The following is a 288,358-nucleotide window of genomic DNA, read 5'->3' as shown; positions in this document are numbered from 1 at the left end:
TTTTTAATTTAAGGTTATAAGTAAGTTTGGTTTTGGATCTACGTTTGTAAATTGGATCAGAACTCTATAAAAATGCTAAAGCTAAGGTAATAACTAATGGACAGATATCTCAATCATTTAATTTGACTATATCAAGTAGGCAGGGATCTCCCTTATCTACATCTATGTTTTCTTTGGCTATAGGACCTCTTGCACAAAGGATTCATATGGATCAACAATTGAAAGGGCTTGTAGTAAATCAGACTGAACAAAAGTTTAATTTATTTACAGATGGTGTGTTGGTATATTTAACTCAACCACAATTGTCATTACCTAGACTTTATAAATAGTTGATATATTATGGAAGAGTTTCAGGATGTAAAATAAATTGCAATAAATGTGAGGTAATGGAATTAGTGCAGAATGATTATTCACAATGTCAAAAAGATGTTCAATTTAAGTGGATTGATAGTGGGATTAAATATTTAGGCATATGTATAGATAATAAATTGAAAAAATTATATAAATTATATTATATTCCAAATTTACCTATAACTTTAATTGGAAGGGTTAATTGTATTAAAATGAATAGTTTTGCGAGAATTTAATATTTGTTTCAGACTTTACCAATTTTAACACCTCAAAAAAAAATTCAGGTTTTAAATAAACAAGTTAGGACATTTATTTGGAAAAAGGAAGATGGCAAGAATATTATTAGAAAAAATAACATGGAAATATGAATTGGGTGGATTACAGCTTCCTCATTTTAAGAATTATTATAAAGCAACATAATTAAGTTTTCTTTTTTCTCTATTTTTGAAAATTAAATCATGGGTAAATAAGATTGGAGAAGATGTACCTGAGGAATTTATAAATGGAAACCAAATTTAAAAATTACTGACAGAGATGCTCCATTATTAAAACATTTGATTCATGTTTGGAATAAAGTAAAATTAGAAAATGATGAAAATCTTAAAACACCATTAACTAATCCTCTTAGATTATTTTCAAAAGATAATTAAAAAAATTTTGGAATAATAAAGGAATTTCTATAATAGGGGATTGTTATGAAAATAGTAGATTGATGTCATTTGATCAACTAAAAATTAAATATGATATTCCACGCAATACACTTTTTTGTTATTTTCAATTAAAAGCATATTTCAGTGAGAAATTAGGATTTGATATGGCTTAAAAAGATCCTACGGACTTAAAACAGTTAATTTTTGATGGAATGATTAAAAAAATATTTCAATAGCATAGATGATGTTACAAGAGAAAACACCTAAATTAGGTTTGTTTTATGTCAAAATAAATGTGGGGACAAGGTTTAAATATATAAATAAATCAACAGATCTGACAACATTTATGTAAAGAAGTTATGTCTAATACAATTAATGTAAGATATTACTTCATTATATATTTTTACATCAGCTATATGTTACACTTCAGAAATTGAATAGATGGAAATTGAATATATCGGATCAATGTTTTAAATGTAGAAAAGTTATTAGAACTTCTACTCATTCCACGTGGTCTTGTTCAAAAGTTAAACCTTTTTAGATTTCCATTAGTAAGCTTTTACAACAGATTACAGGTATTGTTTTTCCATTAAATCTTGAAATATTGTTGATGGGAAATTTTGAGAATAAAACTCCTAACTTATCTTTATCAGATTTTTCAATTGAAATTTGTTAAACTAGATTTGGTGATAGCAAGGAAAATGTATTGCTGTTACTTAGAAATCAGATGCTTCATTGAAATTAGGAAAATGGTAAACAGAGGTTCACATTTGTATTCCAGTAGAGAAAAAATACTTAGGACTGAGTTTATGCCCATTGTAAAGTCATGGTCTAATTGGGGATAATAAATTGTGAGGGGCAGGTCAGGATTTACTAATTTGAATGTGTTTTTTCAGGAGGTAATGAAGGTGGTTGATAATGGTCAGGCAGTGGATGTTTCCTCCACAAACATTAGTAAGGACTTTGGCCAGATCCCTCATAATAAGCTAATTCAAGAGGTGCAGACATATGGGATCCATGGTGAATTGATAGCTTGGCGAGAGGTGGAAGGCTGTCTTTGGGCTGAAGACCTCTGCTGTTCCACAGGGATCAGTTTTTTTTCATACATGTGAAATACTTGGATGAAAAGTGAGTGGGTGGGTTGGTAAATTTTCAGATGATACAAAGATTGGTGGAATTATGGAGAGTGTAGAAATATATCAAAGAATATGACAGGAAGCAGAACAGTCAATAAATGACAAATGGGTGTTCATACAATAAAGTGTGACATTTTCCACTTTGGGTGGTTAAATGTATTGGGAGTTTTTAAAGTTCATAAAGGGGCTCTCAAACACATTGATATGCAAAGAGATCTGGGGGTTCTGGTCCATAGCTCATTGAAAAAGTAAGGAAGCTATATTGCACTATATATAAGAAAAATACTTTGATCAGGTTTTCCAGGATATTGTCTAGTTAACAGGGTATGAGTTACAGGGAGAGTTTGGCCAAACTTGTTTATTTTTTTCTGGATCATAGGATGCTGAGGATAGAGGTTAATACAATTACGAGAGGCATTGATAGGGTTAAAGTTAAAGAGGTCACATCCTAGAGTACATACATTTTAGTTGAGTGGAGGAGATTTAAGGAAGATGTGCATAGGTGCCTGGACAAGCTGTCAGAAGTAGTGGTGAAAGCAGATACAATAGAATCATTTAAGAGGATTCTGAAAAGAGACATGAATATGAATGGGATGGAACGATATCTATCCAGGGTTTCAGTTCTTTTTGGATATCATATTTGTCACAAACATGTGGGCTGAAGGGCCTGTAATTGTTCTGTCCTATGTAGTTTATTAATGCAATCAATGTCTCTTAAATATTTTGATAGAATGTTCCTTTAACCATTGAATTGTTAACTATTTATGAACTGATTGGAAGTTTGACACATTGCATTTCTGCTCCAGTTTTGCAGAAGGATTCCCACCTAAAATATCAACATTTTATTTTCTCCCATAGGTGCCGCTTGACCTGCTGAGTTCCTGCAACAGATTTAGATGGACTTTTGTCGGGCTTTTGGCAAGGACGTTCATGGGAAGTTGGTCAGAAGGTTCAGTCACTTAACATCCACCATGAGGGAGTAAATTGGATCAGATATTGACTTTGTGGGAGAAATGAGAGAGTGGTGGCAGAGGATTGTCTCTCTGATAGGAAGCCCTATTACGAGTGGTGGGCCTCAGGGATCAGTGCTGATTTCATTGTTGTTCGTCATCTATATCAACAGTCTGGATTTTAATGTGGTAATTTGGTTTAGTGGACAGCAAGAAAAGCTCTCAAAGCTTGCATTGTGATTCTGGTAAAATGGGCTGTAAAATTGCATATGGAATTTAATGCAGACAAGTGTGAGGTGTTACCTTTGGGAGTATTGTTAGGTCTGCTTTGTTCATGAATGAGTGAGTCAGACACCAGACTGAATCAAAATCAAGGTTCTTTGTTCTTTATTACCGGATTGTAACACTTGCAACTAACAGTGTTAGTTGGAGAAGGCGCATTCTGCCGTTATCAGCAAGTGGTGTTTTTTTTATACCTCAGGATACGTACTTAGTAAATTATCATACCATTACATTGTCCAATGAATAAACTGTTGCTATCCTTCTCTGTTAGTCTGCTGCACATCATTCTTGTTAGTGCAAAGCTTATCTTGAGTGTACAAGGTCACATCTGCATTCTGTTACTCCTTAGTACTGGGTGACTCCTTCTCCGGTCCCATCTCATGATGTTTTTACCTTACAGTATGGACCAGGGTAGGACTTACATGATCAACATTAAGGCACTGAAGAGTGTGGGTGAACAGAAGGAACTGGGAATATAGATAGAAAATTCCTTGAAAGTCACATCACAGGTAAATAGAATCATAAATCAAGCTTTTGTCATGTTGGTCTTCATAAATCTAAGTATTAAATTTATGAGTGGGATATTAAGTTGAAGTTGTTTCAGATATTGGCAAGACCAAAGTTAAAGTATTGTATGCAGATTTGGTCCTGACCTGCAGGAAAGATGTCAAGAAAACTGAAAAACCGCAGAGAAAATTTACAAGGACATTGCCAACCCTTGAAAAACTAAGTTATAGGGAAAGGACAAATAGGTTCAGCCTTTATTCCCTGGAGTGTTGGAGAATGAGGGAAAATTTGATAGAGGTATACAAAATTATCAGGGGTATAGATGGGAAAAATGCAAACAGACATTTTTTATTGTGATTGGGAGAGACAAGACTGGGAGGATTTAGTTAAGGGTGAAAGGTGAAATGTTTAAAGGAAACATTTGGGGAACTTTTTCATCAGAGGGAGGTCAGAGTTTTGAGAGCTGCCAGCAGAGGTGATGGATGTAGTTTCAATTTTGACATTTAAGGATTGGATTAGTACTTGGATGAGGGAGGAATGGAGGGGTATGATGCAGGGTGATAGGACTAGGCAGAATATTTTGGCATTGACTAGATGGACTGAATGACCTGTTTCTGTCTCGTAGTATTCTATCATTCTATGGGTCTATTGTTTCCTGCTCCACATTTTTAGTTCTCATACTTTAGCAATTATTGACACCACTACATCTCGTTGAAGGTCTGAGGATAGTAATTGCATTTGACCTATTTTTGGGTGGAACACGAGGAGGAACATGGAGTGTGGATCTATTAATCAAAGTCATAACTGAAAATACTCCCTTCCCTTTCAAAATTAAGTAATTGCTATAAACCACAGCGAGGTACTGGAAATGTTCCTTTGCAACAAACATGGCTAAGAGAAGATTGAAGTGAACAATGACTTCCCTCTTCTTCTTATAGATCTGTTTCTTCTGGTTGAGGGCTGATGCTGGTCACCAAGTTCAATCATTTACAATCTTTTGCAGCGACTTATTTATGCTTGCTACTTATGTAATAAACACGATTAAAGTGACATTAATAAGAAATTATTGCAAAACCAATGAAATTATGGGAAAGCAATGTTTTGCTGTGAAAGAGTGTCCTACATTATTGAAGCAATTTTAAAATAATCCTTATTTTTCTAAAATATGATCAAGGAGCCAAATATAAACAACTTTCCTCTGGAGATTAAAATTAAGTAGGATGTTTAAAATTTATTACAATACAATATTTTGCTAACATTTGAGTAAGATAAGACATGCCCAGCTTTCAATTTGTATAATCTGCTTTGCCTATGGTGGATGATGTTTGTTTTGTCTGTCAATGTTCTCAACCTTTACTGGCCAGATATTTTTTTTATTGGCAGCAGTGATAGACAGATAGGAGATGGAACATGCATTATCAAATGAATATGACATATAATTACAATGAACAGATGACTACTTGGTCAGTTAAGATCTCTTTTTCCCTCCTCATTGCTTATTCTTAATCTTTCCTTTACCAGTTCTTCTTTCTATTATTTTTACCACAATTTCCCCTTTCTGGTGGGCCAGTAACTACATCCAGACCTGGTCACTACCCTCGTCTTTGGTCCCACTCCCCATAAGATATAATACTAACAGTTCAGTCACTTTGCTGCCTCTGGATACTGATCTAGAAAAATAAATAGAGCTCAGTGAATAATGGTCCATTGTGGCGGCACACCATTAGGCAGGCGAACCGGCCCCGCTTGTAACACACACGGTGGGGCAGCCGGCCAAATGGTGCCGTCGGGATTTCACCTTTGACCTTGGCACTGGGCTCAGAAGCCCGTGCTTGGGGACCCACGTGACGCCCTGGTGACATCAGCGCCCCCAGCGCGGTTCTCAGCCAGGTCCGGACTGAGAGTATAAGGCCAGCCAGGCAGCCTGCAATAAATCAGTTCTACTCACTGAGCTCAACCAGTCTGATTGTGTGTTATTTCAGTTAGCAGTGTAGCTGCCGCTACGCCATCTTAATTTCATTGTAATCGGATATGAATGCATATATCAGTTGAAGCAATGTTTTGACAGGCAAATGAATAAGAGTCTTTACCGATAGGAAAATCTAGGATTAGGAGTGACAGACATTCTGTCTCTGCTAACTTATTTTCTGTTGGATGCACAATGGAAATATAATGATTTAATGTATGGTACAATATGGCATGCTAATAAAGCTTGAATGGGTATCATTAAAATCATACCTACTTCCTCAGAAACAATATCTAAAAACTTTCCTCATTATAAAGGTTAATATTATCAGTAAAAGTTCATTCTTATGGTTTTTGTACAGACTTGCTAAAAATACACATAAGATATTTATGAACTTGTATGCAACCTGTTTCCTGAGATTTCCATCAATTTTTAACAGGAAAAACTAGGAATGTCCTTCAAGAATACCAGTCCCATGATGTTTTCCTTAAATAACAAACATTTATATTACTTTCTTGATTATTTATTGATATAATCTGTGCAGTGAACTGAGATTCACTAGGTGTGTTATACTGATGGCTGGCTCTGCCCTCATCTAGTCATTTATAAGCCTTGTTTCCTACCTGAACCCTGAGCTCCTCTGAAGACCACTTTAAGATCCTACTCTCAGTTATAAGCTAATAAAAGGATATGTTCTCCCTCCAGTCATCAGAGCTTTTATTCATGCTACAATTTTATTAGCTTATTCCCTAAATGATGGAAGTGCTACTCAAGCCAGGTATACTGCTAATAGAACCTCTGTCCCCCGACTTGGCTGAAGAGTTCACGTACTGGCTAATTTGCTTGCAGGCCTACCTGAACACAACCTAAGATGTCTTCCACACTGATAAACTCAGGAGGTCCACTCTCGTTTCAAGGGTAGTAATGAAAGGGTATGCATTCATCAGGGACTGCACTACACATGATACTGCCATCAAGGCTTTGAAGGCTTGGTACCTGAGTTTGCAAAACGAGTTCCTAGCGAGGCACAAGGAGAGACCATCGATGACTACCTGTTGGACCTGTGGACGCTTGCCAAGAAGTGCAGGTACAAAGTGCCTAAGGGCCACATTCGTGAAGAAGAACAAATCCGGGACACTCTAGTCGCGTGGATCTGCTCGAGGTACATGAGACAGCGATTGCTGGAGTCAAGTAAGGACCTAGCTAGCCACATTGATCTGGTCAAATCTTTGGAACAGGCCAAGCTTGAGAGTGACAAGCTCAAAGCTAGTGAGCTCACTCACTCAGATGCCCACTTCCAAGGATTGGCTGCTCCCACTACCCCAGCCCTAAAGGATCCCACTTCCTGTGCTAGTGAGAGCTTCCCTGCTAGGGAGTGCTTTTTCTGCAGTAAGAGCCAGTATCCCTGATTGCCTTGCCCAGCAAAAAACTCAGCATGTTCCAGGTGTAGCAAGAAAGCACATAGGGTGAGGGTTTGCCATGTGAGGGGAAGCCTGGGGAAGTCTGTGGCTTGTACTGCTCCCAGATCTGACTCCAGCCCTAAGAGATCTTCCCCGAATTCATTCAAACCCACTTGCTGCGCTACATACTGATGGAGGGTGGCAGTGAGGAAATGGTGTGAAAAGGTTTGGCAGCCATCTTGCCATGACTCAAATTCAAACTCGACGCCATCATTGTCAGAGGAGGAAAGAGGGCGGCCATTTTGCTGCACCACGAGGTCGACGTCATCTTACCCATGGGCAACCCAGGATGGTGAAGGGCTCTCTAGTGAGGAGTATGGAACCTCCAGGGTCCTAGTCTTGATGATTCTCGATCAGGACCGACCCCACCAGCTCAGCAACTCCACAGTGACTGTGAAAGTAAACGGACATTCCACTAAATGCCAATCGACACAGGCTCTACTGAAAGCTTCATAGACTCATGGACCGTGAAAGAATACAACCTAAAGATGTATCCTTCCAATTATCACATTTTCCTTACATTTCAGTCACATTCTACGTGTATTCAACAACATTGTATAGTACATTTGTCGTTTGAGGGGCGGAATTTTGTGTGATTCGCCTACATGTATTTGATGAATTGTGTGCTCCGGTATTGTTGGGACTGGACTTCCTGTTTCACTTTAAAAGCGTGGCCTTGGAGTATTCTGGTCCACTCCACCCCACCCCCCCACCACCCCCCACAACGGTTTGGAGCAGAGAGCCTCTAAAATCAGAATCCACATGCAGCCTCCCCCTCACCTCTTCCCAAATCTGTCCTCCAACTACAAATCTATTCTCACCAAGAGCAGGAGGTATAGCACAGCAGACCAAGATTTCATACAGTCTGAGACACAACGTCTGCTCGATTGAGGTATCATCAAAACTAACACCAGCCCGTGGAGAGCGCAAATAGTAGTGGTAAAAGGGGAAAACAAGTCCAGGCTAGTAATTGAATATAGCCAAATTATTAATCAGTACCTGCTCCTGGACACATATCCACTCCCTCAAATTTTGGACATGGTGAATGATATTGCGCAGTATTGGGTCTATTTGACCATTGGCCTGAACCTGCCTATCACCAGCTGCCAATCCGTTATGATGACCAACACCATATACGGCATTTGAGGCTAACGGTCATCTCTATCAATTCCGGAGGATTCCTTTCAGTATTACTAATGGGGTTTCTATCTTCTAGAGGCAGATGGACAGAATGGTGGATGAGTATGAGTTGAAGGCTACCTCCCCTACCTCAATCATGTCGCCATCTATGGCTATACCTTGGAAGACCATGATGCCAAAATCCAAAACTTTCTCCATGTAGCGAAAGCCCTGAACCTCACTTATAACTCTAGCAAGTTTGTGTTCAGGATTAAATGTCTTGCTATCCTTGGCAACCCTTGGCCTCGTGGTGGAGAACGACATCATTGGCCCCGATCTTGATATGATATGTCCACTGTTAGAGCACCCCGTTCCCAGGATTATGAAGACGTGGAGGAGATGCCTAGGTTTTTTCTAATATTTCGCCCAGTGGATCACTCAATACACTGATAAGGTTCACCCTCTCTTAAAAGGCACTATTTTCCTCCTCTCGGCTGAAGCCCAGACAGCTTTTAACTACCTCTGAAATGACATTGCAAAAGCTGCCATGCACATCGTAGACAAGAATGTACCTTTCCAAGTGGAAAGTGACGCTTTGGACGTAGCCCTGGGCGCTACCCTTAACCAGGTGGGCAGGCTGGTTACATTTTTTTCTCATACATTGCAAAGCTATGAGCTCTGAAACCCCTCTGTGGAAAAGGAGGCTCAAGCCATTGTAGAATCCGTGAAGCACTGGAGACACTACCAGGCTGGTAGGAAATTTAGACTCCTCACTGACCAGTGCTCTTTTGCATTCATGTTTAATAATGTCAAGAGGGGAAAAATCAAAAATGACAAGATTGCTAGGTGGAGGATCAAGTTCTCCACCTCCAATTATGACATTGCCTATCACCAGGAGCCCTTAATGACTCTACAGATACATTATCCAGAGGAAGCTGTGCCTCTGCACACACTGGCTAACTGTGATCACTGCATGATGACCTCTTGCATCCAGGGCTCATTTTGTCAAGGCACACAATCTGCCCTACTCCATGGAAGACGTCAGGGAAATGACCAAGTCTTGCCAGGTCTGCATGGAGAGCAAGCCACACTTTGACCGCCCCACAAAGGCGCACCTGATCAAGTCATCCGGGCCCTTCGAATGACTCAGTGTCGATTTTAAGGGACCTCTGCCCTCCATGAATGGGAACACTTTCTTCCTATCTTTGATGAATACTCCCGCTTCCCGTTTACCATTCCGTCCAAACACATCCACTTCGTCAATCATAAAGACCCTAGGTTCCATTTTCACCTGATTCTGCTGGGAATATTCATAGCAACCGAGGCTCGTCCTTCATGAGTACGAGCTACATCACTACCTGCTGGCGAGGGACATCACATCCAGCATGACTACAAGCTACAACCCCCAGGGGAATGGGCCGGTTGAAAAGGAAAACACCATGGTCTAGAAGGCTATCAAACTGGCAGACTCACGCTGGAAGGAAGTCCTTCCTTATCCTGTCACTACCATGTACTACTCGTATGAGCCCCTATTCAATTTCAAAAGAAGTTCAGCATCGGGAACCACACTCCCAACCTGGCTTACAACTCCTGGTTTGGTCTTTCTCAAGGAGTATGTGAGAAGAATCAAGACTGATCCCCTTGTGGAATGGATGAAACTGCTCCATGCCAATCCCACGTATGCCTATGTGGAATACCAGGATGGCAGGGAGGACACTGTCTACTTCAGGGACCTGGCAACCACCAGAACAGAAGGGCCATTCCCTCAAGTGCCCTGCGAGCCATGGAGCTCATTCTCACCGCTCCCAGTAGGGCCTCAGGGAATCAAGTTCAGGAGTAAAGTGGAACCCCTCCAATGTAGCCAGAGACCATGCCCACCACTCCTCCCTTATAAGGGGACCAGGAGACTCAAGGAGCCCAAGGCCGTCCCCATGCTTAGGTGATCCACCAGGATCTCCAGACCCCCAGATTGCTTAAATTTATAAATAATTGTATATCTTTCTGACTTTTTTTTCTGAATCAATGTTCTCTGTCTTCATCCACAGACTCTGAATTCTGCAGGAAAGGGTGAATGCAGTGAATTGGGATTCACTGGTGGTGTGTTATACTGATGGTTGACTCCACCCGCATCTACCCATATATAACCCTGGTTTCCCACCTGAACCCTGAACTCCTCTGAAGATCACTGTAAAGCTCTACCCTCAGTTAAAAGCTAATAAAAGCATATGTTCTCCCTCCAGTCATGAGAGCTTTGATTCACATTACAATCTGCATATGCAAATTAGAAATGGTTTTGCAAAACATTCTTCTCATTAATGAAATAGCTGGTCAAAGTTTGTTGGTATATTCCATTTTAAGTACCTGATTTAGGTCTGTCAATATGAATAATTAATAAAAATGAATAGACTTGTGATGCTCTTAACAAATGAACATGTTATTTGTTTCAAGGTTGATTTTTGACATGAGAAGAAGAAAGTTAATTTGAAAACTGCTTTAACCACATATGGAATCTTCTTTCTTTTTTTCTGTCAGCAAACATGAGGACATTTCCCAATCATTTCTGCATCTGTCCTTCTACTTTTACCTCCTTCCTGCCTTTCTATCCATTTCTTTTGGTCTCTATATTTTACAATTCTATTCAATATCTCTGTTACTCTCTACTTCCTGGAGAATATTTTAATTTAATTTGAATTTTAGGTAAAAGAAAGTACAATCACAGAATGTTTAAAAATAAAAATGTTTTTTATTGGATATTTCTCCCTTTCTGTCATTGGTTCTGATGTTTGCCTTCGTTGCTTCTTCTAGGTCACAAAGTTGCTTGCACTTTATGTAAAAGATATATGATGCTGCCTTGAGAGGATCTGATAGCTCAGTGGTTAGGCCACTGGCCTTATAAACCATGAGTCGTGAGTTTGTTCCTCGCAGGGGCCTCATTTCTGTGAGGGGCACTTGACAATTTGGTGATCCTCTTTCTTACAATAGACAAGGTTAAAGAATTTCATGTATGTTACATTCTAAATGTACTGTTACATGACAATAATGGAACCTTTTATCTTACATTTAAAGACAGCTTGCATTAAAGTGGAAACTGATGGTTCAAAGGTCCTGCTCCTAAATTCTGATCTAATTGAAGTCAAACTAGATGTTCAATTGCTTAAATTGCTGGATGGAAGTTTATCCTGTTAGACACACTGGAGTGTATATTATCTAAGGATATGGTCTCTTATCTTTGGCTTGGCTTCGCGGACGAAGATTTATGGAGGGGGTAAAAAGTCCACGTCAGCTGCAGGCTCGTTTGTGGCTGACAAGTCCGATGCGGGACAGGCAGACACGGTTGCAGCGGTTGCAGGGGAAAATTGGTTGGTTGGGGTTGGGTGTTGGGTTTTTCCTCCTTTGCCTTTTGTCAGTGAGGTGGGCTCTGCGGTCTTCTTCAAAGGAGGTTGCTGCTCGCCAAACTGTGAGGCGCCAAGATGCACGGTTTGAGGCGATATCAGCCCACTGGCGGTGGTCAATGTGGCAGGCACCAAGAGATTTCTTTAGGCAGTCCTTGTACCTTTTCTTTGGTGCACCTCTGTCACGGTGGCCAGTGGAGAGCTCGCCATATAACACGATCTTGGGAAGGCGATGGTCCTCCATTCTGGAGACGTGACCCATCCAGCGCAGCTGGATCTTCAGCAGCGTGGACTCGATGCTGTCGACCTCTGCCATCTCGAGTACTTCGACGTTAGGGATGAAAGCGCTCCAATGGATGTTGAGGATGGAGCGGAGACAACGCTGGTGGAAGCGTTCTAGGAGCCGTAGGTGGTGCCGGTAGAGGACCCATGATTCGGAGCCGAACAAGAGTGTGGGTATGACAACGGCTCTGTATACGCTTATCTTTGTGAGGTTTTTCAGTTGGTTGTTTTTCCAGACTCTTTTGTGTAGTCTTCCAAAGGCGCTATTTGTCTTGGCGAGTCTGTTGTCTATCTCATTGTCGATCCTTGCATCTGATGAAATGGTGCAGCCGAGATAGGTAAACTGGTTGACCGTTTTGAGTTTTGTGTGCCCGATGGAGATGTGGGGGGGCTGGTAGTCATGGTGGGGAGCTGGCTGATGGAGGTCCTCAGTTTTCTTCAGGCTGACTTCCAGGCCAAACATTTTGGCAGTTTCCGCAAAGCAGGACGTCAAGCGCTGAAGAGCTGGCTCTGAATGGGCAACTAAAGCGGCATCGTCTGCAAAGAGTAGTTCACGGACAAGTTTCTCTTGTGTCTTGGTGTGAGCTTGCAGGCCCCTCAGATTGAAGAGACTGCCATCCGTGCGGTACCGGATGTAAACAGCGTCTTCATTGTTGGGATCTTTCATGGCTTGGTTCAGCATCATGCTGAAGAAGATTGAAAAGAGGGTTGGTGCGAGAACACAGCCTTGCTTCACGCCATTGTTAATGGAGAAGGGTTCAGAGAGCTCATTGCTGTATCTGACATGATTGACAGGAAATGGGGTTCAGAACCCCTCCCCCCCACCAAATTCACATTCCACCTTAAACATTCCCTATGCCTTAAGTGCTCCATAATTACTAAGGGATGGCTTAAGGTGGTATGTGAGTGGAACAGGAATGTTGAGGACCACTGCTCTAGACCCAATAGTTTCTGAAATATTTTGCTTGAGAAAAATTGTCTTGGCCCATTTTCTTTGGAGTTATGGAACCGTGCACTTAATGAGTCAATTAGGTGCAATTAAAACAGTGGTTTTCAAACTTTTTCTTCCCACTTAAATGCCACCTAAAGTAATCCCTTATTAATCTCAGAACACTTATGGCATTGTGATTGCTTAAGGTGGAATGTGAGTGTAGGGGAGCCGTTTGAAGACCTCTGCACTAGCATCTATCATGAGAAATATTTTTTTTTAAATCACAAGGATTTGGTAGAAAGGATTGTGGAAAGGGAGCAAAGAGATAGCTGGGCATTGGCTATGATCTTTAAATCCTCCTTGGCCATAGCGGAGGTGCCGGAGGATTGGATAATTACAAATGTGGTACAGTCGGCAAGAATATATAAGTTGGAACAGCATCGAGGGCTGATGTATAAAATACAGTGCATGATGTGACATTCAGTAATAAATAATGTGCAAAGTAGGAATCCTTAAATGAGTCTCTGATTGAGCTTGTTGTTTGCAAGCTAATAGTGGTGGGGTAGCTTCTGCTTCTGAACCTGGTGGTGTGAGTCTTGCAGCACCTATACCTCTTTCTTGATGGCAGTGTGAGAACAGAGCATGTCCTGGTTGGTTGGTGACACCCCAAAGTTCACTGAATTGTCTACCTCTGGTTTTTTCCTTCCTGAAGTCAACAATCAGCTCCTTGGTTTTGGAGACATTGAGTGCAAGATTGTTGTTGGTGCACCATTCAGTCAAGTTCTCAATCTCCCTACTATATGCTGATTCAGTGCCTCTTTTTATACAACCCACTACCATGGTATTGTCAGCAAACTTGTAGATAGTGCTGCTGTTATACCGAGCCACACAATCATAGGTATAAAGTAAGTAGAGCAGGGGGATAAGAACACAGCCCTGTGATGCTCTGGTACTGGTGGAGATTGTGGAGGAAATACTCTTACCAATCCTCACTGATTGTGGAGTGGAGGTGAAGAAATCCAGGATCCATTTACACAGTGGGGTGTTGAGTCCCAGGTCTTCAAGTTTGCTGATGAATTTTGTGAAGATTATAGTGTTAAATGCAAGTTGCATTCGATAAAAAAACTTACTGATGTATGCATCTTTGCTGTCTATGTGTTCCAGGGCTTTGTATAGAGACAGTGAGATGCCATCTGCTGTAGACCTGTTGTAATGATAGGCAAATTGGAATTGATCCATGTCGCCGCTCAGACAGGAGCTGATATTCTTCAACACCAGCCTTCATCACTGTTGATGTGAGTGTCACTGGTTGATTGTCATTTAGGCAGGTTACCACACTCTCCTTGGGCACTGATATCATAGATGCCTGTTTGAAACAGGTGGGTACAACACTCTGCCAGAGTGCAATGTTGAATATATCCGTACATATATTGATTGGCAAGTTGGTCAGCACAGATTTCAAATACTTGGCTGGGTGCTCCATCCGGACTGGAAGCTTTCCTAGGATTCACTCTCCTGAAGGCAGCCTGTACATCATCCTGCATTACAGAGAGGAGAGGATCATAAGATGACATGAGACGGCAAAGTGGTGGTTCTTCCTTGTTCTTATGGAAGAATCGGAAGTAGAAGGCATTTGGGAGAGAAGCTTTGTCATCTCCTACAGCTCTGGATTTGCATTTCTAGCAGGTTATGTCATTTAGACCCTGCCACAGCTGTCGGGTATCCTTCTTTGTTTCCATTTTCAACCGGAAACTCCACTTTGCCCAGGAGATGGCTTTTCTGTGGTAATCTGGATCTGCAGACATAAATATTTGTTATTTAGCTCTAGCAAGTTCCGGATTTCATTAGGCATCCAGGGCTTCTGGTTGGGGAAAACCCTGAACAATTTGGTAGGGTCACACTCATCCACAACTGTTTTGATAAACTCTGTGACAGCCCTCGTGTGATCATTCATATTATCATCTGAGTCCTTGAACACCTCCAATTCACTGACTTGAGACTGTCCTGTAACTATTATTCGGCCTGATATTCTGATGACTCTCTTTTTAGGCAATGTTCGTATGTATCTCAACTGACCAGTGCCACTCACCTAAACAGTGATGATGTGTTTTGAGAGGCTTGTGTTGAAGCATATCATATCCTGTCTAAGCAGTGATATGGATCCATTCCAATTTGTCTATTACAGCAACAGATCCACAGCAGATGCCATCTTATTTACTGTACACAAAACCCTGAAACACCTGGAGAATAAAAGATGCTCTTTATTGACTACACTTTGGCATTCAACATCTTCTCAAAACTGATCAGCAAACTCCTATGTCTCAACACCCTATCTATAATTGGATCCTGTATTTTGTCACCTCCAGACCACAAGAACATATCCTCCACAATCTCCAGCAGCAGTGGAAAACAATAGGGCATCCTACTTATCCCTTCGCTCGCTCACTTTTCACCTATGAATGTGAGGCTTGGTATGACACAAAACCATTGGCATATTGCACCAAGCCAAGTATTAGTAGTGGGCTGTAGAATAATGAGTGATGAGTCAGCATACAGGAGGAATATTGAAAACTTGGTTGAATGGTGTACTAACAACAACCTCTTACCAATGTCATCAAAACCAAGGAGCTGATTTAAGACAATAGGAAGGGAAAACCAGATCTAGTGATCATTCGAGGTGGAAATGGTGATCCAATGATCCAATTTAAGTTCTTGGGAGTCACGATCTTGGAGGATATTTCCTGGACCCAGCAGACAAATGGCCTCATGAGGAAAGCATGTCAGCACCTCTACTTCCTTAGGAGTTTGCAGAGGTTTGGCATGACATTGGAAACCATGGAAAATTTGTACAAGTATGTGTGGTGGAAAGTGTGTGCATCACAGTCTGCTATGAGGACACCAATGACCCTAGTAAAAAGCCCTGAAAAAGGTAGTGCACCCAGCCCAAGGCACATTGGTAAAACTCTCCCTACCATCAAGAGCATCTGCAGGGAACACTACCAATGGAGAGACCAGCATTTATAAGCAATCCACTCACCCACCACACACTCTGTTCTTGATGCTACAATCAGGAAAGATGTTCAGATGCCACAAGAGTCGTACCACCCAGTTCAGGAACAGCTGTGACTGCTCCACCAACAGACTCCTCAGAAACAAACTCAGCCAGGGACTTACTTAAGGATCTTACTTATTGATTTTTTTTTCTCTGTATTGCACAGTTGTTTTGTTTTCCTTTCTTTATTTGTTCAAATTTGAACATTGAGTCAGTTTATTTTTTTGTTTCACTGCCAATATGTGGTATTCTGCCTCACCTGCAGGAAAAAAAATTCTCAAGGTTGTATGTGATGTCATGTATGTACTCTGACAATAAATCTGAATCTAAATCTGACAGTTAAGCAGATTACCACAATCTTCCTGGGCTGCAGTGTGATTAAGACCTGTTTGAAACAGGGGTGGGGGTTACCTTGCCCTGTCAGAGTGAGATACTGAAGATATCCATGAAAATTTTGGCCAGTTGGTCAACACATGTTTTCAGTACTCAGCCAGATACTCCGTCCAGACTGGATGCTTTCTGTGGATTCATTATCCTGAAGGCAGTCCGCACGTCATTTTCAGATACTGACAATAGTGTGCTATCAGGGGACATGGGGGTGCGCAGTGGTGGTTCTTCCATATTCTTGTGGTCAATTCAAGCATTGAGCTCATCTGGGAGTGAATCATGGCTGTCTTCTATTCAATCAGATTTTGCTTTGTGGACTCACCTTCTTCAATCATAGGGTTCAATGGTGAATTTCATTCCGAGTAAAGGCTTCACCAATTTTAAAAATAAGAATTGGATGGTGACGTATTGTGGTTAGTGCAATGATGTTGTAATACCAATGACTTGTGTTCAAATCTGGTGGTGTGTGTAAGTAGTTCTTATGTTCCCCCTGTGAACTGCATGAGTTTTCTCCCGGTGCTTCAGTTTCCTTCCACCAACCAAAACATACATACAGAGTTGATAGATTAATTAAGTGTAAATGGGTGACAGAGGTTTCAAGGGCCAGAAGGGCATTTAAAAAATGGAATGAGACCGATAATGGAATTAAATTGTGTTCTATTTACTGCATACATTGACCAGATACTTATGTGTCAAACCCAAAATAATTGAAATAGTTGATCTGAGTATATAGTATAAATGGGCTTAGTTTCCAAGACAATATGAAACCTATAATCTTCTCACATCCTGATAAAAGCTCATAGATGTTTGAGTGCTTGCATTTCATGGAATAAATTTTCCACTTCCAAGAAGGCAGTTTCTCTCATCAAGAACCCTCACCACCCAGGCCAAGCCCTTTTCTCACTTCTACCATCATGAAGGAGTTACAGGAGCCTGAAGACACACACTCAACATAACAAAATCAGCCTCTTTCCCTCCACTATCATATTTCTGAATGGAAAATGAACCTATGGGCACTACTTTATTTATTCCACTAGTTTTTATTTAAATCTTGTATTTGCAAAATTGCAATTTATAATAATTTTGCACCTTGTTCTGCACAATACTGATGCCACAAATAACAAATTTCATAACACATATTGATAACAATAAAACAGATTCTGGTCCTGAAAATAATGAGTAGATTTCAGCTTTCATCATATTTTTGAAACTCTACCACACTGAGCAAATGTGCTCACTTCAACAACTTCATGGCGAATGTTGACTGAATCTTGCACTTCTATGAGATCTCTCCATGTGGCTTCTGTATTATTCTGCACCCTTGGCAGACTACAATGTCAATGACTCCCATATCTTACAAGCATCAAGCACTTGTATTTAAGATGAAGCATGAACTTGTCCAAGAATTGACTTTCTTCTCTGTATCTGATACACTTACCTTTATTCCTATCTGAGGAGAAAATCTCCTTCCTAAATAGAGCAAGTGCATTTCTATTCCATTCACACGCCAAAATAAACCTTATCCCATGAGCCCGAGCTTCATTTCCAAGTGGCAAAATAACATTATTTCTTACCAATTTCGTTACCCTGATTTTTATCATCACACCATTCTATTACCTGTGGTTGTTGGGAGAGAGAATTGTGTTTAGGTGCTATTTATGATGAGAGGAATGGGGAGATCAAGTTAGGCAACAGCTGTGCTTGTCACAAGGTAGGAAAAAGGGGGAAATCCATTTATAATGGTTTAATAATGAAACAGGGATATTGTTAATAGCTCTACTTCATAAATGTTAACATTTAGAGATGATACATTTAGAAATAATTAATTGAAAGATGTATAAAGACAAAGAAGACCCTCTTTTAAAATAAATCCAAATACTGTAATTAACTTGTAGCATTATTTTTATATTGTTTGTGGTGCAATGATTAAAAATAAATGATTTATTGGACAATTACATGTTAGTAATTTGATGAATAGCTTTACAGGAGGGAGAGTGTGTTGTCTTCTGAGATGGAATCAGTGTTGACGATACACCGATTAATCATGCAGTTAAAGGATAGTTTTAGACTGCTGGAAGTTAAAGGTGGTCTAGGCATTTAGGCAGAAAAATAGTAAGGAAAATTTAAGCATGAAGCAAGAGGTAATGCATTTGAGAAAATTCAACTAATCAAAGGAATGTAAAACAAAAGGGAGTATGTTAGTGTCAAGTTCAAAAATGATTGAAGCATGCAAGATGGGTCACAATGTGGTTAATAGGTGATATGGGTTACTTTCCTTAACGAGCCAAGGTAACTTATGGCCTTCCACACAGATCTGATTTGTGAAATCTACTATTTATGAATTTTATAAATAATTTGCATGAAGAAGGTGATGCAGGGGATGAGGGTCAGGGGCAGTCAGTAAGTTTTCAGATTCCATGAAGGTTGAAGTTTTTGTCGATGATGTAGAAGGTTATGATAGATTTTAACTGGAAATAGATGGGATGCAGGTTTGGGCAGAGAAGTGGCAGATGGAGTTCGATCCAGATATATCTGATGGTAGATGCTACCTCTCTACCATCAGACTCCTCAATGACAAACTCAATCAGAGATTCATTTAAGGACTCTTACTTTTACACTTTATTGATTTTCTTTTTGTTCTCTCTTTATTGCACAGTCAGTTTGTTTACATTCATTATCTGTTTACAGTTTATTGTTTGTTTTCATGTTTTACATTGTGTGCAGTTTATTCTTTCACTACCAATTAGTGGTAATTCTGCCATCCCCTTAAGATAAAGGAATCACAGGATTTTATGTGATGTCACGTATGTACATTATATTTGTTTTTTAATAAAATATAAAAATAACAAATAAATTAAAAAAAAACCTTTACAAAAAAATAAAGTAAAAAAAACACTTAAGTGGTACAACCCCCCTATAAACCAAATGTGGTAAATACCACTAGTGGCAGACAACTTTGGAAGATTCAGAGTCACCCTCCCCACCCTCCCAACCGTTAAACCAAAAGAAAACTTTTCCATATTCAGACATTCATCCCATGGATTCCATGTCACCACAACTTGATCGTTCTCCCCCATCTCAATCAATTTCTGCTCCTCTGAATTCTTTCTTCCTTTTCCGTTCGCATTCTTCTTTGATTTCAACTGTTTCTGCAACTCAGAACTAGTTGGGTTATTTGGTAGAGAATTAGCAAACGTTAAAGCATCATTCTTATCCTCAAAAAGCTGAGCCTGAAAATTACCATGAAACATTTTCAGTACAGCTAGGTATCTGAAAGCAAATCTGTATCCCTTCTTCCCTAAACCGCCTTTGCTGGATTAAATTCCTTACGTCTCCTCATAACATCCTGACTCAATTTGGAATTAAAAAAAACACTCTATTGCCTTGGACCATCAATGATCCCTGATTTAGGTGAGCCTTCTGCACTGCAAGACGTAAAATCATATTATGATCTTGATACCGCAAACATCGAATAATAACTGCTCTAGGGGGGTTGGTCTGGGAAAGGATTTTGCATTATCACCCTGTGTCCTGGGTCTAACTCCAACCCATCTGGAAATGCATCTTCTCCCAACATTTCAGGTATCCATTTCTGAGTAAACTTCACTGGATCTGCTCCTTCTATATCTTTCAGCAGTCCTAACTATCTTAACATTTTTACACTAACTCTGATTTTCCATTGAGTCAATATTCTTCAAAAACCCTTGTTTTGTACATCCATCCATCCTTTCAGTATATCTTTCCACTTTATCATTACAGTCACTACCTATTAGTGGTAATTCTGCCATCCCCTTAAGATAAAGGAATCTCAGGATTGTATGTGATGTCATGTATGTACTTTGACAATAAATCTGAAATCTGAATTGATGCACTTTGATGAGTTTGAAGGCAGAACATATGATTCATGGCAATATTGTGAATTCTGTGGAGGAACAAATGGATCAAAGACCATAGATCCCTCAAGGTGGCTGCACAAGTTTATACAGTGGTGAAGGAGGTATATGGTGTGCTGACCTTCATTAATGGGATATTAAGTTCAAGAACCATCAGTACATTGTAGCTCAATAAAACTCTCGTTAGTCCACACTTGGAGTATCTTATTCAGTTTTGGTCATCTCACAATAGGAAAAATGTAGAAGCTTAAGAGTGGATGCAAAGGAAATTTATCAGATGTTGTCTGGATTGAAGAACATAGCTGATGAAGCAAGGGTAACTGAGCTAAGGCTTTTCTCTTTAGAAAGTTCAAAGAGGAAGTCTGATTCACATCTAGGCATGGCATGTTGGAATGCAGAAATACATAATTATATATCCCTGGAGAAGATTACCTACAACTTAAGAAAAAAAAAGATTTTTTTTACAGATCTTGAAACCATATTTACAAAATTCAGGTGTAAATCTTTAGATGAGTTTTTCACAACCCTCAAGACCAGTGTTGACCTTCTCCAAAGAAAATTAAATAAAATATGAATTTGTGAGCTGTGGAGTGTGCTTTACTTTTAAGCGATCCAATTTGTTTTTATTATCTTTCTTATATTTTCCTTGCTTTTCTATACTTTCATTTTTTTCTTTTCTTTTTCTTTGGGGGACTGGGTTAATACCATCATGAAGTAAATATTGAATGCACTTTAATGCATGTAGTTTTGATTTTGTAATTAACTTCATGTTTCATTAAAAATATATGTAAAAAAAGCAAGTTCAAATTTGAGATTTATTGACAGAATACATACATGAAATCACCTACAGCCCTGAGATTCTCTTTCCAGTGAGCCAGGCAGAATTTCTACTTATGGGTAGTGCCAAAAAAAACTCAAGACAAGATATGTAGACAAAAGAGAAAAATGTAAACAAAGAAAGAAATGTGAATAAACAATGGTATACAGAAGTTAAGTATTCAATGATAAATAGTGTGCAGTGAGAGAGGCCTTAAATGAGTCTATGATTGAGTTTGTTGTTGAGGAGTCTGATGGTGGAGGGGTAGCAACTATTCCTGAATCTGGTGGTATGAGTCTTATTGCATCTATACCACTTTCCTGATAGCAGCAGTGTAAACAGAGCATGTCCAATAAATGCTGTTGCTCCCTGATGGTAGCGTTCCATGTAATTTCTAGATGGTGGGGTGAGTTTTGCCTGTGTTGTACTGGGCTCTGTCCATTACATTTCAGGGTTTCCACTCAGAGGGATTGGGACCCCTATACAAAGCCGTGTTGCAGCCAGTTAGCACACTTTCCACTGCACATCTGTAGAAGATTGTCAAGGTTTTCGATGTCATCTAATCCTTTGCAAACTCCAAAGGAAGTAGAGGCATTGACATGCTTTCTTCTTGATCGGGTCCAGAAAAAGTCCGCCAAGATAGTGACTACTAGGAATTTAAATTTAAATCTCCACCTTTGAGTCCCCAATGATTACTGAATCACACACCTTTGGCTTTTCATTCCAAAAGAATGCAATTAGCTCCTTGGTTTTGGTGACATTGAATGCGAGGTTGTAGTTCATACACGATTTATCAATTTTTCAATCTCCTTCCTGTATGTTGACTCATCAACCCTTTTATAACATTTTTACACAGAGAGCAGTGGATACTGTAAGGTAAAAACGAGATGGGACCGGAGAAGGAGTCACCCAGTACTAAGGAGTAACAGAATGCAGATGTGACCTTGTACACTCAAGATAAGCTTTGCACTAACAAGAATGATGTGCAGCAGACTAACAGAGAAGGGTAGCAACAGTTTATTCATTGGACAATGTCATGGTATGATCATTTACTAAGTACGTATCCTGAGGTATAAAAAAAACACCACTTGCTGATAACGGCAGAATGCGCCTTCTCCAACTAACACTGTTAGTCGCAAGTGTTACAATCCGGTAATAAAGAACAAAGAACCTTGATTTCAACTCAGTCTGGTGTCTGACTCACTCATTCGTGAACAAAGCAGACCTAACAGTACTTGGAATGCAATGCTGAGGGGTGCTAGTGGAGGCTGGTACATTACAATGGCTCTTAGATAGGCACATGGATGTAAGAAAAAAAGGATTATGGGTGTGAGGTAGTTAAGGCTTAAACTGTTGTGGAGTAGGTATACATAAGTCATCACAACATCATCGGCTGAAGAGTTAGGTGGAGGAAGCTAAGTCTTACAGAGTGGATTCGGTGATTAAAAGACTAAAGCTGGCAGTGCAGAAATCAAATACAAAATGTTTTTAAAAAATGAGAGGTAATGTGGTAGGGAATCTCACCGCTTGAAAGGTCAGGAGAGGCAGAATTCCTCACCACATCCAAGAAATACTTAGTTTTGCACTTAAGAGCTGTAACCCATGGGGTTACAGACCTGGTGAAGGAAGATTTATTTTTTGACAATGAGCCAAATGGCCTCCCTTTGCAAATAAATTAACTATAATTCTCTGAGTGCTTAACCTCAATTTAAAAGCAAAAGTTTCCAAGATAATACCAGTTTGATGGAGCAGCAAACTCAAAATAACATGCAGCAGGGACCTGCTGAACCAATAGTAACACAATATCCATTGCATGTTTTTAATTTTGTGATTAATTTTCTATTTCCTGATTTTATTGAACAGGAATTCAAAATGATAGTGGGCTCTGACATCACCGACATTTTATTTATCCTTAATCTTTCCATCTTAATTTTCTTTCCTAATTTTTTTTTGGAAAAGATACACTGTCTCAAATTTTTCAAAACAGTTTGTGTTTATTTCTGTTCACATTTTTGTTGCTGACTAAATAATTCACTCAAAATGAGTTGTTCACGAAAATAAAATGCTAAGAGGTTGCAAATAAAATATTTATAATATTACTTCTAAAATGTCTTTTTGTGTCTTCATTGAAATGTTTACATGATCACACAAGATATTCTTTAAAGCTTGCATTTATAGATGGTAACGGGAGTGTGGGGACCTTTCGTTCACAGGAAAAAGTTATCAGCAAGATCTTTCTCAGTTGCTGCCCCCTAGTAACTAAAGAGCGGCTCCCGAATTGCAGAGTGGATCCCATCAATCTAGAAGCAAGATGGACACAATCCTCAATACCAAGGATAATGCAGAGAGAGCAGCACTTACCATGCTTTGTTGTCTTTCTCAACCTCACTAAAGCCTTCAACCTTCAATGCAGAAGGGACTGTGGAGAATTATTCTCAAATTCTGCTGCCCACTGATAGTCTTCTCAATTTTTACTCTGCTGTGCAATGCTATGCCAGCTATTATCTTAATATTTTCAGAGTTAATTTTGGCTGATGGTGTGGCTGCACTATTGGCCAACACTTTTTCACATCTGCATTGCATTCAGATCTAATAGTATTCTTTCGAAACTATGGGAAATTCACGGCAAAAGCAATTGCCTGAACCTCAATTGTTGAACTGCCTTATGCAGATGATGATTGTATTTTTTGCATGTCACAAGCCCTGAGATATCATCCACTAATTCACTGAAGCATTAGAGTAGATGGGCTTTGTACTCAATATCCACAAGACAAAAACCTCTCTCAGCCTATTTCTGCTGCACCATACTAACCATGAAGGTTCATGGCAGCCCTGGAAATTTGGAACCACTTCTCTTATATCAAGTAACATTTCTCAGCATAGGCAGATATCATTGATAAAATTCACTTTTGCCTTTAGCACAAGCACCATTTTTTTTGAACAAGGGAAAAGGTGTTTCAAGATTGAATCCTCAAGCTGGCACAAAATAATATGCTCCATTGACACTAGTGTTCCCAGGACTCCTATTGGTTTTGGGACCTGGACTATCTCGAGACACTAGAACAATGCTAACAGTGCTGTCTGAGGAAAGTTTTCCAAGTGTAACAGAAAGGCAAGTAAGTCAATGTCAATGTATTTCCCAGATTAACATTCCTAGCATTGAGGGTCCAGGTCCACTCAGCTGGTTCTGATAGCCAGGCCATCTTGCTCTATAAACCAACACTGATCTCTTGAAACAGAGGTTCTATTCTTTCACTAGAGGAGGCATGATGCTGAACCAAGCCATGAAAGACCCCAACAATGAAGACGCTGTTTACATCCGGTACCGCACGGATGGCAGTCTCTTCAATCTGAGGCGCCTGCAAGCTCACACCAAGACACAAGAGAAACTTGTCCGTGAACTACTCTTTGCAGATGATGCCGCTTTAGTTGCCCATTCAGAGCCAGCTCTTCAGCGCTTGACGTCCTGCTTTGCGGAAACTGCCAAAATGTTTGGCCTGGAAGTCAGCCTGAAGAAAATTGAGGTCCTCCATCAGCCAGCTCCCCACCATGACTACCAGCCCCCCCACATCTCCATCGGGCACACAAAACTCAAAACGGTCAACCAGTTTACCTATCTCGGCTGCACCATTTCATCCCTCAACATTCATTGGAGTGCTTTCATCCCTAACGTCGAAGTACTCGAGATGGCAGAGGTCGACAGCATCGAGTCCACGCTGCTGAAGATCCAGCTGCGCTGGATGGGTCACGTCTCCAGAATGGAGGACCATCGCCTTCCCAAGATCGTGTTATATGGCGAGCTCTCCACTGGCCACCGTGACAGAGGTGCACCAAAGAAAAGGTACAAGGACTGCCTAAAGAAATCTCTTGGTGCCTGCCACATTGACCACCGCCAGTGGGCTGATAACGCCTCAAACCGTGCATCTTGGCGCCTCACAGTTTGGCGGGCAGCAAACTCCTTTGAAGAAGACCGCAGAGCCCACCTCACTGACAAAAGGCAAAGGAGGAAAAACCCAACACCCAACCCCAACCAACCAATTTTCCCTTGCAACCGCTGCAATCGTGTCTGCCTGTCCCGCATCGGACTTGTCAGCCACAAACGAGCCTGCAGCTGACGTGGACTTTTTACCCCCTCCATAAATCTTCGTCCGCGAAGCCAAGCCAAAGATCTCTTGAAACAGAGGTTCTATTCTTTCACTAGAGGAGGTTACCAGTTGGATAAAGGAAACCATTAAAGGATGTACTCACAGCTTCCTTGCAGGTGAATTTTGGGACACCTCTGACTTTTGCGAATGCTTTGCATATGACCATTCAGAGTAGAGAGGAAACACTCAGGAAAGTCCAGACACCAAGAGCATAATAAGAGGTTGTTTTTGTGATTAGATGGTTTCACAGGGATTGGTGCTGGGACACTTTCTATTGTAATGTGGTGCCTGCAGGGCTGCTGTAATGGTGCAGACCCTGGTAATGCACCATCAATGACTCAGAAGACTATTACGGAGAAACCAATAGGCTTTAATTCACTTGAGAACATGGCATATCCTTACTGTTTGGCTGTCCTGCATTGAGTTGCAGGGGGATGTGGGTGGGACCACAGGTACAACCAGCCAACAGGCATGCTTGACCAGATAATTGTACATTTCAGTGGTTTACCACACCTAGAATGAGGAGAGCAGGGACACAGCACTGCTCCAAAGATTCAGCTGATTGGACCTAACGCTGGTGGCTCTGTACTGACTTTAAAAAGCCTGTTAAAAGAGCCAACGGTGTTTGTAAGTAAAATCCTACATCAACAGAGTTCTGTGCCCATCATGAAGGCTCCTGTACTTAGCAGCAGCCACCATGGAATCCAGACTCTGGGGGAGAAAGCCACCAGAAATGGAAAGAACACCCCCCCTCATTGAAAAGGAGAAGAAGAGAAGGTGACCCTACAAGGCCAGCGAGGGGCTCAGTGGCTGAAGGTCCTTACAGGGCAGTGACCACAGCAGCAGACGAGTGAGGGGGTCCAAAACAAGGACACATACAGGCTGCGGGTGATGCAATCAGGAACCTGCATCCAGCTGTGGGCTGCTGGAGACTGGCTCATGGTTCATCCGAGCTGAGATCTGAGAGGATGCTGAGGGCAAGAAGGGCTCGCAAAGGGCCTTGAGCACTGAAGGCTTCCTGATCGAGTCAAGGCTTGTATCTGGAGCTTGGGTTACTGATGGATTGAGCAGGAGTCTGTGCAGGTGGAGAGGCTATGGGAGCACTGGAGGTTAATTCACGGACACTCAGTGTCTCTGAAGGAACTCTTTTTTGCTTATCTTTCTTTCTTACTGTAAAGGGCGCCAGATGACACTAATGATGTTTTACACCAGGCAGAAGCCAATTTACATGAACAAAAATATCTCCCAGAAAAAGGCCATTTAAAGTTTGTACAGAGCCACCAGCAGTAGGTTTGATCGGTTGAATCTTTGGAGCAGTGCTGTGACTTGGCTCTCCTCATTCCAGATGTGGTAAACCACTGTAATGTATAATTATCTGGTCAAGCATGCCTATTGGTCAATTGTACCTGGGCCCCTGCCCACAGGCTCCTGTATAAAGCTGACTGTTCCACAGTCCCCTGCAACTTAGTGCAGGCGACTCTTTGCCTTACGGCAGGCAGAAGGCAATTTACATGAACAAAAATATCTCCCAAAAATGATGGCGCTACTGTTGCAGACACAGCACTCCCCTGCAGGATCCTATGACCAGTCTGACTACAAATGGCTCCATATAGACTTTAAGCGGGTTTTAAATGAGCCAACAATTTTATTTAAAATCCTCTGACAGCAGGGTCTGGCAGTAGCTTTGAGCGATTTTAGACTCTGGGGGAACTGTGGACTAACACAGGGCATCGATAATGTGGAGAACACCTCCATTGAGATGGAGATGCAGAGGAGATGACCCTAAGAACAGTGACCACGGTGGTGGAGCATTGCTGGTTCATGAACTCCAGACATTGGAATCAGTATTCGAGAGGATGTTGAGGTCAGGGAGGGCGCCAGAAGGGCTTTGGGCATTGAAGGATTCCTCATTGTGTCGGAGGTTTGGATCTGGGCTTGGGCTGCTGTTGGTTTGAATTGAATTGGAGTCTTTGCAGTTGTGGAGGGTGTAGAAATACTGGTGGTGAATTCATGGACACTCAGTGATTCAGGGGGGACTTTTTTTGCTTTTATTTCTCAGACTGTGAGGTGCCAGAGAACTGTAATGCTAATGCCAAATTTTTGTCTGCCCTATGGCATACCAAAAGCAATTTATACTCAAGGCAATTTTGTGTAATATTACATTTCAGTTTTATGACATGACAATAAATAGTATCTGATCTATAAAATATTAAATGACAATAAAAACATCTTGAATCTTCAGTTTACAAATAACACAAAGATTAGTGGAGTTGTTAGTGTGGAGGGTAGCCTGTGGGAATTTGGTGGAATTAATGTGTTGGTGAAATGGGCTGAGAAATGGCAGACTGACTTTAATTTTGATAATTGTGATGCCATGTATTCTGGGAGTCTCAATGATGCTCAATGAGATAAGATTTCAGGGAATAGCGAGGGAAAGAGGGAACTTGGCTTGCAAGTCTAAAGATCCTTGAAAGAGGTGGCATGAGTAATAATGTGGAAAAGCAGGCAAATGGAATACTGGAATTCATTAGTTAGAGCACTGAGTACAAGAGCAGGAAAGTTATCCTGCAATATTATAAAACATTGGTCAGAGATCAGAAGGAATATTACATGTATTTCTGGTCATACCACTCCAGGAATGATAGAGAGGGTACAGATTAGTAAGGATGTTACCATGGAAAGAGCCTTTCAGATACTGGAGATACTGGAGATACTGGAGAGGCTAGATCTTTTTTTCCCAGGAGTGAAGGAAGTTAAGAGGGGATGTGATTTATATGCATAGAATTATTATGTGGGTGGGGGGGGTGTAGATAGGCTAAATAGTGGGATACACTACCCCATATCAGAGGTAGATACAACTGGAGAACAAAGGGTTAGAGTCAAGGATAAGTTAATTAGATTGGAGCCAAGGAAGATTTTTTTTCCACCCTGAGAGATTGGAGAATCTGCAATGAGAGTGTGGTAGAAAATAAGTTACTGACAACACTGATTTCAGCTCATATTTATATTGTCTGGTATAGATGCTACTATCCGAGTGAGATGCATGATCTCACATAGTATGGTATCATATGGATGGGTGCCAAAGCTGGATGATACAATTAATATGAATGGGTGCCTATCGGTCAACTGCATGTCTTGGACCAAATGACCCGTTTCCATGTGGAGTGACTCGATGATTCCCTGACTCTATAACAGCTAATCATCTCTTTCCCATCTGCCGAAGAATCTGCAGTTACCCAGTTAACTTTTCAGTCACCTCAGAACCCATAAAACCAGAGTGAAATCTATTTATCCTAATTTCTGACAGACTTCCTAAGAAAAAGATTAAAAATGCTTCTTTGGCTCACATCGCATTCTGGACCCTCATTCATTCTTTATTTCTTCAGTTACAACTGGATATAACATTCAGTTGTGTAGCAGGCAGAATATTACTGCCGATATGGATCTTTGCACTGAAATTTGTAGAAAATCATGTGTCTTCTTTTCCATTTAACTCAGTGATCCTGAAGTCAATTGTTGAAACTCAATTTAGCACAGAGAGAAGGCTCATTGTGGAAATCTGATTTTAATAAATTAATGCATTGCACTCTATTTAAAGGGTGACACCAAAGATACTGCTGTCCCTTTTGAATAGAATTTCTGGATTCATTTCGTGACATTAAATTTTTTAAAAATATATCTCCTTTATCTTTCAGTGAGAAAACTCTAAACATCCTGAAATTTGGATTCAGCAACTATTACAAAATGGCTGTCAAAAGTTGGCACATATGAAAATGTTCAGATTTTAGACATACATTAATAAAAATAACACATGTTCTCTTTGGAGCAGCGTTCTCTCAAAGGAAGAGAGGTGCCATGATTTCATTGCATCTGTTAAGACAACAAGCTGGCAACTAGAGTCAAATGTGACATATGTTTCTTGACAGTCTCAGTTCTCAATGGACATTAGTCCAAAGCACAATAGCTTTGCAGTGTTGCTGGACTAACTTATGAAATAAGGGTATTTTGACAGTAACTCTATCACTTGGATAACAAGTGACTTTTATCCCTCCATGTACTGACCAGGCTTGTCCAGTAAGTGTTTTGCAGAGGAGAATCTGTTCAGGTCCTCAACATTAATCACCATTGTGACAGTAAAAGCTGTCAGCTTTCCTTTAGTCAGTCATCATTCTAACGAATACAAAAAAAATATGTTTTATTGCTGATATTTACAGTATATTATTACCCTCAAAGGCTGGCAGAATATTTTCTTCTAATTGAATGGTATTACTCACTTTTCTTTCTCATGACAGAAATCCACCTTAATGTTTTTTTTCTCCCTATGTTATTCATCTTCCTCTAGCTGACCTCTTTGTTTTTCATGCCTCTCTCTCCCTCTCTCTTTCACTCCCCCCCCCCGCCACCACTCTGGAAATTTCTTAAAGATTAGATCAGATTGTATGATTGGCTGTTATGTGATTGAAGATGGAATTATTAATATTTGATCCTCTGGAGATGCACAGTGGTCAGGTGTTAATAGATAACTAAACAAACATTAATAGTTTACAGTGTGGGAAACCATTTCATGTAATGAGAATTAGAGGTTGGTTCAAATGTAAATGCATATCACACACATTATGTGATAGGAATACATTTACAAGCATGTTGCATTTTTTTATTTAGATATGCAGCACGGTAACAGGCCATTTCAGCCCACAAATCCGTGACACCTAATTTAAACCCAATTAACCTATAAACCTCGGTGCAGTTTTGAACAGTGGAAGGAAACAGGAACCCCTTGAAAAAACCCATGCAGACATATACTTTGGATTTCCATCTGTAAATCAACATTTACAGTGGAAAGGCAAAAAGCAGTAAATTACAATTCAACACGTTATGTCAGTTTATTTTATGATTAACAATATCGTAATTTGATTACATTTCATGCCAAATAAAAAGTTCAAAGATAGATGTCAACCCTGCCTTTGCCTCAACTGATGCTCCTCGGGCTGCAGAATTCCTTCAACAATGTTTTTTGCTCCATATTCCAGCACCTCAGTCTCATGTGTCAGCTCTTCCTAAAACTCTTCCTAGAAACAATTAATTGTGAGGCAAGATAAGAATTTAGACAGGGAATTCAATACTAAGTTCTTCATCTGAAGAACAGTGAGAATGTGAAACTGACTTGCACGAGAAAAATAGAGATTCAGGATTCTATTTAAAACTACAAGTTAAAAAGAATGTTCAGTGCCTGCATTAATTGGTTGAACTAAATGGCCTGATTATGTGCTGCATACATTTTCTGGGGACAATAATCAGGCTGCAACTATTTCCTGGGAATGAATCAAACAAGTGGATTATGTTTCAATGTAAAAAAAATTGGGAACACTCATTTAGAAATTTTTTCCTCTCTGTGTGTGTGTGTGTGTGTGTGTGTGTGTGTGTGTGTGTGTGTGTGTGTGTGTGTGTGTGTGTGTGTGTGTGTGTGTGTGTGTGTGTGAGTGTGTGTGTGTGTGTGTGTGTGGTGCAATTGCTATTTTATCCCATAGAAAATAAATTAACAAATCAGCTCCTCTCCTTGGCTTTCTCTCCATAATCTTTCATGCCCTGACTAATCAATTACTTGTCATTCTCTGCCTTAAATACTCCCAGCGACCACGCATCCACAGCTGCCTGTGGCAAAAAGTTCCACAGACTCACGACCCTCTGGCTAAACAATTTTTTCTGCATCTCTGTTTTAAAATGACGCCTTTTTATCCTCAAATTATGCCCTCTTGTTCTAGACTCACCCACCATGGGAAACATCCTTGCCACATCAACTTTGTCCGTGTCTTTCAGCATTTAAAATGCCTCTGAGGTCTCCCCTCATCCTTCTGTACACCAACAAATACAGTCCATGAGTCGACAATTATTCCATATAAGCTAACCCTTTCATTCTTGGTATCATTCTAGTAAATTTTCTCTGAAGCCTCTCCAATGCCAGCATGTCTTTTCTCAAATACAGCACCCAAAACTGTACACAGTACTCCGAGTGAGGTCTCACCAATGCTTTATAGAGTCACAATATTACATCCCTGCTCTTAACCATAACCATATAACCATATAACCATTTACAGAGGGGAATCAGGCCATGTTGGCCTTTTCTTATATGCTATCCTTCTAGAAATGAATGCTAACATTGCATTCACCTTCTTCTCCACCAACTCAACCTGGAGGTCAACTTTTAGGGTATCCTGCATGAGGACTCCCAGGTCCCTTTGCACCTCAGAATTTTGAATAGTCTATTCATCTTTTTCTTCTACAAAAGTGCATGATCATGCACTTTCCAACATTGTATATCGTTCCATAATCCATATCAATTATATGCAACATAAAATAAGTGATCTCAACACCAATTCCTACTCTCTGTTCCCTGCTGACCAGCCAATGCTCTAGCCATACTAGTATCCTTCCTGTAATTCCATGAGCACTCATCTTGTTTAGCATCCTTGTCAAAGGCCCTTTGAAAGTCAAAATACACAACATCCATTGCATCTCCTCTGTTCATCCTACTTGTGATCTCTTCAAAAAATTGCAAAAAAAATGTGATGATATGACCACCAGCCTACCTCAGGGAGTGATCTCTGTACCTGCAGCAAGACCACCTAGGGGGATGACTCCACCAGGCCAGTGGTCAATCACCTGACCTGAATATAAACCTGAGCCGGCCCCTCCTGAGCCATTCACATGGGGAGCCACCAAGGCTTGAACTGGCATTTCGACTTTTAATGAAATAAAGTCTACTGTACCCTCTTTTCTGAGTTTGTGCTTATTTGCTGCTACCTCAGTGCACCAGAGTTTGTCAGGCATGATTTTCTTTTAAAGAAACCACATTGACTTGGCCCTATCTTTTCATATACCTCCAGGTATTCCATAATCTCATCTTTCAACATCGACTCCAACAGCTTCCCAACCACCAATATAAGGCTAATAGGTCTATAATTTCCTTTCTGCTGACTCACTCCCTTCATAAACAACTGAGTGACATTCACGACCCTCTAGTCCACTGCTACTAGAAGATCTCTACTGCTACGTCCTCCAGAACCTGAGGGTGCAATCCATCCAGTCCAGGACACATATCTACCCTTAGACCAATTAAGTTCGTAAGTAGCTGCTCTCTCATGATCTTGACTGCACTTATTTCTCTTGAGAGTCTAGTATGCTACTGATATCTTCCACGATGAAGAATAATCCAAAATATTCATTCAGTTCCTCTACCATCTCCATGCCTCCCATTACAGTTACTCCAGCATAATTTTCTATTTGTCCAATATCTATTTTGGTCACTCTTTTATTTTTTATATGTTTTAAAAAGCTTTTAGTATCTTCTTTGATATTACTTATTAACCTCCTTTCATAATTCGTCTTTTCCTTTCTAATTACCTTCTTAGCTGCCTTCTCCAAGTTTTTAAAAGTTTCCCAAGCCTCTGTCTTCCCATATTTTTGCTTCCTCGTATGCTCCCTCTTTTGCTTTTACTTTGGCTTTAACTTCCCTCATCAGCTACAATTGTCTCACTTACCCATTCACAAAATTCTTTCTTTTTGGTATGTGCATTTTTCTAAATTTCCACATTGCTGATCTGCTGTTTTCCCCAATAGTGTGTTTTCCAATAGACTTTGGCCAGTTCCTCTCTCATGCGACAGTAATTTCTTTAATCCACTGAAATATTGACACATCGGACTTCAACCTCTACTTTTCAAATTTCAATCATCTTGTGATCACTGCCTCCTGAGGGTTCCTTTACCCCTGAGCTTCCCAAACTTTTCACGGAACCTTTTTGGGAAGCACTTTCAAATCGTGGAACCCCAAATGTCAGTTACAGTTTAAAAAAAACCTAGTATATTCATAAGCATAGTAAGAAAGTAAATAAACTCACAATTCTCCACATTAAAATCATTTGTTGCCTCTAATTTACATTAAATGGGATGATGGATTCTTTTTTCTTGTCCTCACTGATCCTCTTACTGTTGGGCACAATATTAGATAATTGTATCCTTATGTCAGGAGCGGCATCAAGACAGTTTCTGTATTTTGTTTTCGTTGCTGAATAATACAAAAATGCAGCCTCGCACATGTAAGCCATTTGAAATGGTAATAGACAATGCATAGCAGATTTTGTCAAGGCTAATCCAGAAATTAGCCTGTGGTAAATCTTTAAATCTTTACAGCAAATGAAAGTCAGATGTCACGTTGATTAGATTTCCATATTTATAATAAACTGTCGGATTGGGACACGACAATTAAATGATTTTGTACCCATCTCTTGTTCTTAAGTGTAGAACATAAAATACTTGAGGGTCGTACCATTTCATCAAGAAAATCTTCAACAACAAACACATCATGCTCCATCACAAAGCCTTGTAAACTGGAAAAACAATCAAAGTGTTTTCCTTTCAACATTGCCTTGTAGGGCCATGTTAATTTCATTCAGCTTTCTATATCAGCAAGATATGCAAGATGCATGAACCAGTTGCAGGTTCGAATAGCCTTACCAATACTTTTCCTCAGGATAACCATTTCACTTCTGTATGCAGTAGTAAGGTTGTATGTTGGCTTCCCATTTCTTCACAGAGAGTTTTAAACAAACAGGACTGCAGGAGTCGACTTAATTAACAATTTTGACTGTTTCATCGATCAATTGTCATGGGCATGGGCATTTTTTTCACTACAAGTGCATGTCCATAAGGGTTACAGTGAGTACTTCTGCAATTTGGTGCAACCCTCTTAATTCTGGAAACAGTTCCAGCAACTTTCCCCATGAGAATTTTGGCTCAATCTATGGACACGTCTAAGCACGTTTTCCACGGAATGGCATTCTTCATCATTGATGGATTTAAAAATTTCTTCCCCTGTTGTGTGCCCTTGCAAAGATTCACAAAGTCCATCTTCCTCAATTTCCTTCTCAGACACATACCTGACGAAGACTAGAAACACTGGAAGATCACCTACATCTGTTATTTCATCCAGCAAAGAACCTATTAAGTTCGCTTCTATGTCCTCAGCTCTATCCTTAATACATCTTGCAGCAGTATTATTTAGCATTTGCACTGCATCATTTTTCCTGCTGAACTACTCGTTGAACATACACTTCACTAGATCCTTTGAACATGAGTTAATTATAGTTTCTCCAGAGTGTGGCCCTCTCCAGCAAAGGCAATTCGATAACTTACACGGTAAGAAGCTTCAGTCACCTTCTCATTCTCTGTCTTTGTTCTCTTTATGGTTTTCATCATAAAATCTTTACTGGTTCCAAGTGAATCTGGTTTTCTTTTAAAGAAGGACACATCCTTATCTTTGTGCAGGGGATGATTTGTTTCCAGATGTCTTTTTAATTTTGTTGGGGCCAAAGAACTGTTGGACAGAATTTTATCACATAAAACTCATTATGCATCTGGAGCCACTACTCCCGGCTGAGGTGAATCGAAGCGACAAATAATTTTCATCATACCTTCATTCCTTTACACTTGATTTTTCAGACATAGGCATCAAGGATGAATATTCATAAAAAATGGTGGCACCTTAGTTCTTACTTCAAATGAATTATCCTGTCTCCTATGTTCTTTTTCAAGCCAACGATCCATAGTTCTTAATACACACGTGGAATATCTTTCAGTTTAAATTTTAAAATGTGGACAGCCTTGTAGCAAAAAAAATCCAAGTCTTATTGGTTGAAAATGGCGTCTTGAGGCCTGAAGTCTGCGCTGATTTCTGTATTGCTGATGTCAAGCCTCAAGATGCCATTTTGTTTTGTTAGCGTCAAGGCAACTGTTTGATGCCATCACAGAAACACAGATATTTAAAGACACAGGCAAAAAATAATTTAAGTAAAAACAGTGTTATTACTAGTTACAGTTATTACTACTTATTTCTTGCACAGAACCCAGTTTGAGGAACACTGCTTTACCTTAAGCTCTCCAATCATCTCTGGTTCATTACACTGCATCCAATCCAGAACAGCTAATCCTCTGGTGGGCTCATCAACGAGCTACTCCAAAAAAACCATCCCACAGGCATTCTGCAAACTCTCTCTCATGAAGTCCTGTACTGGTCTGACTTCCCCAATTTGCTTTCATGTTAAAATTCCCCATAATTATTGTAATTCTGTCTTTCTGACATGCCTTATCTATTTCCAGTATTTTGTAATCCACAATCTGGCTGCTGTTTGGGGCCTGTATATAATTGCCATTAGTGTCCTTTTGTCTTTACCATTCCTTAACTCAACCCATAAGGACTCTACCTCTTCTGATCTGATGTCCCTTCTTTCCAATGATTTAATATTATTGCTTACCGGCAGAGCCAAGCCACCTCCTCAATTCCACTGCCTATCTTTGTGATACACTATGCATCCTTGGACGTCCATCTCCCAATGACATCCATCCTTGAGGCACAACTCGGTAATGGCCACAAAATCATACCCTCCAACATATAGCTGTACTGCAAGATCATCCACTTTATTTCTAATGCTGTGTGCATCTAAATATAATACTTTTAGACCAGTTTTTGAATGTATTATGTCTCAGTCATCCCTCTGGCTATTATTTTGTCTCGTTATCTATCTGTCGTCCTTGCTGCATACTATCTTCACTTTTCCGTTGTTTTCCCCTTCATCAGCTCTAGCACTTTGGTTCCCATCTCCATCCCAAATTAGTTTAAACCCTCCTGAACAGCTATATTAAACATACCCACCAAGATATTGGTTCCCTTAGGATTCAGGTATACCTTCCCCAACAGAAATTGCAATGATCCAAGAATCTGAAGTCCTGTCTCAGCCATTCATTTATCTGCCTGAATTTTTGCCCAAAAATCATAATGCATTTAGCACAATAAAACAAGAACATTTTCTAGGCATAATATCATTAGGTTTAAAATAGAGTATTTAAGATATTCAGCATACAAGGCCTTCTAATGTCAGATTCATAGTTAACATAAAAATTCTTTATGTAATCTCTATAAAATATGTTGTTTATATTCTGCCAAAATCTTATTACCCCTTCCTCACACTCACTAATTTTTGGATGTCAAGTTGAAAATCTCATTACAATAGATTTGTGCCCCAGCATGTGAAATACTTTCTTACACTCGATTATGTCGATCATTGATCATTTTTATTATTATTTTACAGTTTTTGTGATGGCATAAAAAGAAAAAAAAAGAAAAATATTATAGATGGGTTTAACTATGGTTGTTCTAGATTATATTATCATATTAGACAGATATTTCTCTGTGTTATGAGCAAGGCTTGATATATTGTATCTCAATTGGTTTCGATCCAGAATTGTTTTTTAAGAAATAATATTTAATCAACAAATATGGATGGATTTGAATTATATTTATATTAATTTATGATATGACATGATTTTGCTACATTAGTAGATTTTGTATGTAGGATGAATATATTAAACTCAATAAACTATTTAAAAATTAAATAGAAATATTCAATGGCAACATGAACAACATTTTTCTTGAAAATTATTTTGCTTAACCTACCATCGTTAAAACATAATATTTCATTTTCTTTATTTTTAAACAGATGAAACTCATGGGTCTGGCTGATCTGTTACACCCTGCTGCAGACGCTTGTGGGGTTTTAGGCTAAATCTTATGACCAACATTTGTCCAACAACTTACAGAAATAATTTTTCTGATTGACAAGACTCGCCAGACACACTGCAAGCCAGAACTTGCTGTTTGTAAGCCTTAACATGCTCTTTCACTCCTCATTAATGAGAAATCACTGCAGGTGAAAATGCCCAAGGAAGCTATTACTTTAGACAACAAATTTTTTCAAAAGGTTTTCTTCCTGAAGAAAAAGTTGGGGATTATGATAGACAACTTCAAGATGAATACAAAGATAAAACAGTGGAAGTTTGGAAGAGATTTAATTTTTGTCACTTGATGGGATGTCTTTTTATCATAGAATAGTACTTTTATTTTGCACAGAATTTGGAAATTAGACTGTTTTTATTCCCTTCCAAAATAAAGATGAACTGAAAGTTAAAACAAGTGGAAGTATAGCTAAAAACAAAGTTATCTATCTGGCATTCATATTTTCAGACTACAAACATTAAAAGAATTTTCATTAAAGTGTAATCATGTATAATTTTAATCTATTAAGAATGTGGCACCAAGTACAAAAAAAAATCCATGGTAACACTACTGAGGGTCTATCAAAATAGTATCCAGTTTCTCTATTAGGTGATGCAGAATTGAATGGATGCAATTTGCCTTTGTTTGTGTGGTGGCATACGCCACATTCATGCCATATTTATGCCTGTTTGAAGTATGCAGAGAAGGCAGACCTTGATGTGAATGATTTTTCAACTATGATATTCAACCAGTAGTACCAAATAAGACATAAATGATGCAAATAATATTACTGAGCATTTCAGGACTTTGCACTTGAAGGATCAATCATCAGTCACCCTTCACTACAATATCAATATTAGAAGCAGCTGAGATCACTTTAATGGCTGTACATAAAACATAGAAAACCAATCTGGGGGTCATTTTAATGCCTTCATATCAAATGCAGTGAATTAAGAAAAAGCCAGGATGGATCCTTCAAGTGCAAAGTTCTGAAATGCTCAGTAATATTATTTGCATCATTTATGTCTCATTTGGTACTACTGGTAGGATTTCATAGTTGAAAAACCATTAACATCAAGGTCTGCCTTCTCTGCATACTTCAAACTTATCCCGAGACAAACTATGAAAGAAAACATTGTTTGTTTCAGCCTTCTGCTAAATCCAAAGGAGTGCAGTAAGAATGGCAAAATACAGAATTGTCTGTCCAAGGAGAAAGTTAGTAAATTCCTGATTGAGCCAATCTTCGAGGCAGGTCTTGAAAGTTGTAAGTGTTCAAATAAGATGGATTGGAGGCAGAGGAGGGTCTGTCAGCACCTCACAGACAACTGTAAAAATAATTGAGCAGACATAACAAGGATCTTCAAATATCTCAATAAAAACTGAAGGAAACAAATGACAAATACAAAGAAGGGAGTTCCTGAAATGTGTACAGGATAACTTACTTGATCAGTAATTTTCCAGCCCAGGATGCTTTCAGTGGAAATAAGCAGATCAAGATCTGTGTTGTGGTGGAAGAGCTTTTGGGAATTAATGATCATAATGTCATCAGATTTAGAATTGTTATGGAAAAAGACATGGCACAACCAAATGAAGAAACATTTCACTGGAAGCATCCCATTTCAGAGATCTGGGCTCCTCTGGATTGGGAATAAAGATTGGCAGGTAAAATAGAGGAATAACGGAAAGTATTCAAAAAGTATTCAGTCTTAGACAAGATAATCCTGTGAGAGGAACAAAATGGCATCCATATATAAAAAAATGCAGAGAAAGAGATAGGTTACCGTAGTGATGCAATGAAATTGAAAGACCAAAACAAAACATGTACATAGTGGGAGAGTCCAGAACCAAAGGGCGCAGCATCAGCTCTGTGACTTAGAATGCTGTTGATACTGCCATTAAATATATTTAAAGTGAGAATGGATAGGTTGATTAATAAGAGTGTCAAAAGGTATGGGGAGAAGACAGGTGTATGGGTTAGAGAGGAAAAATACATCCACCATGGTTTGAATGGCAGAGCAGGCTTGATAGGCAAAATTCTGCTACTATGTTTTACAGTCTTATAAATTGTCGAACGTGACATTGCATTACTACGTTAAAAGAAGCATAGTGGACATTTGTCTTCCCAAAGAAAGCTTATAAAAGAGGAAATTATTTTAGATAATTTACAAATCATTGGTACAAATGATTGGTTCTTGGAAAGGTGTTCTAGAGAGATTGCAGGTAAAATTAACATCAGATGTTTGGAAAAGCTGGAAAAAAAACAAGTTTGCTCTCCACTATGCAGAGATGGTTAAGGACAATGTTATAGAAATATTAACAATTGCAAGGAAATTTGATGGAGTGAAAGATGAGTTGGAAGAAAGTTATCAATTAGGTGGAGGATTATTTGCAATAAACCCGAGGAAAAAAGGTTAATTTTCCAATTTTTGTGATTGTGTTCAGAAAAATCAATGAGAGAACATTAAGGAACATGGGATAACAGTCCAATAATCCTTGCAGTTCACTGCACAGTGATGAGAAAGGTGTACAGTAGACTAGCCTTCATTAGCTAAGTCATAAAATATAAAAGCAGGGATGATATTGTAGAGCTCTACAAGAGCTCTAGAAGACATTGATTAGATCACAGCTACAGTACTCTGTACAGTTCTGCTCAACACATGCAAGCAAAGACGTGATTGTACTAAGAGGATGCCGGTGCGTAGAAGAGTTGGTCTGGGACGCCTGTGTGTCAGGGTTAAAGTCCAATTACATCAGGCAACATTTGCTTGAAGAAGACCGGTTACCATTAAAATGGACTGTACAACTGGCGAGGACACTCTACTTGTCCCAGCACCACACCAAATTGATTGCTGGCAAGAAGGAGCCCTCCATGTGCACGCCACTGGCGCCCCCATCATGGGAGATGGCATCTGGGACAGCCGACGTCACCACTGCAGCCATGGCAACCGAGCAGTTGAAGTGCTACTTCTGCGGGCAAACGAAGCACCCACAATGACTCTGCCCCACTAAAGATGCTACGTGCTCTGGCTGCGGTAAGAAGGGGCATTATCAGTGGGTTTGCAAGGTCAAGATCTCCCAACGAGGCAGCGCGGAATCCGGTACCGGCCTCATGCGATACGAGGGAGGTGCCATCTTACCTGCCGTCACTCCTGCCCTCCGCATGGATAGCACCGCTACCACCCTCCACGCTGTAGGGGAGCGTTCCAGATGTCAGTTCCAGCTGGTGCCGTGATTCCACATCCATCGGGCCCCATGATGTCACTTCCGCCATCTTCATGGACAACTCCAATCATGCCCAACCCTGTAACGTCACTTCCATTTTCTTCCACGACTTCGGCAGCGATGACCACATACTATGTCGCATCTCTGGCGGTGGAGGGTGAACGCTATGACAACTTTTCACTGTTGGTCATGCCCCAGTTCTGCATTCCATCATGCCATTCCTGGATGGCAATCAGGTTTCCAGGTAACTGCTGTACATTTTTTTGGCCACCGCCGATGCAATCTTTACAAATTGCGTTTGAAATTTGTATGGCCTCATTATGCCACGATGTTTCCTAGTAAAAAACAGTTCTGGGTTTTATGGAAAATACTTCCTTATAATTTGTTCTAGGAAACCCAGAAGGGCCTCACCTTGGAACATGACCAGGTTGAAAGCCCCAGATAATGTTCAATGGACCCCAGACAATGTTCAATGAACCACATCCCTTTCACTTTGGGCTATCGTGTCAGCATTTCAATTACATGCTGGGGGTTTCCACAAATAATTAGATTGTTTCCTATTGCAGAAGAACAAGGATCTTTCCATTTTTATGCATGGTACTACATACATTCTTCACCTTCACTCAGTCCACCTTTGTGCTGTTTCCACTGACTTGGCCATTCACGGCTCCTATCATGAGTGTTAGTTCCTGGCATTTTGCCCTGACTTTAGTGAGAGGTAGAATTTCACCTTTGCTTCTTTATCATTTGTCATTGGTTAGAGTTCAGCACTAAATCAGAGTGATGTTGTCGACTTTCCCTTTTAAGTCTGCTGCTGCCAGATTTCCATGAAAGCAAGAGGTGCTCCATTCCTTCTTCAAAATGATAGCAACCACCTGTGGTGTCATCCACTGAGCCAGACTCTTCATGGCTTCTCCCAAGGTCATTGCCAATCTTCCTCATCCTCCCCATCTACTCTCCTGGCACGCAAGATGTGTGGTGTCCAATTTTTACTTGGAAATGAGCCGTTTTTCTCTTTTGCTGGTTGAACATACTTTCAACCAAACAAAACCCATTTGTTGTCAAGCACTTCAGCCTTCATGCCTGCAACTTCCTTTTAGTTTTTCTCATTGACCCCATACAAGATGTTGACTCCTCAAGTCCATCATGCCCAGCATGGAGGGTTCCTCCATCAATATTTCTATTATGTTTTCCTCCATATAATTTAGTCCTGGCAATGGCAAAGAAAGATCTACAAACAGAAATTCACCATCAAGGGCATTGATATACTGTCACACAAAGCTTCATGCTCAATGTCAGCATAAACATTCTCAAGTAACTTCTCTCACCAGCTTTAGACAATGTTCAGTCAACCACTTTCCTATCACTCAGTTGCCTACAATTACCATCAATCAACAATGAATTCTAAGGTTAATTTACCCTGCCACGTCCTCATTCAGTTATCACTACTCTGTGCCCTATAAACATATCTTCTGCACATAATTATCTATCCAGCTCTGACAGGCACACCACATTAACATGTTAATCAATTCCAACTGATGTATTTCAATTCACTATTTAAAGGAAACATATTTAGATTCACCCAACAGCACCATTCAGTGGATACAAACATTGAGTAAAAATAGCTCACAGAACAGCAGAACGCTCTCTTCAAAGCCACGTTATTTTGTTTTGCTGTAGAACCACAAGAGGGAGCTGAACAATGGGAACACAGTAACTCTTATAAGCCTTTTAAAACCACCTTGAGGATATACTTCCTCTCAGGCAGACCCGTGAAATCAAGGACATTTTACTTCGATCCCAAATCACTGGGTTCTGTGCTGTTGTGTGTGACCTGCAGATTCTGTTGCACGCAGGGCAGAAGTCACGTGTCAGAGCAGGTCAACGAGCAGTTTGATGCTCATTATACTGTTCTTCAGGCACTCCTAATGCATAAATACAAAATTCTCAATGTTTGCTTCATTCCACCCCACCCCAAATTTGAGCAGTTATGGGCTGTTTTATGAAATTATTGCTGATGTGACTGGGGACTCAACTCCATCTATCTGCCTTTTCCCTATAACCTTCAATTCCTCAACTGTGTAAAAATCTGTGTTTCAAGTATATTCATTGAGATCACTTCACTGCTTCTTTGGACAGAGAATTGCACAGATTCACTATTCTTTGGGAAAGGCAGTTCTTCTTCATCAGTCCTAAATCTATCCCCTTGAATTTTGAGTCTAAGTTCTAGTCTCACCTAAAATTTTATGTCTCCGCTTTATTGAAGCATTTCACAACTTTATGTTGCTGTAAGGTCCCCTCTCATTCTTCTGAATTACAGTGAGAATAGTCCCAGGAGACCTGATCTCTCTCAAAGACTAACCTCTTCATCTCTTTAATCAACCTGGTTATCCTTCTCAACACCGTTTCAAAGCCAGTACATATTTTCTCAAGTAAGGTGACCCAAGCTGCACACCGAACTCCATGTATGGTGTCACCACTACTCTTTACAGTTGCAGAAGGACCTTTGTGTTCTTAAATTCAATCCCTCTAGAAAAGAAGACCAACATTCAATTTGTCTTTTTTTAAATAACAACTCAAATCTCAACGTGGACAAAACAAAGGAAATGATCATGGAGGTCAGGAGTTCCAAGAAAGACTGCCCTCCACTGCACATTAATAATTCAGTAGTGGAGAGAGAAGAGAGCACCAAGTTCCTCAGAATCCACTTAACAAGTGACCTATCCTGGACACACAGCATCTCCTCACTTGGCACGAAGGCACAATAGCATCTGCACTCCTTGAGAAGGCTGAGGAGGACAAGGCTGCTGGTCACCATCCTGTTAACTTTCTACAAAATCGAGAGAGAGTGTCCTGGTCAGCTGCATCACAGTGTGGTACGACTGCTGTAAAGCATTGGATTGAAGGTCAATCCACAGGACCATAAGAGCAGCAAAGAGGATTACTGGGGTTTTCCTCCCCCAAAGTGATGTGATCTACCGGGATCATTGTTTGAAGAGGGTGCACAAAATTGCTGAGGACCCCTGCACACAGCATATTTCAGCTATTCCCCTTGGGTAAGAGATACAGGAGTATCAGAGCCAGAACCACCAGGCTGAGAAACAGCTTCTTCCCACGGGCAGTGGGACTGCTGGACAACTGAATGAATTACTCATAATAACCATCCAAGACTCTCCTATTTATTAAACAATATTCATTTATTTTATATATGTATATTTGTACTGCACATGTATTATTTGTCTGTATTTTTGTTGTCTGGTTGTGTGTTTGTTTTTTTTTCCACCGAGGACCATAGAATGCTGCTTTGTACAATGGGAAGATAATAAACTTGAACTTGTACCTGCAAACCAACCTTTTTCTTTTCATGCACATCCACTCCAAAGTTCATCTGCACAACATGCTACAATCTTTCATCATTAAATAATCTGATCTTCTATATTTCCTTTCAAAGTGGATGACCTCACATTTACAAAACATTGTACTCCATTTAGCAGTCCTTCACTTAATCAACCTATATCTTTCTGCAGATTCTCTCCACACAATTTGCTTTTCCACTTAATTTAATGTTGTTAACAAACTTAGGCATTCTATACTCTGTCCCCTCTTCAAAATTTCCAATATGCATTGAGAACAAATGAAGGACCAGCACTGACTCCTGCACCATTCTGTTCACTACTGTTTATCAGCTCAAGAAGAACTCATTGATTCCATATCCCTGCCTTCCATTGGTTAACTGATCCTTTATCCATGCTAATAAATTACCATCAACTCCATGCATCTCTTATAGAGAAATCTTTTATGCAGAAACTGATTAAATGCTTTCTTGAAAGCCAAGTACACAACCTCAACCTTGTCCCTTTATTCACTGCACCAATAATATACTCAAAGAATTCCAGCATTTGTCAATAAGGTCCCACCTTTCCTGAATCCATGATGCATCTGCCAGATGTCCTTTCCTTAATGAAAGTTTGGAGCATTTTCCAAACTGCAGACATTAAACTAACTGGCCTATAATTACCTGCTTTCTGCATTTGAAGTTGATTAATCCCAGATCTCTTAGTCATTCTCAAACAGTATTTTCCAGTAGAAAAAAAAATTGAGGACCTCTTCATAGGTGCTCATTATGGTGAACTTCAAATAAGTCCAGACATTGTGAAAATTCTGAAGTTTCAGGATCTCCTGAGAGAAGAAATGTTTTTAATTCCATTTTCAATAATCTGAAACTGTGACCCTAGTTCACAAGAGAAAATATCATTTTAGCAGATACTTTATAAAGGCCATCAGAATCACACGTTTCAATATGATATCGTCTCATTCATCTAAGCTCCAATGAGTATGGACCTGGCCACCTCAATCTTGCATCAGAAGACAATCCATTTATCCCAAAAATCAGCCGATGTACCAGATACAAGAGGTCTGCACACGGCATTATTGCAGTGCGAAGATGACTGGAGTTTCATTTCACACCTTCATATAAGCAGGATTCTGAGACAGAGCATTTGGAAACCATTAATCTGCTGGAAGCACTGTGCCATCTACAGTTATTCACTCAAATAAAGCATCCTCACTTCTTTCACCTTTTTTCATTTGAAACTTCTTTCACAATTTTCATTAAACAAAAATAGCCTGGGGAGTGTGTTGCAGCAGTTCACGGGAGTAGATGCCTACACAGAATTCAACTATCATACATCCTATACTTGGAAAGATTGCATATACACTGCAATAAAAATATGTAAGATAGCAAATTTTCCTGTAATTCCCTGTCAAGAATAGGTTGAATGGAGTTCTTGGTTATAAATTTAATATACTTTTAGATTTGTGGCACAAAATCAATAAAGCTTATGTTCTTACATCCCATGGAGTTTTGAAATTGCAAAGGAAATACAGAACTGCTTCAGTGTGACAAGAAACACAAAAGAGAGAGCAAAATAAGAGATAAACCATCACCAATACTTGTTCAGAAATCAAAGGCAACGATCAAATGAAAGTATTCAGATGACAAACATAAATATTGTTGAAAGGAAATTCTACAGTCATTTATAGAAATGAAATATTAAAGGAATATGGAAAGCAATGGTAGATACGAATAAGAAGTAAGCCCTGGGAAAAGAGACTCTTTCCCTTCTAAATGTGACCTTGACTGCATCATTAATTTTCCAGCTTTCCCACTGATGACCTTTGCATCAAATGCCTAGTACCTAAACCCTCGACTTTCTCTTTGAATAAGCTTTCAGTTAGTTTTCCTCATTTATTTTTTTGTGTGGTTTGGTATCAATTTTTATTTGAGAATGCTACTGTGAGGGTCTTCTGGATATGTTATAGTCAAATGTGCCACATAACTGGAAGTTGTATCTTCTGGAAAACCTCTCCTTTGTGGTTTTGCTTCCCTATCGGTGCAGTTTAAAATGATCAAATAGTATCCTCTTCAATCTTCTACATGTAGTATTTTCAGCCTCTGTTTTAACCTCTGGCTATGCCAGGAATGGTGCAAAAAGAGAGTTAAAATGATTGTGACTCATTCCTATTGCACAGGGAAAATGTAGATTAGCAGAAAGAATACAATAAAAAAAATTCACTGCCTGCATCTGATGGCACAATTCTAAGACAGGTAAGAAAACAATGAAATCTGTATGGACCAAGATCCCTGAGCCATGAGGTAAAGATGACTGAAAGGACACTGAACTTCCTTGTGATGTAATGCTCCCCCAGTCATGGCAGGTATTCATGGGGTGTAGCAAGTGGGGTGCTACCTCGCAACTGCTGTAACAGGGTTCGTTCCAGAATTCTGGGCTTATCCATGTAGATTTATCCCTGTGGCCATGTGGATTTCCTTCACTATTTTTCCCTTGAAGCCATGACATTTGAGAGGTCAAATTCTCATTGTAAATTGCCCATTGTGCAGGAGAGTTGGTGAGAGAGGGGAGTTGGTGGGAATATGGAAAGATGAAAATAGAAATTGTGTTTCATGGCCATTGTGGACTCAATGTGACAAAGAGCTTGTTACCAAGCTTCAAAAGACCCTGTTGTGGTCGTACACCACCAGCCTACTGCAGGGGGCAACCTCTGTCCCTGCAGGAGTGTAAGGGGACAGGATAACACCTGGCCAGCTGTCACTCAGTCAGCCTGAATGGATCAAGCCCCACCTGGTTGGGTGTTAATCACCCTTGGGATATAAGCCTGCGCCGGCCTCCCGAGGCCTCACTCAGAGTTGCTGCAGCCACAGCCAACCTGGCTCTGTGGAAGTCTTTGTGGATTAAAGCCTGTTGTACAGTCTTTACCTTGTATGTGTCTGATTCTGGCTAACAGAGCAGCACACCCGTGAACAAATCTTTGGCTTCCTTTACTATGGTCAAAGCATTGTTTTGCACACTAATCACACACTATGCCATGATACCATTCCCTTGAGTAGCTTCTGAACTCTAAATAAGATATCCTTGGTGATTAAAAGGAGCAGGAGAGATCCCTCAGGTTCATCTAATTATGTCCACGTCATTCCACTCTCTTTGTCCATGGATATGAGAAGGAACACACAAAAAAAGATCAGACAATTAAAAAAAATAACTAGGCATTGCCTTGAGACACTTCTTGGCCATTCTGAGCCCACCCGTTTCCAGTCCCACTTCTACTCCAGGTTAAAGTTGAGGCACCAGATCCTGGGGAATTCTGCCATCCACTCCTTTACACATTGGCTCCAGCTTATGATTGTATATTAATGCTAACTGAATCCTGCATTCTCCCAATTGAAGCATATTAATTATGTCCTGAATAAAAATGTTTCAAGTAGCCCTTTTCTCAAAATATGAGGGCATTAAATTCAATTCCAATAGGTTTGTTACACATATTGAACCATGCATCAATGTTGCAAAATATCATTATTATTACTTCCTGATGAATCGCAAGAGGTCACAGAGGTTTAAACATTTTTCACATTACATTTTTTTTCATGAAGTCATTCATAAATAAATAAATTTATGTGTCTCATTTTTGTGACTGGGCCATGTTGCTGTTCAATGCAAAATGTATAGCACTAAAAATGATATACACATGAAAATTAGTGCTTGCGGAATACACATTGATAACAAGTCCTGACTGATGAAGGCAGCACAGTCAGACATAACCAGATCTAGTAATAAGCAAAAACAAAAGAAACTGCAGATGCTGGAACATTCAGGGAAGAATTGTTGGGGGAACTCATCAGGTCAGACAGCATCCATGGGTAGATATGTTTATTTCTCATGTTAATATTACCTGCTAGACCTTACAAATGAATTTCCTTTTGTTCCTGCCAGAATCTAGCCAGATATGCTACCTGGCCATTAGATTACTGCAGGAATGTGGAGTTGTAGGTGGAGAAAGCAAGTGGGAGCCAAGAAGAGTGTACTGGGTAGTTACAGGTGGATGGGGGATGTCCTGAAGAGGAGAGATCCAATATTTCTTCTTGATACACCAGAGAGAAATCGGACTCCTTTTCCTACTCACAAGCCTAAAATAACATCTGCCAAGCTCACCACTGTGCATTGATCCTTCTACCAACAGGTCTTCTTGTCCACTCTTCCTTCAATCTAAAATTATATGATGTGGTACAGAATTTAAGATTTCAGATTTATTGTCAAAGTACAGACATGAAATCACATAAAAACCTAAGATTTTTTTTTACCTGCTGGCAAGGCAGAATTGCCACTTATTGAAAGTGCAAAAAGTAAACATTCACATTTAAACAAATAAAGAACTGTAAACAAACTAACTGTGTAATAAAGTGAGAAAAAAATCAATGAAGTGCAAAAGTAAAATCCCAAAATGAGTTTGCTGTTGAGGAGTCTGATGCTGGTGAGGGAGAAGCTGTTCCTGAACTTGGTGGTGCAAGTCATGTGGAACTCATGTCTCTTTGCTGATGGTGGCAATGAGAACAGAGTGTGTGCTGGGTGATATGGATCCTTGATGCTTGCTGCTGCTCTCCGATGGCAGAGTTCCCCGTAGATGTTCTTGATGGTGGGGAGGGGTTTGCCTGTGATGCCCTGGGCTGTGTCCACTATCTTTTGGAGGTCTTTACACTCAGGGGTACTGGTGTCCCCATATGGGAAATGATGCAGGCAGACAGTGCAGTTTTCAGCACATATCTACAGGGTTTCTGGTGTCATACCAAACCTCCACAAACTCCTGAAGAATTAGAGGTGCTGGTATCCTTTCTTCATGATGCCATTAGTGTATTGGGTCCAGGAAAGATCCTCCAAGATAGTGACTTCCAGGAACTTAAATTGGCTCACCCTCTTCACCTCTGATTCTCCAAAGATTACTGAACCATTCACCTCTGATTTGCCCTTCCTGAAGTCAACAATCGGTTTAAATGACATTGTGTGTAAGGTTGTGGTTGGTGCACCATTCAACCGAGTTTTCCATCTCCCTCCTGTATGCAGAGTCATCACCCTTTTTATACAATCTATGACCGTGGAATCAGTAGCAAATTTGTAGATGGTGTTGTTATACTGAGCCATACAGTCATGGGTGTATAATGAGTAGAGCAGGGGTCTAAGAATACAGCCCTGTGGTGCTCCGGTACTACTGGAAATTGTGGAGGAGAAGTTATAACCAATCATCAGTGATTGTGGTCAGGATCCAACTACACAGTGGGGTGTTGAGTCCCACGTCTTAGAGTTTGCTGATCAGTTTTGAGGGGATGATGATGTTGAATGCGAACAATGGTTTGTAAAGTAAAAACACAAAATGCTGGAGAATCTCAGCAGGTCAAATAGTTTCCTTCATGCAGCAAAGTTAAAGATACATAACCAATGTTTTGTGCTTGACCCCCTTCATCAAGGTATGAGAAAATGCCATCAGGTGACCGAACAGAAGAATGAGGGGTATGAAGTGATAGGTGGAGAAAGGAAGGAGGGGACAGCAGCAATGAGGGGAGAAGGGATGGCTGGGTGGGTGAGAGGGAAGGGAGGGAGAACTGAAAAGACAGGAATGAAGGAAAGGGGGAAAGAAAGGTGAGCAGGTTTAATAGAAAGCAGTAAAGTTTGTTAATGCCACCTGGCTGGAGAGTGCCCAGATGGAAAATAAAGTATTGTTCTTCCAATCTGCATGGGGTCTGAGTGGGATAGTACACAAGGCCATGGACAGACATGTGAGTGCGGGAGTGTGACTTGGAATGGAAATGGGGCTACTGGGAGGTTGCTGTTGTTGTGGATGGAGAGGAGGTGTTCAGCGAAGCGATCTCCCAATCTGCGACCATTCTCGCCGATGAAGAAAATGCCACAAAAGGAGCACCAGATGCAGTAAATAAATCCTGCAAATGTACAAAAGAAGTGTTGCTTCACTTGAAAGGACTCTTTGGGGCCCCAGATTGTACTGAGAGAGAAGATATGGGAGCAAGTGTTACACCTTCTGCGGGCACAGGGGAAGGTGCCAGAAGTGTGATGGGTGGAGAGGGATGAATGCACAAAGGAATCACAGAGGAAGCAGTCCAAGAGGAAAGCTGAAAGGGGAGGAGAGGGAAAAATGTGTCTGGTGGTGGAAAAATGTGTCTGATGGTGGGATGCTGTAGTAATGTGTTAGATGGAGAGCCTGGTGTGGTGGTAGATGAGAATTAGGGGAATTCTACATTTGTTGTCTGGAGGGAGAGGAGGCCAGTGCAGATAAGTGGGAAATGGAGGAGATCTGGGTGAGGGCAGAATTCATAGTGGTGGAGGATATTTGTGGAGAAAGCAGTCATTTTGGAAGATCTGGACTGGAAGACCTCACCTTGGGAACAAATGTGGCAGATATGGAGACATTGAGAAAAGGAGATAGTATCCTTGCAGGGTACAGGGTGTGAGTAAGTGTAATTAAAGTAGTTGTGGGAGAGAGAGAGGGAGAGAGAGAGAGATTCAGGAAGGGGAGAGTGTTGTAGGAAATGGACCAGGTGAGTTTGAGATCAGGGTGGAAGTTGACAGCCAAGTGAATGAAGTGGACAACAACATCACAAGTTCATGAGGGAGCCCCAATGTAGTCATTAATATAACAAAGTAAGAGTTGAGGGGTTTGGCCTGTGTAGGCTTGCAGCATGGATTGCTCCACAAAGCCCACAAACAGACAGGCATAGCTGGGACTCATGTGGGTAACCATCCTTTGATTTATATCAGGTGCTAAACATATAAGGTGGTTTATAGATATATGTGGGTGGAAAGAAAAAGTTTGAAAACCACATTTTAATCATATCTAATTGACTCGTTATAAGCACAGTTTCATAACTCCAAAGGAAATGGGTCAGTGACAATTTTTCTCAAGCAAAACATTTCAGAAAAATTTGGGCTGAGAACAGTAGTTCTCAATCATTTTTTCCCCAGTCACATACCACCTTAAGCAATCCCTTACTAATCACAGAGCATCGATGTCATAGGGATTACTTAAAGTCATATGGGAGTGGAAAGAAAAAGTTAGAAAACCACTGGTTTTGGGGGATCGTGAGGGGAACTTCACACAAAGGGTAGTGGGAGTGTGGAATGAGCTGCCAGCTGAGGTTGTGAATGGGAGCTCATTTTTAATATTTAATAAATTGGACAGGTACATGGATGGGAGATGTATAGAGGGCTATGGACTGGGTGCATGTGGGACTAGGTAAAAAAAAGTGGTTCAGCACAGACTAGAAGGGCTGAAGGGGCCTTTTGTGCTTTATATAAATATATAAACTTTTACTGTCCATTTTTATATTTTGTACTAATCTTTTTTTTAAGTCTAACTTCCCTGTCTTTATTGTTCGCTTTGTGGTTTGTTGCTATTTAAAGTTTTCCAGTTTTCCAGTTTCCCACTGCTCTTGGTGACTTTGTATGCCTGAGCTTTTAGTTTGATGTCTTTCTTTGTTTCCTTAGTTATCCAAAGTTGGCCAACCCCATCCTTACTGACCTTGCTTGAAACTAGAATATGTTTTTGTTGAGCAGCATGAAAAATCTCTTTGAAAGACTTCCACTGTTCCTCAACCGTCCCTCTATGGCCTACCTTAGCCAACTCCACCCTTATCTCCTTGTATTTTCTTTTGTTTTGGCATAATGGTCTCATTTTATTCCAAACTATTGCACCCTCCATTTGTATGAGAAACATATTATGATTACTATTTCCAAACAAGACCTCACCTTCCTAATGACAAGATTGCTAATTTTGCCTGTCTCATTACACAGGTAAATGCTGTTGAAGAAAGCCATCACATTTGCATTCTATGAAGTCCTCAAGGTTACATCAACCAACCTGTTTTATCCAGCCTATGTTCGTATTAATGTCCCCCATGATAATAATTGCTATTCCATCCTTAGATGCCTCTGATATTTCTTGGACTGTGCCACAGTAATAATATTTTGTGACCTATAGACAACTCCCACCAGAGTTTGTTTTTCACCCCTTTACTATTCCTAATCTCTACCCAGATGTATTCACCATTTTGGTTCTTAAATCTTACATCATCTTCATTATTACCCTAATCTCATCCTTACTTAAGGGAGCTACTCCACCTCCCTTACCTTCCTGGCTGTTTATGTGGATTACCTCTTATCCTTGGATTTTTAATTCTCAATCTTCTCTACCCTGCAACCACATTTCTATAATGCATACTAAATCAATACCCATTTGCACTGATTTGTGCCACAATTTCACTAACTTTGTTTTGAATACTAAAGGCATTCAGATAAAGTGCCCTTATACTTATTGTACTTTTAAAATCTGGCAATGTTTGCTTCTTTTGCACTTGACTTTTTATACACTCTATTCTTACTTTGCTCTTGTTCAACTTTCTTTTCTTTGGCTTGGCTTCGCGGACGAAGATTTATGGAGGGGGTAAAAAGTCCACGTCAGCTGCAGGCTCGTTTGTGGCTGACAAGTCCGATGCGGGACAGGCAGACACGATTGCAGCGGTTGCAAGGGAAAATTGGTTGGTTGGGGTTGGGTGTTGGGTTTTTCCTCCTTTGCCTTTTGTCAGTGAGGTGGGCTCTGTGGTCTTCTTCAAAGGAGGTTGCTGCCCGCCAAACTGTGAGGCGCCAAGATGCACGGTTTGAGGCGTTATCAGCCCACTGGCGGTGGTCAATGTGGCAGGCACCAAGAGATTTCTTTAGGCAGTCCTTGTACCTTTTCTTTGGTGCACCTCTGTCACGGTGGCCAGTGGAGAGCTCGCCATATAACACGATCTTGGGAAGGCGATGGTCCTCCATTCTGGAGACGTGACCCATCCAGCGCAGCTGGATCTTCAGCAGCGTGGACTCGATGCTGTCGACCTCTGCCATCTCGAGTACTTCGACGTTAGGGGTGTAAGCGCTCCAATGGATGTTTAGCTTTTATTCTATTTACACACTTTTACTTTATCCATCCCTCTCCAATCCGCCGAACCCATCTTGCTTCTATTTAGTTTAAAGCCCTATCCAGAGTCCTAGTTATGTGATTTGCCAGATCCCATCATGGTTCAGATGGAGCCTGTCCCTTTTCAACATTTCCTTCCTTCCCCAATACTTGTGCTAATATCCCATGAATTTGAAACTACTTTTCCCACACAAATTCTTGAGCCACACATTTACTGTAACTCTCTAATCTTCTGGTCCCTGTACCAATTTGATCGTACCTAAGGTAGCAATCGAGAAATTACCAGTGTTATGTCTCTGTGTTTCTTGGGAGGCTTCTTAATTAACTAAGAGATGCAAGTTTCAAATAACAGAAGAGATTTTACTCACTGATGCCTTCCACCATTAAAGGACACCGTTCACATACATTCATCAACATATGCATATGCCCCACAGTGGTGCACTACAGTTACTACAGTGAGACAGGTGCATTCTTATGTGGTTGCAAAATAGTTTACATCATCCTGACTATATAGCATCCCTCCTTCTCAAGATAAAGAAAATAATAATGTTCTTTATCACTTCCTTTCCAATACAACTTAAGTAACTGCACTTGTACACTAGTTTATTTACACAACTATTTTGCCAATTTGTGGATTTGGCTGTGACCGTTGGGCTCCGTGTTGTGTTGGGCTCCGTGTTGAGTTGGGCGCCGTGTTGCTGGTACACGTGTAGGTGATGTAGCTTGTTGTGCTTCGGTATCAGTGGTTTTGTTCTCTTCACTTGATTCCTTACTTGATATTGGTGTGGCTGACTTTGCTGGTATTAAAGCTTTCTGCTTCATCACATTGTGTCGGTTGGATGTGAATTTTGTTCCTCCTCAGCCGATTGCCAGAGTCTGTCTCAACAATGTATGACCTTGGTGTCTCAGCTTCTCTGATGACCTTTCCTGATCTTTTCAACATCGGCTCTTGAATATGCACATGCTGCCCTCTGAAGAGTTCGAGCAATGTTTGTCATAATGCGTGTCAGCCATTCTTCTTCTGGCTTCCTCCTGGTCTTCTGGAGGGTGTATTTTGCTTGGCAGAGTTGTTTTATATATCCTGCCATTTAGAAATTCTGACAGAGACTTCATATCAGTCCTTAAAGGTATTGCTCGCAATGAGAGATGGGTCTTCTTTTGTTTTGCAACACTTAACTAGTGTGTGTTTCACAGTTTACTCTTGTCTTTCAATGAATCCATGACCTTTGGGGTAATAAGGGGATGATGTAGTGATAACAATCCCATACTGTGTAGCCAGCTTTCTGAATTCTCATGATGTGTACTGTGTTCCATTGTCTCATATTACTTGTTCAGCAAGGAGCGCTCTCATTTCTGAGGTGCTGGTTGATGCTCTCAGTCTTTCACCATTTTGATGAATAGAAACAGAGTAGAAACAGGCTACTATTAAATACCACTCTTGATTCTCAGTGAACAAGCCTGCTCCCACTCTGTGCCATGGCCTGGCACAGTACCTACTTCTGTTGAAATAATTTCCTCTTTTTGTTATGTGTTTCTGTTGATCCTTTTGGATATCTTCTTCGTCTGGATCTCGTAATTGACAGAGATCAATTTCAACTCCTGGCAGATATCCAGAGCTAGAATTGTTGGTCCATCTGCATCTATCACATAGAATGTACAGAGGATGTTCTTTCCCTTATGCAGCCATTGATCTTAGCTCTCCCAAGCTGCTTGATCATGGGTCCACCAAAGGCTGTTAAGGTGACATTTGCTGTTTCCATTGCACTGTCTTTTGGATACCCTTTTATTATTTTCTCTGGGAACATCTGGTGGTAGAGTCTGAGTGGAAGGATGTTGCTTTGTGATCCAGTATCCAGCTTCCCCTTTAGGTTAAATATCGTAGGTTTGTTCTGGATTGTCCTCTGTATTTGGATCCTAGTGTGCAAATCACTTCCTTCTTTCATCTCACCCAACATCTCGTGAAGGTATATGGATTCTATGTCCAGTATCTGGGTGTCAGAGTCCTCATTGTTGTTTCCTTTTTTTGCGGTGGATCTTCTCCTTGTCTTTTTTCTTTACTGGTATTCCTGTTTTCTTCATACCAGACCTGCACATCTTCGCCCAGTGGTTTGCTTTACCACAGGCTCTACTTTCAGAACCACATGCAGGGCATTTGTTTCGGTCATCGAAGGGGTGTTGTCTGTTACACTTCCTGCAGGACTTGGGATTTTGCACTTTTCTGATTGTGTTCTTTATAGCATCAACCCTTCCTTCTCTTTGCTGTGGGTGGGTCTGCATAGATAGGAATTTCATTTGTGTCCTCGTGACTTCAAAGGCTCTGGCTGTGTCTATAGCTTTGGCCAGCATCAAGCTATCCTTCCCAATAAGAGACTTTTGCACTTTGGGATGGACACTCCCCATATTAGTAGATTAAATAATCATTCCTCTATCTTCTTAAATCTGCATTTTGCAGCAACAATTTTTAGTCTAGAGAGTAAGTTATCAAAAGTTTCATCAGTCTCTTGAATTAAGCCTTGAAATTTATAATGTTTAATTCTATGATTAGATCTGGGTTCAAGGTGAGAATCAAACTTTGCAAATATCACCTCTGGATCATTTTTTCTCCACCTTTGCAAACTCTCAGCTATTAAATAAGTCAAGGCCTCACTCCCCTGTCCAGAGAAGTTTATAACTGACCTTCTCGTCTGCTGTTGCATTTTTTAAAAAAGCTTTTGAATGCTAAATTGCACTTCTGCGGAAACTTTTTTAAATGAATCAACAATGTCTTCAACCTCCCAGCCCATCACTGCTGTTGCTCCAGCCATTTCTTTTAGTAATGTTTTTTTCTCTTCTTCCCCTTCATATTTCAGTGACTTACAATCAATTGTTTGGCTTTATTCTTGTTCTCTTATACCGCTGTCACCATTTTATGTCTCTGTGTTACTTGGGAGGCTTCTTAAATAACTTAGAGATGCAAGATTCAAATAACAGAAGAGTTATTACTTATTGATGTCTTCCACCATCACAGGACACTCTTCATACATTTTCATATACATATGCCCCACAGTGGTGCACTACAGTTACTACAGTGAGAAGGGTGTATTCTTACACTTTTATAAAATAGTTCACATTATCATGACTATATAAAAATTAGCTTTTTGGTTCTGTTTATTAATTTAGTCCCTAGCTCCTCAAATACCCTTAGCGGAACCTCTTTTCCTGGTTCTACTTATGTTGTTGGTACCCACATGATCCTTGATAACTGGATCTCTACCCCCCCACCACCACTGCAAATTCTTCTATTGGTCGGATAAGATGTGTTGAACTCGGGCACCAGGCAGGCAACACAACCATTGTGACACTCTATACCTGTGACAGAGGACTTTGTCTATTCTCCTAACTACACAATTCCTGACTACCATGACATTTCTCTTCTCAACCAACACCCCCCCCCCTCCCACCCCACCAAATGGCATCTTAAACTATGGTGCTGCAGTTAGGTTTCTCATCCTTCCTACATCCCCCACAAGGAGTAAGAATGTTAATCCTGTGAGACAAGATCAAGTACTGAGGCTCCTCAAGAATGGTCTCTTTGATCCCATTACCTGCCTCACTCACAGTCACCCCCTCTTGTCCCTGACCACAGATCAAATTTGAGGCAGCTCTTGTAATGTGTGTGATGGCCTCTTGAAACAGTGTTCAGGTATTTCTCCCCCTCCATGACGTGTCACAGTGTTTGCAGCTCAGATTCCAGATCATCAATTGTGAGCCTGAATTCTTCCATCATCAACACTTGCCGCAGATGCAGTCATCAGGAACCACAACGGGGTCCATCTGCTCCCACATTATGCAGCTGCAATACATCATCTGATCCTGCATGTCTACTTTATTTAATTCCCTCTAATCTGATGACTCTTATATAACCTCTACAAAAGCCTTACCTGCTCTTCATCGAAGCCTTAAACAGAAGCTTTAAGTTCCCACTTCTACACTGGGGTGTTCCCGCTTGAGCTTCCCCTCCTCCCTCTGCTTGTTAAAGCCATCTGTACTTCAGAAGCAGCCCTCTCTTGCAATGCCCAATGGGTATAAAAACAGTATCTACCTCTCCCACTGCTTTTTAAATCCTTATTGAGATATTGAGTTGCGAAGATATTCAGGAGTTGGTGTGGAAGTACAGGCAGATAGGGCAAAAGGGGAGCCATTGGGATGAGTTGCAATGGAAAAGGGACACAGAGTCAATAAAAAGTAACACATAAAGGGCCAAAGGTTTTGTATTTAAATACGTGCAGCATATGAAGTGAAGGAACTTGTAGTACTGCTACATTATGGAGTCGTGGTTAAAGGATGGATATTATTGCAAGCTTATTATCTGAGGATATACAGTGCATCAAAATTACAAGCAGATAAGCAGAAGGGGTGACGTGGCTCTGTTGGTAAGGAATAACATTAAATCATTAGAAAGAGATGATGTAGGATCAGGAGATATCGAAACATTGTGGGTTGAGTTAAGAAATGTCAATGCAAATAAATACTGTTCATAGTTATATACAAACTTACAAACAATAGCCAAAATGAGGAAGATGCAGGATAAATAAAAGAGGAAATATTCAAATGGAAAAATGTCACAACAATGGAAGTCAAAGCCAATGTAAAAGCAAAAGAGAGGGCATACAAGGAAACAAAAATTAGTGGCAAGAGAAAGGATTTGGACATTTGTAAAATCTTTTGGAAGCTAACTAAAAAAATTCATAAGGAGGGTAAATATGAAGTATGAAAATAGGCTAGCAAATAATATCAAAAATAATACAAAAGGCTTTTTTAAAGTATATAAAGAGTAAAGGACAGGTGAGAGTATATATATATATATATATATATATATATAAAATAGCCCACCTCACTGACAAAAGACAAAGGAGGAAAAACCCAACCCCAACCAACCAATTTTCCCTTGCAACCACTGCAACCGTGCCTGCCTGTCCCGCATCGGACTTGGCAGTTACCAACGAGCCTGCAGCAGATGTGGACATACACCTCCATAAATCTTCATCCGCGAAGCCAAGCCAAAGAATATATAACCACTAGAAATTGATGCTGTCGAAATATTAATGGGAGACAAGGAGATAGCAGAGAAAATAAAGGAGAATTTTGCATCAGTCTTCACGGTGGAAGACATTACCAGTGTGCCAGATATCAAAGATTATGAAGGAAGGAAAGTGAGTGCAGTCATTATTTCAAGGGAGAAGGTTCTCATTAAACTGAATGGCCTAAGATTGGATAAGTCTCCCAGACCTGATGGATTGCATCCTTGGGTTCTGAACGAATTAGTGGTAGAGATCATGAAGGCATTGGTAATGATCTTTCAGGAATCAATAGATTCTGGTATGGTCCCAGAGGATTGAAAAATCTCAAATTTCACCCCACTTTTCAAAAAGGGAGGGAGCCAAAAGTAGGGAATAAATTTTAGGTCAGTTAGATTGACATCAGTGGTCGAGGAAGATGTCAAGGATGAGGTTACAAAGTAACCAATTGCTAGTTGTCTTCCACAGGGGTCAGTGTTGAGGATGCTTCTTTTTATGTTGTACAGGTATGGGCTACTTAACGTATGTTTGGACAATGTATGACCACATATACGTCCATTGTCTGTGGTCCTATAACTCTATAATAGAGTTCATAAATCCTGATTGGAGAACAGTACATAGTGAACATAACCGGACGTACATAACAACTTCCTGCAAAAATACATTTATCTCATGACATTTTTATACAAAATATTTTTTATGTTGGTTCGGTACTGTATTTTCTATCTATCATGGCTCCCAAACACAGCAAAACCAGTGCTAGTGATAGCAGCAGCAAGAGGCAAAGAGGAGAAGTATCAATTTGGAAGTGAAACAAAAGGTTATTGAACAAAGGTGGAAAAACAGTGAATGCTTTTGCTCGAGATTTAACCATGTCACACTCGACAATCACAACAATCCTCAAAAACAAAGAAAAAAAGTTCTCCAAGCTGTTAAAGGATCGGCTCCACTGAAAAAACAAGGCAAACAAAAATGCGAGAGGGACCTATATCAGCAATGGAGAAATTACTTATGACGTGGATTGAGGACCAAACACAAAAACAAGTCCCTCTCAGCATGCTGACAATCATTGCTCATGCACGAAGCTTGTTCCAGATGCTTAAAGAGAAAGCAAGACCAGACTACGATATCGAGTTTAGTCCTAACTCTGGGTGGTTCAGGCACTTTAAACAATGTTTTTTGCTGCATAATGTGAAAGTGAGTGGTGAGACTGCAAGTACTGATGTGAAAGCAGCATAATAATTTTTTGAAACTTTAGATAAACTAATTGTCGAGGGAGGTTATTTTCCGCAGTAAATTTTTAACATGGATAAAACCTATTTATTCTGGAAACGAATGCCTGAAAGGACCTTCATCCATAAGGAGGCCAATTCAATACCAGGCTTTAAGGCTTTTAAAGAGAGTGACAGTGTTGTTAGGAGGCAATGTTGCTGACTACAAGTTAAAGCCATTTCTTATTTGACATAGTGAAAAACCCAGAGCTTTCAAGAACATTAACAAACACATCTTACCGGTTTATCACAGGATTAATAAAACATTCTGGGTGACACAAATGCTGTTTCAGGATGCCCTTCTTGATTGCTGTGCCAGTGAAAGGGAGAAGTTCTGCTTGGAAGAAGGCATTCCTTTCAAGGTTTTGCTAATTGTAGACAATGCTCCAGGATATCCCCCTTTCATTGGCGACCTCAAAGTAGTGTTCCTCCCACCAAACACCACCTCTTTAATCCAGCCAATGGACCAAGGGGTTATTTCATCTTTCATGGCCGACTAGCTGAGGAAGACCTTTGCTCAGGCTCTTGCTGAAACTGATGATGTTGACAAGACAATAATACATTTCTGGAAGGAGAACAACATTTTCCATTGCATAAAGAACTTTGCTTGGGCCTGGGATGATGTGACCAAAGAGCGCATGAATGGCAGATGGAAAAAAAATACAGAAGCGGTATGTGCATGACTTTAATGGATTTGAAAAAGATAATGATATTGCAAGGATTAATAGACTTGTTGCCGACATGGTAAACAACAACCTAAACCTAGATGATAGGGACAATAAAGTCCTCGAGGAAGTTCCTGAGGAACTAACAAATGAAGAGCTACCGGAGCAAGAGGAAACAGCTGAAGAAGAGGCAAGGGAAGGAAACTGCAGAAGAAAAAGAAGAACAGGTGCAGGAGGTTCACTGTTAAGGGGTTAGCCAAATTCTTTGCAGACCTTAATAGTTTGCACTGATAGAGAGGAATGGTCATGCAGTGTTTACTGAATATAAATAAAGTTATGAAGAAAAGAAAAAAGAAAACTAGGCAAACAATACTGGATATATTCCTGAAGAAGACAACACCTCCCCAAGAAGAGCCTCAGCCAGGTCCTTCAGGCATTACAGAGTGAGAGTTCATCAATGGAGGTTATTCGACCTGAAACTCTTCCAGTGGAACACTATGAGGAAGTTGAGGACAGAGATATGGATGATCCTCATTTGTTAAATTATGTGTGATATAGGCTAATAAAGTGTTTACATAAAAGTTTAAAAAGTGAAAAAAATTAAGCAGTTTAATTTATCATAAGTTCATTATCCCATATAGCTTTGCTAAGTATATACAGTAAGATGGTGTTTGCACAACATCCACATCACAAAACGCCCAATTTCACAGAAAGTATCGTGGCTATTAAGAAGTGCATACCTGTATATTAATGATTTAGGTCATGGAATGGATGCATTTCATGCCCAATTTGCAGATGATACAAAGGTAGGTGGAGGAAATTACATGGCTGCAGAAAGGTTTAGATAGAATAGGGGAAAGGGCGGAGAAGTGGCAAATGAATTACATTGTTGGAAAGTGCACATTGGTGGAAAAGAATAAACAGGCAGATTTTTTTTTTAATGGGGAGAAAATAGAAAATATGCAGATGCAAAGGGAGCTGGGAGTCCTCATGCAGGATAGATTTAAGGTAAACTTACAAGTTGAGTTGGGGTGATGAAGGCAATTGCAATGCTGGCATTCGTTTCAAGAGGAAGAGAATACAAGAGCAGGGATGTGATGTTGATATTTTATAATGCACTGATGAGACCTCACTTGGAGTATTGTGAGCAGTTTTGGGCTCCCCATTTAAGAAAGGATGAGCTGATGTTGGAGAAGTGTTAAACAGAGGTTCACAAGAATGATTCTGGAAGTGAAAGTATTGTCATGGGATGAGTGTTTGACAGCTCTTGGCCCGTACCAAATTGAATTTGGGAGAAGGTTGAAAAACATGGACAGAGTAGATGCAGAAAGAATGTTTCCCTTGGTGGGAGAGTTTAGGATAAGAGGGCACATGTGTCCACTTGAAATAGAGAAGTATGAGAATTTCTTCAAATAGAGGATGGTACAGCTATGGAATTTGTGGCCACAGGTGGTTGTGGAGGCCAGGTCATTTGGTGTATTTAAGGCAGGGTTTTATAGGTTCTTGATTAGCCAGTATATCAAAGGTTATGATAAGAATGCCAAGCAGTGCGGCCGAGTGGCAGGCAGTCTTCATGGGCTAAATAGTGCATTTCCCCAATATATTATGGTATATCATTATTTGCAATACAAAACTGTAACAGTACCAATTACATGTGCAGGGATTTTAGACATGCTCAAATTCAAAGGAACCTCTTAACCACATTGTCTTCATTATTACATACAATTTTAAAACATACATCATTTTAAATATGTAATTTTTTAACTGGGATCACTCACAATATGATTGAATGCAGGAGGAAGCTACTTGAACTGAATCAACACTTAGAACGATCTTGCCAATTGATATTAGAGATCATCTCCCTCCTCTATCTAACTTCTCCTTGCTTTGAAACAGCAGTTAATATGTTAAAAAGATTTACTCCTCCCTTGGTACACCATCCTCAACCCCCAACTTCAAAATGGAGATTCGCAAGTGTGAAACTACACATTACCAGATTCAAGGACAGTTTCTTTCCTACCATTATCCGACTCTTGGAGGAACCTCACTCATATAATTAAGTTGCCTTTACTCTGGACCAAACACTCTGGAACAACTCTGCACTCCTGCACTGCATCTTACTTGCTATATTGTGTATGGAATGTCTAGTTGGACTGATTGCAAAACAAACTCTCACTGCACCTTGGGAATCATAATAATAACTTAATTCAAGTTTATTGTCATGTGTATCAAAATACCATGAAACATTTTTGTTTTGTTTTGAATGCTGTCTAGGCATTGCAAAAGAGACACCCGTCTCAGCAACATTTTGCATTTTAAATTCACAGAAACCATGACAAAAGCAAAATAACAAAATTAATCATGACTATAAGTCAAACTGAGTTTGCAGCATTTTAATCAGATTTATTCATTATGGTTCCTGCCACTCTAGTAGTTCATTCTGTCACTGACAGGTACATGAAAATGCAGTGTAAAATATCACTCCAGGGCATTAGTCACAGGTAAGAGCAGCCACAATAATTGTCCTTGCTCCAGTATCCAATTGTGCTCTCCATGGTTTATACTGGCCTCCCTTAAAGTTCAATTCTTTGCTTTAAAAAGGACATTTCCTCTTCCCTTTTGAAATATTTATGCATCTGCCTCTCCAAGGCCTTTGAAACTGAATATTTAGCACCTAATGGTCAATTACGAAACAAAACAAAAATTCTTCTCATATTTCCATGAGGTCAGAGCAGCAAATTTCCAATTCCAGCATGTGTATCAGCATAGGAAATAAATCAGGAAATTACTTTCTTAACGCCCTTACAAAATTGTGGTAACTACTTCGCTCAATTTTCAATGGAAAGTTTACTGTTGGCTCCAAAATTAAACAGACTATCTTTGTACCTTACTGCAATATTATATTTGCTATGATCAGAAAACATAACATTATAGCCTTTATCCTCATCCATAATTGCAAGGAAGGGAAAAACAGGTAACACTAGTGACAACAGTGCCCGAAATTCAACTTTAATGGAAGAGAATTTCAGAGGGAGTGGGACAACATATAATTACCACAGTTTATTTCACATAATGTTACTTCAAATGATGAATTATCCAGATTTATCAAATAAATCTCTGAACAAAAACACACATTTTCTGAATTTTGTTGCATCCTCTTTTTAACATTTTGAAGGCTAATTAAATTGTCAAAAATTAAGTGTTACACTGCCTAATTCTCTATTACTAAAACGATAAATAACCATTGCTTGTTTTCATCCTTCTATTTCCTTGAAATGTTCTTTGCTGAAGCCTACAAATGAAAAGTAAGGAATGACCTCCAATTTTTAATGATTTTTTTTTATCCAACAAAATTTTGCATCTTTACAACAATTGACAATGAAATTTAATCTGCCAAACAGACACTTTTTTAGATATTATCAAATTAGGTTATTTTATTCATTCTAAACTTTCAGTATTTCCATATCTTCTGGATCCAAATTTCATATACAAACTTTTTAAATTTCAATTTGTACATAAAAGTATTATATTCACCTTATATTATAAGATATTGAATTTATAAACAGTTTCTTTAATTAGGATCAAAACTGAATGGGAGAATGATCTTAATATGTCTACTTCAGAAGAAGATGGGATTTTAATTTTGGCTCTTAACCATGACTCATCTCTATCCGCTAGGCACAGTTTTATTCAATTAAAGTCGTGCATAAAGTAGATTTTTCCAAAATTAAGCTTGCTTTAATCTACCCAGATATCAACTCTTTGTGTGACAAATGTAAAGGTTTGAAGCCTCTTTGATACCATATATTTTGGGTTTTTCACAATTTAGCAGAATATTGAACAGCTATTTTCAGAACGTTTTCGGCTATTTTTTGGGATTGATCTAAAACCATTTCTGTTGTTTGCAATGTTTGGCTTCTCCAATGATGTAAACTCATTACTGGCTAGAAGAGGAATATTGCATATATGGAAAGAGGTCTTACCATCCACGCATAGACAATGGTTACTGGATATTATGTCCTTTCTAAGTTTGGGAAAAAAAAAATCGGACAATGTTAGGAAGATTAAGATCTCTTTGGATAAGACTTCGGGTCCATTTATAGCTTATTTTCCTAATTGACATGATCAAGGTGCGGGGTTGCAGTAAATGGGCATGTGTCATCAGGCCTCTGGAGGCTGTTGCTCAATTTCAAGTCTGCTTGAATATCAGTTTCAACTTTGGTTGGTGGATGGGGCTCGATATTTATAATCAGCCCTTTTTTCCCCTTTCCTTTTCTGTTTTACTATTCACTATATGTTTAGATTGGAATATGAGTACATGTGTAATTATTTCTAAATTATATGATACCAATCCAAATGTACATTATAATTTATATGGACCTATAATATATGATTGTATGATAAAACTCAATAAAATAATTTTAAAAGAAAGGAATTACCTCCACTTTTATTGTCCCCTTTCCAACCTGTGGGCTTGCCCAGAGCATGATACACCCAATGAATTGCTTTTCAAGTGCAGTCATTGTGAAATGTAGAAATTGCAGCTTTCATTTATCATAAAATGAATTCCCACACACAACAATGACATAATGATCAGCTAACTTATGTTAATAAAATGACTTAAGGGTGATATATTGGCTGAGAAACCCCTACTTCTATTTCTCCCTCTCCCTCACCACCTCCCCCCCCCCCCCCACCCATCGATGTTATCTACTGGGATCATTGTCTGAAGAGGGCAAGGTATATCATTGCAGACTTCTTCCACTCCACACACATCTTTCAGCTACTCCTGTCAGGAAAGATATAAAGGAGGATCAAAGGCAGCGCCACAACTTCTTTCCACGGGCAGTGAGAATGCAGAACAATCAAAGGAACTGCTCACACTAACCATCCGAGACTCTCATATTTTCAAAATAATATTTATGTTATGTTTGGTTGTGTTTCTGGATGTTTTGTACTGAGGACCAGAAAACACATTTTCATCAGGTTGTACATGTGTAATCAGATGATAATCGACTTAAATTAAAGCCATGGGATATCTCACAACAACCACCAAGCAGCTGAGGAACCAGTAATTTATTTTACCATCTACCCAGGTAACACATTTTACATTGCACTGCTCCCTCAACACCATACATCTCAACATCTGTATTTATGGCTAAGTCCTTCGAAGTAGAATGCTAAGTTACTACTGATGTCAAGTTACTACTGATGACATCAGTGAACAAATAGGTGATATTTAACAGATGCATTTGAAACAAGTTCGATGTTAACAATGTGGTAACTAATTTGGGGATTCAGCAATGAGTACCAAATTCGTAAGTATACATGACCTCAAAACCCAGCAGCATTAGATATTCATCAAGACAAATGGTAACTCAAACAAAAGTTGCTTTTAATTATCTTTAAACATGAAAAAAAGTATCAAACTTTAACTTAACTTAACTAACCTAACTTAACCTCCTTCTAACATGTGTTCAGAAAAGCTCTTTGGTTCACAGTCCAATCTCAGTTCTCATTCCTCCAAGTTCACTGGTTTCAGGGTACTCTTATACAGTGCACAGAATTTAACATTTATAAAGTTCACCAGGCTTTGGTACTTGAAATGTAAATGGTTACCATTCAGGAAGGTTCTTGTTGGTTTTCAGAGAGAGATTTGTTGTTCCAGGACATACATGACTGATGTACTTCCATCAGCCACTTCAGTGTCTTGCTGACGAAACTTTCCCCTTCTGAGTTCGCCAGATGATAACGTCCTTCTTTCAAGTCACCACAGAGTTCCTTTTTAGACAGCCAGTCCTCTCCTCTTGCATGAACCAGAAGGGCTTTGACCAGGCTGTCTTCCAAATTGGGCTTTCCACAAGCTTGCCATCTTGTCCTGTTCCAGTCCCAGCTTCTGTTGCTGGCTGTAACATTGAGGAAATGATATCTGAGTCTCTCTCTCTGAGAGAAAGCCTGTTTGACTCTCTTTGCTTGCAAAACCACATGACCCTCTTAGAAGACCTTCAAATAATCAGCTGTTCCAACAAAAACTTTCAACAACCCATTAGTGAAGTATCTTGAGCACTTTCCAAAGCTCTTGCAGAAGCCGTGGAGCCAACATGTCTAGCATGGGGCAGATTTCCCGTATTTCAAATAAAATCTGTTTCATTGTATGTAGCCTACTCTAACAAACGTTTCCCAATTTATCTCCCAGAAACATATCTATATACTTTGTCACAAGAGCATATCTATATACAAATAGTTGGGGGGAATAGAAATGACTCTCTCCAGAATGATCAAGCTTAGATCCACAAATAGAGCACAAGTGTTCAACGAAATGATCATGGCATCTGAGTTTGGGTTGTGAACCCATGTCATTGGAACCAGTAGTCACCAGGTCTACTTGCTGTGCTACTGTGTCATCCACTGTCTAAACCACAAAACCTCTTCAAGGAAAGTATTTTATAATCACATGAAGTTCACTTCTCAAAAATAAACACAGTCTATAAAATTATATTTTTCAGGTTAAATTGATCTCAGAAGGTGCTATGTATGTGTGAAGGGGGATTGGACATTTAAGTGTAAACAAAATATGCACTCTTAAATACATTTTATGTGGAGTAGAACATAGAACACTACATCACAAAACAGGCCCTTTGGCCCTCAATGTTGTGCTGACCCATATATCCTTAAAAAAAGTATTAAACCCACCCTACCCCATTTCCTTCATCCATGTGCCTGTCTAAGAATCTGTTAAATGCCCCCACAATGTTTCAGCCTCCACTACAATCCCAGGCAAGGCATTCCAGGCACCCACAATTTTCTGTGTAAAATATTACCCCTGATTTCTCCTCTAACCTTACCTCCTCTAACTTCGTGCATATGTCCTCTGGTGTTTGTCAGTCCTGCCCTGGGAAACAGGCACTGGCTATGTAGCCTCTCTATGCCTCTCGTAATCTTTTAGACCTCTATAAAGTCTCCTTCCATCCTTCTACTCTCTAAAGAGATATGTCCCAGCTCTGCTAACCTTGCCTCATATAGCATATTTTTCAATCTAGAGAACATCCTGGTAAATCTCCTTTGCATCCTCTTCATAGCTTCCACATCCTTCCTATAATGAGGTGACTGGAAATGAATGCAATATTCCAAGTGTGGTCTTACCAGAGATTTGTAGAGTTGTAACATGAACTCTCTACTCTTGAACTCAGCCCCCTATTAATGAAGACCAGCATCCCATAGGCCTTCTTAACTATCCTATCAACCTGTACGGTGACCTTGAGGGATGTATACCTTTCAACCCCAAGGTCCCTCTGTTCATCCACACTCCTAAGTAACTGACCATTAACCCTGTACTCAGCCTTCTGGCTTGTCCTTCCAAAATGCATCACCTCACGCTTATCTGGATTGAACTTCACCTACAGTTTTCTGCCCAACTCTGCATCCTATTTATACCCTCTTGAAACCTTTAACAACATTCAGCTCCATCCACAATTCCTCCAACCTTCATGTCATCCACAAACTTACTGACGCATCCATCCACTTCTTCATCCAGGTCATTTATAAAAATCACAAAGAGAAGGCATTCCAGAAAGATCCCTACAGCGCTCTACTAGTTACTGTTCTCCAGGCCGAATACCTTCCTTCCACTATTACTCTCTGCTTTCTTCCTGCAAGCCAATATTTTTTTTTATCCACATAGGAAGAGTTTCAGCCTTTAATTATGTTAGCAACATCAGGGACTCACCACCCTTGCAGGAATTTGAGTGATTTTAGACACAGCCTTTTGCTGAAGGGAAAGCATTCTGTAAAATTTGAAAGGTTTCTCAAGTGCTAATCCCAACAGCACAAAGTGGCAGCTGCAGCAAGCAGACATTTTTAGCAACAATCAGGTGCACAACCCATAATGATCCTTCAGAGAAGCCCAGAGCACTGGCCACATGTAAAGATGCAGACACAAAACAGGTACAGACATCCCAAAGGTAATGTGTCATTTGTGGATGCTTTAACCAGTCAGAGATATACTGGAAAAATTGGTGCACATTTCATACTGGACTTTCATGTGAGGAAATTACCATTCATGGGTTTAAAGTAAATTTAATTTATCCCTCCTAAGTTTTTTGACAAAATATTTTAATCCTCTTTATATCTTGGTCAATGTAATGTTTTAATACTTCAAATGAGGTTTAGAAAAAAAAGAACAAACTTGAAAATATCGGCACCAGCAATTAGTTAAGAAAAATGGATGCTGAGTTCCACCATGTTTAATGTTAATTGATGAAAAGCCTGTTGTACTAGGGGTCTGGTGTCCATCACTTCTCTATATTGTCCCTGCACCTTTAAGCAGCATCTGAAAATAGACATACACCCGGGTTTAAAGCAATAGAATAATGAATCGTACAGATTTTTAAACCTTCATCTAATCATTCTATATATTCTTCATATCACTACAGGTAACACCCTAAGTTCAATTAGGGATAGATTATGGTGATGCAAATAATATAAAACAGAGAGTAGTGAATTAGTAGTCTCCTCCTCAACTCTAGTGATTTTTAAGTTTGTAAGATATTAAATCTATTCCTGTGAGACACAAAATATGAGGGAAATCAGCAGTAATAAAGAATGAATGATTTTTATTTATTGCTCTATCTGTATTGAGAATTTGGTGTCAAGAGAATCCAGGGATATAACAATTGCTCAAGCAAAATGGAGGAGAAGTCTATTGAATAACCTAAAATTTTTCCAACAGGCGGGTAATTTGTAAATCATTGTGCAACTGTTATCAAGACAAAGATTTCACATGTCAGCAGCAATGAAGCAGTGACTGGCGAACTCCCTTCGATAAACCAACACATCCTCTCAGCAGAGTGCATGAGGTGAGATGTGACATTTCTCCAGACAGCGGCAGGCACTCTTTCATCTGAAAGAGCATGACCGATGCTGCTCTCCATGATCGGATTGGCTATACTGAGTGCATCAAATGCTACGTGAATCAACAAAATTGGGACAAATTCCATTGACAACCTGACAATTTCACTGTATTTTCATCACCAAAAGCTGCCAGCCTCTCTGAGATCAGAAAAAAAAATGGAGATTGAAATCAAAAAAGAGTATTCTGTAATGTCACTCACTGAACAGTGAGGAAAAGCTTCTATTTGAAATGACCGCATTTTGTTTTAAAAGTGGTGGGCCTCATTTTAATGTGTGTTGGGGGCTTGTGCAGAATATGGTTGCATGAATATAGTTCATGTAAACTGCATGAGGTAGACCCTGCATCTGAGATTAATAATAGAGCAAAATCGATGAAATCTATCTGACAGTGGTGGCTTTTCTTTATTGACACATGGGCCATATTCAAAAACCAATTACAGTAAAGTGAAATCACTATTATGTATGTAAACGATATAATCTTTTATGCTTGAACCTGCTATCACTGGCCGGCTCGTAACTCCTCTCCTTTATCCCCCATAAAGGCTGTCATGCCACAACCCTTCCCCCAGTTCGAGCCCGGGTCAGTGTGAGCCAGCAACACAAGGGATGCTGTCCATCTCTTGCTAATAAAAGCCTTCAGTTCCAGTAACTTCAGTCTTTGCATAATTACCGTGCATCATACAGCCATTGAGGAAATATAGTATTCTTAAAACTGGAATATACTAATGTGTCATAATAATAGCACAATACAACAATGCTACATCTCTTTTTTGTCAATTGAAAAAATACATTTTAATTTTCTTAGTCTTGGTATCACTTTCATACAATGTGAGGGAGATATTTTTGCATACCTCTTCATAATTGGTGGGTGCAAGGATCATGACATGACAATTATTTTGACTGGGATTGCTCTATTTATTTGATTTGACATCATCTATTTCGGAGTCACTGGCAGAGAATGGCATTTTGAAAAATGACAATTCAAGCAACACTTTGCAGCCGTGTAATTGTAGATCATTTTGTGGCAGGCACTTTAAATTTCTGCACATCAACCAGAGTTGCTTGTTTGCCTTTGTGGTTATTTCTGTCAACAAATGCTGTATCCTCAGACTGTAATGATATATATCCAAATTTGAAGTATTTTTTTTAAATCAGATGTTGGAAATCTGAAACAAAAACATAAAATGCTGCCAATCTTAATAGGTCAGGCGGTATATATGGAAAGAGAGAGATTATTCATTCAAGTTGATGATCCTTCCTCAGTAGTGGGATAGAGAGAGAGAAAAAAAGGTGCGTTTTAAGTTGCAGAAAAGATAGGGAAGATTGGATAGGGCAAAGGGAATATCTGTAAAGACACAAAAATACTAGAGGAACTCAGCAGGTCATACTGGTGATAAGTTGGAGCCAAGGTTGATCAGAAGATGGTCAGGGGCATCTAATGGCTAACAATATATGATTGGGGTAGAGAGAGTCAGAATCTTTTTCCCAGTGTAAAAATTTTACAAACTGAAGAACATGAATTTAAAGTGAAGTGGGGGAAGGGTTATTGCATAGGGCAGATGGGTGGAAATATGTGGGGAAATATTTTACAATGACAGTAGTAGGTGGCTGGAATGAGCTATCATGTGTAGCAGTGAAAGCAGAAATGGTTGAAGCATTCAGAGGCTTCCTGATAGAGAAATTAATATGCATGGAATAAAGGGATGTCTATCATGTGCAAGAAGCAAAGATTTAGTTTAATTGAGTTCAACGTTGTTCATTCAGTGCACAGAGCTCTGGAAGATGAGAATGCACAGGCTGTGCAAAAGAGAATTGTAGGTGCAACTCAGCAGGTTAGACACATCCATAAGTAGAAAAGGTCAGTCAATGTTCGGATCCAGGACCTTTGTCTCTTCGACATTAACTGATCAATTCTACCCTTGGATGGCATCTGACCTAATGACTTCTGTCAGCAATTCTTTATTTCCTAAGCATTCTAGTTTCTGCAACGTTTGTGTTTCTCTACTGTGTTAAAATTATTATAATTTGTGATATTCATTCCTTTGAATACAACTCTGCTCTGTTGCTCCACAAAAAATGACAAAGTTCTTATTTCTATGTTTTTCCTTCAGCATAAATTGTAATGATGACATTCTTTAGCCTCTATATGAATCTCTCAAATTCATACTTAGGACATGACGGGCAAAGGTGTAAAATCTAAATGGGTTGCAGATATTCTAAGTAAAACACACAGGAATGCTGGAGGAACTCATCACGTTTTGCAGTGTTCATAGGAGGTTAGATACATTACCGACATTTCAGACCTGAGCCTTTCTTCGAGGAATAATCAAAGAACAGCAAGGCATCAGAATAAAGACAAAACTGGCTGGGGAAGGAGCACAGGTCAACAAAAGGTGTTAATTGGATATGATAAGAAGAGAGATGAGAATTAATTTTGGTTCTGTGAAAGGGGACAGAGGGAAAATGGAAGGGAGAGAGAGTTAGAAAGAGCTGGGGGAAGAAGAAGGGGGGATTAATGGATGCCGGAGATGTTGATGTTAATGCCATCTGGTTGAAGGATGCACAGAGGGAAGATGAGGTGTTGTTCTCGCAACTTCGTCAAGTTTAATGTCATCTGACAAAACAGTCTTCAGTGGAAAATATGCAGATGTACAACCAGACATAACACGAATACAGACAAACAATGCATATGGAGGACAAGTATTTCATCTATATAATGAATAAATATGTTTCATGAATATGAGAGTGTGCTCCTCAGCCTGGTGGTGCTGTATCTCTTTTGTGATGGGAGCAACTGAAAGATGCTATGTGCAGGATGGAAGCGTCCTCAATATTTTGAGTGTTCTCTTCAACAATGATCTTGGTAGAACACATCCATGAGGGGAGGGAGACTCTGGTGATCCTCTCTGCCACTCTTATGGTCCTTTGGACGGTCCTTTGATCCATTTCTCTCCAGCAACCATACCACACTGTGATGCAGCTGGCCAGAATGTTCTCAATAGAGCTCCTATAGAAGGTTGACATAATGGTGGCTGGTAGCCTTGCCTGCTTCATTCTTCTCAGGAAGTGCAGTCACTGTTGCATCTTCCTGACCATTGAGGAGGCCAATGATAGGTCACCGTTAAGTGAATTCCAAGGAACTTAGTTCTCTCTCTACTTCAGAGTGGTTGATGCATAGTGGAGGGTGGTCATTCTAGACCTCCTGAAGTCCATGGTCATCTCCTTTGTCTTGTTCACGTGGAGACTCAGGTTGTTTCTCTCATGCCATTTCATGAGATTTTCCACCTCTTCTCTGTAGTGTGTCTCATGGTTGTTGCTGATGAGGCCAATGACTGTTGTGTCATCTGCAAACTTGATGATTACTGTTGGAGCTGGATCTGGCGATGCAGTCGTGGTGTGCTAGTGCTCAGCATGATGGTGCTTGACATTTTGCTACCGACCTGGACCCAGTGAAGTCTTCCCATTAGGAAGTCAAGAATCCAGTTACAGAGAGTGATGTTGAGTCCCAATCAGGACAGCTTCTCTCCCAGCCTCTGAGGAATGATCTTATTAAATGCTGAGGCGAAGTCACTGAAAAGCAGCCTAGTGTATGAGGCATCATTCTCCAGGTGGGGCAGGACAGAGTGAAGGGACACTACAGAGTGTAGCATCATTGGTGGAACAGATTCTTCTCTAGGTGAATTGAAATGAGTCCAGCATCTCTGGGAGGTGTGCTCCATCACCAGATGATTGAACTATTTTATTGGAATTTGTGGGTGGTCTCAGTTTGGTGCCTTTCATTTTCTAATGTCATTATTGTGAACTAGAAGTAAAAACACAGAAATGCTAGAGAAACTCAGCAGGTCTCATAGCATCCATTGGAGGTAAAGATATATAACTGACATTTGAGGCTCCAGCCCTTCTTATGAGCAAAAGGTAGACAGGCACCACAATTAAAAGGCTGAGGAGAAGGAAAGAAAGTGCAGGGGAAGAGTACAGACCAACAGACAAATGATGATAATTGAACATGGATAGGAGGACAGGAGTGGAAGGATGAGAATTGATTGGGGCATGGGTAACCCTGTGAATGCAGAAGTGAAGGAAACAGAAGGGAAAAGAAAGTGAAAGAGAGGGAGAGAGAGAGAGAGCTAGAAAAAGGAGAAATAGGAATGAAAGTGGAAGTGGGGGGGAATGGTTTACAGAAACTGGAGAAGACCATACAAGAATTGGGAAAATGTAGGAGAAATAAACACGATGTTTAAAACTGAAGAAAAAAACAACACGCCAAAAGCTCTCCTTATGATCAGATCTACTTGTGACATAACTTTCAAGGAATTATGAATATGCATTCTCAAATTCCTCTGTACTACTGCAGTCCTACCATTTACAGTATATGTTCTAGCATAGTTTGTCCTCCCCATTGTGCAATATTTCACAATTGTCAGCATTGAATTGGATCTGCCATTTTCCCAGTTGGTCTAGAACCAGCTTTATGCTTTAAATCCCTTCCTCTTGTCTACTACATTCCAAATATTAGTGTTTCCAGAAAATTTGTTTCTTGAATTTTGTCAACTTGATCTTTGTCATAGATGACAATCAACAATTGATCCAACACTGATCCAAAGACACATCACTGATTACAGGTCTTCAGTCAAAGAGGCAATCATCTTATGTTCACTCTCTGGCTTCTTCCACACAGCCAATGTCTAATCAAATTATTACATCATCCTCGATACCAAGCGACTGATCTTTCTTGACCAACCTCCCATGTGAGACCTTGTCAAAGGCCATCTTAAAGTTCATATAGACAACATCTACTACTCCTTTTTAAATTAAATTTTCAGGTAAACTCTTTGAAAAACTTACTCGAACATGACCTCCAACACACAAAGCCATGTTGACTATCTCTAATCTATTCCTGTCTATCCAAGTACTTACACATCCGGTCTTTTAAAATACCTTGTCATAACTTAATTACTACTGATGTCAGTCTTACTAAACTATAGTTACCTGGATTATTCTTAGAGCTTTTCTGAAACCACAGAATCCTCTGGCAACTCATGGCTAAGGATGTTTAAAATTCCTCTGATAGGCCTGCTTCAGCTTTTGTACTAGCCTTCCTCATGATACAAGGGAACATTTGTCAGGCCCTGAGAATTAAATTAACTTTATTTGCATCAAGACAGAATGTGGTTCCTACTCTGTAATCTGAAAATTGTCCATGATCTCAATACTGAATCGCCTCACTTCAATAGACTTTGTGTCCATCTCCCAAGAAAATACAAATTCAAGGAATCCATTTAAAATCACCCCATTTCTTTTGACTCCATGCATAGATGGCCACTCTGATCATCAATAGGACCAATTTTCTCCCCTGCTATTATATTGCTTTTCATACATCTGTAGAAGCCCTTGGGATATTCTTCTAATGTCTGCCAGAGCTGCCTCATGTCTTTAGCCCTTCTGATTTCCTTCTTAAGTGTCTTCCTTCATTTCTTATATTTCCTAAGTACCTCATTGTTCCTTGCTGCCTAAATGTGCCATAAATCTCTTTCTTCTTTTTAACCAGGCATCAATATCTAGGTTCCCTATACTTATTAGATTTACCTTTAATACTTAGAGAAACATAAAAACTCTGCACTCTCCAAATTTAACTATTGAAGGCCTCCCACTCACCAAGCATACCTTTTGCTAGCAAACAGCCTGCCCTAATCCACACTTGTCAGATCCATCAAAATTGGCCATTCTCCTAAATAGAATCTCAATCTTAGGAGGATCTGACCAATTCTTTTCCATTATTATTTTGAAACAAATGGCATTGCGATCATTAGATCCAAAGTTGCCACCTTGTTCATATTTATGTCACCTGCCCTGTCCCGTTGGCCAATAGGAGATCCAGTCTTTAATGATGACCTCTACATATTGATTTAGAGGGATCTCTGAATATAATTTGACAAATTTGAACACATCCATCCCTTTTACAATCTGAGAGCCACTGTAAACAAAAGAAAAAATAAATCACATACTGTGTTTCTTTCAACTATCTTTTATTTCTCTACAAAATTGCTCCTCCAATTCCTGCTGATTGTCAGGATGTCCATAATATAATGCCATTCACGTGGCTGTGACTTTCTCATTCCTCATTTCCACGCATATAGTCTCAATGGACGAGCTTTGTATGGACTAGCAATGCCACCCCTTTCACTTACATCTCTCTCTGTCTCTCTCTCTCTCTCTGTCTCTCCCTCTCTCTGTCTCTCTCCGTCTCTCTCCGTCTCTCTCCGTCTCTCTCCGTCTCTCTCCGTCTCTCTCCGTCTCTCTCCGTCTCTCTGTCTCTCTCTCTCTGTCTCTCTCTCTCTGTCTCTCTCTCTCTGTCTCTCTCTCTCTGTCTCTCTCTCTCTCTGTCTCTCTCTCTGTCTCTCTCTCTGTCTCTCTCTCTCTCTGTCTCTCTCTCTCTCTGTCTCTCTCTCTCTCTGTCTCTCTCTCTCTCTGTCTCTCTCTCTCTCTGTCTCTCTCTCTCTCTGTCTCTCTCTCTCTCTGTCTCTCTCTCTCTGTCTCTCTCTCTCTCTGTCTCTCTCTCTCTGTCTCTCTCTCTCTGTCTCTCTCTCTCTGTCTCTCTCTCTCTGTCTCTCTGTCTCTCTGTCTCTCTCTCTCTGTCTCTCTCTCTCTGTCTCTCTCTCTCTGTCTCTCTCTCTCTGTCTCTCTCTCTCTGTCTCTCTCTCTCTGTCTCTCTCTCTCTGTCTCTCTCTCTCTGTCTCTCTCTCTCTGTCTCTCTCTCTCTGTCTCTCTCTCTCTGTCTCTGTCTCTGTCTCTCTGTCTCTCTGTCTGTCTGTCTCTCTCTCTCTCTCTCTCTCTCTCTCTCTCTCTCTCTCTCTCTCTCTCTCTCTCTCTCTCTCTCTCTCTCATATACATTTAAAGCAAAGTAACCCTGGAACATTGAGCTGACAGTCCTGCCCCTCCTGCAACTCACTAATGGACACAATGTCTTAATTCCACATGATGATCCATGCTCTAAGTTCATCCACCTTTCCTGCAATACTCTTTTTTTTATTGAAGGAGATGCAACTCATACTATAATTTCAACCATGGTCAACATTTCTATTTCGGTCTTCGTTTTCAGACATAATAACACCTTTTTTCACAACCTTTGGTTCCATCCCCTGCAACTCTAGTTTTAACCTGCCAGAGTAACACTGGCACACCTTCCCACATTGATATTTGTCTCCCTCCAGTTCAGCCTGCTGGTACAGGATCCCAGCTTCACTAAAAGAGTGGTGAATGGACCCTTCCTGCTGCATCACCTCCTGAACCCAATTTAAGTTGGATTATCCTCCAACTTCTGGCATTACTAACACAATCCTGAGATCAGAACTCAGAGGACAATTCCTTTAATTTAGCACCAAACTCCTTGAACTCTACTTGCAGGACCTCAGCACTCTTTTTACCCACATCATTGGTCTCTCTTATTGAAGTGCACAAAAATGTTTGAAAACACAGCAGGTCCTGCAGCAATGGTAGAATGTAAAGATATACAACCAACATTATTGATGATTAATTTACATCTCATTGACTAATGCACCTGTATCAACCAATATACTGAATAAACACCATGTTCACCTTTACCGATAACTGAATGTTGTAACCTGTTGCTGTTCTCTTTCATGGCTTAATCACTAGATGAATTGTCTGATGAGTTCTGTTTGACTGTTAAAATAATTGATATTTTCTTCCCTTTACAGAAAACTTTCTTTATAAGCATTATAATATCAGTTTTAATGAACAGTCATTGACTAGGAATATTAACCTTTTCCTCTCCACAGATGCTGCCTGATCTGCTGTGTATCTCTGGTCATTTTTTTTTGTTTTTATTAGAGTAACAAAGTTATGTTCTTGTTATTTCCCTAATGTTTCTATTTTTCTTCTGTGGATAGTTTTTGAGTGAACATTTTTGCCATGATTTTATTTCTAAATTTAACTGTACTCGGCACAAGGACAATAAAGTTGAATCTAATCTAATCCCTCATTCTATTTGAATAATAAATGTCATGGTCTTTCTAAATCAACTGTTCTATTCTCTAAGTATATCAATGCTGTTCCTGAATCATGCAGCTTGAACTGTTTTATATTTGTTTCAATGGTCTCTTTTGAAGTGTCTTTGATATGCATTCTTTCATGATCTGCTATTTTGGTTGTAGGTCATAAACTTGTTTTGTGGCTCAGATATATGCAACATTCATCAATTGCTCCTTTTGCTTCTTGCCTTTGGGTAATAGAATGCGATAGACTCAATGCCATATTTCGCTAAGGAGAGTAATTTTTAACCTATTTTACTAATTCTTTTAATATTCTGCGAATATCCTGTATTTCACCAGAAGTGCAAGAGTTAATCTTTTTTTCTTACATCTGCCATGAATTCAAATCTTGTAATTGCACATTTCCTCACAGAACAACACCAAAGATGAGTCAGCGTGCATGTCACATGTATAAGGTTTGGGCCTGAACCCTTCTTCAGATGTACTGAAAATCAGGCAGATTGGGGGAATCACTTTGGTGAGCACTTCCATTCTGTCCATGTGCCAGAATTCACTGTCTGCATGTAAAGTAGATGGCCGACCCCTCCTCTTGGGCCTGCTCCCATCAGTCCTGCTATAAATCCTGTTTTCCTGCCTTATCCCAGATTCACCTGAAGACCTCTGTAAATATTGGCAGTTAGTTGTAAGTTGATAGAAGTGTGTCTGTGCTCTTCACAAGTCTCTGAGTACTATCGATCACGTTACAATTTTATTAACTTACTTTTAAAGATGGGAATGGAAGCCCTGTTGAAGCCAGGTATGCTTCAGGTCAACCCTCTGTCCCCAAAGGAATTTGCCTACTGGTTAGAGTGCTTCCAGTCCTACATAATGGCCATCCAAGAAGTCTTCCACTCCAATGGCCTCCGGATATCGGCCCTCCGCTCTCAAGTCAGCCCCATTGGATATGCGGTCATCAGGGATTGCATGACATACAAGACGGCCATCGAAGGCCTACTATATGATACCCCAGAATGACGTGCTGATGAGACTCTGACTCTCACAACGTCAGCAACAACCAGGCGAATCGTTGGATGACTACGTCCTGGAACTATGGATGCTGAAGTGTAAGTGCCGCTATGAGGTGATCTCAGCCCGGGTGAGGGAAGAGGAACAAGTCCAAGATACTCTCATGGCTGGAGTGAGTTTGAGGTACGTGAGGCAGTGACTGTTGGAGTTGGGGAAGAAGGACTTTGCCAGTACCCTCGATCTAACAGAATCCCTTGAACAGGCCCAACTGAGAGTGGACCACTTCACTAACGAAAGCAGCGCCTTCTCAGAAAGCCAGGCCGACAGAGCACAGCTGTTGCAGGTATCGACTACCATGGCTACATGTGACAGGGAGTGCTGCTTCTGCGGACAGGCCAAACACCCCTGCGCCAGATGCCCCGCGAGAGACTCCGTGTGTTCTGGATATGGTAAGAGAGGAAACTGGGTGAAAGTCTGTTGGACAAAGGGGAACCCCAGGAAGGCTACCGCGTGAGAAGACCCCAAATATTTGTACACCCCATGCCCAAGCCTAGAGGTGCGGATCACCGCCTCTCCATGCTGCTCACCACCACCATCTTGCGGTGCCTTGTGGCAGAAACCACTAGTGGAAGAGAAGCAATGGCAGGAATGGGGGTCATCACCACTACCGGAAGAGAGCAATGGTGGGAACAACTGCCATCTTGCTGCTCCTGGTGGTCGATGCCACTTCTACGGCCTTCGGATCACGATGACAGCGGCAAAGGGAACGATGCAGCCTCCAGAACGCTGGCATAAGTTGTCCTCGACCAAGTGAAACCCCACCAGCTGAGAAACTCAACGATGGAGGTGAGGGTAAACATACATCTGATAGACTGTTTAATAGACACTGGCTCGACAGTACAAATTAAAGGTCTAACCCACAGACTACCATATCTATCTAGCATTGTAATTGTACAATTGAATATGGCACATATTCAGGGGTATTGTATGGTGCACTTATCTGTAAAAGATTAGGGTAAATTTTGCAAGTCCAACTATATGCATTGAAAATTTGTGGGTTTCAGTGTTGCTGGGCCTAGACTTTCTGTGTCTCCTTAAAAGCGTGACCATGGGTTACTCAGGCCCACTTCCCCCAGTTATGGTGTGGAACAGAAAGTTCCAAAAGCTAGACACTACATGCAGTCTCTCCACACAAATTATCCAAACCCCTCCCCCCTTGTTTCATAACCTAACCCCCGACTGTAAGCCAATAGCCACTAAGAGCAAGCAATACAGTGCAGGGGACAGAGAATTTATTAGACCCAAAACACAGTGGCCGCTTAAGGAAAAAAATAATTGAACCCAATAACAGCCTGTGGAGAACCCAGGTAGTAGTTGTTAGAGGGGGAGAAGCCCATGCTAGTGATTGACTATAGCCAAACTATTAATTGCTTCACATTCCTGGATGTGTACCCCTCTCCCAAATTTTGGATATGGTGAAATTGTGCAGTACCGAGTCTTTTCGACCATTGACCTGAAAGCTGCATATCACCAGATACCAATCTGTTCTGAGGACTGCCTCTACACCACATTTGAGGCAGACGGACGGCTTTATCGGTCACTGAGGGTCCCTTTTGGCATTATGAATGGGGTCTCGGTCTTCCAGAGGCAGATGGATGACATAATCTGGAGGACCATGATGCAAATCTCCAGAAATTTCTCCATATAGCCAAATCTCTGAACCTCATGTACAATACCAGAAAGTGCATGGTCAGGACCAAACGCCTAACTATCCTGGGCTATGTGGTGGAGAACGGCATAATTGCCCCAGACCCCGAGCACATACACCCCCTCTTAGACCTCCTTATCGTGTGGACCATTAAGGTGCTATGGAAGTGCCTGGAGTTCTTCTCATACTGCTCCCAGTGGGTGCCTCATTATACTGACAAGGTCTACCCTCTCTTAAAATCCACCTCCTTCCCATTGTTGGTCGAAGCCCAGACAGCTCTTAAGTGCAAGCAGGAGCTACATCGCAAAAGCCACCATACATGCAGAGGGCGAAAATGTACCATTCAAGTTGGAGAGCGATGACTCTGACGTAGCACCTTAACCAGGTGGGCCATCGACTCAAGCTGGGTGACTAGCAAAAGCCCCTGGGGTGAACAGACAAGTTGAAAAGAAGGATGCAACAGTCTGGAAGGCTGTAAAGCTAGCCAAATGGTCCAAGGCCTTCCAAACTCATGCTAGCAAGAGGTTCTGCCTACCATGCTCCATTCCATAAGACCACTTCTTTGCACCGCGACCAATGCGACTCCTCATGAACTAATGCTTGCATTCCCGAGGAAATCCACTTCAGGATTCACTCTTACAGCATGGCTAATGGCACCAGGACTGATTCTGCTGAAAAAGCACATGAAGAGAAGCAAAACAGACCCACTGGTCAAGAAAGTGCACCTACTACATGCAAATGTTTGGCAGGGAGGACACGGTCTCGATCAATGATCTGGTACCTTCAGGAGCTAAGGTTCTGATGCCCACAATAGGTTCAAAATAACCTGCACAGCTTCCCAGATGACATGGTTCCAATGGAGCTACCATTGGACCCGGGACCTCAGAATCCCCCCTCTGAGCCCCAAAACCAAAAAAACACAGGAGGCACAGGAAGTTCTGGAAAAGCAAAGCCTGCCAGTGCTAAAGCACTTGACTGGAATAACCAGGCCCCCTGACAGTCTCAATTTGTAAAAACTGTAAAAAAAATTTCTTCTGAATGTGTCTCTATTTTCACCCACAGGTTCTTATCTAAAAGAAGGGGTGAATGCAGTGAACTGGAATTCATTGTCTGTGTGTAAAGTAGACGGCCGACCCCTCCTCTTGACTCCGCCCCCGTTGGTCCTGATATAAACCTTGTTTTCCCGCCTTACCTCAGATTCACCTGAAGACCTCTGTAAATACTGGCCGTTAGTTGTAAGTTAATACAAGTGTGTCAAGTCTCCGAGTACTATCGATCACATTACACCATGGCAACAGCACAGAACTCCCAGCAGTCAACCACTTCAATTCCACACACCATCGTTACCTGACATGTCTTATCCTTGGCTTCATATCAACTGGAGAAACAATACCTTGTATTCCATATCAGCAAATTCCAACCAGATGACATCAATATCAACCTCTAATTTGCCTTAACTCCCTCCCCCAGTCTCACACTTTCCCTTATCCCTCCAGCTCCCCAGGCCCTTGTGCCATCAGATAGTGATCATTCTCAGCCATCTGTCTCTTTCTCCTACCATCACTCAGCTCTTTTTTCTTCTTCCTCCTCCTACATGTATCCATCTATCATATGCAAGCCTGTGATCTTTCCCCTTCCTTCCCACCCCTCCCCCTCCACTGCCCACCAAATGCATTCTCATTTAGGTGGCTGTCTGATTTTTGGCCTACCTGAAGAAGGGTTCAGGCCTGAAACGTAGACTACCTTCAGCTTCCAATGGACGTTGCAGACTTGCTGAGTTTCTCCACCATCTTTGGGTACTGCACTGGATCCCAGCATCTGCAGATTCTTTTGTTTACCACCATGTTTTGCAAGGACATTGCAATCTTAACAATATGTAAATACAACATTACTGAACTGAATGCATTAACCATTAGTACTTTCAAACATTTGAATGAGACATTGGTTCATTTGCTCAGATGAGGATTAATGAGACAAGGTGTAAGAATTTATTGGCTCCTTGATAGTTATAGGGTTAGATGTTAGGCTGAATAAGTTGCAGACATACTTGCAAGAAATCCTACAAACAGGGGGAACTAAAACTGAGGAAAAAAATCAGCTTGTGAGTGTGCAATGATTCCTTTGTTTGTGTGAGAACATCACCAAACCATTCAAAATTAGGGTGAACTGTAAAGTTGATTAATTGATTGGGTGGCAAGGTTAGTGTAGCAGCTAGTGCAGGACCAGCGATCGGGACCGGGGTTCGAATCCTGCACTGTCTCTGAGGTGTTTGTATGTTCTCCCCATGTCTGCTTGGGTTTCCTCTGTGTGCTCAAATTTCTTTCCACCATTCAAAAAAAAACGTGTTGGGGTTTGTAGCTCAATTGAATGTAATTGGGTGGCAGGAGCTCGTGGGCCAAAAGGGCCTGTTACTGTGTCTAAATGTAAATGTAAATGTAATGATACAAGCACATTACTGAATTCAGTGCTGAGCAGGGCCTAAATAATCACAGCTTTATTTTTTAAAATCACACCTGAGAGAATGCTCACAACAATAAAGAGTGTTGCAGATAGAAAAGAGACAGTGTTCTTAGAAAAGAAATAGACATACATTGCACGACACAAGAATGAAATGTAACACTATATTCTGCACAAGCACTAACTAAAGCAGGGGTGGAAGTCAGGCAATGATGATGCCAGGTTAAACTTATTTGTAAACGGATTTCCCAGAGATCAAGATGAACATAGCCAGATCCATCACTAAACCATCTGAAATGGAGCAGCAATCTGCAAAAAAAAAAGATAGGATCTGAGGTAAATGTTAGAGGAGCAAATGAATGGGAAATTCCCAAACATATGGTGAGAGGAAGTGAACGGAAGACCCAAGTATTTCTTGCTGTTTCCGTGAACAACATTTAACCTGTTACTTACCTTGGTCATTTCTGTCTATGGTTGTATTCTGCTATATTACTTTGGTCGATATGTCAGTGGAGCAGAGTTCCCACTGAATCCTTGTAAAACTACAGCACAGAAATGAAGGTTTCATCTTGCCTTGACTTTTACATTTAAATGAGCTATTGAAGTGGGAGCTTTGGTTGACTTCAAAGCAGTGTGAAGGTAAGATTTTGGTCTGCAGGGATAATATAGCTTCAGGCCAGTGTGTAAATTCGGCCTAATCTTAACCCTTCCCATTTAATTTTAACCCCAGTCCCCTTCTTCCCCATGAGAAATTGCATGATTTGTTGCAAAGCAGCTCATAGATGGAAAAGCTGAAGGGAAAATACATGGTTCCTTGGGAGAATCAACCCTCAAATTACCATAAACTGTGCAAAATAAACACATCATCTAAGTATTATTTAACTGGGCTGATGCACCTCACATGATTTATTGATCTCTAATAATGCCTGAATCTTCATCTTATTTACAATTATAATTCAAGTTATATGATCCTTTCATTTCAGATATTCAAATAAAATAGACTCTGAAAGAGAAAACACAATGAAATTCTGTCAAATGGAGCAAAGAATGATATATTAATATCCAGAACAATTTAGACATTATGTCACAACATGGAGTCTGTGAGGAAAATCCAGTAAGTAAACATCAGGGGTGGTCAGCATTATTTAACATATCATAATTAGGCATCAATTACATTCAATACCAGGCATAGCCTTTAGCTATCTTTCAATTTGTTAATGAGTGGCAACTGGCACTGATCTGCATTATAAAATATGGAGGTGTTCATTTTTGAGAGAGGAAGAGGCCATAGAAAAATATAGTGATGTAGAATATTAGTCATGAGCATTACAATGTGATTTATTTTCCACAATTCTTCATCAGCCACAGATCTTGCGTTATCTACATATACATGCCAACATGACGCACTTCACAACAATTCCATCTCTACCTGAGAAGATGTTTGGTGATCTCAGTAAAAGCATGTCTTTAGTAAAGTTATTAATACACAATCCTTGCATTTAATCCACAATTTCAAAAAAAGTCAGTCATGTAGATTGAAAGCAGAACCCATAATCTTCTTCCCAGACAACTAGATTAGCATTTAAACTAACCATTTGAAGTCACTTTAAAATGTGCATTATTAAATAGGTTGACAGAAGTGTTAACGGCTTAGTGATTGAACAGAACCTGTCAGAAGCTATGGTTTCATTCATAAACAGCTACAGCTGCAAGATCGCTTGTCAAAGCTTATAAAATACAAAGGGCATAGGTTTCACATGTCAGTATCAGATGCCAATGACATTACCCTTTCTCTTTAACCTTAATCAAAAGTTTCCCTTCCTTTGAGTGTTTTAAAGATTTAATTAACTCTGGACTAATGATTAGCATATGATAATTAAAACTTAAACCAAATGTTCACAAGACAGAATGTTCAATATGTGTTGAAGGCAAACCCTCTAGACATTACCTCAAATGTTTATAAGACATTAAACTTTAACAATATTAAATGTAAATATGGAGTGACGTCAATGATGTACATGTCTTGAGAGAAAACAGAATGACAATGTTAACGAGGAATTATAAGACTTCTTTTTTTTGGCTTGGCTTTGCGGACGAAGATTTATGGAGGGGTAATGACCACGTCAGCTGCAGGCTCATTTGTGGGACAGGCAGACACGGTTGCAACGGTGGCAAGGGAAAATTGGTTGGTTGGGGTTGGGTGTTGGGTTTTTCCTCCTTTGTCTTTTGTCAGTGAGGTGGGCTCTGCGGTCTTCTTCAAAGGAGGTTGCTGCCCGCCCAACTGTGAGGCGCCAAGATGCACTGTTGGAGGCGATATCAGCCCACTGGCGGTAGTCAGTGTGGCAGGCACCAAAAGATTTCTTTAGGCAGTCCTTGTACCTCTTCTTTGGTGCACTTCTGTCTTGGTGGCCAGTAGAGCGCTCACCATATAACACGATCTTGGGAAGGCGATGGTCCTCCATTCTGGAGACGTGACCTACCCAGCGCAGTTGGGTCTTCAGCAGCGTGGATTCGATGCTGTCGGCCTCTGCCATCTCGAGTACTTCGATGTTGGAGATGAAGTCGCTCCAATGAATGTTGAAGGTGGAGCGGAGACAATGCTGGTGGAAGCGTTCTAGGAGCCGTAGGTGATGCCGGTATGATTCGGAGCCGAACAGGAGTGTGGGTATGACAACGGCTCTGTATACGCTAATCTTTGTGAGGTTTTTCAGTTGATTGTTTTTCCAGACTCTTTTGAGTAGTCTTCCAAAGGCGCTATTTGCCTTGGCAAGTCTGTTGTCTATCTCATTGTCGATCCTTGCATCCGATGAAATGGTGCAGCCAAGATAGGTAAACTGGTTGACCGTTTTGAGTTTTGTGTGCCCGATGGAGATGTGGGGGGTGGGGCTGGTAGTCATGTTGGGGAGCTGGCTGATGGAGGACCTCAGTTTTCTTCAGGCTGACTTCCAGGCCAAACATTTTGGCAGTTTCCGCAAAACAGGACGTCAAGCGCTGAAGAGCTGGCTCTGAATGGGCAACTAAAGCAGCATCGTCTGCAAAGAGTAGTTGACGGACAAGTTGCTCTTGTGTCTTGGTGTGAGCTTGCAGGCGCCTCAGATTGAAGAGACTGCCATCCGTGCGGTACCAGATATAAACAGTGTCTTCATTGTTGAGGTCTTTCATGGCCTGTTTCAGCATCATGCCGAAGAAGATTGAAAAGAGGGTTGGTGCAAGAACGCAGCCTTGCTTCACGCCATTGTTAATGGAGAAGGGTTCAGAGAGTTCATTGCTCTATCTGATCCGACCTTGTTGGTTTTCTTGCAGTTGGATAACCATGTTGAGGAACTTTGGGGGGAATCTGAGGCGCTCTAGCATTTGCCAAAGCCCTTTCCTACTCACAGTGTCGAAGGCTTTGGTGAGGTATGCCTCAAACAAATTCAAAGACATATCTGTATCAACTTGTAAGAGATATGCCACCAAAAAATGCCTTATATGCTGTAGCATTTCACTATGATCTTTGAGTGAGGTTCGATATTGATTTAGGTGACCTTGTCTACCTGAACTTCAAATTCCTCACTCCCACTAACATAATTTAATAAACCTGTATTGTATGATCTATCATTCTGCTATGTATTTTTTATATCTTGACAGCGTGGACTGACTATCTCATCATCAGCTTATGATCTCAGTTGACAGCTCCAGATGATTATCCAGGAAGAACATGTTAAACCAAGAGTCAAAAGGCCTTTGATAATCAAGCAACACTAAAGTAATTCTCTGTTTTACTTGTCACTCTTTCATCAAAAGATTCCTGATTATTTCCCAGTATGAATCTCCACCCCAAGATGAAGAAATCCAGCCATCATTCTTCTTTTTCTGAAAAAAATTACATAATGTTGTATGAAATTACCAAAGACTGTGATGTAACTGCTGTAAACTAATCCAATTTCTATATTTTGCACCTTACACAACTTTAACTTTTAACTGGAACTATAACGCCCACTCACAGATACAGTACTTTTCATTGACTTTGTAATCAATCCTGTTCACAGTTGTCTTACAAGCCTTCCTTAATTTTAAATATTGCACACTCTTTAAATCCTGGTCATTTTCAATGAAGCTCATTGGCACATTATTCAGAATATATACAGGGGTCAATCTTCCATACAGCTAACTATAAATTGACAAAGACTGCTTGAGCAATTCTTATTTCTTAATACAAAATCACATATTTAATCATTCAACCAACACAATTTCCCCTTTGGTGATCTCATCTTCACCCTACTTGCTTTCAACAAAATCATGAACCGTATTACCTTCACATGAAAAATGCTTCAGTGGGGAAAGGGTTGGAGTTTAAACAACATTTTGACAAGTCTGGGTTTCAGGTTTTATTCTCGGAACTCAATTGTAATATTTTACTCCTTTAAAGGGTTACCAAGGATATAACCAGATATCATGGTGCACTCTTAACACTTGTGTTGACTTGTTAATTTGGGAATAACAATACAGAGGCACAGGTGTTTATATCAACAGATTCCATAAAGTTCCTTTACAGCTCGATTAGAAAGCTCAGTGTAGACACCTTGGTTCCCATTGACATCCTGGAATAGAACCTTCAGTCACATTTTTGTACACATTGATTTCTCATGTGTTAAGCACAATTACCATGAAATTAATATAAGTAACATGGTTAATCTTGTTGAATGGATGGCAGTTTAAAAGTTGTGCAGAAGAGGGTTTCACTTGGGAACTTGAGTTTGACATGAAGCATATGATGTTAAATTTGAGGCCAAACATAGTAGGTCAGTAGGTCAATAATGGAGATATGAGGCGTTGAACATCTGCTGAGACTAATGTTGGATAGTATGGGCATTTGAAGCTGCTTTAACTGACCTTGAGAGAGCATTAAACTTAGTTCTAAACTGTATATGCATTCATATGTAATATGCAATAGAGTTTAACTGCTATCACTTGCCAAAGTGATTTACATAAATTTTGCTGAGTAAAAGACCTCTCTGCCTTTATCAACCTCTCCAAAAGAGATCATAAATGCAGCAATAAATATCTTTGGGGTGTATGCAACATTCTTTGATCAGTCAATGTCATTGCTCTATAGCACAAATTATTCTTAAGATCATGGAACTTTCAGCACCATTAATAAGAGAAGGCAGATGGTACACGTCTGCTGAAGATGTGTAGTTAATGAATAGTGTGGTGGTGATGGGTCCATACAGAAATCAAGTATTTTCAGTAGGCAAATTTTTCCTTTCTGTTCAAAAATACATCTCAGCCAATGCAATTATATTTTTAAATATACTATCCAAACAGATCTAGTATCTTTCTCTTTGTTCAGAGCCCTATCAAATATTATCAAATATTTGATTCCCTTTGGTCAATTACTACAATACTTTTCCGATATCCAAAATGCTCGGGATTGGATGAGTATCGGTTAACTGTATTTTTCAGATAACTGAGAAATGGCTTTAAGGAACCCAATAGCATCAGAAGAATACATGTATCAGCAGTTAAAACAACAACAAAGAAGGGAAGGATTTTCAAGCATGAAATAAGGTTTAATTCTTACCAAAAAACAACAATAAGATAAATGCAGCAACAAGCACTCGAATTTCTGCTAGACAACTGTAATGGAAGATTCTAACCTATTTTTTTAAACTTGCAGCTCTGGGTTCTGCAAGGCTGAGAACCTGCTTGTGTTTTAGACTCAGCAGACATAAGCTAAATTCCGCCAAGGGGCCAGAGATGCAGTTATCTGACGAAAGGACATCTGTGTACCAAGAACATTTAATCTTACTGCTTGTTTTGGTCACAGACTGTCAGAGGCCTAGCCTTGATGCAAAATAAACCATTGTATTCAAAGTGATAAGCTGAAAATTATGTTATTCGTTAATAGCCTAGCATGCTAGCTTGCTTGCTTATCTTTCTTACTGTGCTGGGAATAGGTGCTTGGCTAAGCAGTTTTTGGGTAATATAAGTCATGGTCCCACTGCTGAAGTTTGAGACTCTCTGAGAGGTGGCAACATCTCTCAGCAAGAAGAAGAACTTCCGGAGTCCAGCCAATGTCCCGGTCAGGAGAGGTGGAGAAGCTGCTACCGGCACCCTGACAACCTACTACAAGTGTGCAGTCATTGCCTCGCTTCGGCAGTTGGGGCCAGTCCAAGCGTTGATAAGTATAGTTGGGAAGGGCTTGCATATTGTAGTATGAAATCAGCTTTTGAATTTGTAATAAACATTTGTATAATCTGAACTGCTCTCGGAGTGTGTGTCTATTTTCTTTCGGTAGCTCAAACACTGTGACCAATCTAAAATGAACAAAATGAGAGGTATAAGTTTACCCAAGACAACAACTTTTTCCATTGTTTCCTCAAGCATCATCTGCCTCATTAACAATGTATTTTTTTTTGTCTTAGCAGCCTGTCTTTGATTCTATTCTTCTTTGGCTTGGCTTCGCGGACGAAGATTTATGGAGGGGGTAAAATGTCCACATCAGCTGCAGGCTCGTTTGTGGCTGACAAGTCCGATGTGGGACAGGCAGACACGGTTGCAGCGGTTGCAGGGGAAAATTGGTTGGTTGGGGTTGGGTGTTGGGTTTTTCCTCCTTTGTCTTTTGTCAGTGAGGTGGGCTCTGCGGTCTTTTTCAAAGGAGGTTGCTGCCCACCGAACTGTGAGGCGCCAAGATGCACGGTTTGAGGCGATATCAGCCCACTGGCAGTGGTCAATGTGGCAGTCACCAAGAGATTTCTTTAGGCAGTCCTTGTACCTCTTCTTTGGTGCACCTCTGTCACGGTGGCCAGTGGAGAGCTCGCCATATAACACGATTTTGGGAAGGCGATTGTCCTCCATTCTGGAGACGTGACCTACACAGCGCAGTTGGATCTTTAGCAGCATGGATTCGATGCTGTCGGCCTCTGTCATCTCGAGTACTTCGAAGTTAGGGATGAAGTCGCTCCAATGAATGTTGAGGATAGAGCGGAGACAACGCTGGTGGAAGTTTTCTAGGAGCCGTAGGTGATACTGGTAGAGGACCCATGATTCGGAGCCGAACAGGAGTGTGGATATGACAACGGCTCTGTATACGCTTATCTTTGTGAGGTTTTTCAGTTGGTTGTTTTTCCAGACTCTTTTGTGTAGTCTTCCAAAAGCGCTATTTGCCTTGGCGAGTCTGTTGTCTATCTCATTGTCGATCCTGCATCTGATGAAATGGTGCAGCCGAGATAGGTAAACTGGTTGACCGTTTTGAGTTTTGTGTGCCTGATGGAGATGTGGGGGGCTGGTAGTCATGGTGGGGAGCTGGCTGATGGAGGACCTCAGTTTTCTTCAGGCTGACTTCCAGGCCAAACATTTTGGCAGTTTCCGCAAAACAGGACGTCAAGCGCTGAAGAGCTGACTCTGAATGGGCAACTAAAGCGGCATCGTCTGCAAAGGGTAGTTCACGGACAAGTTGCTCTTGTGTCTTGGTGTGAGCTTGCAGGCGCCTCAGATTGAAGAGACTGCCATCCGTGCGGTACCGGATGTAAACAGCGTCTTCATTGTTGAGGTCTTTCATGGCTTGTTTCAGCATCGTGCTGAAGAAGATTGAAAAGAGGGTTGGTGCGAGAACACAGCCTTGTTTCACGCCATTGTTAATGGAGAAGGGTTCAGAGAGCTCATTGCTGTATCTGACCCGACCTTGTTGGTTTTCTTGCAGTTGGATAACCATGTTGAGGAACTTTGGGGGGCATCCGATGCGCTCTAGTATTCTATACACAGACATGATTTCTCGTTCTGTTATGAATGCATGCTGCTCTAGTGCATCAATAAGTCTATCACGTTGCATTCTGTAGGCACTTTGTCTGCAGCATCAACTAAGTCCTCTTCTACTTCACACTCATCTTGATGCAGAACAATTTCAGCTGTTTCATCATCAGTCCATGAATGAAGGACTGGAGCATTATTATCAATGTTAAAAACTTTTTCAATATCCTCTGCTCCAAGCTTGCTGACAGACTCTGTGTAAGGAGATCAGACAACTTATTTGGCAGAACGAGTCTTAGTAGAGGGGGCATTAGGGTAAATTTTAAAAACTTCTTCAATATCCTCTGCTCCAAGCTTACTGACAGACACCTATGTAAAGAGATCAGACAACTTTTTTGCAGAACGAGTGTTAGTAGAGGGGGCATTAGGGTAATTGCGGAGGGTGGATCGGGGAACAGTCTGACAGTCGTAAACTCACTCAGCAGGGGGAGTGGGGAGCGCTTGTGGCCTACCTGCCGAAAGGACGTCAACCTCCTTCAACTCTCTGACGTAACAGCTGAAAGCGCTGATTTTATTGCGTGGAGAGTCACTAGTGTGCATCAAGCTAGACACAGACATTAATGATGCTTGATGCACACTAGTGACATGGATGGGGTGGGGAGGGTTTGATGGTGATCAATGGCTGGGGGGCATATCACTTCTCTTGGGAGGGGGTGATGCCCATGAATGCTCCCCCTTGGCGCCAACCCTGATTTTTTTTCTCCCTGAGACACGTAAACCCTCAAAATCATTATCATCTTCATTTTCATCAAGGAACATAAGTTGCAGGCCAGAGATTGTGCCAGACATGTACTGCTGTATCTTTAGTCACTTTGTTCCAAGCATTGGGAGCAGCGTAAATGGCATCATTTATGATTGGAAACTGGCCACACCCAAGACTGTTCACTGCTGACAGCACATTGTTCAAGAAAGTGTTTTATATTCACTTTTCATTGATCTAAGGATACCTTTGTCACATAACTGTATTAAGGAAGTCACATTTTGGGGAAGGTACATGACACAAAGATTATCTTTGTTGAAATTTTCAGCTGGAGGATGAGCAGAAGAGTTGTTAAGGATTTTTTAAAAAAAATCTTGCAGTCATCATCCAGTCCAGCTTCCCTGCAGTGAGCCTGACCTTCTGGCACAAAATGATTGTTAAACTAATCAGAAAATATATCCCTGATGACCCATGCCTTTCTGTTAGCATAATAAAACTATGAGGACACAAGCTTTTGCCTATCACAGCAAGCTTACATTTATGCCTGCCTGCTTATTTAATACATCCTAGCACAGTTATTCTATCTCTGGCATCCTTAATTCCTGTTGGGGCTGTAGTCTGTTCTTCTGGGGCAAAAATGCTAAAACAATAATGTTTCATCAGCATGTTCTAGCTTCAGATTTTTAGCAGCAGTGATCTTGGCAAACTCATCAATGATTTTCTCCATTCATCTTTAACGTTTTAATGCTTTGTCTTTTCTTAAATCTGGTCAACCAGCCTACTAAATTTTCAGAGTTCGCTTCAATTTTCAGTTCATCATGAGAGAGATTTACTTGTTTCATGATCAGCAAACCATTAAGCGGCGTGTGTTCACTGTGATATTGTCAGATTCACTCCATCAATACTCATTAGAGTTAGTCATTTTTACCTTTACCCAGTGTTTTTCTTTCTTTCATTAACTTCTGTTCATCACTTTCAGAAATAGAACTTCAACAGGTTATCCTTCTGTTTCCTCAGGTTATAGATTGTGGATGTTCTACCACCATACTCCTCTGTTAGATATTTCACACTTACACCACTGTCCAGTTTCACCAACAGCTTGACTTTCTCTTTTCTAGACAAACATAAACACTTCCTTTTTTTCTTTTCACTGTCATCGACAATTCTATCTGCAGACCTTTCCACCATTGCAAATGATCTTTGACCAGTACAAGAGAGCTCTGTTGGATTCAAAACAACACTAACAGTGTGCCAGAGACACACTTGAGCATGCAGGTAATAAAAAAATAACTCAACTTGTGAGGTCATTTCACCACCAAATTTTTTTTTGGATAACTGGGAATTTTGGTGAAGTGATAATCGGGAATGTACTGTACTAAATGATCAATACTCAAGGATAGTCAGCATGGCTTTTTGAAGGGAAGGTTGTGCCTCATGCATCTAATTCAGCTTTTTGAGGAGGTAACAAAAGAGATTGATGTGTGGAGGGGTGGAGATGTGGTCTTCATGGATTTTAACATGGCATTTAACCAGGTTCCCATGATAGAATAATCCAGAGAATCATAAGGCATGGGTCAGTGGGACCTTGGCTGTGTCGATAAAAACGAAGGGTTGTAGGAAGAAAACGGAGATTAGTCGTGAAAAGAAATTATTCTGACTGGAAGTTGGTGACAAGTGGAGTGCTATAGGGATCTGTTCAGAGACCCCTGCTCTTTGTGACTTGTATAAGTGACATGCATGAAGAGGCAGAAGGGTGGGTTAATATGTTTGCGGATGACACAGAGGTTGGAGGAGGTGTGGATGGGGTTTAGGTTTGTCAAAAATTACAAGAGGATATAGACAGGGAGCAGAGTCAGGCAGAAAAGGGGCAGATGAAGTTCAAGCCGGATAAGTGTCCAATGAAGCATTTTGAAATGACAAACCAAAAGGCTGAGTACAGGGTTAATGGTTGGTTACTTAAGAGTGTATTGAACAGAGGTACCTTGGGGTTCAAATCCATATATCCCTCCAGGTCGCCACACAGGTTGATTGGATAGTTAAGAAGGCCAATGGGATGCTGGATGATTGAATTCAGGAATAGAGAGGTCACATTACAACTCTACAAATCTCCAGTAAGACTACACTTTGTGTTCAGTTCTGGTCTCTTCATTACAGGAATCAAGTGGAAGTTATGGAAAGGGTGCAGAGGAGATTTACCAGGATGTTTCCTGGATTGGAAAACAAGTTTCATGAGGCAAGTTTAGCAAAGCAGGGATGTTTTAGAAGGATGAGAGGAGACTAAATAGAAGTCTACAAGATTATGAGAGACATAGATAGGATAGGATATAACAGTTTATGGCATGGAAACAGGCCATCTTGGCCCTTCAAGTCCACGCCGGTTTGGAAAACAAGTTTCATGAGGCAAGTTTAGCAAAGCAGGGATGTTTTAGAAGGATGAGAGGAGACTAAATAGAAGTCTACAAGATTATGAGAGACATAGATAGGATAGGATATAACAGTTTATTGCATGGAAACAGGCCATCTTGGCCCTTCAAGTCCACGCCGGTTTGGAAAACAAGTTTCATGAGGCAAGTTTAGCAAAGCAGGGATGTTTTAGAAGGATGAGAGGAGACTAAATAGAAGTCTACAAGATTATGAGAGACATAGATAGGATAGGATATAACAGTTTATGGCATGGAAACAGGCCATCTTGGCCCTTCAAGTCCACGCCGGTTCACTCAAAGAATTCTGTGAGATTCCCCCCACCTATTCTCCACCCATAATCCTCCAATCCCCTCCTATTCATGTATATAGCCAGCCTCCTCTTAAATGAAAAATTGACTCTGCCTGAACTATTTCCTCTGGAATATTATTCCATTCAGCTACGAGTCTCTGAGTGAAGAAAGATCCTCTAATGTTTCTTCTAAAATTTTGCCCCCTTACCCTCACCTTGTGTCCTCTTGTTTCAACCTCTCCGGCTCTCAAGGGGAAGAGTCTACTTGCCTTTAGTCTGTCTATTCCCTTCATAATTTTAAACACCTCTATCAAATCCCTTCTCAGCTGTCTACGTTCCAATGAATAAAGTCCTAACCTCTTCAATCTTTCTCTGTACTATAGGTATTTTAAGCAAGGCAACATCCTGGTAAATCTTCTCTGCATCCTCTCCACTTTATCTATATCCTTCCTATAATTTGGAGGCCAGAACTGAACACAATACTCCAAACCTGGCCTCACCAATGCCTTAAATAGTCGCAGCATCACTTCCAACTCCTCTACTCTGTGCTATGATTTATGAAGGCTAACATACCAAATGCCACCTCAACCACCCTGTCAACATGGGAATCCACCTTCAAGGAACGCTGCACCATAACTCCAAGATCTCTTTGTTCTTGTGTATTCCTCAATGTCCTCTCATTCACTATATATGTCCTATTTTGATTTTTTTATTCTGAAATGAAGCACCTCACACTTCTCTACATTAAATTCCATCTGCCATCTTTCAGCCCAATTTTCAGAATGGATAGCCTGCATTTACTTCCCAGGGCAGGATCAGCAAAGTTAATCATACAAAGTTAAGGGAGGGAAGTTTAGGTGAGACATCAGGCATACTTTTTTTTTCCTCACACAAAGGGTTGTAGATGCCTGGAATGTCTTGCCAGGGATGGTAGTGGAGGCTGAAACATTGGGGGCATTTAAGAAATTCTTTGACAGGCACATGGATGAAAGGAAAATCGAGAGTAATGAGGAAGGGAGGATTTAGAATTTTTTTTTGGAAGGAAGATATTAGTCAGCTAACATCAAGGGCTGAAAGGCCTGTACTGTGCTGTAGTGTCCTATGTTCTATCTTGTACAATCTCTTAAAATATGGATTTCGGGCAATAATAATTTTCAGTTCACAAATAAGATACTTTGAGATAGAAATAAGTGTACAAATGTAAATGGCATTGTTTTATTTTTCTAGGTTGTTTGATAACATTTGCTACATGTTGACATGAAGACAACTGCATTGAAAGAAAAAATGAGAAAAGCAGAGTGGTGTGATATGTGCAGATTAAGGACACCCCAGATTATCCTTACAAAAAGGAAAACATTTTGCATCTCCTCACAGCAGTGCATGAATCAATGTGTTCTGAACTTCTTTGCCTGTGAATATGAACTGAGTTTGGACACGTAAGCGGGAGAATCTGATCTCTTGCTCCACCCTTGAATCCAAGATTATTTTAAATCCTTTTCAGCTGAGGAGCTGATTGCATTTCTATCTGGCCCCTTACCGACTATAACTAAGGACCTAGTTGAGTCCCATTGATTCACCAGTCATTTTATAAAAGACATAAACTCCGGATGTTTGTCATTAATTTCTCTATATTATTTTCAATGGGAGTTACAAGTAGTTTTAAATACCTTTTGAATCATTTTATAAGCCAGTTCTAAACAGTGAATCAGTTTGGAATCAGAAGTTATCATAGGTTCTCAAAACAGTCATGTAGCCAGAGGTTGGTCGCGTAACTCTCAGCCCAATCTGCTCATAGCACAGCAGTGAAAGTGATGGCTCAAGGTTACAGTTTTTATTTCACACTTGCAACATCCGGAGGCTAAAAATTGGGAGCTTTCAATTTTTTATGAACATTATTAAATTCACTCTGATTAGAAGCAATAGAATTTTATAAGGAAAGAAAAAGAGCATGAAAGGTTTTGGTACTTGGCAATGTTAGTCCAACATTAAATGGGATTCATTGCGCAGTACACTTAAGTCCTGGACAAAGTCAATGGGTCACACAGCATCCACAGGAAGTAAAAGGTTGTTGCTGTTTCAGGCCCGAGCTTTTATACAGAAGTGCTGAAAACATTCACATTTTTATTACTTGTTTTTAACATTCATCAAGTAATTTATGAACACAAGCAGCATGGTTAACTGAGGGGCTGACATAGTTGGCAGAGTTAAGAGAAATGCGAGCTGAGTTTGAATCTGGCGCTGTTTGTAAGGAACTTGTACATTTTCCCTGTGCCTGTGAGGATTTCCTCCAGGTGCTCTGGTTTCCTCCCACTTTTCAAAATATATGGGGATGGTAAGTTAATGGGGGTTTTTATGCAGAACATTCTTGTGGGATGGAAGGGCCTGTTGCCCGCCATGCTGTGTGCCTAAATTAATATTTCTAAATGTAATATGATTAATAATGATAGCTTTGACAGTGAACCTGGGACTGAAGCCTCACTGGCTGTCAAAGTTATTCTGTGAGTGCAGCTTGTGTGAGGCAGCCTTTGTACTGATCTCTGCCAAGCCAAAGTATTGAGAGTCAGACTGCCAATGGAATACTGCACATGGAGCGCGCCAAGAGGATATGGTGTGACCTCAGGATTGGTACGAGTAATCTTTGGGCAATAGAAAGTCTGGCCCATTAATTTTGAATAGAATATTGTTTGTATAGGGGGTGTTAGATTTGTAATTATAGTTTGGTAATATTCCTTGTGAAGCAATGCAGATTTTAAAATCAATATGTGTATTTTGTTTTGCCATCGACCCAGATTGCTATAAAGTTTCCAGAAAAAAAAAATCATGGTTCAAAATATTTTCAAGAAAATTCTTCCATCAAACACACAGAAAAATCACAAATCATGATATATTATATATGCTTTCGGATAAAATACTAAAAATGATCATTAATAGTGTCAGATATTTCCGAGTACAAGAGCCTCATATACTTCCTCTTGTGAAAAGTTGTTGCTTAGTGATCGGTGAATTTCATAACTTTTATGAAAAGTAAAAATTTGACACTGGGTTTGCATTCTTCATTATTGTTTCTCTTGCTGTTTTCTACAATGGAGTTATTGAAGTTGAATATCTTCTCCAAAATATAATATGGAATGCTGTTTTTGATTAGAATTGCCTCAATGAAAGTTTTTTGACCTGAACTAGTAACTGTCTTCCTTCACAGTTGTTGCCTGATGTGTTCAGTATTTCAAGAATTTCCTGTTTTAATTTTATCTACTCCATTCAGACACAAGAAACTGCAGAAGTTCTAATCTTGAGCAAAGCGGGAGGTACCTTAACCTGGTTCTGCTGTTTTCACTCACCCCACCACCACAGAGGACTACACTCCCACTCCCTTGTCTATCTATCTCCTACTTTCACCTATCCAGTATCCTATAACTTCTAGCCCCTCTCTCTCTAGCCTTTACATGCTATGTCCTCTTCCCACTTTCACCTCTAAATGGGGTCCTGACCAAAACAGCACCCATGGAGAGGTGTTGAGTCCCTCCAGCTTTTCAATGTTTGTTGCATTATCTCCAGTTGACCTCTTGTCATCACCAGGAATGGTATTGCCTCCTTCATTGAGGAACTTTTTTGCCAAATTTACAGTCCCTTTTATATATCTTAAATCAGCTCTGAACATTTCAATTTCCAAATGTTTTTTACTTTTCAATTCTCGGAATGATTTCCATTGTCAGCAGTCTGATAACTGGCACTTAATTGTGTAAGTTTCTTGTAATGAAGTATAGAAGCAAGAATTTGCATCAATCATTTGAATTAAAGAATTGAAGATTAGTGTGTCAGTGCTTGAAAAGAAAGCCACACTGAATCTGTCCATGTGATTTACTAAGGTTTTGTAGTTCAATAAATTAAATCTCTAATCTCTATCACAAATGGGGTTTAATTCAGCTGCATGTCATTTGGTGAACATAAATTGAAACACATTCCGAACCAACTTGGTGAAACCTGCACATGTAACAGCAGTAGAAACATAAAATACACAGGTCATGAGAAAGATAAAGCACAGAGGTAGGACATACACATCTTCCTCCTTGTATCCCCATCTACACTGAATATGGAGCATCTTTTTTTCACACTAATCTCTCACTAGACTATCTGAGCTTTCTGTGACAGATTCCTTTGGGCTAAGACCTGAAATTTGATCATGAACCAAGCGTTCAATGGAGAAAATCCCACAATTTGAGGATGACCCAATAATATTTTGTTAATGATTCTGCAAGTGAATCAATAATTCAATTCCATGATTTGTTCAAATTTTTATCACCTGACTAGTTAATAAAGTCACCCACTAAAGATTGGCTGTCAGCAGGACTGTCACCAATGCCATTGGGATTAGTCAAACCTCTTGGAATCAGAAATGCAGAACTTAAAATTTAACATGATAATAACACGATGATGTGAATCAAGGAAAAAGGAAAAGAGAGATAGACAGGGAATTTGACTTTTGGGTTTTGATATTTGCAAAGCATGCCTGGAATTTTATAGTTCAAAACAAATCTATCATTTCCATTTATACTGCTCTCAGTGAAATACATGAAGATGGAATGGTGTTTTAATTAGGTTAATATTTGCTGGTTGTAAACAGAAAAAATATCATGAAAATGAACATCAACCAGTGTTGGACCCAAAGTGGGATGAAACTGGACAAAAGACCAGCAAAAAGAATAAAGTGGCCAAATTTATGGTTAAAACAATGCAGGAAATGAAACTTATGGATATATGGAGGAGGCAGCACCCAAGGGAGAAGGAATACTCATATTATTCGAGAAGACATAAAACATACTCAAGGATTGATATGTTTTTGTTGTCAGCCCACATTCAAAGGAGAGTTAGGAAAACTGAATATAAAGCTAGATTGCTATCTGATCACTCACCCCTGTTATTAGCAATAGAACTGGAGGACAACTCATCAAGAATATATAAATGGAGATTAAACCCCATGCTACTTAAAAGACAGGAATTTAGAGAATTTATTGAATGCCAAATTAAAATGTACTTTGAAATAAATACGGAATCAGTGAAAGCCAAATTTATATTATGGGATGCAATGAAAGCTTTTATTAGAGGGCAGATAATAAGTTATGTAACTAAGATGAAAAAGGACTACAATCAGTAAATAGAACAGTTGAAAAGGGAATAGTAAGTACAGAAAAAGAACTAGCAACAAGGGAAGATATAACAAAAAGAAGAGAATTGGCGGACAAAAAAAATTAAATATGAAACATTACAAACGTATAAGGTGAAGAAGAACATAATGAAAATAAAGCAAAAGTATTATGAGCTAGGAGAAAAAACACACAAAATATTAGCCTGGCAACTGTAAGGTAAAACATCATGAGATGGGAATGTGTAGGGAGTTACCCTGTACAGGGCAGTAACAAGAAGGGGAGGTGTCCTTGTACTCCTGTTAGGTAAAACATCATGAGATGGGAATGTACAGGGCTGTAACAAGATGTAAATGCATCCTTGTACTTACAAGATAAGAGAGACATTGATGGATTGAGAGGCAGGAAACTAGCAGGGAAAGGATAGCAACAGTTTTAGTCATTGGACAAGTAATGATATGATGATGTTCTAAGCACATATCCAAGGGTATAAAAAATCACCATTTTGCTGATAACGGCAGAATGCATTCTCCGACTAACCTGGTTGGTCGCAAGTGTTACAATCCGGTAATAAAGAACAAAGAACCCTGATTTCGACTCAGCCTGGTGTTTGTCTCACTCATTCATGAACAAAGCAGACCTAACAATTTGGTGACCCCGACGTGATGGGTGAGTGAACACTGGACGACGGTTTCTGTTTTTTCTGACAATCATCTCAGCCGGCTGATAAAAAGGTCCAGAGAAGCCTGTTTTAACAAAATTCTCTTTTTTTTTAAAAATCTTTATGATTGTCAGTAAGAACTGGAGATCGGACAAATTAGACGACCACAATTGAAGGTCGCATGCCAGGATTGTAACACGTAAGTGATTACAGACAAGATAAAAGTCCTTAAGGTGTTTGAATGACATTTATTAAGTGCTTCGCAAGAAACTACTAGAGTTTAAAAGTCTTTATTGTGTCGTTGCAAAGTCCAATAGAGTGAGAAGGTGGTCTATAAACAATTGAGGACCTGAGTTTTCTGCCCTAAACTGGTTATTAAGAGGAGAAATCTCCCACGTGAAGGTTGGGCTTTGAAAGAAAACAAAGGTTCAGGCTTATTGGCCTCAATTGTATCTGAGAGACTGACTTATAAATGTCCGGTAGGTATGATAATGTCTGTACACTTGAGAAGTTAAGAATTTATTTCCCCAATTCGCCGTGGTGGAATACCACAGCAGACACTAGAGACCTTGAGACAACAAAAAAAGTACTCAGGGACGCCTGCCTGGTGAACAAGAACGACGACAGAAGGCTGCGACAGCTGTGTCCGGATCAGGTAGGAGATATTAATGAAAAAGTTAACAAACTCCTAAGAGACACCCAGTTTATTCGAAATACTTTTGATAAGTTAAATGAGGGTATTCCCAACATCACCAAGGAGATAAAGTTACGTAAATTCATAGATTGGTACAGGGAAACAGGACAAAAGTATAGCCCAAATATTTGGTTTTCTAGTTGTAATTTAACTTTCAGACCCCTTTGGGAAAACAGAGAGTGGAAAACGAGCAATCAGAGTATACAGGACAGTCTGAAGTCAATTGGAGGACAAGACTTAGAGACTGTTCTTTTAAAAGATATTAGTCATCCAGCTTGCAAGGGGACATTTTTAAAAGCAATTTTCGTTGACATAGATCCCCTAAACAGACAAAAACCTAAATTAAAACAGGCATTAGAAAGCGGTCCCGCAGCTATGGCTGTACAGTTGCCTGCTAAGACTTTTGACCAAGTTATTAAGGAAATTAATCAGGAATTAGAGGAGCGAAATACCAGTAATGCGGCATTGGAAAAACAAAAAATGCTCCGAAAATGTGTAGACCGCTGGAGGAAGAGGGGTTGGTTACCCGGGGGCACTGAGATGTTCCTGACAGGTGAGAGAAAAAAAAAATTTTTAAAACGTAGTGTCTTAGATAAGCTGGAAGAAACAAAACACAGAAGGGAAAGGAAAAGTGCCTGTTTCCAATTTCCAGCCACGAAGTGTCCGGGTTTGCTCTCTCCCTCCCTCCTTTCACCCTCCCCCCTCTCTCTTCTCTCCCCCTCTCTCTCTTCTCCCCCCCCTCCTCTCTCACCCACTCCCCCTCCCAATCCCAATCTGTGGCGGTGCTGCCCTGAAATCCCCAGGTTGGGCAGGGCAGAGAAATACAATTTGGTTTTAATTTTGTGCCCACAATTCCAGCTCCGCATCAAATGGGATCCTGTTTTATCCTCTCTCCATCCCTTTTTCCCGCACCCCCACCATTGCGGGATCAGGGCAGACATTGTGGGCTGACGTGTAGCTCACTCGAGCTGGGAGGGAAGGAAGGAGTGATAGTTCCCAGTGGTGGGAGACCCAATCTGATCCAGACCAGTGATCACAGGATGAGAACCTTTTAAAACCTTTGAAACGAAAGTGTTAATCTGAAGACTTTTCTCCCAGTGGGGCCAGTGCAAGGCATTTTCTCTCTCTATCTCTTGTGCTCTGTGTATCTGCCTCTCTATCTCTCTCTCTCTCTCTCTCTCTCTCTCTCTCTCTCTCTCTCTCTCTCTCTCTCTCTCTCTCTCTGGCACCCCAGATGGGATACTGGAGTCACGTCCCTTATATCCAGATATTGAGACACTGGGGTGTGACAAGAACCTCGACCTCGGGAATAGGGACACATCAGACGAGGTACAGGCCCCTTTAATAAAAATAGAAGGGGGAGTAATAGATGTAGAGACCCCTCTGGAGTCCAAGAAAATAGAAAAGGAGTTAGAGATACAGAAATGGAACATGAAAAAGGTTCAGGATAACATTAAAAACTTAAACAGAGATATTAATGTGCTGGGGCAGATCAGTGAGGATCAAAAAGAATTAATGGTAGGTGTATTTAAGGAAGTGGAAAAGATAACTACAACACTGTCAGGAGAAATTAAAGCTGAAGGAATGGTAATAGGAGTAAAGGATGAAAAGTGTAGTACAGATGAGGAAACGAGATACGATCCACCATGGGAGGAAAGTAAAAGGAAAAGACTCAGGAGGGAGAAAAATAGACATGCCTACCTGGACATAGTTAGAACAAAAGAGAAAGATGTGAAACAACTAAACTATGGCCGAAAAGATTATCTTAGAGATGAACGTGACCAATATACCTTTGACCCTGAGACATTGGAAGCTGATAGGGACAGTGACAGTGACGAAGAAGAGTCAGAACAAGGTGGGATAAATAAATGCATGCCAAGAGTAAAGAAGGAGCAGAAATCCCCAAAATTGAGATATCAATGCCCATTACTGATCACGGGACGGGGAACTCAAAAATATGTACCCTGGTCACGAATGGACTTAGAGAGTTTAATGAAAAAACTACCTCCGTTGAGTAATGGGGCTAGTCCATGGATTTCTTGTTTTGAGCGAGAAACCTGCCAAGAACAATTAGCACTCGCAGATGTCAGAACTATCATGATAAAATTAAAGGCAGAAGGGGCCCTGAAGCAAATAGAGAAAATTGTAAGAAGCAGTAAATTGGGGGATGAAATAGAATTTAACCCACTTCGGAATAAATTTTGGGAAGCACTTAGAGAAACATTTCCTACACCCTATAGTTTGGATGCCTTGGTAACCCTTCAACTAAAGGAAGGAGAGACTGCACACGAGTATTTCACTCGAGCATGGGACTTATGGGAAACAGGGACTGGAGAAAGACCCGACCACAGCCCCTTAGGAAGGGCTCACTTTCGTAATGGGATAATAAACGGACTACCTGCTACGGTTCAAGCAAAATTAAGGGACATTGTGGGATTAGAGACAATGTCAGAGGATTTGTGGAAAAGACACCTGACACATGCAATCAAACGACATCGTCAATCAGAGCATGCTAAGTCAGAAAGTGCGTCCCAGAAGGAGGTGGACAAAACAACCGATAAATTGGTGAGAGCTATAGAACATATAGGGGTTAAATTAGCGGCCCAACAGATAGTCCCACAGGTCATGGGGCCAGTGATAAATCCGGGACCCCAAGTAAGAAATGGTTGGGAAAGACAGCTAGGTACAATGTATAGAGGGGAACATGCAGTATGCTGGTACTGCCAAAATCCTGGACACTACCAGTGGAACTGTCCGGAGGCTGGGAGAGCAAGGGGAAAAAGATTACCCTCTATGAGAGGCTATCGGGGAAGAGGAGTAAACTTAAGAGGACGAGCAAGGGGTAGGGGTGGACACATTGATGGGCCCCAGAGAATCGGGGGGTGGCAGAGTGATCAACAAGTCCAGGCACCTCAGTGTAATGACTATATTGAGGAAGGTGCTGAATTTGATTATTGAAGGTGCCCAGGAGAATCAAAAATCACGCCTCCCTGGGAGCCACCAAAAATTTGGGGGACGGTAAATGGAGAAAAAATTGAATTTATGGTTGACACAGGGGCAGCAGTTACGACAGTGATTAAAAACCCCCAGGGAGCACATTTTCGGGCAAAACATTATCTACAATAGGATTCTCCGGAATAAGGGAAACACAGCCCTATACAGATAACATCGACATGACATTTGGACGACAAAGGGTTAAAACGCCTGTCCTGGTTGTGCCAAGTTGCCCCATTAATTTATTAGCAAGGGACATTCTTACCAAACTAGGCATAACCATACAATGTTCTGAGAAGGGCCTTCGGTTAACATACCCAGGGGATACAATAAGAAGGGGAGGACAGTTTATAGTAATGACCCCATCTAACGCTTCAGAAGTATTTTCTGGAGTCGGCTACTGTATGATGAACCAGGCCCAGGGCTGATTAAACAGTTTTTGAGTGGAGGGCCAGTATTCCTCGGTATGGGGATTACCATTATCCACTAGATCCTATGCATGTTACATTAAACTACACCATCCACCCGGACCAGGAATATGAGGAGAGGTGGGACTCTCTAAAAGAAGGGAAGACAGAAACGATACATTGTCCATTTATCTTTGTAGGTAAGGAGGGAATAGCTGCTATGGTTGTCATGACAGAAGAACAAATGGAGTGGTTCTGCTTAGGAGTAGAAAGTGTGCCTCATGTGACCTTGGGTATTGACAAAGATCATCACGCTCGACAGCTGGGTCCGATGGTAAAGGAAGCGATAGGGTGTGAATACAGGCAGACAGAAATCCCGGGATATTCCACCTCGGAGGGAGGAAAATTTGTCAGACTGAATATTGAAGCATGGGACCAGGTAGTGAATGAGAAAGTAGAAAGAGACCGAGCCATAGAAGGAGAAAATATTGATCACAGAGACTCAGACAAATATCTTTCTAATCTGAGTCCACATATATGGACAACGGGGCCCTATGATGTGGGAGTAATAAAAGGAGAGGTATTTCTAGAATTGGCCAACCCCGGGCAGAAACCAATATGGAGAAAACAATACCGCTTGTCGCCCAGTCAGGAGGAGGGTATTAAAGGAACGATAGAAGGGTTAATGGAGTCAGGGGTTTTAAGGGCGGCACCTGACAGTATGTGGAACACGCCCATCATGCCTGTTCCCAAACCGGGTAGAAAAGACTGGAGGATGGTACACGACCTCCGGGAGATTAACTTGGCTACCAAGACCATCGGGAGACCAGTCCCAGACCCATATGTAGCACTTAGGGCTCTGAGTCCGGAGCACGAATACTATACTGTCATTGATCTGGCAAACGCATTCTTCTGCTTGAATTTAGCTGAGGAATGGCAAGACTGGTTAACTTTCACTTACCAAGCACATTGGTACACATACACTAGATTACCTCAGGGTTATAAGGACAGTCCAGGACTGTTCAATCAGGCCCTTAGCGAAATCCTAATGAAATTAAAGCTCCCGGAAGATGTTACACTGATTCAGTATGTAGACGACCTACTATTAGCAGGGAAAACGCCACATGGGTGCCTGACAGGGCAGCCAAACAGGTTACTGGTTATCATGAACATATACAGGGGATGATTTTGAGGTCCCATAACAAAAAAAATGAATCTGAAACTAAGGAGACTTGTAGCAGATTGAATGACTACACAGATGAGTTTTGTGGAGGAAGAGTGCTGTACAACTGGCTCCCCGCTCACTGGGATGGTCGGTGTGCTCTAGTAACCCTTAATGCGCCAGTGCTGATTGTCAAAATGCAGGAGGGAGACGAGGATTCCCTAGAATTGCGCCACACAGAGAGTTGGCTGTGGAGAAAAAGGAGGAGTGTTGGACTCTTGGGGCCGGGAGGAAGGAACCCTGATGGGGTATGGATTGATGCCATTGGCCAAGCCCAGAATATTCCGGACGAATTTAAATTAGCCGATGAGATTGCAGCTGGGTTTGAAAGCTTTCCTGTTTTTAGTGCAATATTTCCCATCACTGTAAATAAGAATATTAATAGGATCAACCTTATTCACTATAATGTCCAGCGCCTTGCAAATTTGACCAGGGACGTTGTTGAGGCAATACATCAACAACTGTCAGAAACTTCCCTTATGACACTTCAGAATAGGATAGCGATTGATATGGTCCTGGCAGAGAAAGGTGGAGTGTGTGCTATGTTTGGAGATCTATGCTGCACTTCTATCTCTAATAACACAGGGCCAGATGGATCACTCACTAAGGGGTTAACGAAACTTAGGGCATTGGCGAAAGAATTAAAAGCCCAGTCTGGAGTCTCCAATCCTGTTTTATCCTGGTTACAGGGAGTGTTTGGGAGATGGAGCACATTGTTAGGACAACTTTTGCTGGGTTTGTTCATTTCTGTATCAATTTTTATCACTTGTGGCTGTTGTTGTATTCCATGCATTCGAACGCTGGTTACGAGGACCATAGAGAGAGCCTTTGCTGACCGTGATGAACTGCCTCCGAAATATCAAGCTGTGCAGGCTGTGGAGCAAGACTATCTCACATTACAGGAGACGGAGAAAGTTGCTGAGATCGATCTGGAGTCTGAAGGGGAATGTGATGGGAAGGAGGGATTGTGAATTAGATTGTTACACATATAATTTTAACCTTGCTTGTAACCCAAATATTATAACATTGATTGTAACACAAACATTATTAATCAGATTGTAGAACAAGTATTATGAATTAGATTGTAGACCATATGTTAACTTGGGAATTTACTAATGTACAGGGGGTTAGCTAGTTTTTTGCTTGGGGGCAAATGGGATGAAACTTGTAAACGGGCAATGGGATCGGGGTGACGGATGGGGGGTGTACGCAAAGGAGGGTTGGGGGAGCCCTCGCCCACCAGCCGAACTGCCCTGTGAACAGAACCCGTATAGAGCTTGGCAATAATAGGCGAACTAATGTAACGCGGTGGTAGCATAGTCAGGGCGAGATTGTCCTCTAAAGAGGACAAAGGAGGGATTGTAAGGTAAAACATCATGAGATGGGAATGTGTAGGGAGTTACCCTGTACAGGGCAGTAACAAGAAGGGGAGGTGTCCTTGTACTCCTGTTAGGTAAAACATCATGAGATGGGAATGTACAGGGCTGTAACAAGATGTAAATGCATCCTTGTACTTACAAGATAAGAGAGACATTGATGGATTGAGAGGCAGGAAACTAGCAGGGAAAGGATAGCAACAGTTTTAGTCATTGGACAAGTAATGATATGATGATGTTCTAAGCACATATTCAAGGGTATAAAAAATCACCATTTTGCTGATAACGGCAGAATGCATTCTCCGACTAACCTGGTTGGTTGCAAGTGTTACAATCCGGTAATAAAGAACAAAGAACCCTGATTTCGACTCAGCCTGGTGTTTGTCTCACTCATTCATGAACAAAGCAGACCTAACACAACTTAAAACAGAACAAACTAAAAGAATTGTATTTGCATCAATGCCTGGAGAGGATGGATTCCTAATAGAATTCTATAAAACATTTAAAGACTTATTAATTCCTCCTCTCCTGGAAGTAATGAACCAGATAAAAGAAACACAAAACTTGCCAGACTCATGTAAGACAGCAATAATTACAGTAAATCCAAAGACGGGGAAGGATCCACTAACACCAGCATCATATAGACCAATATCTCTACTTAATTCAGATTATAAAATAGCAAAATTATTAGCAAACAGTACCAAAAATAGTAAAACAAGATTCAACTGTATTTATTAAAAGATGAAAAGCGGATAATATCTGTAAATTTATTAATTTAATTCATGCAGTTCAAGGAAATAAGATACCAACAGTGGTTGTTGCTTTAGATGCAGAAAAAAGCCTTTGACAGGGTAGAATGGAATTATTTATTCAAAGTATTACAGAGGTTCAACCTACCAGAAAAACATATTAATTGGATTAAAGCATTATATAATGGACCATTGGCGAAGGTGACAGTAAATGGATATGTATTGAACCAATTTAAATTAAGTAGGTCAACTAGGCAGGGATGTCCATTATCTCCCTCACTGATCGCTTTAGCAATAGAACCATTGACAGACTGATAAGAACAGAAAATAAAATAAAAGGGATAAATTAAAGGAGAAGGAGTATAAAATCAGTTTATTTGCAGAAGACATCATAGTATACTTAACAGAACCAGAAATATCAATAAAAGAACTACATAAGAAATTGAAGGAATATGGAGAAATATCGGGGTACAATATCAACCCAAATAAAAGTGAAGCGATGCCAATGAGTAATGCGAATTATACAGAATTTAAAAAAGAATCACAATTTAAATGACAAACACAAGCAATCTGATACCTAGGTATTAGATTAGATAATAATTTAAGTCACCTGTACAAATTGAATTATCAGCCATTAATGAAGAAATTACATCTTGGCGCCTCACAGTTTGGCGGGCAGCAACCTCCTTTGATGAAGACCACAGAGCCCACCTCACTGACAAAAGGCAAAGGAGGAAAAACCCAACACCCAACCCCAACCAACCAATTTTCCCCTGCAGCCACTGCAACCATGTCTGCCTGTCCCGCATCGGACTTGTCAGCCACAAACGAGCCTGCAGCTGACGTGGACTTTTACCCCCTCCATAAAGCTTCGTCCGCGAAGCCAAGCCAAAGAAGAAGACAGGAAGACTTAAAACATTGGAAAGAATTGCCACTAACATTGATAAGGAGAGTAAATTGCATTAAAATGAATGTCTTCCCAAGGATACAATGCTTATTTCAATCGTTACCAATTCCCTTAACAGAGAAATTCTTAAATGAACTAAAGAGAATAAAAAGAAAATTATTATGGAAAGGGGGGAAACCGAGGATAGTGGTAGATAAATTAATAGAGTGGACAAACAAGGTGGCTTGCAGTTACCAAACTTTAAAAAAAATATTATAGAGCAGCACAATTAAGGTATTTATCAGATTTTTATCAGAAAAGGGAAAAACCAGATTGGACTAAGATAAAGCAAGATAAAATAGGGGAGAAGGTACTTTATAAGTGGGATGAAAAGCTGGTACAATATAAAAGCTCACCAGTACTGCATCATTTACTCAATATATGGAAGAAGATTCACTTAAAAAGGAAAAAAACAAATTACCAACTTCCAAAATTATTATTGATACAAAATCAACTAATCCCTTTTAGAATAGATAACCTTTCCTTTAAAGAATGGGAGAGAAAAAAATTAAAAGAATAGAAAATTGTTTTTTAGGAAATAGTTTATTAACATTTGAACAAATGAAGTACAAATATGGAATAACTCATGGTAAAATGTTTGCATACTATCAACTGAATACTTACTTAAAGGACAAATTGGGAAGCAGACTGAGATTACCAGAAGGAAGCAGGTTTGAATATGTGATTACAGAAACAATGATAATAAAAAGATTTATAACGAACATATACATCAAGCTGCAAGAGAAGGAAAACTATGAAATAAGCTATAAACCCAAACAAAAGTGGGAAAAAGATTTAAACATAAAGATAAAAAATGAAACATGGGAAAAGTTATCCTCTGGAACTATGAAGAATATAATAAACACAAGGTTATGAATGATACAGTATAATTGGTTACACAGGTTATATATCACGGCCCAAAAGTTAAAAAAATGGGATCCAACATTATCAGATAGATGTTTTCGCTGTCAGAAGGAAACGGGAACAACAGTACATGCAATGTGAGAAAGTGAAAAAGTTTTGGGAAGATCTAAATCAGGTATTAAACAAAATCACAAAAAATAACATACCAAAAAATCCAGAGATCTTTCTTCTAAGTAATAGAAGTAAAGAATTAGGCCTCAAACTGGATGAAGCGCAAAAAAGATTTATTATGATAGTCTTAGCTGTAGCAAAAAAATGTATAATGTCAATTTGGAAATCAGAGGAGAGCCTGAGAGTACAGCAATGGTACATAGAAATGAATAAATGTATTCCATTGGAAAAAATAACATATAATTTTAAAAATAAAGTCACATTATTGAACAAATTTGGGAACCGTACATGGAACACAACAGAGAGGGCTTGCCTCTGACCTTCACCCCCTAAAATGATAAAATGTTAAGAAGACAATATCACTTGATCCAGTGTGTAAAAGTAGATGACACAATTTTCTTGTTTATTTTCATTGTGTGATGACATTGTTTAATGGTTTTATTGTATTGTATATGTTGAACATTTAATGGGTTTGGAGGGGGTGGGAAGGGGGGAGTGAAGGTAGGGGAGAAAAAAGGGGAGAAAATGCCACTGTGTATATTTAAGATGGAAATGTTTGTGTATTTTGGTTGATATGGTTCGCAGTGTGAATTTTATTTTTAAAAATAGTGTTGGATTAAAATAATAATTCAATAGATGAACCTTTGAAAACTGATTGGCTCATCACTTGAGTGTGTGTGTGTGTGTGTGTGTGTGTGTGTGTGTGTGTGTGTGTGTGTGTGTGTGTGTGTGTGTGTGTGTGTGTGTGTGTGTGTGTGTGTGTGTGTGTGTGTGTGTGTGTGTGTGTGTGAGAGTGTGGTTAAATGGAAACTACTGTATTAAGTGAAGCTCTCCTTTTTATACAGGACAATTACGATAATATCACAAAAGCAACAACACAAACTTATTTTACTTCAAATTTAGTCCATTAGTCTGAGAAACCAAAATGCTATCCTTGAGCTCATGATGTTAATAGCTTCATTGTGCTCTATTGGAAGTTTAGAATGGAAATGTGTTCAAATGAGGATTTTTCTGGCTGTTTGAGAAAAGCATTGAAGCACTCTTCACTGGTTCAATATTATTTAGTATGAATATCAACTATCAACTCTGGAATCAACTGAACACATTATGTGCCCTCATCATTCACTATTTAAGAATGGTTCAAATAAACATGTCAATCCAATTCTATTTGTTTTCTTGTCTTATGATGTTCTGAAAAGTCCAGCCATTATTAGCACCAACGTTCACCTAGCCTCCCCACTCCCATGCACACATCCATTTCTCTTACCCTCCACACTACATTTCACAGTTGAATCACAGCTTTTGACTTTGTTGTGAAACTGCTATTTTCGACTATAAAATTTACTTTTAAAATGACACACACTTCTGTTTATAAAGCATTTATAAAGTAGCAAAATGAAATTAAGGTGCTTCACAAGAAAATTACCAAAAGAAACCCAGACAAGGGAAGTTCCACCACAATTTTGGCATATCAAGGGACTACCACTGATTGTGGAGTAAACAAACTAAGTGATTGTCACGAGGCAAGTCCAAGGGGAGAAGAGATTTCTCAAGAGCTATGGAGCTGGAAGAGATTGGGAAAAGTAAAATCAAAGAGGAATTTGAAGTCGTCATTGCGAGTTTCATAATAAAGCATTACCGTGAGGCAACTCAGTTTGAGAAGCAGAAAGGTGATCGGTGGATAATGTGCACTAGGACCCAAGCAACAGCGTTTTAAAGGACCTTTTTTTTTGCAGTGATAAATCAAATCCAAGGTGCAAAGGTAAAGTCTGGAGGCAACAGCAATGAACATAAACCTTTGCCTGAACATATTAAAAAAAACTCTTGATGCTGAAAACATTTAAATAAAAAATAAAGTTCAGCATTGCTGAAACTAAACTTCATTAGGCCGCAGGGAGTACATTCACTTTCCATATCACATTTGCAGCATTTGGTATGCCAATTCTCTACTATTGCACTTAAGGTGAAATATTCAGTATCTTGCATGAAAATACAGCTCTTTTTAAAGCCATTTCTTGTGACTGAATGGTTTTAGTTCACAAGTTCACAAGATAAAGGAACAGAAGCAGGCCACTAGGTCCATCGAGTCTGTTCCGTGACTCTATACTCAGCCAAAATATGCTCACACCTAGTGGGGGGGGTGGGGGGGTGGGGGGGGTGGGGGGGGGTGGGGGGGGTGGGGGGGGGTGGGGGGGTGGGGGGGGTGGGTGGGGGTGGGGGGGGGGTGGGGGGGGTGGGGGGGGGTGGGGGGGTGGGGGGGTGGGTGGGGGGGGGTGGGTGGGGGGGGTGGGTGGGGGGGGGTGGGGGGGGGTGGGGTGGGGGGGGGGGAATGGGAACCAGAATGTAAGTGCAGATAATAGGGGAGAAGGTGAAAAGCATGATACCATGTTTTGTGAATTTATGGGGAAGGAGAGGTAGGCAAAGAAGCATAAATATAGTCAGTTAAAGGGTTTGAAAAGTGTTTATTTCAATGCAAGGAGTATTAGGAATAAAGGAGATAAGCTTGCAGCATGGATCAGTCCATGAAATTACAATGTTTTAGCTATTACAGAGATTTGGCTAGTGGGAGGACAGGATTGGCTGATGCAGGTGTTGGATTTACACATTTTAAAAGGATTTTGGAATGGTGCTAAAATTAGAAGGTTGTTGTTATGGGTGAATTCAACTTCCCTAATATTGACTGGCACATCCTGGCTGCAAGAGGGATAGATGAGACAGAATTTGTCAGGTGTGTACAAGAAGGATTCCTGTGAGAGTATGTGGATGAGCCGACTAGAGGGGAGGTTATATTTGATCTAATATTGGGTAATCAAGCTGGTCAAGTGACAGACCTTTCAGTGGAAGTGCATTTCACTGAGAATGACCAGAACTCCCTGAGCTTTAGCATAGCAATGGATAAGGATAAATGTAGAAAAAATGGGAAAGTATTTAATTGGGGAAGGGCTAATTATGATGAGGTAAGAAAAGAAATTAATGAAGGTAGGTTGGTCAATGTGGCCTATATGGAATTTAGTAAGTCATTTCACAAAGTTCCCCCATGAGAGACTCATTCAGAAAGTCATGAGGTATGAAATCCATATAGAACCTTGGATGTGAGGATTAAAAATTGGCTTGCATGCAGAAAGCAACAAGTAGTAGATGGACGGAAAGTATTCTATCTGGAGGTCAGTCGCAAGAGGAGTTGTTCTGGGTCCTGATCTGTTCTGTCTTGGACCTCTGCTCTTCATGATTTTTATGAATGGCCTAGATGAAGAGGCGGAAGGATTGGTCAGTTATGTTTTCAAATGATACAAAGTTTGGAGGAGTAGTGAATAGTGCTGAAGGTTGTTGTAGGTTACAAAAGAATATAGACTAAATGAATAGTTGGGTGGAAAAGTGACAGGTGGGTTCAATCCGGATAAATGTGAGGTGATGCATTTTGGAAGGTGAAACTGGAAGTCTGAATACAGAGTTAATGGTCAGATACTAAACAGTATGGAATAACAGGTTGACCTTGGAGTTCAAATCCATACATCCCTCAAGGTTGCCACACAGGTTGATCGTAAAGTTATGAAGGCCTATGAAATGTAGGGCTTCATTAATAGGGAGATTGAATTCAAGAGATGAGATGTTATATTGCAACTCTAGTGAGACCACGTAGAGTATTATGCTCAGTTCTCTTCACCTCATTATTGGAAGGATGTGGAAGCAATGTAGAGGGTGCAGAAGAGATTTAATTGGATGCTGCCTGGATTTGGAGAGTAAGTCTTTTGAGGCAAAGTTAGCAGAGATAGGACTTTTCCCTTTGGCATGAAGAAGGATGAGATGAGACTAAATAGAGGGCTACAGTACTCTTAGAGGCATAGATAAGGTCAATAGTCAGCATCTTTTTCCTAGGGCATGCTCAACAAACATCATACGATATCTGTACAAAGTGAAAGGAGAGACATTAGAGGTATGTTTTTTTTTTATATAGAGAGCTGTGGGTGTCCAGAAAGCCTTGACAGGGACATTCAAGAGATTCTTAGACAGGGACATGGATGAAAGAAAAATAAAAGGTTATGAGGTAGGAGGGTTTAGTATTTCTTTTAAGGAATATATAGGTCAGCACAACATCGAGCACAGAAGCGCCTGTATGGTGCTGTTATGTTCTATCACCTATAACACAATCCCATCACCAGTCACATCTCTCCCTCTACTCCCAACTCAGGGTTCTGTAGGGGCTTCTCCCTCGGACACTCCCTCATCCACTCATCCCTTCATATTATTGACCATTTGCCACCTTCCCCTGCAGTCATGAGAAGTGCCATATGTGCACCCACACTGCCTTCCTCACCAACATTTGGATGTCTTTACAGTCCTTACAAGTGACTTCTTAGGCCTTCTATATGTCGGGAAATTGGAAGCAGACTGGGAGATCATTTTGCTGAGCATCTCTTCGGTCTGTCCACATCAGTGACAGGGATCTCCAGTGGCCAACCATTTCACTTTTGTATCCCACTCCAATACTGAAACATTTGTCCACGGTTTCATGTACTGTCAAATCAAGACCACCTGTAAATTGGTGGAGCAACACCTAATTTTTTGTCTTGGCACTCTCCAGCTGGATGGCATTAACATCGACTTCTCTGATTTATACAAGCCTAGTCTTCAATTTTCCTCTCTCTTTCCTATCCTTCTGTCTTCTTTCCTCCAGTTCTTCACCACTTTCCCTCTCAATTCACAGAGCCATCCCCATCCACTTGTTTGCTGGTGTGCCCTCCTTCCTACCTATGGGACTGTGCTCCTCCCCTTCCTCTTCCCCTACCCCACCCACCCCAGAATTTTGTTTGGGTGCCTGCCCACATATTGTCCATATTTTGATGAAGGGTTCAAGCCCAAAACGTTTGTTATGTATCTTTATCTTTGCTCTGTAAAATGCACTGTTTGACTTGCTGAGTCTCTCCAGCATTGTGTTTTTACTTCAATTGTGGTTTGCTCTCCAATCTGCACTTTTTCTATTCCTTTCTGGGAAGAGAAAATTACTGATACATGACAACGCTTCAAAGCGATTAGAAATTTTGCAGAGCCTCAAAAAAATTGCCTATTCTTCAGGTCTGATCCTATCAGGAACATGCCAGGAGGCAGTTCAAACCAATTACTCCACAAGCCAGCTGCACCCTGCATCACCACTATTTAGGAACCGGATATATAAAACAAAATGACTTAAAAACTCAGTAATTCTGAAAGCATCTGTGACTCCTGCAGATTGACAAGTGAAGGGTTGTTTTGCTAGGAAGAATTCTTTGGAGCCGCTAATGGTTGTGAAGGAGGAGGTTGGGAACAAGTGTAGAACTTCCTGCGGTCACAGGAGTGGGTACCAAGGGGATGAATGGATGAGAGAGTAATTGAGAGAACAGACCCTGCTGAAGCTGAATAGGGGAGAAGAGGGAAAGATACCAGATGTAGACTGGGAGATCATCTTTGCTCTGCCCACAGCAAAGGCGGGGATCTCCAAGTGACCAACCATATCAATTCTGCTCCATATTCCCACACTGACATTTTTTTGCATGGGCTCATGCACTGCTAAACTGAGGCCACCCACAAATTGGAGGATCAATGCCTAATATTTTATCTGGACACCCTCCAACCAGATTCATTAACATTGACTTGTCTGGTTTCTATTAGGCCACTTCCCTGTCTCACTCTCTTTCCCTTCCTTCTGTCTCTTTTCCTCTGGCTTTCCAGCCCTTTCCTATCAATTTGGAAAGCTATCCCCTCCCCTGATCATTTTTTTTTAATTTGTTCCCTTGCAACTATATCCACCAAAAACCTCTTGCCTGTGGGCCTACGCTCCTTACTTTGCACCACCAACCAACATTTTATTCAGGTGCCTGTCTGCTTTTTGCTCATTCTTTGATGAAGTGCTCAAGACTGAAACTTTGATTATGTATCTTTATAGAAGCACAGAACTAAAGAGCATTACAGCACAGAACAAAGGTCCTTTGGCCCTTAGTTTATGCCATATTTTGCCTAGTTCCACTGATCTGGACCCAATCCAGAGGTCTCCATATCCCTCCCATCCAAGCATCTGTCCAAATTTTTCGTAAATGTGAAAACTAAGCCTGCATTTACCACTTCAGTTGGCAGCTCGTTCCACACTCTACTGCCCTTTTGTGAAGAGATTCCCCCTAATGTTCCTGCTATACCTTTCCCCTTTCACCCTTAATGCATATCCTCTAGTTTGTATCTCAGTGGAAAAAGCCTAATTGCATTTACTCTACCTATTCCCCTCATAATTTTGTATACCTCTACCAAATTTCCCCTCATTCTACTATGCTCTTGGAAATAAAGTCCTAACCTGTTTAACCTTTCCACGTTACTTAGTTCCTGAAGTCCCATTAACGTCCTCATGAATCTTCTTTGCATTCTTTCACTCTTATTGATATATTTTCTGTAATTAGGTGACCAAAACTCTGCACAATACCTCAGATTTGACCTTACCAATATCTTACTGTATACAACTCCTACATTCAAATTTTTCATTTATGAAGGCTAATATGCCAAAAACTCTTTACAAACCTATCTTCTTGTGACACCATTTTCAGGGAATTACGTATCTGTATTCCTCAGCGCCATAACCATTTACCATGTGTGTCCTACCTTTGTTTGTCCTTCCAAAATGCAACACCTCACACTTGTCTGGATTATATTTCATCTGCCATTTTTCAACCAATTTTTCCAGCTGGTCAAGATCTCCCTGGAAGCTCTGAAAGTCTTCCTTGCTGTCCTCAATGCCTCCAAACTTTGTGTCATCTGCAAACTTGCTAATCCAATTTACTACATTATCATTCAGATCAGTTACGTCGAGGACAAACAACAATTGTCTCAGCACTGTTCCCTGAGGCACCCCATGAGACACAGGCCTTCAATCTCTGGGTCCATCAACTTGGCACACACCCACATATCCTCCATTATCTGCCATCAACTCAGCACTCACCCTCATATCCTCCATTATCCGCACATCCGCCCTTATCTGCACATCCGCCCTGGCCCCCTCCACCCCGACATGAAACAGGAAGGGCAGGATTAAGGCCCTTACATTGTCTAATTGACAAGACATTAAGACTCTAAGTGCTGAATGTGAAATAATAAATTAAGAAATCAATTTTTTTCCAGGCCAGACCCCACAATTATATTAAATATAATCTTTTTTTTTCATTTATTGCAGGGCCCCATTTTTGTGGGGCCCTAGTTCAGCTGCAGAATGGTAAATTCAGCATTGGAAAAAAACTCTGGGGTGTCCCTTCCCTTGGTGCCCTAATCACATGCATATTTTGCTTAAAGATTAATCCAGGCCTGGCAACGAGGACAGGATTCCTCTTGTTCTCATCTATTACCCCATCAGCCTCTGTATCCACCACATCCTCCTCCACCATTTCTTTGTGATCCCATCAATAGACACATATTCCTCTCTCCTCCTTCCACAGGGACCGGTCTCTCCATGACTCCCTTGTCTACTCATCCCTCCCTACCAACTTCCCCCTTGAGACCTACCCCTGTGATCACTTGTGCCCACACCTCCTCCCTCACCACCATTCTGGGCCAAAACAGTCCTTCCAAGTGAAATTACATTTCACTTGTGAATCTGCAGAAGTCATCTACTGCATCTGGTGCTTCAGCTATGGTTTCCTCTACATCGAAGAGACTGGACGTAGAATGGGAGATCGCTTCAATGAGCCCCTTAGCTCTGTCTGCCACAATAGTGTGGATCTCCCAGTAGCCACCCATTTCAATTCTCTATCCCATTCCTTTACTGACATGTATGTCCATGTCTTGTGTACTTCCAGACTGAGACGACCATTAAATTGGAGGAACAACACCTCATCTAGCAACTGGGTATCCTCCAAATGGATGGTATTAATATCAATTCCTCTGGCTTTCATTAACCCCCCCCACACACATATCCCTGCTTCCCCGTCATCTCTCCATTCCCTGTCTCCTTTTGCACAGACATGATCAATTCTACTTAGTCCTTTATCACATCCAATTAACACCTTTTGTTGATCTGGCTCCCCCCCCCCATTGTTTGAATATTGAAACATTCTGATATATCCTACTTGTGCCTTTTCTGATTTTTCCTTGAAGAAAGGCTCAGGCCCGAATTATCGGCAATGTATCTTTGTCTCCTATAGATGCTGAAAAGACCAGCTGAATTCCTCCAGCATTTTGGTGTTTTTACTACAATCATAGCCTCTGCAGCCTATCGTGTTTCTCTCGCTTCTTCCTCCTGTATAGCCAATGTCAAATCCAGTTTACCACCTCACCATGAATAACAAATGTCTCAACTTTCATGAGGGACTTTGTCAAAGCTCCATGTAGATAACATCCACAGCTTCATCAACTTCCCTAGTAATTTACTCAAAAAAAAACAAAATTGGTTAAACACAACCTACCATGCACTAAGCCATGTTGACTATCCCTAATCTGTGCTTGGTTATCCAAATACTTTTATATTCGATCTCCTGGAACCTTGCAATAATTTAGCCAATACTGACATCAGGCCCATTGGTCTGTAACTCCCTGGGTCACTTTTGGACCCTTTTTTAAACAACTTAACCACATGAGCTATGCTCCATTCCTTCATTCCACATGTCAAAGATTATTTTAAATATTTCTGGACCACTTTTGGACCCTTTTTTAAACAACTTAACCACATGAGCTATGCTCCATTCCTTCATTCCACATGTCAAAGGTTATTTTAAATATTTCTGGACCACTTTTGGACCCTTTTTTAAACAACTTAACCACATGAGCTATGCTCCATTCCTTCATTCCACATGTCAAAGGTTATTTTAAATATTTCTGGACCACTTTTGGACCCTTTTTTAAACAACGTAACCACATGAGCTATGCTCCATTCCTTCATTCCACATGTCAAAGGTTATTTTAAATATTTCTGGACCACTTTTGGACCCTTTTTTAAACAACTTAACCACATGAGCTATGCTCCATTCCTTCATTCCACATGTCAAAGGTTATTTTAAATATTTCTGGACCACTTTTGGACCCTTTTTTAAACAACTTAACCACATGAACTATGCTCCATTCCTTCATTCCACATGTCAAAGGTTATTTTAAATTTTTCTGGACCACTTTTGGACCCTTTTTTAAACAACTTAACCACATGAGCTATGCTACATTCCTTCATTCCAAAAGGCAAAGGTTATTTTAAATATTTCTGCAGATCCCCTGAAATTTCTACTCTAGTCTCCAAAGGTGCAAGGGAATATCTTGTCAGGCTCTTGGAATTTATCCACACTTATTTGCTTTAAGACAGCAAGAATTTCCTCCTCTTAAATCTGTATTGGTTCCATGATTTCACCGCTTGCTTTCCTTACTAGGCCAATTTCCTGGGTAAAAACTGATGCAAAAAGATCTCAACCATCGCTTCTGGCTCCACACACATCGCCAACCAGTCTGTTCTTCGAGGGGACCAATTTTGTTCCTTACTATCCTTTTGCTCTTCATACCTTGGAAAACTTTCCTGATCACATTTGACAAATTCCAAGCCATCCAGTCCTTTTACAGTTTGGGAGTCCCAGTCAATATTTGGAAAGTTAAAATCTCCTACTATCAATAAATCAATCTGCATGACTTGCTGACTTTGTGCAGCAGACAAGGACAGACTTCCAGGTTTAACTCTTTCTGAAGGGGATTTGCCTCCCATTCCACTCAGCAGAATGTCAAAGCTCCAGTGGAAGTAACTCTGCAGGAAGGGTATTCTCATTGTGTTCATTTGATCAATTTGGTGATGGAAAAAAATGTTTCCAGTCTGGATAATATTTATGCTTGATTTGATAGTTTTGTTGTCTTCTTACAGCATACATCAATTTAATCATGTTAAATTATTTGTATTTTTTTATTTCTGAGTAAACTGAATAACAACAATGGATTTATTTGTAACCAGATCATGAAGGATCCTTTGTAATTTTAAACACACACACATTGTCCAGCAGCAATGTATTTTTGTATAATTAATTTACTGTACTTCTCACAGTTCTTTACAACATAAATTAACTCGTGTCTCAGAAGAGACTTCAATTCACTTATTATCATTACATGTCAACAGAGAATGACCCCTTGCTGGTTCTCCACTCTGTGTTAGATCACTCTGGACCACAAGAACACCTAGGTCAGGCTGTTATTCATCGGCGAGAGCTGGATGTTTACACCATCATACCTGCAAAACTAATAATCAAACTCAGGAATCTGGGACTATGTTCATAACTTTGCAATTGGATCCATGTTTTCCTTCTGGGAGATCCAAATCATTACAGATTGGGATCTCACTTCCTCCTTTACTGACATTTAATGCAGGGCATGTCAAGCCTGCAATCTTAGTCATTTGCTCTATTTCCTTTACACTTATGATTGTTTAGCTAAGTTTGGTTTCAACATTATCTATAAGACTGGTACAGAGCACCAGAAATGGGGATAACATCCCCCATTGAAAATGAGAAGCATGGAAGATGACCCCACAAAACAATGACCAGCAAGCTGCTCAGTGGCTGAAGGACCCAGTCAGGCTGGGGGCGCCTTGCAGTCAAGTGATCTGCGCAGGCTGCATACTGCTGGAGGTTGGCTTATAAGAACCAGATACTGACACAGGGATTTAAGAGGGTGCTGAGGGCAAGGAGGATTCCCAAGTGGCCTTGGGAGGTAAGGGCTTCCCTGATCATGTCAAAATTTTGCATCTGGAGAATTGAATGACGAATTGAACAGGAATTTCTGCAGCTGAAGAGACTGCGGTGTGCTTGAGACAAATCCACAGACACTCAGTGACTCTGAAGGGATTCTCTTTTGTTTATCTTTCTTCTATTGTTAGGACTGCCAGGTTCATGGTGATACTTCGTCTTTCGGCAGTCAAAAAATGAAAGTATATCGTGTATGTTACATTTTTAATATACTATTATGTGACAATAAAAGGAACCTGAACCTTGAATTTTATGGACAGAATATCAGGAAATTATAAATCAGATTATAGGATGGAGATCAAGAATATGGTGGTCTGTGACAGAATAACAACATTGATCTAATTGTCAGCAAGACCAAGGGAATTTTACCAAGGGAGGCAAAGGATCCATTCACTCTTATTCAGTGATGGGACAACAATGAAAAAGGTTAGTGCCTTTAAGTTCCTTGGAGGCCACATATTGAACAACTTCTATAAGCACATAAGGCAACCATGAATAAGGCACACCAATGCCTTTACTATTTAAGAAGTCTGAGGAGATTTGGAACATCATCAATAATCTAATAAATTTCTACAGGTGCCCAAGGGAAAGTTGACAAATGGTTGCATAATGGCTTGGTTTGAAAAGTTAACTGCCCAGAAACAGAGAAGCCTAGAAGGCTACAGCACGTGGTAAACAGGGAAGTCTATCGACGCCCCCATTCATAAATTGTAAGCAGCCACATCATAAAGAATCACCATCAACCTTAGATGCCTTAGTCCGGCAAATGGTATAGAAGCTAAAAGTTCAACACCTTTAGATTCAATAATAGTAATTTTCCAACAGCTATAAGAAGGCTCTTGAACTTCATGTACTACCTTAACATCTATAAACCACCAAATGATATATCTGGACTTTTGAAATGTCACACTTTTCTTGCATTAACTAGGACTGTGAATATTTTCTTACATATATTTTATATTTATATTTTTCTGTCTTGGCCTATTTTGGTAATTTAATTTATACTGTTGCAGTTGGTGTCTCCTACATTCTTGTGTGGCTACTGCAAATAAGAACGTTGTCTATTGCACGTATATATGACAAAAAAATGCTCAAGATCTCATCTTTGTAATCACATTATTAAACATTCTTTGTTCCTCAGGAGTTTGGAATTTTCTATTGCAAGTCATCACAAACAAAACCTGTCTTTTCCATTAATTTGAACATGTGAGGCTTATAAATTTACTCATGTCATTTACAAATATAAACCATGGACCCACATGGCAGGGAATTTTGGAGCAATAATTCTGCTTTGAAAGCCACCCATCCATGTACATTTAAAAGCTTCATTATTATATTTAAGGAAGAAATATTTTTCAAGAACAAGATGCTCCAAAACTAAGAATAATATGAATATTTTTAAAAGTAAGGCTCTGTGGTAAAATTGATCTGATCTAACTTTCACAAATCTCATGATAATCTCAATGAGATTATGGTACTAATAGGCAGCAGAAAAAAAAAATAGAAATTCAGTTGCAATGTATTGGTTAATATTTAGATACTGCAGCCAATGTCATTTACATAAACAAAAAAGGCCCCAAAAGGATGAGGAAACTTACATTTGTTCTGTTTTCAACTAATCACTTTTGTGGAAGATTGGACAAGTGGCTTCCTTTGCCATCAGCTGAAGCAAGGTTGGAACCTTCGGTCCTTTTGTCCTGAAATGCATCTCCAAGATTAGTTTGCCATGATCAAAGTTCAAAGGTTCCTTTTATTGTTATGTAATTATACATTAAATATTTAATATGCAGTAAAAATCCTTATTATCTGACATTCAAGCAACCAGCAGCATCAAGTAAATGGCAAATAAAAGGGAGGAAAAAACCCAACACCCAACCCCAACCAACCAATTTTCCCCTGCAGCCGCTGCAACCGTGTCTGCCTGTCCCGCATCGGACTTGTCAGCCACCAACGAGCCTGCAGCTGACGTGGACTTTTACCTCCTCCATAAATCTTCGTCCGCGAAGCCAAGCCAAAGAAGAAAATTGGTATCCCCCCAGCAGTCAGTTCGCCAATCATGCAATCAGCTCTATCACCTCCTAACCTTAAGGAAGCAACCACAAGCGCTCATAGCTAACAAATAATAAGAGTGCAATACCCAAAAGTGCTGGAGAACATATTCTGTGAGTCACTTCGAATCATCAAGCCAATCTCCAACTCCTCTAACTAGACTCTGGCAGCAAATGAGCTCTGCATCCTCTGCACAATTAAGCACCACCGTTTTATCTTGGCTTGTGCAACACTGAGTTAAGTTGATGACAAAATTTGACACTGTGGTAGAATGTACTTTGAACCACAATAGTGGCTGATGCATACTTGCACAGGTAGCACAATCCCTTGCAATCTAACATCAATACTGCAAAACTGGGGCAATGTATTAAGCTGTCCTTTAATCTCACACAACCCAGTAAAGATCATATTTCAAATGTTCAAGGTTCAAAGGTTCAAAAGTGAGAAAAGTTCAAAGGCTCCTTTTATTGTTATGTAATAATACATTAAAAATTTTAATGTACAGTAAAATCCATATTATCTGGAATTCAAGCAAATAGCAGCATCAAGCAACTGGCAAATAAATTGCAGAAAATAAACAGGTAAAAAAATATGAAAGTTTAAAATTAGCATCCCCTAACAGTCAGTTTGCCAATCATACAACACATAGTCTCAAGCAAGCGGAAATTTCACTTATCCGGTATCTACCAATCCCCATAGGCGCCGGATACTGGGGTATTACTGTACATGATATACTTCAATGTTGTCTGCCCTTAGGCAAATAAGAATTGCCATGCGCAATGACAAGCGCCTATAAGAATAGGAGGAAGAGGGACAAAAAAGAGTCTCTCCAGAGAACAACGTGTCTGTGGATTTGCCTCCAGCATTCCCGCAACCTTGGTAGCCCCACAGAATCCTGTTCCAACAATTGGCACTCCAAGCTCCAGATCAAAACCACCTGTATGATCAAGAGTTTTCAGCACCTAGGCCCTTCAGGAGCACTTCTTACTCTTATCATGCTCTCAAATCCTGGATGCAATACCTGGTTCCCACGAGCCACTCTTCAGCAGCCTGAAACTTATATGGGTTCTTCAGCTGCTGAGCCCCTCACTGGTCCATTGCCATGGTCACCTTTCTGTAGGGTTATCTCCCATGCTTCTTCTCAACAGGGTGTGTTCTTCCTGTTTCAGATGCCCTGTGCTGGTCCGCTGCTCTCCCAGAGTCTCCAACCCCTCGTGGTTTGCTGCCCAGCACAGATACTGCCATCTTGGGACAGACCCTGAGGTTGCAGGATTTAAAAAAAAAAATGCTGTCAGCTCCTTATTAGGCCATTTAAAGACAGTACACATATGTCAGCATCAGTACTGGGCAGTAGGATCCTGCAGAGCAGTGCTGTCTCTCCATTCCCCACACTCCTGGATCCACAGCAGCAGTTGTACTGCTGTTACAGCAGCTCTGGCAGAGCACCGTCATATTTTTTTCAGGCTACTGCAGCCAAGGAATTCCACATATTTGGCTATTTTTGAACTCAGTGGAGGTATCTGCAACATATTGTAGTTTGCCAACCTCAGCCTTGTTGACTATTCCACATGAAGCAAATGAATTACTTTCACTTTTGCAGATGGGCAGCAAGCAAACAAATTGTAGGTCCTTTCTGGGCGATGGGTCTTTCTTCCATAGTGTAGGGAGCTTTTGGATACATGTATGCAGTTTTGCAGTTTTACAGGCAAATTCAGAGAAGAAACACAAGATGCCACTTCCACAATGCCCAGCTGGTGTGGACTTATACACATCAGCGCTTAAGATCAGTGACGACATAAAAAAAGACCCTTGAGTGATGAGGGCTAACCTTCAATCAAATGGCTCTTCAATGACAGAAGAAATGAGGCACATATGCATGGGTAACATACATACAATGAATATACATCATGCTGAAACAGTCAATTGTTGTGCTCAAGCAACAACATCTCCCCTCACTCTTTTAGAAAATCTTGTAGTCCCAGCTGAGTGGATCTTCAGATTCTTGGTCATATTTTGTAAGCCACAAACCTCATTATTGTGGGCACTGATACTTGGCTACCATTGATTGGTAAAGAAGCAAGTTGGAAAGGGGATGGTTGGGGTGGGTGCAGGGTAGGGGGTGGTGTAGGTGTGTCATCTAGCTGTGACACATGCAGAAATCTGATTCACACCCCACCCTAACTAGCCCAGCCCTTTGAGCCAATTCTTACCCCAAAGGTACGGATTTGATTTGATGCCTCCCCTTATCTATAGTGTTCTAACATGAAGTAAAGGAGGAGAAAGAGGACAAGAATTTGGAGATGGTGGAAGAAGGGAGAACAGATCCAAGGCAGTCTCTTCCAGCCAAATCTCCCCTTGAACACCTATGCCACCAATTGAGGTGTCACAGCAGTAGTCTAGGTTCTCACTCGAGAACCTCAATGAACCTAAAAAGTCAAAGGACAGAGAAATATTAATAGATCTGTGAATGGGGAAAACTGTGTAACATTGATTCAACTTAAAAATGATAGAACCACATATCTTTTAAAAACATGGCATGATAGAAACAGTGAAGGACAAGGGGCAATGTGGTGCGCACAGATGTGATACTAAACTGTCCTGTAAAATACTGGCCTTTATATCTGAGGACAATGATGCAACATGATTGAAGGTATGACAATGCTATAAGACCACAAGACAAAGGAGCACAATTAGGCCATTTGGCCCATTGAGTCTAGCCCCAAAATAATGTCATGGCTGATTTACTATCCTTTTCAAACCTGTTCACTTGCCTTCTCCCCGAAATCCTTGATTTCCTCCTGAATCAAGAACCCATGTATCTTTTGTCCTAAATATACCCAACGACAGCCTCCCCAGCTGTTCAATTCTATAGATTCCCCACCCTCTGGTTAAAGAAATTGTGCTCATATCAATTTTAAAGGACATTTTTGTATTTTCAGGCTGTGCTATCTTGCCCCAGACACTTCCTCCAAAATGAGATTTCCTGCAGTTTCTAGATTAATGTTTAGCAGATCCTAATTCTGCACCCCAGCCATCCGCACCAACACCTATTGAAGATAGACGGATTGGGGAGTTTTTTCCAATTGATGTTGCCTAGTTCCAGTTCATCACTAAGCCTCCTGAGGAGTTTGCTGGGTGGATAATTTTGCAGATTGTGAGCTCCAACTTTATGAAAATACTGGCTCTAATATTTGTTCCTGTGCCAGGTATTTTCTGTTGCTGCTCCTGACTCAGCACCAATGGACTAGGCCTTCCCCTCATCAGCTATGTCCCTGAGATTGCTGATCACATACCATTATATCTGGAGTATGATATTCCTTTCTGAGCTCTCTGGTGCATTCTCCCATGGAGATTCCAGCCCTCACGAAGGGTCAGCTGCACCATATGTGGCAGCCTCCACCCTTGGAAAGGGGTTGTGTATTTGGTGGTTAATTACTGGATTAATGTGCCAGTGTGAATGGGGCTACAGGGAACCTGACCTTTGAGACTCATTGGTCGCTCCATAAAATGGTCATTGCCATTTAGCATGGAAGCACATCAGCACCTTTACTTCCTCAGGAATTTGTGGAGGTTCAGTATGATATTGAAAATCGGCAAATTTTTGGAAATGTGTAGTGGAAAGTGTGCTGTCTGGTTGCTTCAAGGCCTGGTATGGAGCCACCAATTTGTCTGTGTGGAAATCCCTGCAATATGCAGAGGGCACAGGCTCAGCCCAGTATATCACAGACAAAACTCTCCCCACCATCGATAAAACCTACATGGAACATTGCTATGTGAAAGCAGAACAATTATCAAGGATTCACACCAGCCAGGACACGCTCTAATCTTGTTGCAGCCATCAAGAAAGAGGTATGCATGCCACAAGGCACCTACCAGTAACAGATGGTAGCCCTCCACCATCAGACTCAATCAGAGACTCATTTAAGGGCTCTTACTTTGCATATTATTTATTACTGAATATTTATTTTTTTCAGTATCTCAAAGTCAGTTTGTTTACATTTCCTTGTTTGTTTACTTTTCTCTCTTTTGTAAACATATCTTTTCTTTACGAATAATTTGCAGTTACCGGTAAGTATGTAATCATTCTGCTTAGTCCATGGGAAAAACCATCTCAGGCTATCATGATTCACCTCAGGTCAGTTATGGCAATGTGTCTCCTGTGTCCAGTAGTCTAGACACTTCTACTCATGTCATGATTACGTGGATGGTTAGTAGCCAGGGCTTGCACTGGCACGTGAACTGGGAGATAATGGTGTAAGTCTGTTGGAAGTTCATTGCTGATCCTAAATGGATTAATAGGTGGCCAAATGGGAGGTAGAAAAATAGGAATCTTTGCGGGCTTGGCTTGCTTCTGATTAAGAGCTGGCAGTAGTGACTGGAGTTTTCAAAGGGACTTTGGAAGGTATGCCTCAATAACAGCTGCGGAGTATTTATAATGCAGCATTACAAAAGAGTTGAACTGTGAAGAGAATCAATCTTGTACAATTTTTGTGTGTTTAGATGCAACAGCAATTTATTTCTCAAGGATCATAAAGATAGCCCATTGAGGCATCACATTGATGCCAAGGGAGTCATCTCCAAATCGACAGTCTGCTATATTTTCAATGTCATAACTACTTGTGCATCTCAAAAAAATAGTTCATTGGTTGTTAAGACTATTGGGACATCCTGTGGTTATGAATACACTTCATAAATGCCTATCAACTCATTTCCTTTTAGTGTTCCTTTAATATACACAGAGGAAATCAGTGCACAGTATATGGATATACTTTTTCTGCATGGTACTTTTTGAAGCACCCTTTCTCACAAAATCATAAAAACTGAAGCAGGAACAAGAGTAGTTCATCTGCCCATCGAGCTTACTCTGCCATTTAAAGAAAACATGGCTTATCTGGCCATGGGCTAAGCTCCACCATCCTGTCTTTTCCCCATGCAAATAAATTACCCAACAAGGCAAAATCTATCTATCTGAGTCTTAATTATGGATTTTTTTCAGTAGCTCCAGTGAAGTCCACAGATCCACTAATTTCTGGGAAAAGCAGTTCATCTTCCTCTCCAATCTAGTCCCCTGAATGTTGAGGCTGTGTCCCTTAGTTCCAGTCTCAACAACCATCAGAAACAACATTTCTGCATCTCTCTTATCTAACCCTTCATAATCTTATATTGCTTGATATGATCCCCCCCCCCCCCCCCCCACAACCCTATTCTTCTGAATTCCAGTGAGTTTAGTCTGATGAAACTCAACCTCTCCTTATCTCTGTAATTCAACTGGTGAACCTCCTCTGCAAAGCCAATATATCTTTCAAGTAAGGAGACCAAAGCTGCCTGTGTATTCCAGATGCAAACTCACCCTGCAGAGTTATAGCAGAAACTCTCCTGTCACAATGAAGGCCAACATTCCATTTGCTTGTCGTACCTGCAGCAATTCTATGCAGACTCTCCCACTTGTGTTTAGGGCACAATTTCCTTTAGGCCATAATTTCTGTTCAGGGCACAGTTTTCTTTTCCATTCAATATAGTATAATCAGCAAACTTAGTTACACTACTCCCTGCCCCTCTTCCAAACCATGTATATCATGAACAGATCTCAGCCCAGCACTGACTCCTGGAGCATACTATTCACCACTGATAGGCAATCAGAGAAACCTTGTTTTTCTCAATCTTTGCCTTCTATTGCTTAACTAAACTTCTATCCAAGCTAATGCAGGTATATTTCAACCAACTCTATGCATCCTCTATCTTCTCTGTCCTTTATGTGTCACCTTATCAAACACTCCTTTATCCACTGTGATCATTATATACTCAAATAACTCCAGTAATTTTTTTTTTCCCCAAACGGGACCTGCCCTTCCTGAATTCCTGCTGCATCTGCCCAATATAATAATTTATTTTCAGTATTTCTTCCTTAATATTTGCTTCAGGCATTTTTCCTGACTACAAACATGAAGCAAACTGCCCTGTAGTTTCCTACTTTTGGACCTCATCCTTTTTTAAATCAATGGCATGACATTCAATTGCCTTCCAATCTGCTGGGATCTCCCCAGAGACCAGAGAATTTTGTTAAATTATCAGAAATACATCTACATCGCTTCTCGGCCTCTGGGCTAAGATCCAGTGTAGATCATCTACAGAGAGCTTATCAACTGGATCTGTGAGAAGCTGTAGCTAGAAGGAAAGAAGAGGAAGACAATTGAGAGGATCATTGGAGCCAAAGAGATCATCTGGTATGAACTGTCCTGCCTATACGGGAGCCGATCTATGCTGAATAGTGGACCAATCCAACACCAATAAGCCAACCTCTCTCCCATCTCTTGAGTATGGTTACACACCAGACCCTCAGGAGAATAAAGAATCTAGAATGCAGTCATCATGGACCTGAGCAAAGGCTTTCCATTTTCCCTGGACCTCTTTGTCAGGAAGGTGGTAATGGAATGTGACACATTTTAGGGGAAGGACATTTACTGTTTTCACAACATTGTGGATAACAGTCACTTTGATATGAATTTCATGATCCAGGCGAGATGGCGGAGGATTCTTTGGGTCCAGGAGGAGGGCAATGTGGCTCCATTCCCACTTTTCATGATCCAGCCACTTGTCACTCTTCCAACCCATAAGGAACGAGTGACAACAGTGCACATGTTCAGCCCACATATGCCAGCCGTGGGGGTGCACACTTTCCTGAGCCATTATGTCGAGGGGAAAGGGATCCATGTGGATGGCAAAGACACATTTGGAATTTGGATAAGCAAACACCAAGTGAAGATGAAACTGAGAGAAGTGAGTAAAGGGACCATCATCCACCCACCTTCCCCACTCAGTGTTCAGCATTGGAGAGAACCATGCAACATCCCTGAGTGCGCAGGAACTACAATAAACCTGGACATGTGGCAGCCCAATGCAAGTAGGAAGGCCACCAGACCAAGCATGATGTAGAGATCAAATACTGCCACTTGAATGGGGAAGCAGGCTAACTCTGCAGAGCCTGCTCTAAAGGTGTGGCCATCTACGCACAAGCAAAAAGAGGGGAAACGGCCAAAATTACCACAAGCAGCAAAGTCGACTCTCCCTGAAACTCGACTGCAACAGAGATCCCAGTAGAGACAGACAGCAGGGGGAGCAAAGAAACCCCAAGCTCATCCAGCTCCATTCCTCAAACCCCAGTCAAGAGGGCCGAGGCCCCTCTTGAGGAGGCAGAGCTGATGGAGGAGGGAGATGGAGGGGAACATTGGCAGACAGTGATGAAAGAAACCCCAAAAATCCCCAGAGAAGAAACTGGCAACTGACTCTGCCAGCAGTAGGAAGAATAGGGTCAAGGTGCAAATAGAAGCCAGTAACCTCTCCACATACCTATGAGGACTAAACAAAACTTAAGTGGCTGATGTCGTATTTTTATTTTTTTTTCTACAAGGAGAAGCATCCACTCTGCCTGGACTCCTTAGGATTTTGCATAATCTTGCACTACTCCTCTACATTACAGAACCATAACCTTGCTGCATTTCATATTCAGTTCGCTGGTAGTTAACAATAACATCCTGTGAGCTTTCCTAATTACTTGCTGAGGCAGGCAGGCAGGCAAGAGCTTTTGGCAATGGATGGGGGGTAGAGGGGGGGGGGGGGGATGGGATGGGGAGTCAAACTTGCTGATTTTGCAAGTAGGTCACTCTTCTGATTGTTTTGATAAGTATTATTTTGACACAGTGACCAAACCAAAACAACGAGGTTACATTAACTGGACAAAGATTTAACAAGGTTACATTTGGCTTGTGGTGAATATTTAAACTTGAGGTTGTAACTGAGGTCATTTGCTTATCACATAGTTGCACTGTGAAACTCTATCTCTCGAATGACAGTTGAACAATTCTGTACCTCAGCAGAATGAGCCAGAAATTTTCTGGGTTGTTCTCCTAACGCATCAGTTAAGATGTGTTTTGAATCAGCCACCTTTCCATTGAAAGATTGGCTTCATTGTTTTTTTTTTAACTACTCCTACATTTCTATACATCAATTTCTGCTCACTGCATTTAAGAAAGGATGTAAAGACTTTATGGAGAGTGTTGAAAAAAAAAATCATGAGATTGGTTGGTATCTGGGATACCAGACTTATGCTATGGGGAAAAACAGAAATTCTAATCGGTCTCCTCGCAAACGAAGACACAGAGTATTTATGATGGATGTGTTAAAATAATGAGGGATCTAGACATAGTAGATGGGAAAAAGTGTTTGGGGCTCATGGCCACAGACTTGATGAAATTTATAAGAGCTAAAAATTACAAGAGAAAAATATTTCTATGCAGTGTGTTCAAACTGCATTACTTAATAGGGTGGTGAAGGCATATTCAATCCTAACTTTCAAAAGGCAATTGAATGAATATGTGATGAAAAAGAAATAATTGCAGTATGATGGGGAAAGGGCACAAGGATGGGACTGATAGAGGGCCAGCTGGAGATCAAAGACCCATATGTCCTCCTCCTGCTCTGTGATGCTATGTTATTATCCCTGGATGAAATATTGAATCACCTTGCTCTTTGAGGAAATGTGACTCACTGCAAAAGTGGAAAAAGGAAGTTACATTTCTATCTCAGCTACCAAAATGCCAACAGCAGTCACATGTTATCCAGATATTCTCTGTGCCGTGTGTGCTTGCAGTCTTTATATCCCACTAATTCAGACTGCCAAAGCTTCAAAGCATATCAGGGATTTTGTTTAAATGTCAACTTTGAAATGCTGATTTTAGGTATTAGGAGCATATTATTCGCTGAAATAGAGAAATGTTTATCACTGGTTGCCTTATTTTTCAAATGACCTTTTTTTTATTAAAAGAGTTTGTGCATGAGCAGAACAGCAAATGAGATAGGCACTATTTTCACAATAAAAATGAAAACTCAGCAAGTAAACAGCGTTTTTTTGTTCTTTACCTCAGCTCCAGAAAAGAACTGATTTTTCTCTGTAATCGTAGTTCTAAACTAATGCATGTAGTATCTATAGGATCTTTGGTGTAGCTGTTTACTAATGAAAATGTCAAAAGTTGAGTTATCAATGGAACATATGTTGTTGAAAGCAGTCAACTCTCAACTAAACAGCTGGTCCAGCAATAACCATCTAGTACACTCAGCTCTTGAAGACAATTGATTCATTATTCTGCTTCCATTATAAAACATAACACACCCAGAAATACAATTATTTACGTCCATAAAAGCATTGATCGAATTATATAAAGTTATAATTGTCAGCAGATTCAAAGTCAGCTTCTTCCCCACAGCCATTAGGCTCCTGGATGAACCTCAAGACAGCTTTCTCAAGCAGCCCTTGAAATGCATTAATCCATCTTTTCACTTTAATTCAGTATATTGTAATGTGCTCTAACTCTGCTACTTTGCTGTATGCATATTAGAGTTAATTTGATGGATTGTTTGTGTTGCAAACCCTTTTCACTATGCCAGGCATGATGTGCCAATAAACTTGACCTTAATTTGACCAATTACACTGGGGAATGAAGAATTTGCTTCCTTTTTTTAATTTTTTTTAAAATTTTTCACACTATGATCCATATTAACCAAAATACACACAAACATTTCCATCTTAAATATACACAGCGGCATTTTCTCCACTTTTTCCCCCTCCTTTCCCTCACTCCTTCACACCCCCTTCCAAACCCATTAAACGTTCAACATATCCAATACAATAAACCCATAAAACAATGTCATCACACAATGAAAATAAACAAGAAAATTGTGTCATCTACTTTTACACACTGGATCAGGTCATTTCGTCTTCTTCTCATTCTATCATTTTAGGGGGTGGAGGTCCACGGTAGGCCCTCTCTGTTGTGTTCCATGTACAGTTCCCAAATTTGTTCAAATACTGTGACTTTATTTTTTAAATTATATGTTATTTTTTTTTCCAATGGAATACATTTATTCATTTCCATGTACCATTGCTGTACTCTCAGGCCCTCTTCTGATTTCCAAGTTGACATTATACATTTTTTTGCTCCAACTAAGGCTATCATAATAAATCTTTTTTGCACTTCATCCAGTTTGAGGCCTAATTCTTTTCTTCTTCTATTACTTAGAAGAAAGATCTCTGGATTTTTTGGTATGTTGCTTTTTGTGATTTTATTTAATACCTGATTTAGATCTTCCCAAAACATTTTCACTTTCTCACATGCCCAAATTGCATGTACTGTTGTTCCCCTTTCCTTCTGACAGCAGAATCATCTATCTGATAATGTTGGATCCCATTTATTTAACTTTTGGGGCATGATATTTCACCTGTGTAACCAATTATATAAAGATAAAAAATGAAATATGAGAAAAGCCTTGCTGCGGAACTATGAGAAATATAATAAACACGAGGTTAAGCATCATACAAGAATTTGCTTCCTGAATGCATTTGGGTGCATTTTATGGATTTTGAGCTGCCGATCACAAATATCACATGAACATTTTCCTATCACATACTCTTAGAAATGTAACTTATTTTTGTGATTTCCTGTCATATTTTATGTCCACAAAGCAGCAGGTTTGGACAGTCCAAGCATGCTTGGCCATGCACTCAGTGCAGGTGTTATGCAAATGTTGTCTTGTAGTGCCTTTTGTACGGAGGCGCTGCAAAGAGAAAGGAACATGTCTGCACCAAGCTGAGTGAACCAGTAACTGACTGTTTATTCAAACAGACCATGCTACAAAAGCAATACTGCAAAATCCCCATCTGCCACGCTGGGTCACGAGAATGACGTCAGCGCACAGTCTCAAGAGCGGCGCTCGCTCCCCTCAGTCTGCTCTTTAACCCTGGCATTTCTCCTCAGTGAGGAGGCAGTCTCTGTGCCATTGCATGTAGGCTGTGTGCTGTGATGATTTGTGTATGGGGCCGGACCAGACTTCTATACCACATCCACCCCCCCCCCACCCCCGATCGCAAACCGTTCTCACAGTCTTTGTTTTAGTGTCTTAAGGAGAACAGCCACATTGCCGCAACCAAGGAGCAAGGAAAGGTTCCGTGCCATCTAAGTGGGCACATTTCAAATGGTCCATAGTGAACATGTCCTGTCTACCCCCAAAGTCCAGAGTTAAAATGACTCCATCCCTATTAAGCACTTTAAAAGGTCAATTCTAAGGGCATTGTAAAGGGGTTCCTGGCTGGCCCCTCCTGACAAATAGGAAATCCACTGTTTTCAAATTTTCTGGGGCCTGGCAGCGTAGTGTGCTATGTGTGGTAGTAGGAAGTGGGTGTGAGTTGGCTGTGCCGCCCCTTAAATGCTGCAGGGCATTCATGGCATTAGTTTGAGGTTCAGTGGAGCTGAAATGGAAGTCACCTGGAATGGTGGGCGGCGTCCCATAGACTATCTCAGCTGACGAGGTGGGGAGTCCTTCTTTGGGTGTAATCATTTGAGATCCTCAGCTAAGTTCTTGTGCACTGTCCCATCAACTGACTCTAACTAATCCTTTAACCATTGTTAGTCTTCTCATCCATAAAACTCCTCTCCACGAGCTGCATCTCTAAAATATCAATTTATAATTCCAATTGGTTACTTCACTATTTTAGTTTTACATGTCTCTGAACACACATGATGTTCCACATTTATTGCTTCAGAAAATCTGGAGAGAAACAGAGACAATGTTTCAGGTCAAGGACTCTTCCCCAGAACTGGAAAACTAAGAAAACAAATAGATTAAGTAGAAGAGGGAGGGAGTGGTGTAGGAAACAGAGGCTCCCTTTCTACAATCTAGGCTTGATTCAGGCCAGTCAATTAATCTGTAAATTGCAGTCTTAAGAATTTTCCCAGAATGCACAGCATCACTACTATCCATACCATTATTGCTTTGCTACAGAAACTGGTGCTGAGTCTTTAACTTCTAACCTTGTTCGTGGACTTTTGAAATGGTATTGATACCAGGCGATTCAATAAACATTTTAAAATGTTAATAAATTAGCCTTGGTCTGACCTAAAAGTGAGTCTTGGCAACTAATAGTGCAAAAACAAAGAGATGATAGGTGTTTTGCATCATTCGTCACTGTAGAAATTGTAATAAACAGCCAAAATAAAAGCTGCAATCATGTATTGAAATGGAAGGGAGAGAATTACAGTCATCAGAGAAGTGCCACTGAGCAAATCAAAGGGGATGGGGAAATCCTGTTGACGAAGTGTGATTGGTGGAGGATGGAACCAGAGAAAGAAGGGGATGAGACTAGTTGTGGGGGTGGGGTGGTAAGGGGACAAAAATGGAGAAGGGAACGATGGAAGTCTGGAAGGGGCTCAGAAAAGGAGAGAGGGGGTGTTACCTAAAACTAGAAAATTCAATGTTCATACCACAGGCTGCTGATTGCCCAGGTGGGAGATTAGGTGTTGTTTCTCAAGTGCACGTTGCACTTCTCTCTGGTGGTGGAGAAAGCCGATGTTGGATATATTGGTGTGGAAATGGGAAGGGAGGTTTAAATGGCAGGCAACAGGGAGCTTGAGATGCCAATGAGGACAGAGTGCATATGCTCTGGGAAGTTATCCCCAAGTCTGTGTTTTGGTCTTCACCAATATGAAGGAGGCCACTTTGGGGTCACCAAATGCAGTGGATGAGGTTTGAAGAGGTACACAAGATTCTTTGCCTCATGTGTAAGGGCTGTTTAAGTCCCTAAATGTTACTGAGGGAGGAGGTGTAAGGGCAAGTGTAAATGAAGTGAAACAATAAAATCTGCAGATTCACAATAGTGATGGAGAAACTCAGCAGATCACATGGCATCCATAAAACGTAAAGAGTAACCAAAGTTTCATGCCTGAACACTTTGCAAGTACAAATGGATATCTGCTACTTGAAAGGATTCAACAAATGCCTACCAGATGCTCGTTGGTGAGGCTCCAACCTTTCAAAACTCATAACATTTATTTGGATGAAGAAACTGAAGATATCGTTATTAAATTTACTGCTGATAGAAAAAGAACTAGGTAGAAAAACAAATTGGAGCAAAAAGATAATAAGCCAACAAATGAACAGAGATAAATCAAATGAGTGGTCAGAAATCTGGCAAATCGAGTACAAGATGGGAAAATGAAAATATTTCTATTTTAATTGAAATATTATCCGAATGCTGACAAATTGCAAGACTCAGATGAAGTTTTACAGGTTATTAGTAACTTGTGTACAGTAGTCTTCTCACTTGTGGAGGGATGTTCATATGTTGTATGAATTGCAGAGAATGTTCACTAGGTGTGTAAAACACACAAAAAAGCTGGAAGAACTCAGCTCATCCATAGGAGGAAAAGATGTATTACTGACGTTTCAGGCCTGAGCCCTTGTTCAAGGTATGAGCAAAGACCAGGAAAGCGTCAGAATGAAGACTGACGAATGGTGGGGGAGGAGACTGGATCAACAAAAGGAATTAATTGGATATGATAAGAGGAGCGGTGAGAATTGATTTTGGCTCTGTGAAAGGAGGGAAAAGTTAGGTTCAAGAATAACTATCCTAATTCCAGGGCAGCATTTCAGACCTCAAAAGTACAATGGTTGTCCTATTCCCTTACCCTATCCTATATTGCCAAGCTTCAATAATGACAGCTCAAACATGAATGACTTCGTAAGATACCTTGCTCGTGATGAGTTTGTGGCTACAGGCTTACTTCAATTTAATGACAAACCCCAGAACTACAGAGCCTGGAAACATTCTTTTTAGACTTAAACCATGGGTTTAAACCTGACACCAAGTGAGGAGATCGCTTAAGTGCTTAAGTGGCTTGGCAAAAACTCAGCAGAACATGTCAAACAGATGAGAGCAATACACATCAACCACCCAGAAGCAGGATTGGCAATGGTATGGGACAGACTTGAACAAACATATGGCTCAAATAGAACTAATTGAAGATGCTCTGTTCAAGCAAATTGACACCTTTCCAAAAATAACAAACCCAGGTTATTCTAAACTAACAATCTGAGTGATCAACTAATGGAACTTCAGTCAGCCAAGGCTGAAGGAGACTTGCCTGGCTTCTCTTTCCTCAACATGGCAAGAGGAGTCAACCCAGTAGTACAAAAGCTCCCATTTCATCCGCAGGAATAGTGGGCATTAGTTGGTGCATCCTAGAAGTGGCAAGAGTGTGTGCCCTATCCTCCTTTTGCCTACTTTGTAGACTTTGTTAGCCAGCAGACTAGAATTGGGAATGATCCAAGCTTCAACTTCAAGCTTCAACACAGACATGGCTCACAAGAACAAGTAGAGAGTATGGAACCCAAACAAACATCAGGAAGTCTCTGTACACAAAACAGAGATATTTCCCAGGGTCAGTTCTGATACTGGCGAACCCCCAACAGAATCCGATGACTGCGATAAACTGTGTTCCATTTGTAGAAAACTGCACCCTCTACGCATATGCCGTGCATTCCAAGAAAAGCCCATTGAAGATCGTAAGATGTTCTTAAATGAGAATAATGTGAGCTTTAAATTCTGTTCTTCATCATCACATATCGCAAAGAACTGTGAAATTAAAGTCCAATGCTCTAAATGTAAAAGTGAAGGATACCACACCCCAGACCCACACCCTGGATGGAAGAGGTGAACCTTGCTCCAGAGCACAACTGGGAGAAGGAGGAAAATTCACCTCAGTCTCACATCACCACCAAATGCACAAAGGGCTGGGCAGAGATCAGATAGACCGATCCTGCTCTAAGATAGGTCTTGTAAAAGTATATCCAGCTGGTCCCAGAGACAAAGCAGTGAAACTGCATGCTATTCTGGATGAGCAGAGGAACATTCGTTCATAGTTCTTTGAAATGTTCGGTGACGAAAGTCCAAGTGCTCCTTACTCATTGAGGACATGCGTTGGAGTGAAGGAATCAGCAGGAAGAGGCCAATGACTATGAAGTGGAATCTCTGGATGGAACTGTTTGCATCCTATTATCCAGTCTTGTAAAATGTTATGACGTTCCTAATAACTGAGAAGAGATTCCAACCCCTGATGCAGCTCTTCATCATGAATGCCTAAAGTCAGTGCTGCACCTCATCCCAGGCATTAACTTGCAAGCCCCAATTATGCTTCTCTTAGGTCGGGATATTATCAGAGTTCACAAAATCCACAAACAGGTGAACGGCCCACACAACCTACCCTATGTGCCGAAGTTGGATCTGGGGTAGGCAATGCATGTCTAGGTAATGTCCACAAACCACCTTCTACATGAACACAGACAGCACAGACTCCCTGCTCTATTTAAGCCATGCACAAACATAACTTGTTCCATGTTAGGGAAAAATACAGTGACATCCATGTTTCCAACACATTCTGAGGAGAAATATAACTGTGGTGCTGACCACCTGGGATACACTGTGTTCAAGGAGACCAAAGATGACAACCAGATGGCTCCTTCAATTCAGGATACACCCTTTATGAAAATAAGGAATGAAGGACAAAGGAAAAATCCAAACAACAGTTGGTAACACTATTACCCTTTAAGAGTCCACATTAACGCCTCCCCAATAACAGGTCCCAAGCACCGAAGTGTCTCACGTCTCTCAGGTGCAACTTTGAGAGGAAGTCTGAAATGAGAGACTACTTCTTCAGTTTCATGGACAAGATGTATAAAAATGGCCACGCTGAGCTAGCCCCTCCTCTCACTCAGGAAGGAGAACAGTGGTTCTTGCCAAAATTTGGCATGTTCCATCCAAAGAAATCTAATAAAATCCGAATGGTGTTCTATTCTAGTGCCAAATATGATGGTGCATCACTCAACAATGTGGTGTCAACTGGGCCTGAAAAGCACACTGCTTGCTGTATTGATCTGCTTCAGAAAAGAAGCAATTGCCTTTACAGTGGACATAGAATAGATGTTCTATTGCTTTTTTGGAAAGGGAAGAGGATAGGAACTTCCTAGATTTTCTTGGGTTTCAAGAAAATGACCTTTCCAAGGACATTGTGGATTATTATATGAGAGTCCACATCTTTGGTAATAGCCCCACACCTGCAGTGGCTATGCTCGGCCTACACCAATCTGTTCAGGTCAGTGAGTTCCATGTCGACCCTGATGTTAATCGCTTTGTGATGCGTCACTTTTATGTGGACTTAATAACAAAAAGATGCAGGATGTCCTCTCCAAATCAAACCTGAGGCTGCATAAGATCACAGCAAACAACAAATAGGTCATGAAAGCCTTTCCGTCCAGAGATTGTGCAAGTGACCTTAAAGACCTGGACCTCAATGCAGAAATGCTGCTAATGCAACACGGTCTTGGACTCAGTTGGAACCTCCAAACAGACAATTTCCTCTTCACCATCTCTGATTAGATAAAACGTTATCCTCGGTGGGATGTCTTATCCACTATCTATGATCCTCTTGGGTTTGTAGTGCCGGTCACGATCCAAGACAAGGCTATTTTGAGAGAACTCATTGCTGAGAACAGCGACTGGGATACATCATTACCTCAAGAAATGGAGGAAGGCTGGACGTCCTGGAGAGCTTCTTTGACAGACCTGTCCACCCTTTCCATCACCAAACCCTATACTGAAACTTTACCTTCAGCACCTGCCAGAATTGTGCGTCAACCAAAGCTATCGCTGAAGAGGCATATCTAAAAGTCACAGATGCTGCTGGGAATAATTATGTTGGGTTTGTAATGGGGAGGGCCAAGCTGGCCCCCCGCCCTGAGCACACAATACTGAGACTGGAACTTTGAACAGCAGTGCTTGCTATTGAATTAGCAGATCTAATCGCAGCAGAATTAGACCTGCAGCTTGATGCCATAACCTACTACTCAAATAGCAATGTGGTTCTGGGTTTAATGAAACAAGGCACTTTTATGTCCACGTCAGTAACCGGGTACTACGTATCGAAGATCGTCTCAACCAGACCAGTGGCGCTATCTGCCAATAGACCATGAAACACATTCTATCACTGCAGGCCATTTAAAAGACACCAACTGGCTGAGTGGACACAAACTTTTGTTGATGCCAGAGCCAAGTATCTCTGAGAGCACTTATGATCTCATTAATCCAAGTTCAGACCCAGACATCCAGCCTCAAGAGCCCACTTTAAGCACCAACATTATCCAAGCAGCTTGGGACACAACGATTCACCAAGTTTTCTTCTTGGAAGTCACTAACTCGTGCTATTATTTGCCTTGTACACATAGCCTGTTTTGTCAACACAACCATGGTGAAGAACAACTCATGTAAGAGCTGGTATTATTGCAAGGCAGAATTCACTGTTGAGGAAACCAACCAAGCTTCAACTGTCATTCATTCAAGTGGTACAAGAGGAAATTTAAGTAAAGAGATCAAATGCATCCAAAAGAGTGAAAAGATTCCTAAAAGTAGTCCTCGCAAAAATCTGGATCCCTTCATTGACATGCACAGCCTTCTGAGAGTCAGAGGCCGTCTCCACTATTCGAGCCTTGATCAGAACGAAAAGGCTCCTTGGATTATTCCTGGCCAACCTCACCTCACAACTTTACTCATCAGACAGCACCACAAGCAGATCTACCATCAAGGTCATCTCTTTACTGAAGGGGCTGTCCATTCAGCTGGCTTTTGGATAGTTGGGGGAGGGGGGGAAGAGAAAAGTGAGCGTCATCATCCACCAATGTGTAACTTGCAGATGGCTTAGAGGTCCACTTAGCATCCAAAAAATGGCCAACCTTCCAGCAGACTATCTTTCAACAGACCCTCCTTTTACAAATGTTGGAGCCATTGGACTGTGTCCTTGTATTGCATCAGAGGAGGCCTTTCACATAATAAACGGTGGTATGAGTGTAAGAGCCATTCATATTGAAGTCATAGAATCCTTCGACACATCCAGTTTCATCAACGTGCTAAGGTATTTTCTTGCTGTGTTTGGGCCAGTCAAACACATCCTTTTGGTCTGTGGCACCAATCTTGTTCATGCAAGTAAGGGCTTGAAGATACCTTCAAACATTGATAGCACAATGGTGAAGACTTAGCTGTCAGACCAAAGATGCTCTTGGTCCTTTAATCCTCTGCATGCTTCCCATTTCGGTGGAACGTGGGAAAGAATGGTTGGTCTTGCAAGGAGCGTTCTGGACTCCATGTTCTTCCAGCTGAAAGAGAAACTTATCCATGAAGTAGCAGCAATTATCAATGCCAGGCCTCTTGTTCCTGTTACAACTGACCCTGATGATTCATTTATACTCACCAGCTGCTCTTCTCACGCAAAAGGTGAACATGGTTCTGGCTCCTGCAGGCGAGTTTGGAGCTCCTGATCTCTACAAGTGCCAGTGGTGACAAGTTCAGCACCTTTCCAACACATTTTGGGACAGATCGTGGAAGCAATTGGTCCCAACACTATAGGAACACAAGAAGTGGGAGTCCATGCATCCAAACGTCAAGCCAGGATATGTTTTTCTCCTCAAGAACAGCCAAGTTCCAAGAAATGAATGGGCTCTTTGACTGGTAACACAGATCTTTCTTAGCAAAGATGGGAAGATGCACCAGGTCAGGTCAAGGTGAAAGGTCACTAAACTAGGAAGGACTACACTTTTTCTTAGGCCTTTTACAAAGATAGTGCTTCTTCTCCCCCCAGATACCTAAGTAGATGAAGTGTCATGGATTTGTTTAGTGACGTGGTGAGTGTTTTGTTACAACTAAGTTAAGGTGTAAGAAGACGTTTCCATTTTCTAAAGTATTTGGCTGTGTTTTTCTGTATTATGTTGTGGTCACTTTAAGAATCACAGGAAGTCAGTAACAGGAAGTGACGTCATGTTGCCAGTAACCAGGAAGTAAGCAGCATGGTTCAGTCACATTCTCTGTCCCTGAACTAATCCAAGGACATCTGCAAATATCTTATTCCTTTAATAGAATCGTGGTTTCACTGTGCTGCCCTTGGTATATGTGCTGTATATAACTTGGCAGTCAGATAAACCCTTCCCTTGCAACGTCAATAAACTTGTGGACAAGGAGACAACTGTCTTCAGAGTCTTGATGTTAGGAAAGCATTTATCTGACTACCAAGTTATATACAGCACATATACACTGAGGGCAGCATACATTCTTTAAGTGTACAATAGTTACTTGATAAGCAAGGGGATGAAAGGTTACCATAGGTCGATGGGAATGCAAAGTTAAGGCTACAGTCAGATCATCTGCAATCTTCTTAAGTGGTGGAGCAAGCTTGAGGGCTAAGTGGCCTACACTTGCTCCTAAGTCATATGTGGGAACAGCTGATATCCTGAAATTCCTATAATGTGGTCTCTCGAGTTAAAACAGATTAAGGAGGATCCCTCTGAACAGTACAACATGCATTTGCGAATAGCATCCATTGTAAAAATGTTATAACACTTCCAATGTGATGCATTTGATCCAGAATATTTTTCATTTGCCTCTGACTCAGTTATATCTATCACTGTAGAACATCTCACCTTGTTTAAATTATTTTTGCCACTCTTTATTTTGCTTTCAGAACCTGTTCCCATATCTTCTGCAAGCCTCGGAATATAATTCAGTCTTTGATATATTTGGTCCTCATTTGCTGCTGTCATAGAGAAGCAATACACATGATGATCCCTGGAAAATCCTTCACTCTCTGAATCTTCTTGGTGTATAGTAGTGCAGTGGAAATTGTCCACATCCTAGCCCATTGAGTGTGAACCAAATGAGCGTGATCATCTTTACTCTTACCACCCCCCCCCCCCTCAGGGATTTTCCAACTTTGAAGAATTGGCATGGACTACCTTCTGATATGTTGAACACGTAGTCAGCCTCTGGGTAGTTCCTTAAAAATTACAGATTAGGGCTCCATTTTTTTTGCACCAACATGACAAGCAATAGGCTTGTCATTTGGCTCATCGATCCTATTCTGGCTCTCAGAGAAATCACATCAATCCCATCCCCTCACTTACTTAACCACAACCTATGTCACCTACGAACAGGTGGAAAATCCACATGTTCCCTAAAATATTAATGGCAAAGTATCAAAAAAATTCAAATGAATTTCCCAAACTTGACAACAACACTGTCCGTATAGGTTTTTGGTTATTACTTGCCGAGAAGACAAATGGCCAGATAATAGTCAACAGGACATATTATAAGTAGACAACTTGCAACATAAGTACCATAGGGTAGCAAAATGTTACCAGTCATTATACTTTTAAAGGCCTACTTCACTTAATCTGAGGTAGTACAGCAGAAAGGGGGAGTAATCAAGATTCAAAACTGAAAGGTAAAATGTGACCTGAGAAAGGATATTCTGAGTTCAGGGTATTTCTGAGAATAGAGACAACTGCAAAAAGTCTCAAAACTTCACTACAAGGGAAAATATTACCATGGTAGAAATAAAAAGAAAATAATTTATAGGTTTGAGAACAAACATATCAAGTGTAAAGAACAGTCTTCCATTTTCTCACAGTCAAAATAGAACATTTTTTTATTGAAGAAAATAACTTTCATTAAAATAGCATCTTTTATTAGCTGGTGCTTTTTTTTAAGGGTGGTGCACTTCATTGCCAGGGGAATACATTTGAACTCTTCCATGTATTAAGCATAGATGTAGATATTAGTGGAAATATCCAAGCAATATTTTTAAAATTTCCCTCAGTTATTTTGGTATATTTTCATTTGTGACTTTATTTGCTTGATGCTTATTTTGATTCCAAAGCATTGACATATTGTCATGCATAGTCACCCAAATAAAACTGAAATTCATTTAGAGAAAACAGCAAATGTAAGTCTTCAATCATTTACATTTGGAAGGAGTTTCTGAATGACAGAACGGTCAGAGCATGGCAAGAACCCATTTGACCAGCTTTGTGCAAGAGGAATCCAGTTAGTCTAACTCCTCTGCCTTCTGCTCATAACCTTGCAATTATTTTTTTGCCTTCCAATATCCCCTGGCAATGCATTCAGTGCTTGAAAAGTAATTTCTTCAATTCATGTGTTATTTTCATTCCTTTTGACTGATTTGTATAAGAGAGGGTCTGCCTTCAAACTCTCATTCCAAATATGAAGGAAGAAACAATGTATCTGACAAACTCTGGTCCTAGTTGATCAGTGGGGTGGAGTGGGGGGGGGGGGTAATAGAGTTTCAATCTGAAACTGTCACAGTCCCCTTTCCTTCCAATGAAGTTGTTCAACCTGCTGAGTTCTTCCAGCAGATTTTTCTTTTGCTTCCTTGTGAAAGGATCCTTGTGAGATCCACTAGTACCACAAGATCACAAAGGGAAAGTGACAGTAATCAGTATTCACGTAAAAACAAAACACTAAAAGACTAGTCAATTTGTTTGCTCCACCCCTGGTTTATTTTTAATCTAACCACATCAATATGGTATTTTATTTTATTTTCCCACAGATGTAAAGCTTTCTCTTAAATGCAACAATATTTGTTTACCTCAGTGCTGCTTCAGTTAAAGCATTACTAAACTTGTGCATCTGAATTTCCCATTGATTTTATGAGGTCCCATTTTATTGATGGGCCATCATAATGTTCTCCCCCACAGATAGCAATATTGAGTGGACTGAAGTCAGCGAGGAACACATGCGAGTCTGGATAGGTACAGTTCAAAGTTTAAAGTTCAAATTTATTGTCAGAGTACATACATGACATCACATACAACTTTGAGATTTATTTTCCTACAAGCCAGTCTGAATTTACAAACAGATTGCATGATACTGTATATAGTCATGTAATAGATGAGTTTTTTGGACCAATTTTTCAGGTCAAATTTGGGGGGGTGGGTCACTTTTATATGTTTTACTTTTGAGGAGCTAAAATCATACAATAATCCAAAAGTACCACATGATAATCAAGTTTTGGGGACCAATTTTTTGGGTCAAATTTGGGGGGAGTTACTAATTTTGACCTCACTAAGTACGTGCTTTGTTCAAGATGGCCAGGACTGGTGGTAAGTCCGATCTCTGGATGAGGGGAGCTTCGGCAGGTGGCCGAAGCCTAGGAGAGTAACTGAACCAGGCATTAGGAGATCTGATGTTTGGGCAGTTGGGGCAAGAGAACATGGTTGGGGCATCGAGAGCTCCAGTCGGTGGGTAACCGAGATGAAGATAAATGGTCAGGGCATCAGGAGCTTGGATGGTCAAGTGGCCAGGGTGAGTATCTGTGGTCAGGTTGTCAGGAGCTCAGATGGGAAGGTGGTCAGGGTGAGGATCCACAGTCAGGGCATTGGGAGCTCGGATGGATGGGGAGTCAGGGTGAGGATCCAGGTATCATATAATATATGATATATAAATATAAATAAATCAATCGATATACATGTATATTTAAAATATATATCAAACACATTCTCTCTCTCTCTCTCTCTCACACACACACACACACACACACACACACACACACACACACACACACACACACACACACACACACACACACACAGTGGTATATACTGTATACATATCATATTTAAATATAAGACGGAGAAGTGCAATAGAGCAAAGAAATCTACAAGTGAGTTTGATCAAACTTCCCATCATTCAGAACCTCATTACCTACACAAGAGATGAAGATCAAAGTTACCAGTAATCAATTGTTGATCATCTCACTAAGCTCTAGTAATAATGAGAGATACAGTAATCTTCTTGTTTCACAAAATCTTAAAGAAGAAGAATGAATTTAATGCAGATAATCAAATGGAGAATTAAACTGATCGTGCTACGCATTGAAGCAGTAATTTAAAGTAGATTTGGATGGGGTGATATATAAGACTCAGGCAAATGTGATAGCTGATGGATTATTGGGTCAATCTGATATTTCAGAGTGGTTCAGAGCCACAAAGATCACAATGTGACAGGCTCAGTCACAGAATTGAATTAATCAATCACAGAAACCATTGATGCACAAAAATATATATAAATGACCTGGGTTACCAATTCAATTGCTGTCTAAAGATGACTGGTGAGTGATGTCCACATGTGAACATAGAACAGTACAGCACATTACAGATCCTCCAGCCCTTGATGTTGTGCCAACCCATATATTCATAAAAAAAAGTACTAAATCATCCCTACCCCATTAATCATCCACTTTTCTTTCATTCATGTGCCTGACTAAAAGTCTCTTAAGAACCCCTAAGATCCACTAGCATTACTGGCCAGGGCTAGTATCACGACAACAGAAAGGAAGTACGCAGCAGAGGGAGGGTCCCACTGCGTCAGTTGTGGGAGTAAGTCAGAATTAGGAAAGGATCCATCACTATGCTGGGAGTAGTCTATAGACCCCAAAATAGCCCTCACCATGTCGAGGAGCAGATAAACAGGCAAATTTTGGAAGGGTGCCCAAAATATTGGATTATAGTTATGGGGTGATTTCAACTTCCCGAATTTTGAGTGGCACCTACTGACTTCAAGAGGGATAGATGGGGTTGAATTTGTTGTGTGTGTTCAAGAATGATTCCTGACACAGTATGTAGACTGGTCAATGAGAGGAGAGGTAATACTGGATCTGGTTCTGGGGAATGAACCTGGTCAAGTGGCAGACCTCTTGGTAGGGGAGCATTTTGGTGCAAGTGACCACAACAATCTTAGGTAGGAGAGTGTGGTGGTACACCACCAGCCTACTGCAGGGGGCAACCTCTGTATCTGCAGGAGTGCAAGGGGACAGGACAACATCTGGCCGACTGCCAATCAGTCGGCTTGAATGGATCAAGCTCCACTCGGTTGGGTGTCAATCATCCTCGCAATCTGAGCCTGGGCCGGCCTCCCAAGGCCTCACACTGAGTTGCTGCAGCCACAGCCAGCCTGGTTCTGTGGAAGTCTTTGTGGATTAAAGCCTGTTGTACAGTCTTTACCTTGTGTGTGTCTGATTCTGTCTATCAGCGCAACACAGAGAGACTAGGACTAAAGGGCATAGTTTAAGAAAATAGGGAAGGCCCTTTAGGACAGAGATAAGGAGAATTTTTTTTAACCCAGAGAAGTGTGGACCTGTGGAATGCTTTGCCGCAGAGGGTGGTAGAGGCAGATTTGCTGGATATGTTCAAAAGTGAGTTAGATAAGGCTCTTGAGGGCAGGGGAGTTAAGAGTTATAGGGATAAGGCTAGGAATGGATACTGATAGTGAATGATCAGCCATGATCTGAAAAATAGCAGTGCTGGCTCGACAGGCCAATTTGGCCTACTGCAGCACCTACTGTCTATTATTTATTGTCTACAATATAGCTATGGAAAAAGATAAAAACACTCAAAATGGGAAAGTGCTTAACTGGGGAGGGGATGAGGAAGGAACCAATGAGAGTAAATTGGAAACAAATGTTTAAGGGTGAAAGCACAGATGTAATGTGGAGGAAGTTTAGGGACCACTTATGCAGGGTTCAAGATAGGTTTGTCCCAATGGGACAAAGAAAATCTGGCAGGAAAAGAGAACCAAGGCTGATAAAACAGGTCAGGGAACTAGTCAAAGGGAAGAAGAAAACATGCATTTGATATAGGAAGCAGGAAACTGAAAGGGCTCATAGGAAGTATATGGTAGCTAGGAAGGAGCTTAAAAAAGGATGTAGGAGAGTTCAAAGGGGCATGAGAAGGCCTTGGCATGTAGAATTAAGGAGAGACACTCTATGTATGTATGAAGACCATAAGGATGATGAAAATGAAGATGGGTCCACTAAAGGATAAAGAAGGCACTACACTTTTCTCCGATCTCCACTACTACTCTCTGCTTTCTTCCTATAAGCCAATTTTTTATCCACACAGCCAAGGTTTCACTGATCCCATGCCTCATGACCTTCTGGATGGGTCTCTTGTGGTGGATGTTGTCAAATGCCCTGCTAAAATCCATGTTGACCACATCTACCATGCTACTCTCATAAATCTTTTTTGTTACTTCCTCAAAAATCTCAATTGGACTCATGAGGTGTGACCTTCCCTTCACAAAACCATGCTGACTATCCTTGAGTGGACTGTACTTCTCCAAATGCTCATCGATCCTATCTTTAGGAATCCTCTCCAATAGTTTGCCACAGATGTAAAGCTCACCAGTCTATAATTCCCAGGATTCTCCCTATTACCTTTTTTAAACAATGGGACTACGTTTATTATTTTAGATTGTCTGGCACCTTCCCTGCAGCCAAAACAGACTCAAAGATCATAGCTACTGCCCCAGCTACCTCTTCTCTCACTTCCCACAGCAACCTGACACATATTGCGTCTGGTCCTGGGCACCTATCAATCTTAATGTTTTTAAGAAGATCCAACACTTCCTCTCCTTAATCTTCACCTTGTCTAGCACACAAGCCTGTTCTAGTTCAACCTCATCCTGATCAAGGTCCTTTTTTCTTGCGAATATCGAAGCAATGTATTCATTTAGAACCTTCCCAATCTCCTCTGCCTCCAGCAACATGTTGCCTCCTTTATCTTTTAGTAGCCCCACCTTCATTCTTGTTATCATTCTATTTTTCACATACACATAGAACATCTTGGGATTCTCTGTAATCCTACATGCCAAGGCCTTCTCATGTGTCCTTCAAGCTCTCCTCATCCTTTAAGTTCCTTCCTGGCTACCATGAACCTTTCCTGTTTCTTTCTTCCTATATCTAATGTATGCTTCGTTCTTCCTCTTCAATAGTTGGCTCACCTCTTTCATCACTCACTGTTCCCTTTTCCTACCAGCTTTTTATTGTCACAGTGGGACAAACATATCTTGAACCATGCACAAATAGTCCCTGAACTTCCTCCATATTATTTCTGTGCTTTCACCTTTGAACATCAGCTTCCAATTTACTCTCGCCAGTTCCTGCTTCATCCCTCTGTAATTAGCCCTCACCAATTAAGCACTTTCCCATTTCACCTGTTTTTAACCTTTTCCATAGCTATGCTGAAGCTAAGGGAGTTGTGGTTCCTCTCAGCAAAATGCTTCACCATTGAGAGGTCCACCACCTGACCAAGTTCATTTCCTAGAACTACATCCTTTGTGGCCAGTCGACATATTGTGTTAGAAATTCTTCTTGAACATACCTAATGATTCAACCCCATCCATCCCTCCTGTAGTCAGTAGATGCCAGTCAATATTAGAGAAGTTGAAATCATAACTATAACTCTGTATTTCCTGCACCATTCCAAAATCTGCCTGGCTATTTGCTTGTTGGTATCCAGAGGGCTATTTGGGGGCATATAGATTACACCCAGCACAGTGATAGCTCCCTTCCTATATCTGACTTCCACCCACACCGACTCAGTGGACACTCCTTCTACAGCATCCTCCCTTACTAAAGACATATTATCCGTGACCAGTAATGTTACTCCCCCCACCCCCCTACCTCCCATGCTATTCCATTTAAAACACCTAAACCCTGGTACCTGAATCAGCCAATCCTGACCTTCCTCCCATCAAGTTTCTACAATATCATAGTTCCACATGCTGATCCATGCTCTAAATTCATCCCCTTTATTCCTAATACACCTAGCATTCTAACTGGCTGCCTTTATATTTTGTCCCCTGCCTGTCCTTCCTCACAAACTCAGTACACATGGCATCATACTGTTCACCTTCTTCTCTAATGTCTGCCCTCACATTCCCTCCCTCCTGCCAAACTAGTTTAATCTCTCCCCAATAGCTCTAGCAAAGCTGCCTTCCCTGTTCAGGTGCAGCCCATCCTTTTTTGTACAGTTCATGTCTTCCTCAGAAGAGATCCCAATGATCCAGAAATCAAAACCAACTCTTCAGTCATACATTCATCTGCCACAATTACCTATTCCTACCCTCCCTGGCACAGGCAGACATCCCAAGATTACCACCCTGAGGTCTTGAATTTTAACTTATTTCCTAATTCTCTATATTCCCTCTTCAGGATCACAACATCTGGCTGCTCTCCCTCCCTCTTGAGAATGTTGTAACTCAATCAAAGATATCCATGACCCTGGCATCTGGTAGGCAGCACATCATCTGGGATCCTTGATCTGGTTCACAGAACCTCCTATGTTCACCTAACTAGCGAATCCCCAATTACTATCACTCTCTTCTTTTCCCTCTTTCTCTTCTGAACCAAATTTCCAGACTTTATCTCCAGTGACAACCTCCCCAGCAATGAATTCTATAAATTCACCACTATGTGGGTAAAGAAATTCCTCTTCATCTCTGTTGTAAAAGGGCTTTTTTTTTCTATTCTGAGGCTGTGCCCTCTGGTTCCAGATGACCCCACCAAAGGAAACCCTCTCTGCATCCACTCTATCCAGGTCTTTCAGTATTTGATGCATTTAAATGAGACCCCTCTCCCCCATTCTTCTAAATTCCAGCAAGTACAATCCCAGAGCCTTCAATCTCTCCTCATATGAAAAGCCTTTCACTTGGGGATCATCCTTGAAAACCTCCTCTGGACTCTATCCAATGCCAACACAACTTTCTTTGGATATGGAGCCCAAATCTGCTCATAATATTCCAAGTGTGGTTTGGCCAGTGCCTTATAAAGCTTCAATGTCACTTTTCTGGTTTTATATTTTATACCTCTTGAAATGAATACTAGCATCCATTTGCCTTCTTTATCGCTGACTCTGCATGCAAGTTAACCTTCAGGGAATCTTACACAAGGGCTCTCAAATCCCTCTACACCTCTGATTTCTGAACGTGTTGCTTGTTTCGAAAATAGTCTATGATTTTATTCCTTCCACCAAAGTGCACAATCATACACTTCTTAACACGGTGCTCCTTGCCCATTCTCCTAACCTGTGTAGGTCTTTCTGTTGACTCAATGCTTTCTCAAGAGTAAAAACACAAAAATTCTAGAGGAATTCATCTGGTCTCACGGAGTACTTAGGAGATAAAGATATTTTACTGACATTTCAGGCCATTTTTCAAGCTTCCTCAACAATATCTGTCCCTCCTCTGATCTTTATATCATTCACAAGCTTAGGCACAATGCTATCCAATCCATCATCCAAATTATTAACATATAACATGAAAAGTGATCCCAATACTGAGCCCTGTGGAACACCACTGGTCACTGGCAGCCAACCAGAAAATTCCCCTTTTATTCCCACTCTATGTCTCATGCCAGTCAGCCAATCTTCTATCCATGCCAGAACCTTTCCCATAAGACCATGGCTCTCATCTTGTTTAGTAGCCTCATGTGAAGCACATTGTCAAAGGTCTTTTGAAAATCCAGGTAAACCACAACCACTGATTCTCCTTTATCCATCCTTCCTGTTATTTCCTCAAACCATTCCAACAGGAATTTCCAATGAAAGAATTTCCCCTGCAGGAACCGATGCTGGCTTCAACCTTCAGGTACACTGAAACATTATAACATTATCCTTAACTATATATTCTAATATCTTACCAACCACTGAAGTCCAGCAATAACAGGAAGATAACTTCTAATGCCTCCACAATTTCTTTAGCTACTTCTTGTAAAACCCTGAGGTGTATTTCATTTGGTCCAGGTGATTTATACACCTTCAGACCCAACACTTCCTCCTTGGTAATACCCACTACATACAAACTTCTTTCACTTGAAACACTGATCAACAACCTGTAGTAGAGAGAGTGGAGAGTATCAACTTCCTTGGACTTCACTTGTCTAGTGACCTATCGTGGCCACTCAACATCTCTTCACTTGTCAGGGAGGCACAACAGCAACTAATTTCCTGAGAAAACTGAAGCATACAAGGCTACTAATGTTGTGTGTGGAAGAAACTTGACCTCCCTGCCTGTCTGGAGTGAGTGTATTTCAGGTAGTCATGTGTCTTCCCTGTCTGAAACCTATTCAGAGGTCACATCACCTGTCAATCATGGATCAACTCTGGCCACCCATTGGTGCACACCTTGCCATTGGTTAATTTAGATCACCTAGGGTCATTATTGTCCACCTCAGAGGCTTCCTCCAGATAAACTTCATCCGGCCAAAGAGGAGTTTGAAAGGATGAAGGACATGGGTATTGTACAATGGTCCAATAACTCCTGGGCCTCCTCGCTCCACATGGTACCCAAGGCTGCTGTGATTACTGCAGGTGAAACGAGGTTACCACACTGGATCGCTACCCAGTACTGCTTTTACAGGACTTTGCGTCCAACCTGCAAGGAGCCTGCATCTTTTCCAAGGTGGATGTGGTTTGGGGGTACCATCAGATCCCAGTCCACACAGATGACATTCTAAAAATTGTTATTATTACACCCTTTGGCTTTTTAAAAATTCAGCAGGATCCCTTTTGGGCTCAAGAATGCCACAGAGTGGGATGCGACCTCAACTACCTTCATATACTTAGATAACAAACATATCACTAGCCGCAGTCATCAGGAACATCTGTCCCACCTGCGCAAGCTTTTTACTCATTTGAATGAGTTTGGGCAGACCATCAGCCTGGCCAAGTGTCGATTCGGGTTAGCGACCCTCGACTTTCTGGGCCATAGAAGTGAAAAACACAGAGCAAAGCCACTACTGGTAAAGGTCAAGGTGATCCAGGCATTCACCAAACACAGCACAGTTAAAGGCCTCCAGGAGTTCATTGAACTTTTATGGCCAGTTTCTACCATCAGTGGCTTACATCATGCATCCATTTTCACCCTGTGTCAGGAAAGGGAGGGATGTCACTTGGGATGAAGGATTGTTGACAGTATTAGAGAATGATAAGGAAGCACTGGCTAATGCTGCATTGTTAATCAATCTAAGAATGGATGACCCAACAACTCTGACAGTGAATGAGACCAGTACGCCAGTAGGAGAGGTGCTTGAACAGTATATCCTTTGGCATTGGAAACAATTGGCTTTCTTTAGCAAACTCCTAAGACCACCAGAACTCAAGTATAGTGCATTTAACCGAGAATTGTTGGCACTGTACCTAGCTATCAGACATTTCAGGTACCTTCTCGAAGGCAAGCATTTCATGACTTTTACGGACCACATGCTGCTGACATTAGCTTTCACTAAGGTATCAGATCCATGGTCGGCTTGTCAACAGAGATATTTATCATATATTTGAGTTCATGATGACCATCGAACACATCTCAGGAAAGGCCAATGTAGTAGCAGATGTGCTGTCTTGCCTGGCCATACAATCCATGCAAACCTTGGCCTAATTGGTGAATTATGTTGCACTCATGAAAGTGCAACAGGCAGATGAAGACAGTCTGTGTTATGGAACAGGAGACTCTAAACTGCAGCTGGATGAAATTCCGTTAGGCCTGAGGGACCTTAAACACCTGTGTGACATATCTACAAGTCATCCTCGCCCAATTGTTCTGGTGGCATGGAAGTGACAGGTATTTGACTTTGGATTGGTACATTCCTTGATCAGAATGACTGTTTGGATGGCAAATGTGGCATGACTTTTGAAAACAGGTCAGCAATTGGGTGCACTCGATAACAGAATCCAAAGTCCAGCAACACACGAAAGCCCCACTACAATATTTTGAGCCGACATATCGGAGGTTTGACCATATACACATGGACATTGTAGACCTCCTGTTGGTGTTACGTGGTTCCCGTTTTCTTCTCACTATAGTGGATCGGGCCACACAATGGCCAGAGGTGGTTCTACTGGCAGACATGACTACTGACATCTGCACCAGGGCCATCATTTCCACTGGATAGCATGTTTCAGTTTGCCAGGACTCATCATGTCTGATGTGTTCAATTCACATCAAGCCTGTGGTCAGCAGTGGCCATCCTGCTTGGAACCAAGTTGCACCACACAACTGCGTACTGCCCACAATCCAACTGACTAGTGGAAAGGTTCCACAGGCATTTGAAATCAGCCCTTATGGTGCATCCACAGGGAGCTAACTGGGTTGAAAATTTGCCGTGGGTTTTCTTGGGCATACGAACGGCACCTGAGGGCAATATAGGTGCCTCATCGGCAAGGTTGATCTACGGCATGTCCCTGATGGTTCCAGGAGAATTTGTATCAGACTCACAAGGATGGGAAGAGATACCCACAGCAGTCCTAAGCAAGCTCCATGAGAAACTCGTTTTGTTAGCACCCATATCAACATCTCAACATGGTCAGACCAGGTCCTATATTCCCTATGACTTGCAGGTCTGCAAATACATTTTTGTACAGAAAGGAGCACAATGACCACCATTCCAGCATCTGTATGAGGGTCCCTTTGAGGTACTAAGATGCAACATTTCAACATACATTTTGGACATTGGAGGTAAAGAGGAAGCTTTTGCAATTGACTGCCTCAAACCTGCCCATCTGGATGTGGACAGATAAGCCGTCGATCAGGTGCCTTGGCAGAGACGAAGGCTGCCCAAACAAAAAAAATATGCAGACTTTGGGGGTCTGCAGCAGGATTGCTCGTTCGGTGGGCGGGGTGTTTGGCGACCCACTTACCTGGCTCTCAAAATGGCAGACATGCTGTGGAAAATGCAGGAAATTGACCTGTATCCAACACGGGTTTTTATCTGGGCTGATGGCATCACTGATGATGTCACTTCCTGTTCATGTGACAGAAGCAGTGATGTGTATAAGCCCAGTGTGCAAGCCTGCAGGTGTCAGTCTTGTACTAGACTCAACAGTATTTACACCAACTTGACAGTGATTCTACAATGTGTATACTGACATCTATAGTAGGTCAGTATAGAATACTTTGCTATGCTATCTTAAATGTTAAGAATGGTCATCAGGGCAAATTTCCAAAGGCTACTGGTTTAATGGAGTCACATTTCAAGCAGAATCAAAAACATCAGAATAGAGGAGAAAACAAAACAGGAAAGATAGAAGAGAAGTAGTACTTATTTTATCATCTTTCATTCAATTATCACTGACTCATTAATTATCCTTTGATGGCTATTCTTCATATGTTAAACAATTAGCTTAATAAAAGAGCAACTGAAAGTATTATGTATCAGTTACATCAGAGATTTACTTAATGCGCATCTTTGCTTAACCATTTACATTTGAATGTGAAATTGTCAGTGAGAAACTTATCAGATGTATACAACTGTGGAAATGTGATGTATATTTATCATGTGTACAGTATTGTTGGAGATTTGAATAAACCATTTGCACATGTTCTGGACACTCTCCTTATTGTATCTATGTTTCCCAATATACTCTGCATTGGACAGATTTGAAGTAAGAAACACACACGCACACCTCTTTGCAATAATATAGAGATTAGTGGATTCAGAAAGATATACAGAATGCAATAGGTACTTTTGTCCAATTTGGCAATGTTGACCAAGACGCTTATCTATCTAAATTCAATATATTTGTGCTAGTCCACCACCACGGATATCGAGCCGGCACATCACGCAGTGCACATGGTAGTAAACAGCAGCATAACACACTGTAACATGTGCCTTAACACAGCGAACTGGCGCAGTTGAAAGCTGAAGCCTTAAATTGGTGCTGGCCAAGCTACCCAGCTAACAGATTAATAACAGGCTGGGGAAAAGGGGAATTCACATGCAAGAAAGTTCCTGCCCGCTATTGTTATTCATGCAGCTGATGTCAGCCAATCAAACAAATGGCGGGAACTCCAAATGTATAAAAGGAGCCATTCCAGCCTCAATAAATCTCAGAGCTTAACCTCCCACATTGTGAGTGTGTGTTTCTTTGTAGGAGTTGGCTACACTATCAACATTTAGGCTGCATTCCTCCAAACCTTTCTCACTCATGTACTTTTCAAAATGTTTTCTGAAATATTGTAATTTTGACATCCATATGCCATGAAGTCTTTGTGTGTAAAAAACTTACCTCTCTGATCCCCCTTAATTTTTTCCACTCACCACTTAAACCTATGCCCTCTCGTCTAAGATTCCCCTATCAGAGAAAAGAAAGGTTGTTAATATCTGCCGATCACCTCCAGAAGATCACCTCTCTGCCTCTTTTGCTACTGGACAAAAGATCCCAGACTTCTGAACTCAAGCCCTTCAGTTTCATTAAGATCCTGGCAATCCTTTTCTGGACCCTCTCTCATTTGATTGTATTCTTCCTAAAGCATAGAAACCACATAGCATATATTCCAAATGTAGCCAAATCTATGCCTCATACAATTGTAATCTAATGTCTCTGCTCGTATTTAATACTACTGCTGAAGAAGGCAAACATGACATACATCTTATTTACTATCCAGTCCATCTGTATTATCACTTTCTGGGAACTATGCATATTCATATGCATATATATAACTATGCATATATAAAAGAAATCTCTTGGTGCCTGCCACATTGACCACCGCCAGTGGGCTGATATCGCCTCAAACCGTGCATCTTGGCGCCTCACAGTTTGGCGGGCAGCAACCTCCTTTGAAGAAGACCGCAGAGCCCACCTCACTGTCAAAAGGCAAAGGAGGAAAAACCCAACACCCAACCCCAACCAACCAATTTTCCCCTGCAGCCGCTGCAACCGTGTCTGCCTGTCCCGCATCGGACTTGTCAGCCACAAACGAGCCTGCAGCTGACGTGGACATTTACCCCCTCCATAAATCTTCGTCCGCGAAGCCAAGCCAAAGAAAGAACAATGTTCAATAATATTCCCACATCATGGCTAAATTTACCTTGCCAAAATACATCAGAATTGAACTTTCACAAGATCACAAGTGTAGTAGAAGACACATTGGCCCATCTAGTCTGCTTCACCATTCTAATCCTGAGCTGATCCATCATCCCACTTCCTGGCTTTCTCCCCATAATCCTTGATCCCTTGACCAATCAAATATCTGTAAATCTCTGACGTAAATACAGTACACCCAATGACCTCACTTCTGCCTGATTACTGCATGCCATTTCTTTGATCAATATCCAACTGAAAAACCTTTTTCATTGACAGTACCACCAAATTTGATACCATCTACAAATTTATCATTCATGCCATGTATATTCTTATCTACTCATATTAAGTGTGAGATCAGTAAGTTTCAGCAACATATTAAACTGGAAAGAAAGAAATTTATGTTAAAATAATGAGAATAATAACACTTGTAGATTTCTTGCAGGAAGATAATGACAATCTAGATGTTATCTGCAGGAGTTTTCCATTAAACAACATAATTTTTTTTGCAAAAATACATGTGGAATTTGACTTGTTCCAAATGTAAAAATTCTGTGCCTCAAAACCAATGCATTTTCATAATGCACTTTTGCAATGTTTTTCAGTGTTTAACCTTCCTTTTATAGACCTTCTTTGATCCAGTCTGTTTTCATTGCCCATTGGTTACCTGTTAAATATTGCTGCTTTTATGATTCATAATGGCTACCTATGTTTATGCTTTAGGTCATAATGCGTCATCCATCCAGCAACGCAGAACACAAGTATTCAGATATTGCTGCTCATAGCACTTTGCTTTGTGCAAACTGGCACAATTTTTCCTCATTATTAAATGTGTCTACACTTCAAAAGCACATCATTGGGAACAGAATGATGGAAGGTGAGTGCCATTGGTAGTGTTTTCTGATTACGTTTACTCCTCAATCACTTGCTTAGTTGCAAGTTTGCCAGGATGATTTGATTTCAAACCTGATCAGTTTTGCATCAAACATAGATCAGAGACCTAAATTTAAGAGAGATGCAAAAATGAAGATGAAGATTCGATGAGATCGATCTTCAAAAGTGCATTACTTTTGATTTCTTTCTTCAACATACCCATTAAAACTGTAAATGTGTGCTGTAAGAAAATTGCGTTATCAGTGCATAGAAGATATATGTTCATTGTTGAGAAATATTAATTCCCCTCAACTGATGGAATGGGTGATGTTAAAGAGAGGTAGCAAGTTGTGGTAGAAATGCTAAAGCAATTTTATTTCTTAATTACTCATGATTATTCCTGAATATACAGTATATCTAATAATCAAAGTTGCACTGTTGTGTCAATTAAAAACAAATTATAGAATGTTTCTTAGTCTTCACCAAGTGGTAAGAATGTAATCTAATAGCTTCAAAGTATTTTCTATCATATTTGAATGTGAAGTTACAAGCCTGTCTTCAACTGTAGGAGGAAATAAAATATTCAGAGAGCTTAAGAAAGATTACAGGGACAGGCCTATGTGGAATCATTAACCACAAAGTGTTGCCACACATAAAATAATTGCTAAATATTTTACTTTTTCTTGAAAATGAATTCTTGCACATCTGACAGTTTCCTCTACTTTACTGGCATTGATGTCAATCCACTCTGAGTCACTTGGTTGCAAGTCCATTTAGGTCTTTTGATCAAACTGGTTTGATAGTTCTTATACAGATTCTCAATCCCCAGAAAACCCTCTAGGTTACAAAGTTTGGATTTCAAGCATGCAGCATGATTTCAGGCACTCTGTCCACTTTCAAGTCAGATCCCTTGAATTGCTAGTAAGTGGGTCAGGTCTAGAAAATAAGCAGAAAGGTGGACATAATTAGATGTTATTGTGGGGGGGGGGGGCAAAAGTAATTTCGGGAAAACTATTTTTAATCAAATGAAAATCACAGAGTAAGTCACAAAATAAATTAAAAGAGGTACAGATATGAAGACTTTCCTAAACTATCAGTGATTCTGGGATTCTGTTAAGCACAACATTTGCTGGTCTTGGATTTATGTCCATTTAAAGACTTATTGCTGGTTATTCCATTCCCCTATGAAATCTAGCCCAATCATCGATGAGCAGAAGGTACAATACATTAATCAGATAGCATGTTTACCTATGAAATTAATTCACTTTTTTTCCTCAAGGCCAAAGCTATTGGTGGTAGAAAGTCAAATTATTTTTCATTCATGGTGTCAGCATCAAGGCAGGTGTAATAAGTGCTGATGTAACCACTTATACTTACAAACAATTAGGGAACCAGTATCAATCCTTTTGTGACAGACATCTAACCACACAATCAAACCTCTTCCAACACTCTCTGTCTCATATTACTAAAACAATTTTTGATACAATTTGTCAACTTATTGTGGATCACTTGGGAATCTATTCAATCTTTCCCTATGACAGAGCTCTTCAAGTCTTAGCGACATCTAAAATCAATTTTATTGTTATCTTTCCTGTTGGTAACCAAAACTGCATGCAATACTCCAAATTTGCCTTAACTGATATTCTATACAACTTCAACATGATATCCCAACTCCTTAATGGAACCATAGAACTAAAGAACATTCCAGCAGAGAAACAGGTCATTTTGCCCTTCTAATCTGTGCTGAACTATTTTTCTACCTAGTTCCAATTACCTGCACTCAGTCCATAGCCCTGCAAACCCTTTCCAACCATGTACGTATCCAAATTCTTCTTAAATGTTAAAATTCAACTGGCATTCACTACTTCAGCTGGCAGCTTGCTCCGCACTCCTATCACATTCTGAATGAAGAAGTTCCCCTAATGTTCCTCCTAAATTCTTCCCTTTTCACCCTTAACCCATCTCTTCTGGTTTGTATCACACCTACCCTCATTTTAAAAAGCCTATCTACATTTACTCTGTCTATACGCCTCATAATTGTTAATACCTCTATCAAATCTCCCCTTGTTCTTCTACGCTCCAGGGTAAAAATTCCTAACCTGTTTAACCTTTCCCTGTAACTCAGTTCCTGAGTAAATTTTGTCTCTTACTATCCTTTTGCTCTTAATATACCTATAGAAACTTTTTAGATTTTCCTTCCAATTGTCTGCCAAAGCAGCCTCATGTTTTCTTTTTGCCTTCCTGATTTCTTTCTTCAGCTTTTTCTTGCATTTTTATACACCTCAATACTTAATTTTCTCTGTGTTTCCTTTACCTGTGACACACCTTTCTTCTTCTGAACCATATCCCTCATGTCCCTGTGATAGTACAGATCTATCACCAATGTATATAGTGTATATAGTTACAGTATCTAGACTGTGCTTACAGCGATTGGCTGAGAGCTTAGCCACGCCTAATGTCTGGGCCTTAAAGGATTGTGTCCCTAGCCAGGTCGGATCATTCCGGACTGGTCGGCCACCTGTGAAGTGCTCCTGTCTTTTGCTAATAAAAGCCTTGGCTTGGATCAACAAGTCTTTGATTCTTTCGATGAGCTCTACAGTCCCTCAAAAACCAAGGTTCCATATGCCTGTTGAATTTACCTTTAACCCTAACAGGAACATACAAACTCTGTACTCTTAAAATCTCATCCTTGCCAGAAAACAACTTTTCCCAATTCATGCTTTGTCTTTTGAAGGCCAATATGCCAAAATCTTTCTTTATGACTCTATTTATCTTTGATGCCACTTCATTTCAGAACTCAGGAAGCAATGATCAATGCAAAGCATTTGTGACATTTGAATTGCAAAAGAAGAACTTTCAAATATTTCAATCATATGCAACATTGATGTGGAGTTAGGAATGAAGACCAGAATAGATACAAAACTGAAGCAAGAATGCTCTACTCCAAGTTATGCTCATTTTTTGCAACTTGATTTATCAGTGGCATGGATTTTTTTTTAGTCCCTGATTTCCATTCTTCCAAAACTCAAATGGAAAGATTGAACTGACTGTGGATTGTTCCTCAAGGAAAGGTAAATTTGGAGCGCTGAGGGCTTTAGCATGAATGAATTCAGAACTGCAGGAGGAACTCAGAAGGACATGCAGTGTCCTTAGGAGTTAAAGATACATAATCGACTTAGCCTATATATCTTAACCTTCTTTGGACACTGTGTAACCTGCTGAGTTCATCCAGCATTTCTGTGTTTTTACTGCAATCACAGCATCTGCAGACTTTCATGTTTCACCACATGAATGAATTTGACAGGGTGGTCATGATGGAACTTGTTTTCATTGGTGAGTAAAATCAGAGGTTAAAAATAAGAGATAGTCATCACTCCAATAGTAAACTCAGAGAAGACGGTTTTTACCGGGAAAGTTAAAGTCAGTGACCCGAAACAGTTCACGCAGTTTCTATGTCTACTAATGCTGGGTATTTGCAATATTTTAATTTTGAAAATTTCCTACTTCCAGCTTCTGCAGCCATTTGATTTTTGTTCAAAATACTGTGGATGCTGGAGTCCTAAATTTAAAGAGGAACATTCTGGAAATGTTCAATAGGCCTGAGAGATTGCATGCAGTTGTGACTAGAGTTGTATTAAATTAGTTTGGAAGTTTATCTGTTTCTGTGTGCATAACTGCCAGTCAAGAGCACAAAGATGCAGGAGTATCAGAGCCAGCACAACCAGGCTGAGGAACAGCTTCTTCCCACAGGCAGGGAGAATGCTGAACGACCAGAGGAATGGCTCACACTTACCGAGAGTCTGATTTGTACAAAGCAACATTTATTTATTTTTATAGATATAATCCTTGTCCTGCATATGTATTATTTGTCTGTAGGTGTGTTATGCCTGGTTGTCCGTCTGCATGCTTTTGCACCGAGGACCGGAGGACGCTGTTTCATCGGGTTGTATTTGTGTAATCAGATACAGTAAACTTGACTTGACTTGAAAGATTTGAACATTCCTTTCCAGATGCAATAGTCCTGTCAGATGGATGTAAACTCTCTTCATATCTCCTGATGCAGCATAATTAAAAATGTTAACAGATATTTTTAAAACGTAATAACCGTATTTGAAAACTTTTGCTGGTTGCAGTGTGCAACTTCATAATTGTATTCAGTATTCATTCAGTAATTACTCAGATCCATAAATAAATTCTCTTTTGAATGCCTTTTTGCAGGTTTTTTTTAAGAAAACCTGCACAATCTCACCAGCTGTCACACACAAAGACTTTATGCTCAACTGTGTCTACATTTTTAGAACATAATTTAATCTCATTGCCTTCTTATCATTATCATTCTAGTTTGTATGACAACTACTGCCAGACATGCAAATAAATGCAAAAAAGGAAACACCCAAGGACTATTGAAAGTCAAGAGGAAAATGAACTTGGGTGGCAGCCTTTGAATTGAATCCAGTATCACATGGTGGGCATTGATCAATCAGAGTTGATGTAGAATGACATACTGTTGACACAGAAGCATAAGATGATTAACAATATGGCTAGAATGATTCACCAGCAAAAATATCTACTTGTTGAGGTTGAATGGGATTCAATGCAACATTGGTCACAAGAGATAGTTTTCAGCATTTACCTTTGATTGAGTTCAGTCAGAAGACTGGTCAATGTTTTCATTTATATTTTGAGAAAAATGCCTCAGTGTAAATTTGTAGTGAATTCATTCTTTTTTTCAAGATATGGTTGAAATTCAGTGTTTTGAATTTAAAAGACACCCATCAAGCATTCTTTTAATGCTGTCAGGAGACTCACACCAACCTTGCTGTGGACTGCTTGACTCTGGTTCGAACTGGCCAGAGGGGTGCAAGGAGGGGCTGAAGGTGGTGAAGTATCCCTGACCGTGTCAAGTTTGGATCTGTAGCTCGGGTTGTCAGTGGTTTGGGCAGGACTTTGGCTGGCTGTAGATGCTACAGAAATGCTGGAAGCAAACCTATGAACACTTAGTGACTCGGGGGAGCGGGGCGGGGGAACACTCTCTTTTGGTTCTCTTTCTCTGACTAAGAAATTTAAGAGGTACCTAAGCAATTTCTGCCGGTGGCAGGCAAAAGGGAATTTCATATAATAGGATACTGTTTTATTACTATGACAATTAATTTAAATTTGAATCTTGAATCTATCAAGACATCATGACCTTGGGAATTAAAGAAAGCTCGGCCAGATCTTCATGTCTGTCATATTAATTTATTAAGATGCTGAAGACATGTACCTTTTTAAAAAATCAAGTTTGAAGGAGTTTAAATTTGAATATAAATCAGGAGTAGTATTTTCACCAACCAAATATTGCTCAATCATCACACAAAATAAATTCTTAGCTTGTGATTCCCACCTCTCCATTTTTACCTTCTATTGACTCTTTCTCTGTTATTTCTCACAATTATTCATGGTCCATTCTGGCCTTCCTTTGCAGGTCTGCCATTCATAAGGGTTTGAAGAAAATGGCATTTAATTTTATATTTGAATGATTATTCTTCAGATATTCTATGTGTTTTTGTGATTCAAATGCAAATTGGAAAGGAAGAGTAAAATTATTCTATCTGTCTATCTGTCTGTTGGAGGGACACAATGGGTCATACAACATCCACAAAGAGAAATGGACAGTCATCATTTCAGTTTGAAGCTCTTTTTCAAGATGGATTCTCAACATCAGAAGTATCTCTGTGAATATAGAACAAATTTACTTTTGAAAAATATGGTCTTCACTCAAACATTTTACCTATCTGATCTATTTTAAAATCCTGTTAAACTCACTTTGTGTTTTCTCTGCATTTCATAATGGAACAATTCTTAGTGCGAATTCTGGAAGCAAGGTGGGGATGGGCGGGGGGGGGCGGGCGGTGTCATCTCTTCTATCTCTGTGAAATTCAGAGGGGAAATTCTACCTTTTCTGTACAATAAAATAAAGAGAATGGAGAAGAAAAATGTTGGTACACCACAGAGTGGATAAGGTCATAAAACTTCAGTATCCTAAATATAATTAACCATTCAAATACTGCACTAATTCATAGCCTGTGTTTCCCCTGTTTGACCTGCCCCTAAAGTGATTGTGTCAAAGCAAATATCTGGGGATGCACAATATGCTTGTGTTTCAGTTAATTTCATTTTTATTGCAATGAGCCCCAAAAATGCAAGGGCTAATGGGATAGGTCATAACAAAGGGTAATATATGTTGTGCATATCTATGTCATTTCATTTTGTACTTTCCTTTCCTTGACCTTGTTCTTAAAACTGATGCACAGTGACTGCATTAATATCACGATAAAAAAAAACAATTAACCTTCCAAGGTTTCCAAGCTGTGAGAAGGTGCCCCCTTTTCCAATCCAATCATATACAGTGGACTAAAATGAAGGGAAAACTGAATACATTAATCAGTCAGTTGCTTGTAACTTTATATTCAAAGAAATAGAACTAAGAATTTGAAACAAATTACCATTTCCTGAATGCAAATAGACCATTGCTTTGATGTTAATTTTACCAAAGGATTACGGAACAATAAAACAAAATTAATAAGCTTATATGAGAATGGAATAAATTTAATATTGATGTGCTTGCCCTTCCCTATCTGGTAGAATGCAGGCACAGTGAATGTTGGGGGGTTAAATTGTTTCCAAGTTTGCTTACTATTCTGAGGTTGTTCGATTCACAACTAACTAGGATTCCATCGCAAACACACCAACGAGGAGTAATTTAAACTGTAATTTAATGACTTAATTGCTGTCATAATGACTTTTTAAGTTCAGTATGCAGGCAGGCCCCATAGGACCCACACAGCTAACTAAACCACATTGGGAGATACAGATAAGTCAAGGTAAGAGGAAAAATTGTGGAATTATTGTAGGTCAGAAAGAATAGGAAAGTCCCCTGTGGCCCATCAGATGTACTAGGTCCTCCCCATTTTGAACTGACCCGGAATAGTATTGGACCAAGACATATTAAAACAATTTAGCTGGGGACCAGAAAGACCTTGGATTCTTTATGGCCTACAGATGTCTTTAATTTTTTAAATGTTTAGTCCATTTTGAAACATCCGATCCTGAATTGAAGCATTATCTTTGGGTAGAACATGGAGCTCAAGGACAGAACAAGTAAGACTAGGAGTGTCAATGTTCAAAAAATGTCAGCCAGCATTAATGGATTCCAGTTGCTCTGATACCACTTTTCCATGGTCACAATGTCCTGGTGAAAACTTTCACCAAGTTCATCATTGACTCCACCAAAATCAGCAGGGAAGACGTCCAAGTGCGAATGCAGAAAATGAATTTTCAATGACATGTTCCACTTCATGGTTTTGTCTGCTTGAAGCACGTTAAAAATATGACAGGAAATCACAAAAATAGATACAGTAATATCTAAAAAAACATGGGTATGTGAAAGGAACATTTTAAGGTGATATTTGTGATCATCAGCCCAAAATCCATAAAATACACCCAACGTGTTCAGGAATCAAAATCTTTGTTGTCCAGTGTAATAAAATAGGAGAGTGTGCACATTTTAAGACTCAAATTGTTTTATTTGTTGTGCCACAGAAAATATATTTTAATCCAGGCACAAGACATGGACAAGGCAAGAGTAAAGGTTTATATGCAACATCCCGGTCTATGCATTTGGTTTCGGGTTAGGGTGAAATAAAAATATTAATTTCATGCAGATGTCCAGAATTTGTGATCGAATTGTAGATTGAAAAGGTGATTGATTTCTTGTTTCCACAGCCGGGTTCCTTTACCTTAAGAATTTTGTGGTGACAAAATAAACTTTTACTTTATTGTTATTCACTTTAGGATCAACTTAATGGGGTATTAATCAATAGTTGTGCATACTTGTAAAATTGTCCTTTGAATAAGTGAGAATCCATTCTTTAATTATTACCACATTTATAAAAGTAAATGTTTCAGGATTGTGAAGGATCCTCTAGGAAAAGTTCAAAGCGTTAAATTCATGCATATCAAACTGAGAACTTTATTGTAGAAGAGACAACTCTGCCACTATTAATTTGTTTGATGATATCTTAAATTTAATTGGTCTTTTAATGAAATTTGGAAATTTGACACTTACCATATACGCCATTTATAAAGTATAATCCATTGAATATTCCAAACAAAAGGACTTTTACAGATGCTGTCTGATATGCTGAATAATAGCTATATTTTCAGTTTAATTTCATATTTCCATGACCTTACTCTTTGAAAGTCCTAAATTTGCATTGAGCGCAGGGTACCCAGAAATTCCTCCTGCAGGCAGTGTGTATTGATGGGATAAACATTTAGCATATATTACAGCCCTAGAGCTTTAATTGCTGCTATTCCCTCTAGTCCAGGCACAGATTCACATACCAATATTTTAGACTTTTCCAGTTTGACAATTAATATGCAGCCATGCAGAATGCAGATCCACCTGTATTTTGGATGACTAAATCTTTGTATTTTTAGGCACGACAGTGGTTCTCAACCTTTTTCTTTCTACTCACATACCACTTTAAGTAATCCCTATCCCATAAGTGCTCTGTGATTAGTAAGGGGTTGCTTAAGGTGGTATGTGAGTGGGAAGGGGAGATTGAGAATCATTGCTCTAGACCTAATTGTTGTTGAAATATTTTGCTTGAGAAAAATTGTCACTGGCCCATTTCCTTTGGAGTTATGAAACCGTGAACATAACGAGTCAATTAGGTATGTTTAAAACAGTGGTTTTCAAACCTTTTCTTTCCACCCACATACCACCTTAACCAATCCCTTACTAAGCACAGAGCACCTATAGCATAGGGAATACTTAAAGTGTTATGTGAGTGGAAGCAAAAAAAGATTGGGAACCATTGGTTTAGAAGATTGAGGAGGTTATTGTGAAGAGAATGATTGAAAGAATAAAGCAATTGACAGAGTAAATACAATTTCTAACAGTGGGACTGTTAGAAATTAAAAGCATACTTTTAGATGAATTATTATGGGCATCTGGCATACTGTGGATGGTGAGGTCAATCGAGGCATTGTTAGCAAAGATTACCAAGCGATGTGATGAAAAAAATGAGCAATGAAGCTGGGGTGCAGATCCACCATGATCTAACTGACTGATGGAAGACATTGAGGGGCTGAAATAATGCCTTGAATTAGCATAATTCATAGGGAAATTTCAAGGGGCAGACCAATGCACTGCTATTCCTTTGTTTCAAGATGGAAATATCACATGAGTAACTGTGAAGAACAGATTACATTTGTATGAAGATCAGCATGGAGTGGTAAAATAAGCTCTCATTTCAATGAAATTATTGGTTTTAATTACTCAGCCAGCTTTGATGGGATAGGTATGCAGAAAGACCTCCAAGAAGGACAAAACCTAGAGACTGGATAAATAACTTAAATGGTGCCACCTGATTCAAGTCTGAGAAAATTTGTCAGATATATAAGGTTTAGGCTGACAAAAATTTCAATCATGCAGAAAGCTGCTTTCAAATGTTCATAAGTCCAAGCTGACATAATTTACATGATTAATCATTCCAAAAGAAAAATCTTACTTTGCTGTTTTTTTTTTAACTGTCGCTACTTTTGTCCTTCAAACAACAGTGGAATGAAAATGAAGGGATTGGTTCCTAATTATGCTAGAAAGTGACAAATAGCTACATTGTGCCAAGAACAAACTCAGTATTCAAAAAAAAAGATAGTTAAACTACAGTTGGGATAAAGCTGTTCCTACTATAAAAGTATGTTACAAGAGTTTCAGGTATTCTCACATAAAATCAGATTCCCAAGAACAGTTCACAGCCACAGTACAGACCATTTTCAGGTTTCTAAGAAAATAAATTCATTTTCCATCCTGTTCAAAGTGTATGTAAAACTTGTTTTTTTTAAAAAACTGTCAATATTGGAAAATGTCAGTTTTAACTAAAATCCTTCAACTGCAAATTTTAATGAATAAAATGGAATGTTATATATTGAACATTATTGCAAAATAATGTTTGAACAGACTATTTGGATTTTCAAATTAGTGCAAGACAGAGGTATTGAAATTGCCAGCCAGTTTGGTGCACAGTGAAGAAAAGGGCTTAAGCAGTCCCTCCATTATCTATGTCCGTCCTTAACCCAAATTTGTGTTTAAGTCGGAACAGGTATATACAGTCCTTATTTAGCATCAGTTAGGAAAATGATTATCTTAGTACCCAGAAAATATAGTATATATTTTACCTTTCAATGCATTAAAAGCACTTCCCAATACATTAAAACATCTTAAACATAATAATACAGTAAATAATAATCCTTTTCTCTTCCTTTTCTTTGGCTTAGCATCGCGGACGAAGATTTATGGAGGGGTAAAGTCCACGTCAGCTGCAGGCTCGTTTGTGGCTGACAAGTCCGATGCAGGACAGGCAGTCACGGTTGCAGCGGTTGCAAGGGAAAATTGGTTGGTTGGGGTTGGGTGTTGGGTTTTTCCTCCTTTGTCTTTTGACAGTTGAGGAGGGCTCTGTGGTCTTCTTCAAAGGAGGTTGTTGCCCGCTGAACTGTGAGGCGCCAAGATGCACGGTTTGAGGTGATATCAGCCCACTGGCAGTGGGTAATAATAGAGTACTGTAAATACAGTACAGCTCTGATTACCCAAAATGGTCAGAATTGGGCCTATTTCAGATAAACATTTTATTCGGATAACTGGCCATTTTTTAAAGACAGCCCAGAAGCAACAGTACATTTCTTATCAATGTTTAAACAACATCAAACAACAAGGGAAGGCTTTTTAAGCATTAAAATAATGTTTAATTGTCACCAAAAAAAAATTGCTGGCCGCCACCCATCACTGACACCTTTCCACTGAGTCCCATTTGTGCCGGGACCCTGAGTTCTGCTGCTGCCTCCGGAAGCCTGACATCCCCGGTCAGTTCAGCTCCAAAACATTTTTTGGATAAAAAAGGATTTCTGATTTGTTTCAGATATCCACATTTATCTGATTAAAAAAAAAAATTCGGGATAAATGAGGATTTTGGTTAATGCGATTTCAGATAATCGGAGTTGTACTGTAATAATATAAGTAATTACATATGGTCGTAAGGTCTTGAAGTATTAACTATTACTCCCTTCTTTGTTTGACCTAACCTGTTTCATGTATTGTAGGTAAAATGATAGCGGGGATGGCTTTTGCTGAGTCTGTTGTTCTTGTGTTACCCTCCCTCACTCTCGATCATTCCCCCTCCCTCTCGCTCGCCCTTCCCTCCCTCCCTCTCACTCACATGCTCCCCTTCTTCTCTCTCCCCCCCCCTTCCTCTTGCTCGCTTGCTCCCCCTCCCCTCCCTCCTTTTCTGTCTGTTTGTTATTGCAAACTAAACATGTCGGCAGGTAAGATGAACCAAGAAACTTTATTGTACACCAATCAAAGGGAGAAAGAGCATGGTGTCTGCTCCCGGCTAATACTCACTTCATCTAATGTGCCCTCATGGAGCTCACATATGTGCGGTGTGCTATTGCGATTACAATGAGTGCAGAGAAGTGATGGCAGCTGCTGTCTACATCCCCTTTCTTAAGCAGCCCCCCTCATACCATAGTATGAACCAATTTTAACATTTTAAACATTGCATGGGTTACATTTGAATATCATACATCCAACCCCATTAAGTCCCGGAATTTTGGATTACAGATGCACCAGCACATGTCCTGTAACAGCCCTCTGTAGATGTAGAGGATTGGGGTGCCTTATCTGAGGGTGTGTATTGTCCATTCTCTCAGGGGTACTGTCCATTGTCTTATTAGTGGCTGCTGGGGGACCCCTGTTGATCTCAAGCTTACATTTCATGGGTTGGTTTGAGATGGGCGTGGCTCCCTTTCTGGGAGGATGGGCCATCTGTTTCTTCTGTAAACCCTCCCTTCTAAATGCACCAGGTATGACCTGAGTTCCTGGCAGCTCCTATAGACTCTGCCCATGCGGTCGTAGCCCTGTGAAGTCTGCATTCTTATTATCTGCCCTTTTGCCAATGGCTCAAGTGGTCAGCTTGTTCTGTAATAACATTTCTTTTGCACCAGCCTTCTGTTCAGCAACTGGGCCTTGACTCCTTGCGGGTTTCTTGATTGGGGCTCCAGAAGCCTCCTTGCCACCAGTAACGTCGTCCTTGTCTGTCTTGACATTAACAATTGCACCGATGAGCCCAATGTGGTGTCACGAGGGACATTCCTCAGGTTGAGGAACACGTCTGTTTTTTCCTTGTGAGACTTTTTCATGACCTGTTTTGCACTTCTTGCAACTCTCTTAGCCAACCTATTTGTCTGTGGGTACTCTGGACTGCTGGTGATATGGGTGAAGTCCCACCCTGCTGCAAAGTCTCTGAATCTCTTGCTGGTGAACTGCCTGCCCTTGTCTGATAGCAGAGAGCAAGATGCCCCATGCACCAAGAAGTATCATTTCAGATTGGTTAGGACTGCACATGAGGTTGCATCACACAGCAGGTCTATCTCAATCCATCATAAGAACAAGTCAATTAGTAGCAAATATTGCTGTTACCACATTTGGAAAAAGTTCTCTGTGTTAGGTCCTTTTTGGAAGGACTTATCTGGTGTACCTCTCTGCTGAACAAGTCCCTTGTCCATGCATGTACTCAGGCCTAGCAGAGGTATGGCGTCCTCGTGAACCATGAAGAACATTAATTCATGTAACCATCCCCGTACATAGCACGTAGCTGCACCTGCATTGGTTTGGATTCTGCTAATTCCGTACACCACCAGGTTCATTGAGCTGAAGCATGGTTTAACCTATTCTGCTTTTGCAGCCAGTTGAATGTCTTTAATGACATGACATTGCCCTTTGCTCATGTTGACCTTCATCTCTGCTCCTTGCTGCTGACTTTCATGGATATGAAGGCCTCATTGTTTCCTCTGATCTGGGTTTCCATTGGGTTGCCTGCTATCTGCGGGGTCAGCCCATCAATATCATTGGGGTTGTTCCCCCCCTGTTCCGGCTCCATCTGGTCAATCGTCCTTCTGGGTCTCGTCCATGTGTTGGTTTTCTGCCTAGTTCTTCAGAATCTGCTGAAATGGTTCCACTTCTTGCAGGTTCTGCACTGCGGGCTGATCGCTGGGCACATTTCTCTTCTCGCCAGGTGATCGCCTCTGCAGTTGCCGCACCCTACCCTGCCTGTCTGGCTCTTCCTCCTGGCCTCCAACCACTGTCTGTTCAACAGTCCCACCTGGATCATATCGATGCTCGTGGCCTGCTATGGTGGAGAAGCCAGCTTTTTGCTGTTTTCCCCGGTAGTTTTGTATGCCAGACATGGCCTTTGTTAGCGTTAGCTCGTCGTGACGCAGAACCACTTCCCATATTCTGTCGTCACAAATACCACAAACCAATCTATCTTTAATTAATTCCACACAGAGCGTTCCAAAGTTAGAGGTCTTTGCCCTGATTTTCAAATTGCTGACGTATGAGTGGATTGACTCGCCAGGCTTTTGATCTCTACTTTCTCTGTGGATTGCACATTGCTCTGAATTTTCATTTAAACATTTGGAATCCTCTCTCGACTCAGCCGGCCTGGTAACAAGTTCCTCTTTGCACACTTCATCTGTGTACATGAACTCCCTTTCAATGGCTTCCAGACCTGCCAAATTTACCAAAATGTACACTCTGATGCAGGCAGGCTTGTTGCTTTGCACTGCCACAATAAATATGTTATACACTTGCTCAAAAATACATTTCCTTCAAACGTGAATGGGTCAGGCCATCTAAATCTACCCGCCATTATGCCAACTGTTGCATATGTGATTCTGATTACTCACTACGCTCTCGATCCCATCTCTGACACCATGTTTGTTATTGCATGATAAATAACTAGGCGAGTTGGCAGGTGAGGTAAATCAAACAACTTTACAGTACACAATCAGAGAGAAAGAGAGAGAGAGAGAGAGCCAAGTGCCCATAGCATGGCATCTGCTTTCTGCTAGTACTCAATTCAATTAGCGCGCCCTCATGGAGCTCGAGCATGCACAGTGCGCTATTGCGAGTATGGTGTCTGCACACAATTGCAACGGGTGCAGAGCAGCTACTGGCAGTGGCTGTCTGCATTTGCTCCACCCCTCCCCTCCCTCCCTCAGACTCCCCCTTCCTCCCTCTCGCTCACCCTCCCTCATGCTCCCACTCCCTCTCTCTCAGTCCACCCTCTCTTCCTCTCGCTCCCTCTCTCTCACTTCACCTCCCTCCCTCTCGCTCCCCCTCCCTCCTTCCCCCTTCTCCTCCCTCCTTTTTGCTCATTCCATTTGTTTGCGGAGGGCAGTAGCTGCGTCGGGGGAGGAGAGGGGTGGCAGCTATATCCACATCAGAACAAGTGGGGTGGCATCCGCGTTGGAGCGAGCAGGGGTGTCAGCTGCTTCCACGTCGGAGCGAGCGAGGATGAGGGGGTGGGTCCTCGTCAGAGCGAGCAGGGATGGGGGACTCTTTAAAAAAAATCATTTGATTTAAATTATACTGAATCATGCTAGAACCAGAGGTTGATGCCATTATAATTCCAGTCGGCTTTCTGATTTTAAACTGCAGGTTGTTGCCATTATAATTCCAGTCAGCTTTCTGATTTTAAACTGCAGGTTGTTTGTAAATCGAACATCTTCAACCTGGGGACTGCTTGTAGTAGCATTAAGTGCATCTTTGAATGTGGTTAAAGTTAACTCCTGCTGCTCTCTTTGATTGTACTATTATGGATCAAGGGTAGGTCCTGGTACAAGAGCAATGTGCAATTCTTAAAGGTAATAAACCTGAGGTGCAATTTGCTGCTTATGGAAGTTTAAACTCACAATGTCAATCTGAAGGGCCAACTAACCAATTTGACATTTATTGCAAAATAGTTTGAAATTATTTTAAATCAGTTTCTTCTTTTCCAGTACCACTGAATACTCATTTCAAGTTTCTATTTAGGAAGGACAGAAATCACTGCAGTGTTAAATTACCAATGTGGAAATACTTATTTTAAAATCCCTGAATAAAGATAACTAAATTTGTTTCACTGAATTTGAGGACAAAGATTGCAGAACTAGTACTGATATTGGAAGGGCAAGTGTTAAAGGCTTTTTAATTTCTTGACTACACTTAAAGTAAATTATTTTTATTTGATGACTTTCAAATTTCCAACGCAGTAATGTGGCAGTTAGCACAACATTATTACAGTGTCAATGACCCAGGTTCAAATATGTCGTTGCCTGCCAAAACTTTGTACATTCTCCCCATGACCCGATGGGGTTCCTCTGGGTGTTCTGCTTTCCTCCCATGATCCAAAGACAGGTGGGTGAATAGGTAAATAGGTCACAGAAGATAATTTAACAGCACTGGCTCATGGGCCAGAAGGGTATGTTACAGCATTTTATTGTTAAAGTTAGTTAGTGGTAATAATTTATCATGAAGCTTCCACATTTATTGTATGTGATAACTTATATCATTTAAAATTACCTATTTTCTAATCAATTGTGTGTTTTACAAAAGAAGCCATGGCAGTGTGTGGAAATCTAAAGTAAAATGCTGGAAGAACTCACTCTAAGGCCAAAGAAGTGGAATGAGGCCATTTGGCCCATGGAGCCAGATGCCTTCAAGACTGCATTCTCCCCATAACCCCTGATTCTCTTCCAAACCAAGAAAGTTATTGACTTCTACCTTAAATATACCCAATGATTTGGTCTCCACAACCGACTGTGGCACTGAATTCCATAGATTCCTCTCCTCAACTCAATTCTAATGATTTTCTTTTGATTCTGAGGCTATGCACTCAGGTCTCAGATGCCCCCACACGAGCAAACATGCTATGCTCATCCATTCAGCCCAGCACTTTCAGTATTTGATAGGTTTCACGAGGTTAGCTGTCACTTGCAGAGTTTCTGCTTGAATAGACTGATTCCTGGGATGAAAGCTTTCTCAGTTGAGAAGAAATTGAGAAATAGAAATTTGGAGCTTTTAAAAAAAATTTAGACATACAACACGGAAACAGGCCATTTTGGCCCATGAATCTGTGCTGCCCAATTTGCCCCCAGCTATCCTATAACCTTGGTATGTTTATTCTCCAGAGTTCAGAAGAATAACAGAATGACTTTAATACACTATGCCAACAAGGGTTTGTTAGGGGAGATTTGGGAAAGATGTTTTCTCAAGTGAAGGAGTCTTGAAGTAGGGGGGCAATCATAAAATAAGTGAATGGCTAGGTAGGACTTGGATAAATAACAATTTCTTCACTTGGACTGTAATTAGACTTCAGAATTTTCTACCCAGGGCCGTAGCTAGTGGGGAGCAGGAACTGCTCCCCTGCCTTTTCAGTCCACAGTGCCCCCAACCCCATAGACCTCCCACACCACATATTTTTGAACTGTGAGACCACAGCATCTGCAGCAGATGCTGTGGTCTCACAGTTCAAAAACCGGCACCACTGAGCTGCCACGCCATCTCCTTGTTTGTGTTCCCTGCTGATTGCGCTGTTAGGTGGTGTGGATCACATGTTGTGCATGCGCAAATAACCGCAAACACAAGGCGCGAAAAGAATTCAAGATTTATGTTTGAACAGTAAATTGGAATGGGAGAGCCCAAGAGGTGAGAGTTGTGAGTAAAATGATTGTTTTATTTAAAAGCTGAATTGAAAATTATGCCCCATAATTCAGTTAGGCCGAGGGGAGGGTGTCCAGAGCTCCCGATACCCGAGTCCTGTCTCCAAATCCTCCTTTCGGCCTACACTGGAACTCTCAACACCCAACTCTGAATCGTCCCTTCGACCTACACCAGAACTTCCAACACCTGACTCCAAACCCTCCCCTGCACATCACACCAGACTCTGGGCTTGGTAGGATGAGGATGTTTGTTATCTTGGTACCATGCCTTCAGGCTCAAGGAATCATCCCAAGCACTTTTCAGAAAGATTGTTTTGCTCTGTATGATAGATCATTCAATGTAGGATGATGCCAGGGATTTCCATGACCAATGTAATAAACACACAAGAGTGTGGTCATTTTCTTTTGTTGGAACTTGCTTTGCACAGAATGTCTCAGCTCCCACACTCTGATATTCTTCTGATGGTTGTTTGCCAGCTTGAAGGAGTTGGGAGAGGTGTAAACGAAAAGTCATTCTTTGTTTCTTTCAAGGCAGGGCAGAGGACGGGGAAGAGGACTGTCTAGAGGAGTACAGGGGAGGGAAGGGGAGAAGAGGAGGAGAGGAGGGAGGGAAGGAAAAGGAGGGAGAGAGGGGAGAGGAGAGAGGGAAGGGGAGAGTCTGAGGGGAAAGTGGAGAGGAGGGCAGTGGCAGGGAGTGGGGAGGAGGGCAGGGAGGCTTGGTGTTTTGTTGCAAAATCTCCGTGCGCATGCACAAATGCACAGCTGTGGTCATAGCACCTTTTTTTTAATGCGCTCTCACTCCCCCTAATGTGAAAACCTATCTACATCACTGTCTCTACCCTGAGGGGCAGGGGAGGATCCATCATTGATTGCTTTCAAAATAAAGACTGATAGATTTCTGGACCTTAAAAGAATCAAAGGACATGGAAATAGGTCAGGAAAATTGTGCTTGAGGGAGAAGATCTGTCATGATCTTGATGAACAGGTTTGAGGGTCTGCTGTCCTACTTCTGTTTCTTATACTTTGTTCTAACATTCATGTCAATCACACTGTGTAGATTACATATCTTTCAGATAAAACACATTTTTGCTTGCTCAAGAAGAGGTCACTATATATGGCGCATTATACGCAGCACGGTTGGCATAGCAGTTAGTGCAGCTCCTTTACAGAGCCAACAATCAGGACTTGACCTGGGTTCAAATCCCATGCAGTCTGTAAAGTTTGTACATTCATTCTCCCCGTGTCTGTGTGGGTTTTCACCAGGGACTCTAGTTTCCTCCCACCCTTCAAAAACATGCTAGTGTGTAAGTTAATGGGGTGTAACTTTGGCGGCACAGACTCAAAGGGCCGAATTGCCTGTTACAGTGCTGTATGCCCAATTTTTTATAATCAAGAAGGGTTCAATAATTTACACTGTTGTCAGTCTCTTATTCATGATTTGCTGAGCTGTTATTTTATAAATGACATATGTCATTTATCCCAAAGCATTGTTATCTAGCTGGGAGATTTATTGGGTTTACTCTGGAATTCAACTCAATATGCAACTTGAGCATGATTTCTTATTCAAAGTAAATAGAGATTTGGATGGAGACTCCAGTTTATGGCTAGTTCACTACATTCAGAAAATATTGAAATGTGAAAATCCAAAAAAAAATGAAATAAGCAGTATCCTTTGTCTTGAGAATACTAATGATGTGGTGAGAAAAAAGATCTCAAGAAAGAAACGTGGAAAAGACCCCAACTTTAATGAAGATTTCCTTCTTCAGTATTTCCACAGAGTGTGAAATGTGATCTCTTAGCCTTACCCTGCTGAATCTTTTTTTGCATGAGCAATAGATGTAATTTAAGGATTGGCTGTACTGCAAGCCACCTTTTATTTAACTTTCTCATATTTTCTGACAGCATTAGACTCATATTAATTCATGCACATCTTCAGATCATTCACAATTGTCTTGTTTTCCCATTTATTTCCATGTAAATGACTCTCCTTCTCATTGCCTTCCTCCCACACCCATCAACTTTCTGCTGACCAGTCCAACCTCCCACCTATATGCAAGGCAATTTCCAATTGTTAATTAATTTACCAGCATGTCTTTGGAACCTGAATCTTTAGATGTTACAATGCAAATACTCTATCTGTCATCTCACCAGCTCTTTTTGATTGAGGATGCAAAGGACTGCAGATGCTGGAATGTGAGGTGACCCAGATGTAATTGGGAAGGGATATATGACAGATATGGGATAGAGTTAAGTTAAGAAGGACTAAGTTCAATGGGGCAAGAACAGGCAGGAACAATAATCCAACTTGAGAACCTTGGAGAAGAGATAGAGTGGGGAGGACTGGTTTGGGGTGTGGTCAGGTTGGAAGCCACCTCTGAGAAATTTCCTGATGTGATGAGATCTTCAACAAATTGGGAGACAATGACCTTGTGTGGGGACATGACATCTGAGAACAAATGTTTGGCAAACAGCAAATCTCTTGATCCTTTGCCAAGCATTTTTTAATGAAGTCAGAAACAGTGCTCTACATCATACTCTTCAGTCAAGTGAGCCAAAATTATGAGATTAATTCACTGACCTGAGATCTACTGTGATAAATATACATGCCGCATAGATTTGATTTATCTCAGGTAGACACAAATGAGGTAGGCGCATTGCATTTGTTACTTCCAATTTAGTGATGGTCGTGTGTAGTGCAGATGATCTGAAGCCCCTGACTGTGAGGAAAAGTGAGTTAAGAAGGAAAGGTAAGAAGAATGCTGATAGATCAATAAGGATTCTGTTCTGATCAGGCCATAGCTATCTGATGTATCCCATTCAGTTTCTATTTAAGGTGGGAAAGTGATGATTAGATTTAAATCTACCAGAAATAAACCAATCAGAATTTTTAAAAATTGATTTTTAGAGAATCAGCATGAAAGTCCTATCAGAACCTCTGTGGTTTATAGACAGGAGTAGAGTCACTGGTAGAGGAAGGAACAATTTATATCCAATCTAATAATTTAATGCCCATTAGATTACACTATATTATTGGTCTGCTGAGATAAATCCCTTTGCAAAAGCCTTCCCTTCTGGTAATATCAATATCTATATTAAATTTAACAAATGTCATATATGATGGACCAAACACAGTGCATGCCCATCATCTGTTGACACAGGATTGGTTTCATTTGAAGATATTGATTTATATTATATACCTTAGCATTACCTATAAGCTTATCTTCATCTGTGAAAACATGATATGTGATAGAGGAAAGTAATAAAACAGAAAGCTTAATTATGATTTTTATTGAATCATTTATGGGTTAAGCGTAGAACCAAGCTTATATCACATGGATTTTTAGTTCTTTTTTGAACTGACACAGATAATAAAAACAGCTAACAAAATGGATAGTTACAGTATTTTTTAAATGTACAGTAACAGGCTCTTCTGGCCCCTGGGCCACCATTTCCCAAACACACCCAATTAACCTACCAACATTGTAGGTCTTTGGAATATTGGGGGAGACAGAAGCCCCCAGAGAAAATCCACATAGCCTTGGGAAGAATGTATTAACTCCTTAGAGACAGATTGAACTCAGATTGCAGGTGCTGTAATGACATTGGGCTAACCATGTCACCCTTGACTTTTTTTTCCCCCCCAAGGCCATGATGGGAAATCAAAATATTAGTAATCCTGAGTTTACTCCTGATATAGGGAATTGAATGTTTTCATTGAAGAGCAAAAACTGCTGTCATTTTGAATAGTGTTCCATGATCGTACAGGATAATTATTATGATCATCAGAAAGCTGCTTTTTTCTTCATCCTATTATGTATAGTATGTGTACAATGACATGAAAATTGTCTTCGCCCACATCCTACTGCCTGCAGCTAACCAGATGCTTACTATCACTGAGGTCCTTTCACACTGGATCAGAATCTTTGGTGCCTCCCTGAGGCAACCTATGCCTCTGTTACCCTTTGTATTTGGTCATCAAACTGTCAATGAGCGGACTGCTTTTTGAAGGCCATCTAACATGAGCATTTCTGAAGAAACTTGGAACATTCCCTCACCAATTTATTAATTTTGTTCTGCCATATGGCATAACAGATGTGGAAGGGATTTCCAATATTTTACCAATTTAAACCTTTTTAAATATTCCTTCTTTTATTGAGTTTTATTAGAAAAAAAACAAAACAAAATAGTAGTAAATTGATTGAAATGAAACCTTTGCCGATTTACAAATGATAACAAAGGTTAAAATAATACTTGATTCTAAATTATGTACATGGTAATACATACAATAGCATAAGGGATAAGTAAGTAAAAAAATGAAAAGAAAAAAAAGAAAAAAAATCAAAATGACAGCAATCAAGGTTAAAATGCATATTCTGTGTAGTGTTGAATCCAAACAACAAAAAAAAAAAGAGGATCCCAAACAACTAGGCTCAGTAACAATCTTCATCTCCAATTATGGAATTGAGCTAGAAATGGGCCTCAAGTCTTATCAAAAGTATTCTTGATTTTCATGATATGATGTCTAAATTTTTTTCCAAATTTAAAAAAAGAACATAATATCTCATAGCTATTCATTTTATGTAGTGGGAACTCATCTTTCCATTTTAAAGGAATTGCGCTTCTTGCTAATAAAATGAAGAATCCTATAACCTTTCTTTGATTAGAAGATAAAATAATGTTTATATTTTTAGAAAAAAATAAATAGTGCCTTTACTGGACATTGATCCTAAATATGGATGAAAAAGTTCTAAAAATGTCGGTCCAATATCTTTGAAAATTAGAACAAGTCCAAAACATATTTAGTTGAGGCATCGAATAGTTTACATTCATCAGAAAGTGAACTAATACCTTAATAAATTTGACTTAGGATTTTTTTCAATATTACAGGTACACAATCCTTTATCTGGACATCTAAAATCTAGAAAGCTCCAAGAACTGGCATTTTTTTCCTGGTGCTGGTACAGCAGAGAGAGAGAGAGAGAGAAAGAGAGAGAGAGAGAGAGAGAGAGAGAGAGAGAGAGAGAGAGAGAGAGAGAGAGAGAGAAAGAGAAAGCAGCATGACTAGGTTGGGCTGGGTGGGGAGGAGAGATGGCAGCGCAACTCGGGTAGGTGGGGGAGAGAGACGGCAGCGCGACTTGGGCAGGTGGAGAGAGATTGCAGTGCGACTCTGGTAGGAGGGGGTGGGAGAGAGACGGGAGCGTGACTTGAGTGGGCGAGGGGGAGGAGAGAGATGGCAGGCGAGGGGGGAAAGAGGCGCAGCCCGACTTGGGCGGGTGGGGGGAGAGAGACGCCAGTGTGATTGGAAGGTGGTGGATTCCACAGCACAATTTGGGTGGGCTTTAATCTGGGGAAGACTGGCTTTTGTTCTGAAATCCGGAAAAATCTGAAATTTGGAACACAGTCACCCAAGGGTTCCAGATACAGGATTGTGTACCTGTACTGAGACTCACACATTGTTTCACCTCTTAACCCCTGACAGTACATCTGGTGAACCCTATAGCTATGTCTAGTTATTGATTTCTTCACTGTGTTTTCATCTGTCTGTTACTGTCTCCATGACATTGTTGGACAAAAGGACCATCTTCCAATATTGTCCTTACTTGGATCATAAGATCATCCATTCATTGTAACTAACATTAAATTTGAGAACTCTTTCCTCTTCATTACAAGGGCTAAAAGGTGGCCATTTACAAGGCCAAGAATACAGTTCATGCCTCACATCTTCTCAAGATCAACTAAGGATATCAACATAAGCTAATCCTAACAAATGAATTTAAATAGAATTGTTCTTATTCTGTGGGTCAGCTATTTCTGCACAATTATCAACTTAAATTGAACAGCATCCTCATATTTTTTCAATTATATATGAAGATGTGCATTTGTGGGTCTTGGCGGCTCAGTGGTGCTGCAAGTAGAGCTACTGTGTCAGTAGCAGTGACCTGTGTTCAATTTTGATATCCAGTGCTGTTTTTGATGAGTTTAAAGTTCTCCCAATGATTGCATTTGCTTCCCTCAGGTGTTTCAGTTTCCACCCACATCACAAAGACTTTCTTGTTATAAGATGAATCAGCAAAGTAAATTACCTCATGTGGGAGGGTAGTTGGAAACTTAGTGATGTTAGGGAAAGTTGGGTGGATGTAAATAGGCATGCAAGAGAGACTGAATTGGATGATTCACATGACATTAGAGCAGGTGTCACTCAAAAACTCAGCTGTAGATATAAGACACCAGCAGCCAGCAGGTGAAGAACTGAACATAAAAGAGGAGTCTGGAGTGTGATGTGAGAGCACAAAATTTGGGATTGGAAGAGGATGCTGGTGATCAGCGAGATGTGGATCAAAGATCAGAGTGAAGAGATGATGATATTAGATGGAGGTATACCGTTAACAAATGATGTTAAAAAGAATGGGATGTATTTCAAAATTAATCAGACCAAATTCCTCTAGTCTACTGTACTGAGTGAGTGCTAATTGGTTTTTTTTTAATCCTTTGAACAGAACTCTCTATTGGGATCAAAATGTGAATAGTTCGCCAAAATATATAACATAACATAACAATTACAGCACGGAAACAGGCCATTAGGCCCTTCTAGTCCGCACCGAACCAAACACCCCTTTCTAGTCCCACCTCTCTGCACAATGCCCATAACCCTCCATCTTCTTCTCATCCATATACCTGTCCAACCTTTTCTTAAATAATACAATTGACTCCGCCGCCACTATTTCTCCCGGAAGATCATTCCACACGGCTACCACTCTCTGAGTAAAGAAGTTCCCCCTCATGTTACCTCTAAACCTCTGCCCCTTAATTCTTAACTCATGTCCTCTTGTTTTAATCTTTCCTCCTCTTAACGGAAATAGTCTATCCACATCCATTCTGTCTATCCCTTTCATAATCTTAAATACTTCTATCAAATCCCCTCTCAACCTTCTACGCTCCAAAGAATAAAGACCCAATCTGTCCAATCTCTCCCCATACTCCAGATGCTTAAACCCAGGCAACATTCTGGTAAACCTTCTCTGCACTCTCTCCACTCTGTTTATATCCTTCCTATAATTAGGCAACCAGAACTGCACACAGAACTCCAAATTAGGCCGCACCAACGTCTTATACAACCTCAACATTACCTCCCAACTCCTATATTCCATGCAATGATTGATAAAGGCCAGCATACTAAAAGCCTTCTTCACCACCCTATTCACGTGAGTTTCTACCTTCAGGGAACGATGTACCGTTACTCCTAAATCTTTCTGCTCTTCTGTATTCCTCAATGCTCTAAGTGTTAGAGACAGAAGCAGATGATTAGGTCATTGTCTTTGCTACATGGACAACAATAATCCATGTAGTATATAAATCATTTAATTTATAATTCAAGGCAGATCATCCATTCTTATAAGTGGTGAAGTCAAAAATTTCATTAATAGTGAATGTAACATCACTTATCAAAATGTAAGCTTTTCAGCCAAAAGGTGCAAGGATAACTTCACATCCCATTTTTGTATGATATAAGCATATTTAGATGACTGCAAAATGATGATAATTACTAGAACAGCTCTTTGGATTCAAAAGGAATCCAGTATCGTTGAACAGCTTCTGCATGAAACATTTCTATTCATAGTGAGAATAGTGGGAAACTAAGAAATATTCCACCAACCTACTAATGTTACACATACATTTCTCACTCTCTGATCTCAAGCACCACATGAGCCCTATTTAAATTTCAATAAACTGAATGAAAAATGTCATCTGATAGTGTAGCATGAAAGGGTGCTTTTAAAAATAAGGAGACACAAACAGCCATTATTATCCACAGGATGCAGTGTGGCAAATAAATAAAATAAAGTGATTACTCTGATGTGTTATTGGAAAACAACATCAACAATTTGTTGTTTTAAATCCCTTTTATAACATCCATATTCTTTCCTATTCAGTTCTCCCTCTGTGTTATTTGACACCAAATGATAAAAGGCACCTGAGGACAAATATAAAACATGGCTACAGTGGAAGGTTTTAAGCAATGTATGAAAGGAGAACACCAAGATGAAGCATCAAGAAGTTCAGGGTTGAAAACTTGGGCATTGACAATGAAAACACCCAGTGATGAACACAACATTAGAATTAGGTCAGTCCAAGATCTTATAATGTATTAAATATGGTGCTGTGAGGGGACCCAGACACAAGGAGGTAATGGATGACTTCAAGTTTACCAAGGATTCAATGTGAATAATTTAAGAATGGATTAGAATAATCAGGTAAACTTGAGCTGAAGTCAGGTTGAAATACAGAGAATAACCAATCTTAGGTTGATTAGAAAACCAAAATATGGCCATATAAGTCAATTTAAATGCTTTTCTTTCCAGGATGCTGTAGAATGGTGCAAAATATATGAGGAATAATATTGAAAATAAAATAAAACTATTTTTCAATGGACATTCAATTGTAGGCTTACTTATAAGAATGAAGGGACAATATTCCCAGTTATTTAACCTGTTCCTATCAGTTACTTACTATGAATGTAATGTTGAAAGAAAATTCCACGTCTTTTTTTGCCAGTGTAAATACTTATAACAAAAATATTTGAATATTAGAGGTAATCCATTCACTCCTTCTTATTCACCCCTCTAAAAGTGGATTTCTCTCCAGTCTAAATCTTTTGTCTCTCCAAAAAGCTGTGTTTGATTATTTTTTAAAATTTAGACGAACAGCTCAGTGACAGCTCACAAGTCTGGTGACCTACACCCCAGTGGGAGGAATTTGAAGTCCCTGTGGAAAACCCATGCAGACATGGGGAGAACATACACACGCCTTACAGACAGTGTGGGACTTGAATCCCAGTCCCGATCGCTGGCGCTGTAAAAGCATTGTACTCACTGCTGTGCCAATCTTCCTAACTAATTGCCAAGCTAACCGGTTATTCAGGGACAATAACTATCTTGATTAAATAAGCTGGCAATGGACAAAATAAATGAAAAATAAGAAACTGCACATGCTGGAAATCTGGAATAAGAGCAGAAAATATTAGAGTACCCACCAGGTCAGAGTTATATTTCAGATCAATGCCCTTTCATCAGAAATGGAATCTAAAATGAGGACACTCATGCATTTTAAGTTGTAAAGTTGGAGAGAGGAAGAGAGAACATGGGGAATGTTTCTGATGGGATGGAGTCCAAGATTGCCTGGATGAGACCATTGCTGATAGAACTGTCCAGGAGAACAAAGCCAATCTTCCTTAATCAAGGGTAATCTATCTGAAATTATGTAAATGGAGGAAAATGAATTAATGTGGAGATAGAAGGAGAAAAAAAAACACTGAAATGCAGAGAGCAGCAGTTACTTGAAAGAAATAGGTACAAATTGTTGTCTAAGATTCTAACTGTGATGAATGAAAAATCTTATTCACAGGGTATTGATTTTGAATCAGAGGAAAAAAATATTCAAAAGGACATCAGGGACATGCTTTTCATACATGGGATGATGGGTATATGGAATGAGCTGCCAGAGGAAGTATTAGAGCTGGGTAAAATTGATACATTAAAAGACACTGAGACAGGTATATGAACAGAAGTTTAGAGCAATATGGGCAAAATGCAGGGAAATGGGAAGACTTTAGGTTAGACTGGATAAGATGACCCCAAAAGCCTGCTTCCTTGCTGTAAAACTCTAAGTCTCCATCACTCTAATTAGTCCTCACATATCAATGGAAGGGTGAGGAGCAAAAGAAAATTCAGGATTTTCCCACTCTGATGAAGGAACATTGACCAAAATTTTATCTTTTAATTTTTTAAAAAAGTGATAAAGTCCTTTCTGGCCCATGAGTCCACCCACCCTAACAGACCCATATGACCAATCAACCTACCAACCATGTATGTCTTTGAAATGTGGAAGGTCTCCATAGCAGCTGGCTAACTTGTGGAGTCTCCCCAATATTTCCTGAGTAAATTGGAGAAGGTAATGCTACCTTGATCTCCTTCCTGGGAACTGTAATTCTACTATTATTTGATCCAAAACAATGTGTTCAGTATATTTGAACCTTGTATCCTGTGCTATTGCAGGAACATTGAAAAGCTGTATGACTGGCAGATCAATGAAGAGGCCACTCTTTATTGATCGTTTGCAGATGGTTGATTTGAATGTCGACTAAAAACTTTGCCCAAGCTATTCTTTGCTTTTATCTCACAAATTCTAACTCCTCCACAGCCAATCTTAACAAAAGAGGAGCCTATCCACATTATTTACATGGTAGAAACCCAAAATGAAGCCACTCAAGAGAGATAGTCCTCCCCAATCACTTGCCAGGCTTTTGTTTTAATATCTCCAACATTCCCACTTACATCCATCTATGACCTCTTACCTGTTATCCTGAATGCCTCCCCTTGACTCTTCCTCCCTCATCTCCTCCCCACCCCTCTCCTGGTTTATATTTAGGTGCTTGCCTTCTTTTTGCTCATACCTTGATGAAGGACTCAGGCCTGAAACATTGGTTTCCCGTTACTCCCTATAGATTCTGCATGATCTGCTGAGTTTCTCCAGTACTTTTGTGATTACAATCCTTACATCTGTGAACCCTCCTGTCTAACACGCATATGGGTTTAGCAGTGTCAACTGCAAGTAATTGATGAAGAAATTAATGTCTAGACTGAAAAAAAGAATATATAGTACTCAGATATAGAGAAATTGCTTGTCAACAGGAGGTTGATATGTGGAGGATCTGTCCGCATTCAAATGTTTTTTTAATGATCTCTTATTCATTCTCTAAAAATACCTTAGACAAAGAGCCCTCAAGGATATTAAAGAATGTGATGACTCTTGACTAGTGGAACCAAGAAAAATTAAAACTTATTTGTTTTAAATTACAAAACAAAAAAAATTAACTTGACACTCCAAACAACACCCTGAAGCAGGATACATCTCTTTATATTACTAACATGGAAGAAAGATTTTAACCCAACAAATTTTGACATGCAAACTGATTACACATTGGAAATCTACATCAATAGCTTATGTATTCAGCAAATAAACTAGAAATCTGCATTCAGAAGCTATCTATATAAATGTGGGAAACATTTACCTGAGGAAAATTGTTGGTTGGCTCATTTATTTCAAGACTGTATGAACATATAAAAACTATAGGAAGATAAAAACTACTACTCTATCAATCATACTTGGAAAAACCATTCAGGTCATATGTTAAACCTCAAACTAAAAATACGGTAGTTTACACCTGCAATTAAATGAGTATGTAATCTTAGAATATTCTAAAAGCAAAAGTTATTTTCTGACATTTCAGGAGTGATATTTACTTGAATTCTAAATTCTGTCATTTCAGAATGATGGTCACTCAAATGTTTGGGTACAAATAGATCCCAAATCATTAAATGATATTCATCTGCTGGCATACATTTTGAACATTCTCAATATACACTAAGATGGTGAAATAAGGATATTCTCAGATCTTTTAATGCATGCTGAATTTTTAACTCTCTGCTGAGCTAAAAAAAAGGGCTTTGGAATGGGGCATGAAGAATTGCCTAGACTTCTGTTGATTATTATTGCCCAATAAAAATAGGTGAGAAAATCATTATATACTGGGGGTAATAATGAATTGATTTGAAAAGGGATGGGGCCATCATTCCAGATTTTCCTCAGATTAAAATGTTAGCACAAAACTGTGGGCAGTTTTAAAGATTCCTTTATTGTCATGTAATATAAGAAAAAAAATAGTCAACTTTTGCCTTCCATAAAGGCACACAAAGAGGTGACACTTGCCTCATTCCGTGTCCCCAACAATATGAGAAAGAGAAGCAAAGTAAAGTCCCTTTGGAGACATTGAGTGTCTGTGGATTCAAGTTCAAGTACAAGTTCAAGTTTATATATCATCCAATTGTACAAGTACATCGTGTCAAAATAGTGTTCTCCAGTCCTTGGTGTAAAAACATCAAATACACACCAGACATAACACACATACAGGAAAGCAATACATATGCAGAAAAAAATATACACATATAAAAATAAAATTATATTGTTTCATAAATAGTAAAGTCTCGGAGGGTAAGTGTGAGCAGTTCAGTTAGTCCTTGAGCTGTCTCACTGCCTGTGAGAAGAAGCTCAGCATGATCCCCAGCTGACTGATGATATTTTTCAACCTGGTGGGACTGGCCCTGATACTTTTGTACCTCTTTCCCGATGGGAGTAGCTGAAATATGCTGTGTGCAGGGTGATGGTGTCCTCAATGATTTTGCGTGACCTCGACAGACAACTAACCCAGGAGGTTACATCTATGGGGGGTGTGTTGGGAAACCGCAGTGATCCTCTCTGCTACTCTTATGGTCCTGTCAAGTAACCTCCGATCCAATTCTCTGCAGCAACTGTACCAGACTGTGATGCAGCCTGTCAGGATGCTCTCGATGGACATAATGGTTGTTGGTACCCTTACCTGCTTCAGTCTTCTCAGGTTGTGCAATCGCTGTTGCATCTTCCTGACAAGTGGAGAGATGTGTGTCCAGGATAGATAACTTGTTAAGTGGACTCTGAGAAACTGGGTGCTGTCTACTCTCTCCACTATTCTTCAATCCCCAGGTTATGAACAAGTTTTGTTCTTAAGTCTGTCTTTAAGTCATATTTGTTAATAAGTCAGAACAGGTACATATGGTCCTTATTTACTGTTTTTAGTGTCAGTTATTCAAATGTTTATAGTATATATTTTACCTTTCTATGCAAAAAAAAAGAAGAAAAAAGATCATGATTAAAAGTTAACACTTACTCTTTTTCATTGATGTCTTGTGTACTGGAAGGGGCATTCATGAGGTAACATTATGTGCATGCATGAATTGGGGGAACAGTCTGTTCATAAGTACAAGTTTTTATTAAGTTGGATGTTCGTAACACAGGGACTGCCTATATTAATGTGTAGTGGAGGGTGGTTGTCCTGGCCTTCCTGAAGTCCATGATAACTTCCTTCATTTTGCCACATTGTGATTAACATTGTTATTCTCGCATCATATCACAAATATGACAACTAATGAAGATGGGGATGAATTCCTCACCAAGAAGGATACAAATCTTTAGAATTCTCTATAGTAGGGAGCTCTCGGGGTGAAGTCATTTTCAATGTGTGGACTGACAGATATGTGAATTCCAAGGCAGTAAATGGTCATTGAGAGAAAATGATTGGATCAAAATTATCTTATTGAATGGTAGAGCAGGTTCAAGGGGCTGTCTGATCATTTTTAGTATGTTTTTATGTTGTTCCCATGTGTATGTTCCCAAATGTTGATTTGTGATTAAAGCTGCAAAGCTGATCTGAGGCAGTTATTCTTCATTTGTAGCCTGTTTGAATATAATAATTTGCACAAATAGATGAAGACATCTTCTGCTCAATTGTCCATTATTAATATCTCATCCCAGCTCAACTGAAGATCCTGTAAGTACTGAATTCCAGGAAAAATAGGCCACTGAGATGGCAAATTTAGTTTAGCAGAATATATTACTATCTGGATGTATAAGTTTACAGGAATCATGTGGTCAGAGCCTATTTTAATTTGTTTGAAGGAATGTGAGTACACATGGATTGGCAACACAATTTGTGTTGTCAATAATCAATGGCAATCCGGAATATTTCCAAGAAACATTTCAAGCATGGATGGGGTATACTGCTGGTTTGTCACTAACCCATAGGATATAGAGGGTGGCCACAAACTTCAAAATGATCAGAGATTATCGGACAGATAAACTCAAATTACATTATGGTACCCTTACTATTTTAGAACATATTAACAAATTGGCTGCAGTTTCCATAGGCAAAATTTCCCTGGTTTGTTAAAAGTTCATTGGATAATCTGCTCTCAGGAGATAGCCCCATCCTGAAAGTAATGTTGGCATTTACTAGTGTTTCTGAGAATATATTAGGGATTTGCTTTGGTTTAGGTCTATTTCTATTTGTCCAATGATCTTCTCATAGAGGGACTGTAGTAATACCCACTGCACCAAACATCTAGTACCAACATGGAGTCAGCACAAGTATACTTCCCAATCATTTGAACACAGGGGATTAAATCATTCATTAATTCAGATTGTATTAAAATGGTTTGCATGCACTGTTGTCCCAGTGCAATATTTATTCTGATTTGATTGTCCAGAAATTGAACTGATCCATTTAATTATGTTAAAAGGATACTGGAGTTCATGCTTATATAAGGTCTGATCTCCTGAAAGATTGCTAAATTAGTTGTAAAGGTTATTGAATTCATAGTGACTTGTTCCACCCAGGAAAAAAAATCATTATGTTCCAAGATACGTGTGTCTTGACTGGAGATGCAGAGAATCATTGCAACTGTCATGTTTTTACTAGTTTGTGAGTATAAGAAATAAAATCAAGGATAGGTCGTTTGCTCCTTTGTGACTGTTCTATGATTCAATGAAATCAGGGATGATCTTTTACCTCAGCACCACTTCCCTGCACTGATCACATCTCACGTTATCCCTTAATATTTTAAAAAATGGCAATAACTGACTTTGATATACTTAGCAACTGAGCCTCCACAGCCCTCTTGGGTAGAAAATTCCAAAGATTCATTGCCTTCTTCTCAATTCTGCCCTGAGTAGCTGACCTCTTATTTTGAGACTGATGTCAACTGTAAGCACTTCAACTGAGGGGAATATTAACTCCTCAACTTGCCTATAAATTCCAGTAATAATATTCCATGTTTCCCACAAATCATCTTTCATACTTCAAAACACAAGAGGATGTATGGTCACTGTGCTAAATTTCTCCTTATTGGCATCACAATCCCTCTCTCTCACATTCCCATCGCTGGGATCAATCTAGTGAACCTTCAAAGAAATCCCTCTGCTCTAAGTAGGGAGGTCAGGACTGGCAAAATTAAAGTTCTGGAGCTACCTGTGCAAGATGGTGATCAAACCTTGAACAATGGTTAGCATAGTGGTTAGCAGCACCTGTGCCTCTCTTTGTAAGGTCATTCTCCCAGTGACCTGCTCTGGGTGCTTTGGTTTCCTCCCATGTTCCAAAGATGTACAAGTACACAATCCTTTATCCGGAGATCTAAAATCTAGAAAGCTCCAAAATCTGGCAAGTGGAGAGAGAGATGGTAGTGCGAGTCGGGCGGGCGAGGTGGGGAGACCAGCAGTGTGAATCGGACGGGTAAGAGGGGATGCCGGCAGCGTGAGTCTGGTGGGTGAAGTGGGGGGGGAGATGGCAGCATGATTGGAAGGGGATGGGGTGGATACAGCAACACGATTCGGGTGGGCTTAAATCTGGCTTTCCAAAATCCGGAAAAATCCAAAATTTGGAACACACTGTCCGCCAAGGGTTCTGGATAAAGGATTGTGTACCTGTATAGGATTGTGTACCTGTATAGGATTAGAATTCTCTATAGTAGGGAGCTCTCGGGGTGAAGTCATTTTCAATGTGTGGACTGAAAGGCCTGTTTCCATGCTGTATCTCAAAATTAAAGAAACCTCTCCACACAGGCACAGATGAGTAGAATAAAAGGATGTAATATACATGAGGAACAACATGTATATGGGAGTGGGAGGATGGATAATTTTCAGTTTCTGTGCTCTCCAAAGCAATCTATTCTCTCAATTAATGTCTGTGTTATGAGTAGTTTGATGGTTCTGGTGAGATGTGGAATGATCACTGATCAGTGCATAAAACAAGATGGATGCAAACAATAACAGAACATGGAAAAATTATCCAAATATTTTGATCATAGGAATATGAGATGTTGTGATCAAAATATTATAGTCAGCATGGAGACTTTAATTAGCATATTATTATATTGCTGTGGAAGGTTTTCTTGATTGGATTACAGCAGTCATTTCCACAACCTGGGAGGTCCAGTTTTATTTAGAAGGGGTTCAGTGAAAATATGTCATCATTGCTCGCTTGTCAGTTGCTCTGTGAGTGCTCCAATTTCCCAAGGGATGTAATTTCTCTTGCAGGATCATAAACATGATTCACTCAGGGTAAAAGTCAATCTAATTTCTCTCTAATTTCTCAACTTGGTTCATTGCACACACATTGTGGAGACTTTTTTTTTATTTATGAGGTATCTATCAAAGGAGTGAAAATAAAGTATCCTCCCTGTATCCAAAATGTATATCAGAGAGACCATCCTTGAAATGCCACTGACATATGAAAAATGAGAACGATTCAAACAAAACAATTTTTGTGCAGGTATTCAGCACAGAAAATACATACTGAGCATTTTTAGTTTTTTTCTTATAGTACAAATATGTTCTTAATTACAACTCCCACATAATACCAGATTGATGGTCAGCAGGAATATAAAATAGATTGTCACAGCAATAAACAAAAATGTCTGTATATGCTGTGATTGTAGTGTGATGGACAAACCTGCTGGAGAAACCTAACAGGTCATATAGCATCTAGTTTATTGGAAGCAAAGGCATGCAGCCAAATTAAGGAATGAGCCAAAATTGTAACAGCAACAACTTTTGCCAATAACAGTGTTAAAATTGTAAGTAAACAGAGAAGAAACCATTTATCATGTACCTAAAAATAATTTGTAACCAATAAATCAATGCCCCAGATTTATATAACTTTAAAATGAAGGTTCCACTTGGAATTTTGTACAGGTTTTCAACCTACATACTCCAAACATATTTTCTACTCATTTATTATTAAAATTGTAGTGTCCGAGCATGATCCCTGAAGAAAATTCTGGCCAGATTCCGCATGGGATCATATAGAATAGTATGGCACATTGGAAGACCATTTATGCAGGTTTTAGGGAATGGGATGGATTGGGAATAAAAAAGTTTTAAGGATTCATATATTTGAGACATTTTTGCTTCATTTGAACAATTAACAGGTAAATTCAACCTTCCTAATAGGCAATTTTTTTAGAGGTCTACAAATTAGGCATTTTGTTCGATCTAAATTCTCTAATTTTCCTCATATTCCCAACACCAATGTTCTTGATTTATTTTTTGATTTAAAGTTTTCCCATGGTGGATCGATAGCAATTATTTATAGCAATTCGAAGGAGTGAAGAATATGTTCATGGGCGGGAATTAAGAATGAATGGGAACGAGACATGAAAACATCAATTTCTGATGAAAATCGGGATAACACACTTGATCTGATTAATAACATTTCATTTTGTGCACAACATTGTTTAATACAATTTGAAGTTGTACATAGAATACATTTGTCCAAAGTCAGAGTATCTCATTTTTATCCTGATGTTGATCCTCTATGTGACAAATGTAAAATTTTTGCGGCATCTCTAATTCATATGTTCTGGGAGTGTCGAGGCGGGATCATTGGTTACATTTAAGGAAAGACTGGATCATTACGTGGATAGGAGGGGACTAGAGGGGTATGGACCGGGTGCTGGTCAGTGGGACTAGGAGGGTGGGGATTTGCTACGGCATGGGCCGAACTGGCCTGTTCTGTGCTGTAAGTGGTTACATGGTTATATGGTTATATGGTAACTACAAGAATATTGAGAACAATTTTTTAGGATTAAATTAGAACCATGCCTTTTTATTTTTCCCTGGAAGAGACAATTTTCTAGAATTCAACTCAAAAAAGAATAGTAGCTTTTACTTCATTGATGGCCAGATGAGCAATTTTGATGAAATGGAAAGACAACTTAGCACCAACTCATATGCAATGGTAATAGATATAATGTTAAAGAGATCAAAGTTGAATTTGAATAGATATGGGGTCCATTCATGGACTATTATCATAATTTGATTAGTTAGGTAGGGGTGCTGTAGGGGTTTTATATTCGATGTCCAAGAGCTGATTCTTGATCCTTTACAATTTATTTGCTGGTGACCGCGTTTAGTGGGAGGGGTTAGATTAGTATGGGAGTGTTTTCATCCTTTGTTTCCTTTTTTCTTTTGTTCTTATTTTTGTTTTTCTTTACAACTGGAAGACATTGGTCTATTTAGATAATCACAATGTATATTTCAGTATTAGAACACGAGGTGAAATTCTTACAAGGATTTTTCAATTTTTTTGAGAATTATATAAAACAACGTATAATTGATATGTGACTCATTCTGTATTGCATTAAATAAAAGCTATATAATTAATTAATGTTTAAACTATATATACAGGTAATATTTCTCTCTATCAAATTAATAAAAATATTTTAAAAAAGAAAACCATTTATTTGTCAGATTTGTACCAGCTTTCACTGACAGAATTTAGATGTTGGAATCATTAATATCTAAACTGAAAATTACAAATCTTTAATATACAAGTACAAGTGAATGATTTTTGTGCAAATTTCTGGTGCCTCCAGGGCAAAAATACTTCCAGGTAGAATCACATCAGAAATCCTTCTCTCAAACATATACATATATTTTCTTTGGCTTGGCTTCGCGGACGAAGATTTATGGAGGGGGGTAAATGTCCACGTCAGCTGCAGGCTCGTTTGTGGCTGACAAGTCCGATGCGGGACAGGCAGACACGGTTGCAGCGGTTGCAGGGGAAAATTGGTTGGTTTGGGTTGGGTGTTGGGTTTTTCCTCCTTTGTCTTTTGTCAGTGAGGTGGCCTCTGCGGTCTTCTTCAAAGGAGGTTGCTGCCCGCCGAACTGTGAGGCGCCAAGATGCACGGTTTGAGGCGATATCAGCCCACTGGCGGTGGTCAATGTGGCAGGCACCAAGAGATTTCTTTAGGCAGTCCTTGTACCTCTTCTTTGGTGCACCTCTGTCACGGTGGCCAGTGGAGAGCTCGCCATATAACACAATCTTGGGAAGGCGATGGTCCTCCATTCTGGAGACGTGACCCACCCAGCATAGCTGGATCTTCAGCAGCGTGGACTCGATGCTGTCGACCTCTGCCATCTCGAGTACTTCGACATTAGGGATGAAAGCGCTCCAATGGATGTTGAGGATGGAGCGGAGATAACGCTGGTGGAAGCATTCTAGGAGCTGTAGGAGATGCCGGTAGAGGACCCATGATTCGGAGCCGAACAGGAGTGTGGGTATGACAACGGCTCTGTATACGCTTATCTTTGTGAGGTTTTTCAGTTGGTTGTTTTTCCAGACTCTTTTGTGTAGTCTTCCAAAGGCGCTATTTGAAAGACATGTTTTCTTCATTAGCAGCTCCCACAGTAGGGTCACAAAATGTAGACCCTTTTGTTCCCCATGGTTAAGTGTTGCTCTCAACATTAGTCTGGTAAATAGATGATGTGTATCTGTATGCATTGCACAACTTTGTTTCATGATATGATTACCACTGTCTAATAGCTACCAGAGTCTGCAAGTTTAGAGATACAGGTACACAATCCTTCATCCGGAACCGTTGGAGGACAGTGTGTTCCAAATTTCAGATTTCTCCAGATTTTGGAAAGCCCACCTAAATTGTGCTGCCGTATCGACCCCCATCCCCTTCCTGTCACCTGGCTGTCTTCCCCAACCGCAGTCCATTGGCTGCCTGGGCATCTCCCCCAACTGCCAGTTCCTCGGCTGCATCTCCCAACCGCCAGTCTTTTGGCCGCCTCCCCCAGATTTTGGAACTTTCTGGATTTTAGATGTTCAGATAAAGGATTGTGTACCTGTATGAGTGTCAAACTTGCAGAAGCAATGAGATGCTGCTGGGTTGGTATGAGGCATGATATTTTTTTTTAAAAAGGCATATTGGTCGATGAGTATCAAGGGTGCTGTGGATTAGACCAGTAGAAGACATTGGCTATTTTGCAAATCGAGTCTACCCCATCATTCTATCATGTCTGATTTACTGTCCTTATCAATCCTTTCTCTTCATAATCCTTGATTCCTTTTCTAATCAATAACATTTCTAGCTCTGTCTTAAATATACTAAATGGTTGGGCCTCCATAGCCAATTGCAGGAACAAATTCCACAGATTTACCACATTCTGGGCAAAGATATTTTTCCTCATCTATATGATCAAGGAATGTTTTTGTATTTTAAGGCTGTGCCCTTTGGTTCCAGACTTCCCCATCAGTGGAATCATCCTCTTCATGTCCACTTTATCCAGTTCTTTCAGTATTCAATAGGTTCCATTGAGATTCCCCTTCATTCTTCTAAGCTCGAGAGATTACAGTTCCAAAACCATCAAATGCTCCTTATAATGATATCCCTTTCATTTCAGAGATCATTCTGGTGAACCTCCTCTGGACCATCTCTAATGCCAACATATCCTTCCCGAGATAAGGAGGCCCAAACTGTTCACAGCACTCCAAGTGTTGATTGGTGCCAAAGACTAATTGGTGTAATTGGTAAAACAGGATAATTGACATTTGTAGTTAAGGAATTTGATACAGCAATGTGCTGAGCACCAATTCCTTAGCTCTTCTCTCAGATTATCACCATTGCTTTTTGTATGTATATCTGAACAGTTTTGTTAGTTCGTTCTTTAATTTAATCTCCTACAAATGAAGCAGCTAGTGCATCTTTTTAAAAGTAATTGAACCCATTTTCTCCCATGCCACAACCTTTTTAACACCTTCCCAGCTCCACTGTTAACTGACAGAGCTCAGGCCTGAATCATTGCTTGCTGCATGACCCGCTAAATTTCTCCAGTACTTTTGCACATTGCACTTAACCCCAGCATATGCAGCTTTTCTCGTTTAACTAAGTTATCCCATTTCCGTTTTCACACACTGCGGCCAAGATGTGGTGCACATTCAAAGATCCAAGCTATCTTAAAAGAGAGTAAGGCAGCTTTACCTTCCGTCAGCCAGCATAAAGCTATGTGGTGCACTGACCATACTTCACCATCATTAACAATGCAAGCAGCATGAAGGTGATGAGCTCGGTATATTACCTGAATTCCAACAGGTTAATTGCTTATTGTGATCCCTGCACCTATTCCCAGGGGCTATCAAGTTTAGCTCCCAATGAATCAACCTAAATGAACTGTGACAAAGTTACAAAATGGAGGAGCAATCTTCCAAATATGCAAGAAGCTATTACAGTAAATTAAATAGTAAATGAAAGATGCAATCCAATTAACCCTTGTGATTGAAACACAAGATGAGGAACAGTATTAGATTCACAAATACTCCCATGAGCCAAATATCTTCTGTCTGTGCAATAATTTTCATGACTCCTTGATCAGAACAATAATTAAAGTAAACCAGAGCAAACACTAAGAAATGATGCAATGCTGATGAGTAGTCAGGGGTGAATAGTGACTGACAGTAAATTGATTATCATGCAATTTGTGAACCTGAAAGTTCAGATCATTTGTTCACAAGAGCATTTTGATATATCTGCATTCTTCAAACATACCATAAACGGGATCAAAACAGTTACAAGTATTTAAAATGGCTTGAAGAATCTCATCTAAAACAAAGCAAAATGAATGGGTAATTTTGCTGATTTTAATGCCAGGTTCCTTCATTTGAATTACCCATAATTAATTTTTTTTTGAGCACAGAATATAAAAGATGCTGGTTTAATTAAATTGTTTAAATCAAAATATTGGATAATTTGGGTTTTTTTCCCCACAAAAATGATTTTAAATTATCAGGAGAAGGAATTAGATGAACTGTTTAATTAAAATGAGGCATGCTTAGCTGCCAACTACTTAGGAGGAATAACAAGTCCCTGTATATCTTAGTTACATTAGACAGAGAAATAATGAAAGAAATTCAGGGAAAATATGTTTCATCACAGCACAATTCAGGAAAGTGGTGTTAATGGAGTGAAAGACCAATTATAAAATAATGGAATTAAAGAATTTCAAATACAGGTAAAACAAAAAAAAGCCCCCTATCTTATCTAATTCCTAATCAAACTAAGTTGTTAATAAACTGAACAAATTTGAAGTCTTTACAATGTTTACACCAACTTAAATTTTCAAATTTCATACACATTTGTACACTCAGTAATAAATAAAAGCATTTGTTAAAAATAAAAATGTGAATACTTTTTTTTTAAATTAAATTAAGAATTGGAGGACTGTTATAAATCATTAAATGACAGAAATTGCTAAAGCTTCAGTCTTATTGCTCAATGTTTCATAGCATATTTTTAATTCTCATCAAATGGTAGAGGCAATTGAGTAAAATGAAAAACAATTTTTCATGACTAACCAAATAAAATTACTCATGGAGACCAGGTTCAGAAAGTTGAAGTGTTCTAACCAACCTGAAACATTATTTGGCGGTTCGGGCTAAGGCAATATCTGTGAATTAATGTCACAAGACAAGAATGGAATAAATGAGTTATTTCATATGCCAGTTGGAAAAAAAATGTAATGCCAATCTGAAATTGGAGGAACAACAGCTTATGTTCTGACATGGCATCAATATTGACCTCCAATTTCCAGGGATCACCCCTTTCCCTAGTTTGTCTCTGTACCTCACCCCACTGTCTCCTTTCCTCCTGCTCTCTCCACCCCATCCCCTTCTTCTTATATCAGATAGTTATGCTTCTTTTCCCTTACCCCAATCACTTCTTACCTTCCTTCTCTTCTATTTTTCCACCTATACCTTCCTATTACCTCTTACTTGTTAGCCTTTGCTCCTCTCCTTCCCATTCTTCCCCCCCCTCCGCCTTTTTTTTTAGGCATCTACCTGATTTTTGACAGTCCTGATGAGGGGATTGGGCCAAAAATATTAACTGCCTTTTACTTTAAGGAATATTGTGTGGTCTGCTGAGTCTCCCTGTGCTTTTGTGTGGTGCATCAAACCTAGCATCTTCAGATTTTCTTGTTCACTCCCAATGATAAATGTGGCCTCTGTGATAGGAATTATCAGCCATGGCACATCTCTATGAGTTAGATACAAGGGAAAGGAGCCACTTAATTCAAAAGATAATTTGTCTTCATAAATAAACTTTCTAATTAGTGGGTCTATGGCAATTCTGATGCTGTTACTGGGCAGAAAAGGTCAATAAATGAATGTTAATGGTTAAAAAAAAGTTTTATTGAAACCCTCATGATGGGATCAGAGAAGGCATTAATTCACCATTTATTGTATAACCCCAAAAAAATCATAGTCCATAGAAATGTGCAGCACAGGATTGAGTGGATGAAGCATTCCACACCTGCATGCATAAAAACCAAGATAATATTCAGGACTGGGCAAAGGTACCAGGCAGAGGGTGGTGGGGATGTGGAATGAGCTTCTGGCAGTCGTGGTCGAGGTGGGATCATTGGTTACATTTAAGGAAAGACTGGATCGTTACATGGATAGGAGGGGACTAGAGGGGTATGGACCGGGTGCTGGTCAGTGGGACTAGAAGGGTGGGGATTTGCTACTGCATGGACTAGTAGGACAATTGCACAATTACAAATACAAGACAGGAGTGTGATGGGATCCCCTCCTCTTGCTTAGATGTGCATAGCTCTCGCAATGCTTGAAAAGCTTTACACTGTCTATGACAAAGCAGTCTGCTTGGTTTGTAACTCATCCAGCGCATTAACTATTCCTTTCTCTACTCAAGCATTTAAAGTCTGTGTGCATCTACAATGTATACTACTGTTACCTGCTTAAACAAATCCCAATCTGTCTCCAAAATCTGTCCGCCTGCCATCAATAGGACCATCACAGCTGGTGCATGTGAACACCAACAAATGCAAATTAACCTCCAAGTCAGATAGTATATTGAATTGTAATTTTATCATAGGTCCTTCATTTTCACCATCTCTAAATCTCAGTACTTTGTCCCAACTCTATGAGTGTACCTTTGTAACTACAGAAATGTTACAAAGTGAGTATTGTTAGATCATTTCTCAATCCAGTTGTCCAGTGCAATATAGCATTAAAAATGTTCTGATAAATGACTTCCAAAAGTTTTCTGATCTACTGCCCTCTCATCACACAACCACACCTATTTGCGCTCCAGGGAATTGATATTCATTCCAATGAGCCTACTGGCTGGTTGCATCGCTGTCTGGTAAAGAGATGTCAATACTGAGGTCAAGAAAAAATTGCCAGAGGGTTGTTAACTTGGCTTGGGACATCACAGGCAAAAGTCTTCACTCAACTGTGGACATCTACAAGAGGCAGTGTCTTAAGAAAGCAACCTCTATTCTCAAGGACCCCCATCACTCTGGGGAAAAAGGTACAGGAGCCTGAAGACAAGCACTCAGTGGCACATGTTCAACTTCTTCCCCTCTGCCAACAGTTTGGTGAATGAACAATGAACCATAGCCACTTTGACTTTAACTTTTTCTTTTTGAAAGGTAGTTTATATAAATCTTTGCAATGTGATGCTGCCACAAATTTTATGACATGCTCATAAGAATAAATTCTGATTCTGATTTAAATAATTACTGCAGCACAATTTATAATCATTTGTTCGCAGCCTCTCATTTATGAGCCAACCAAAGACTGAGATACATCAGGGAAACCTTAGAACCCATGGATAATCTCTCAGAGGTCTGATTTTTAAAAATTAATTGAAATACTTGTACCCTATAAGATACTTGTGGATTTAATGGGGAAGAAGGTATTTTACTGAAATAATTTTTGATTAAAATGCAAGTGCAATAAATGTCCATTTTTATTTGTCAATCTGTAACTGGTCATTTCCAAAACAAAAAATGAAATCATCAGGCTTTATGATAATAAGGAGATTAATTCTGTCCCAGAACACAGACATGAAATTGTTTTGTTCTGATCACAGCAGGCACCAGACCTGTTCAATTTAGGGATATTTGGCCTGCTGGTAGCTTCATGCCAAGATGAACCTCCTGGCTCCACATTAGCTCTTTATCAGCTAAAGTTCATCCTTTGCCACCCGTCACTTTCTTCTCTCTATCTCCTGAGACATCTGTTGTCCCAGATGGCCAAACTTTCTATCTGCATCCCAGTGACCATAAGCTATTTCTGTGCTATGTTAAGTGTCTGAATGTCACTTGTATTATATTAGTCAAACTGATGAATCAAAATTCACAGTTACTGCCTTCAACTCCATTTGGTGCATACAGACAATTTCAAATATAGATATTATACTGACTTCCACAGTCGACTTCCAGCATAGACTGAGCAACTCATAAAGGCATTATAAATCTCTCTCAGACACATTCATGCATTCTGGCCCCTTCACCTTTCCTACTCACTAAAACACACACACACACACACACACACACACACACACTCACACACACACACACACACACACACACACACACACACACACACACACACACACACACACACACACACACACACAGAGTACGTAAACACTCACATTGCAGAACATGTGCAATGGTGCATGTAATATGACCTTCATCTCCACGGATAATGTAGTTCCAATGTTTACTTACTTTGGCTTGGCTTCGCGGACGAAGATTTATGGAGGGGGTAAAAAGTCCACGTCAGCTGCAGGCTCGTTTGTGGCTGACCAGTCCGATGCGGACTGCAAGGGAAAATTGGTTGGTTGGGGTTGGGTGTTGGGTTTTTCCTCCTTTGTAAGAGCATGGCAAAAGGTCTTCCCACAGAATGTCGCCTATTGTGATGGTGTCAGTTGAATAAAAAAACAGAATCTGAAAATAGATCATTCATCAGTGATGTCTAGGAATAATATAGTGTCTCTGAAGACCCTACAGAATAGGCATTTCACTGAAGCTGCCCATTTGGCTCTCCTCATGTTGGCAGGGTGTTCTGTTAAAATGCAAGCAAAGCAACAATCTAGAAAAAGTGTTGTTAGTTCCATTGATAACTTTTTTTGAAATAGTCATAGTGTGTAAAATTAAGCTTTAAACACAAACAATAATGATGTGTCTGGTCCAGGGAAAAGGTCAAAATATTTCCACAATGTCATTGGGGTGTGTTCCAGGAATTAGATCCAGCAACAGTGAATAACTTCTGTAATCATATATTTCCAAGCCACAGTGGCATGCTACCTGAGGAGGGGTTGGGGGTGGAAATAGGGTATGTGTGGTATCTTTAGATGATGATAATGAGTTTATTGTCATATACATTTTTGTATGTACAAATGCACTAAAATTTTTGCTGCACTGAACAGATATTCCTTTAAAAAAACACAATAAAGATACATTCAATTAAATTGAAACAGGACATAATTAAAACTAAAATAGATAATAAATATTCACAATTACTACAGTGAAAAAAAGTGGCATTACAATAGAGGAGACAGACCCTTGTGGTGGCAGATCAGTCCAATTAACAAAACAAAAAGCTTGATAGCTTTTGGAACAAAATTGTTCTTGAACCAAGAGATGGTGGTTTTCAGGCTTTGGTACATTCGGCCTGAAAATAGCAATGAGAAGATGTTGTGACCAGGGTGATGGGATCTCTATGATATTGGCTGCCTTCCTGAGGCAGCACCTCCAATATTTGTTTTCAATAGTTGGGAGGTCAGACCCTGTGATTCACCTGGTTGTTACCCTCTGCAGCTTTCTTCATTCCTGGGTGAATGAATTACCAAGACAGGCTGTGATATAACCAGTTAGTGTACTTTCCATAGTGAATGCACAATTTAAAAGAGTATTCAATGACATGTCAAATCTCTTCAGACTTCTTAGAAAGCAGAGATGATGATGTGCCATCCTCATGGATGCTTCAGTCTCCTGGCTCCAGGAGAGGTCTCCTGATATATGGAATCCATGTGACTTCCATCCCATCGATGCAGACAAATGCACGGTCTTTTGATCTCCCCTTCCTAAAGTAGCAATCAGCTCTTTTGTCTTGTTGATGTTGAGAACAAGAATTTAGCTCTGGATCTGTCAAATAAATAATTACATCATCTGTAAATAAAATAATTTTATGTTCATTGGCCCCTATTTTAATACCCTTAATATCTAAATTTGTTCTAATTAATTCAGCTAACAGTTCAATTACTAATACAAAATGAGCTGGCAATATGGACAACCTTGTCTTGTTGATCTTGTTAATTTAATATAATAAGACATTAGACCATTTGTCACTACTCTTGCTCTTGGTTCAATGTACAATGCTTTTATCTAACTATGAGATGATGGTATTTTAATGGATCTTTACATTTTTTTGTAATTATCATTGTAATTGCTGTGTTAAAAGTTTCTTCCAATTGTATTAAAACTTTCATAAATACAGGAATCAGCACATCTTCAAATTCTTTACAAAATTCTGATGTAAATCTATCTTCACCAGGAAATTTATTATTTTGTAAAGAAGCTATAACTCTTCCAACCTCTTCAACTGTAAATGAGGTTCCTAATATACCTAATTTGGACAAATTTATTTGAGTTAAAAATCAATCAATTTTATTGTCATTCTGCATGGACTCTGATTTACATAATTTTGCATAAAATTGCTTAAACAATTACTTATATCCTAAGGTTTATAAGATGTATGATCTGTCCCTCCTCTAGTTGCAATAATAACTTTTGATTCTTGTTCTGTTTTTAGTTAACTCACTGACTTTATGTGCTCATTCACCTAATTCATAATATCTGTTTTGTTCTCATAATCATTTTTCCATTCTATAAGATTGAAATGTATTGTACTGAAGCTTTTTATTCAGAAGGATTCTTCTTTTTTTCTTATGACAATTGTTTTTGTAACTCCTTTTCTAGATTTAATATTTTTCCCTCTAAATTATTTATTTGGGACATATAATTCTTTTTAACTTTAGAAGAAAAGCTTATTATCTGTCTATGAATATATGCCTTCATTGTATTCCAAAGAATAAATTTATTATCCACAGTCAGTATTAATGTCCAAAAATTGCTTTATCTGATTCCAACTAAATTGACAAAAATATTTATTTTTCAACAACATGCTATTAAGCCTCCATATAAACTCATATCAAATTTATCTTCTAAATGTAATGTTAAGAACAAAAGAGAATTATCTGATATGAGCCTTGCCTTATATTGAACCTTTTGTACTCTACCTAGAAGTCTTGCTGACAACAGAAACATATCATTTCTAGAGTATGAATCATGTCTATTAGAATAAAATGAATAGTCCCTTTCTCTATGATCTATCCTTCTCCAAGTATCAATCAGATTCAAGTCTTCCATTAATGACAAAGTTATTTTTGCTGCCTTAGATTTCAGCACACTTTTCATACAAGGGGTCAAGTAAAAAAATAAAATCTCCACTTAAAAAATCTCCACTTAAAAAAGCTCATTTAGCTTCCACATATTAAAAAAAAAGTTTATTGTATAAATTTACCATTTGGTGCATAAATATTCAGTAATGTCAATTGTTTAGAAAAAAATGACAATTTATTAATACAAACCTGCCAAATGGGTCTAAAATTATATTTTGTATTTTAATTGGAAGATTTTTATTTATCAAAATTCCTACTCCTCTAGCTTTTGTATTAAAATGCGATGCTACTACCATTCCAACCCAATCCCTTTTTAATTTTTTATGTTCCTTTTCAATTAAATGTGTTTCTTGAAGAAAAGCAATATCTACTTTCATTTTTTTTTAGCATACGTGAAACACTCTTTCTTTTTATAGGGTTTTGAAGCTCATTTACATTAAAACATAAAATATAATCCTTTTCTCATTGTAAAAATTTTAAAATTCTTACATTTTTTCTCCTTTATATAGATCCCCTTTATCAGTCCCTGGCTCTTCATCATCCTCTTAAATACAAAAATAAACATTAAATCCAGTAATAATGTTAGTACTTGATTGAGTACTTAAAAGAAAGAAAGAGAAAATAGAAAAGCGAACCACCCTCGAGCATTGTAATAAAGCCCCCTGACAATGCTACCACCCTCCATTTTTTGGGTTGTAACTAAAATTGCAAAATAATGTCCACAGTTCAGCAGGAACCAGTCAGCATATCTCCAGCTCCTCCGAGTATATTAATCTTATCTCTGCAATATTACAAACCAATTCCAGATTTATTTCACCACAAGAATATAACTTTCTGTATTCAAGTGTCCATTCTTTGGATTAATTCTTGATGCCTGTCCAGCAAAATTTCTGCATATTCTTGAGCATGTTCTGGATTCATAAAGAATCTACTTGGACCTCTTTGAACAAATACTTTCAGAGTTGTAGGATAACATATCCCTTCTTCCACAGTATAATTTTAGCTGGATTAAAATTATTCCTTTACTTCAATAATTCAAATCTTATATCAAGATAAAAGAAGATCTCGATCCCTCCAAATTCTAATGGTGCTTTTCTTTCTTTAGCCTGTTTGTCTGCTATTTCCAAAATTTTTCCCTTATTTGATAATGAAGAAATTTGACCAAAATAGGCCTTGACTCTTTATCCAGCTGATGTTTAGGACTAAGGGCTCTTTGGGCTCACTCAATCTTAATATCTCCTTTAAAGTGCTCTTGTCCAGAAGTCTGAGGACTCTAGCACTGTAAAAAATGAATAATATCTTCTCCATCCTCTCTTTCCTTTAGGCCAATAATCTTAATATTATTTCTTTGATTGAAATTTTCTAATGAATTCACTTTTTCAGACAATTGCTTATTCATCATCAACACTTGTTCTAATCCTTCGTCTAATTTATCTACTTTTTCTTGGAAAAAATTGATTTTCCAAATTAACACTTTGAATTTTTTCTTCCACTTCTTTATTTATTTATTTTTTTTTGTCTATCTTTAACAAATTCACATACTTTATTAACCAGCCTCTGATCTTATCACATCTTATTAACTTTAACTCTTCCATAATCATAAGGACTGGGTCTTGAATCTTAGGGATAACTTTAGGTTTCTTTCCTACCCCTTTTTCTTCTTCCAACAATTCCTCTGAGCTTTGTTCTTCTTCTTCTCCCTCCCCTTCTTTTTCTTCCACCTCCAATAAACTACATGTGCAATTAGAACAATATGGAGCAGTCTCAGGATCTATAATAAATTGGGATAAAAGTGAATTTATGCTCCTAACTTTTGGTGACTATACTCAATGTGGGCAAAATATGAGGTTTAAAATGCCAGAACATGGAAAAAATATTTGGGAATTAGAATTGATAACCAGTAAGAGAATCTTTTTAAAATTAATTTTGAACCATTGTTTAAGAAAATTGAAGAGGATTAAAAAAATAGGTTGATTAACCAATTAAATTAATTGGCTGAGTAAATTGTATTAACATAAATATTTTTCCACATGTGCAATATTTCTTTCAATCCTTACCCATTGGTATTCCAAAAAAAGTTTTTTAAGGATTTAAATAAAATTATAAGGAAATTCTTGTGGAGGCAAGATGTCAAGGATTTCTATGGAAAAATTAACTTGAAGATTTGAATCGAGAGGTTTACAACTTCCAAATTTTGTGTATTATTATAAAGCTCCGATCTACGATTTCATTCTTATTTTTTTGAAGGAGTAAAAGTGGCTTGGGTTATATAGAAATGAATAAAATAGGTGAAAAAGAATCTGAAGAATTTCTATATAAATGGAATGAGGTATTATTAACTGGAGAAACAGATATACCCATATTAAAACATTTGATTAGAATATGGCATTATGTACATATGTTGATGAGAGTTAAGGGGAATAGATTAGTGAGAATGCCACTGGTGCAAAATAAATGATTCCACTTACACTAAATATAAATTTTATTAACTGGTCAAAAAAAGAATAAAATTTATTAAAAATTGTTATCAAAGCAGACATTTAATGACATTTGATCAATTAAAAGCTAAATATGAAATAGAAAATAAAACAATATTTGGATATTATTAATTAAATGCTTATCTATGAGAAAGATTGACTACATCCTATTTACTATTCTTCTTTGGCTTGGCTTCGCGGACGAAGATTTATGGAGGGGGTAAAAAGTCCACGTCAGCTGCAGGCTCATTTGTGGCTGACAAGTCCGATTAGAATATAATGAAATAGAAACAAAAATATCAAATCCAAATACAAAAAAAATATCAGTTATGTATTTATTACTTTTGAAGGGAGTAATGAAGAAAGATTTTCATAAATCTAAACAATGATGTGAAATGAACCTGGGTATAGATATAAATGGTAGAAATTGGACACAAATATGAAAAATACAATAAATTTCAGATATAAAATGGTACAGTACAATTTCATACATCAGTTATATATTACACCACAAAAGCTTAATAGATAGTTAGATATTTTGGATAAATATTTTTGATGCAAACAGGACATAGGTACTTTTTTACACTCTACCTGGACATTCCCCAAATTGAACTTTTTTTTGACTAATTTAATAGATTTTCTTCAACTGTTAATAGGTGCTAAATTCCTGAGAAACCTTATGCCATTCCTTTTGGGGAATACATCAGGGATTAGTCCAGATTTAAAATTAAATTGGTTTCAAAAATATTTTTTAAAGATCGTGCTCGCAATTGCCCGGAAATGTATAGCTGTTTCATGGAAATTGGACATGGATTTGGTAATAGACAGATGGCATGGTGAAATGCAAAGTTATATACCTTTGGAAAATATTACATATATTTTAAAGAACAAATATGATAATGTTTTGAAAATTTGGTTTCCATATATGCAAAAAATTGGTCTTATAACTTTATAAGTAATCAGAATATGTTAATTAGTAGTATTTGATATGAACTTTGTCACTTCCCAGCCTCACCTCAATTTATTTCATTTTATTTTACTTTATTAAATGTTGTTTGTGTTTTATTTTATATATACTTTGATTTTGAATTAAGTGTTATATATTGCACAGTAATATTTTATTTTATTATATAAATTAGTCTATTTTCCTTTTCTTTTTCTTCCTTTTTCTTTTTCCTTTATTTTCTTTATTTCTACTTTGGGTTTTTTTTGCATAGGAGGGAGTGCGTTGGGGGAGAAAATGATAAAAAACATATATAGAGAATTGTTTAGTTCTGTATGTAATTTTATTACATGTGCTAATAAAATAAAATTTGGAAAAAAAAAAGAATGTAGCTCTGACATCACACTACAAATTCTCGATGTCCTTCCTATACCTATATTATGACTTATCAGTTTTTATTAATCGGCCAACAATGGTAGTGACAGCAGCATATTTATGAATTGAATTTTAGCCATATTCAGTTTCACAGTTATGAGTGTACAGGGAATATTGCAAAGGACCAAGTACATGTAGTGGATTATGAAGGGTCATGTGACATCTCCAGCGAGCCTGTGAACAGAAGTTACTCCACCTGCCAATCAAGAATTAGATCTGCCCATAGGTGAGGATGACGTGCAATTGGTCAAGTGAATGGACCCTCCATTGAAAAGCCACGCATGGGGCCTGTTTGGTCAGCTTTTTTCTGCTGCCTCGAGTCCAGGCTGTCTGTCATAGGTTGGCATCAGAGGGTTGAATGCAATGGGCCAGTCCCGGATTCCATGCTGTGGTCGATGCTGGAAACTAGGTACATTTGACATACTTGTTAGTTGTAATTCATTTACTGTTCATTGATGTGTTGTGCCTGGGGGTAGATGGTAATTGAGTGTTTACCCATTTGCATTCCCAATTGGGAGTTCAGAATGTTTAGCAGTGATTTATTTGCTTTTGATTTGTAATTATTTTTTGTATTATTCCAGGTTAGCCTGTGTGAGTGTGTGTCCTTTTGTGAATTCCTCTGTGTGTAATGAAGACCCCTGTTTGTTGAATACACATGTCTAGCCTTTCTCTTTGAACCTGTCAAACCTATTCTGAACACAACAGCTTGCAGCCTTGGGCTGCTGCTGTATTGATAGTCAATGAGGAGGATTGGGATCTTCTGATAATGAAGTCAGTGATCCAGATGCAGTGGGATGATCAGAATTCCTGATCACTTAGTTTGTTTATAGGTTTTGCTAGAATGATGATGTTAAATGTTGAGCTGTAGTCAATGAACAACAACCTTATGTAAATGATCATGTGGTCTTGGTGACTGAATGCAGTAGTGGAGGGCTAGCAAGATGGTATCTGCCATTGAACTGCAGTGATGAAGGGTGCAGGCCTTGCTGAGATAGGAGTTGATCTGTTCCATAACCAGCCACTCAAAGCTCTTCATCATGATCGTTGCAAGTGTGTCGGACTCTGGCTTTACCTTACTCTTAATTTAGTCTATGTGTGGTCTGAGTCCAGCGTGTTCTTTGAATGAAGTGATAGGAGAAGGTATTCGGTTCAACAGTCAATTTATTACACAGCACAAGAATAAAACTTAACAGAGCTCTGGGTCAGTCGTTAGTTCATAGGTCACCTGCACTGTGAGCTATTCCCCAAGACTGACCCCTATTGTCCAGTTGGCTCAGTTTATATAGGTCAACCTTATCATACAGAACAAAAGTTGTCTTCCTTTGCTAGATCTTTTTGCATAAGGGTTATCACAAGTCATCTCCTGTTTTGCAGATATCTGGGGTGTAGCACTCCCATCTTAATCCTCCAGGCCAGACTATCCAGTTGTGTTGATCAGAAATTAATTCATCCCCAGATATTTCTAATCACCATTCTGTTCTTGTCTGGCCAATTTCTGCTGTTCTCTTTAACACCTCCTCCTGCCTTAATCTTCCTCCTAGACTGGTTTTCCATTCCCTTTGTTTCTTGCAGGCCATTCTTTGTTCTGATCTGGCCTGTGTGTCCTGTGCTACTCACCACCTCCTTTAGTTTGAGCATTCCTCCTAAATCGTTTTATGCATTTCCTCTCCCTGTATTTTGGGAGCAGACAATTTTGTTCAGCCAACTTTGCTCCATGCTGTGATTGTCCTGGAATCACATTCCTCTTCTTCCCTGAACCATGCTGTAAATATAAAATTATTAATTAATCATTTCTTTCATAATGTTTTAACCTCTAGATTCCAACAGTCTCCCTTTTGGTCTCATGAAAATGAGACCAACCACCAGTTAACTTATGGGACCAAGACCTCAGGAGTTTTTGCAAGGACCGGCATCTCCGACCCCTTGTTAAACTTAACCTCACAAACTTGGCCATTATGAACACACTTCAGTTCAGTGGGGGCCCCCACACAGTGTTCAGGAACGTCAGTCCAATCCGCAAAGTACTGTTTCGGTTCATTATGGGCCTCCCAGGCTGATCATAAACACTTTGTTTCGTTGTTTCCTTCTCCAGATGCTTCAAGGGCTAGGAACAACATCACCCATAGTCCCCACATAGTATTCATCCCAGCTCCCTTCATTGTTTTGATGCCAATAAATGGATTATACCGTCAACCACTGATACACAGTCACCGTAGTCCATATTCTCTTTAAAAAGGGACGTTAAGTGTTCTTAGTCCGTGGTTGCTTCCCAGGTTCTCAGTCACCTCCGTTCGAATCTGTTCCAGTGTCCGTGTCGGTGGGTCCGTTGCTGCACACTGACTCCAATGATACCACGTCTCGCCTTTTCCTTGTAGTCGAACCGCGTGGGACGTCCTCTCCACCACTCTGTAGGGTCCTGTCCACCTGGGCTCCGACCACTTTCTTTTGATGACCTTTAGCAGAACCCACTCCGCGACTGAAGGTATCGGTGTTTCCCCTTCTCTGTTGGGACTTGTGACCTGTTGTGAAAAATCTGACACCAGAGCCGTTAGTTTTTCATAATAAAGCTTGCATCCCATTGAGCTTACCTCATTCTTCGTAGTCTGAATTCCGGCTCCCGGTCCTGGAAACTGGTGCCCTGTTTGTAGTTCATATGGAGTAAATCCTGTCACAGAACTTACCGAATTCCTTATTGACATTAATGCCAGGGGCAACGCATCCACCCAATTTAGTTGGGTCCGTGCCTGTACTTTCCCGATCTTACCTTTAATTGTTTGGTTCATCCTCTCCACTTTCCCTTGGGATTGTGGATGGTACACCGTTCCAAAGGCATGTTTCAATCCCAACATTGCTTCTACCTCCTGTCGATCGTTATTCTTAAAATTACTTCCATTATCGGACCTAATTTTTCTAGGAAATCCGTGTCTCGGAATATACTGGTTGATCATGAATTTACATACCGTCCTTGCATCTTCTCTTTTGGCAGGGATTGCCTCCGGCCACCCTGTGAACACATCTACTGCTACTAAGAGGTATCGATAGCCACTTACCCTCTCAATCATGTCCGTGTGATCAAGTACGATTTCCTGCCCTGGTAACTTAGGTAATGGGAACTGACCTTCATGTGGCTTTACAGTCGCCTTGACATTCAAAGTTATACATACCTCACACTCTCTAATATGGTTCTCCACCATCGCCGGCAGGAAGGGGTGCCACCAATGTATCAAATACCTTATTATCTGCTTCTTTCCACAGTGTGTTAGCCCATGAGCCTCCTCGAGGAGGGGTTTCATGAGTCCAGATGGTAAAACTGGCCTCCCGTCTATCGATCTCCATAGTCCTTGATCCTCGGTTGCACCCCTTTCCTCCCATACCATCCTTTCCTGAGGTGATGCCTTTGCTTGTTCCTGTATTATTACTTCTACCTCACACGGTGTCAATAAGTCATGTGCCGTTCTGTCTGCCTGTGTCATAATAAACTGAGGGCCGTATCCTGCTGCCCTTTTAGCGGCCATGTCCGCTTCCTGATTTCCCCGAGCCACCATCGTATCTGTTCTATCATGTCCTTTACATTTAAGAACTGCTAATGCCCTTGGTTTCAGGAGGGCCTCAGCCAGTTTCCTAACATCCTTCTCGTGTTTAATTGGGGTCATTGCTGCTGTTAAAAACCCACTTCTAATCCATTGACTAAGTTCAACCTGTATTGTCCCTACCACATATGCCGAGTCTATATATATATTGAGATCTCGGCTATCTCGGCTGCACCATTTCATCAGATGCAAGGATCGACAATGAGATAGACAACAGACTCGCCAAGGCAAATAGCGCCTTTGGAAGACTACACAAAAGAGTCTGGAAAAACAACCAACTGAAAAACCTCACAAAGATAAGCGTATACAGAGCCGTTGTCATACCCACACTCCTGTTCGGCTCCGAATCATGGGTCCTCTACCGGCACCACCTACGGCTCCTAGAACGCTTCCACCAGCGTTGTCTCCGCTCCATCCTCAACATCCATTGGAGCGCTCACACCCCTAACGTCGAGGTACTCGAGATGGCAGAGGTCGACAGCATCGAGTCCACGCTGCTGAAGATCCAGCTGCGCTGGATGGGTCACGTCTCCAGAATGGAGGACCATCGCCTTCCCAAGATCGTATTATATGGCGAGCTCTCCACTGGCCACCGTGACAGAGGTGCACCAAAGAAAAGGTACAAGGACTGCCTAAAGAAATCTCTTGGTGCCTGCCACATTGACCACCGCCAGTGGGCTGATAACGCCTCAAACCGTGCATCTTGGCGCCTCACAGTTTGGCGGGCAGCAGCCTCCTTTGAAGAAGACCGCAGAGCCCACCTCACTGACAAAAGGCAAAGGAGGAAAAACCCAACACCCAACCCCAACCAACCAATTTTCCCTTGCAACCGCTGCAATCGTGTCTGCCTGTCCCGCATCGGACTGGTCAGCCACAAACGAGCCTGCAGCTGACGTGGACTTTTTACCCCCTCCATAAATCTTCGTCCGCGAAGCCAAGCCAAAGAAAAGATATATATTGACCTCCTTCCCTTCTGCCCATTCTAATGCTGCTATCATTCCCTGTAGTTCTGCGAGTTGTGCTGACTCCTTTCCTCTCACTGTCCCTGTAATGATTTCTTCAAATCCTCCTGTAGTTTTTCGTACCACCGCTTAGGCAGCTTTCAATCCATCTGTGGGGTGTCTGTAACAACACCCATCTGTAAACAAGGTTTCATCTGGTTCTCTTAAGGGTGTCGCCTGTAAGTCAGGTCTTATTTTAATATTCTTTACTACCCTCTTCTCACAACAGTGTGGTTCTCCCTCTCCCATATTGTCTGCCATGTTAATGCCTTCATGGGTAAATGTAACATTTGGAACATTCAGGATCTTTTCTAGTCTCGTCTGCCTTAGCGAAGTCATTGTAAATGCTGTCGAGCTCACAAATGCTACAATGCTGTGTTGTTAATACCGTCAGGCCATGTCCCATTACTATGTGTGCCACCTTTTGTAAAATCTTTGCTACTCCCGCTGCATGTCTCGTACATGGTGGGTGTCTGTCTTCCGTCGGGTCTAGTGTGATACTCACATACATGAACACACATCTTCCACCCCCTTTTTTCTGAAAAAGAACACCATCAATTGTGTGTGCTTTTTCAGAAACATCCAAAAAGAAAGGTAGTTTATAATTTGGAATCGCCAAATCTATAGCTGTTGTAAGAGCTTGCTTCAATAGAATAAAACTCATCTCAGTCTGTGCAGTCCAATCAAGTGTAGCTCCCAGATTCCTCATCCCCTGCTCATTCACCAAAGTTCGCAGTGGATGTGTCAACTTACCATACGATGGGATAAACTGCCTACTATAACCTGACAAACCCAAAAATGAAAGCATCTCTTTTACTGTCTTTGGTTTTGGATGATGTAGTATCGCTGTTCGATGTGCAGGGGAAATCCCTGTGCCTTTCGCTGAGACCATTCTACCTAAAATGGTGACCACCTGCCTGCAGCATTGCAGCTTTGAGGGAGAGACTTTAAAGCCTACCTTGAACAGCTGCACTAGCAGGAGACAGGTGGCCTCCAAACAGGAAGTATGATCAGGTGCTGCTAATAGGATGTCATCTACATACTGGATCAGAACTACCCCACCTGGCAGTGCTAGCCCCCCCAGCTGTTCTTTCAACACCTGATTGAAAATCCCTGGAGATAAGATAAAGCCCTGCGGAAGCCTAGTATACAGCAACTTTCTACCTTTATACGTGAACGAAAACACATCTCTTAATGGTTCTGCCAGCGGCAAGCAAAAGAAAGCATTCGCTAAATCTATGCAAGAGAACCACTTGTGGTTGGGGGTTAAAGCAGTCATGGCAGTATATGGGTTTGGTACTGGAACTGTGGGTGTTCTCACAATACCATTGATGCGCCTTAAGTCATGGGCCATCCGATATTTGCCCGTGTCTTGTTTAGGAACAGGTAAAATGGGTGTATTCCAACTAGAACGCGAATGTTCCAACACCCCTGAATACATAAGGCCATCAATGGTCTCTGCCAAACCTTCCTCAGCTTCAGGTTTGTGAGGATACTGCATCTGCCAAATAGGGGTGTAATCTGACAGTTCGAAGGTTATGGGATCAACCTGCTGACAAAAACCCACATCTGCTGATCCCACTGACCACAGGTTCTCAGGGAGAGAATCTAGCATAGGGGCCGAGTCGGGGTGGTCCATCTTCTCTCTACCATGAGAGCGTTCAATCTGTCTATGCTCAAGGAGGACTTGATCATATGTCGGAGACAAAATTCTGTATGCCTGACCAGATGAGGAGAACTGCACTGTCGGTATTTGGGTGTCAGACCAGTCACTAAGGGACCTCAAGTTCCGACACATCGGTCCCAAATCTTTTGCCTGATGAGTAGTGCCAATTGCAAGGGTGACATGAGGAATGGCCTCACCTGCCATCTCATACCATTCCAGCTGTTCAGATGTCAGTGCCACCGTAGCGGCCACTCCCTCCTTTCCTACCACTATGTAGTCCGAATTAATTTCCCATAGCATGCCCTCTACCTCTTCATAAAAGGCATGCTGATACATTTCATCCCCATCCCTATCGTAAAAGAGGGTCATATGGGGAGGGTCCGAGGGAGGGGTATACGGGTGTAACGTCTGGATCCACGGCTTCCATTGATTATAAAGCTTTAGCAGCCCTCCCTTCTGTGGGTCCTCTGGTTGCAACAACCCCCAGTAAATGTCAGCCCATTGTCCCTCAGACGCGGATCCTCCAGCTGCCGCCAACAACATCTGAGAACTGGAATGCAGTGTAGTTACTGAACAGTTCATAGAATATCCATTTGGAAAGGTGACCTCTATTCCGCTGGGTCCACAAAGGATCGATGCTCCACACCTGACCAACAGGTCTCTGCCCAAAAGATTGGTAGGGCACCTGGTTGACAAAATGTATTGATGTGTAAAAGTCTGTCCCGCCACTGAAGTGACTAGTGGTGTAGAAAACGGCAGATTTTCTGGTGTACCCGAGAACCCTATTAGCTGGACGCAAGAGGATGATGTTTTATCTTGAAACTCAGCGCCAGTGAGTGTTGAAAAGCTGGCTCCCGTATCCACTAAAAAGGATACTTCCATGTCCATTACTTTAATCTGCAGGAAAGGGTCTGCCAACCTAGCCTGCTCGTGGGTGCTCGGGCTCCGTCACTGTGGGCAATATTGCTCCTCCTCTGTCAGCAAAGGGAATTGTCTCTTCGGAGCTAGAGCCGCATAGGGTGCCTGATGTACTGGGGGTGGCACTGACGATCTCTGGGGCTGGACCCAATGCTCATTTTGTGGTGGTCCATATCCCCTTCTCCCAGTGTCCTGAGGACCCCAAACTAGGGGGCAGTCTCTCTTCCAGTGTCCTGGCTGACCGCATACAAAACATACGGCTGGTTGCATTCGTGGAGCACCCCGACTTCTCCCTCTTACTCGGAATCCCCCCATTGGACCTCCCGCTCTGCCCACATAGGTGGGACCCGGTGCCCAATATGGGGCCGGGTGCCAACTCATATTATTCCCTTGTGGTCCCTTGCGGTGGCTGCTGAATCATCTGGTTCGCACCCTTTGAGGAAATCTTTTTTGCCTCGTTTGCCTTTTTCCTAGCCTCTTCCAATTGAAGCTTAAGGAGTTGCACTTGTGCAGACTCCATAATTTGTTTGTCCTCCTTTTGCTTAGCCCTGTAACGTTTCATGTGATGGGTCAAATGTTTTTCCCATTGCTCACTCGAGCAGCCACGAATATCAGGGTTATTCTCTAACGCTTCCCTAACTACAGCTGGCAGTCCACTCGTTACTGCAGCCCTAAAGAGTGTAGTCTACAAGGGATCTGTGTCTGGGTGTACTCCTGCTTTATCTGTCCAACTCTCCTTACACTGACTCAAAAAGGTCAAGATCTCCTCATCCTCTGACTCCTTTTGTCTATTGTGAGGAGTGGGGGTGGTGTGATCCTCTGACATTCCTACCGAGAAGGCATTCTCAAGTGTCTGTTCTTGCTCTCTCTCATCTGTTTTTTCCAGTGGCATACTAGTTTCCCTTACTTTACATACATTCTGTATTTCCTTTGTTAACTCCTTCATTTCCTCCACCCTTTCCTGCATAACTCTCTTAAGTCTCTCCTTCGCCTCCTGGAGTTCGTGACCTGCTAATTCAGTGACATTCACTATTCCCTCACTTATCTGCATTGCTGGCATTTGGGGAATAGGATAAGGTGGTGGCAATGTCTCCGGTAACTTTGGATATAACGGGGCTGACGGCTTAACCTCCCCCGTATTCTCCTTAGTGATATGGGATCCCTTTTTAATATCATGTTGAAGGTTCGCTTCCACAGCCATGCAAGCCAATGTCATCATGTGTAAACCTGCCCTTCTCTGTTCCTTCACTTCTTTCTGTTGTTTAAGCCTTCTTCTATTCCATATAGATCCTTGTCCCTTTGCCTCATGTTCCTGTACCTCCTTGGCTGCTTCCCTCTCTGCTTCTCCTAAGTACAGTACCAGCCGGATTTTTTCAAACCCTCGTGGTACCTTCCCCTGACTCTGCAGCTCTTTCCATATCTGTTCGTACCGTGCCATAGCCTGTACCTCCTCTCCCTTCGGTACTCCTCCCAGTAATTGATTCCTTGTTTTTTCCCACTGTCGGTTTACAGATGGGGCAACTCCTCTGTCTTCCTCGAGCTCTTGCCCTACATCCCTATTTACTCCTTCCATCTCTGTTCCGATTTTTAACCCTTTAGACTTCGTACTTCACTGGGTCTCTCCCCTGGTAGGATTTTGACACCCTGTAATCTACTTCGACCCTTCCCACGTTATTATAAACACCAGCGGCACACTATACACAATCCTTAAACAAATACTTATTATAAACTATTATGATACACTAGACGATTCCTAAACAGATACTTATACACTATAGAAGCAAATAACTATAACACAATACACCTTATACACTACTATGGTATACAATCCTTAATCAAATACTTATTACACACTACAGAAACAAATAACTATCACAATGCACCTTATACAGATACTTATACACTACTATGGCACACGATCCTTAATCAAATACTTATTACACACTATAGAAGCAAATAACCATCACCATACATCTTATTCTAATTGGCCAAGTGTCTAAACCTATCTCTCGAGATCGCTACGAGGGGACTCCAACCCCGTTCTACTAGGAGGACTCCAACCCCCTTTCTACTAGGAGGACTCCAACCCCCTTTTTACTACAGGGGACTCCAACCCCATTCTACTAGGAGGACTCCAACCCCCTTTTGTTTTATTCTTTGGCTTTTACTAGGGCTTTTGCAGAGTAGTGACAACACACAATTTTATCGTTGCCAATAGCAGAACTTCGTTTAAACAGGCGTCTGCTTACCTCTCTTTGTAGAATGGTCACTTGTTGTTATCACCACACCACAATCGACTGGTGTTTCGTATCTTTTCTTCCGTCACTTCTCCATCTTCATCACGTCGGGGTCACCAAATTGTCGGACTCTGGCTTTACCTTACTCTTAATTTAGTCTATGTGTGGTCTGAGTCCAGCGTATTCTTTGAATGAAGTGATAGGAGAAGGTATTCGGTTCAACAGTCAATTTATTACACAGCACAAGAATAAAGCTTAACAGAGCTCTGGGTCAGTCGTTAGTTCATAGGTCACCTGCACAGTGAGCTATTCCCCAAGACTGACCCCTATTGTCCAGTTGGCTCAGTTTATATAGGTCAACCTTATCATACAGAACAAAAGTTGTCTTCCTTTGCTAGATCTTTTTGCATAAGGGTTATCACAAGTCATCTCCTGTTTTGCAGATATCTGGGGTGTAGCACTCCCATCTTAATCCTCCAGGCCAGACTATCCAGTTGTGTTGATCAGAAATTAATTCATCCCCAGATATTTCTAATCACAATTCTGTTCTTGTCTGGCCAATTTCTGCTGTTCTCTTTAACACCTCCTCCTGCCTTAATCTTCCTCCTAGACTGGTTTTCCATTCCCTTTGTTTCTTGCAGGCCATTCTTTGTTCTGATCTGGCCTGTGTCTCCTGTGCTACTCACCACCTCCTTTAGTTTGAGCATTCCTCCTAAATCGTTTTATGCATTTCCTCTCCCTGTATTTTGGGAGCAGACAATTTTGTTCAGCCAACTTTGCTCCATGCTGTGATTGCCACTTAATCACATTCCTCTTCTTCCCTGAACCATGCAGTAAATATTGTCTCCGCTCCATCCTCAACATCCATTGGAGCGCTTTCATCCCTAACGTCGAAGTACTCGAGATGGCAGAGGTCGACAGCATTGAGTCCACGCTGCTGAAGATCCAGCTGCGCTGGATGGGTCACGTCTCCAGAATGGAGGACCATCGCCTTCCCAAGATCGTGTTATATGGCGAGCTCTCCACTGGCCACCGTGACAGAGGTGCACCAAAGAAAAGGTACAAGGACTGCCTAAAGAAATCTCTTGGTGCCTGCCACATTGACCACCGCCAGTGGGCTGATAACGCCTCAAACCGTGCATCTTGGTGCCTCACAGTTTGGCGGGCAGCAACCTCCTTTGAAGAAGACCGCAGAGCCCACCTCACTGACAAAAGGCAAAGGAGGAAAAACCCAACACCCAACCCCAACCAACCAATTTTCCCTTGCAACCGCTGCAATCGTGTCTGCCTGTCCCGCATCGGACTTGTCAGCCACAAACGAGCCTGCAGCTGACGTGGACTTTTTACCCCCTCCATAAATCTTCGTCCGCGAAGCCAAGCCAAAGAAGATTAATTAATCATTTCTTTCATAATGTTTTAACCTCTAGATTCTAACAAGTGTCACTGGCTTAATGTCACTGAAACTGGTGATGTTGTACTTCTTGGATATTGGAATAATAGATGTTCTTTTGTTGCAGGTGTGGACCTCTGACTGGTGTAGTGAGAGGTTGAAAATATCTGCAGAAACACAAGCCAGTTGGACCACACAGCTTTAAGAACATGGTCCAATACACCATTTGGGCCAGATGCTTTTCGCGGATTCACTCTTCTGTTCACCTGAGTCTCCGAAACTGGGAGCACAGAGTCTCTGGCAGTTATGGAATGGATCAATACTAGTTTCCCCATGTACCAGCCACCTATTATTTTCTTGGTTACAGTATTAGGAGGAGCGGTGGGAATCGCCTGAGTGAGTGACTGCAGTAGATTGTATAGATGGTTTGCATGCCAGCCAGTAGATCTAGGGAACAATTATTTATGCTGGTGGTGGTGTTATCAATAAAGTAGGCCTGTTTGTTCTGAATGAAGCTGAACTTCTGGAAACAAGGCACACACCCAGGGGAGTGGACAGTATTCCATTGTGCTTTTGACTTGTAAATAAAGTTTTGAAGCCTTTAGAGATGTCAATCAGTGACTCACTTTCAAGAGAATACCCAATAAATGGGTAGAACAAACTAATGAAAATACTTCAAACTAAAACTTTAACTCTTTTTTCTCTCCATGAATGGAAATATTACCAGCTTTTTTTCCCTTTTATTCAATATTTTAGTGTTTTGATATACATAAATAAAAATGTAAGCATAGGTGGGTTTCTGTGGTCATATTTCGTGCAGATTAAATAAAAACCTTTTTCAATATCTGTTCACATTCAAGGACAAACTTTGCTGTCCAGAGTTCACAGCAAGAAGGCACCTCAGCAGATCTGTAGGGATTTGATTTAACCTCTGCATCCTTCAACACAAAATATTTTTCTTCCCAAACGTGCAAGATGATCAGGACATAACAAGAAGAATTGGGTATCTGGGATGTGATGGAACAAAGAGAGCATCTGGGGATCTTTTTCAATCGATGATTTTGAAGGACCGGGAAATAAACTTTGGAAGGATGGTGAAGTAAGATAAATTATTTTAGTGTCAAATCAGCTACAGGAAAAAAAAGTAAAGGCATGGAAGGGAAAAGTAAATTCGGAGGCAAAAAAAACAAATATTAAAGAAAGAAACTGAAAGATAGTGAGTAGGCAATTAAGCCAAGTCACTGGATACATCCTTTATGGTGAGCTCACCAGTCAATTAATGAATAAGATCAATTAGTTTCTAAAAAATGGAAGCGATTAAGGGTAGAGATGTTGATTTCTCTGAACTAATAATGGACTGGCACCACTCAGTTGGAAATATCTGGGTTTTCACATTTAACTATGATATGCTCCTTGCCTGCAATTGCTATATCATTAACATATAAATAACAGCTGGCGGCATCAGCCTCCTTATTTCTTTGACAGCAAATTCTGACCACTAATATATCACTGTATTACTTGCGCACAATGAAAGTGATACTGGCTTCTTGAAATGTGTTACTAGCTCATAGACATTCATAAATGATAGACATTTTGAAGGTAGTTATTACCACTTGCTTTCAGATTAAAGTTATAAATCTGTGGGTTTTAAGGTTTAAAATATGTAGTGAATGATGCTTGCTGGATGCTTCTACACATTTCTCTCTTCCAAGCATTATATTTGCCCATTAGTTCCTGTCCTTGCATGCAGTCAGTGTTTATGTTATTGCTCAAATTTCTAAGATTCTATGTCAGCCATTCATCACAGATTGGTAAACCCTATTTAGTAATACAATATTGAAGCACCAATACATTTGTGTTGGACCTTCAACTTCATTATACTGATTTTTTGAGGTCGAGTACTGTGTTTTCATATGATTATATAGCAAGGTAGTACATTACGCATGGCCAGCACAGAGCTGATCAGATTAAGCATTTTGAATTATTCTGAATTGCACAATATATGAGCAACTTGTATTTCTCATTCTATATTTCCATCCTTTTTCAACTATTGGCCTTTCCCATTATTGTAATTACTCAACCAGGTTCATTCTTTTTATATGGAAGGATTATTGAATTAAATACTGAATATAAGGCTGTAATTTCTGCACATTCACTTCCCATGCAACACACTGACTCACCTTTCCATTACTCTGGACTCTTTATCCCACAAATGTGGATTCTCTGGGTAAACTTCCTTGAGGACTAGTGATTAATGGCTGCTTTATTCATTATTTGTGAGTCTGGACAGTGGCAGGTTATCAGATGAGAGCGAGTATCACAGGCCAAACCAATTAGAACCTAACCACAAGTACAATTTTTAGCAGGAATCATTTAAGCCATAATTACTAAAATAAATCCTGTGTGAGTTCTTCTCTGTTGCCCAGAGGTACGTTATAGAGTTGTTAGTTGCATTTTAGCTGAGGCCAAGAATAGATTCTGAGATCAGCAGCTGCCTATTACTTTTGGTCAATACGCCATTAGAAAAAGTAATCTGTGTTTGAGTATGAAAAGCAAAGTGAGAACAGTTTGCACAACCCAAATGTAGGAAGAAGAAACAAATATCCATGGGAGCAGAGTCAATGTTAATTATTGGAACCAGGGCTGTCAGTTCAAGATGTCCATTTTTTTATTTGAATTGGCCATAGATTATCTAGTTGATGCTGTTTGCAACTCAAAATATCTTTGATATTTACTGCTGAGTACTGCAGCTCTCATTATCCTCCTTTCAACTCAATTCCACACTTTTAGACTATCATTCACCACCTGCCTTCTCACTGTAGTCAGCCAGAACAGCCTGGAATATAGGAGTCATTGACAAATCAGAACAATGAGAAATAGTTTGGTTAGAGAAAAAGGAGCATTATTGGGAAGAAGATCAGGATCAGATGTTACACGACCAAAATTCCAGAACTATTTTCAGCCAGGGATTCCATTTGGTTTCTACATGACCCAACAAGTCTCGTCAGATGCCTCCTTAGTAGATTCTTGGAATTCAGAACGACTTGCCTCTTTGATTTTCTCGGTTCTCAGGAGAATAATAAGGCCAATATGAGAACTGTAGGTTTTTCCACCGATGAGACAAGCAGGTGGAAAATTGTATGGTGCTGCACTCTGCATCAGATAAGCAGAGATTTTGTATGTCTCTGGTGCACAGGCCTAATGTTTCCAACAACACTACAAATGCTCCTGGCCAGAGATTTCTAAGAGACAGGTGAAAGTTTGAAAATTTTCCTGGAAGATTCAAACACCTAATTTTATGTTTTTACGTGTAATCTCCATCACTGATGGATGCAGTTTATGATGGATGTGACAAATTTTCAAGGTTTCTTTTATTGTTATGTAATAATATATTAAAAATATAGCATGCATGATATACTTTAGCTTTAAGCATACAGAGTGACTATTAGTATTGCCCAATGCCCCTTAAACTAGGAGAGAAAAAGAGTCCCTTTAGGTCCTTTGATTCTCCTCCAGTGCTCCCATCATCTCTGTAGCCACACAAACTCCTGTTCAATTGATCAACAACCCAAGCTCCAGATCCAAACCTACAAAGGCTACTGAAAGTAACAGGGACTTCAGAAGATGACCTGGGGGAGGACGCTGATGTTGTCATTTCTCTTTTCAGTAAATTTGGAGGAGTTTGCAGAAACACCATTGGTGGTATTTTTCAAACATTTGAGATAGGCATGGTAGATGATCCATGACTCAGAAACATTGGTCCCTGGATCAATGCTACCTGGTAGATCATGAATTTTGTGACTGGTCTGAGACCTTATTCTTCAAATTTTTGAAGCTCAAACAACCTTAGGTTATGCTGACACATTGAAGATAACCGTGAATTTCATTGTCGACATCTGCCTTTTCACACAAATTCACAAGTTAAAAGAGCAGAAGCAGGCCATTAGGCCCATCAAATCTGTTCCATGACTCTACACTAAGCTGAATTATGCTCACACCTAGTTCCATTTTCCAGCCTTTTCCCCATATCCCTTGATTCCCTTACTAATGAGATACTTATCCATTTCCTGTTTAAATACTTCCAGTGATCTGGCCTCCACTGCTTTGAGAGGCAGTGAGTTCCACAGATCCACAAACCTCTGACTAAAGAAGTTCTTCATCCTCTCTTTTTTAATTGGCTAACTTCTAATTTTAAGACTAAGACTCCTTGTCCTTTATTCACCCACCAAAGGAAACATCTTATCCACATTTACTCGGTCAAAACCTTTCAATATTCAAAATGTCTCTATGAGATCCCCTCTCATTCTCCTATACTCCAATGAGTACAATCCAAGAGATGTCAAATGTCCTCATACATTAGCCCCTGCATTCCAAGAATCATCCTGGTAAATCTCCTCTGCGCCCTCTCCAACAGCATCTTTTCTAAGATAGGGGGCCCAAAACTGTACACAGTACTCTAAATGGGATCTCACCAGGGCCCCATAGAGCCTCATTAACAACTCTCTACTCTTATACACTATACCTCTGGAAATCCCACCTGGGAATTAACTTTTAGATTACTCTGAACATGGTTGCCCAGGTCTCTTTGCACCTCCGAAGATTGAATTTTCTCCCCATCCAGATAGTTCTCTGCCTGTTCACTTTCACTGCCAAAATGTAGAACTGAACATTTCTCAACATTGTACTTTATCCTCCATATTTTTGCCCAGTCTCCCAATATGTCTATATCCTTCTGCAACTTTTCGGTTTCTTCAACACTTCCTGCTCTGCCACCTATTTTAGTATCATCAGTAAATTTGGCCACAAAATCATTAATTCTATAATCCAAATTGTTAATATAAATTGTAAACAGCAGCAGACCCAAGACCAATCCATATGAAATACCACTCATTACAGGCAGCCATCCTGATTGGGATCCCTTAATTTCAACACTTTGCTTTCTGCCTATCAGCCAATTTTCTATCCAGTCTAATAGCATCCCTGTAATTCCTTGGACCCTCATCTTATTTATCAGTCTAATATGCGGAACCTTATCGAAAGTCTTTTGAAAATCCAAATATATAACATCCACAGCCTCCCCATTGACTATCCTACATGAGATTTCTTCAACAAACTCTAATAGGTTAGTCAGACATGATCTACCCTTTAAAAAACCATGCCAACTAGGACCTATCCTGTCATGCATTTCCAAGTATTTCATAACTTCATCCTTGAGGATCGACTCTAATATCTTCCCAACCACCAATATCAATCTTATATGTCTATAGTTTCTTTTTTTCTGTTTCCCAACTTTCTTGTACAATGGAACCACATTTTCAACCTTCCAATCTCCTGGAACCCACACCAGAGACTATTGATTTCTGGAAGATTGTCACCAATGGATCTACAATCTCCAAAGCCACCTCTTTCAAAACCCGTGGGTGTAGTTTGCTCCATACTTTTGTGTTTCATGTAGTTCCTGAGAATTTTTATTGTGAGAAAAGAAGGCAAAGTACTGGAAAGGAAAACATCAAGACCATATCTCATGTGACAAAACCCCAGGAATATTTTAAACCAGATTTCCCACTTATTTACTTTCTGCCCCATTCAAATCCACCAGTCCCGATTTTCATCCAGAGGACAAGAAGAGAAATTTATTGGCAGGAGACCAAAGCTGGGAAAAAAAGGAGATTGTGCAAATTGGAGGAGATAATGAAATAAGGGGTCAGTTTCCAGTGGCCAAAAGAGTTCCCCAGACATCTTTTGAGGCTTCAAAGAGCACCAAAAACATCTCTTCTGAACATCTTCTAATCTGCAATCAAACTCTTACCCGTTGAATATCTCAGTTGTTCTGCAGAGATTCTCCATTAAAATGGTAAATCACATCCTAATTGCATCAGGCAAAAGATATACTGCTTTGTTGAGACAGGTAATGTGTCCACTTGGTTGAAAGAGTAAGCTAATATTGGACACGAGAGGAAGAGGGGGAGGGGAAATAGGCATCAATATTATAGAAGCAATGTAGTTTCCTTGTTTAAACTGGTCCATGCCCGAAAGATACATGTAGAATCTGAATGAAGCTTCATTACATTTAGTTCAGTTGTTGATCATGAAGAGCTCACTGCTCAACAGAGTGGTACCTGAGAAAAACAATCCAAGCTTGCATAAGTTGCTACAAAGGCTTAACAATTCTAATATTTGACTACCACCTTGGTGTTTAAATCTACCCAATTTGCTTTGCATACAGATAGCATGAAGTGATTTTTTTTTAATTGTGCACACTCTCTTTTAGATCAAATATTTTCTTTTCCACAGCACCTTTCCTGCAGAATTAAATTGCTAGAATTGCAGCTACCTACAACGTAAATGCAAAGTTATCTTGGATTTGTTGTATTGTGTATTAAAAAAAAAATTGGGGTTCCATTGAAGTACAACATTTTTAAAATTCAATCTGCAGTGTTATAACCATATAACCATATAACCATTTACGGAGTGGAAACTGGCATGTTGGCCTTTCGAGCCCGCACCGGTTCACAGATTTTGAGGTTATGCATGATACAATATAATTGGTTACACAGGCTATACACCACGCCCCAAACGTTAAATAAATGGGACCCATGTTGACATAATGTAAAGTTTACAGAATGCATACTTTGGTGAAGATTCTTTTATTATAAATATTTATTCATTAAATTTAATTTTATTGTAAGATTTCTTAACCTTACAATTTTCTTTTGGAGCAGAAACAACCTGTCAGTCTCTCAATTAATTAGAAATGGCTAACCACAGGTACTGTCATTTGACTGATAACGTGCTTAGGAAAATAAATCTATGGGTTGTGCTAAATCACAGTGTATTAGAGCAGAGTGTGCAGCATCTATGGAGCCTTGATTTTGATGAATCAAGTGGAAATAATGCAGCTTTATGTAACTAATGAAATGACTTGAATTTTCCTGGTCCTGGTTTATTTTCAATGAGTTACTCTAATCCGAAAGTTATGTAGGAAGGCATTTCATACCCATGGCTTGCACATCCTGTGACATTTGAAATTATTAGATCACTTCCCTTGTCCTGAACTACCACAAATGCAAGAAACATCATCAGTCATGAATGTTTGAACTCTAGATTTTGGAACTTGATTAACCGTAAAACACTTCATCAGCAAGGTTGACTGTTTCATGCATACTACAATTCAAGAAAGTTTGTTTTAAAGCAGGACTGAATTACTTCAAGATAGACAAAGAATAGATATCTTGCTCTCTTAACCAGTGTTCTGTTTGTGTTAGGGAAGGGGATGAGATTTCCTGGAGAAAGTACAACCAGACCCAAGACCATGTGATTTTATTGTCAAGTACATAAGTACAGTGTACAGATGCATCAACATTCTTACTTGTTGAAGTCATACATGTACGTAACATATACCAAATTGAAATTGCTATAATATTTCAAGACAAATGAAGAGATATTCACATTTGTAATTATTGCAAAACAGAGAAGTGGCATTTCAATAGGGTAGATATATCTTTAGGTGGTCTCAGAGTAGTTTATGGTTAGGGATAGGGTAGTACAGGGTGATGGGAGTCCTTTATGATGTTGGGCTCTTTGAGACAGCACATCACATAGATGTTTTCATTAAATGGGAGGTCAGAGCCCATGATGGACAGTTTGTAAAAATCATCTTGGTACCACCCTGTTACTAATAACTCAGCTTTAGGTTTTTCCATGACAACCATTAGATCATTCCTGGATGAGGGTACTAAAGGTTGCTTCTTCTCATCTGGGACCAGATGATATTTGCCATCCAAGTTACCCTTTTCGATGAAAGACATGTCTTTTTTATCTGTAAGTGATACATTGCTTTGAGGCATTCTTAATGATTCTGTCATATGTATCTTTATCAGAGTAAATTTATTGTATGTATAGGGTGGATGTCTTTCTAGTCTATTCTTGGATTACCTCATACAGAAAGCATTTTCCAGTGAGCTTCAGTAAAGTCTGTTATATATGAAGAGCACATGACTTATTGGCTTCAATGACACTATAGTACCTCAAGATTGATATCTTTGCTGCAGAGTGATATTATGGTTTCCCCACTGGTTACTCTTATATTAGCTTCCTGGTATAGATGCATCTACTGGGTATTACTTTCATAGAATTGATCATGTTTAGCACCAGATGTATTCTTTTCAACTGATACTGTTAATCTGACCCTTTCGTGTTCCATGAGCTTTTGATGTCTTCATCATTGTGTGTTGTTTGTAGAAATTGTTGAAATGCCTACTGGACTTTTTATATTCCTTTGATGAGCACTTCTTTTTATATAGTTTTCCATAATACTTGCAAGTCATCTGTACTTATCCCATTCTGACTTTCGTGCTGCACATTGGTTTTGCTTTTGCTTTTGAAAGCTTGGTCTTGCTTTTGCTGGACATCCAAAATTTCTTGGGTAGGTTTAAATGGGTATAAAATTTTACACATTTTTCTGTGCTTCTCAGAATTAACTAATGCAGTCTAAACTTTCAAATTCCAGCCCAAAATGATGTTGATTTACAAGCCTATTTGAATTGGCGAAACTCCAATTTCCTGCAACTTTTGACCTTTTAATAAAACATCAAAGGATGCTCCCCACACTTGGATCTACATAAAAGATTGAGAATATCCAACTGTTTGACTTTTAGCTGGGTTATAACCTATATGAAATACGTCTAACATATCTGCAGTATGTTGTCGAGCTCTTTATGATAAAATGGAATTCATTCCCCTGTGATGAATGAAATGCAATACCATATTTAATTCTCTCTGCTCTGGTTTATGTGCTGCAACCAACTAATTATATGGAATTAATTCTTTCTTCCATTCCCTTTTGATGTGTTTAGAGGTTTGAGCAGCTGTAATTGCCCCACCATTTACTTTCTGAGTTAAATCTCTCATTTGATGGCTTTCCATGTGTACCAGAAGAATCATAACCAGTTTTCTGTTTTCCAATTAGCCCACTGTATCTAAATCCCATAGTTTCTTTCACTAGATCTCCGACACTGTTTCTCAGCATCTTTCTTTTGTACTCGACTGTGATAATTTACCAACATTCTCTGGAATCTGGGGTGTCCTAACTAAGTGGAAGGCAGCAAATATAACTGAACTGTTTAAAAAGGAAGTAGACTAAAGACAGATAATGATAGGCCAGTAAGCATATTGTATATAGTCATGAAAATGCTTGAAACTAAATATGGCGTGCTATCAGACAGAAGCAAACACACAAAACATAAAGTCTGTACAAGAAGCTTTATTTGACGTAAAACTCCACAGAGGCAGCTGTGAGATTGTGTTGCTGCAAGCTCTGAGAGTGACTTTGAAGGGCTGGCTCTGGCTTATATCCTGGAGGGTGATTGACACCCAACCGGCTGGGGCTTGGTCCATTCAGGTCGGCTGATTGACAGCCAACCAGGTGTTGTCTTGTTCCCATGCTCTTCTGCAGATACAGAGGTTGCCCCCTGCAGTAGGCCAGTGGTGTACCACCACACTAATATTAACAAAATAACAACAAGACATCTGGATACAAATTATTCAATCAGGAATGACAGGTTGTGTCTGAAAAATTTACAGGAGTTTTTTGAAGATATAACAAGGGTTAGAAGGGAACAGATGGATGTGGTATATTTGGTGTTCAATAAGGTGTTACATTAAAAAAATCCATACATAGAATTTGGGTTAATGTACAGAAGAAGTCCAATGTGTAATGCTTAAAATTAAGAAGCATTATAAAGACAAGTGCAAAATTCCTTTAAAATCCTATGGGTATTGAAATTTGCCAATCACTAAAAGCTTAATTTTATGCTGACCTGAAGCATTGGCACAGATAAAAATGGTTCATTTTTCCTTATTAAGCATTTAGAGACTCACGATCTGATCAGGGACAGTCAGCATAGCTTTGAGAAGAGCAGATCAGGTCTCACAACCTAATGGAGTTCTTTGAGGAGGTGACCAGACCTATTGATGAGAGTAGTGTGGTGGATGTAGTCTACATGGATTTTAGGAAGGCATTTGACAAGGTTCCACATTCAGAAAGTCAGAATGCATGGGATGCAGGGAAGCTGGGCATTGTGGATTCAGAATTGGCTTTCCTGTAGAAAGCAGAGGGTTGTGGTGGAGGGAGTACATTTGGATTGTTGGGTGTGTCTAGTAACAAAGATCGGTTCTTGGACATCTGCTTTACATGATTTTTATTAACAACTTGGATAGGGGTAGAAGGGTGGGTTGACAAATTTGCAAATAACAAAGATTGGTGGTGTTGTGGATACTGTAGAGGAATGTAACTCTTGACAGACATCTTCTATATACCCACCAACTCCCACTGCTATCTTGACTACACCCCTTCCCATCATGTCCCCTGTAAGGATTCATTCTGTTCTTTCAATTCCTCCATCTCCATCGCACTTCTCCCAGGATGAGGACTTCCATGCTAGATCATCAGAGGTATCTTCCTTGTTCAAACAACATGGCTTTCCCTCTAGTACCATCAACTTGGCCCTCTTCTACCTATCCTCCATTACCTGTACATCTTCCCTGGCCCCCTCTGAGCGCACACATCACAAGGACTGGATTCCTTGTCCTCACCTACCACCCCACTAGCCTCAATATCAAATACATTCTCCTCTGCCATTTCCTTGTACATGATCCCATCACTAGATACATATTCCCATCTCCTACCCTCTCCGCAGGGACTGCTATCTCCGTGACTATCTTGTCCATTCCTCCATCCCTACAAATTGTTCCTTGGGACCTACCCCTGTGACAGCAGGAGATCTCTACTTGTGCCCACACTTCCTCCCTCACCACCATTTGGGTCCCAAATTGTCCTTACAGTGAAGCAACATTTCATTTCTGAACCTACAGGGGTCATCTACTACATCAGGTGCTCCTGCTGTGGTCTCCTCTACACTGGAGAGACTGGATGCAGACTGGGAGATTAATTTGCTGAGCACCATCCACTGCAATTGCATGGATTTCCCAATGGCCATCCACTTCAATCTCCATCCCATTCCCTTGCCAACATGTCTGTCCATGGTCTCATGAACTGCCAGACTAAGAACACGTGTAAATTGAAGGAACAACACCTCATCTTCTGACTGGGCACCCACCAACCAAATAGTAATAATATCAACATCTCTGGATTTCATTAAACAAAACCTACATCCTTCGTGCCCTCATCATATCTCCTTTCCCTCTCTCCTTTTGCACAGACATGATAGATTCTCACCTAACCCCTTATCACATCGAATTAGCATCTTTTGTTGGCCTGGATTCCTCCCCAATTGTTTGAATTCTGAGATTGTCTGATATATCCTGCTTCTGCTGTTTGGATTTTTCCTTGGGGAGGGGCTTAGGCCTGGGGTGTCGGTGGTGTAACAATTATGATTTTACCAGTCTGAAGAATGTCTGACGTCTCAGCATTGGTCGTTCACACACGAATGACCAAAACTCAATCTCCAATTCCTTACAAGCATTTAGACAGCATTCCGGAAGTGTGGTAATTAAAGAGGTAGGACTTGCAATGTGCGTCATTGATAAATGCTATTCATTAGCCCATTGTTCATGGAATGCCAGCAGTTAACTTTAAACTGCAGGCATTGTGGAAAATTTACTTGGGGTGGAGGAAGTAAAATATCAGAATGGGAATGGCACTTCCTATCCCATTCTGACCTTTTTACACTGCAGGCGTTCTTGGAAAATGGCAATAATTTCCTGGAATTCAGTGGTTGTAAAGAAAAACATATTGATCTCCTATGGATGTTGAAAGGTCCGTTTGAGTTCCTCCAGCATTTAGTGTATTTATTAAAAACAAAGCAAATCACAGTGTTAACGCTGATTATCACAGTCATATTCTTTTAGGGCCATGTTGAATCTAGAAGCAGATCACTACCATAAAAACCTACAGTAGAAGTTGAAAAGGCTTCTTGGGAAAAAACACACAAATGCTGAAAGAACTCAGCAGGTCTCGCAGGGTCTGTGAGGTTTGGGATGTTTTGCCAAAGTTTTGGGCATGAACCCTTCCACAAGGTATAAGCAAAAAAACCAGAAAGACATTGAAATAAAGACTGAGAAAGGGGGATGTATGGGAGGAGAGAAGTCCAGTCCTATGGCCAATGGGTATGATAAGAGAAAAAGTGAGAATTGATTTTGGGTCTGTGAAAGGAGACAGAGGGAAAAGGGAAAAGAGTGGTGAGAGAGAGAGAGAGAGAGAGAGAGAGAGCACGCTGAGGGAAAGTCTATGCCCCTCTCCCCTTCCATTTTGTTCAGACACCTGCCCACATTTTGTCCACATCTTGATGAAGGACTCAAGCCCGAAACATTGGCAATACATCTTTGTCTCCTAGTGATGCTGAAAAGACTGGCTGAGTTCCTCCAGCATTTCCATGTGTTTACTACAATCACAGCATTTGTAGCCTATCATGTTTCACTCAGTATTCATATTGTAGCCCTCTTCACAGAGTGAGGGTGCTTCATACAAGATCAACAACAAGCTGTTCTCAAACATGATGTGTTTGTTAAAATGGAACAGTCTTAAACACCAAAGATTCTTAACAGTTCATTTCTCATGTGACGCACATGTTACAACTTACCGAATTTCAGTTTATTGATTTCATCATGTTTGATCATCCTGCCATAAATGCAAGTGGAAATTGATCACCTTGTATGCCTGCAGTAGTTACAACTGTTATGGTATAAGTTAATATAGTTATGGATAAAATATGTCTTTAAAAGAGATAGATTGTGGGGGTTTAGTTTATGTTACACTTTACAAATAACTCAGTAACACTTCACAAAAGACATCTCATTTAAAATGCAAAAGCTATGCCTAAAGTGGAGCCTAAAAGTCTGCGGAGACAATGGAACCGCTTTGGAGAGGTCTTCACAAGGAGGTGCAAATAGAACAAAGTCCAGGCTCAGAGACTGATAAGATCTTTTCAAATATTGGGTTTAGAGCCTGGAAGAGGGAATGTGTTTTTTAGAAGTAGAGAGAGGAAAAACAGATAGATGATTTATCTTGAGAAAGAGGTCAATTCTACAGCAGCATTTGGGACTGCAAAATGGCAAGCTGGCAGTCTTGTTGAAAAACCCCATTTTGAAGATGGACTGAGTTCTGAGTTCAGCCTGTTCAATATCCTGTAGTCCTTACGAGAGGAAATGCCTGGCTAGAGTGTTTCTCCTGAAATAAGGAAACAAGTGGAACTCATTGGTGACCTGGAAGAAGTTATCATTTGGATGGGCAAGTTTCTTCAGCAAGATGCTGAACTGCCTGATTGGAGGAATTAAGTTAAGTTAACAGTAATAATTTAAAGTTTTTATGTTTAAAGAAAATTTTAAAATGACTTTTGTTTAAAGCAACCACTTATCTTGGTGAATTTCTGTTACTGCTGAGTTTTGTGGTCCTCTGGGCCTGTAACACAACCAAGGACAAATTTTTCACCTCTGTTTTTATTCAAAGATTTCTGGATGGTTAAAGAAGGCAGCTCTGGATTTCAACATATCTCCTCTTCTTGCTGTTTTGAGCATTAGTATGAGGCCTCCTGCCTGTAGCCTTTGAACATGTTACAGCAATGGACTGCAAAAGAAATAGGTGGTTACTGTTCCCAGCTATGCCACAGGCAGAAAGCTGTCATTTCCAGATTTGACATCACCTCATATTCTGATGGATATTTCCTTCCATTGAAATTCACCCCAAATGAATTATTTCTGTTTTCTGAAAGCATTAAGGCAGTAATTTTCAGATTTTGGGATGCCTACGGCTAAATTAACCAGCAGTTAGCAAATATTGGTAATTTGGAGTTAGCCCTACCCACAGGGAGATGAAGAGAAATTTATTTACTGCAGCAATTTTTGTTTAATATTTAGAAGGACTGTGAAAACAGTTTCCATTGTAACTTTCTCAATGGAAATGGATAAACAACAAAATTGGAGTTCCAGTGGAAGAGGGCCAATTGGACCAGGTTAGAATGTTGGAACAGGTATCTGAAGTTTTCCCCTTTGTTTATCTCTGAGTGAAAGCAACAACTCATCAAAGAGCAACAATTAAGGTGGCAACCATTCAAGCATGTATTAATATACACATGAGCTTCAAAAATGTCCTCATTGGCTGACTTTCCAATTCAGGCAGCAGACTAACAGAAATGCAGTGTGCACTTATGTCAATATATGGTGGGGGGGGGGGGGGTGGAGCGGTTTACCCTTAAGACCATACCTTTACATTTTAAGGCAACACTTTTCAGATCATTTAAAGCAGTGGTTTTCAAACTGCCACCCCCAAACTCACATTCCACCTTAAGCAATCCTTAAGGCATAAGTGCTCTGTGATTGGTAAGGGATTGCTTAAGGTGGTATGTGAGTGGGAAGGGACGTTTGAGAACCATTGCTCTGGACCCATATGTGACGTTACTAACTCAGAGTCACATTGTATGAAGTGGTCCAGTTTGGTGCTAACTCGGCATGAATAAAGATGCTTACAGCTTCTCTCGAGTGATATTATTTTCAGGGGGAAAGTACATGACAATTCTGACTGAACAAGGTGAATATGAACAGGGGTACAGTGCTGCCAGAGCTCACTGGGGCTGCTCTGGGGCCACACTCTGGTGCCCACCCTCTCCACTGAGCCTTAGTCTGGACATACCTGGTACCTCTTTCTTCCACAACTGGTTGTCCTCCTTTCTCGTCTTACCATTTGCGCTCAATCATACAACGCCAAATACAACATGGCAGCCTTCAAGTCCATGTCTCACGAGACCTCCTTGTCACCATTTTTGGTGAGCTCCAGCACCTAAAAAATTAGCGATGCACCCCTTAATATGAAATTGTGTAGTTTTATGATAGAGTCAGAAAGCATGGAAATGGGTCCTTCAGCAAACCACCAAGTTCTTATTTAATTAGTTTATTTGCTTTATTATTATTTAAAACATGATAGAAGCCTATTTCAGACATTGAAACCCATGCTGCACAATTACACCCAGTTAACCTATAATCCCATATGTTTTGGAGGATGGGAGGAAACCGGAGAACCCCAGGAAAACCCACGGAGGTCACAGGGAAAATGTACAAACTCCTTGTGGACAACATCCAGGTTGCCTGCTACTTCAATAGTGTTTCACTGACTACCATCAGCATCTGGTCTGTAGCTCTCTATGTCTTGGTGTTTCAGATCCCCACGAATATACATACAGCTTCTAAGTCCCTGTATTCCAGATTTAACACATCCCAGGAAAAATTATCTTCCTCATAATGTAATACTTAGGTGCAGTGTTGAGGATAATTATTTTACTGCCTGATTCTACACCAATTATTTCCAAGATCATTTCAATAACTTCTTTTCCATGACTTAGTCCCATATCCTTATATTTAAAATTTTCTCTTTAAATATTTGTCTAAATTTCTTTAAAAAGCTGCCGTTAAAACTGTATCCATCATCCTGACTCTTTGTGCTTTCAGATGTCTACCCTGTCCTCTTAATGTTTTCCGTTGTTCAGTTAAATCTGTGGCCTCAGGTAATTGGCTTTCATCCATTAAAAGCAGTTTCTCCTTACATACTCTGTCTAAGCCTTTCATGATGTTGAAGATATCTGTTCAGTTTTCTCTTTCATTATCTTTTCTAATCTTCCATACATGCCTACATTGCCTTTATTCTCAGAACTATTTCCACTAAAATTCAAGGAAAGTGGTGATCTTCCTGCTTCTCCACCTTGCTACCAAGTCCAATACCTTGGGCTTATAAAGGAGTCTGATAAGGTAATTATCCATTCTTTTAAATGGAGGAAAGTTAATAAAGTTCATTTGTGGATGCATTTGCTGAGCATCCTGCTTTTCATCTAAGAACTCTAATTAAGTGTTTGGCATACTAGCCTTCATCAGTCATGTCAATGAGTATAGGAGTTCATGATACAGCATCTGTTGGAAAGCCTCCATCTGAAATGCTGTATGTAGTTTATCAGTCATGTCGATGAGTATAGGAGTTCATGGTATGGCATCCGCTGGTAAGCCTCCATCTGAAATGCTGTATGCAGTTCTGGTTGCCTTGTTATGGGAAAGATATTAAGCTAGAGAGCTGGATATGTGTTAAATGAGGGCAAATGCAACTAGCTCAAATAAGCAACTGAGTAAACCTAAACAATGTGTGCCAAATGGTGTATTTCTGGGCTGTAAAGCTCTATGATTCTATGCATCAATTACTCAGGAATACTTGGGCATAATCCCAAGGCAATTTTCCCTTGTAGATATTGTGGCCAGCACAATGGTGTCTCAGGTAATGCTGGGCCATTACAGCTACAGTGACCTGGGTTTAATCCTGACTCCAGGTGCTGTCTATATGGATTTTTCATATCCTGTGCCAAAGAGATTTCCCACATATTCTAGTTTCCTTTCACAGCCTGAAAACCTGCTGGTTGTTTGGTTAATTGGTCTCTGTGAATTACACTGATGTGAGTGATCGGGGGAATCAGAGAGGAGTTGATGAGCATATGTGAATAAGTTAGAAGGAATTAAGTTGGAGAATATCTTTTGATATGATTGCTTTAAGAGCCAGCAGGGAGTTGATGTAGCAAAAGTTTTCCTTCCATATTGCAATGGAATATGAGAATTATATATGTGATTAAACATTTTTTCTGGATTATTTGGAGATATCCACAACTTTGATTTCCTTTTATCTTCATTTAGTATGTGGGCATAGAAGCAAAATAAGAATTACAAAGCTGAATCACTGAAAAATTAGTTAGGTTGGATTAAAACAGAACTGCACTTATTATTAGTTTTAATCAGTCTTGCAAAACAATGGAGTTCAAAGCATAGAGAACTCTGCTTTTGGCTACCATGGCAATTTTAGTGAACTTTTCAAAACAATTTAACATCAAGCTATCCCATTGTGAAGTACTTTTGTGCCCTTCTGAAATCTTCTCTTTGCTACAGATAACACAATGGATAAAATCTTGATCAAAGAAAATGGACAGTTGAACTGTGGCCATCGTATAAAATCTCACACAGCAATGATATTGTTCAGAGAAGAAGTAGATACTGTGTTGATACATGCAGGACAAGTTGTGTACTGCAATTCAAGATTCCTTTATTGTCATTTAATGTGACATGAAATGGCCATCTGTCTGCCATAATGCAGACAGTCACAGTAAGTGTCACCCAGCACCTCTTAAACTAAGAGAGAAAGATAAACAAAAGTGAATCCCTTCTGAGTCACTATGTCCGTGAAATCACTTCCAACAGCCCCGCAGCCTCTGTAGCTGCACAGCCTCCTGCTTGATTCATTGGCAATCCGAGCTACGGATCCAAACTTCTGACTCGAACAAGAAGCCTTCAGCGATCAAGGCCTTCTGGGAGCCCTTTTTGCCCTCAGCTTTGAAACCTGGCTCTCATGAGCTAGCCTCCAGCAACCAGCAACCCATATGGATCCCCCCACCACAAGTCACCCGCATCCTGTGTCGGTCAATCAGCTGCTGAGCCTCTTGCTGGTTCGCTGCTATGGTCACTTTTTATGAAGGGTTATCTCCTCTGCTTCTTCTTCTCAATAGGGGGTTTTATTCCCACTTCTGGTGCCATGCACCGATCCACTGCTCCCTGGAATCTGCAACCCCTTGTGGCCGCCATCTTGTGCACAGACCTCCGCAGTTGCTTACAAACACTGCTGGCTCCTTTAACAGGCTGTTTAAAGCCTGTACAGAGCCACCAGCATTAGGAATAGATGGATGAACCCTTTGGAGTAGCGTTGTGCCTCCAGTGTCCCGGGTCAGTACCAGTTGCCATATTGTCACTACAGCAGCTCAGTATTACCACCATTTATTGAAATTATCAGTTACAGACTAAAATCTAGGAATTCAGTGATGGCAAGTGAAAAGTCGAATTTAAATCAATCCTAAACTTCAAATAGGATCCCTTTTTAATCCACTGTCTCTTAGAGTAAACACTTCAGAAGTGTAACAGAATTAGTCATTGATAATAAGTGCTTCCATTCAATTACCCATCCATCTGTTTATCTCTCCATCTACTTTTCAATCTATCCATTTAATTCCTATTAAAGGTTTAATCATATCTGCAAGAGGATTGTGATACTAATATGTCTTATAAAAGAGCAGACAGTTAAAAGTGGAAGCAGATGGTGATGCGTATACACAGAAATTGACCACAGTTCATGATGACATTTTATGAGTGGACAAGGGGTTCTATAAAGATATGGGCAGATATAGAGGGGAAGAAATTGTCATTTTCAGATCTTATGTTACATTTGACCAGGAATTCACTGAACTTTGATATCTACAGTAGGTCTCCAATCATATGGATGGATACTACACCTCCAATCTTTGGAAAAGTCAGAAGCTGTTGAGTTTTTAAAAAAATTGAAAATCATTCTATCCAAGCAAACAAAGAGCTAATATAAATGAAACTCCACTCTGCTCAGAACCAGGTTATTTAAATTAGTTATGTATCATATCAATAGATGGTGAGCTCATTCCGATAAAGGTTCATGAATGCTGAGAAATCTCAGTTTGTTTTTTTTTTCAAACTGAAATATGATCCCATTGCAAACTCAACATTAGATTAAAACTGTCCAATATAGAGAACTCCAACCATATGGGGCTGGTTTGTTGTTGCTCACCTCTTTCACATTGCTCATCTGTGCTAAAAGGTACACTTTACAGATTAATGCCAATATATGTTGGTGATTAACAAAATCGCCCTTCCCTTGAGTTCAGCCTGGGTTAAAACCTTGCCAGCCAACAATACTCATAATTAGACTTTCTTTAATCTCCCTCAGTCACTGCTTTAATCTGACACCAATTTCCATCTCTCCTCCAGCCTCGCCTTCTTTCTTTTGATTTCAAGGCCATCCCTTGGATTCTGCTTAATATGTAACAAAGTAGCAATTTTCAAGTTCAAGCTCAAGTTTATTATCATTTGACTGTACAGGTACAACCCAATGAAAGTGTCTCCCCAGACCATAGGGTGCACACAAAAACAGACAATACACAGTACATAGAGATCACATAAATAATCAAAATAAATATATATAAATATTTGGAATAATTTTCATGGTTACAGGATACTATTCATTAGTCTCACAGCTTGTGCTTAAAAGCTATTCCCCAGCCTGGCAGTCCTGATTATCATGCTCCTGCTTCTTCTTGGTGATAGTGGGCCGGATGGAAAGGGCTTTTGATAATTCCTTGAAACTTATTTAGAAAGCATTCCTTGTAAATTTAATCTATAAGGGAAACCCCAGTGATCTTCTCAGCTATTTTAATGATCTTCTCTAGAGACTTCCGGTCTGATGCTTTTCAGTGAGCATACCATACAATGATGCAGCCAGATAGAACACTCTCAACAGTGTTCCTGTAAGAGGTTGTCAAGATGAGGCCAGTAGCCTTACCCTCCACAGCCTCCTTAGGAAGTGTAGGCACTCCTTCATCGTCCTTACTAATGGGAATATGTGTGAGTTCAGAATATGCATGCGAAGGTGCTTTGTGCTCTCCACTCTCTTCACAATGGAACCATTGATGTATATTGGAGTATTATGAACCTTCATTCTCCTGAAGCCCACAATCATCTCCTTTGAATTGTCCACATTGAGACACCATTTTATGAGCCCTTTGACCTCCTCTCTGTAATGCGACTCATCATTGCTTTTGAAACATGAACCAGTTGTTAAATTACAATTATAATAATCGCAAGGGATCACAGGATGCCATAGTTGCTCTGTGGTTAGTAAGGAATTACGTAGGGTGGTATGTGAGTGGAAAGATAATGGTTTAGAACCACTGTCTTAGAAAATGGAGGTGTTAGTTTTCCTTGTTCAAAGTTGTCTCGATACACTGGCTCCAGGAGAGGTCAGATTTTTGTACCAATGTTAATTAAAGGATCAATTGGAATTAGAGGAATGGGAGACACCAGAAATGCAAAGATATTCCTTCAGTTCTTCTTTTCAAGAATTCCTAGGATTTTGAACCAGTGATGTTGAAGGAATGGTAATCCAAGTCAGGATGCCATGTGACTTGGAAGGGAAGGTGAGCATGATGGTGTTTCCATGTGAATGAAGCCCTTGTCTTCCTTGATGGATTAGTTGAGGGGCTTTGTTAGAATAGTCTAAGTGAGTAACTCCAGAATATTTTGGGAATAATGATGAAGACGAAGATGCTGATATTGAGTATAGTCCCATTCACATTGTACAACATACAAATCCTTGTTGCAGCTGAACAGGAACTTGCAAAGAAAAATTATAATAGTAAACAATTTAAATTCAATTAAAAGATAACATAAATGCTTAAAACAAATATGAATATACATAATCATCCTCGTGAAAACTGAAAATGACTTGCAATAGTGGAGACAATCCCTTTGTGATGTAGGAGCAGTTTATGATCTGTGAATCAAAGGAAGGCTTAAGAGTTTGATAGCTATTGGAAAGAAACTGTTCTTGAACCAAGAACACATTGAACCAACTGTTCTTGAACGAAGTGCTGGATTTCAGGAATCTGTACTTTCCGCCTGAAGGTAGCAGTGAGAAGGGCTTGTGACCAGTATTCTGGGGGTCTTTTATGACTTTGGCTGCCTTCTTGAGGCAGCATCTCTCATAGATATTTGCAGTAGATGGGAGATCCGAGCCTGTGACGGAGCTGGCTAAGTAAACAGTGACCACTGCATGGGATGGTGGAGAGAATAACTGTTTTGGACAATGGAGGGCATTCTGCATGGTAGCACTGTCAATGCTAACTAATATTATTTTGAACAAGGAAGTCTGCAGGTGCTGTGATTCTAGTTTTCACAAGAGTGTTGTAGAAACTCAACAAGTCAGGCAAACAAGATCTTGGTGCAGCAAAGATAAAAATACAGGGCCGAGCCCTTCATCTAGTTGTGAGCCAAAAGCAGGCACCTGAATAAAATGGTGGGGTGAGAGGAAGGGGAAGGAGACCAAGACCACAGGGAAGTGGGAGGGCACAAGAAAAAAAGATGAGAGTTGATAGGTGAAAGGGATAGCTTTGAATGAAGAGGGAAGTGGGTGAAGAGCTGGAGGAAGGGAGACAAAGGGACGGGGAACATATGCAGACAGGGGAGTGACCTAATGGAAACTAGAGATGTCAATGTTACTGGCATCTGGTTGGAAAATGTCCAGAAGGGATATTACGTATTGCTCCTCCAATTTACGAGTGGCCTCAGTGTATGAGGACATTGGTGTTGGGATAGAGCATGGAATTGAAACTGTTGGCTACTGCCACTGGTACAAACAAAACAAATAAAGAGTTCAATAAAATGATCTTCTAGTATGCATCAAATATCTGAGATATGGAGAAGGGTACAATGGGAGAATTGGATGCCATAGATAACCCTCGTAGATTCACAAGTGAAATGTGTCATTTGGAAAGATGGGTTGGGGTCCTGAATTGTGGTGAGAGAGGAAATGTGGGCCCAAGCGTAGCACTTCGTGCAGCTGCGGGGGAAGGTGCCAAAGGGCAATTAATGGAGAGGGAGAAGTGGATGAAGGAGTCATGGAGGGAGCAGACTCTGCAGATGGAGGAGAGTGGAGGAGAGGGGAAGATGGGACTGGTAGTGGTATCATATTGCAGAAGATGGAGAGGGTGGAGGATAGTATGTTGGATGCAGAGGCTGGTGGGGTTGTAGGTGATGAAAAGAGAAATCCTGTCTTAGTTGTGTCTAGAGCTGTGGTTCTTAACCTTTTTCTTTCCACTCACATACCACTTTAAGTATTCCCTATGCTATAGGTGCTCTGTGATTAGTAAGGAATTGCTTAAGGTGGTATGTGGATGGAAGTAAAAAGTTTTAAAACCACTGTTTTAAACGTACCTAAGTGACTCATTATATGGTCGTTTTCATAATCCCAAATGAAATGAATGGGCCAATGACAATTTTTCTCAGCAAAATATTTCAGTAACAATTGAGTCTAGAGCAGTGATTCTCAACCTTCCTTTCCCACTCACCTAACATTGGTGAAATTCCAGTTGCATAAATTAAGCAAAAAAAATCATAATTTGGTAGTTATCTTTTTTTGAATGTATCAATTTTTCTTTGCCTACTCTCTCATCGACCAGTATTGTTCACTTTAAAAAAAAACTACTATTTACCTACATAAATAAAATGCCATTAAAAAAAACATGTCGCCTGAAAAATACTCAATACAAAATTGTAGTCACCTATGGTCTCGTAATTTGACGGCATAAATTTTGGAATGACCATCACCAATTCAACCATGTCATATTTGCTCCAAAATCATATTAGAATTCTTAGATCTTATATTTTTATATCTCTTTACCTTCTTGTTCAAAGAAAAGAAGAGCAACACAAATCTTGTACATTACCTGCTAAATTTGAACTTATTTGCATGAAAAGAGCAACTCAATTGCAACAGAGAATGTTATTTGTCTTGTTCCATATAAATGAATTGAAACAAGTCTGTACCACCGAAAGGAATCATTCCAACTCAATCACCATCAATTTTGTTCAACAATCTTCATTACTTCCAAGCTAAGGAATCAACCTTGGTTCAACAAGAAATGAGGAAAGACATGGGAGGATCAGATGTAGGTGTACATAGAAATGAAATGCCAACTTGATGAAGCTCCAACAAACAAATACTATATGTGTGTTCAACAGTGAAAACAGCACAGAATAGACAAAAATTAAGCTCAGATTTTAGATTTATTGCCAGAGTACACACATGGCATCACATACAACCCTGAGATTCTTTATCCAGTGAGCCAAAATGATTACATAAACAAATATAAACAACAGACAGCCATATAGAGAGGAGTAAAAAAGAAACAACCAATAAAGTGCAAAAGTAAGTGTCCTTAAATGCATCCCTGATTGAATTTGTTGTACAGGAGTCTGATGGTAGAGGGATAGCAGCTGTTCCTGCACCTATACCTCTTTATTATTATTCCCTCGTAACAACGTCAGCACCTCTACTTCATCAGGAGTTTGCGGAGGTTGGTATGACAACAAAAATGCTGGAAAATTTCTATAGATGTGTGGTAGAAAGTGTGCTGACCAGCAGCATCATGGGTACATCAGTACCCCAGACGTAAAACCGTGAAAAGGGTAGTGGGCCAAACCCTGGACATCGCAGGCAAACCCCTTCCCTCCTTTGAAGTCATCTATGTGGAATGCCATTGGAGAGCAACAGCAATCATCAAATATCCACAGCACCCAGCACATGCTCTGTTCTCACCATCAGGAAAGAGGTATAGGTACAGGAACCAAACTCCAATACTTGGGATTCACACCCAACTGTTTAATTGGATTCTTGATATTTGTCACCTCTGACAACAATCAGTGAGGATTGGTAAGAACATCTCCTCCACAATCTCCATCAGTACCAGAGCACCAGAGGGCTGTGTTCTTAGACCGCTGCTCTACTCACTTTATGACTATGACTTTGTGGCTTGGTACAACAATAACACCATCTACAATTCTGTTGATTATATTATGGTAGCGAGTTGTATAAAGAAAATGACGAGTCAGCATGCAGGAGGGAGATTGAAAACTTAGCCAAATGGTGCACCAACAATAACCTTGCACTGAATATTTTAAAAACCAAACAGCTGAATGTTGACTTCAGGAACAGAAAACCTGATGTGTAGCATCCAGTGATCATTGGGGGATCAGAGGTGAAGAGGGTGAGCAAATTTAAGTTCTTGGGAGTCTTGGAGGATCTTTCCTGGAGCCAACACACTAATAGCATCATGAAGAAAGCTCATTGCGATGTAATATTTGTAGATGTATTTGGGAGATGAATTGGTAAAATTAGAGTAGGTTACATACATACACACAGGTTTTAAAATAGATCTTATTTGAAATAGTGAATAATTCATATTCAGTGACTTTATAGGAACTATGGAGAATGCTATGCACATTTCACAAGTAGGTACTAATTGAAATTATGTCATGAAATTGCCTTGAAGGAGTCAGGGGGTCTGTGTTGAACATTTTTACAAGACCTGACCTTTCTGCAAAGGGCTCACTCAAAGGTCATTGAAAGGTTTGTTTAACTAAAACAACAGATGGGAGCAGAGGACTAACTCCTATCATTTTCTGGAGCAGGAAGGGGTTTTGCAAGTGAGAGAGAGAGAGAGAATGATATGTACTGGTAGTTGGAATCTGAGATGGAAACAGAGTCACAGCTGAAACAAGCAGGAGAAGTTTGTTAGAATTGAAAGAGAAACTCCAGAGTGGCAGATGGCTGGTAGTGCTATCTGTCTAATGTTTCTCTTGGAATAAAGGGAACAGAAAGGAACTCTGTGATAGCCTGAAAGAAAGAGGTTATCATCTGGAGAACCCTATTGGGGCAAGTTTCATCAGCAAGTCATTGAGGTGACTAATGGTGGTACTTCAGTTGTGGAAATCCTGGAACAACAAATCTCTGCAAACCTACAAAGAACCTTCCTGAGCAGTAAACATTTACCTTTCGAACACCAAAGCCTGGTGAACTTTATACATGTTAAATTCTGTGCACAGTATAAGAATTGCCTTCAACAAGTGAACTTGGAAGAATGAGAAGTCAGATTGAGCTGTGAACCAAAGAACTTTTCTTAAATTTACACACATATTACATACATGTGCACTTAGAATTAGAAGGGGGTTGAGTTGGGTTAGTTAACCATAACCATATAACCATGTACAGCACAGAACAGGGCAGCTCGGCCCTACTAGTCCATGCCGTAACCAGCACCTGGTCCATAACCCTCCAGTCCACTCCTATCCATGTAACTATCCAGTCTTTCCTTAAATATAACCAATGATCCTGCCTCGACCACGTCTGTCGGAAGCTCATTCCACATTCCTAACACCCTTTGTGTAAAGAAATTTCCCCTCATGTTCCCATTATAATTTCCCCCCTTCAATCTTAAACCATGCCCTCTAGTTTGAATCTCCCCCACTCTTAATTGAAAAAGCCTATCACGTTTACTCTGTCTGTCCCTTTTAAAATCTTAAACACCTTTATCAAGTCCCCTCTCAATCTTCTACGCTCCAGAGAAAAAAGCCCCAGTCTGCACAACCTTTCCCTGTAACTCAAACCTTGAAATCCTGTCAACATTCTCGTGAACCTTCTCTGCACTCTCTCTATTTTGTTTATATCTTTCCTATAATTTGGTGACCAAAACTGTACACAGTACTCCAAATTTGGCCTCTCCAATACCTTGTACAATTTTATCATAACCTCCCTACTCTTGAATTCAATACTCCGATTTATGAAGGCCAACATTCCAAATGCCTTCTTCACCACACCATCTACCTGAGTATCAGCCTTTGAGGGTACTATTTACCACAACTCCTAAATCCCTTTGTTGCTCTGCACATCTCAATAGCCTACCATTTAATGCATATGACCTATTTAGATTTGCCTTTCCAAAATGTAACACCTCACACTTATCTGTATTAAATTCCATCAGCCATTTCTCAGCACACACCTCCCTCCTTCCTAAATCACCTTTTAATCTACGGTAATCTTCCTCACTGTCCACAACACCACCAATCTTTGTATCATCCGCAAACTTGCTTATCCAATTCTTCACCCCTACTTCCAGATGTTAATATATATAACAAACAATAGTGGACCCAGGACCGATCCCTGAGGAACTCCACTAGTCACCGGCCTCCAATTGGACAAACAATTTTCTACCACTACTCTCTGACACCTCCCATCCAACCATTGCTGAATCCATTTCACTACCTCCTCATTTATACCTAATGCCTCCACCTTTTTTCCTAACCTCCTGTGGGGAACTTTGTCAAAAGCTTTTCTAAAGTCTAAATAGACAACATTCACAACTTTCCCTTCATCAACCTTTTTTGTAACCCCCTTGAAAAACTCAATCAGGTTTGTCAAGCATGATCTACCCTTGACAAAACCATGCTGATTACACCCTAGCAATCCCTGTACCTCCAAATATGTGTAAATACCATCCCTCAGAACACTTTCCATCAACTTGCCCACCACAGACCTCAGACTTACAGGCCTATAATTCCCAGGTTTACATTTAGACCCCTTCTTAAACAGCGGAACCACATGCGCCACCCTCCAATCCTTTGGCACTACCCCCGTGGCTAGTGACATCCTAAATGTCTCTGTTAATGGCCCCACTAACTGTCCACTAGCCCCCCTGAGTGTCCTTGGGAATATTTTGTCCAGTCCTGGAGATTTATCCACCTTTATCTTTTTCAACATAAGTTAAGTTAATAGAGATAAGTCAAAGTTTGATTCTGTTTCCATGTTTAAAGATAATTTTAAAACTTTTGTTTAAGCAACTACTTGTCTTGGTGAATGTCTATTGCTGCTGGGTTTTGGGGTCCTTTGGGCTCGTAACAACGTCAGCACCTCTACTTCATCAGGAGTTTGCGGAGGTTGGTATGACAACAGAAACACTGGAAAATTTCTATAGATGTGTGGTGGAAAGTGTGCTGACCAGCAGCATCATGGGTACATCAGTACCCCAGACGTAAAACCGTGAAAAGGATAGTGGGCCAAACCCTGGACATCGCAGGCAAACCCCTTCCCTCCATTTAAGTCATCTATGTGGAATGCCATTGGAGAGCAGCAGCAATCATCAAATATCCACACCACCCAGCACATGCACTGTTATCACCATCAGGAAAGAGGGAATAATACTGTTAAATGCTGAACTTTCTTCAGTAAAGAGCATCCTGGTGTATGTATTTTTGCAGTCTAGGTGTTACAGGGCTTTGTGTAGAGCCAGTGAGATGGCATCCGCTGTAAACCTGTTGCTACAATAAGCAAATTGGAACGGATCCATGTCACCACTCAGACAGGAGCTGATGTGCTTCAACACCAGCCTTTCCAAACACTGGTCGATAGTCATTTAGGCAGGTTACCACACTCTTCTTTGGAACCAGTGTTATTGACACCTGTTTGAAACAGGTGGGTACCATTCCTGCTAGAGTGAGATGTTGAAGATATAAGTGAATACCTTGGTATGTTGGTCAGCACAGTTTTAATAACCAGCTGGATATTCTGTCCATACCAGATACTTTCCTTGGATTCACTATCCTGAAGGCAGCACACAAAATTATATCACAAGTAAAAAATTGGTTCAACTCCCAGCAGCCTTGCTGCATCTAGCTGTAAATAATAATGGACGTGATAAACCTCTTTTATGTTATGATTGGCTGCTGCTGGCTGGACACGCCTCTTGAGACTAATCCTACCCATGGCCCCTTGCATGCTCCCCATTCCACTCTGCCTTGATCTGTCAATGAGGTTGATGGCTGTTCAAGTCTATAGTTAATAAAAACCTGATAGTTTCACAACTCCAGTCTTTTTGTGATTATTGATGGAGCATCAATTTTATTAACTATATTTTTTAAAAGAAGCATGGAACTGTACCTGAAACCTGAGAAGCTCAACATCAATCCTCCATCACCAGATGCCCTGAACACATTCAAGCTACATTGATTTGAAGACGTCCTGCCGGCGGCCGCCGATGTTATCACCACAGATGCTAACCGACTGAGATTACTCTTCTCACGAGTTGGGCCCCAATAATTCCTGATGATCAGTAACACCAGCTCATACCTGGTGACTATGAAGATCATGAAGGCCCAGTATCATAAGAAAGTAAATGAGGTCTACACCAGGCATCCCCTGACCACACTAAAGCAGTGACCATGTGAATCAAGTGGCAAGTACTTAAGAGCACTTTGAAGCATATGCAGAGTTTGCGACTGTAAGGCTATGACGGCTGCCCAGAATGCTGAGGACCTCATCCAGGACACTTACATGGTTGGGTACATAGGGCAGAGACTCTTGGAACAAAAGGTACTTGATCTACAGAGAGCAGTTGAGCTGACAGTGACACTGGAAGTGGCCCTCCAAAATTTGGATGATTACTTGGCTGCCACTTGGGCACCACGAGTGCTGCTAACCAGGGATGGGGGATTGTCCCGCGCTGTGAGCGAATGGTTGCCCACTCCTCTAGTGACCTGACCTCGGCTACCGCTACTTCTGTGGGCAAGGTAAGCACCCGAGAAAACACTGCCCTGCCACGGAGCTGGTTTGTGCTAGGTGCAGGAGAAAGGGGCAGTATCCCAAAGTTTATGAGTCCAAACTATCTGCAAAACCTAACCACGTCACGTGCAGACAGTTGCCACTTTGGACAGTGCAATTGGTGCTATCTCTTCTACAAACCAGCAAACCATTTGTAAGTCACAGGGGCCACCATTTTTGACTGCGCAGCAAATACCATCTTCCCAGGCATATGATACCATGAGGGAACAATGAGGGTGGCCATCTTGGGCTTAAGGGCAGCCATCTCGGGATTGTGATCATCCAACAAATTCAGACAGCGAGTCGATACTGGTCTCCATCACCCTGAACCAAGATTCACAATACAAACTTACCAGGTCCATGATAGATGTCCATGGGCACATTATGAATTACCTATTCGATAGTGGGAGTAAAGAAAGTTTTATTCAGCCTGATACCACTAGGTGCCTATCACTTAAAGTAGAGCTCACCAAACACAAGATATCACTTGCATCCAAATCACACATGGCAGCCATCCATGGGTCCTACATCATGACCTTGACTGTTGAAAGCATAGTTTACAAACATTTCAGACTACTCATCATGCCACAACTCTGTGCCTCCTTGCTACTGGGGCTGGACTTCCAGTGCCAATTTTCAAAAGTGACATTGAAATTTGATGGGTCCCAACCCCAACCCCCCCCATCGTCTGCAACAAAAAAATTCACAGATGGCCCTCTGCATCGGAACTGTAGCCTCTTGACTTTCAAGGTCAAGTCTGTTCGCCAAGCTCACCCCTGACTGCAAACTGGTAGACACCAGGAGTAGACGGTACTGTGTGGCAGACAAAGTATTCATTAAGTCAGAGGTTCAGCACGTTGGGCGAGAGCATAATCGAGGCCAGCCATAGCCCTTGGAGGGCCCAGGTGGTTGTAGTAAAAAACAGGGAAAAGAATACGATGGCTTTAGATTACAGCCAGACCATTAACTGGTACACGCAGCTCAAAGCATACCCCCTTCCCTGCATATCCAATATGGTTAACCAGATCGCACTAATATCGGTTATTCTCCATGACTGACCTGAAGTCAGCATATCACCAACTCCTGATCTGCCTAGAGGATTGCCGATATACTGCATTTGAGGAAGGTGGCTGCCTTTACAAATTCAACAGGATCCCTTTTGGTGTCACAAATGGGATCTCCATCTTCCAGTGGGATAGGTGCCACATGGTGGATTACTATAATCTGCAAACCACCTTCCCTTACCTAGATATGTGGCCACAACCTGTAAGATCATGTTGCAAATTCCTCCCAGCAGCAAAATACCTGAATCTTACTTATAATGAGGACAAATATGTGTTCTGGACAGCACAACTAGCCATCTTCGGCTGCATGGTCAAAAATTGCATTGGCCCCACTCTCAAAGCATTGAAGAGATGCCTCAGGTTCTTCTCATATTACACTCAATGGGCCCCCAACTACATGGACAAGATTCGTCCATTGTTCAAAGCCACCATGTTTTCCCTGCCAGTAGAAGCCCAAGCTGCTTCTAACCATATCAAAGGGGACATCACCAAGGCAACCCATGCAATCCATAGACAAGTCCACACTGTTCCAGTTGGAGAGCAATGCATCCGACTTTTCCCAGGCTGCCACACTCAACTATCTAGAAAGTCCCATCACCTTTTTCTCACGCACCCTCCAGGCTCCTGTAATTCGCCACTCCTCTATCGAGAAGAAGGCCCATGCCATCGTGGAAGCTGTACGCCACTGGAGACACAACCTCACGGGAAAACAATTCACCCTCCTCCTGGATCAGCGAGTGGTCGTATTCATGTTTAATAATAAACAGAGGGGCAAAATCAAGAATGAAAAGATCCTCAGGTGGAGGACAACTACGACATCCTCTACCAGCCTGGCAAAATCAATGAGCCCCCGGACATTCTATCCCATGGGACTAGTGCCAGTGTCTAAATGATAGATGGCAGACCCTCCATAATAACCTTTGTTATGCCGGAGAGATCAGGTTTTGCCATTTTATCAAAGTTCGCAACCTACCATACTCCATTGAAGTCCGGACAATGACTAAAAATTGCAAGGTCTGCACCGAATACACAACACAATTCTACCAACCGGATAAGCTGCACCTGATCATAGCCAACTGCCCGTTTGATCACCTAAGCATTGATTTCAAGGACTCCCTCACCTCCTCCATCCAGAATGCCTACTTCTTTACAATCATCGATGAATATGCCAGTTTCCTTATCGCCATCTCGTGCCCAGATATGACCATAGCCACAGTCATCAAGGCCCTCCACAATATCTTCACACACTTTGGGGACCCGGCTTCATCCACAGCAACTTGGGATCTCACTCATGAGTGATGAGCTGAGGCAGCACCTGCTGGCCAGGAACATTGCCATGAGCACAACCGCCAGCTACAACCATAGAGGAAATGGGCAAGTGGAAAGGGAGAATGCCACGGTCTAGAAACCATCCTCCTAGCACTGAGGTCACAGGACCTCCCTATCTCCCAATGGCACGAAGTCCTCCCAGACATGTTCCACTTCATCCATTCACTTTTATGTACAGCCACTAACAACACACCTCATGAATGGATGTTTGCTTTCCCTAGGAAGTTTGCATCAGGGACTATGGTTCCCACCTGGCTTACCTCCCCAGGACCTGTCCTGCTTTGGAAGCATACCAGGCATCTAAGACTGACCCACTGGTTGAGAGGGTCCACCTCCTCTATGCTAAGCCCCAGTTTGCCCACCTTGTCTTCCCTGATGGGCTTGAGGACACAGTCTTGATTGGAATCTGGCATCATCCGGCACCTCCTCAAACACCAACAGACATTTTCCCCCACTTTTAACTTTAGGGGTCCCTGAGCCTACAGCTGACCATTCCTCACCATTGGCCAGTCTTGTTGCCAATGATGCTCCATTACCCCTTCACCTTTTCCCCTCCCCCTCAACTAACTGTAACTGGTGATGAAAGACCAACTCCACAAGCTGCTCAGGATGCTACAGCAGCACCACGGCCATTACCGTGTCATTCACTGCAGCAGAGGAGACGCCCGCCCCCCCCCCCCCGACAGACTTAATCTGTAAAATGTATATATGTATATTTGTTTTTTCTTTCTCACCCCACAGAACTCTTCTTAATAAGGAGGGGAGAATGTGGTAAACCACTGTTATGCCATGATTGGCTGCTACCGGCTGGACATGCCTCCTGAGACCAATCCTCCCCTTAGCCCCATGCATGCTCCCTGTTCTACTCTGCTTCGATCAGTCAAGGAGGGTGACACCTGTTCCGGTTAATGAAAGCCCACCTCACTGACAAAAGGCAAAGGAGGAAAAAACCCAACACCCAACCCCAACCCACCAATTTTCCCTTGCAACCGCTGCAACCTTGCCTGCCTGTCCCGCATTGGACTTGTCAGTCACCAACAAGCCTGCAGCAGACATGGACATACCCCTCCATAAATCTTCATCCGCGAAGCCAAGCCAAAGAAAACAAAAATCAGTTTCACAACTCCAGTCTTTTGTGATTATTGATGGTGCATCAGGACTATTAAACTTCTAATGGGAAGAGAACAAGCAAAGTACTATATTGGTCTTAGCAGTGCCAGGGTCCAGGATACCACTGCTCTCAAAGCTTGCTTTTTTCTGTATCCATGGTCTCAGCTGTTTCTTTACATCATTTGGTGTGAAGTGAATTGGCTGAAGACTGGCCTTTATGTTGGAAGGGACATCAGGAGAATAGTGAAGTGAGTCATTCACTTGGCAGTTTAACATGTGAGTGCTGAAGGCAAACCTCATGCATTCATCAGCATGTTCAGCCAAAAGTGCCAAGTGGATTATCCACTTCATCTTTCTCCTAGGATCCCCACCAACACAGCTGCTCCAGTGCAGTTCCAATGCTGGCATCCATTTGACAATGTGCAAAATTGCCTTGGCTTTTTTTTAACTAAAATCATGATAAATGCACTGCAATAAATTACCATCTGCTTGCTTCTTGACCAATAGCAAAATAATGCCACCAGGCTTTAGTTCAATGACACTTCTGCCACTAACCTAGGTCTGGGTGCCTACATACCAGAGATCCCGGTGCCTCCATCAATGCAAAGATTTACCACAGACCCAACTATCCCCATTCCAGTGTACACTCAAGTTCCCACCCCAATGTCAGCCTCCACAAGGCTAACACCTTGCATTCCTCTGCTGCTGGATCTCACAGCCTCATCCTTTCCATCACCACTCCTCACCCATCCTTATCCCCTCACACCTCTCTCTACTCACCCCCATGTACTCTGATGATGCTCTGCCTTTCTTCCCACTCTGTTATAAGTGGATGGTAGAAGAACACGTAGCCTCCCTATCTGTCCGAAACATTGTGAATAGTCACATGACCTCCTGGTCCAAACCTTATTCAGAAGTGGCATCACTTGCCAATCAAGGTTGAACTCCGGCCACCCTTTAATACATACCTTACCGATGGCTCTTTTAAATGATTCAATGCCATCATTGACCAGATGCCCAGCTCTGAACAGTCTAAATTAATGCATGCCACATTTCTTTCTCTCTGCCTCATGGTCCAAGTTCTGGTTATCACTCCTCACCAGGTCACTACTCTGAGCATCACTGGAGGAGTCATGGGTGAGGTGTGCACTACACTTAAGTTGAGCCATGGAACTGCTCAGTGTCTGCAGAGAGCCGCACCCCCATTGGTACAGGGAATCAGGAGTGTGTTTGAAAGTCCCTGTCTGCGGTGTGAACATGAGGTAAAATGTAGAAGATCGATGGTCACTGGCATTATTTAGTGGTAGTAGAATAATTAAGTTTCATCTGACATCTAAATAGGTCATAGCAAATCTAAATAGATCATATACATTGAATGGTAGACAATTGAGGAGTGCAGAGCAACAAAGGGATTTAGGAGTTATGGTAAATAGTACCCTCAAAGTTGATACTCAGGTAGATAGAGTGGTGAAGAAGGCATTTGGAATGTTGGCCTCCATAAATCGGAGTATTGAATTCAAGAGTTATGATGAAATTGTACAAAGCATTGGTGAGGCCAAGTTTAGAATATTGTGTGCAGTTTTGGTCACCAAATTATATGAAGGATATAAACAAAATAGAGAGAGAGCAGAGAAGGTTCACGAGAATGTTGACAGGATGTCAGGGTTTGAGTTACAGAGAAAGGTTGAGCAGCCTGGGGCTTTTTTCTCTGGAGCGTAGAAGATTGAGGGGGGATTTGAGGGAAGTGTTCAGGATTTTAAAAGGGACAGAGAGAGTGAACCTGGATAGGCTTTTTCAATTAAGAGTGGGGGATATTCAAACCAGAGGCCATAGTTTGAGATTGCAGGGGGAAAATTATAAGGGGAACATGAGGGGAAATTTCTTCACGCAAAGGGTGGTTGGGATGTGGAATAAGCTTCCGGCAGAGGTGGTTGAAGCAAGGACATTATTTACATTTAAGGAAAGACTGGATAATTACATGGAGGGAGAGGATTGGAGGGGTATGGACTGGGTGCTGGTCAGTGGGACTAGGAGGGTGGGGATTTGTTCTGCATGGACTAGTAGGTCAATACTGGCCTGTTCTGTGCTGTATATGGTTATATGGTTATATGGTTATATCTTCCCATTTGTCTCCTATGTGTTCAATAAAGTTACCTTTGATTGCAACACTCGTGTCCAGACTCATCTCTGTGAACCCACCAAACATAATACTTTCCAAACACGGCATTTTTCTATCCCTCAGACTCTCTATTCTCTTACCCAACTCTTCTCTGACCCCCTACCCTTTACCATCCCTATGACTTCCCCAACCTGCCATGTCTACCCTCTGACCTCCTGAACCCTCCACCTCTCAACTCTGATTTCCACACCTTTTACTTTCCCCTGATTACCCTACCCTCATTTATCAGACATCTTCCACCCCACTGACCCCAACTTTGACCACTGCTTGGTCTTTACTGTCCCCTCCTACCTTCCTCTCTGAGATTTAATGCTCTGTCTTCAGTTAAGGCCTCACCTTTGTCACCTTCACCCACACCTCAATGCGTTCTATGGCATGATGCCGAACTCTTTTTTTCCATTGTCTCAGTCTCCGATCCCACTTTTCCACCATGATTCTCCACCCCTCACTAAAGACTCCCTTTCCCGAATTAAGCTTTCTTCCTCCCCTTGGATACCTCATCCTGGCCATCTGCCTAATTTGGATCTTTATTTATTTCCATCTGGCGCTGAGACATCAATTGTCTCAACTTCAACACTTCCCTCTCTTATTCTATTCTCACCCCCTCAGAACATTCTATCCTCCAGTCTTTCTGAAACAATCCCACCTCACTATCAAATCCACCAATGAGGGTTGCGATGTAGTTGTGACACACTGACATCTACCTTGCTGAGTCCAGATAGTGCTCAGTCACCTCATTTTACTAACCCTTTCAAGTGGACCCCACCAAAGAACATCAAGCCACCATCTCACTTACCATCTCCAACCTCATCACATCTGGTCAATTCCCTCCCATGGCCTCCAATCTAATTGTTTCCCAAACCTACACCGTGTATTTCTACATCCTACCCAAGATCCACAACTGTGTATTTCTACATCCTACCCAAGATCCACAAACCCTATTATTCCAGTACACCTATTATTTCTACATGCTCCTTCCTCTCTGAACTGGTATCATCTTACCCCAATTTCATTTTGCCCCCCCCCCAGTCCAGTTGCTCCCTCCCTACATCCGTAATACTTCACATGCCACCCAACACTTCAAAATTTCCAGTTCCCTTAATTCAACCACCTAATTTTTCAGGAAGGAAATGTTATCTCTATACACCTTCACCTGTAGTACTGAAGGTCTCAAAGCCCTTTGTTTCTTTCTTACAACAGATCTAACCAGTCGCCCTCCACCGCCACTCTCCTTCACCTAGCAGAACATGTTCTCATCCTCAAGAGCTTCACCTGTGGCTCATTCCATTTCTCCAGGTTAAATGGGTAGCCAGGAGTAACCATATGGACCCCAGTATGCCTGCCCTTTTGTTTGGTTTGTGGAGCAATCCATGTTACAGGCTTGCACAGGTAAGACTCCACAACTCTTCCTCTGCTACATTAATGCACCCATGATGAGCTCATCCACTTTATAATCTTTGCTGCTAACTTTCATCAAACCTTAAATTTACTTGGGCCCATCTCTGGTGACACCCTCCCCTTTCTCAATCTCTCTGTTTTTATCTCAGGAGCTAAACTTTCTGCAGCCATTTTCTATGAAACATCTAACTCTCAGAATTATCTTGACCATCTTTTTCACATCTTGTCCCCTGTAAGGATGCTATTCCTTTCTCTAAATTCCTATGTCTATGTCACATCTTCTGCCAGGATGAAATCTTCTATTCCCTTTCATCAGAGATGTTCTTCTTCAAAGATAGTAGCAGCGGTGATGATATTTCAAAACTTCTATTTAATTCCAATAACAATATCTTGAAAAAGCACAGACAAATTAAATAAACATAGAAAACAATGTAAATTATTAGTGGATGGGGTATCATTTCTGACTGCATTGCTGTCATTGACAATAAACAATCAAAGCAGCAAAGGCTGCACATTGTCATCTGCATTGGGAGGTTGGTTCTGTTGATGTCATTGGACCTCAGAAGCAGAGTACAAACCGCAGATTGATTTCACTTCCACTGAAGTTTAAGGAATTACTTTAGCAAAGGTAGAAACCTAGCCTCTTTGGATTTCTCGTATTGGACCATACTCCTAAAACTAAATATTGTTTACATCAGAACAAAAAGATGTAAGTAGATAGGGGAAGGAGTAGACCACCTGGCTCTCAAACCTCCTCAGTTTTCAACTGCTTCTCAGTGACACATTCCATTACTCTCAATACCCTATTATTTCAAAAATTGACCTACCTTCACTTTAAATACCTCTAATGACATAGCCTCCTGAGAAGAACATTTTATGCACCTCCATTTTATATTATCACTCCCTTATTCTTGGAATTATGTCACTTCATTCAGGACTCTCCCATCAGTGAAAATATCGTAACATCCAACCTTGTCATTTCCACTTGGGATCTTATGGTTTGATATGTTTATTCATAATTTTTCTGAAATCCGAACAGCATAGACACTGATTAACTTATCTTGTTAAGACAACCCTCTTAGTCGGAATTAGTTTGTCAAATCTCCTTTGGACTGCTTCCACTGCTACTGTATCTTTTCTTCAGCATGTGTTCAGTATTCCAGGTGTAGCCACAAAAAATACCCTGTTTCATGGTAACAAACTTTCACTAGTTCTAAACCCCAAGTCATTTGCAATGAATGTCAATAAGGAATTTGCCTTCCTAACAACTTGCATGTACTGGAAAATTTAAATTTCTCTGAACTTTTTGTTTTCAGTCTTTCAAATTAGATAATGATCTGCCATTTGATAACTTCACACTTTGACACATTAAATCCATTTATTTAATTTCTTAGAGTAAAATTTAAAAAAATAATAGGGGACATTTGGTAATCTCATTTTGTCTTCAACAATGTCCTGATGTGGTTCAGAGTTCCTCCTCAAATGTCTAGTCACAAGTCAGAATTAAATATAAAATATCTAATTAACACAACCTGACATTGTCATCAAGTCAGCAATGGTACTGTGAGAAAATATGATGGAATAAACTCCAGTGAACAAAATACCCTGCATCTCTGAGCATTTTGAGTTGCAATTTGCACCCACATTTAGATGCTTTGCAATTGGTCCTGCACCAAGATGATGCTGTGGAGAGGGCTGGCTGAAACCACATGGAAAGTTAAACAACACCCTGATCTCTTGGACACTATTTAAGACCTGTACAGTATGCCAAAAATTACTACAAACTTTCTTGCTTCACAGATGTTGCTTTCCTTCCTGAGAATGTCTGATGTTTGTTTATTTTTTTCTTCAAGTTTTCAAATGTCTACACCAATTTGCATCTATATTGGTCAATTAACTTGTGCTCAACCCTTCCTATTTCTCTGACACATTGATCATACTACCACAGCACAGCTTCACAATCCAATATTTTGAAAATAAATGATGCAACTAAAATCAACTTGGCAAAAGTAGCTGTATTCATTTCATTTTTTTTCTGGAAAATAAATATGTTGACTTAATTGCGTTGTAAATTCTCTCTGAAAGGGAGAAGCCTCAAAGAGATAGTGTGTCTGCCTGTCCCGCATCGGACTTGTCAGCCACAAATGAGCCTGCAGCTGACGTTGACTTTACCCCTCCATAAATCTTCGTCCACGAAGCCAAGCCAAAAAGTTTCTAGATATATAAAAGGTAATTTGAAGGGAAAATTTACAGATTATGACCATTAATTAGCTAATTTATACTACAAGACTACATTTTTACAAGACTTTTCTTGCCATTGTTCTGAATATATAGACCTGGCTCAGGGTTTACTTTATAACAAGTCAGTAGGTCATCAGTTCTATCCTCATCTGCCTTCAAGTGCTTCCTATTTATCAAAAATTGAGTTCAAGCTAATCATTGCCATTGAGAGGGATGTGTTGAATACAATTTAGCCTCTGAATGAATGGAAGGCAAATATTTTGTCAGTTTACTTGCTATTTTGGCTGTTCTTAAGAAGTAAAAAAACCTTGAAAGGAACATATTGCTGTGCTGAGTTCAATAATGCTGCAATGACAGAAATATTTTTTAACCTCAAAATGAAAATTTTATTCATATTTGTCAAGATGCTTTATTACAGTGAAACTTCTTCAAAGAATAGTAATTCAGATCCAGGTAGGAATTAACAGATGAGTGTGGGAGACTGTTAAAAGAAGAGGGGCATATTAGGGAGAAAAATGTTGTATAGTAGAACAAATTCAGGAGCTAATTGAAAGCCAAAAAAAAAATGCGTGGAAAATGGAAATCTGGTAGTCATCCCTCTTTCACACTTACCTAGTTCCAAACATCATTGACATGAAGTAACACTAACACATGCTCCCTGATCTGCTGAGTATTCATGGGATCTTTGCTTTTAATGAAGAAGTGAAAAGCAAGTCTAGTTCTCCAGTGCTATACTTTGATACATATCTATGATCTTCTTTGGCTTGGCTTCGCGGACGAAGATTTATGGAGGGGGTAAAAAGTCCACGTCAGCTGCAGGCTCGTTTGTGGCTGACCAGTCCGATGCGGGACAGGCAGACACGATTGCAGCGGTTGCAAGGGAAAATTGGTTGGTTGGGGTTGGGTGTTGGGTTTTTCCTCCTTTGCCTTTTGTCAGTGAGGTGGGCTCTGCGGTCTTCTTCAAAGGAGGCTGCTGCCCGCCAAACTGTGAGGCGCCAAGATGCACGGTTTGAGGCGTTATCAGCCCACTGGCGGTGGTCAATGTGGCAGGCACCAAGAGATTTCTTTAGGCAGTCCTTGTACCTTTTCTTTGGTGCACCTCTGTCACAGTGGCCAGTGGAGAGCTCGCCATATAATACGATCTTGGGAAGGCGATGATCCTCCATTCTGGAGACGTGACCCATCCAGCGCAGCTGGATCTTCAGCAGCGTGGACTCGATGCTGTCGACCTCTGCCATCTCGAGTACCTCGACGTTAGGGGTGTGAGCGCTCCAATGGATGTTGAGGATGGAGCGGAGACAACGCTGGTGGAAGCGTTCTAGGAGCCGTAGGTGGTGCCGGTAGAGGACCCATGATTCGGAGCCGAACAGGAGTGTGGGTATGACAACGGCTCTGTATACGCTTATCTTTGTGAGGTTTTTCAGTTGGTTGTTTTTCCAGACTCTTTTGTGTAGTCTTCCAAAGGCGCTATTTGCCTTGGCGAGTCTGTTGTCTATCTCATTGTCGATCCTTGCATCTGATGAAATGGTGCAGCCGAGATAGGTAAACTGGTTGACCGTTTTGAGTTTTGTGTGCCCGATGGAGATGTGGGGGGGCTGGTAGTCATGGTGGGGAGCTGGCTGATGGAGGACCTCAGTTTTCTTCAGGCTGACTTCCAGGCCAAACATTTTGGCAGTTTCCGCAAAGCAGGACGTCAAGCGCTGAAGAGCTGGCTCTGAATGGGCAACTAAAGCGGCATCATCTGCAAAGAGTAGTTCACGGACAAGTTTCTCTTGTGTCTTGGTGTGAGCTTGCAGGCGCCTCAGATTGAAGAGACTGCCATCCGTGCGGTACCGGATGTAAACAGCGTCTTCATTGTTGGGGTCTTTCATGGCTTGGTTCAGCATCATGCTGAAGAAGATTGAAAAGAGGGTTGGTGCGAGAACACAGCCTTGCTTCACGCCATTGTTAATGGAGAAGGGTTCAGAGAGCTCATTGCTGTATCTGACCCGACCTTGTTGGTTTTCGTGCAGTTGGATAATCATGTTGAGGAACTTTGGGGGACATCCGATGCGCTCTAGTATTTGCCAAAGCCCTTTCCTGCTCACGGTGTCGAAGGCTTTGGTGAGGTCAACAAAGGTGATGTAGAGTTCTTTGTTTTGTTCTCTGCACTTTTCTTGGAGCTGTCTGAGGGCAAAGACCATGTCAGTGGTTCCTCTGTTTGCGCGAAAGCCGCACTGTGATTCTGGGAGAATATTCTCAGCGACACTAGGTATTATTCTATTTAGTAGAATCCTAGCGAAGATTTTGCCTGCAATGGAGAGCAACGTGATTCCCCTGTAGTTTGAGCAGTCTGATTTCTCGCCTTTGTTTTTGTACAGGGTGATGATGGTGGCATCACGAAGATCCTGAGGCAGTTTACCTTGGTCCCAACAAAGCTTGAAAAACTCATGCAGTTTGGCATGCAGAGTTTTGCCGCCAGCCTTCCAGACTTCTGGGGGGGATTCCATCCATACCTGCTGCTTTGCCACTTTTCAGTTGTTCGATTGCCTTATATGTCTCATCCAGGGTGGGAACCTCATCCAGCTCTAGCCTTAGGGGCTGTTGAGGGAGCTGGAGCAGGGCGGAATCTTGGACTGAGCGGTTGGTACTGAAAAGAGATTGGAAGTGTTCTGACCATCGGTTGAGGATGGAGATCTTGTCGCTGAGGAGGACTTTGCCGTCTGAGCTGCGCAGCGGGCTTTGGACTTGGGGTGAGGGGCCGTACACAGCCTTTAGAGCCTCGTAGAAACCCCTGAAGTCGCCAATGTCCGCGCTGAGCTGTGTTCGTTTGGCGAGGCTAGTCCACCACTCATTTTGGATCTCCCGGAGTTTGCGCTGAAGATGGCTGCATGCGCGCAGGAGAAACAAGGACTGGTTTGACGAAAACAGCCAGGAAATCCAGGAGCTGCTGGCAAAGAAGCGAGCTGCCCACCAGGCTCACCTTACAAAGCCGTCCTGTCCAGAGAAGAAACAAGCCTTCCGTCGCGCATGCAACATATCTATGATATGATTAAAAGAAATGCATTAAGCAGTGCATTTATGATGTCTCTAAGCTGTTTGCCTATTGAGACTGAAAGCTCTAAATTTTTGATGGTTAGAAACAACTGAAAGAAAGGGCTGAGTGGTACTTTTTGGTCATGTAATTTTTGACCATCAAAGGCTTTCAATCTGCAGTGGCTGAAATTCAAACACTGTTGCTTCTGAAAGCTGCTTCTTTCCGATGATAGAGAGGAGTGGGAATATTAGTTTAAACTTAGGTGAGCAGAGAATGAGCATTGGTGTGCAGGGATTAGGTAGATGGTACAGGTAAGCTATGTGAATGACAATAATTAGTTTGAACTCAATATTTTGATAGATGAGAAGCCCATGAAGGTGGATGAGGACACAACTGATGTCCTGATGATTTATGATGAAGTAAGATTTAAGATAGAGAGTTTGGGATGATTTGAAGTTTATAGATTCAGTAAAATGGTAAGAAATGTTTTGTGAGGGGGCGTGGCAAGATGGCGTAGAGACTAGCCCTCTCTGGTCAGACATTTAAGTGCCCGTTTTTTAACCCTTTATTTTTAATTTTAAAACTTTAATTTTCAGTTTGATATTTCGGTGAGCTATTATAGCTGCTAATGCAAAAAAAAATCTAAGTATCAGTTACGAAAGAAAATACAGTTGGGCGCGAGCCTGGAGTCTTGTTACAATGAACACCCTCGTTGGAAGAGACGGGCACGCGGAGGAAGAGGATTGTGACAGCAGACATGCAGTCTACAGCGACTATGGGCTTGGGTGGCGCCGTTAATTATGGAGAACTCTGTAATTTTATGAAAAAATGGTCTGCAGGGGGACAGCAACGACAACCACCTTAGGAAGTTGGGGGTCGTCGTTGGGTGTCCAAACTTGCAGCAAAATGACTAGAATGTTGCCTTTTGAAGAACAACAAGAAGAGGACTTACCTTACTCTACCACTGCACAGGAAAGAAGAAGAGCTGGAAGAAAGTGAGTTAACTTATGGAATCGGATCCTGCATTCCAAACTGCACCTCAGCCTGTTTACATGATGTTTAAAGGTATTGCTTCTTATTTGGATGTTATTACTGGTCAATTGAACCAGCTGGTTCAAATGAATACTAATATAATTTCAGACCTAACTGTGGTTAAGGCAGAAGTTAAAGAAAATCGGGAAAGCTTCTTTTTCTGAATGTAAACAACAGGTACAATCCAATACAGAAACAACAGTAAAGGTGGAAAAATCAGTTAAAGATTTAAGAGCCCAGGAAAAAGAGTTAACAAAAAATGGACTATTTGGAAAATCAAAGCAGAAGAAATAATGTGAAAATTGTGGATTTGCCAGAAGGTATAGAAGGTCAAAATCCCATCAATTTTTTAAATAATTGGATTCCCCAGATGTTGGGGGAAGAGTCTTTTCCTGATGGATTGATATTGGAAAGAGCACATAGAGCTTTAAGAAGACCACCCCTACCTGGTCAACCTCCAAGAGCTGTGTTAGTTTGTTGTTTGAATTGTTTGGACAGAGAGACAATTCTTCGACTTGCAGTTCAAAATGCAAGTCCAATGCAAGCTCCAATGATGGTTCAGAATAGTAGAGTTTTCTTCTACCCTGATTTGAGTCAAGATATCATCAGACACCGACATGAATTTAATCCAGTTAAAGATGTTTTATGGCGTAAAGGTTACAAATTTTCTTTTCGTTATCCTGCTGTGTTGAAAGTGTTTTATGGAAACTATCAGTCTCAATTCTTTGAGAGTGAGCATGAAGCAATGGTTTTTGCTAATTCGTTACCGGATATCAGAGGACAAAGAAGTTGTTCACCATTATCTCCTAAAAGAAAATCTGATGGACTTGGAAATGGGCAAAATGGCAGAAGTGGAAAGAATGGGAATGGAAAGGGTTCACTTACTCTTGAAATGAGTTCACAATCTGGACTGGAATCTCAAGGCCGATTATTTTTGTAATATGTTAATATTTTTGATTGGCTGGCTAGGGAGGAGGGGATGGCACTAACTTCTTTGTTAGTCATCAGTCACTAGTGAGTAATCCACACCCAGTTTTTTTAGGGAGTTACTACATTTTGGTAGTTTTTTTTTTCATTTTTCTTTTCTTTTATTAACGAATATTATTTTTATTTGGAGGGCCAATATATTTTAATTTCAGGGTCCTATATAAAAAAGTTATCTTTTTTTCTTTGTTATTATTAATTTTGTGATTATTTTTGGTATTTAGCAATTGTATTAGATATGTCAAATTTGAAATTTGCTACCTTTAATGTTCAGGGATTAAACAACCTGATCCAGCATAAGCGAGTTTTGGCATATATCAAAAAGATGAAGATTGATATTGCTTTTTCACAGGAGACACATTTGAATGAAAAAGAAAGTATGAAATTGAAGAGGGACTGGGTTAAACATGTTTTTTCTTCTTAATTTAACTCCAAAGCTAAGGGAGTTGCAATTTTGATACATAAAAATTTATCTTTTGAATTACAATCAATGGAAATGAATGCAGGACGTATTCTTAAGTTGAATTGTAAGATTTGTAATGAATTTTGGACTTTACTTAACATTTATGCACTGAATGTGGATGATGAAGCATTTATTTTGGATGCATTCCTACTTCTGGGACAAGCTAATGAAAATGTTCTGGTTGGAGGAGATTTTAACTGTGATTTGGAACCTTTATTAGATAAATCTCCAAAAAATGTTAAAAAATCTAAAATGGCAATTCAAATTTGAGCTTTGATGAAAGATTTTAATTTAGTGGATGTTTGGCGACGTCTTACATCTCCATCGGGCACACTGAACTCAAAACGGTCAACCAGTTTACCTACCTCGGCTGCACCATTTCATCTGATGCAAGGATTGACAAAGAGATAGACAACAGACTCGCCAAGGCAAATAGCGCCTTTGGAAGACTACACAAAAGAGTTTGGAAAAACAACCAACTGAAAAACCTCACAAAGATTAGCGTATACAGAGCCGTTGTCATACCCACACTCTGTTCGGCTCCGAATCATGGGTCCTCTACCGGCATCACCTATGGCTCCTTGAACGCTTCCATCAGCGCTGTTTCCACTCCATCCTCAATATTCAATGGAATGACTTCATCACCAACATCGAAGTACTCGAGCTGGCAGAGTCCGCAAGCATCGAATCCATGCTGCTGAAGACCTAACTGTGCTTGGTGGGTCATGTCTCCAGAATGGAGGACTATCGCCTTCCCAAGATCGTGTTCTATGGCGAGCTCTCCACTGGCCACCGAGACAGAGGTGCACCAAAGAAAAGGTACAAGGACTGCTTAAAGAAATCTCTTGGTGCCTGCCACATTGACCACTGCCAGTGGGCTGATATCGCCTCAAACCGTGCATCTTGGCGCCTCACAGTTTGGCGGGCAGCAACCTCCTTTGAAGAAGACCGCAGAGCCCACCTCACTGACAAAAGTCAAAGGAGGAAAAACCCAACACCCAACCCCAACCCACCAATTTTCCCTTGCAACCGCTGTACCTGGAAGAAAATGTTCAGAGTAAATTTATATTGTGGGATGCTATGAAAGCTTACTTGAGAGGTCAAATAATTAGTTGTACCTCTAAGGTTAAAAAGAATTATTCGACCGAGAGCCTTGAATTAGAGAAATGGATTGATGAATCAGAAAAGGAATTTCAGAGAGATGTGACTGAAAATCAGAAGATAGAGTTGTCTAGATTGAAATTGAAATATAAGACACTGCAATCTTATCAATTTAAATGCTTGATTAAAAGATCTAAACAACGGTATTATGAATGGGGTCAGAAAACGCATAAGGTACTTGCATGGCAGTTAAAGAAAGAACAGGTATGAAGGGTTATTAATGCAGTCAGATGAAATTCGACTTTTGCTTACAAACCTCATGAGATTAACGATGAGTTTCATTCATTTTATAAGAAATTATATACTTCTGAGGAAAAACAGGAGAGTGGATCAATTGACTCCTTTTTATCGGTGTTGAAATACCGGTACTAGGAGAAGAAGACGTATTGGAGCTGGAGTCTCCTTTTACTGATTTAGAAATTAAATCAGCTATGTTGGAAATGCCAAATGGAAAATCGCCTGGTGATGACAGGTTTTCGGTTGAATTTTATAAGGTATTTTATGATGATTTATCTACAGTGTTTGGAAATGTGTTATGACAGATTAAAGAACATTATGATCTACCTGAATCATACTCTAGTGCCTTAATTACTGTAATTCCTAAGAAGGATAGAGATCCATTAAAGGTGTCTTCATATAGACCAATTTCTTTGTTAAATGTAGACTATAAAATAATAGCTAAAGTATTAGCGAATCGATTGGCTAAATTTTTACCTAAGTTGATACATGTTGATTAAACAGGTTTCATGAAGAATAGATATGCTTCAGGTAATATTCTTCGAGTGATTAGTTTGATTAATAAATATCGACAGTGTTCTGACCATCTGATGGTAATATCTCTTGATGCAGAAAAGGCTTTTGATAGAGTTGAGTGGAACTTTTTATTTAAAGTCTTAGAGAAATTTAAGTTTGGTCCTTCTTTTATTGGTTGGATTAAAGCTTTATACAATAAACCAATAGCTAGGGTATTGACAAATGTTCAAACCTTTTAAATTAACTCGTTCAACTTGACAAGGTTGTCCTTTGTCTCCAGCTTTGTTTGCATTAATAATTGAACCTTTAGCACAGTTGATACGACAAAATACACAGATATAAGGTATGAGAGTTTTAGATGAGGAGTATAAAATTAATCTATTTGCTGATGATGTTCTGGTGTATTTAACAAACCCAGCTCAGTCACTTTTACACTTGAAGGAATGTTTAATACAATATGGATCTTTGTCTGGATATAAAATTAACTGGGGAAGAAAGTGAAATTTTACTGATAGATGAAGGAGATTATTCAGTTTATAAGAATATTACTAATTTGAAATGAACTGATCGAATTAAATATTTGGGTATAAATGTGGATGTTGATTATCAATCTTTATATAAATTAAATTGTGTACATAAAAGATCAAAGCTGATTTGATTAAATAGAAGTATGTTCCTATAAATTTAATTGGAAGAATAAATACAATTAAAATGAATATCTTTCCACGTATACAATATTTGTTTCAGTCAATTCCATGTTTACTTAATAAGATTTTTTTTGAGATTTAAATAAAATGGTTAGGGAATTTTTATGGAAGGGTAAATTTCTGAGAGTAGCTTTGAATAAGCTAACCTGGAAATATGCATTAGCGGGATTACTTTTACCACGTTTTCAAAATTATTATGAGGCAGCTCAATTTAAATTTATTACTTCATTAATGGATTTGGAATGGCCCCCTAGTTGGGCTAAAATTGAGATGGCGACTATTTCTGAATTTGAAATTCATCAATTTTTGTTTCGGGGGAATTTAAATTTATTACAACAATATAATGTGCCTATACTGAAACATTTAATGAAGTGATGGATGAGGAAAAATAGAACGATAGGTTCTAAGGGTAAATTATTGACTTTAACATCATTATATAATAACCAACTTATTCCTTTTTTCAATTATAATCAATGTTTATTACATTGGAAATCTAAAGGTATAAAAAACTTGGGGGATTATTTTAAAGAAGGTAAATTTTTATCCTTTAATCAAATGATGGAAGATTTTGATATTAATGAGAATTCTTTATTCATTTATTATCAACTTCGATCATTAGTAAAACAAATATTTGGTAGAGATATGATGACCTCAATTGACTAAATTTGAATCTTTTCTTGTGACTGTACCAGAAAAGGAATATATTTCATTGATGTACCAAATATTACAGGAAAATATGGAAAAAAAAGGGATGGGATAGATCTAAGATTAAAGGGGAAAGGATATTAACCTACTTTTTCTGAGGATGATTGGTTAGATATTTGTCATTAGTAATAGTGTTACTATATTGATAAATGTTCATTATCCAATGGTTAATCACAATTTTTTACATCAATTGTATTTAACTCCTGAAAAGTTGTAAAAAATGTGGTTTTAGTGAATCAGACTCTTGTTTTAGATGTGGTAATTTGGTTGGAACTTTTTTTCATGCTGTTTGGTTATGTGTACATATACAATCTTTTTGGAAAGCAATTCAATTGCTTTTGGAACATTTGTATAAGATCAAAATACTTCTAGACCCGACAATATTTTTGTTGGGTGAGTTGAAGCCTTTGAAAGATTTGGGATTAGACAAATTTCAGATTGCTTTTGTATATTATTTGTATATTTGTATATTAGCTTTATCTGTAGCAAAAAAAATGTATCACAAGTACATGGAATAATGCTAATGTGATTGATATTAATAGATGGCATAATGAGATGAAAACTTGTTTGGTAATGGAAAAAAATCACATATGTTTTACATGATAATTATTCTTTTTTTCTTAATAAGTGGTCTTTATATTTAGAATATTTACATTTAGATTTATCTTGATTAGATTTTAGTAAATATATTTCAGTTTTTTTTTCCTTTGGCTCTCCTAAAGAGAACTGGCTGAGAGGGGGAGGAGGGGATTCTTCTTTATTTTTCTTCTTTTTTATATATTAAAAAATATTTTTTCGTTCATAATATGTACTTTTTTTACAGTATGTAGTAACCTTGTTGAACAAATAAATAAAGTTATTTAAAAAAAAAAAAGAAATGTTTTGTGAAAAAATGTAGCCTGGCTGTATGGTTTTCATAACATTTGCATAAAATTAGGATTAGGATGGATTATGTGACTTTGAAGCATTAACATATTCTCCTCTGTCATTTCTTGGATATACAGTATGTTATTGATGCTCAGTTCACACTAGAAATGGCCACTTGAGCAGTCAGTTTAAATAAAGATCTGGGAATGGGATTAGGAGTCAATCTTCAGGGTATAGGAACATTAAAAGTTCAAACAATCTATTCAACCCCTTAATCCTGTTCTACTATTTAATTGGATCACAGCTGCTCTGTGGACCAATCCCATTTAGTCAAACTGGCAACACTAGTGTTGAGGGCCTTTGTCTCCAAAGCTTAAATTATTCTATCATGCAGAACTCTTTTAGTGAAGGAGTAACAAATTTTCACAGTGTTTTATTTTTGTGTAATGAAATGCGTTGTGATTCACAGCTAACCACTTTTAATTTTAACGTTATTCCCTTCATTTTTAACATAACCAGAAGAGAAAGTGATTTTTTTTCATATCTACCTGATCAAATGCTTCTAATATATGTCTAACATATTGCCTAACTCAAAGGAAAACAAGTTGTTTGTGTCATATATCCTCGCAATTTATGGTTTTAATACTGATGTCTTTCACAGTGGGGCTCCCAGTACCTGTATAACAAAAATGAACAAACAACCTGCCTTTTTGTCCACTCATGAAATCTTCAGTGTTTGCATGGACAATAAGAAAGCAAGGGTGATATTATAGGGTCTAGGACATTTTGGCATCAATATTTTGGCCCTCAGTTTACCCCCCACAATTTGACACCAGACATTTTGGGGCCCACAGTTTGGCAGTGGACATTTTGGCCCTGGACACTTTGCTTTGCCACCCCACTCACTGTCTGATGGCCGACTCTGTCACACCGCACTGCCAGAAACACTGTCATTGCAGCACTGCTTGCACCCGTAGATTGCAGAAGCTCCCTCCCCCCAAGAAACTACTCCCCATGCAAACAAGGTGTTTCGTAGCTTATAGCGATATATTTGAATTATTAAAAATAGTCAAAGAACAATCAAAAACAAGGGCCTTTGATAAATTAGAATTATATATTATTATATTTATTGTAAATTAAATTTCATATAATGGGGTATATAATTATTTGAATTTAAAATGATTTTTAAAAAATTAAAAAACACTCGATATAAACAATCCAGTTGTATACATAGGTTTTAACAAGAAATTGCGATAAACAATTGAAATTAAATCCCACCATTAACCAGAGCAGCCTATAGTCACAACCCTCAGTACAAGTGATGGGGTGCAGATATGCGTTATTAACAAGAAACTTGCATATATATATACACATAATTATTATCCTGAAATATCTAACTACCGTTAGATCTGCTGCTGCCATTGCTACCGGGGAGCAATTTCCTAGGGTGAGGGAATTTTTGAAACACTGGGGATCAAGCAATGCTGCAATGTGGGGTTTCTCGGGCCAGTGTGAAACTGCAAGTGCCGAAATGTCCAAGGGGCTACGAAAGTCCTTTTTTTTGCCAATGTCCAGTGGCAAAATTTCTGTCACAAAAATGCGGGTCCAGAATGTCTGGCGCCAAACTCTGGATACTAAAATGTCCGATTCTTGGATTACACATAAGCAAAGATAAATGTCATCCCTAATCAAAGAGAAATATTTCTATTCTTTACAGCATTTGTGGAGGGTATGAGGAAAATTCATACTTATTATATTTTCTGTGATAAGATTTGGATGATCACATTTTATTTCAAAGACGTGAAACAACAAAAAAAGTTCAGACTTTCTCTCTTGTATTTCCTGGAAAATGAAATTAACCAAGTCCATGCCTGTCCCAACTGTCTTTATTTGTATTCCAAACCAAATATTTATTTAGCTGCATTTTAAGGAATTAATTAGCTCATCTACAATTTATTTCAGTGGCAGTCTGTTCTTTATTATTCCTTTTCCATGTTTTATGAAATTTGTGAATTTTAACAGATACTTCTGATATGTAAGGGTTTATAATTTGAGTTATATCGCTGGGCATTTGATGACCCTGAAACCCATCACTTTTTGGATCACTTCCATCAAAGTTTGGCTTGATGAATCTGTTCATACATTAGCCCTAAAATCTGGGATTAAACATGCCCCAATCTCAGATATCCACCAGTAGGCATTTCAAAGTACATTTTCCTGATCTGCATAGTATTTCAATATATATGATGTCAGAATAACATCTTTTCTGCTTCTAGCCAATGCCCTTGAGAGGTAACCTGACATTTTATTTGCTTTATTGATAGTGCCTTAGTGGCTTACAATTTACAGTCTGTCAAGAATTCCTTCCAACAGAGCTGCCAAGTGTCACTCATTAGGAGTGGCAATCGTTCATTTCAGTTTAAGACTGTAGCTTATTTTGGTTTATGTCAATTGTAAAAATAAATGGCTCCATATGTATAAAGGAGTTGACAAGCTGAATGTCTCTTCCCAATTGTAAATGTCATGCTTAAAAGTTTCTCTGGTTTTGACAACTATGCCGTACAGCGGCAACTGAAATAGAAAAATGTTCTGACAAAAGCTCTGGGATTTCTTGAATTTGTGGATAATTCTATGTAAATTAAAGACTGGTGTTTACATGATATCACTAAAGCACTTAACACTATGAAATATGATTACTGTTTGGCAGAAATAGCAGTCAATTTCCATGTAGGCCATCCCAATGAACAGCAGTTTTATGAAGGGCAGACAATCTATTCCAATTAGGTTGTCTGAGGAGTAAATTTTATCTGGAAGATCCTGCTGCTGCTCTTTGTTTTGGAGTCTCTTATATTCACCCAACAGAACAGACGGGCCTCAGTTTAACACCTAATCTGAAAAAAGCAATCATAAGATGACATCAGGAGTTAAACAAGAATGTCTGGAGATGCTGTGATTGTAGTTCAATGCACAAAACTACTGGAGAACCTCAGAAAGTCATGCAGTCTTCCTGATGTAGTAAAGATATGTAACCAACATTTGAGTCCTGAGGCCTTTGTCAAGGTATGATCAAAAAGCAGGTTGCTGTCTGAATAAAATTATGGTGGGGGGGCTGGGGGGAGAGGAGTCACTTGATGGAGTAGTGGCCAGTTGGAGACTACTAGCCCTCTCCAGAAAAGAAGGAAAAAAGGGAAGAAAAAACAAAGCTCTAGACACACAAATCACAACAAATAAAAAATAAAGGTGTGGAGAAAAGAAAGAAAAACTAAAAACAACGGGAAGAAAAGAAGAAAGAAAGATTCCGGAAGAGAAAAGTGAAGGCCTTACCTGAATGAAAAAGCAGGGACCCACCGTGGAAAGAGGAGCCGACTCCCCGAGGTTAGTGGAGACCCCACAGGGTCGCAACCCATCGACGGCAGGACTGCAAAGATGGCTCACAGAGCCAAACAGAGGTGCGCGATGCACACGACAAAGACAACACCGACGGGAGGGGGGACCAGCTGTGGAGTGAAACTCCACAGCATGAACAGCTGAGAGAGACCCGACAGCAGAGGTCCCAGCTGGAAGGTAAAGAAAACAATGGGAACGAGAGGGGTGAGAATGAAAAAGGAAACTAGAGACACAACAGATAACTAACCCAGAAGAAGAGGACCAACATAAAGACACCATGAAAAAAAACCCAACAAACTGAGACAAGCAGCTCAACAAGAAAGTCAGAAGAGACACAGATACAAGGAAGAGAAATAAAAGACACAAACCCAAGAGCAGACACAGAAGAAGAAGAAGGAGAACACCAAGCTCTGCACAGAGGAATAGGAGGTAAAATGAATGGATAGTACAGAAATTTAAAAAAAATTCAAGAACATATGAAAGCATTAAGAGAATGGCTGACACTAGAATTTAATGAAATGAAAAGAAAAGTGAAAAGTACAGAAGAAAAAGAGAGTAGAATAGAGCTGGTCATAACAGATGTAGGAAAAAGATTAGAAAATGTGGAAGAATGTGAAATGGCAGTAGATATGGAAGTGAATGACTTAAAAAGAAAATTGGAAGAAAGGGATAAAAAAGTTACAGGAGTTGTTAGCTCAGAAGATGGATATAATGGAAAACTATAGTAGGAGAAAAAATATAAAGATAGTGGGCCTTAAGGAAGATGAAGAAATTAAAGAATTTATAAAAGAATGGATCCCAAATGTCCTGGCAATGCCAGAAATGCAGGAAGGAATGGAAATAGGAAGACCACACAGAACATTAGCCCCGAAACCACAGTCACAACATAAACCAAAATCCGTTTTAGTAAAATTCCTTAGATATACGACAAGAGAAAATATATTGGAGAAGACAATGAATAAAATGAGAGAAGACAAAAAAACCCACTGGAATACAAAAGGTAAAAAAAAAAATTTCTACCCAAACATAAGTTTTGAGCTCCTGAAGAAGAGGAAGGAGTTTAACGCAGCAAAATCGATCCTATGGAAGCAAGGTTATAAATTTAAGACAGAAAGAGAGATGAAGAGATGTAACAAGAACAAATAACGATGACAAACTACATATAAAGAAGAAAAAATAATGTATAAGTAAGAACTAAAGGAGGGAAGAAAAGGAAAGTAAGGGAGAAGGGGGGAGAAAAGAAAAAAGAGGAGCATTTAAATATATATAGATATATATATATATAGATATATATATAATAATAAGATTGATAATAAATAAATAAAATATAAAAAGGAAAAGAGAAGAAATGAGAGGAAGCTTTGTTGTAATGGAAAGATCAACGTCTTTTCTGGAGGGGGATGGGTGGGAGAGAATAACAGTCACTGCGAAATCAGTTGACACTTGCGAAAGAGTTCACAGTCCGAATGGAGAGGGGAGTTGTGGTTGCCCAGCAAGGGACAAGGGGAGTCCCAGAGAGGGGGGAACGGAGACTTGGGGTTAAGGGAATTTTAGATGTGGGAATGGTTGAAATATTTTATGTTTTAGAAATGTTGTCATAGAGTGCATTCAAAAAAAGAAAACTGAGAAATGGAAATGGGGAAAAGGGGAAAGGTGGTGGTGAGGGAGGAAACAGAAATGAGATGTAAACAAAGTATGAAATGGCTATGTTGAACTATATGACTATAAATATTAATGGAATACATAATAAAATCAAAAAGAAAAAGCTATTAAATTTACTGAAAAAAGAAAGAAATTAATATAGCATTCATGCAGGAAATGCATCTAAATGAAGTGGAATACAAGAAATTAAGGAGACACTGGGTAGGGCACGTAATGGCAGCATCAAAAGCCAGAGGTGTAGCTATATTAATCAATAAAAATGTACCAATCAAAATAGAGGAGGAAATAATAGATCCAGCAGGGAGGTATGTAATGATAAAGTGTCAGATATATTCAGAATTTTGGAATTTGCTCAATATATATGCACCTAATGAGGAGGTTCAAAAGTTTATGCAAGATATCTTTTTGAAGATTGTAGATACACAGGGGAATATATTGATAGGAGGGGACTTTAACATTAATTTGGATTCAAAGATGGATAAAACTGGACAAAAGACTAGCAGAAACAACAAAGTAGCCAAATTTATGCTTAAATCAATGCAGGAAATGCAACTTATGGATATATGGAGGAGACAGCACCCAAAGGAGAAGGAATACTTATATTATTCAAGTAGGCATAAAACATACTCAAGGATTGACCTGTTCTTGTTGTCAGCCCATATCCAAGGGAGAGATAGGATAACGGAATATAAAGTTAGATTGTTATCAGATCACTCACCCCTGTTATTAGCAATAGAGCTGGAGGTCATCCCACCAAGAACATATAGATGGAGATTAAACTCCATGCTACTTAAAAGACAGGATTTTAGAGAATTAATTGAGCGACAAATTAAAATATACTTTGTAATAAATACGGAATCAGTGAAAGATAAATTTATATTATGGGATGCAATAAAAGCTTTCATCAGAGGGCAGATAATAAGTTATGTAAATAAGATGAAGAAGGACTACAATCGGGAAATAGAACAGCTGGAAAGGGAAATAGTAAGTACAGAAAAAGAACTAGCAACAAGGGAAGATACAACAAAAAGAGAATTGGCAGACAAAAAATAAAATACGAAACACTACAAATGTATAAGGTGGAGAAGAACATAATGAAGACAAAGCAGAAGTAATATGAGCTAGGAGAAAAAACACACAAAATACTTGCTTGACAGCTTAAAACAGAACAAGCTAAAAGAACAGTATTGGGATCAAGGAAAAAGGACAAAGAAATTACATATAACCCAACAGAGATCAATGAAAACTTCAGGAATTCTACGAACAATTATACCGAACTGAGAACAAAGGGAAAGAAGACAAAATAGATGAGTTTCTAGCTAAAATTGAACTATCAAAATTGCAAGAAGAGGAGCAAATCAAATTGATAAAACCATTTGAAATAGAGGAAATACGGGATATATTAAAAAAAGCTACCGAACAATAAAACTCCTGGAGAGGACGGACTCACAATAGTATTCTATAAAACATTTAAAGATTTATTAATTCCTCCTCTCCTGGAAGTAATGAACCAGAATGAAGAAACATAAAACATGCCAGATTCATGTAAGACAGCAATAATTACAGTAATACCAAAGATGGGGAAAGATCCACTAACACCAGCATCGTATAGACCAATATCTCTACTTAACTCAGATTTTAAGATACAAGCAAAACTATTGGCAAATAGATTGGCCAACTGTGTACCAAAAATAGTAAAACTACATCAAACTGGATTTATTAAGAAAAGATGAACAACGGACAATATCTGTATGTTCATTAACTTAATCCATGCAGTACAAGGAAATAAGACACCAACAGTGGCGGTTGCTTTAGATGCAGAGAAAGCCTTTGACAGGGTAGAATGGAATTATTTATACAAAGTACTACAGGGGTTCAACCTACTATAGAAATATATTAATTGGATTAAAACATTATGTAAAGGACCATTGGCGAAGGTGACAGTAAATGGATGTATATCGAACCAATTTAAATTAAGCAGATCAACAAGGCAGGGATGTCCACTATCTCCCTCACTGTTCGCTTTAGCTATAGAACCCTTGGCAGGACTGATAAGAACAGAAAATAAAATAAAAGGGATAAAAATAAAAGAGAAGGGATATAAAATCAGTCTATTTGCAGATGATGTCATAGTATACTTAACAGAACCAGAATTATCAATAAAAGAATTACATAAGAAATTGAAGGAATATGGAGAAGTAGTGGGGTACAAGATCAATGCAACTAAAAGTGAAGCGATGCCAATGAAAAGTGCAAATTTCACAAAGTTTAAGAAAGAATCACCGTTTAAATGGCAAACACAAGCAATCCGATACCTAGATATACAACTAGATAATAATCTAGGCCATCTGTACAAACTAAATTATCAGCCATTACTGAAGAAATTACAAGATGACTTAGAACATTGGATTAAAATGAATATCTTCCCAAGGATACAATACTTATTTCAATCATTACCAATTAATTTAACAGAGAAATTCTTCAAAGAGCTAAAGAAAATAAGAAGGAAATTCTTATGGAAAGGGTGGAAACTGAGGATAGCGTTAGATAAATTAACAGAATGGTACAAACAAGGGGGTTTACAGCTACCAAACTTTAAAAATTATTATAGAGCAGCACAATTAAGATAGCTATCAGATTTTTATCAAACAAGGGCATAACCAGATTGGACCAGGTTAGAGCTAGATAAAATAGGGGAGAAGGTAACAGAACATATACTTTATAAGTGGGATGTAAAGCTGGTGCAATATAGAAGTTCACCAGTACTGCACCATCTTCTCAACATTTGGAAGAAGATTAACGAAGATAGGAAAAAAAACAAATTACCAATTACCAAAATTATTATTGACGTAAAATCAACTAATCCCTTTCACAATAGATAAATTTTCCTTTCAAGATTGAGAGAGGAAAGGGATCAAAAGAATAGAAAATTGTTTTTTGGGGAAATAATTTATCATCTTTTGAACAAATGAAGGACAAATATGGTATAACTCATGGTACAATGTTTGCATACCACCAACTCAAAACCTACTGGAAGGACAAATTGGGAAGCAGGCTGGGATTCTGAGAAGGAAGCAGTTTTGAATATGTGATTACAGACACAATGATAATTAAAAGATTTATAACAAACATGTACATCAAGCTGCAAGAGAAGAGAACGATGAAATAAGCTGTAAACCCAAACAAAAGTGGGAACAAGATCTAAACATAAAGAGAAAAAAAATGAAAAATGTGAACAGCTATGCTCTGGAACTATGAGAAATACAATAAACACAATTACACATGATACAATATAATTGGTCAAACAGGCTATATACCACACCCCAAAAGTTAAATAAATGGGACCCAACAGTATCAGATAGATGTTTTCACTGTAAGAAGGAAACGGGAACAACAGTACATGCAATTTGGGCATGTGAGAAAGTGGAAAAGTTTTGGGAAGATCTATATCAGGTATTAAATAAAATCACAAAAAACTACATACCAAAAAATCCAGAGATATTTCTTCTAAGTAATATAAGAAGTAAAGAATTAATTCTCAAATTGGATGAAGCACAAAAAAGATTTATTATGATAGTCTTAGCTGTAGCAAAAAAATGTATAATGTCAACCTGGAAATCAGAAGAGAGCCTGAGAGTACAGCAATGGTACATAGAAATTAATAAATGTATTCCATTGGAAAAAATAACATATAATTTAAAAAATAGCATCACAGTATTTGAACAAATTTGGGAACTGTACATGGAACACAACAGAGAGGGCCTTCTGTGGACCTCCACCCCTTAAAATGACAGAATGAGAAGACTACGGAATGAACTGACCCAGTGTGTAAAAGTAGATGACACAATTTTCTTGTTAATTTTCATTGTGTAATGACATTGTTTAATGGGTTTATTGTATTGTATATGTTGAACGTTTAGTGGGTAGGGAAGGGGGTGGGAAGGAGGGATAGAAGGAAGGGGCTAAAAGGGGAGAAAATGCCACTGTGTATATTCAAGAGGGAAATATTTGTGTGTATTTTGGTTAATATGGTTCATAGTGTGAAAATTTAAAAAAAATTAAAAAAAAAGGTGGGGGAGAACAGGAGGAGATGTCCAGGCCCACCGATAAGAGGTCAGAGATGAACAGGGGTAGGAGGGCAGAAGAGGAAAAAAAGCTGGGAAGTGATGGGGAGCGTATGGCTTGTTGGATAGAGAGGGAAGGTGGTTTAGAGCTGAAGGAAAGAAGACAGAGGTCTAGTGGAAACTGGAGAAGTTGTTGGTAAGGTCATCTATTTGGAGAGTGCCCAGATGGAATATTAGGTGTTATTCCTTCAATTAGCAGTTGGCCTCAATTTGACAGTACATGAGACCATGGACAGTCATGATGTCGTGAGAATGGGGCATGGAATTGAAATGGCATAATATGTCCTTAGTATTGTACTGGAGTGTCCATCTATGTTTTAGTGTTCAGGTTACAAGCATGAGATTTGAGCCAGTAAATTTCAGTTTCAGACATGACAATGCTATCAAGCTTAATTTGAACAAAATTGTATATATTTTGAAGATAATGTTTATTGCCTGTTTATTCCTTACATATTGAGACCTCACTGTCCTTAAAATGAACTAAAGAATCTTTGGTTAACTCAAATCGTAGCATTAGTTCTCATATCTTTGTCAGTTTCACCCTGTAATTTGCTATTGGGAGATTACCTAGCCTTTAAAATTTTATGGTAGGGCCATGTCATCGAAATAGTGTAGAGTGCCACAACATTCACTTCTAAATACCAGGGTTTGACAAGAGATTAGCATACATCTGTGTTACATGGAATTACCCACCTGTTTCAAACAGGCGTCAATCATAGCAATGTCCAAGAAGAGTACAGTAACCTGCCTTAATGTCTATCGACCAGTAACACTTATATCAGCTGTGATGAAGTGTTTTCAAAGGCTGGTGATGAAGCATATCAACTCCTGTCTGAGCAGCAACATGGATCTGTTCCAGACCACTAATCATAGAAACAGGTCTACGACAAGTGCCATATCACTGACTCTACACAAAACCCTGGAACACCTGGACAGAAAAGACGTATAAATCAGGATGGTCTTTATCGACAACAGTTCTGCATTTAACACCATTATCCCCTCAAAACTGATCATCAAACTCCAAGGAGCTATCACCCCAGTGTGTAATTGGATCATGGATTTCCTCACTTCCAGACCACAATCAGTGAAGATTGGTAAGAATGTCAATACTGGAGCACCAGAGGCCTGTCTACTCAGTTTACACCTACGACTGTGTAGCTTGGTACGACAATAACACCATCTACAAATTTGCCGATGATACCATAGTAGTTGGTTTTATAAAGGAAGATAATGAGTCAGCATACAGGAGGGAGACTGAAAATTTGGCTGAATGGTGCACCAACAACAACCTTGGACTCAATGTTAACAAAACTAAGGAGCTGATTGTTGACTTCAGGAAAGAAGAGGAAGAGGTATACAATCCAGTGATCATTGGGGAAAAGAGTGAGCAAATTTAGGTTCTTGGGAGTCACTATTTCCAAGGATCTTTCCTGGTCCCAACACACCAATGGCATCATGAAGAAAGCATGTCAGCACCTCTACTTCCTCAGGGGTTTGCAGAGGTTTGATATGACACCAGAAACCCTGGCAAATTTCTACAGAGATGTGATGCAAAGTGTGCTGATCGGATGCATCATGGTCTGGTATGTAGACACCTTTAAAAACTGAGCGTAAAGTCCTCCAAAACGTAGTGGGCATAGCCCAGGACATCACAGGCAAAACCCTTCCCATTATTGAGTACATCTATATGGAATGCTACAGCAATCATCAAAGACCCTCACTATTCAGCACACGTTCTGTTCTCACTGCTGCCATCAGGAACGAGGTATAGGTGCCACAAGTCTCACACCACCAGGTTCAGGAACTGCTTCTACCCCTCCACCATCAGAATTGTCAATGACAAAGTCAATCAGAGACTCATTTAAGGACTCTTAGTTTTGCACTTCATTGATTTTCTTTGTTCTCTCTGTATTACACCGTCGGTCTGTTTACATTCGTTATCTGTATATAGTTTTTTTTTACTTGTTTACATGTTTATGCTGTGTACAGTTTATTTTTTTCACAATTAATTAGTGGTAATTCTGCCATGCCCACAGGGAAAAAGGAATCTTGTATGTGATAATATCATGTATGTACCCACACAATAATTCTGAAATCTAATGAAGGTGATTTGCAGTATTTTCTTTTATATTAATTCAATATGGTGAAGAAAATATTTTGAGCTGGAACAAACATTTAAATAATGGGCTATGTTTACATGTAAGACTCCTTCTTGATAATGGAATTGAAATATTTGTTATAACTGTTTATCAAGAGAATTGTAATTGGCATTTAAGTTGCCCGTTTAGACACAGTAATAAAGCTCCATGGCATTAACATGCCTAGTGCTTGAGTAAATGCTGAAGATTTTGAGTACTATCTAAAATACCATCCCATTTTCTGTGTTCATCAGCAACTGAAAGTTCACAGAAGAGAAAATAAACATTTTGGAAGACTTTCTGAAATATTTGCAAATTTTCTGGACTTTACCTTTTCTTTAAAAAAAATTGAATATTCATTACTTTACTTCCAAGGTGTTGTTTTCAGAAAGGGTATGGTTAGTCATGGGTATTGCATTAGGAATCGTATCTGATCTGGAGAAGGTTTGGCAGATCAGTCTTAGAGAGTTAGACTACCAAGCAAAATTGTTTCTCACTGCAGAATGACAAAGAATCTTTTTAATGGACCTCATATTGTGGAACCACTTCAGCAATCACATGACCAAAGCAACACCTGTTTCTATCCCTCAGTCCTTGTATACCATCTCAGCACATCAGAAATGAACTTTGAAGGTGGAAAATAATGCCATTATATAAACATATTTAGCACAAGTAACATATGATTGATTTTCAAGTCCTTGCATTGATGAACCAACAGTCCCTGGAACAAAGGAGACAAAGGAGACAACTTATAATTATGAGGGGCACACAAGAAAAAAAAATGTATTTTTTTTCCATGAGAATAGAGTTTAAAAACTAGAATGTATGCAGTTAAGATGAGAGGGGAAAGACATGAGGAGCACCTTTTTTACACAGTAGGTTTGGGACAAATGCATACAAATATTTCTAACTTGGGTAGATATCTTGGTTGGTATGGACTAATTGAGCAAAAGCATCTGCTTCTTTGGTGCAAAACTTCATGACTCTATCTTAAAGAGGTTTTGGTTTGATGCAAGCAGGAATCTTGGCAACACATTTGAAAGCTAATCAAAATGTTTAGCAGAAAAATTATTGCCAGTATTTATGGAGTCTTGTCCCACTCAGAGAGAATAAATTATCTTTATTCCATATATTTGGCAGTCTATGGATCCTTCTACCTTTTACAATAATTTTTAATATCCTGTTATTTCAATGCTGTTACAGTGCCAGCAATTGGGACAGGTCCAACCCCCACCCCACACTCTCTTTAAGGAGTTTGTACATTCTCCCCATGTCTGAGTGGCTTCTCCCCAGGGGCTCTGGTTTCCTCCCACGATTTGAAATGTACGAAGGGTTGTAGATTAATTGTAATTGGACAGCATTGGCTTGTGCGCTGAAATGGCCTGTTACCATGATGTAGTCCAAATAACTATCTAAAAACATTTTTGTGATATATTTGTTTTATAATTTATAATTTTTAAAAGGAAAGGATACTGAAATACTTTAATTATTTAAATTTATTTATTCTCTTTAAGTTAAATTCCTGGCCAACACTCCTGGGTTTAAAACCTTGTCTCCGGATCAAGGGTCCAGAACATTAATAATTAAACTATTGCATTGTCATTAAAACAAAACTAAGTGGTTCATGGATGCTCACTGAAAGAAATCTGACATTCTTTCTCAACTTGCCTTATGTGTAGCTCCAAACTTGCTAATGTGGTTGACATCTGTGGACTGCCTTCACAAGGATGGGCAATACATTGCCAGTGATCCCCACATCCTGTGAGTAAATACATGTGTTTGAGTTATTTGAGTATGCACTCTAAAGGCACTGAACCTTACTTTCAATATAATGCAATGTTTTCAAGTTACAGAGTGCACATTCAAATAACTCAAACAAATGTTCATACATGTACCGTGCCCTCCATAATGTTTGGGACAAAGGCATTTTTTTCCCATTATTTGCCCCTGTACTCCACAGTTTTAAATTTGTTATCAAACAATTCACATATATCAAAGTGCACATTCCAGATTTTATTCAAAGTTATTTCTATATATTTCACTTTGACCATGTAGAAATTGCAGCACTTTTTATACATAGACTTCTCATTTCAGGGTACCATAATGTTTGGGACATTTATCTTCACAGGTATTTGCCAGTACTCAGGTATATTATTCGTTTCATTTGGTGCAGGGATAAGGCTTGCTTCTAAGTTTTTGATCAACTTTGGAGTCTGTAATTGCCATTTTTCAACATAAGGAACAGGGTTAGGCCAAGGAAAGTCAAAGAAGCCATTATGAGGCTGAAAAACAAGAATAAAGCAATCAGAGACATTGCCAAACCTTAGGATTACTAAAATCAACAGTTTGAAATATCATTAAGAAGAACGAGTGTACTGTGAGCACAGTAATTGTAAAGGGACTCGTATTCCAAGGAAGAATTCCACTGTTGGTGACAGAAAATTTCTCATCATAATGAAGAAAATTCCCCAATCAGGAACACTCTTCAGGAGGCAGGGGTGAATGTGTCAATCACTACTCTCTGCAGACGACTTCATGAACAGAAATACAGAGGCTACAATGCAAGTGCAAACCATGGCAAAGGTGGTATGCTTGGATTCTTGGGCATTTCCTTTATGCTTCCACACTTTGTTCTTGCCATCACGCTGATTAATCTTAGGTTAATTTTTGTTTTGTCTGTTCACAAGGCCTTTTTCCAGATTTCTGCAGGCTCTTTTAAATACTTCTTTGGATACTGTAATCTGGCTATCCTTTCTGTGGCTAACTTGTGATTTGTATCTGTTCATGAAGTCTACTGCAGACATTAGTCATTGACATATCCACATGAGCCTGCTGAAGTGTGTTTCTGACCTGTCAGACATACTTCTGGGGATTTTTCTTCATTATGATGAGAATTTTTCTGTCACCAACAGTGGAATTCCTCCTTGGAATACCACAGAGAGAGAGAGAGAGAGAGAGAGAGAGAGAGAGAGAGAGAGAGAGAGAGAGGAAAGAGGAGAGAGAGAGAGAGAGAGAAATGGAGAAATAATTTAGTTACAGTTCTACTGTTCAGCAGCAGCAGGACCAACTGGAAAGCTTGTGGAAAACCTCATTTTGAAGATGGATTGTGAGTTCTTAGTTTAGCCTGCTCAAAGCCCTTGTAGTCCATACAAGAGGAGAGGACTGGCTGCCTAATATTACGCTTGCAATACGGGAAACATAAAGGAAATATGTGGTGACGTGAAAGAACGAGGTTATACCTGGAAACCCCTGATGGTGCAAGTTTCTTCAACAAGACACTGACATGGCTGATCAGAAGAAGCAGTTTGTGTCCAATGAGCATCATATCTCTCTCTGAAAACCGACAAGAACCTTCCTGAGTGGTAACCATTTACCTTTCACACCAAAGGCTGGTGCAATTACTGAGCTCACAATATGTTGTTTCTTAATGATGTTCCAAACTGTTGATTTTGGTAATCCTAATGTTTTGGTGAAGTCTTTTACTGTTTTCTTCTTGCTTTTTGGCCTCATGATGGCTTCTTTGACTTTCATTTACACAACTCTATTCCTCATGTTGAAAAATGCCATCTACCTACTCCAAAAGTGATCAAAAGCTTAGAGGCAAGTCTAGCTCACTTATACCTGCACCAATGAAGCAATTAAACATACCTGAGTACTTACATGAAGCCAAATCTGAAATAAGAAGACTATGCATATAAAGTGCCAAAAGTTTTACATGGTCAAAGTAAAATGTCACAAATAACCCTAAATAAAATCTAGAATGTGCACTTTAATTGCATGTGAATTGTTGGATGACAAATTTAAAACTGTGGAGCATAGGGGCAAACGAAGGAACAAGTGCCTTTGCCCCAAACATTATGGATGGCAGTGTATATCCCTAATTTGATGTAGAAATTTGAATCATGCTTATATTTTTCCTTAAAAAGTATGATTTTCTTCACAATTTTGCTGTCGGCTTGCACTCTGTAGAATGATTGGCTGCTCAGATACCTCAGTGATAGTAGTGTAATACTAGATATTGTATAAGGAAAGCATCATGCCATATAGTTCATTGGCCCTTTGTTGGGATATTCTTTGATGCTGATTGCAAATACATGAAGTGAAAAAGTATCTTGCCCAGTTGTATCTTCTGTTATCAGCTTCAAGATGTAAAGACAGTGTTTTACAATAAAAACCCTTAATGAAAGTCCATAAGGGCAGAGGACGTCCGAGTGTAAGCTGGAAAATCCTCTCAGAAGAAATACCAGCATGAGACCAATTTGAATTTATAATTCAAATACTCCAAGCAGCATACTGCCAAATTTTGAGATTTTTGGTGTTGTTTGTTGCTTTAAAGTTATCCGCCCAGAACAAAGATGAACATCAAATCAATCTATAACTACAGATAGAGCACTCATTAAAACAAGCTGTGCCAACATTTAGAACTATTACAGCAAAGAACCAGGCTTCTTCAGCCCTTCTAGCCTAAGCCAAAACCTTTTTTCTTTGCCTAGTCCCAGTACATAGCCCTCCATACATCTCCCATCCAAGTACCTGTCCAAATTCTTGTTAAATGTTAAAATTGAGCCTTCATACACCAGTTCAGCTGGCAGCTCGTTCCACACTTCCACCACTCTCTGATCCCCCTAAATTTTTTCTCCTTTCACCCTTATCTCATGTCCTCTAGTTTGTGTCTCACCTTCCCTCAGTGGATAAAGCCTACCTACAGTTATTCTATCTCATGCATAATTTTAAATACCTCTATGAAATTTCCCTTCATTCTTCCAGACTCTAGGGAATAAAGTCCTAACCTGCTCAAAATTTCCCTGTAATTCACTTCCTGAAGTCTGGACAACATCCAAGTAAATCTTCTCTACACTCCTTCTATCTTATTGATATCTTTCCTGTAGTTAGGTGACCGAAACTGCACACAATACTCCAAATTTGGCCTCATCAATGTCTTAAACAACTTTATCATAACATCCCAACTCCTATACTCAATACTTTGATTTATGAAGGCCAATATGCCAAAAAGCTTTCTTTACAACCCTATCCACCTTTATTCCCCAATCCCTATGTTCTGCCGCACTCCTCAGTTCCGTACCATTTACCATGTATGTCCTTTCTTGATTTGTCCTTACAAAATGTAACACCTCACACTTGTCTGCATTAAACTCCATTCCATTTTTCAGCCAATTTTTCCAGCTTGTCTAGACCCATCTGCAAGTTTTAGAAACCTTCTTCACTGTTTATAGTACCTCCAATCTTAGTGTTATCTGTAAACTTGTTGATATAATTTTACAACGCTATCATCCAGATGATTGATGTAGATGACAAACAACAATAGTCCCAGCACACCACTAGCCAGAGGCCTCCAGTCTACAAAGCAATCATCCATATATACTCTCTGGCTTCTTCTGTCTAGCCATTGTCAAATCCAGTTCACTGCTTCACCATGAATACCTAGTGCCTGAACCTTCCTGACTAAACTCCCATATGGGTCCTTGTCAAAGGTCTAACTAAATCCATGTAGACGACATCCACAGCCTTTCCTTTGTCAACTTTCCTTTAACCTCTTCAATAAACCCTGTAAGATTGGTGAAACATGGCCTACCATGCACAAAGCCATGTTGATTATTCCTAATCAGTCCCTGCCTATCCAAATAATTGTATATCCAATCTCTTAGAACACTTCCCAATAATTTACCTTGTATTGGTGTCAGGCTCACTGGCCTATAATTTCCAGGGTTTCTTTTAAGCAATAAAACCATGTGATCTTCCCTCCAATCATCCAGCATCACACTCATGGATAGGACATTTTAAACATTTTTTGTGAGAGCCCCTGGAATTTCTACACTAGCTTTCCTCAAAGTCCAAAGGAATATCTTGTTGGGCCCTAGGGATTTATCTACCTTTACAACAGCAAGCACCTCCTCTTCTATATAGGTTCCATGACATCGCTGCTTTTTTCCTAACTTTGCATGACTGTGTCAATTTCACTTATCATTTTAAAATATTTTTATTGAGTTAATTGAGCAAATACTAAGGGTGGGGGGGGGGACATTTAAGATCTCCCCCATCTCTTTTGGCTTCATATGAAGCCAACTTCTCTGATCTTCAAGGGGACCAATTATGTCCCTTACTATCATTTTCCTTCACATTGTCTGCCAAAGCAACCTCATGTCTTCTTTTAGCTTTCCTGATATTTTTCTTGAGGCTTTCCTTGTATTTTTTATGCTCCTTAACTGCCTCATTTGCTTCATGTTGCCCAAACCTGCTACAGGTTTTTTTCTTCTTCCGAACCAGATGCCCAATATCCTTCAAAAGCAAAGGTTGCCCATTCCTGCTATCCTTGCCTTTCACTCTGGAAGGAACATACAAATTCTGTACACTCAAACTTTCACCTTTGAAGGTCCTTCACTTGCCTCACACATTCTTGCCTGAAAATGACTTATCCCAATTCACATATTCTAGATCCTTTCTTATTTCCTCAAAATCGGCCTTTCTCCAATTTAAAATCTCAACCCAAGACCCAGAACTATCCTTCTCCATAATTAACTTGAAACTAATGACATTATGATCAATTTTACCACTTGCATTTAACTTATAATGGAGTTTAAAGGTAAAGGTTCTAGTATTGTCACATAATTCTTTGTCCAGTGCCCTAACAGCACCTCATGTTCCTAGATGGTCTCCCATCCAAGTACTGACCAGTCCTGATCCTGTGGAGCTTCCAATATCAGACAATCTCAGGCATTTTCAGGCTATTAGGTCCTGTTGGTAACATTGTATACTTTTTGAAAGGCTACAGCAGTGGTTCTCAACCTTTTTATTTCCACTCCCATACCACTTTAAGCAATCCTTTACTAATCACAGAGCTCCGATGGCTTAGGGATTCCTTAAAGGTGGTATGGGAGTGGAAATAAAAAGGTTGAAAATGACTGGGCTGCAGTGAAAATATTGGCAAATCACTGGTAATTTATTAAATTATTTGGCTCACGTGGAATTTCAATTTGAACCTTTCAGGCCAAGCATCATGCTTTGATGGTGCAAACACTACACAATTCTTTTACTTCTCCAAACATTAACTGGGCTGTTTTCATCTTGTTTCTGGGAGACAGACAGGGTTCAGAGAAGAGATGCAGCTTTTAATATGATTATGACAGGCAGATTAAAGTAACACACCATCCTGAGGCTTTTATCATCAATAGCTCGAAGCCGAAGGAACAGTGTGGAAAGAGTTTGTGGCAGCTCAAAAGGAAGAGGAAGCAGATTTTATTAAGAGAATGGATCACCTGATAACGATAAATATACAGCTGAGCAATGACATTTCCAAGCTGGGAGATAAGGAGCATTCAGTGCACAGCCTGTGAACAGGCTCATATTTGAAGACATTTGTATTTCTCAACCATAAAGTAAAACAAGCAAAAATACCTTCCTATGGTCTATCATACAGATGCAAAAAATTAAATGAAAAAATAAAGAAGAAACTGACTTATCTCACTGAATTTTCATTGGAAATAAATGTTGTTCAGAGCCAGATGCATTGAATGATCTACTGTATATAGCCTAATTTTCTATAAGTCTGCTTAAAAATAATCATAATTCATACAGTTTCCCCGCAAGAGAATGGAAAGATGGAAATGAAAAATAGAAAAGGATTTTTTTAAAAATCATGAAACATTAAAAAAAAATCAGTCAAACAGCACGGTAACAGGTCCCTTGGGCCCATGAGCCCATGCCGTCCAATTACACCCAATTGACCTACAACCCCCAATATGTTTCGAACGGTAGGAGGAAACCGGAGCTCCCAGTGAAAACCCACACAGACATGGGTAGCATGTATAAACTTCTTACAGACAGCGCGGAATTCAAACCCTGGTCTCGATCACTGGTGCTATAACAGTGATGGCAACCATGTCAGCCTGCTGTATGTTTACATGTTTAATTTTTTTTGTTTCTTAATTAATTAAAGTACCATAGAGTCATAGAAGGTCATGAAAACAGGCAATTCTGCTCAACTCCTTTAAGCCGACTCATCAACATCCTTCTGTATTAACCCTATCACACACCACTGGTCATTGCCCTCCATGCCAAAGCAATTCAAATATTTGTTCCGAAAGTCCTTAAAAGCTATCAGTCTCCCAGCTTCAACCATTCTCTTAGGAAGTGTATTCCTGTTGTTCAGTAAAACCTTTGGTTATCATGGTAATGCTACGAGGAATGGACAATGATCGAGGAATGGACAATGAGCTCCAATTAACATGTGACTCATCAGGGGCTTTTGGTGATTCATAACATGTACCCTGTTGCATAGACCAGGTTTGACTCCCTTGATGGGGTAGAGATATATATCTGCCTTACACAATACTTTGCAGTATACCACATAATTTTATCCTTCCATCTATGTGGCCTCCGACCATTTCAGTCACAATCTTGGTCACTGTAGTGATGCTGATTTTCTTCTCCTACTTTTCCCAATTTAAAATTTTTTAATTTATTTTTCACACTATGAACCATACTGACCAAAATGCACACAAACATTTCCCTCTTGAATATACAGTGTCATTTCCTCCACTTTCCCCCCCTCCCTTCCCTCCCTCTTTCACCCCCCCCCACTCACTCAATGTTCAACATATATGATGCATTAAATTCATTAAACGATGTCATCACACAATGAAAATAAACAAGAAATTTGTGTCTTCTACTTTACATACTGAGTCAGTTCTTTTCGTCTTCTTCTCCTTCTGTCATTTTAGGGGATGGAGGTCCGCAGTAGGACTTCTCTGTTGTGTTCCATGTACGGTTCCCAAATTTGTTTGAATACTGTGATGTTATTTCTTAAATTATATGTTATTTTTTCCAATGGAATACATTTATTCATTTCTATGTACCATTGCTGTATTCTCATGCTATCTTCTAATTTCCAGGTTGATATAATACATTTTTTTACTACAGCTAAGGCTATCATAATAAATCATTTTTGTGCTCCATCCAAATTGAGTCCAAGTTCTTTACTTCTTATAATGCTTAAGGTGGTATGTGAGCAGAAAGAAAAAAGGTTGAGAATCATTGCTTTAAATGGAAGAAGTAGGTTGCAGAGATCTTTCTACTTCTTCCATTTAAAGCAGTGATTCTCAACCTTTTTCCTTTCTGCTCATATACCACCTTAAGCAATCCCTTACTAATCACAGAGCACCTATGGCTTAGGGAATACTTTAAGTGGTATTTGAGTGAAAAGAAAAAGGTTGAGAACCACTGATTTAAGGTACTGCAATCAAACAGACCCAAGACCTAGTAGAATTGGTGTGAGGTAAAGATAATGGACAACAAGTTAATAATGCACAGAATTGCTTTCTGTTTAAAATGAAGAGTTAAAGATAATAACTTTGATATCTGAAGATGGGCTCTCATCTTAGAGAAAACCATGGAATTTCCCCTCATCTTAAGACCAAAGGAGAAAAAGGTTTAGATGGGATCTGAGGGGATTCAAACATAGAATGGTGATACCTGGAATACACTTCCTGCGAGAATAGTTGAAGCTGGGTGACTAACAGCATTTAAGGAATTTAGGGATAAACATTTGAATTTATTTGGCATGGAAGGCAATTGATGAGTGATGTGTGATGGGGTTAATAAAGAAGTGTGTTGATAGATCAGCATGAATGAGTTGGACAGAATGGCTTCTTTCCATGCTCTATGATTCTATGACTCTATTCTCTGACACTTCCAACTAGATTAATGAATTCTTCTTCACGGGCAGTGGTTTTATTTCTTATGTTGAAAGAAATTTGGAAAAAAAATGACAAAGACAGAAAATTAGAGCAAGGCAGCATCAGATATCAAGCACAGTCTTTGACAGAAGGGAGTATAGGCTATGCAGATCCTGCAATCTCATGTGGGGAGCCCTTAATAAAAAGATTTAGATTCATCAAGGACTTTGTGTCAGAACAAAGACAAATGATATAAACAGAATAACATCAAAGCAGGGTTGTCAAGGTTATTGCTGTGTATGAAACTTGTTTACCATCAATTCCTTTCAGGCTGCTGTGGGTGATATGCAATCCTTGGGTAGATCTTAGAAACCATACAATTTTGGAAAGCTGCAAGGCAGCGATAGTAAAATAGGAGTTTGAATTTGTAGGCAGTTCTCATTTCATAAACGTGCAATGAATTTCCTGCCACACCAATCTTTCCAAAATTGAGAAGCAATGCTTCCCCTATACTTCTGTGGATCATGGAAGAGCACAACTGGAGATGAACAAGCTCACCCTCACCACCTTGACTGGTTATTAAGACAATGATTATTATCCAGAAGGGCATGGGTCCCTGCCTAAAATTATCAAGATAATCTTGATTAGAGAATCTCTAATACATATCATATCATCCTCTGCTGTTTCCACTGCAATTCTTCCTTCTCTGTTATATCTGCTCCCAGGACAAGGTCTTCTATGTGGGATCATCTGATCTGTCCTCTGTTTCATCTTGTATTTGTATGTTTGAGTTCTGAGATAACACATGGATGAACAAAAAGGTTCTTTACTTTAAAGTTGTTGTAAACAGCACCATGAGGCAGGCCTCATTACAGATCTAATATACTGCCTCTTGCTCTGTGTCAGCCACCTGCTATCAGCCAAGTCTAATCAAACAAGAATTATAATCAAAGCTTTGCTAGTGGCCCTGCAAACATGATCACTATCATTACATCCTCCTCCTTCAAAAAACATGACTTCCCCTCCACTACTATCAACTCTGCCCTCAACCACATATGCTCTATTACCCACGCATCTGCCCTATATTTTACATGCTACAAAGCTGGGATTCCCCTGGTCCTTGCCTGTCTTCATACTGACCTCCGCATCCAGCATATCACCCTCTGCCATTTCTGTCACCTGCTGTGTTATCACACCATTGGGCACATCTTCCCCTCTCAACCTTCCATGTGGACTGGTCTCTCCTTGACTTCACCATTCACTCCTCCTTTCCCATGGGTCACCCCCTTATCACCTCCCCTTTTGTCCACAGTAAGTGTTGCACTGGTGCCCACACTTCCTCCCTCATCTACATTTGGTGCCCCAGGAAGTCCTTCCAATTGAAGCAATGCTTCACTTCTGGGTCAGAGGGGGTGGTCTGCTTTATCCTGTGCTCCCTTTGTGGTCTCCTATACATTGGAAAGGCTGGACGCTGACTGAGAGTTCACTTTGTAAGAACCTCGGCTCTGTCTGCCACAATGGCAGGGATCATTCTGTGACAATCATTTCAATTCCCTGCCTCTTCCCATGCCGACTAGGCTATTGCAGCCACACGCCCACCCAGTCTTTGCATTGGGCTGGTTGCCACAGGTGACACAATGGAGGTGATGCTCGAGTGTGCAAACGAGCATGTGTAGACCAACAATGGGGTAAGTGCAGCCTCGTGGCTCTCTGTGGGGAAAGGAGGGAATCAGTCAGTGCAGGGGCATGTGCTTTATGGAAAGAATGAAGTAAAACAAGTTCTGCTGGCCTATTCTCCCTCCCTTCCCTTTTCCATTTGTCTTCTTTCCTCCAGCTCCGCCCCCTTCCCTCTCCATTCATAGAACCATCCCTCCTCCCTCTGTTTACTGGTTTGTCTTCCTTCCTTTATCTACATATTACCTCCTCCCTTTGGGACCATCCTCCTCCTGCTGCCCTCTCCTCTACCATTTTGTTCAAGGACCTGCTGACATACCTTGATGACAGACTCAAGCATAAAATGTTGGTTTTGTACATTTACCTTTGCTATATAAAATACACTCGATGAAGATCCAGCTGCGCTGGATGGGTCACGTCTCCAGAATGGAGGACCATCGCCTTCCCAAGATCGTGTTATATGGCGAGCTCTCCACTGGCCACCGTGACAGAGGTGCACCAAAGAAAAGGTACAAGGACTGCCTAAAGAAATCTCTTGGTGCCTGCCACATTGACCACCGCCAGTGGGCTGATAACGCCTCAAACCGTGCATCTTGGCGCCTCACAGTTTGGCGGGCAGCAACCTCCTTTGAAGAAGAGCCCACCTCACTGACAAAAGGCAAAGGAGGAAAAATCCAACACCCAACCCTAACCAACCAATTTTCCCCTGCAACCGCTGCAACCGTGTCTGCCTGTCCCGCATCGGACTTGTCAGCCACAAACGAGCCTGCAGCTGACGTGGACTTTTTACCCCTCCATAAATCTTCGTCCGCGAAGCCAAGCCAAAGAAAGAAAAGAAAGAAAAAGAATAAAATACACTGTTTGACCTGCTGAGTTTCTCCAGCATTATGTTTTTACTGGGTTTTGGTGGAAAACAGAGAATAAATGACACAAGGTTTGTTTGCTGAAAGAAATTGTGTGAATCCTTTGTATTTGTGTGGTGAGAGTTCAGCAGTTCCTACAACTGGTCACCCTATTGCTTCACAGCATGTACCTGGTGAAGATGGAAAGGCCTGACACTAAAATCATTACAGCAGCAGTTGAGGAGGTCAAGCTCAAAGTCTCAACCTTCTATGCAATTAATACGAGTGTGGTTTTCGACCGTGGAGGCATGTTTCCAGTCATTGAATGCCAATACTCAGAGGACAAAGTTCAGCTTGCTCATGGGTTTCCTCCCAGAGCAGATCGGTTGCAAAGTAGATGTGTTCCTTAATCGGGATGAAACAATACCTTACGGCATGCTTAAGGCAGCCATATTGGAGCAAATCCAACCCTACAATCAAGACTACCAGAAAATTAGAGGAGTGACACCTCATATTCCATCTGGCACTCTCAAACCAGATGGCATTAACTTTGTTTTCTTTGGTTTACATTACACCCCTCCCCCTCGCCTGCATCTCTTCCCTTCCCCATCTCTATTTCTCCTTTGCTTTCTCTCTTTCTCTCTCTCTTACCCTTTTCCTCTGTCTCTTTCACTCTAGCTCTGCTTTGCATTCACATACCATCTCTGCCAATCAATTCTCACTTTTCTTCTATCTTCCTCTCCATGTCCAATTATCACCCATTGACTGTTGGTTTGTGCTCCTCCCCCTACCCTTTCTTCCATTCTCCTCTGCTCTTTTATTCAGGTGCCTTCCTGCTCTTTGCTCATACCTTGAAGAAGAGCTCATCTCCAAAATGTCGGTTAGATATCTTTACCTCCTATGGACACTTCAGGACCTGCTGTGTTCCTCCAACATTTTTGTCTTTTTCCTATAATCACACCATCTGCAGACTTTCATGTTTCAGTCTAATCCATGGTGGCAGCTAACTGTGATGTTGCCAATGATAATATAGGAAGCTTCCCGAGAAAATTCAGAGATAGAGGACCAAAATAAGGAGAATGGTGTAAAGACTTGTAGCACATCCCACCACTATCTGGTCCAGCTACATTAGTAAGTGTATTGAAGGCATCACTATGTCCAGGTTCATCACTACTAGTCCTAATCAGAACCCTTGGAAGACTGTGGAGGTGTATGTGTTACTCAGGAACCGAGACGCGGCCTTCAGAGCAACAAGGTACCCCTAGCTATTGGAAGAGCTAAGCTGTCTAAGATAATCAGGGAGGCAAAGCATGCACAGGCCCAGCGCATTCACAGCCACTTCCTGGACAGCAACAACACACGACACATGGAAGTGGATCCAAGATATCACTAACCACAAGACGACACCATCTTCTTGTGCTGGTGATTCCTCCCTCCCAGATGAACAACGTCTATGCACGGTTTGAAGGGAGAAGTGATGTGGCAGGGAGAAGACCACCCCTCCTCCAAACGTCAGGTGCTGTGTCTTAAAATGGCTGATGTTAAGAGAGAAATAGGCAAAGTCAACCCAAGGAAAGCTGCTGGACTGGGTAACATTCCCAGCAGGGTGCTCAGGGGCTGTGCAGTTCAGCTAGCAGATGTTCTCACCAGCATCTTAAACATCACCTTGAGTAGCACTGTGGTCCCCATCTACATCAAAGCCACCAGCTTTGTCCTTGTACCAAAGAAGTTGTCTGTGACCTGCCTCAATGATTACTGTACTGTTACACTCACGTCCATTGCCATGAAGTGCTTCGAGATGCTCAATCACCTGCTGCCACCCTCACTGGACCCCCTGCAGTTTGCATATAGACCCAACCTCTCCACTGACAATGCTATCACCACTGCCCTACATCTAGCCCTCACCCACCTACAAAATAAAGACTTGTATATTCAAATTCTCTTTTTTGACTTCAGTTCGGCATTCAACAAGATCATACCTCAGTACCTGATAAGGAAGTTGGGTCTAAACAACTCCCTCTGCAATTGGAAGCTCGACTTCCTGATGGGGAGACCTCAGGCAGTCCGGATTGGAAACAGCACCTCCAAGACCATCGCACTGAGCACGGGGGCCCCACAGGGCTGTGTGCTCAATCTGCTGCCATTAACTCATCTGCCCCATGATTGTGCTGTCAAACACACCTTGAACCACATCATCAAGTATGCTGCTGACAAGTCAGTGATGGGCCTTATCAGTAAGAACAAGGAGGCAGCAGACTGAGACAAAGTTCAGACACTAACAAACTGGTGCAGAGCAAACATCCTATATCTGAATGTTAAAAAAAAAAGACAAAAGAGATGGTTGTTGACTTTAGGAGCATCCAGCGGGACCATGTTGCACTGACCATTGACGGCTCTACTGTTGAGATTGTCAAGAGTATAAAATTCCTCAGAGTGAACCTGGTGGAGAATCTCTCCTGGTCTCTTAAAACCAGCTCCAGCAGCACCTCTACTTCCTGTGAAGGCTGATGAAAATTCATGTCCCACCTTCCATCCTCACTACATTCTACAGAGGATGTATTGAGAGGCTCCTGCGTAACTGTATCACCACCTGGTTTGGAAGCTGTACCACCTTGGACCATAAAACCCTGCAGAAGATGTGAAATCAGCAGAAAAGACCATTGGGGAACCTTTTCCTAGCATGAAGAACATCGACTACACTTTGTGCAGGTGGAAAACAACAAACATTGTGAAAAGACTCCACACATCCCGCATGTAAACTATTCTGCCATCTGGAAGGAGGTATCGTAGCATCAGGACCTCCCAACCAGAGTGGGAATCAGCATTTTTTCCCCAAGCCTTCAGGCTCCTGAACTCCCAGTACAGATGTGGATAGTGTGCCGTGGACTTTCAGTGTATATGTCTTAGCACCTTAATATTTTAATGTGTTAACTACTTTCCTAACTTATATCTATGTAAATATGCTCTGTGGTCTTGGAGAAATGCTATTTTATCCTACCATGCAAACATGGGTATGAATGATAAATAAAGTTGACTTGATGAGAGATTGATCAACATGTTGTTAAACAAGAACATCTGCAGATGCTGTGATTGTAGTTTAATAATCAAAATAGCTGGAGAAACTCAGCAGGAGACATAGTGTCCTTTATGGCAAAGATACATAATCCATATTTTGGGCCTGAACTCTTCGGCTATGATCAAAAAGCAGGTAGGCACCTGCATAAAATGGTGGGTGGCAGGGCAAAGGGAGCAGCACTGTCCTGTAAGGATGTGATTCCCTGACTGGAGGATTTAAGGTGAGAGGGCAGAGATTTAAGAGCTACCTGAGGTGCATCTTTTTTTTCTCTCAGAGGGTGGTCTGTATCTGGGCCAAGCTGTCAGAAGAAACTGAAAAAGCTGTTAAATGACATTTGGACAGATAAATGGATAGGAAGGATTTTGAAAGATATCAACCGAATGCAGGCAAATGTCAACACAGATAGCCCAGAATGCCAACATGGTAACCACGGACAAGTTAGGCTGAAGAGTCTATTCGGTATTGTATGACTCTAAGGCTTCAGAAGAATTTTGCTTTCCAGGATGGACAAAGGAAGT

The 288,358-nt window shown here is 40.2% G+C and overlaps 3 long non-coding RNA genes and 1 pseudogene across 3 annotated transcripts; 1 reads left to right on the top strand and 3 right to left on the bottom strand.

Moving 5' to 3' along the window:
• Positions 1-33,716: 33,716 nt before the first annotated feature.
• LOC138756718 (zinc finger BED domain-containing protein 5-like) lies at positions 33,717-40,196 on the bottom strand (annotated as a pseudogene).
• A 45,125-nt stretch (positions 40,197-85,321) lies between these two features.
• LOC138756264 (uncharacterized) lies at positions 85,322-152,025 on the bottom strand. The gene is made up of 3 exons (XR_011352926.1): positions 151,941-152,025; positions 120,296-120,394; positions 85,322-85,405 (listed from the first exon to the last, which is right to left on the bottom strand). It is a non-coding gene; the product is annotated as an uncharacterized lncRNA (long non-coding RNA).
• An 84-nt stretch (positions 152,026-152,109) lies between these two features.
• On the top strand, positions 152,110-214,770 carry LOC138756263 (uncharacterized). The gene is made up of 3 exons (XR_011352925.1): positions 152,110-152,180; positions 154,827-154,980; positions 214,325-214,770. It is a non-coding gene; the product is annotated as an uncharacterized lncRNA (long non-coding RNA).
• A 12,877-nt stretch (positions 214,771-227,647) lies between these two features.
• LOC138756262 (uncharacterized) lies at positions 227,648-286,915 on the bottom strand. The gene is made up of 3 exons (XR_011352924.1): positions 286,752-286,915; positions 228,842-228,988; positions 227,648-227,779 (listed from the first exon to the last, which is right to left on the bottom strand). It is a non-coding gene; the product is annotated as an uncharacterized lncRNA (long non-coding RNA).
• Between the last annotated feature and the right edge of the window lie 1,443 nt (positions 286,916-288,358).

This window comes from Narcine bancroftii, chromosome 3, assembly GCF_036971445.1.
Source record: "Narcine bancroftii isolate sNarBan1 chromosome 3, sNarBan1.hap1, whole genome shotgun sequence".
NCBI lineage: Eukaryota > Metazoa > Chordata > Chondrichthyes > Torpediniformes > Narcinidae > Narcine > Narcine bancroftii.
This window is presented reverse-complemented; position numbering and strand designations above follow the sequence as displayed.